Source organism: Microtus oregoni, unplaced genomic scaffold, assembly GCF_018167655.1.
Source record: "Microtus oregoni isolate MIOR12 unplaced genomic scaffold, Mior012 000002F_ref0000024, whole genome shotgun sequence".
NCBI classification, from domain to species: Eukaryota; Metazoa; Chordata; class Mammalia; order Rodentia; family Cricetidae; genus Microtus; species Microtus oregoni.
In genome coordinates, this window is record NW_024543061.1 from 27061407 (window position 1) to 27298333 (window position 236927).

General features: G+C 46.6%; 3 protein-coding genes across 5 annotated transcripts; 2 read left to right on the top strand and 1 right to left on the bottom strand.

Annotated features, from left to right (window-relative positions):
* Positions 1-27921: 27921 nt before the first annotated feature.
* Figla (folliculogenesis specific bHLH transcription factor) lies at positions 27922-32459 on the top strand. The gene is made up of 3 exons (XM_041635567.1): positions 27922-28134; positions 30121-30273; positions 32211-32459. Exons 1-3 carry the CDS (start codon positions 27922-27924, stop codon positions 32457-32459), a joined length of 615 nt encoding a protein of 204 aa, XP_041491501.1.
* Positions 32460-39780: 7321 nt separating this feature from the next.
* Positions 39781-41959, bottom strand: LOC121438641 (HIRA-interacting protein 3-like). Of its 3 annotated transcripts, XM_041638992.1 has the most exons (4): positions 41891-41945; positions 41692-41812; positions 41493-41601; positions 39781-41244 (listed from the first exon to the last, which is right to left on the bottom strand). In XM_041638992.1, exons 2-4 carry the CDS (start codon positions 41695-41697, stop codon positions 39959-39961), a joined length of 1401 nt encoding a protein of 466 aa, XP_041494926.1. In that variant the 5' UTR covers positions 41698-41812; positions 41891-41945; the 3' UTR covers positions 39781-39958. The 3 variants fall into 3 exon arrangements, with proteins under 3 accessions (XP_041494926.1, XP_041494918.1, XP_041494935.1); XM_041638984.1 differs by having other exon boundaries at positions 41692-41959; XM_041639001.1 differs by lacking the exon at positions 41493-41601.
* A 1122-nt stretch (positions 41960-43081) lies between these two features.
* Add2 (adducin 2) lies at positions 43082-164276 on the top strand. Its single transcript, XM_041630655.1, has 17 exons — positions 43082-43356; positions 98458-98556; positions 112453-112551; positions 123602-123818; positions 125471-125609; positions 131261-131412; positions 131803-131883; positions 135038-135187; positions 138443-138586; positions 141187-141285; positions 146124-146300; positions 148220-148477; positions 149451-149570; positions 150004-150093; positions 151801-151939; positions 153036-153161; positions 158557-164276. Exons 4-17 carry the CDS (start codon positions 123636-123638, stop codon positions 158859-158861), a joined length of 2163 nt encoding a protein of 720 aa, XP_041486589.1. The 5' UTR covers positions 43082-43356; positions 98458-98556; positions 112453-112551; positions 123602-123635; the 3' UTR covers positions 158862-164276.
* The last annotated feature ends 72651 nt before the right edge of the window (positions 164277-236927 follow it).

Consider the following 236927-nt stretch of genomic DNA (forward strand, 5'->3'; position numbering starts at 1 on the left):
GGGCTGCTCTCTAGGCTGGATCCACTTAAATCTGACCTTCGTGATGGCGGCTCCTTCTGTCTCCTAGAAAGTACACTGGCTAAGCTGTTCTCTGAGCAGTCAATCCATTCCAGATCTTCTATCCCTGAGCACAGGCAGTCACTAGTGTTCCAGTGTTGAGGCAAAGAAGTATTTTTTTAATTTCATCTGTCACTACAAGTCATTCTTCAAAGTTCCAATTCCTTGTGAATCTGGGTGGAGCCAAGCAGCTTGCCTAGGATGTATGTGTACATGTTCTGTCCAGTGAAACTATTTTAAAGAACTCTGGGGAGTTCTTTCTCTGATCGTTGCATTTCATTTTTATGAAGCAGCACCTGCCTTTGTGCACCCCCAAAGTGTTCCGACATGCACATTTACAAGTGTTCGCATGTGCCGTGTATTGTGGGTGTCCCTGCAAGCATTATGGCCAACAGGGAAACAATCCGGGCAAGGTAAAATGAAATTTGGGTTCATCTTGGCTTTAGTTAGCCAGCAATGGGCCAAAACTTCTGGAGTCTGACATCAAGCAATTTGTTTCTTACACATTTAAACACAGTGAAACTTTGGGCAAAGGTTTCCACGTGATGGTTACCAGAGCTTTAGGGCAGCCCCTCATAGAGGTCAGACCAGTTTTCAGTCAAGCTCTCAGTTTTGTCTCCCAAGGAGAAAAGCATTCTTCAGGGCAAGCTGCACTTCAGATTTCTGTCAAAGCATGAGGTAGGAGAGCAACAACATGTACGTAAAGCCCTTGACCACGTTTTGTAGTTCTTCCAACCCCAATGACAAGTGGAAAAGGGCAGATTTCCCTCTTGCGGAAGATCTATTACAATCTCTCTTCTGGTGCTGGGAATAAAGAAAATTCACTGTCAGATGCCTGTGAACGTCTTGTGTAGCATCGGGGAGTTTGTGTGTATTACCTGCACGTGTACGGGTGCACACCACTGTCCATGTGTGCAGAGGGCGGGGCAGGAGGTCAGAGGTCTCCCTCCACAGCTCTCCGTCTATGGCCTTGAGAAAGGAAAGCTCATTTTAGCTAGGCTGGCTGGCCAGAAAGCTCTCAGAATCGGCCTGTCCTCCTCCTCAACCTCTGAACTGGGGTTACAGGGATGTGCAGTTATGCCTGGATATATACACAGGTGCCAGATTTTCACCTCTAACTGAGGTTACAGGGACATGCAGCCATGCCTGGATATATACACAGGTGCCAGATTTTCAAACTGAGCTCCCACACTTGCATAGGAAGGATTCTTACCTCCGTGGCTGCTGTCTGGGGGACCAGCCTCCAACAGCACAGGGCTTTGAAAGGAATCCACAGAGTCAGCGAGGCTAAACTCTTCTGAGGGAGGTTAAAAAAAAAGGCAAGCACAAACTCCCTTGATATTTTCCTTTTTTTTTTTATTCTCTCATGTTGTTTTACAGCTTTTACACCCCGACAGAACATTCCAGGCAGTGAAAGAGTCAAAACAGTTGCATTCCATTTCTCAAGTGAATGATTATAGGTGAAAACATGCTTTCCATATCATCCCTCACATGATTAAACATTTCATGTATTACAGCTGAAAAATTATCCCAAGGACCCACATGTATTCATACCCTAGCAGCTTGTTCTATATTAACCATGTGGGCAAGCAAGGTGTTCTTGTCAGGTATTTTACTGGCAGGCTGAATTTTGCAGTTACAAAGAAAGGGCCAATTTATTACTTATCTTGAAAGGTAATCTTTAAAAAGTCATAAACCTAAGCTTTTATATATGATAAAGAATCAGTCAGCTCTACTTTAAATCTTTAGGGTACATATTCATCAATAGTTTTTTTATATCAGAAGATTGAGAGCAGAAACGGGTATAAGGAATTAATCATCACCTTTGGTCATCAACCAAACCTAACAAGGACTGTACATCAGCCAGTAATAACTAGGCTGCTTTGTTCTTGTTTCCTGACCACATTCAACTGTGTGCCTTTCTAAAACGTTAGATTGTCTTCTTGGGTTTTTCACCTCAAAGTTATTTAATAAAAACATCTTAGCCTAACTTTGTTATTTCCAAAGCTTTATTTCAGCTGTAATGCACTCTGAGACTTAAAAGAATTTAAACTAGCTTGGCTATTGGGACTCAATTGTTAGTTATTAACTTGAGCTACAATCCATGCAGCTCTGTAGGTGAGAGTCACATACCCTGGCTTTGAAATATATCCTTGTATTTATTTTTATCAAAACTATAAGTTATTATCAAATTGGACAGTCAGCTTGGGAGGGGTCATCTTCTTGACATCCACGGGGTAGAAATGTCCAGCAGAATGGAATAGTTCCAAGATATAAACACACTATGACAGCAGTGGAGATCTCCCCATGTCCACTCACACCATGCTAGATACTAGAGAAAGGGAGCTGCAGCAAACATGTAAAGGCATAGCAAAAGCAGAAGACATTCCATGTCTGTGGTCCCATGGTCTTGCCTCAACGAGATTGACCCATGAGAGGATTCCCTTCTGCTGGGCTGACACCTGAACTTCAACTGCAACTCGCTGCTCCCCTGGCATGACCCACGGTACTGTGTGCTATCTCCCAAACCCTAATTTTGGATTCTTTGAACCATTTTTCTGTAGTCCACATTTACCAGACCTCGCTTCGAAGACCAGGCTGACTTAGTCTTCTGACCTGCCTTCGAAGTGCTGGGATTACATACATGCAGCACAATACCTGCCGTGGTGCGCACGCATACATGGAGACATAGAGCCTGCAGTGTCTTGAGCCAAAATCTTACAATCCAGTTCTGGCATACAACCAGCAGCGGAAACAAATGTTATGATTTGTGTAGCCTCAAGGACTTCCCTGGGCAGCAGCTCACAGGGAGGTACTCCAACCTTTGGCATTGGGAGCTTCATTCAATGACTTTGTAACCCATTGGCAGTATCCTTTCCACCCATGTAGGGGACATTTTTTTTTTAAATGTAAACTCTTGTTTTTTACAAACCCCTTTTCAATTCAGTCTTTTATGGGATAAGCTTTATTTATTTATTTATTACAATCATTGAGGTGGAATCAGTTAAGGACTCCACCTGCCTCAATGCTTTAATATCCCTCACAGTTGCTGGTCTAGTGCTGTGTAAGGAGCTCCTTCCCATGACTGGGACTAAAACCTTATAGAACCGATTGCTCAAGTTGCTTTTGCTATAGCAGGCAGCTGTAGCCTTCTGAATTTTTGTTGACTTCTAACAGAAAGAACACTGGGTAGTGGGACACACAGCAGTTTAACATGGCCTAAAAAGATCTTGGCCTGATCAAAAGAATCTTGTGTATTTCTATGCCAATACCACATAGCAGCCTTCTTAGAGTTATACAGAGAATATGCAGCTTTGGAAAGGTGGGCTGCCACTATCCCAAGAGCCACCAAATAATTCTAACTCCTTTATGTTTATAGATATGAGCTGTTTAGGATTTTCTCAACAACATTGTCATATACGTATCTTCATCATTCATGTATGCCCGGCAATACTTAAGCACGCATGGGCAGCCCATGCATGGTGGTTCTCCAGTTGTTCCTGCACAGTCCTAGACGCTTGTGTTATCATCATACCCAAGGTTCCACAGTCTTCCTTTATGCGGTTTATCTAGTGTTTTGTGGGCCTTCCTCTTTGCCTTATCCCATGAACTCCTCCAAGCAGTGCTATCTTTGGGTATCTGCCATTATTCATTCTCATAACATGACTGAAGTATCTCAAGCGCCATTGCCGTATCCTGTAGTTTACTTCCTTTTGTGGGTGGAGATATTTCTTAATGTCATTGCACAGCCTGTCTCTTCGTGTGATTCCTAGAATCCTCCTGAGACATGCCACCTCAAACACATTCAGCCCCTGTTCTGAGGAGCGTTTCAAAGTCCAGGTTTATCAGACCATAATACCCCATGAATTTTAGAGCTGTTATCTGGACCCTGCACCTTGTGTGGATTGATCTCACTCTCTTCTTCCTTTAGATGTGTCTATATGTCTCTTCGGTGACTTCCAAATCTGCACTACGCTCAGGTGAGCATCTTGCCACTTACATAAGCAAACTTTTTCCAGAAGATGGGCATGTCAAGGCAACATCCTGAGCCACCGTCCCCAACCAATAGCAGAGTTACAAAGATAACCTTGGTGAAGCACTGAAAGCCCATCAGCATGGATTCTGAGCAAGTGTTAGGTGATCTCAAAAATTTACAACTCAGCAGATACTAAAGTCCAACATAAGCAAGGTCTAAGTCAGTGTGAAGTTTCCATCCACTTCTATCGATTGCTTCTTCTGCAGATCAAGGTTGGGTTCAAAAGCACGGGAAGGAGGTGCTAACGTAATTAGCTCTCTGTACTCCTCAGTCATTCTGACCATTGCATTTCATATCCTAGAGATCGTCTATGGCACCCCCTTCATTCCTCCACCCTTGATTAACTCAGTGTCCCACTGAATTTGCTTAGACTCTCCAGGGACAGGAGGGAACACGGCCCTGCTCTCCCTGCTGCACCAGCTAGATCCCTGGGTCCAAGAGGCCCTAGTATGGCACTGTAGCCACTGCCACGCCATTCACCAGGGCATGGCTGGATGAAACATCTCCAAACCTAGCATTAGCTATCACCGGAAAGGAATATCCTCTCTCCAGTCTGGGAAGGAGGATTATCCATTCCTGGACAGGCTTGGCTGTCCTCACCTGCACTGCTCCTTCATGGACATCTGCGACACCCTCCTCGGGCTTTCAAGGCTCCCAGTAGCTCCTTAGCCAGGAGTTAGCTCTCAGTTTTCTTCATAGGAACTCTGGATCCAAACAAAAATAGGCACATTTGTCTTCAAGTAAGGAACCCAGATTCTTTCTCTGGTTTACCTTTTTCTTTTCTCCTCTTGGTTTCTCTCTTTACAGACACTTTAGATGCTGGTTTAAGTGACCAAGATCTGAGAAAGCCTCTACCATTTTATAAAGATCTTGTCCCTTCAAAGGACTCAGAAAAGTTACAAAAGCTCTGTATCAACGTTGAGGTCCCTGCTGGATGAAAGTTTTCTTTAACTTTGTGAACACAGTTCTATCTGCCTTGTGAAGTGGGGCTCAAACAACAGCTTCTGTGCCCAGTTTGCTCCATAGCACCTGCTCCTCCTCTCTGGTCCTCCAACCCCTGGCATTTATGCAGACCTCAGCTGGAGACCACAAGTGTTCCTAAGGGTTCTAATAAGCCAGTCCATCAGGGAAGGGTTTCCCTCATATTGTCCCACTTTGTGCATCCTTTGCCTTCAGGGGAGATGGGGAGTTACGTCACTCAGTTCTTCTGCCTCCACAGCAGTCAGACTGATCCCCTGCAGTCCTGTGTCCCAGAGCCCCACAAGCCAAGCTGTGACAAGTCTTTCATGGCGTGTTTGAAAGTCTGTTCTAATCCCAGCAGTACAAGTGCTGGGTATTTCCTGATGGCCCTAGTTTCTGGTTCATGGTTATTGTTAAGGTCCCGATCTGTATTGAATCACACATTATCCTCTTTGTCTATTAGAGGCCTGAAGGGCATCTTCCATCGCTCTTACCACTGCTCTCTCACCCTCTTGCCTATCTAACTTCCTTGTCCTATTGAAGGCTAACAGGGAGGATGCTAGCTGCATCTCCCTCTCATTGTAATTCCCCCTTTACACAGGTTCCTGTGTGGCCACCCTGAGTTTTCTGTCCTGCCCAGTTCCCGTAGTTGTTAAGTCCCAAAGAAATCACACAGAGGTTTACATTAGTTGTAAACTGATTTTTGTCCCATTAGCTCAGACTTCTTATTAACTCTTATAACATATATTAGCCCATTATTCTTGTCTATATTAGTCGCATGGCTCCGTACATTTTTCAGCAAGGCAGTCACATCTTGCTTCTTCTGGGGCAGGGTCACAACTGCTGAGGAATGGGCTTCCTTCTTCCCAGAATTCTCCTGTTTTCCTTGACCCACCTCTACTTCCTGTCTGGTTGTCCTGCCTATATTTCCTGCTGGCTACTGGCCAATCAGCATTTATTTAAAATATAATTGACAGAATACAGGCCATTCTCCCACACCACCACCCTCTTAGCCTCAGAGTGGACAGGCAACCTCTGCCACTACTTGCCTCAGACTCTACCGTAGTGTGCAAATCTCAAAGACTCCAAAATTTCTAAGTCTGTAGCTTTTTCTGGGCATCTCCGTATACACATTGTAGACTCTACTTATCAAGTGGTCATGCCACCTCATACTACATAGATGAGGACTGACATGCTGTGAGTCCTCCTACAGACATTCCTAATCATGACAGCTCAGCCTCAGTTGCATGTCTCACTACACATACCCAGAAACAAACAATTGCTACCATAGCAAAAAGAAAGACTTAGATATATCATACAGGAAAGGTCCTATTGGAATTTCCTCCACTGATGCTCCCCTGACAGGCTGATCAGCATCATTTGTGTGCCTTGCTACCCACAACCAGTGCAGGGTGACAGGCCAGTGGAAAATCATCCTGCCCCTAGCCTGTCACCACCCTCATGACTCAGGTTAATGGCCAAGCAAGAGCTGTAGCCATGCTGTGCTTTCCACTCACTGCCCATGCTCCAAAGACCCTGTAAAAGTCTGCCCCTCTGCCAGGCCCGCTATTGTCTCTGTTCCCTCTCCTAGGCATCTGCCATTCTATATTTCTCCCCAATCATCTCCTGTGTGAGGGTTTTTATGTGGTGTAATTTTGTGGTATTCCTTGGCTCCTGGTTGCTAAGATATGCTTAGGCTGAAACCCTTTCATTGGTGCTGTGACTGGGACAGGCTCACTGGTGCCCATGCTTCCTCTTGGGGGTCAGAGCTACACTTGGACCTATCCTTCTCCAATCCGCCTGCAATAGGCTCACCACTTGGGACTTATAAAAACTCCTTTTGGCAGAGTTTGTTTTGCTATCCTTTCTCTATTCCTCCATGAACTCATGGTGAGGGAAAATTGTCTGTATTCTGTCAATCATGTTTTAAATAAACACTGATTGGTCAGGCAGGAAGTATAGGTGGGACAACTAGACAGGAAGTACAGGTGGAGCAATGAGAACAGGAGAATGCTGGGAAGGAGGAAGCCCATTCCTCCCCAGTCCTGCCCAGACCACCGAAGAAGCAGGATGTGCTTCTCATACCAGAATAATCCAAAGAAGAAAAACACACACAAATACACACACACATACACACACTACCACCACCACCAACTACAACAAAATAACATGAATTAACAATCACTGGTCACTAATATCTCTCAATACCAATGAACTCCAGTCCCCTCAAAAAAGACCCAGGCTAACAGAAGAGATGTGAAAACAGGATCCATCCTTCTGCTGCATACAAGAAACACATCTCAACATCAAAGATAGACATTAATTACCTCAGAGTAAAGGGTTGGAAAAAGATTATCCAAGCAAATGCTCCAAAAAATCAAGCTATTCTAACATTTAGCAAAATAGACCCTAAACCAAAATTAACCAGAAAAGATAGGAAGAGCACTTCATACTCATTAAAGGAAAAATCCACCAAGATAACATCTCTTTTCTCAACATTTAAGTCACAAACTCAAGGGCACCCACATTTTTAAAGGAAACACTACTAAAACTTAAATCACACATTGGCCCTCACACATTGATGGTGGCAGACTATTCAACTCCCCAATATTTCTCTCTTTAGTTTTTGTCTGGATGATCTGTCACTTTGGTGAGAGTGGTATATTAAAGTCTGCCACTAGCAGACATTATAAACCAAATGGACCTAACAGGTATCTACAGAACAGTCACTCAAACACAAACGAATATACTTTCTTCTCAGCACGTCACAGAACCTTCTCCAAAATTGATCATATATTTGGTTACAAAGAAAGTCTCAACAGATATAAGAAAACTGAAATAAGCCCCTGCATCCTATCAGATCACCATGGGTTACAACAGAAACAACAAAAAGCCTACAAACTCATGGAAACCAAACATCTCTCTATTGAATTGTAGTAATAAGGGCGGCAGGGCTGCGTTCCCAGCACCCCGGCCACCTGCTCGGCTAGCTTATGCCTGAAATAACAACACACAAACTGTATTCATTTAATCACTGCTTGGCCCATTTCTATCTAGCCTCTTCTAGGCTAAATCTCACATATTAATTTAGCCCATTTCTAATCATCTGTGTGGCGCCCCTAGGTGCACTTACCGGGAAGATTCTAGCCTATGTCCATCCTGGGTCGGAGCTTCATTGCGTGCATCTGCCTGGGAGCTGGGAGCATGGTGTCTCTCTGAGGCATCTGCTCCCGAGAGGAGGGCTGTGGAGTCTGAGCTCACTTCCTCTTCCTCCCAGCGTTCTGTTCTGTTTACTCCTCCCACCTATCTTCTAACCAATGAGGGCCAAGCAGTTTCTTTTTATTTAACCAATGACCTTCCTCCATCATTGAATGACTATGTGTCAAGGAAGAAATAAGAAAGAAATAAAAGCCTTCCTAGAATTCAATGAAAATAAATGCACAACAGACCCAAGCTTACAGGATACAATGAAAGTGGTGCTAAGAGGAAAATTCATAATGATTTGGAGAGATCTCACACTAGTAAGTTAATAGCACACCTGAAAGCTCTAGAACAAAAAGAAGAAAGTACACCCAAGCGGAGTAGACAGCAGTAAATAATCAAACCAATGGCTGAAATCAATAAAAATAGAATCAAAGAGAATAATACAAGTAATCAATGAAGCAAAAAGTTGCTTTTTTTTTTTTAGAAAATCAACAAGATAAACTCTTATCTGAATTAGCTAAAAGGTAGAGAGAGAATATCTAAATTAACAAAATCAGAAATGAAAAGGGAAATATAGCAATAGACATCGAGGAAATCCAGAGAATCATTAGGTCATACGTACAAAATCTGGTGTGGTAGTTTGAAAGAAAATGGCCCCCAAAGAGAATGGCACTATTGGAAGGCGTGGCTTTGTTGGAGTAGATAAGATCTTGTTGGAGGAAGTGTGCCACTGTAGAGGCATGCTTTGAGGTCTCACACATGCTCAAGCCACACCCAGTATCTCAGACCACCTCCTATTGCCTGAACAAGATGTAAAACTCCCTGCCACCTCTCCAGCACCACATCTGCCTGCACAATACCATGTTCCACCATTATGATAATGGACTGAACCTCTGAAGTGTGAGCCACCTAATTAAATGCGTTCCTTTACATAGTCATGTAAAGACACATGGTCATGGTGTCTCTTCACAGCATTAGAAACTAACTAACACACCTGTACCCCACAAAATTGGAAAATCTAAAAGAAATGGACAAATTTCTGGAAAGATATTAGTTACCAAAGTTAAATCAAGACCAGATAAATAACTTAAATATACATATAACCCTTAAGAAAATAGAAGCTATCATTAAAAGTCTCCTACCCTTCAAAATCCCAGGACTAGATAGTTTTAGTGCAGAATTTTATGAGATTTTCAAAGGAAAGCTAATACCAATAGTCCTCAAATTTTTCCACAAAAATAGAAACAAAAGGAACACTACCAAATTCATTTTGTGAGATCTCAGTAACCCTAATACCTAAACCAAACAAAGACTCAAAAAGGAAAGAGAATTACAGACCAATATTCCTTCTGAAAATTGATGCAAAAATACTCAATAAAATACCTACAAACTGAATCCAAGAACATCAAAAATATCAGTCACCATGAACAAAAGGGCTTCATAATAGAGATGCAGGGATTGTTCAACAAACAAAAACCTCTCAATGTAATCCACCATATAAATAAACTGAAAGAAAAAAAAACCCACATAATCATCTCATTTGATGCTGAAAAGGCCTTTGATAAAATTCAACATTCCTTCATGATAAAAGTCCTAGAAAAATTAGGGATATAAGGGACATTACATAAACATAATAAAGACAATATACAGCAAGCTGACAACCCACATCAAATTAAATAGAGAGGCTCAAAGCAATTCCACTAAAATAAGGAACGACAAGGTTGTCCACTCTCTCCATATCTATTTAATATAGTTCTTGAAGTTCTAGCTAGAGCAATGAGACAACCAAAGGAGACCAAGGCAATACTAATTGGAAAAGAAGTCAAAGTAGCATTATTTGCAGATGATATGACAGTATACATAAGTGACTCCAGGGAACTCCTACAGCTGATAAACACCTTCAATGAAGTAGCTGGATACAAGATTAACTAAAAAAGTCGTAGCTCTCCTATATACGAACGATAAAGGGGCAGAGAAGGAAATCAGGGAAGCATCACACTTCACAATAGCCACAAATAGCATAACTTATCTTGGTGAAATTCCAACCAAGCAAGTGAATGTATGACAAGGCCTTCAAGTCTTTGAAGACATAAATTGGAGAATATATCAGAAGATGGAAAGATCTCGCAAGCTCACGGGTGAAACTCCAGCTCCCAAGTGGCTGGAGCAGGAGGATTGGTGCTGGTTCATGGCAGTTCTAGGATGGATTATGAATTACAAGCCAGCTCCAGCCTCAAAGTCTCAATTATTCCTGAAAAACAATTCTTCCTGCACACATGCTACTGACCAGGTCACAAAGAGACAGTGAGGGGTCCTTTATTTTGTCCCAACCATCAGAGAACACTGGAGTGCAGAAATCATGGTAGACTCTGTCCCTTCAGGAGTGTCTTTAAGCTAAAGTTGTTTTCTCATCTTCACAGGCATTTTACTCACAAGACCTTGTACAGACCTGGTGACAGCAAGGAGCTGTGGAGCTAGGAGAGAAAGGCATGAACCTGACAAAACTACAAATCCCACATCTATAAGGTATTAATTTTCCAGGAAGTCTTGGAATAGGGCTACCAGTGAGGCTTTATGATGTCATTCTCTGCCATCAGTGCTTGAGGGGTCTAGGGGTCCTTCCGGTGCTGATAAGCCTAGTTTGCCTCATTGTACAGCATCTCTAATCCGGGACATATGGGATTTTGCTTCTGAAATCTGACAGTTTTATGTTCTCATCCCTTTATCTAATCACTGTTACTGTGTTCATATTACCCTTCCGATAATGTCTAGTAAAGAATCTTTAACATGTTTCATTCAACTTCCCTCTACATTTTGAAAAATTCAATCAGTGTGAAATCACAGGGAAAATACTGAACCACAATCTGGTACCCTTACTTCATTGTTGGCTCTGATATATCTGGGGTTGTGACTTTTGATAGAGCATTTTCTCTTTCCCAAATCAGATCTTCATCTTTCATCATGGAATAACCAGCAGGCTGTGTTCTGCACTCACTGGGGTAGCAAGCATTTAGGAGCACAGAATAGAAGGAAAACAGGGGCTCCCAGAGCACCTCAGCAGAAGCAGAGAAAGCGCTCTGTATAGAGATGCCCTCAGAGCATCTTGGGATGCTTCACTGCAGTGGCAGCCCCCACTCAGTTCTCCTCAGCAGCATTTCTAGGTTAGTGCTGTTCCACAGTGGCGCTGGGTGTGAGGGGAATTGGCTGTCACATCTGTCACCCCCGCCCCATGAGCAGGGTTGTCTTGGCTGGCATGGATGGAGAAGCAGCTGTGTCCTACTCAGGGTTCAGTGAGTGTCCCTCCTGGACCTGGGGTTTTACGGTTAGAACTGGACCTTCAGGAGAGAGAAATGGGGCTGTGTTTGATGTCTAGGGAACAGGAGCGACTGTGTTCCCTGCTGTGAGCCTCCAGACAGACTCTAAAGTGGTGTCAGTGCCAGGACTGTGTTCAGGGATGCCACCTCAGCACATGCAGTCTGAGGCAAGAGGATGACCACTACTTCAAGGCTGACTTCTGCTGTGTAATGAGTTCCTAGCAAGTCTGGCATATAAACTGAAACCCTGTTATGTTTAAAGGAATTTTTCTTACATAGAAATTTAAGTATCAGTTTAATTCCATTTTAATTGAAGTAAGTGTGTGACTCTGCCATGCATGTTTTGACTCCCCTCCTGTTTCAGCCTCCCAATTACAGGATTACCAGTCTGTACCACAATGCTCACTGCGGTCATTACTTCAGCAATGCACACATTAACCGTCTTCCAAACACACAAAGGATCTTGCTTTCATAACTTCTTGCTTATCTGGTGACAGGTGATAATAACCTTCTTAAATCCTGGAGCTCAGACCCCCAGCACCATCCAGGTACTACAGAATGTTTGACCTCTGGAGATCAATGAGGAAAGCCTCACTACTCTTGAAAAGAAAAGAACTTTGCATGCAATCATATGTGGCAAAATTAAAAGTCCCGGTGCCCTTTTCTGTGTTTATAACAGTTAATGTTGTGTCTTTTGCCCAAGTGGTAACCTCTCACTTTTGCCCACATGCGAGTGGGGTCAGAGCACACAGGTCAACCCTGTGGCCAGTTTGCCTTTAACCTCCCACGTTCTCCCACATGGAGTGGGGTCAGAGCAGACAGGTCAACCCTGTGGCCAGTTTGCCTTTAACCTCCCACGTTCTTCCACATGGAGTGGGGTCAGAGCAGACAGGTCAACCCTGTGGCCAGTTTGCCTTCACAGTGCATCACACGTTTGCAATTCAACACCTGACTCCTGAGCAATGTCCAAGACAGGCGTGTGCAGAGCTGGGGACATGGGCTCGTTCGTGGCTCTCAGAGGAGCGCTTCCTTCTCCTGCCTCTCGGCCCTAGCCCTAGACATCCTTAGACAACAGGGACTGAGTTTGCCTTCCTCGCTGTCCCTCAGGTGTGCCTGCACACATTAGCACGATAGATACTGAGTTAATGAGCACTGCCCGCCATCACAATGCCTCTAGCATTGCTCGGCTTCTAGCAGGGGCTGCACTGTGGAAGGCATGAGCTGTGCTCCCTCCAAGCTTAGGTGCTCCCTCATTACCTCAGTGACATCGGGAGAAGCCTGTGTGGTGACTGCTGGGTTTATGGTTAAGCAAAGCCCTCTGATGTGTGCACAGCCACTAATAGCTGCTTCCAGTCTTCAGGGGCTAATCTCAATAAATAGGCTGTTTGTAAGGTCTGCTCCTTAAATTAAATGCTCCCCACGAGCTCCTTCACGTTACGTTTTCCAGGGGCACAGACACCCCGAGTCCCTACTTTACTACCATATGGGTATGCCAGGCTTGGGATTTTTCCATTCTTGGGCAGCAATATGTCAGTCTCCTGCCACAAGAGAGAGTGTAAATTTTAAGTGCTCCTAGCCAGAATGTGGAAACAAACAGTAAACTTTCCTGTTCTATATCAAACTAGGGGAAACACTCTAGAAATGGAAGCAACCATTTAGGAACAAGGACATGAGTAAGAAGCCTTCGTGCTATATTACAAGATTTTAACGTGAGAACCTGAGTTTCCATCTCCTGTCCCGTGACTGGTCCCTTACTCGACCTGCCCTCCTGTTCATGCTTCTCACCTTTGCGGACAGTACGGAACTTGACAATGCCATCTTATTAATCAGGTTTCTGGCAACTCACACTAGTGCTTGTCCTTGTGTGACAGGCAATTGGCCTGTGCCCTGGCACTGCTGTGTTACACCAACGAAGTCAGTGGCATTAATGGTCACTCATTTGGGGGAAGAAAACCAGGATGATATGGCAGATTGTCACATTCTGCTTCTGGGCCCAAGAGGGTGACTTAAGGACAGACATCTGTGAACTTTCTGCCATATTCACATCAAGAGACCTGACCACAGTGAACTTTCTCAGTAGAACACAAGGTATTTCAGATGTGGTGTGGGAAGTTTGGATTGGGTGCTTAGCTCTAAAGCAGTAGTTCTCAACCTGTGGGTCACAACCCCTTTGGCAACCCTCTGTCTCTAAAAATATTTACATTATGATTCATAACAGTTAGCAAAATTACACTTATGAAGCAGCAATGAAAATAATGTTATGATTGGGGGTCTTGAGGAACTGTATTAAAGGGGTGCAGCATTAGAAAAGTTGAGAACCATTGCCCTAAAGCTTTTTGTACTCATCTTGCCAGTGGTATGCAGCGGGTCTTGTTGGGCATCATTAGTTTTGTGTCATGGAGATGAGCCCAGGGCTCTGCGGTGCTCCAGGATTGGGCAGGAATGTCCACTGGAGTCACACACATCGCTGTGTGTCTGCTGGGCTGTTCTGTGTGCTGGTGCTGATAGTCAGCAGAGGGCTGAGCCGCTCTGATCCAAACAGTTCTCCAGCACTGAATGGTGTTTATTGGTGGTATTTTGTGTTTTTTACCTGTCACTGAATTCAAGTGATCTTCAGGAGAAAAACTGGAGGCTTTATTTGATGGAGGAGGGTTATCTGTCTATGTGTTACTTTCATTGGTTAATAAAGAAACTGCCTTGGCCCTGATAGGACAGAAAATTAGGTAGGCGGAGTAAACAGAACAGAATCCTGGGAGAAAGAAGTGGAGTCAGGCAGTCGCCATGATTCTCCCACTCCAGACAGATGCAAGTTAAGATCTTTCCTGGTAAGCCACCTCGTGGTGCTACACAGAATATTAGAAATGGGTTAGATCAATATGTAAGAGCTAGCCAGTAAGAGGCTAGAACTAATGGGCCAGGCAGTGTTTAAAAGAATACAGTTTCCATGTAATTATTTCGGGGCATAAGCTAACCATGCGGGAGCTGGGGTGGCTGGAACGCAGCCCCGCTGTTCCTTCAACATTTACTTCTGATTGGAATTCACCTGAGACCTCAAGACAGCCGGTGTAACTGTGCAGCCTTGCTCGGCACACAGAATACACAGATACATAATGATGTATAATATATAATGGGTGATAGGGGACAGACAATGAAGGTGCTCTGAGATTACAGAACAGAACGGTAGATGACAGGTTACGGGGGACAGACATTGAAGGGGCACCGAGATTACAGAACAGACAATGCACCAAGATTACAGCAAAGACTTAAACGAAGGCTGGAGAGTCTCAGTCCATAGTGCTTGCCAGGCAATCATGAGGACCTGAGCCTAGTCCAATAACCCAGAATTCATAATGATAATAATAAAAAGTAATGCAGGGCTATGAGAGCTTGCAACCCAGCACTAAGAAGGCAGCTACAGGTTGACCCCAGGGCTCACTGGCCAGCCATCCAGGCCAACTGTGTGAGTTTACAGACCAGTTATAGATCCTTTCTCTGAAAAATAAGGCAGCCCCGATCTGAAGAGGACACCAAAAATCTATAGCAAAGCTCCACACTCCTGCATATGCATGTTTACAATTCAACATGTACACAGACACATATACAGATACACACACACATGAAGTCGGGGCCTGAGAAGATTGAGACTTAGCAGTTACTGAAGACATCCATATAGCAACCGAGTAAGGGGTAGTGGCTGTGATCTACAGCACCAGGGTTATGGAGGGGCACATGGACTCTGTGCTGAGACAGATGTCAGGCCTAAGCAGAACTACACTTTAGTCGTCTCTGTGCTGAAAAGGCTTTTCCTTCCAAGATTTGAAATATTAGCCTAAATCTTTTTCCCTTTCTGTATAAAAAAAAAAGAGGAAATGGCACAGAATTCTGCCTTCCAGGAAGACATCAAAAACATTTTACAAAAATCCTCAGGATTTGCTAAGGGGGTCTCTGGTCCAGCTGTGCCAGTGGATGGTGGTGAAGAAAGTAAGAGTGGGGAGGTGGACCCCAGTGCAGCATGGTCATTCATAGGAATAAGCCTCTATGTGGTTTATTTGGGAGCTGGGTGGCAGACCCCCAAAGATAAGAGCCAAAAGAATAAGAAAACAAAAATAAGACAAAAAAAAAATACCAACAATTACAGGGATGGAAGATACAGGCTGATCCTATAGAGCACTAACAAAAGGTTGACTTTCAGTACCAATGAAAGGTTCTCTCCGCAGAAAATAAGCTAAACCTCCTCCCAGAAACATATACCTAAAGCCAACTATAGAGCCCCACATCCACATATATATACACGCAACTACACCCATAAACATATGAGCACACACAAGTACACAAAAGTGCTGTGGGCTCTGGGAATAGTGAGACTTCAGTGTAATTCAGTAAGGGTGTGGCAACTGTGCTCCGTGGCTCTCAAGATATGCAGGGAAGTGTGGATTCTTTGCCAACAAATCACTCCCAACAAAAGGAAACTTTGAACATCTCCCCAAAAAAGGAAATTTCTAACATCTCCCTGCTGAAAAGAGTGTTTTTCCTGAGATGTGAACTATGATCCTAATTATTTCTCTCTCTCTGAAGAAGAAAAAGCCAGCAAAGAATGTTGCTTTCTGATATAAATTGACAAAAAAAAATGTAAAAAAAAAGTTGTCTAGAGCCAGATGGTGGTGGCGTACACCTTTAATCCCAGAAATCTTCCCAGATTTCTCCTCCCATTTATTCTTTCCGGGAGGCAGAGGCAGGCTGATCTCTGTGAAGTTGAGGTCAGCCTGGACTACAGAGTGAGTTCCAGGACAGGCTCCTAAGCTACAAAGAGAAACCCTGTCTTGAAAAAAAACAAAACAAAACCCAAACCCCCAAAACCAAACCAACCAACCAACCAACCAAACAAACAAACAAACAGTTGTCTAGAATTTCACAAGGTAAACTCTGGTCCACTTTGGCCACTAGTTGCTGATGCAGAAAATCCCTGTGAGCAGGTGTGTTTACCACATCATAGTCACTCACTAATCTGAAACTCCCTATATAGGAAACACCCCCCAGCAAACCACGGGTGTAGAAGATGCCTGTGAAGATGTAGCTCATGCTAGGGAAAAGTACTATTCAAAAGATGTCTGTAGCAGTATTCTAAATGTGTCACCAGTCACTCGGGCTAGAGAGCACAGTTATAACCAGCCCATGTAAGTCGCCACTGGTGCCTGGCTTGAAAAGCTTTGTGTAAGGTGATCCTCCTTGCATCTGTAAGCCTGTGCAGTCAGCAATCCCCACACTTCCAGATACAGATGAGTCAATCTTCCCCAGATGTGAGGCTATGCACTGGACAATTTGCATGCTTGCAAAATACAGTGGAGGTTCAGGGAAAGATGCTCAGGTCCATAAGAATAAGCAAGAAAGAAGTGGGTCCCAATTAAGTCTGGAGCTCCATCTACGATGACTTCTGGGTTGAGTCCAGCAGATGCTCTTACAGTTGGAGTCTCAGGACTGCAGCTTTTCTGGGCTAGAGGTGCACACTGATCACTCTGCTGTTACAGGTTCTCAAGAGGCTGACACACTCCTATGCTTTGTCTTCGAGGAGGCCTGCTGTGGAAGCCTGCTCTTGAGAAAAGTCTCTGTGTTAGCCCCTAGGATGATCTCAGTATCCTTGGAAGTCTAAGTGGCGTTTCCCATGGTGACACGGCTCTTAGGGGAATTGGCCTACATGGCTGAGTAGCTCCACAACAGATTTCTGCAGGTGGAAGCTCTGGAATACTGGACTCAGTCTATGTCTGAAGGGCACAGACCAGGGAAGCCCCCTGTGTGAGCCTCAGTCTGAGACTTGAGAACCCAATACACGTTCACAACCCAGAGTCCAGATCCTCGTAGACCTGGAGTCTAAGGACAGAGGAAGAGCATGCATGTCCTGCCAGTGGCCATGTCAAAGGATCAGCAGGTGGCAATTGAAGTTTAAAGTGTCAGCCCACCAGAAAGAATCTCCTAGATTGGTCAATCTCGGTTAGGCAAGGCCACGAGACCACAGACCCTGGAATGCCTTTTGCTTCTGCTGTGCCTTTACATGTTTGCTGCTGTGATCTTTGTTATTTAGCACGATCTCCACTGCCTGTAATGCTTATCTCATGGAAACAGCCATTCTACTGGGCATTTTAACCTGTGGATTGTCATAAAGACAACCCCCCAAGCTGTACTGTCTAATTTATAATAATAATGCTAACTTATACAGAGTTTTGATGTATGAAGATAAATACAAGGAAATGATACACAGCCGGATCCTATGAGCTCCACCTAAGGAGCTGCACAGGCTATAGCTGAAGTTAATGGTTAGGAAAAATAACTGAGTCCCCAGGAGTCAGGCTGGATCTAATTCTCTTAACGCTGAAAGATGCAGCCACAGATTTTTGGTGTGCATCATTATCTGAAACAAAGCTTTAAAATAACTTCAGGTTAGATCAGATGTTTTGATAATGGCTTTGAGATGAAAAACCCTAGAAAACTATCTAAAGTTCACAAGGACACATAGCTGAGGTTAAAAATACAAAGCAGTCCTATTGCTACTGGCTGACATACTTTCCTTGCTAGGGTTGGTGATGATCAAAGGTGACCATTAATTCCTTATAGGCATTTTTGCCCTCAATCTCCTGATATAAACAACTATTAATGAATATGTACCCCAAAGATTTAAAGTAGAGCTGACTGATTCTTTTTCATATATAAAAGTTTAGGTTTATGACTTTTTAAAGATTCCTTATAAGATTACCTTTCAAGATAAGTAATAAAGTAATTGATCCGTTTCTTTGTAACTGCAAAATGCAGCCTGCCAGTAAAAGACCTGACAAGAATACCTTGCTTGCCACATGGTTAATCTATAACAAGCTGCTTGGGTATGAATGTATGTGGGCTCTTGGGGTAATTTGTTTTTCACCTGTAATACATAAAATATTTAATCATGTGAGGGATATGGAAAATATGCTATTTTTTACTATTTTTTGTATTCATTGTAATCAGACAGAATGTAACCACATTGTAATTTTTATATTGCTTTAAAGATTTTGATGGGGTATATAAGCTGTAAGGGAAAGAATATAGATAGAGTTAAAATGGGCTAGAAGGAAAACATCAAGAATGAAAGAAGGAAAACATCAATGAGAACAGGAAATTGAAGTATTTCCTATTAATAAAAATTCAGGGACAGAAATTGGGGTTCAATCTGAAGAGCCAAAAAGCAAAGCAGCGAGCTACTGGCTCTTACCTTGACTTCAGTTCGAAATGGAAGTCCTGCTTCAAGGAATCTCAGAAAGAGACTGAGACTGAGTGCTGTCTCCTCCTGTTTTATAACCTTCTCTAGGGCTGGGATTAAAGGCGTGCGCTGCCCAGTTTCTATGGCAACTAGTGTGGCTACTGGGATTAAATGTGTGTGTTACCACTGCCTGGTCTCTAAGGTTGACCAGCGTGGCTGTTTTACTCTCTGATCTTCAGACAAGCTTTATTTATTAAAATATAAGTGAATTGTCACTACAGAAAATCACTAGGAAAACAGAGAACGCAAAAGAAGAATAAAGAAAACGTCTGAAAGAAACCATCAAGAAAGTGTGTGTCTTTTTCCCTAACCCCCTCAGACAGAAGAGTCTAATATATGCTAATTCTGTGGATTCCTTTTGAGCCCTGTGCTGTCTGGAGGCTGGACCCCCAGACAACAATAATGTCCCAGGAGAGACACAGAGGAAATCCTTTCTCTGTTCCCTGCAGCTCCTGTGTGGCTGCACGCTGTCCACCTGAGTTGAGAGTGGACCTTGCCCACAGAGCCCAGGCACCCACATACAGTTTCCTTAGACATTCGTCATGGTCACATCCACAAACAATGTTCCTCCAGTTAGGTGAACACTAAATTCTATGACCATCCTCTCTAGTCAGTGTGGTCAGGGGAGAAGTCAGTGTAGTTCCCTTTGTGGTCATTAGGAAGAGGGCATCATGGGAGGAATCCCAATGACTTTGTATTTTTATCATGTTTTCATTTCATCATTAGACTTCTTAAACTAACAACATATGACTTTAGGAAATATTTTTCTGCCCATGAAGATTATTCCATCCACATAAACACAGCATAATTCTCTTATCCATACATACCAATATAAAAGAAACAAAGACCGTGGTTGCAACCAAGACATAGGGATGATGATTGAATTGCCTATCCTCAATGGGGGCAAGAAAGATTATGTCTAGGGTGCTGAATATCCCTTAGGGAACATCTTGGTGCTGCCATATTGTGGTGGTTTGAAAGAAAATGGTCCCCAAAGGGAGTGTCACTATTGGGAGGTGTGTCCTTATTGGAGTAGGTATGACTTTGTTAGAGGAAGTGTGTCTCTGTGGGGTGGGCTTTGAGGTTTCCTATGCTCAGAATACCGCCCAGTGTCTCAGTCACTTCCTGTTGCCTGCAAGATGTAGGATTCTCAACTACTCCAGCACCACGTCTGCCTTCATGCCTGTCATGATGATAATGGACTGAACCTCTGAAACTATAGGAGAGCCATCCCAATTAAACATTTTCTTTGTAAGAGTTGCCACAGTTATGGTGTCTCTTCATAGCAATAAAAACCCTGAGAGACATATCCTAAGAGTAAAGTCAGTGGAAGACTACAACCAACTAATCCAGGCAGGATGGCAAAGGGCACAGAGGCTTCAGGAATGAAGTTATTGGTCACTCCTCCAGGAAAAGAGCCAAGACCTGCTGAGGGCTTGCTGAGGGCAGAAGGAATATGGAAGAGGTAGCAGAGGAAGGTAGTTATAAATACCACCTGGGGCCACGTGACCAGTTTGCAGAGACGAGGACTATAATTGACATATGTGTTTCTGCCTTATTTGGTTAAAATGTGCTTGTACAGATATTTGTGTTTTCTTTCCTCAATTTTTATGATATCATTTAAAATCAATTAAAAGTATATCAGTGGTTTTCTTATTCAACTTGAGATACTAAAAGAATGTCCCTCAATGGACATGGACCCCTATTATAAATTTATAATACTTTGCAGTTGTATAAAGTATATTTTATCATATTAGGCATAATTATGACCTGGTTATTGTTTTCATTTGGAAATTAACTAAGACAGAAGGAGTTATGACTGTCAAGTTGACACAGGGTGGACATGTGATGGCTATTCTTTGTTGTCAACTTGACTACAGATTAATTAACTAAAACCCAAATGGCTAGGCACACCTATGAGGGATGTATCCTCAATTAAATCCTTTGACATTGGAAGACCCAATTCTAATCCAGATCTTTGAGGTAGGAATATACACCACAATCCTGATCTTTTGAGCTTGGAAGCTGCACCTTTCAACTGGACCACACCTTCTGCTGGCAGTCTGTACAAAGGACATGGAAGACAGAAGCTCTCTATTTGCCTACTCAATCTTGTACTTGCTAGAAAATCCATTCCTTTACAAGTATTAGAGCCTACTTCTTCAAGATTCTGAGGTATACTCAAGACCACCTGAGACATCCCGTCTAGTAGACTGAAAAACAACTGGGTTCTTAGAGGTTCTTTTGGTAGACAGTCATTGTTGGACTAGCTGGACCACAGCCAGAAAGCCATTCTAACAAATCCATTTAGATAGATAGATAGATAGATAGATAGATAGATAGATAGATAGATGATAGATAGACAGACAGATGATAGATAGATAGATAGATAGATAGATAGATAGATAGATAGATAGATAGATGATGGATAGAGATTCTTTCTATATGATCTGTTCTTCTAGAGAGCTTAGACTAATAGTGTGTGTGCATGCGCACACATGCACACACACATGCACTTGGGTGCTCATTTGTGTCCCACACCTGAGTAAGTTCAGAATGTCAACATTAGAATAAGAATAAAAAATTGCTCCACTTATGTTGGCCTTAGAACCTAAACCAATTTCATAAATGTTCTTAAAGTTTCTTCCTCACACTTCTAATTTTCACTGACTTTCCAGTAGTGAACGCCCTCTTGACTCAGGAAGTACTGTCCTGTTTATGTCTCTAGTGTAGTCAAGCCTATGCATTCACAGCCTGAAAGACATTAGCATATATTTAGTTTGTTTCTTATGTTAAAGTTCGGTCATCACAATGATGTCTTTTCCTAAAATTACATGAAAGGTCATACTGATCTTTGAGTTTCATTTCTGGTTAGTAAAGTAATATTCCACAGTCATTTTAGTATAAGAAGGGCAAATGGGGAGTGTCCCGGCTGAGAACAGGCATTCTACAAGGGAATTGAGATTTCTGAAAGAATCCTGAATTAACTTTCGCTTACCTTTCCCAAAGGAACTTTGAAAACAAACAAATAAACAAAAAATAGGTTCCAGGCATCCACTGTGTACTGGACACAGTCTTCCCACCTGTGACAAAGGACTGTGGTTAGTGGATTGCATATTACCTGTGTCCCCTCGGGGATTGAAGGTGTCTTTACGATGGACAGCCAAGCACTCCTGGTGTGCCCTTTTCTCTCTGCTCTGCCTTTTGCTGCTCAATCTGTCCATTTACTTCTAATAGCCATCTCTGCATTCCTTCTTCCTGGCTCCATATCTTGAAATAGATATAAGGCAGCGGCCTTCACCAATAAGCTGAACTAGGGATGGACAGAACCTCTGTATCTCTGATAAAACTAAGCCTGACATCAAACACTAACTAAGGTGACATAAAGAACAAGAGTTCAGAGGGGAGATTATATCAGAGGAAGAAAGGGTCTATGCCACCGAGCACCCCAGCCAGGTATGGGGGTCTTGTGGGATGTGGTTTTTCGAAGACCAGGTGGGTAAGGATTTGACGGTGACAAACAGAAACAAGCACAGAGGCAGTTTGAATCTGAGTGTATTTTTCGGCTCTCAAACAGGGATTTTATACAAGAAGAACAGGTATTACAATTTTTAAAAGATGTGTTTAGTAAAGCAGTTACAAAGAAGAAATTATAATCACCTGGCACAAGAAGGCACAAAACCAATTAGGTATTACATTTTCTGGATAGTGGGTTTAAAGAATTAATTATGAATGGAACAGATAACATCTTTAGTTACTAAGCAAAACAATCTAATAAATCACTTATAGTTAACGGATGACTCCTAGGTCCAGATCAAGTTAATAAATGTTTGTGTGTAATCTTTAACTAACATCTAACTTTTATCTTTTTAAAAATCCTCAAAATTTAATTTAAAACTATACTTAAACAATGTTTTTTATACCACAATGTCAAAGTCAACTTCATCTACACATGCATAGCCATACAAATTTATATGTTGTCAGGAGGATATTTTATCAAAGTATTCTTTTATAATTATGTAAATGACTATGAAGCAAAGCGCTGAATCTCTTAGAGAAGACGTTATGGCCAGTGACCCCAGTTCAAGTGGGCGGCTTCTTCTTGGCCCAGGCTATCAGGAACATCTTGTAACTATAGAAAGGCAATAGACGCAGACAGTCTGCCATGAGAACTATGGCTCAATAATTTCTCTCCAGCTAGAGAGTTCCACAACCGGTTCCAGGAGACCTCCTGCCTTTAGAGTCAAACGCCTCAGTCTGTGGAACTTGTCACACAGATTCTATTGGGGTTGGTGTGGCAGGTCTAGAAGTGTGTGTGGAGGGGGGCAACAAGGGATGCTGTTGGACATGCAAGCAAGGCAAGTAATATTTTCCCACACATGGGATCTAAATTTAAATATATATAATATGCACACATAGATAAATACAAATACACACGTGTGACATGGATTTATACGGTGAATGAACTGGGGGAAGGAAGTCAGAGGGAGGTGCAAAGGAAGAGAGAAGTGGGAGTGTGAACATGAGCGAAGTGTAAGGATCACGCACATGAAAACACAAGCAACTCCTGCGTTTCCTACGCTAACTGAAATAGGAATGAACACCTTCTGTCACAATGAATGCAGGCTCCCTCTCTGAAAACACTCGGATTCAATGCTTTCGCCACACACTGGTTTCATCACACAAATGACGTCACAGCGTGGAGAGTGAGAGCTGAGCTGGTTTTTCACTGAGTGTGCCTGAAGCATAGAAGTGAGGACCGAGTGCCAAGGACCAGGCTGGACTCCCAGTAGAACCTAGTGTCACTGGCCATGACAAGGTGTTGGATTTTCATTTAAAACATTTTTAAAGTCTTTGGGCTGTCTCCCCGCTCTGTTTCAGCTTTTAAGAATTCACCATACTTAGGGTTTCCTGTGTAGAAAATGCTGTGGAGGGAACTGAGAGTAGATAATTGGACACATGTAGGCCTCTTCTGCACCAGGTCAGGCAAGATCTGCACTGGGATGCTGAAGGCTCGAGAGAAGCTGCCAGTCTCTGGGGATATCCAGGAGACACAGCGCCAGCCGGACTGGGGAGGGCGTAGGACAGTCGCGTTGTGTCTGCCCCTAGACACTGTTCATTGGTGAAGCTGAAAGGAAATGCTAAGTGAAGTCTGGAAAAGCTGCTTTTAGGTATTGCTTGTTTGTGGAAATAAAACTAAGTGAGGACTTGATGAATTCTGGGATGGGACGAGTCCAGTCTGTCCACGCCTGGCTTCAGCGACTCCTTCTATGTGGAGCTAGAACTACGGACTTTTGAAATTGGGGAAAGGGAGCAGACAGTCCCAAGAAGGGGGTCACCAACACCTGTGAGCAAAGTCGCAAAACCATCCAGAGGTAATGACAGTGGAAACTCCTTCTAGTAACTCTGACTCCAGCGTCCTAGAAGTGACAGAACATCGCCACCTGGTATCTAGGGCTAGGTGTTTTCAACTCAGTCCGGATCCCTCACACCTTCAGCGCCCAAATAAGAACCTGCAGATTGCTGGGCTTGAGCCTTCCAAGTGCGCATGCGCAGCGATTTGGCGCGAAGCTGAAAAGAGCTTCTCCTTCCCACAGACTTTTGTCTCTGCAGCGCCCTCTGCAGCTCGAGGCCGGTAGTGCAGATGTGCTCGGCAGCGTTCCCATCGGCAGAACTCAAATTCTGCAAACCAGGAAGAGTTCTGTGCTCCTCCTATACTGTCACACATGCCTCTGTGGTCTTTATGTACATTTTGTACATTGCTCATAGTATTTACTTTCACACACGTATATTCTATTTCTGAACAAAAGTAAACGCAATACATTGACAGCATGCCCCCAAATAATATGCATGTATATATTTATATCCATTCTTTCTATAAAAGCCTCAGAGAAGTTCACTGATTATAGTCAGTATAACTAAAAGTGATACCTCTTATTTAACTGACCAATAATGGCAGACATATTACTGTCTGGGACGTGTTTGTATTGGGTTTGGATGGGGTCTTCATCTTCCCTTACAGAAAATCTCTTGCCTCGAACATCATGAGAAGTGAAGATGTTGATGTTTTTAACAGTCCCATCGAATTACCAATAATGGTATCAATCCACTCTTCTGTTGAGAGCTGGTTTGACTGTTCACAGACCTGGCGTCTTGATAGCTGTGCACAGCAAGGCCTCACGTTCTAGTAAACACCAGAGAGAACAGAGAGGGGAACTCAAGGGCAAGATTTCCACAGCATTGAGCAGAGGGTCCTGTGTCTCCTAGGAAGCCTCTGAACTCACCTACTTGTGGACCCAAAGGACAGGACATCTGACGTCAGAGAAGTGGGCTAGGTCCAGAGCAGACTGGAGAAACTCAGGGTGGTTTCTAACTAATAAAAACTAATAAAAACGTTTACCTTAGTCTGTAATTTCTGAAAGTTCTTCACATCCACTCATGGTAAGATTGACTGCATAAGCTGAAGTAAGCTCAGAGTTATTTTTAAAAATGAGGGAATGGATGGGCAGATGGCTGTTAGGTAAGCTTTTGGGTAATAGTCATATTTTAGTCCATTTTAAATCCATGTGTGTTTATGATAATGAAGTTCCTCCCATAATGAAAAACAGCTCGATATCAGTATGTTGCTAACTGGAAAGGTAAAAGTCATGAGTGAACAGAAGAAAGTTTGTTTACAATTGAAAGATTGTAAGCACATTCCATAGAGACACTAGCTTATGAAATAGTCCTTTGGAAATTATAGAAGACAGCCCTGCCTGAGTGGCAGCTCCTCTGTGGCCAAAGCACACACTGGGCTCTGCACTGGCATTGCCTTGTGACTCGTGGCTCTGAAAGCCCACATGGAGAACAGGAAGGGTCTGTCCTGAGGGTTCTTGTGAGGAAATGATCTCTGGCTGTTCCCTAGGGAGGATTTGTGGCCAGCACCAGTGTGTCTGTTCCCCTTCTCTGTCTCTGCTGGAGATGCACTTTTGACCTCTGTGAAGCCTGCTGGTGGTGTGGCCAAGACAAGTCACCCCAGCTTGCACGTGGTGAAGGTGCAGGAAGGGAGCCAGGGAGGGCAGAAGGTCGACCCTTTACTGCTTTCTTTCTCACTCCGGAGTGAACAAGTAGCTTCCCCAATTTTATCTCATTTTTTAAAAATCTTCCCCCGCTGCCCAGATATGGATGCCTGTGACTCCAGTATTCTGGAAACTGAGGCAGGAGGATGACTTGTGCTCAGAAATTCAGGCCTACTCTCGGCAGTGCAGGATGAACTCTCAAATACGAAACAAAACAAACAAATAAAATAGTTAAAATAGCTTGATAAAATAATGCAAGTGGTAAGTCAGAAGGAGAAAGAAGTTGCAGCAAGTAGCAAGTGAATCCTGACAAAGGGAACTTCTTGTGGGCTTGGGGGCTCTTGCTGTTGTGCTGGGCACTTTGTCCGCAGCCTGGTAGTTTGGACTGGGGCTGGAACCCAGGACTTCACCAACGCTGGGCAAGCATTTTTCTGTGCTACCTTTTGGCAGCTTTGTTTTAAACACTGTTTTCACCGAACGTCAGCATGTGTTCGTACCGATGTGTGTACATTAGCACGCATCCAGGAACTCAGACCCATGAAATCAGAACTTTGGGCACAGGCACCTCAGTATGTATGTGTGAAAGAAAACCAAGCTCACTAGTGTTGTGACCCAGGGTTCACACTCGGCACCTGCCGGGTATCAGAGGGCGCCCTCTGACTGCGGAGTCAGGCTGCCCAGGGCCACAGACAGCACTTTGGGCAGTGCAGGCAGACAGGGAAGCATTTCTCCTACTCTGCACCCTTAGGACTATGGCCAAAGTCTCTTGACCATGGACTTCCACTCATCCCCACCGGAGCCTGGCTTGCAGGAGTCGTGAGGTGAGCCAGGTGGAAAGCTCATCAACTGCAGTCCACGGAGCGGCCTAGTCCCGTGCCTCCATCCTGCATGCGGAGGAGGTGGAGAGAATGTAGGATCTGTTGAGCAGAAAATTTTCAGGGCCCCACCCTCTGCCCTCCCTGCCCTGGAGTCCAGGGCTTCAGGCATTAAAGGTGTAGATCTCTTTTTTTAAATCAACTTTTTTATTTAATTAACTTTCTTTTCATTTATTTTACACACTGAGCGCAGTTTGGATGGCAGACTTCTGTGAGAGTTCTGCGCGTGCTCTGTGCCTCTCAGGTCCTTACCTGGTCCTCGGGCAACCCAGGTGAGGCGGGTTAAGGTCACCACAATCTGCTTGAGGCTGACACTCTTGCACCTGGTCCCAGATAACCCATCCTGCCGCCACACAGGTGTCAAGGTTTTGGATCAGAAATCTCTGTAGGACCCGCCCAGAGCTGACCCACCACAATGTCCTTCCTGGTGTCCCCCACAAATCCACTCCTCTCTGAGCCTCGTGTTCCCTAGTGAACCAGGCATAAGTACATAGACCATGGTTCTGTGACCCTTGCTCTTCCACATACGCACCCAGGGCTCAAGGTATGGCAGGTAAAGGCCTTTTCCCCCTTCATTATTTATTTTCCCTGTGCGTGTATACGTGTATGGGGGTGGGGGTGCATTGCCACAGCTCGTGAGTGGGAGCCAGCGGATTCTTGGGAGTCGAGTCTTGCCTTCCACCAAGTGGGTTTCAAGGAGGGAATTCAGAGCATCACGTTTCTATGAGCCAGCCCCGTCCTCTCCCTTTCACCATGGCCGCTCAAGGGGCTCTTCACGCTCCACCTAGTCCCCGCAGCCCCACCCTGGCCCCTCTTTGTGCAGCTCATGGGGGTGCGACAGGTGTAAAGCCTTTTGACCCTAACAGGAGCGTGCCTCCCCTCCCTCTTCCTCAAGCTCTCCCTGGGCTCAGACCCTCTACAAGCCCCGCCCACCAGAGGCTCCGCCCCCACAGCAACCCGCCCCACACACCCAGGTGTGAAGCATGCCAGGTTAGCCTTTGGCCCATGGGCCTTTGCGCGCCCGCCCCACCCTCACCTCGTGCCCTCCGCGTGCCCCGCCCTCCGAGGCTTGGCGCACCTGAGGCGCAGCTGCTGCAAGGCCCTCAGCAGCCCGTGGCCACGACGTGCCACCATGGACGCGGCGCCTGTGTCCCCAGAGCCCTTGCTGGTTGTCCCGCAGCCTGAGGTGCTGGAGGAGCTGCAGCAGGCACAGCTGGGGCCCCTGCCCCGACTCGCCGCCATTTGTAGGCTCAAGCGGCTGCCCTCGGGCGGCTACTCCACCACGGACGACCTGCATCTGGTGCTGGAGCGCAGGCGCGTGGCCAACGCCAAAGAGCGCGAGCGGGTGAGGGGCCGGGGCCACCTTACTCCCGCCATTGCCATTGTGCTAGCGGGTGTTCCACACCCAGCACCTGCGCAGTCCCTTGCAGCCCTCCTGGTTGACTTCGCCTCAGCGAGGCTTGACCCCGGTCCCCAGGGGCCTGCATGCAGCTGCACTGTTATGGGTCGCGGGAGTGGCTACCTCACCTGCTAACCCTCCTGGATGGCGAGGGAGCAGAGGGAGCCCCTTGCCAATTTCAGAGCCGGCACCAGGACAGCTGCTTTACAAACGGTGCACTGGAACCCCTGCCTCACAGCTGGAGGTGCAGCTTGGGTGCTAGTGGGGTCCTCTGAGTCCTTTAACCTGCCTCAAAGGGTGGGTGGGGGCCTCTCGAGGAAGTTACTATTACTTATTCCTTTTTTTAAAAAAAATGTAAAATTCATCTGTTTATATCTTGTGTGAACGTTTCGCCTGCATACATGTATGTGCATCATGTGTGTACCTGGTGCCCAAGGACGTCAGAAAGGAGGGGGATGGGTTTCCTGGAACTAGAGCTACAGACAGTTGTGAGTTGTCAAGTGGCTGTGGGGAACTGAACCCGGGTCGTCTGCAAGAGCAAGTGCTCTTAACTGCTAAGCCATCTCTCCAGGCCAAGTTACTGTTTGTTTTTTATTTTTATTCAGTTATGTGTACGTGCACCTGAGTATAGGGACTGGGAGAGAGGGTCCTGGAGCGGGAGTAATAAACAGTTGTGAGCCGACTGATGTTGGCACTGGAAACTGAACTCTCAGGTCTTCTGCGAGAGCAACACACGCTCTTAATCTCTGAACTGTCTTTCTGGCCCTCGTGCAGGCTACTTAAAGGTGTTTTTGTGTTTGTTGTTGTTATGGGATAGTGCATATGTTATGGGGAAGTATGGAGGTCAGAGTACAGTTTCATGGAGTGGGTTCTCTCCTTCGATCTTCATATGGGATTTGGGGATCAAATTTAGGCTGCCAGGTTTTGTGGCAAGAGCTTTTACCCAATGAGGAGCGGAAGGAGGGAGAAGATGAGCAAGGAAGTCAGGACCACGAGGGGTGCACCCACCCACTGAGACAATGGGGCTGATCTATTGGGAGCTCACCAAGGCCAGCTGGACTATGACTGAAAAAGCATGGGATAAAACCGACTCTCTTAACATGGCGAACAATGAGGGCTGGTGAGAAGCCAAGGACAATGGCACGGGGTTTTGATCCTACTTCATGTTCTGGCTTTGTGGGAGCCTAGCCAGTTTGGATGTTCACCTTCCTAGACATGGACGGAGGGGGGAGGACCTTGGACTTTCCACAGGGCAGGGAACCCTGACTGCTCTTTGGACTGGAGAGGGAGGGGGAGAGGAGTAGGGGAGGGGAGAAGGGTGGGAGGAGGGGGGAGGGAAATGGGAGGCTGGGAGGAGGGGAAAACTTTTTTTTCCTTTTCTCAATAAAAAAAAATAAAATATAAAAAAAAGAAAAAAAAAGAGCTTTTACCCACCGAACCATCTCCCTGGCACCACCCCCAATAAGTAAAGAAAAATGTAGTTTCTTAATCTCCTTGAAACTGTGTTGAGGTGGGCTGTGTTTAGAGCGGCATCTGCTGGTAGATTCTAGTATCTCAGGCAAAGCTTGGCCCCACAGAAGTCAAGGCTTGGGCTTGACAGTGTCAAAGGTGACCCTGGAGCAGGAACCAAAGAGAAAGAGTGAAGCTCTCCTTTAGGCCTATTACTTATTCCTAAACTTCTGAGCCAAGCGCTTCAGAAACGAACATCTGGAAACACAGTAGGGAAAGGACCATGGGAGGCAGAAGACATCACAGAAGTTGGGGAAGGATGCTTCTGCCAGGAGTCCCTGTTGTGATTTCAAGATCACCATACTTCTTAACTTTCATTTAGAGCATAGTGGGAGGTCACACTCACAGCCCTCTTCTGTGACTTGAGGATATGTCTGTGCGAGGTAATGTATCAGTGTATCACTGTGGCTTTTTGCTTTCTAGATAAAAAATCTCAACCGTGGCTTTGCCAAGCTGAAGGCGATGGTGCCGTTTCTGCCACAGAGCCGGAAGCCCAGCAAAGTTGACATCCTGAAAGGTGCAACGGAATACATACGGGTGCTTGGCTGTGTTCTGGGAGAAGCAAAGGCCTCAGAGGTATGAATGTTTAAAAATTTGAACTAAACCTGGGTATGGAGGGTCATATGTCTGGGAGACTGAGGCAGGAGGACTGCTGTGAGTTCAAAGCCTTTCTATACTATAGAAGGAGACCTTGTTCCCCCAAAAGTTAGTAATTTAGAACAGCAGTGGCCACCATTTTTTGAGTCATTTCTACAGTCAGGTGCCATACTAGGAAACTTGCAAAAAACAGTTGACATTTGTTTTATTGAAATCCACTTGGAGGAAATCAAAACATAGATCATGGCCATTTAGATAAGTGTCAGGGCTGGCTTTGAACCCTGGCATGGTCATCTACCTATAGCCTGCCTGGCACTGTCCAGGACACCTGCCTGCTGACTGCTCCAGGATAGGCTCCATCAAAGCTCTTTGTGGTAGCTGTTTCCTGCCAGATTAGCCACTAGACAGGACAGAAAGGGCTATGTGACTATCTGCTGACCATGCTTTATAAACCACAAGGCACTGGAGTGTCACTAATATCAGAATGTTCAGTCAGCTCAGAAGGTCCCTGTAGGCAGGAGGTGGTTCTGCCTCGCTTGTGGTTTGTGTCCTGAAAAGTGGACCTGTCACTAGGAGAGGCGAGATAATTCTGAGACAAAGGGCTTTACACTGAGGCCTAAAGTGATGCTATTATCACGAGGAAAAGGACCCAGGAGCACAAAACAGGGGTCACAAAGCTGAGGAGAGAATCTTAGAAAATAAGGGTGGAGGGTGTTGAAGATACTACAGAGATTGGGGGGGAGGCTAAGGTGGGGAGAAGCCAGGAAGGGGGAAAGGAAGTGAGTTGGAAGTCAGCTTGTGGTGGGGCCGGGATGAAGCATAAGTAAATATTTGGGTTCAAGCAGACTTCAAGTCCATCTATCCTGTAGTTTGAGGATAGAAAGAAGGGGTCATCGGAATAAATAGAGCGAACAGATCAAGTGGAAGCCTTTTCTCAGTGCAGAGGAGGAGAGGCACGTAGATGAGAGAAACGTTCTAGAAACTTAGAGTAGAATTAGAAGGTTTGGTGGGGTTTTGTTTGGGGTCCACATGTCCTACTCACGTGTCTGCTGGGAAGGAAGACCCTTTGATACCACAGCAATGGGTTGTTGTGTTGGCCAGAATAACAGACTGAAGCACACTGACAGTGTTTGTGCAGTGTGCTGTTGGCTTTTTTCCCCAGTGACACAAGCTGGAGTCCTCTGAGAAGAGGGACTCTCACTTAAGAAAATCCTTCCATAAGATCAGACAGTAGGCAAGTCTGTGAGGGCATTTTCTTGATTGATCATTGATGTGGTATGGTTGATTGATCAGCCCACTATGGGCAATGCCCCTCCCCTGGCAAGGGTTTCCAGAGTATGTAAGAAAGCAGGCTGAGCGAGTTAAGCAATGATCCTCCATGGCTCCTGCTTCAGTTCCTGCCCTGACGTCCCTCACTGATGGAGTGTGACCTGAGATTTAGAGACTGTCTTCCTCCCCAAGTTGCCTTTGATTACCATGTTTTATCTCATAGCAACAGAAACCCTAAGACAGGAACACACAGGTGGCTATCTGAATTTTTACAGGTGTGGGGTTTTTGTTTTGTTTCGTTTCATTTTGTTTTTGAGACAGGCTAGCCTCAGCCTCTGGCATGCTGGGATATCAGGTATAGGCCACCGTGACTATTTCTCCTTTGTGTGTTAACTGCATAACTGAAGTGCTGCATTCCTTACACACTATGGACTCTGTAATGCCCTTTACCATTCATACATGGTGCTAAGTGCACTTTACCATTGCACAGCACAGGAGGTTAGAGAGCAGTGCAGCCCTTTGGGCCTCTTCCCTGCGCATCCATGAAATGAAACCTTCCGATTTAGGAGTTTGGGATGTGTTGGTTTAAATCTTCAAGTGAATATGACTGGCATGATATACTGTTTGACAATCACTATGGTCTCTAGAAACAAGGCCCCGAGGAGCAGACCCACAGTAGCAGACCCTCTGACCCTCATGTGTCCTCGGCTAGAGAGCTCTTGGGAAAAGCTACCCAGCCTACCAGCTGTGCAAGTAACTTGAAGAAAGAAGAAGAGGGGCCTTGGGCATATGGTGGCCATAGTGGGCCATTGTACACCTATCATCAGAGCATGGCCCCCGAGACAAGTAGATACTTCATACATCAAGAGTCTGATGAAAAATTCCTGCTAAAATAGTCATGTATAAGTTGAAAAGCTCCAAAAGATTTACTGAGATGGTGATTTTCCATGTAAAACATGATTAAAATGAGATGATCTGGGAAGGAATTTGCTTGTCTGGAGATGATTGTGTTCCCATTTAATCAGTAGACACATGGGGAGAGGGTCTTACTCCAGAGTCACACAGCCCACAAAAGAAGGTTTGTTCCTTCTTTTGTTAAAGGGGTGTGTGTTTGTGTATGTATGTGTGTATATGTGTATGTACAGTACCCACAGAGACCAGAAGAGGGTGCCAGATATCCTCAAGCTAGAATTACAGTGGTAGTGGTGCTGCTGGTGGTGCTGGTGCTGCTGGTGGTGCTGGTGCTGCTGGTGGTGCTGGTGCTGCTGGTGGTGCTGGTGCTGCTGGTGGTGCTGGTGCTGCTGGTGGTGCTGGTGCTGCTGGTGGTGCTGGTGCTGCTGCTGGTGCTGCTGCTGCTGGTGGTGCTGCTGCTGCTGGTGGTGCTGCTGGTGGTGCTGCTGCTGGTGCTGCTGCTGGTGCTGCTGGTGGTGCTGGTGGTGCTGCTGGTGCTGCTGGTGGTGCTGGTGGTGCTGCTGGTGCTGGTGCTGGTGGTGCTGCTGGTGGTGGTGCTGGTGCTGCTGGTGCTGCTGCTGCTGCTGGTGCTGCTGCTGGTGCTGGTGCTGCTGGTGCTGGTGCTGCTGCTGGTGCTGGTGCTGCTGGTGCTGGTGCTGCTGGTGCTGGTGCTGCTGCTGGTGGTGCTGGTGCTGCTGGTGCTGCTGGTGCTGGTGGTGCTGCTGGTGCTGGTGCTGCTGGTGCTGGTGGTGCTGCTGGTGCTGGTGGTGCTGCTGGTGCTGCTGCTGGTGCTGCTGCTGGTGCTGCTGCTGGTGCTGCTGCTGCTGGTGCTGGTGCTGCTGCTGGTGCTGGTGCTGCTGGTGCTGGTGCTGCTGGTGCTGATGCTGCTGGTGCTGGTGCTGCTGCTGGTGCTGGTGCTGCTGGTGCTGGTGCTGCTGGTGCTGGTGCTGCTGGTGCTGGTGCTGCTGCTGGTGGTGCTGGTGCTGCTGGTGCTGCTGGTGCTGGTGGTGCTGCTGGTGGTGCTGGTGGTGCTGCTGGTGCTGGTGCTGCTGGTGCTGCTGGTGCTGGTGGTGCTGCTGGTGCTGCTGGTGGTGCTGGTGCTGCTGGTGCTGGTGCTGCTGGTGCTGGTGGTGCTGCTGGTGCTGGTGCTGCTGGTGCTGCTGGTGCTGCTGGTGCTGGTGGTGCTCCTGGTGCTCCTGGTGCTCCTGGTGCTGGTGGTGCTGGTGGTGCTGGTGGTGCTGGTGGTGCTGCTGGTGCTGGTGGTGCTGGTGGTGCTGGTGGTGCTGGTGGTGCTGGTGGTGCTGCTGGTGCTGCTGGTGCTGCTGGTGCTGCTGCTGGTGCTGCTGCTGGTGCTGCTGCTGGTGCTGCTGCTGGTGCTGCTGCTGGTGCTGCTGCTGGTGCTGCTGCTGGTGCTGCTGCTGGTGCTGCTGCTGGTGCTGGTGGTGATGGTGATGATTAGCTACCTAGCTGCCCAAAGTGAGTGCTGAAATCTGAACTTGGGACCTCTGGAAGAACAGCAAATTGTTCTAACTGCTGAGATGCTTCTCTGGGCCCTGTAGCTTATTTCTTTCATGCCCTTGTTTAACACAACAAAAAGCTTTCTGGATTCTTCTGGTCTCCAGAAAAAAAAACATATAGTTTGCCATGCCCCTTAGGTGATATTGGTTGGTTGTTTTGGTTTTGTTTTGTTTGGGGTGGGGCTATAAGGTCACATTTTCTAAGTAATAAATATGACTTCTCTAAGTTCAAGGGACCAGTTTTTGTCTGTGTTATAGTCCATCTAACCCATGTCATGTAGCATATATTACTGAAATAAGAAAGGCTTGACATTGAGCCAAGCCTACTGTCACCAACATACTTCTTGCTCACTGACATGCAGGGGTGCAGAGGTGGCGGGCTATCGTGGGAAGCAGTTAAATGGCCGTTGAAAGTAAGCCTAGAGGCAGACTGCTAAGACTCAAACACTTGTTTTGCCATTTGCTAGCTCATGACCTTGCACAAGCTGCTGAACCTTGGATCCCCAGTTACTCTACATGTAGAATGGGAACAATTGTACCTATGTTGTATATAGACTGACGGAGATTCGGGTGATGTAGTATGTCTGGTGCAGTACTTGCCAGGTTAGTGTTCACTTAGATGGTCTTTGTTTGCTCCATCAAGCCATAGGAAGTTCAGCTCTGTAGGAAGAGCCAGCGCTCTGTTCCAAATGTGTCCAAGGCCTTCCATCTACCCACCTGATTGGCTTTTTAAAGACTTCCTGACTCCATGCTTAGCCTAGATGGTCCCAGTATGGCCACTTGAAATAACAACTTTCTCATGGAGCTAGAGAAGTTGTTCAGTGGTTATAGCACTGGCTGCTCTTCCAGAGGACCTGGGTTCAATTCCCACCACCCATGTGGTGATTCACAACTGCATGTAACTCCATTCCAGGGGATCTGATGCCTTCTTATCGTCTCCACAGGCGCTGTATGCACACAATACACATACATATCATGCAGGAAGCACTCATACACAGAAAATAAAAAATACAACCTTTTTGCAAGTCCATGAGAGGTGACAATTCCTGTTTTCCTGTATGAGTGGATGGGCAAGACTGAGCCTGACAGGGACTCCTTCCCCTTGTTAGATTTTCCCTCCCTCCCTAAGCTAACAAGCACAATGCTCCCCAGGTGCAATGAACTCATGTTCAGTCCTCATTGGCCCTTGTTAGTGGGGGTCATTCTGACATTTTCATGCCATTCTTCCAGTCTGTTGAGCCTGGGTCAGAGAGGAGTCTGGGTAGTGGCGGAGCAGGTTGAGTTGGCAGCACCTCAGCAAATGTATATGGATGAGGTCCTTATTTTCCAAGGACAGCAGGTACTAAATTTGTTTCAGAAAAAAAGGAAAAAATATTTAAGTTTTTTCTGGGTTTTTCATTTGTTTTGTTGGTTGGTTGTTGTTTTGTTTGAGGAAAGGTCTTGTAGTGTAGCCCAGGCTGGCCTCAGACTCGTGATTCTCCTGTTGCAGCCTCTTGAGTTCTGTGATTTCAGATGCATGCCATCATGCCTAGCACTGTTTGGTCTTTTTAGCTAGCCAAGAGCATGGCACTTCTGTGAATAAAGAGCATAGTGCATATTTGAGATTTTGACTCACTGAGTATGTGGCTGCTGTCAGGAATGACTTCTGAGTTGGGTTGTAAGTAGCACTATTTCTGTGCAGGTGCATTCTAGGAGTCAATTAATTTAATTAAGGATTTCTTATGCACTGAAATGTAAAAAGAGTTGTTTGTTTGCTTGCTTGTTTTTAGACAGGATCTCAGGTAGCTCAGGTTGGCCTTGAACTTCTGATCACCTTCCTTCATTATCTCAGTACTAGCATTACAGAATATGCTACCACATTCAGTTTATGTGACACCAGAGCTCAAACTCAGAACTTTTGCAAGGTAAGTAGGCACTGTTCTGTGAGGTCTCATCAGTCTGCCTGTCTCCAACCCACTAATGCTGGGTATGGGGGACTCTACATCAAGTTCTCCTGTTTACAAAGCAAACACTCTTACTCACTGGGTCACCTCCACAGTCCCTTTGAGCTAGCTATTATTTGACCACAGGATTCTTAGGTTTCAGCCCAGGTTACCTAGAGGGGTGACTGTATAGGGTTCCATAATACTCCTGGGTCCCTGACTGAACACACTTGCTGGCAGTTATCAAGGCCCTCTAGACTGAAGTATCCTTTCAGAGGTTCAGGAGGTAGGTTGTGGCCTTGTCAGCTTTGCTTTGCACAGGTGGAATTCCTCCTTTTGCCTTCAGAGAGGAACTGGTGAATGGAATTCCTGGAGCTGGCAGAGATGGCATTTGGGAGGATTTAGAGGGGGTCAGAATGGGCTGTGCAAACCTAGCAACATTCCTGGGAGGCAGGATCAGCATGAAACCCATGACCATCTGCTGAGGCAGGCATGGGGGTCACATTGTTAGCTTCTGGGGCTGGAGTAGGTTCCCTGGTGACTGAAGCTACCTGTTTATTGATGGAAATTGGGCATGAGGCTTGAGAAGCCATGTACCTAGTCTGAGCAGGAATTAGATCATTTCATGGTTTGGGAGAGATTTATTTAAACAGTTTCTGGTGTAGTTCTTTTTGCTGTGTTAAGGTTGGCATTCCATTGATGGTGGTGTGGTAGCTGTCCTGCCATTGTTTGTTATTAGTGACTAGTTGAGAATCTTACAGCATACAGGGCTCCAAGTCACATTCAGACTTGGCCTACAAAACTATGGAGATTATATCTCAGGGAAATGCCTGCCTTCAATTTTGGTAGCAACAAATTGCTTTAGCAGTATGTGGTTGTATCTGAGGGTAAACTGAGACGAGCTCAGAAAGCCCCCACAGGGGAGGAAGAGGAGAAAGCCCTGAGAGATTGGTACCAAGCGGGTGACTGCTGTGGGGCAGATGGCTGACAGAGTGTAGAAGGTGCCTCTTGGTGTCTTTCCAATACCCAGGAGTGAGGGGCTGCTCTCAGGGAGCTGACCCCCCCCCCAGCATGTCCTGAAGAAGGCTTCTAGATAGCAAGTTGTGGGCAGTAGATGTGGACTCTGCAGTGGTTATCCGTTTCTCATGTGAGTGACAGAGTGTCACACTTAGAGCAACACATTAAACTCCTCACGGTTTCTGAGGGTTGGGAACTGAGTGTGAATGTGGTCTCACCTGGTCCTCTGCCTCTGGGTCTCATATGAAGGCTCCACTGTGGAAGGGTCTGCCTTTATACACACATGGTTGTTGGCAGAATTCATTTACTCTAGGGCTTTTGGACCAAGGGTCTGCCTCTAACAGCTGGTGTTACCCTCAGCTTTCTGCCATGCAGGCCTTCCCAATATGTTTACCTAACAAAAGCACATGCTAGGAAGGCAACCAAGAGAGTACCACAGGAGAAGACTCTTATGTCTGGAACCACAGATGGTGTCTGGGCTGGTTGGTATTTTGTCAACTTGACACAAGCTAGAGTCACTTGGGATGAAGGACACATGGGCCATTTTTCTGATTAATGAGTGATATGGGAGGGCTCGGCTCACTGGTGGTGGTGCCACCTCTGGGCAGATGGTCCTGAGTGGTATAAGAAAGGTTGAGTAAGCCGTGAAGAGCAAGCTGGTAAGCAGTACTCATCCATGACTTTGCATTGGTTCCTGCCTTCAGGTTCCTACCTTGAGTTCCTGCCTTGACTTCCCTGGCTGATGGACTGTAAGCTTGGTCAAGGTGTTTGGTCCTGCCACAACTCAGGGATGAATCCCAGCAGGATAGGGATCCTTAAGGCCATCTTAGAAGCTACATATCGAAGTGCCATGTGCCTGCTGCACTGCCATCTCCTTTCCCTAAGGCTACTGTTGACAGACATTAAAAAGACTTGGAGCTGAGAAATTATCTTAATGAAAATACGTCTAAAATCAAACTTTAAAGTGCATTGGCTTCCAGGTCTGACCTAAGGTGTCCAGAGCTCTTTCATCCCTGGTCAAAGAGGGCCAGGCATGTTGGGGTCTCAGGGTGCTTCTGTGACAGCTGGCACCAACAACATCTCTATGTGATTGAGTTTTAACATGACTTCAGAATTGAGTGAAAATGCCTGCAACATCAGTGGAGATTTCAGGCTGCCGATGCAAAATTGAAGCAATTCCTGCTTTCTGTCATACATTTGAACAAGTCCTGAAGTCTTCGGAGAGGAGCGACTCATTTTATTTCCTGTCGTGAAAATGCTGTGGTGGCTAGGGAAGGAGGGTCTCTCTCTGTGAGTCAGGGAGAGCAGTCACCACGTTGTTCCAGTTCTGCCTTTGGGAGAGGGTGCAGGGTCTCACTGTGTGGCCTTGAACTTCATATGGTGCTCAGGCTGGTTTCAAATATGTGGCTTCAAACTTTCAGTAATCCTCCTGCCTCTGCCTCTTAACTGCTTGGGTTAAAGACATAATCTATGACGGCCAGCTTCTAGTTCAGTTTCAGAAAACCTGTTCTTGTTTCTGTTGGGAAGTAGAGGCCATCACAAGCTCTGGGGCAGTGTACTTGGTTTAAAATTCTGGCTCTGCCTTGTACTAGCTGTGTGGTCTTGGCTAAGTTACCTGACTACTCTGCCTCAGTTTCTTCAGTGAAGAGGCGATCCTTCAGACAGTGCTGGGAGCCAGGAGGGCCTGCTGTTAATTTGAGAAAACAAGTGTCCTAAAAATAGAGATTTTGGTGTAACAGAGATGGCTGGGAGGGTTTAGGAAATGGTCCCTATTCCCTGTTGAGAGTCTGTTCAGGAAGGGAGCCTGCTTTATCTTTCATTTCATGGGATTCTAAAAAGATGCCCCCGGATTCCCTGGAGTTCTCATGGGGCATGTTACTTCATACTTTCCTGGTGGTAGAGCTTTGGACACAGGTACCAGAGAGGGGAGAACTCACCCTTGTGGCTTCTTCTGTTGTTGGGATTCAGTGCAGAGAAAAATCAACATGAAAATGTATGAGAAGCTGTGGAGGTGGAGGAGGTGTGGGGACCAGAGGCGTGGTGTGTGGGTTTAGGGAGAACTGTAGAGAAACAGTTATCCTGACATCTGAATCACATGCCTGCGGGCTGTCCTGGGTTGTTATGGGTCTTTCCACATTGCCTCAGTCCCCTCCAACCCTACCTCTGTATTGCCAAATACTGGAACTTCAGACCTCATATGTCCCAAGCAAGCACTCTGCCACTGGACACTAGCACTCTGTCCTAGCCCTAGAATGCCTGGTCTCCTATACCTGCATGCAAGGGAATCATTCGAGTACTTGTTTAAAGTTTTTGTGGGTGAGGGAGATAGCTTGGTAAATGTTCTAGTCTCATTGTATTGCTAGAACATGCACCACGACCAAAAGCAACTTGGGGGAAAAGGATTTATTTGGTCTTCACTTTCAGATCACAATCTATTGGGAGAAGCCAGGAGAGGAACTCAAGCAAGAGCCTGAAGGAGAAACCATGGAGAAATATTGCTGGCTGGTTCATTCAGTCAGCTAGCTTTCTTATATAGTCCAGGACCACCTGGCAAGGGAATTGTGTTGCCTACAGTGGTCCGAGCCTTCCTACACCAATTAACAACCAAGAAAATCAGCCCACAGACATGACCACAGGCCGCCTGATCTGGGCAGTCCGTCAGTGGGGTATTTTTTCTCAAATGACTCTGGAACAGTAGCTCTCAACATGGGGGTCGCATGCCAGATACCCTGCATACCAGATAATTGTTATTATACTATTCATAGCAGTAACAAAACTATAGTTATGAGGTAGCAACGAAATATTTTTTTAATTACAAACATTACTTTATTGACTCTAAAAACACAAACCCCCAAACCTTAGAGAACATAAAATTGAATACTGTGCCAACAACTTAGGTCCTTGGGGCTATAGTATCTTTTTAAGAGACTGCTTCGGTGCCACAGGCTCTTTGTATAGCAGGACAGGGTCCCTGCTGGAGCATGGAGTTCAGCTACTCTCACCATCGCTGCTAATGATGCCCCGCATATGGGACCAGTCTGGAGGTGCTTGGCGTGGTCGCTCCTCTTCTGAATCCAGGGTTAGGCAATAAAGCTCCCCTGGGGCGATTCCTTCCCCAGAAGGGTTCCAGGCGTTACTTCTTCGTGGTCGGCCCGAACTGCTGATGATATTGGCAACATCCAAGGAAGCCACCTCAGCTGCCTCTTCTCGCTGCTCCTTCAGGGCCCGACACTTCTCCAAGGAAGGATTGCCCTTCATGCCCAGCGCTTCCAGCTCAGTCCTGAGGACACTAAGGCGCTCCTTGTGGGAGCGACAGGACCCCAGGAGCTTCTTGTAGTTCCGATGGGCACCACAAGCCCGAATATAACGCTTTAGTCTCACCACAGCTGGATGGTCCTCTCCACAGCGTCGAGACCTAGCCTTCTGGCTCGTGTGTTCTGGACTTGAGTCTGATGAGGAAGAAGAATTTCGTGCTTTGCCTTTCTTGGAGCTCTTCTTGGAGGAGCGGTTCTTCCTCTCCTCTTTGGTGCTCTCTCCTGCCTGGGAGTCACTCCCTTCCCTCTTCACATCACTCTCCCCATTACTGCTGTCTCGCCTGCCTCGCGTGCCTGTCTCTGTAGTGTCCTGAGCAGCTGCTGGCTCCTGCGTGCTGCTCTCACCGTCCTCGCTGCTGGCACTCTGCTTTTTGCTCTCAGTCTGGGACCCGGCCTTGCTCCTGTTTTCCTCCCCTTCCTCCCCACTGCTGTCCCCACTACTTACTGCCCCCTTTCCCTTCTCTTCCTCACTGTCTCCCACGCCTCGAGTTTGCCTCCCAGCCCGGCTTTTCTGCTTAGAGCTCATTCTCTTCCCTTTGTTGCTCCTCTGTCTGGGTTCCCTGTGCTCTTTCTTCTTGGCTAGGGTCTCCTCGTCACTGTCGTCACTTTCCTTGTGGCGTTTAGCACCTGTTCTTTCCCCCATCTTTGCTCTACCCTGCATAGCTTCTTCTTCACTACTTCCACTTTCTTCCCTAACCTGCTGCTCAGTGGCTGAAGCCTTTCTTGGTGCTTGCTCATTCTTGGTCCCAGCTTTCGTTTTAGCCCCAGCCTTCTGCTCTTTTCCCCCATCCTCCTCAGTGCTCTCTGATCCCATCTTGGCCGCCAGGTCTGTTTGCTGTTCTTCATCTGTGCTCTCAACTGCTTTCTTTACAGCTCTCCTCGAACATGACTTCTCCTTGGTTGTGCTGTTCTTTGTTGGACGTCCTGAGCAGTCTGGACTGGATGGTGTAGAGCTGGAGTCTGGAATATGGGGACAGGGCTAGGATAGGTTCCTCCTGCTCCTTACATTTAGGATAGGGTACCTTTAGCTCTACTCTGGTTAGGAGTGAAGGACAGCAGGGAGCACCAAGGCGTGTATGGTTCCACCTGGTCCCTGCCTCCCTGACCCTCATTTACTGCCGTGCAATGTAATACATGCACCCTGCCTTATCAATAAACCAATGATGCTGTAGTCACACACAGATAAATGCAGGGGAGAAGGCACTAACCTGACTCTGAATTGAAGCGGAACCTTTTTGCCTCTGGGTCACTGCCGGGAGCAGGAGACCTCTTCACTTTGATCAAGTCTAGCTTTCCTTCCCTGGTACCAGCATCCGCCTGTGGGTGCAGCATGAAGGCAAACCGAACCAAGGTCCCAACCCCTCAGCAACAAACCCTGTCTCTCCTGGCCCAGGCTCACGCCCACACCTGCATCTTCAGCAGCTCCTCCTCCACCAGCCGCTTCAACGCCTGCTTCTCCTCAGGTTCAAGGTGATCCTGGCCCACGTGGGTCAGAAATTGCTGTCGCACGACGGCGTGCGTAACCGTGCTGCAAAGACACGTGTCAAGACAGAGTCCCAATCCGACTCCTGCCCTTTCCAATCCAGACTCTTAATACCCTATGCACCTGAGGTCAGGGGAACCTCAGAAGAAGCTGCGCGTGAATTCCAGCATCTCGTCTCTCGGCGCCATTTTGCGCCCGCAACGAAATAATTTTATGGTTGTGTGGGGGGGTCACCATAATGTGAGGAACTGTATTAAAAAGTCTCAACATTCGGAAGGTTGAGAAACACTGCCCTAGACTATGTCAAGCTAACATGTCAGTAGGGCAGTGAGAGTGGGTCGGTAAGATGTTTACTGAGCAAGCATGAGAACCCTGAGTCCTGATCCCCCACATCGAAGTAAAAGCTAAACATGACACCATGTGTTCCCATGTTTGTGCTACTGGTTGGCCAGTCAGCCTTGCCAAGACAGCAACTTCCAAATCCAATGAAAGATGCTGTAAAATAAGGTTGTCTGTGATAGAAACCACCTGAGGCCAACTTCCAGCCTTCATATATGCATGTTCCCATGTGCACCTGCACATCCCCAACCTCAACATGTACACAAATGCCCATTCCTGGGCACTGCCTAACTCTGCAGAGATCCTGAGGGCTGCTGTTGGGAACTTCAGAAGTGAGGGGCTGACCCAGCCTGGTTTGACATCAGCGGCCAGAGGCACGTTTCTAAAAGCTCTGGAAGTGAATAGCGTTTAGGGGGTTTGGGAGGAAGCAGGGTGGAGGTGCAAGACCCCGACTGCCTGTGACAGCCTACTTTCCAATCCCGCTACAAGCATTAGAAAAGGCCCAGGTGACAAATACCTTAGATTCGGGTCACTTTCTAGCACTGGACAGGCTCACAGAGTCGGGTGGGGTCCTCAAGGTCACAATGCTGGGAAGTGGCAGGTCTAAAGGTGGCTTCCCACTCAGCTCTGGGGTCTCTCCAGGGAGGAGATAGGGAGGCATGCAAGGGGCCAAAGGAGGTAGAGGAAGTGCATGTTGCAGGAGTGAGCCCCGAGCCTAGTTGAAGATGGGGTCAGAATTAGAATCCGGGATAATCTGGTTAGGAATTCAGTGATCCAGTTGTCACTAGCTAGTAACACTGAAAGTTACTTTCCAAAGGCAAGCTGTCCTTCTGAGACCCTAAATAAAAATAAAATATACCCCGAGTGTGAGACAAACGTGGCTTGTTTGGGGTTTCTCCAGAGTGGCAGGTTCTGCTTTGGGCCCAGGCTGCTGCAGGGCGCGGGCGGGCGGGGACGCTGCAGTGAGCCGGGCTCTGGAGGGGGCGCTGCGCACTCATCCGGCCCTTTGTCAACGCGCACTGCTGGGAGCTCGCACTTCTTCCAGCCTCCTGCGGGCTCTGGACTTGACTCTGACTGCAGCGCTGGCCACGGGGACGCGGATCTAGGGCCTTTGTCCAGAGCTGCAGGATGCGCGGGAAGCGCCAAGCAGCGGAGTAGCTGTGCGCGAGGGAAGCGGGTCTCAGAGCCGAGGAACGCCGCCCAGCAGTGCTGGGGCAGCTGGGGATGGATGCGAGGCTGCCGCGTGCGAGGTAGGGCACCAAAGAAGAAGCAGGGTGGGCACCAAGGCGGGCGGATCCCCAGGATGCTGGAGCCACAGAATGACGGCGAGCTCCGCTGCAGCCGGGGAGTGGCTGCGCCCGCGCAGGAGCAGGCGCCTGGGTACACCTGCCGCTCTGCGGATCTGTCACACTGAGCTCTGGAGATAGGCCTGCTTGCGGACATAGGGTATTCCTGGGTCCCTTATGCCTGTTGGTGTAGCCTTCTCTGAGGGCCTCCCGAGCCGCCGCCCTGCCGGATTCAGGGAGGATGCGCGCCTGCTCAGCTGAGCGCACAGGGGTCCAGATTCACAAGATATGCCTGCCTGCCTGCCTGCCTGCCTGCCTGCCAGCATGCATGCATGCAATGGGACTGGTAGAGCAAATGCAGAGGATGGGAGACTGACACCTGGACGCTTAGGGTTTGGGTTTTTATGTTGTCCCAAAGCTTTGGGGGTGGAGTAGGGAAGGCCACTGTCCCTGCGGAGGAGCTACGAGCTAGTTCATCTTTAGCGCCCACCTTTCCTTCCTCTCGTGTTTCCTCCTTTCCTCCTCTTCTGCACCTCAGGGAGAAACAGAGAAGGCCACACTGGGTCCAGGGGCCAGTAGTTACTTGTTTTGAAATCACAACCACAGCCTGCCAGGTGTTGGGGGAAGGGAGGGCGGGGTAGGGCAGAGCAACTGCTTTAGGATGCCAGTCAGGCCTGCAACTGGTCTATTGTCTGGCTTTTCAGGCTTCTTCCCTTTTCTACCCTTACTCGCCATCCCCTGTCAGAAGTGGATAGACAAACATAGAAAAAGCAAGTCACAGCCCACACTCTGTCAAATCCTTTAAAAGATCGTCTTTATGACACACAAATCATTACCACCCCTCTCTTCATGCCCACTCCTCCTCTGGCAGTTTGTCATCAAGAGCTAAGTGTCTCAAATGAACTTATGGATAATAGAAATCAAATCTTAGGTTCCTGTGTGGAGGTTTTTGACTACAGGCAAGGAAGGACTGGTTCTCCATCCTTGCTAGAGAAAAGGGACAGAGAGACGGTGGCTCAGCTCCTTTCACTGCATTGGAGCCGGTTGGGGCTCTCATGTGCCTGACTTGTGCTTTGAGCAGTACTTGCACAAATGGTATTTAAAAGTTACTTTTCCCTTATGGAAAGAATACCTGGCCAACACTCAGCAAAGGTGCTTTAAAGTCATTTAAATGACTTAGGCCGTAGAAAGCAGCCAACATGTCAGACTTGCAACACCCCTCCCTACTAGCACAGGGATTACATGTCAGAAATTATAGCGGGGCTAGGGGGTGGACTATTGAATAGTTTTTGTTCTTTTCAAAACATTACTTTGTGGTGCTGGGGATAGAACCCCTGGGCACAGTAAGCAATGCTCTGCCACTGAGCTAGACCCCCAGCCCAGTGTGTCTGCCTTCTGTCCTTCATTATGTAAAGTGGACAGATGTCTCTCTCTGCCTAGCACCCTCTCTCTTCCCTACCTAGGGCACAAATAGTGCAAAAGCTCTTCACTGTGAAGATGGCACCATACATTTTGAAAGCCCACAGATCAATCATTCTTTGATCCAAAATCTATGACAGTTTCATTGCAAACCCCATGTTCTTGTCCATCAAATCACCCAGTATGATTAGAAGTGGGTTTGTCCCATATGTATTGCTGAACCATGTATTATGCTCATGAGTCCTGGGTCTGGGGTAGAGCTCACTTTAAACATTACTATATTGTTGGAGATAGCGAAGTTCAGATCCTTAAATATTTTTTAGATAAGTTCTCAATATGTATCCAGGCTGGCCTCAAATTCACCATCCTTTTGCCTCAGTTTTCCGAGTGATGGCATGACAGGCTTGCACAATGAGGCTCAGATAAACCACAGCTATTTTTAAAGTGTACAGATGGTGTGTGTGTGTGTGTGTGTGTGTGTTGGCAGAGGATTTATGTTAAGGTTTAAATATATATATATATGATATTGAAAAATACATTTATTTAACTCCTACCTTGTTTCACAAGGGATTTGAGAGAGTTTACAAGGATTTATAAAACATAACAAGGTAGCCTAGCATAGGAAAAAGGAAGCAAGATAGAATTAAAGGCAGCTGCGGAAACTTCCAGAAACTCAGGGGGAAGGTAGTTGACCACCCACATGTCTGTGTTTTATTTGTAAACATATTCACTCATTATTTATTCAGTGAACATTCATAAGAACCTACTAGATCCCTGATTTGATGAGAAATTCTGGAAACAAAGAGGTGACATAGATGGCCATGGATCCACCCTGATAGCATTTCAGGACACATGCAAGAAAGCATAATCATAAAGAATATCTCAAGCGCATTGTTACAAATTGTGATAAGCATTGTTCTGGATAAACACAAAACATCACTCCTCCTGAGTATGAAGCAGAACTTCTTAAGAGGAGCAGGGGAGCAGGGTCATTCTGTTTTCTAGGACCAGGAAGGCCCCATTCCCAGACACAGCATGTGGGATGAGGTGCTCCATTCTCTCCTTGGCAGGCACACGGAGAACTTGGTCTGACCTCTGGTTTCTGAGGCTATATACATTTCCAGGGCCTATGTATTCTCTAAAATGAATTGCTTTATCCTAGTGATAATCTTAGCTAATTTGTAACGAGAAATGTGTTTCAGATTGTCTTGGGGCCAGGCTTTGGTTGTGCGTTGCCCTGTTAGAGTAGGGCACAGGCCTGATGAATCAATCAGTCACAGCATAGGTGAAGGGAGGGGCATTTGAATAGAATGTAAGGGAGAAAGAGGCTGGTCTGCACAGGCTTTACATAGGTCGGCCAGGCTCGAGGAACAGCTCCTGATGATGAATGCCATTGGTAAGGAATGAGAGGGTCATGCCAAATGCACCTTTCCATGAGCCAACGTGGAACCATTTATTAGTAGCAACTTACAAGGTGAAACTGTGATGTAGAAGTTGCACCTGTTGATTTTCAAATAACTGGAGTGATTTCCGTTACTGCAGATGGATGGATTGACCATCCTTGAGTACCTCACACGCAGGCAAGTGGGTCGGATGGTGACGTGGGGCTCAGCTACCTGGAGGTTGTATTTACTAGCTGTGAGAATTTGAACAAGTTAATTTGCCTCTCTGATGACAACAAGAGACTAAGTGTATGATGCTGCTTTCCTGAGAACTGCTGAGTTTTACACATGGGAATCTCGGGACACAGAGTGCCACTCCTTAGACATTAGCAGTGACTATTTTTATTATTGTAAAATGAAACGGCAGCCAGTTTATGTAGGCACTCCAGGGTGACTTGGTGGCAGAATTTTAAATTATATCTGATTATCTTCAAGTGGCTGTGTGTTCAGGGGCTATTAGCATTGTTTTGTAGGCATGCTGAGAGCCGTGTCTGTATTGCTACTGTCAAAGTCAAGTGCAGAAAATGACAATGAGGACAGAAGTGACCCGAGGCATCATTTCCCCATTGTTTTGCTTTTGAGACAGCAACCTTGTAGTACTAGACCACACCTGCTGGTGGCCTAGAACTACTATGTGGCCCAGGTTGGCCTCAAACAATCCTTCTGCAGTATGGGATTACAGGCTTGAACCACCACGCCCACCATTGTTAAAATCGGAATGGTGTTTAGTTTTCATCAAGACTCTATTACTCATTTCAGTAAATCAGAATTGTGTGAGACAGTTTAAAATTTAACTGTCGTATTATTTTGTTCATTTATTTGCTCTTGTTTTTGAGACACAGTTCCCCCACATTATAGGCTAGGCTGGTCTGACTCACTGACTTGGGCAGCAGCAGGATGATCTCAAATTTGTAGCAATCCTCCAGGTTCAGCTTCCCAAATATAGGGATTACAGACATAAACCTTCATACCTTGTTTGTTTTGGCTTTAAATGTGTATTACATATGCTTTTAGTGCATGTGTTAGTGTATGTATCTGTATACATATATGCCACTGTCCACATGTATAGGTCAGAGAACAGCTAGTGGGGGTCGGTTCTCTTTTTTCAACATGTGGGCCCAAGGATGGAATTCAGGTCATCATACTTGTTGCATGGCAAGTGCCCTTACCAACTGAGACATCTCACAGACCCTACTGGCATTTTAGTTACTTAAGAATTATGAGAATAAGCATATTCAAGTCATGTTTTACTGAGAGTGCCAACTAGGCTGCCCTTGAGTCCCTGAGAAGCATTGTTTCCCTTCAAGAGGGATTTATGTCCCATTGAAGCCTTCTGAACTATGTTCCAGGACACAGATAGGATTGTTGAGGTACAAAGAAGCATGACTGTTGTCTTCAACCACCACACCCAAGTTCCTCACACTCAGATGGTACCCATGGAACGGCAAGGGAGGCCAGAGTTACGCTGGCCTTGATTCTCAGATGAACCACATGGAAAAAGCTTGCAGAAAGTGAAAACAACACACAAAGTTCAGTGGTATCGATTAAAACTAATTTATCAACAATCTTATCCGTCTATCTAGTTTTCAAAATTATTAATTATATTAAGTTATGGAGTATGGTGCAGTGAATTGCTCTATATATGGAGTAAATAATTATTGAATCAACATAGTTGATGTTCAGCTCTTGAGAGGCCTTTCAGTTTTGGTCATCATGCACTACCATGCTTCTTTGTGGGCTCACTGCAGGGTTCCCAAACATGTCTACAATGTGTCATGAAAAACAAAGGCAATCACTGCTTCCACCCTCTCATGACTTTACGTTTGCAGCCTTCTAGCCCCGTCTTTCAGCTACTCGTGAAACTTGGAATAAGTTGCTGCAAGCTGTCATCCCTCATGGTGCCATGGAAACCAGAGCTTAATCCTCATATCAGTCGTGTCTGAGTATCTGTTTCTTTAATGTCCTCTCCAAGTCACACATTCCAGCCTCTGAAAGTCACTAGTGTGCATTCTAACGTCTTTTCTTAAAGACACCAAGGGTTGGGGAAGTGGCTCAGTTGGCAGAATCCTTGCCTAACAAGCATGAAAGTGGACTTGATCATCAGCATTGCATAGACCAGGTATGGGCTGATACATGCCTGTAATCCTAGCACTGGGCAGACAGAGGCAGAAGGATCAGTAGTTCAAGGTCATCTCAACTACATAGTCTGAGACTGAGACTAATCTGGGCTACAAGAGGCACTGCCTCAAAAAAATAAAAAGAAGGAAAAGATGACAATATCCTAATGAGGCACCTAAGAGAACATATGGGACTTTCTGAGTCTTGCTTACTTCACTTTACATGATGCCCTTAGTTCTGTCTGTTTAGCAGCAGACGATAGGACACCATTCCTTTTTGTGGTTGAATAATGCCCCGTAGTGTGTGCATGTAGCATTTTCTTTAACCATTTGTCTGTGCTTGGGCAACTAGGTTGGCTCTTATGTTGGCCACTGTGAAGAGCGCTGTGATGGGTGTGGGTGGAAGGAGTCTTTGTTATGATGGATATGATGGTGCTATTTTCTTTGGATCTGTACCCACAGTGAGACAGCTGGCTTGTGTGGTAGAGGCTGTATCACGATTAGTAAAAACCCAGAGACAGATATTGGGGTTCAACCTGAAGGTCAGAGAAACAAAGCAACCACTGGCTCTTACCTCTACCCTAGTCAGAAATAGTGATCCTGCCTCCAGGAATCCTCAGAATGAGACTGTCTGAGAGCTGTCTCCTCACATTTTATTTCTCTCCAGGACTGGGATTAAAGGTGTGTGCTACTTCTGTTCAGTTTCTGTGGCAAATAGTGTGGCTACTGGGATTAAAGGTTTGTGTCACCACTGCCTGGTCTGTAAGGCTGACCATGGTGGCTCTTTTACTTTCTGATCTTCAGGCAAGCTTTACTTATTAAAATACAAATGAAATGTCACTACAAGAGGCACATTTTTATGTAATTCTTTTTTATGTCTGTGTGCCTACATGAGTTAATGTGCACCACATGTATGCAAGTGCCCCAAGAGACCAAAAAAAGGTATTGGATCTCCTGAGGCTGGAGTTAAGGCAGGTATGAGCTGCCTGATGGTTCTGGGAACCAAACTTGGGTCTTCCATAAGATCAATAAGCACTCTTCTGTGCCATCTCCCCAGCCCCAATTCTTTCATTTCATTGTGAGGTTGGTTGAATCTGTATGCAGAACTTAGAGATAGGGTGGGCTAGTAGATCATCTTGGACAACAAACATAGTGGTAACCAACTGCTTAGTGGTACCAAACACTCTACTACTGTGTTTTGTGGGACACTGGCCACCCAGCCTGGGGTGCTGTGTGGGACACTGGCTGCCCAGCCTGGGGAGCTATATGGGGCACTGCCCATCCTGGGATGCTGTGTAGGGTCCTGGCCACCCAGCCTGGGACTTCTTGAAAGGAGGCTTTCTGGGCTAAATCCACATAACTCCAGGAACCTAACTTTCTTGACACACAAAACTTGTGATTCTCCTGTTTCGTTGTAGACTGAATCTTTATCCCAAAGGTCTTTTTTTTCATTGTATGCTTCATTTTGTCTTAAATTTTACTGTGTGATAATGAAACCAGGACCACGCCTTAAAAATTATTTTCCCAATATGGTACTTGCTATTTTAATCTTCAAAATTTCTCTCCCATGTTATTTTTGGGGTTGTTTTTAGTTTTGTTAGCTCAGGCTGACTTTGAGCTAGCACACCCCCACCTCAGCCTTCTGTATGCTGGGATGACAGGTGTGAGCTGCCATACCTGGCTTTTCCATGTCATTTTGATTTTTGCCTTTTGTGTTTTCTTTAATGCTTAGCAATGAGTCCTGGACCTCATCTGTGTTCAGTACATTCACTTGCACAGAACTGCACCTTAGCACTTACCTATTTTAAAACAACATAATTGGATTTTTTTCTGACCAATATTAGTAAACATTAATATTTATTGTATGTGACAGATTTGTTGTTCTTAAATTTCATGTTATACTAAAAAATTGCAGACTCATTCCTTCACTCTCGTCCCTAAATGCAGCCTTAGGCCTCCTTGTTCCTGGAATCAAAGAAGTTGCGTCTCGGCAGTTATTTTGCTGCTAGTCTTACTTGAAATTTTACGTGTATGTGTGTTCTGAATCAAGTGATGAGAGATTTACTACTTTAATTTCCTTCCTACTTCTGTCGCTCACGCTTAACTTCTCACCTTAGGAAGCTCTTGGCTTTATGGCTAGTTGACAGCTGCTTGATTTTTAATCCCAAGTGCATCTGTCCATACTGACCTCCTGACTGTGCTCACAATATCTGGACTGAGTTATAACTTCTGTGCTCACTCTCTTTCCTGTACGCAATCTTTACTTCTACTTCTTTTTTGGATTTTTTTCAGACAATGTAATGTATTGTTTCTTGCTTGTGTAAGAATTTATGTTCCCTTCATACAGTAATACTTCTGTAATTCCTCCTCAAACTCTTTTCACCTCAATACTCTACATATTGTTTTTCATCATCTAGGGTTCTAGAAATTTCTGAATTATGGAAGATATGATTACTATCTTCATAAAACAGAACAAACTTGGTGTTGGGGAGATGGATCATGGCAGCTGTAGAGATGGCTTGGTAGTTAAGAGTGTATACTGCTCTTGTAGACAACCTAGTTCCTAGCACCTACATAGGGTGGCTCACATCCACCTATAACTCCAGCTCCAGGGGATCTGATGCCCTCTTCTGGCCTCCATGGTCATGATTCTTACACGCACACTTGTGTGTGCGCGCACACACACACACACACACACACACACACACACACACACTTATACACATAACTATAAAATAAAAATAAACCTTAAAACATTGAAAAGTACGTGGACTAAGGTACAACTTAACAGTCCTAAAATGAATGCAGAGTGACCACTATGCAGATTAACAAAGGACATTGCTAGCCATGAGCCCTGTGCTCCTACTGATCCTATTTCCTCCTCCTGCCTACAGGTAACCACTCACCTGTCTTTTATAGGAACTACTTACTTGTTTTCTTCTGTAACTGGGATCCCCAAGCAAAGCTTGTCAAACTTACTGCTCTTATGCTTTCATAGTTGCCCCATTTTTAGCTTTGTAAACTGCGGTATCTGTACCACTGGGATGGCTCCTTTTAATATCATGTCATGAGGTATTAGTTTCTGGTTGGGTATGCTAGGCAAGTTCTCTCATAATGAGATATTTCTCCAGTTTCATGATTTTTGTTTGTGGATGTGTGTTCCACGGTATGGAGGTCAGATGTCAACTAGAGATGTTGTTATTCATGAGCTTCTCATCTTGTCTTTTGAGACAAGAAGTGTTATTGGCTTGGAACTCCTCAAGTAGGCTAGGCTGGCTGGTCAGTGAACCCCAAGTATCATTCTCCTTCCGAGTACAGGGATTGCAAGCATGTTCCAGCACATCTGGCATTCATATGGGTTCTGGGTATTTAACACAGGTCCTCCTGTTGCATGTGATGGGGGAGAAGTGTAATTGACTTCTAGAGCAATCCACAGGTTCAGTGCTCAGTGTGGCACAGTCGGTGGGTCAAGGGTGAGGGTAGAAGTTACAAAACTTTACTAGCTCTTTAGAGTGGATTGGTGGACCCATGTTTTGATGATCAGAGAGAGTTACAGCATGCTGAGTTGTAACCTAGCAGCTGTGAACAAGGTCAATTGTTATCAGCTGAGGCAGCTAAAAATAGCTTCACTAACAAATGATGCTTGGTGCAGGGGTAAGCACGGCTGTCTTAGGGGTTCTATTGCTGTGAAGAGAAACCATGACCACAACAACTCTTATAATGAAAATATTTAATATAATGAAAATATTTAATTGAGAGGGCTCATTCACAGGTTCAGAGGTTAGGTCCATTATCATCATGGCAGGGAGTATTGTGTGCAGGCAGATGTGGTGCTGGAGGAGTGGCTGAGAGTCCTACATCTTGAAGGCAACAGGAAGTCGACTGAGACACTGGGCGGTATCCTGAGCATGGGAAACCTCAAAACCTGCCACCATAGTGGCTCACTTCCTCCAACAAGGCCATACCCACTCCAACAAAGCCACACTTTGTAATAGTGCCACTCCCTATGAGACCCCATAAAGGGCCCAATTCCATTCAAACTATCACAATGACTGACACACTGGGGCTGACATAGACCTTCATCCCACAAGCTCCACACTTAGAATGTAGCTGCCTCAAAGAAAAGTTCACTTAATACCTCCACTGTCTTCCCTAGGCCCAGCCTGGAAGTAAGAAAATCTTACTAGGCCAGATAGCAAATCCCTCTGGCTTTTCTCAGTGACAATTTCTGAGGACTGCTCGACACCCTGCACCATATCCATTATGCTCACAGAAGGCCAGTCAGGGCTTGTGGTCATCTTGGGCTTTTCACAAAGAGGGAGCAATTCAGATGATAGAGAGGACACACTGCAGCCTGGACAGAGAGATCATAGGGTTCCTCCCTCCCCCATAATGCTGGTCCACAGGGAAAATTCTTGGCTCCCAGAAGTGACTCCAGGTCTAGCTCCAATATACCCAGCTAGACTCTAGTTTCTATGCCAACAAGGTTGCGTCCATCTCTCTTGGCATGCTGGCTGGGGTCTCTTGGGTCTCATTGGCTCCTGATGCTCTTAGTTGGAGCATGGAAAGCTCAGGATGTCCTCCCTGCCTGCCTCACCCACCACCAACTCAGCCTCCCTAGGCCCACAATTGATCTTTGAAACAGAAAGGGACTCCTCTTCATTCCCATGTTCAGGGAATGTGCCTGACTGCCTTCTTCCCCCTCTGCACCGTTCCTGAGGTCTCCCTCTTCCTCCTCACAGTCCCTCCCCCATCAGAGAATGTACCTGTCTTCTTCCCCCTCTGCACCTTTCCTGAGGTCTCCCTCTTCCTCCACACAGTCCCTCCCCAATCAGAGAATGTACCTGTCTTCTTCCCCCTCTGCACCACATCTGCACCTTTCCTGAGGTCTCCCTCTTCCTCCTCACAGTCCCTCCCAGACTTTGTGTCTAGCAAGTTCTCTTTCAGAAAGTCAGTAAAATACACAAACTTTTGGCAAGGCTAATTAGGACAAAAAGGCGCAAATTCGAAATGCTGGAGGCAGCATATGGAACAATAGGGAGAGGGTTAAAAATAGTAGGCGTGTTGAGTTGTCTGATTCCGTGTGCAAGCTCTTGACAAAATGGGCAGTTTTCACAGAAAATGTGAACTACCAATATTGACTTAAGAAACAGAATGTGGTGTTCCTGGGTGGGAGGAACCATGTTGCAAAGATGTCAGTCCCCCACAGTTCCTGCCTCGCTTCCTGGTAACCCGAAGGGATGTGAGTTTGTTCCTATTTTTACATTCCTTTAGCAGTTTATGTGGTGCTCAGAAAGGGGAGTTAAATATCTATGATCCACTGTGAATCTTTTCATTGAAGGGAAAAAAAAATCCATTCAATGCATTTGAATGTCACCAATAAATTGTTTTTCTCAAAGAATAGAGTTCTTAAACATTAAAGTGTATGGAGACTTCATGAAGACAATTTTATTTAGCTATGGGCTATTTTCCCCTAATTATTTTATGAGTTTAATTTTCAGCAATCTTGTACTCTTTATTCAACATGGGGCCCCAAAAATATCTGTTTTTTTTTTTATTTAAAAGCTCTACAGTGATCCTGGGTGTTTACCCAGAGGACTCCATCTCCTACCATAGAGACACTTGCACATCCATGTTGCTTCAGTCACAATAGCCAGAAATGGAACCAGCCCAGATGTCCATCAGCATGCGGTTGGGTTATGAAAATGTGGTGCATACACACAATGGAATGTTATTTGGCAGTGAAGAAAAATGAAATATGCAGGAAAATGGATGGATCTGAAAAGTATTAAGCAAGGTGGCCCAAACTCAGAAAAGACAAAAACTGTTTTCCTTCATCTGTGGATCTGGCCCTTTACAGTGTACATGTATATATGCAAACAAGTATAAATGTAAGTAAAGTCTAGAAACCTAGGAAGGAGACCAAGAGTGATGAGGAAGGATGGGGTGGGGTCTACGTTCCCATGGGACACGAAAGAGGAAAACAAGGTGTGGGCAGTGCTACAAGCAAGGTGCAGTAGCAGGGAGTGGAGGAGGGAGGGAAGGAAGAAGACCCACAAATGCACTGCTCAACAATACCACAATGGTATCTAGTACCTTGTATGATTATTTAAAAATAAAAACATTAAAAAAAATCTGAAACTGGGCATGGTGGTACATGCCTTTAATCCCAGCACTCAGAAGTTAGAGGCCAGTAGTTCTCTGTGAGTCAAGGCCAGCCTAGTCTACATAACAAGTTCCAGACTAGCCAGAGTTAGTCAATGAAACCCTGTCTCCAAAAACAAAGCAAAAGAACAACAAACAGAAAAAGAAAAGAAAAAATTGGGGGGAGAACAGTTGAAGAAAACAGTACAGTGGAAGATTCCAGGACCCTCAGGTGGCTGGGCTCTTTCCTTCGCATGGCTCTCCACAGCACCTGTGCTGGTAATCTCAACACCCCCTTATTTAGAATCTGTTCATCTTCTCTCCTGACACCACATTTTCCCAACACTCTCACATGTGTGCTAAATCAGCTACATCTGTTGTCATAGCAACACAGCAGCACCTTAACCCTCTGATGCCATGTTTCCTTTCTGTTGCTTTATAAATAGATGTTTTTTTCTTCCTTCTTCACCTGTCCTCTCAATGTTTTTGTTTGTTTGCTTGATTGTTTTGTTTTGTTTTTGAGATAGAGTCTCACTCTGTAAATCAGGCTGCCTCAAACTCCCAGTCTTCCTACCTCCTGAGGGCTGGGATTAAAGGCATAATTTACTATTCCTGGTACATACGTGCACAGGTCAGAGAGGAGTAATGGCCTTGTAATATATGGATATGTAATATATGTAATAGCTGTCCCTGCCCACCCCAGAGGAAACTTTGCTGTGGTTTTAATTCTGCTATTAGCATCTTTAAACACTACACATCTACTTTTGAGTTTCCCTACTCCCACAATTATAGAGTAGTTTTCCGTCATGAATGTCCAGGATGAAGTTTATCTATGCCTCTCCTTGGTTCCACAAGGCTGTAGACAAGTCTGTAGCACATCTCATAACTTAGCTAGTGGTGAGGGAGGACCCAGCCCGTTGGGCAGGCGCTTCTCTGTAAGAATGCAGAGGAACTAAGCCATGGGGAGTCAGCCTGTAAACAGCACTCCTCCGTGATCTCTGCATAAGCCTCTGCCTCCAGGTTCTTGCCTTGCTTGAGTTTCTGTCTGGACTTCCTTCAGTGATGGGCTGCAGTGCGAAGGTGTAAACCAAATATAACCTTTCCTCCCCATATTGATTTTGGTCATGGTGTTTCATCATAGCAATAGCAATAGTAACCCTAACTACGACAGTGCATTAAAACTGCTTTGTAATTTTGTGTTCCTCTAGTTAGGACCTGCTAACGTTTAAAAAACACGACCTGCCCGGTAAGGATGTGAGGAAGCAAGAACCCTTACAACTGGTGGGAGTGCAAGCTAGTGGAGCCACTAGGGAAGTCTAAAAAGATGGAAACTCGAACTACCGTAAGACCCAGGTACTCTGCCTGTGGTGTAAACTCCAAGGACTCTATGTCCTAGCACAGACACTTGCTCACCCGTGGTCAGTTCTGCTCTGTTTGAAGTGCTAGGAAATGGGAGCAGCCTATCAACTGAAATGGGCACTGAAAATGAGGTCCACAGATACAGCTGTCAGAAGAATGAAATCATGAAGCTTTCAAGAAATGAACTCTGTGAGTTCGAAACCAGCCTGGTCTACAGAGCTAGTTCCAGGACAGGCTCCAAAGCCACAGAGAAACCCTGTCTCGAAAAACCAAAAAAAAAAAAAAAAAAAAGAAATGAATGGATCTGAAAGTGTTATATTAACTGATGTGGCCCAGATGCAGACAAAAATCATGTTTGCTCTCATATACAGATCCTATCTTTTAATGTTTGTGTGTGCGTGAATAAGGGCATATGAGGGTTTCTGCATGTATTTCTCCATTACACCTGGAAAGTGGTAGAGGCTGCATTAGGATGGGCCACAAGAATGCAGCCTGCCTTTTCGAGATGTCAGCCATTTGTTTCTACTTATCAAACAGCCCAGGTGGCTGTGGATTTGGCATGTGGTCCTGTGAGTGCTGTTTAAGGTGAGGCTCTGGGTGGCAGGTTCTCAAGACTTCCCGATACAAGGCTGGGCTACCATCAGGGATCTGTGGCACTTGCTGGTTCTGGTGCCACTGCAGTGTGCCCGGATGCCTGTACTCCAAAAGCACTTTGTTCCTCTTCTCTCTTGCTAACTATAAAGACTATGGCTCCTGTATTAGACACCATCTTTGTAATTTACATGCCTGGGCTTAATATACCTATGTCAGATTTTATCTTCCTTGGATGTATAGTTCTGTGAATTTTACAAACACCCAGAGTAAAGTAACTGCCACTTCAATCAAGATTCTTCAGTCTCCTTCCATTTCATCATAGGAACACTGGAATTACATATATAACTACTACATCCAGCTTTATGTAGGTCCTAGGGATCTGAACTCAGGCATCATGCTTGTGTGGCAAGCTGTGTACCTACTGAGCCATCTTCACAGCCTGCTAAAAGTTATTGCTTATTCAGCAATATACCTTTAGATAGAATTGCCACAGTTTCTTAGCTATGCATCCATTAAAGGTTATTTGAATTCCAGAATTTGTGAGACTGAGGAAGGAGCTGGTTCATTTGAGACCAGCTTGGGCTACACAGTGAGAGACTGTCTCCAAAACAAAATAATAGAAGGAACTTGGGTAATCTTCGTTTTGGTGTGGGTGTGAGGCTACTGCCTATGTGGGTTTATATGTGAACCTGAGACCCCAGCTATCTGGGGAAACACATTGAGAGAAGTATGCATATTCAACTCTTTATTATTATTTTTTATATTTTTTATTTTTTTATTTCATCAATTTTTATTGAGCTCTACATTTTTCTCTGTTCCCTTCCCTGCCTCTCCCCTCCCCTTCAACCCTCCCCCAGTTTACTCAGGAGATCTTCTCTTTTTCTACTTCCTATGTAGATTAGATCTATGTATGTCTGTCTTAGTATCCTCATTGTTGTCTAAGTTCTCTGGAATTGTGATTTGTAGGCTGGTTTTCTTTGCTTTTTGTTTAAAAATCACTCATGAGTGAGTACATGTGATACTTGTCTTTCTGCGTCTGGGTTACCACACTCAAAATGATGTTTTCTAGCTCCATCTATTTTCCTACAATTTCAAGATTTTGGGTTTTTTCTGCTGTGTAGTACCCCATTGTGTAAATGTACCACATTTTCCTTATCCATTCTTCGGTTGAGGGACATTTAGGTTGTTTCCAGGTTCTCGCTATGACAAACAATGCTGCTATAAACATAGTTGAACACATGTCCTTGTGGTACGATTGAGCATCTTTTGGGAATATACCCAAAAGTGGTATTACTAGGTCTTGAGAAGGGTTGTTTCCTAATTTTCTGAGAAATCACCACGCTGACATCCAAAGAGGCTGTACCAGATTGCATTCCTGCCAGCAATGCAGAAGTGTTCCCTTTATCCCACAACCTCTCCAGCATAAGTTGTCATCAGTGTTCATCAGTGTTTTTGATCTTGGCCATCAACATGTATATGAATGAAAATAGACTCATATCTATTCACTAGGCACAAAACTCAAGTCCAGATGGATCAAAGACCTCAACATAAAGACAGCCACTGAACCTTATAGAAGAGAAAGTGGGCAGTACACTTGAATGCATTGGCACAGGAGACCACTTCCTAAATATAATCCCAGTAGCACAGACACTGAGAGAAACAATTAATAAATGGGACCTCCTGAAACTTAAAAGCTTCTGTAAAACTTTCTGTAAAGACAAAACGACAGCCTACAGAATGGGAAAAGATCTTCACTAACCCCAACATCAGAAGTCTGATCTCCAAAATATACAAAGAACTCAATAAATTGGTCATCAAAAGAACAAATAATCCAATAAAAAAATGGAGTACAGACCTAAACAGAGAACTCTCAACAGAGGAATCTAAAATGGCTGAAAGACACTTAAGGAAATGTTCAACATCCTTAGTCATCAGAGAAATGCAAATTAAAACAACTCTGAGATTCCATCTGACACCTGTAGGAATGGCATATTCAACTCTTACCACAAATAGTTTCCAAAGAGACAGTGCCATTTGATATTCCTACATGACTCTACATTTGGTATTGTTCGTTCTCTCTCTCTCTCTCTCTCTCTCTCTCTCTCTCTCTCTCTCTCTCTGTGTGTGTGTGTGTGTAAATTTTAGCTATAATTCACATCCTAATGATCAGCAATGCCAAGTGTCTTTCTGAATGTTTAAGCAGCACATGCAGGCTTTCATAGATCATCAGGCTCAGGAAAGCTGGTGCATTCCTTAGTTTCAAAGGGGCAGCAGGAGCTTGACAGGAGGCATCAAGGGAGGATGCAGAGAGTAGCCTTAGAGGAAAGTGGCACTCAGACCAAGAACCGATCCAAGGTTTCTGGTCCTTTCTCTGTGTAGGCTGCTGGGGCTGAGGTCCTCACTCTGTTGTAAATGGACTCTGCTTTAGTTTACCCCAAGTTCTGTTTTTTATAGTTTTAGCACGTAAATATCTTTAGAAATATGTATCATGGCTGGGTATGAGGGTACACATATCATCCTCTGGGTTCGGGGCCATCCTGGTCTACATAGCTTAGTAGTTAAAGAACACTGGCTACTGTGGCTGATGATCCAAGTTCTGCTCCCAGAACCCACTTGGTGACTCAAAAGTATCTGTAACTCCAGAGAAACCCTGTCTCAAAAAACAAACAAAAAAAGTAACTAACTTGGTCTGATGTAGGCTTTTGAAACCTCCAAGTTCACCCCCAGTGGCATGCCTACTCCATTAAGTCCACACCTCCTAATCCTTCCCAAACAGTTCTACCAACTGTGGACCAACTATGTAAATAGATGAGCCTATGGGGGCCATTTTCATTTTCATTCAAACCACCACGGACAATAACTAAGAAGGCATTCTGGGATTCATGCTTGTGCAAAAGTCAGAAAAAGGTGACTAATGAACCTGATCTGGTTTTGTTCACATAAGTCTAGGGGTCCTCTTGTGGTTCTTGTGAAATGCAGGAGAGGAGGAAAGATAGGTTCCCTCCCTCAAGGCACCTGTTTTTCCTGTAATTTGGGAGAGAAGCCTCCTGTTTCTCTTATTTCTATCTTGGTCTGTGGTGATTCCTCTGCTCAGCCATATCTTGCCCACTGGTGGCCATTAATGAAAAGCGTGGGAGAGTGATGGGAGCTGATGGCAAGGAGGCACACACTGCCACTCAAACCTTGGAGCATTTGTGCAGAGCATGTTGGAAATGGAAGTGCTCTGATGGAAATTGTGTGGGTTTAAAAATGACAGCCAAAAGTCTCCCCCGAATCTCCTTGTGCTGCCTGGCAGTCTGCGGCCTCCACTCTTCCGCTTTCCCAAGTGGCAGATGCATTCTTCTTTTCTCTAAACTTCCTCTCTCTCCCCACCCCCACCCACCTTCTGGGTGCTCCTGACTGCATTTGAACTAGAATCATGGTCTAGGAGCTCCCAGGTTCCCTGCCACCCTGTCTACCCCTGCGGTTGAGTAGTCCTGCCAGCAGGCCTGCCCTTCCTTTGGGGCCAGAAACACTGCCACTGCGGCTCTTCCTTCCACCTCTTCCGGCTATCGCCCATCATGGCAGCACCCCATTTTTCTCTATATTCTCCATGTCTCACCAACAGTACCTCTACTTGCACTGAGCTGTCTTCTTGCTGCCTTGGAGACTGCTCCTATCAAGGGTACAGATGGTGAAGACGATGCCCATACTAACCAACATAATGAAAATTCTCTGCTCTATCTTACTGGACCGGTTGGCAGCACTGGTACAGCTGCCCTCTTTCTAGAACGTTCACTTATGTGGCCACCGGTCTTGATAAGTTTCCCTTTGCCTCAGTGAACATCCTTCTTCCCAGCGCAGTTCCACCTTCCTGAGGAAGTTTAAATGTGAGTTAGCTCCAGGGCTGTGCCTAGTACCCGGTCTTCCCTGCCAAGAGCTCACCCAGGTCTTGGCTTTAGCCCTAACTATAAGGCCATGGAGTTCGCAGTCTCCATCTCCCCTGAAGGCTGGCCCACTGTTGCTTATGGATTCCTTGGGGAAATGGCTCCAATGTGGATTCTGGTTCCCTAAGTCTGAGTGTGGCCTGAAGCTCCATGTCTCTCTCCTAAGCTCTCAAATGACCTGGTGTTTTGGATCTTTGCATACAAAGCAGTAGCCCCACACACATACCTCCCCCTTCCTGGGCCTTTCTACACTGTTTCTTCCAGGCATCTCAGACCTAACCTAACAGTGTCTTAGCAGAGTGCATGGCTGCTGCTCGCTCAGTCAGTTTCTCTGTGTTTCCTCTTGTCATCCTACCAGCTACTAGAGCCAGAAAACTCGGGGCTGTCCTTGGTTTCTGTTTCTTTTCTTTTCATCCAACCTGCCAGTAATACTGTGACCTTAGTCCTCCCAAACATACCCTGAATCCTCCCACACGGCCCCATGATGGCAGCAAAACTGGAGCTTTCATGAGGGACCTCCCACACGCTGGGCTCTGTTCACGCCATGTGCTTGCATTTATGCACTGCAAATGTAATCTTCACACAGCAGCTCCTTACGGGGAATATATTGGCATCTTATTTTCTAGACAAGAAAAATGGGTCCATAGCTGAGTAAAGTAATAAACACTGTAGCTAAGGACTCCTTGTAGACCTTCACGTTTATTACTTTATAAACCAAATTCAGTCTGGCGAGAAACTTGGGATAATGGTGCTTTCTGCCAAGCCTGACCACCTGAGTTTAATTCCCCAGAACCTATGTGATGGAAGAAGAGAACTGACTCCCACAAGTTGCCATCCAATCTCCACATGTGTGCTGTGGTACATGTATGTACTCCACCCCCAAATCGTTAAAAAACAACCCAACTCATGTTTTATTTTTCTTGCATGTAGCAGTAAATAGCACTGTTGGTATACTTAGGGAATTAGGGAGACAGTGTGTTCTGGTAAAGATGCCGTGTCCTTGCTGGGCACAAATTACATTGCAAATGCCCACAGGCATCACAGAGCTGATGGTTTCTTTAGCTTCATCAAACCACTTTTGACAAGGTTCCATGCATTTAAGGCTCCACAGCTTCTGGTGTGACAACTGTAGTGAGTTACCCCACTGAGGCTCTCTCTGGCAGGAATGGGGAGCTGGGTGGGGTGGGGAATTACACCTGAGCACCGGAACAATTTCCTTCCCTCAAACAGATTAGTTTGAGAGTGGCCTGCTCTGTGATGCTCGTAGGATTACAGAGTTTCCGGGTTTGCTGTCTGTTGCTAGGATACCATAATCAGGAGCCTCTTGGGGAGGAAAGGACTTCATCTTACACTTCATAGACCAGAGAGGGAAGTCAAGGGAGCAATTGAAGCAGAAGCCATGGAGAAACATTGCTGACTGGCCTCCTCAGCCTGCTTTCTTGGACCACCTAGGACCCCTGTGGTGGTGGGTCAGCTCACAGTGGGCTGGGACCCCCCACATCAATTAGTAATTAAGAAAATGCCTCACAAGTCCACAGGCCAATCTGATAGAAGCAATTCCCCTTTCCTAGCTCTGTCTAAGCTTGTCATGTTGGCAGCTGATGTTAACTAGAACACAGAGTATGTTAGGAAATGGTTAGGTTCAAAACAAAGCAACCTACATGGTCACAGTGCAGGGCCCAACTCAGACAGCAAGAAACTTCTCAATGAACTTGGATTTCTCAGATTGGAGAACTTGCTTGAAAGGAAATCATTAGTGAACTTTTTCATCAAATAAAGATATCTTGCAAATATAGAAACAAAACAAAACCTGGCTTTATAGGTGAACATTTCCTTAAGATTGGGAAAGGAAGACACGCAACATTTTTGCCCTGCTAACGGCCTGTGGAGCACTCTGTAAAAAATCCAAGCCCCTCTCAGAACTTCCATTATGCCACAGCAAATACATCCGCAAGCACTCCCGCATCCCTTCCCCGGTGCAGGCCTAAGAGCCCTCTCAAGAAGGAAGACTCTATGACCTAACAATGAGTCATGAGATTTTTTTTTTAACTTTATGATGGTGCAGTTTGGTAGGATCTATACTTTGAATTTTGTTCTTTTCCAAAGCTAGAGATAATGCAACATTCTCCTAAGATGTTGGACAGTGGCAGTAAGCTGCAGTTCTTACTCAACTGTATGATCACAGTAGCCAACAGCCCTCCAGTGTGTGAGGTCAGTAGTATGAGCTGGCCAATATTCTCATAAAACAGACTTCATGTGCTGCGGTACTGCTCCAATAGTGCTCCAATAGTGGGCTAATGGAAGTGTTCTGAGCACATTGGAGGAGGGTGATTCCAAGCATTTTCATCTTAATGACTCATGATGAGTCTATCGGGGACACAAGCTTGTTGTAAGCTTTGGCAAGCCTGTGAACGCAGTAAAGCTCAAAGGAGCCTTAAGTATCCCCAAAGATTTCTACATCTGATGTTACATCACAGCCAGCCCTGCCCATCTTCATGGTCAATGCAACATGCTTCAGTTGTCATACATGTGACACATTTCCACCAGGACTCCAAGATGTCAGAGTGAGAGGGACCACAAAGAGGGGCTTTTAACCCTTATCAAGATGAGCTGACTGACAACAAGAGCGAGAAAGCCCTTGCTGGTCAAGCAGGGGGCAGTATTCATGGCACCTATTTAAATAGCTTCCTCTCCTCCATTCCCCCTCCCCATCAATTTCACCTCCCTCTCTGCCTCCACCTTCCTCCCTCCCCCTCCATGCCGCCTCCCTCTGCACCCCTCCCATTTCTTTCTGATATGTTCTCACTGTATTGCCCTGGCTGGCCTGGAACTCTATGTAGACCAGGCTGGCCTCAAACTCTCATAGTTCTGCCTCTGCTTCCCAGGTGCCGGGATTAAAGGTGTGTGCCACCACACCTGCCTAACTTCCTCTTCTTTGATGTGAATCCTTAAGATGCTATTTGATCTCAAGGAGGACTGACAGAAAGCAGACGCGCACACATTTCTTACAAGCAGCTAACTGTGATGGGGAGGTGGGGAGGTAGACTCTTTAGCCTACTGGGTTTTTGTTTTTTTCTTTTTGGTTTTTTGAGACAGGGTTTCTCTGTAGCTTTGAAGCCTGTACTGGCACTAGCTCTTATAGACCAGGCTGGCCTCAAACTCACAGCGATCCATCTGCCTCTGCCTCCCTACTGCTGGGATTAAAGGCATGCACCGCTACTGCCCGGCTTAACCCACTGAGTTTTAATGCTAATTCTCAGTGCTTCTCCCTGGAAACAGGAAAATATTGTAGGGATTTATCAGGGTAATTTGTTTCCCAGAGTCATTTCAACTGGGTACCACAGATGGATAGGCTTAAGATGAGAGTAGTTTGTTGGTTTCCAGGTCTGAGGTCAAGCTGTTGCAGAGCCAGGGCTCTCCCGAGGGCTCTGGGGGAAGATTCTTCTGTCTTTTTTGCCTGCTTTTCTGCCTGACCAGTGACCCTTGTCCTTTCTTGACCTTTGACCTTTGACCTTACCCTTGCATCATACCAGTCTCTACTGCCATTATCACACATTCTTCTTCCTATGTGTACATCTCCTCTGTGACTTTGGTCATTTAAGACTCACTCTTACCCACTATGACCTCATCTTACCTTGAGTGTGTATCCACCTTACTTCTAAGTAAAGACATATTTGACAGTTTGAGATGAACATAAATTCTTAATAGACATATTAATATGTATGTCAAGTTACAATGGTTTTTCATTTCAACTTTTGTTGAGGATTTATGTTTGTATATCCTAGGAGGATGTGCTGTTTCCCTAGTTCAGGATTGGGGGAGGAGGCTGACAGTCAACACACATTAGGGACACTTGGGACACATTGGCCAAGCACTGCTCCCCAGAGAGGACAGAAAAGGCTCTGTGGTCCTCAGAATTTGAGAAGCCACACCCCAGCCTTCTCTGCCATGCAGCTAGAGTAGATCCAGTTCAGGAAGACCCTGTGTTCACTCCGCAGATCCCAGAGCCTGGGGACTGTTCATCTGCATTATGCTCTATATTGGCATAGGCTTGTCTCCAGCCATATGAGACAGGAACTCAGCCACTGAGGCTTAGCCAAATAGGGGTTTCTTCTCTGACTAGCCAGAACTTAGAAAACAGACCTCCTCCTCACAATGGCACTGACATGCCAGGCCAGCCTGTGTGTCCTGCTTAGCGTGTGGTAGCCTTTCCTCTACACCACCAAACTAAGCCCTCTCCAGCCTTTTGGCTGCCTTTCAGTCAGGGAGGAGAAGCCATGTGAGAGAAAGCCAGTGGGATGTCATCAGGGAATTAGACGTTCAGATCTGTTTGTGCTTTATTGAACCAGTACCATTGTTAGTTGTTGCTTCTGACTTTAGGGTACACGGGCGTGTGCAGTTTCTAAGTGGGCACATTTTTCTCTGGTCTGGACAAGACAGATTCTACTGGAGAGGCAGAAGTCAAGGTGAATACCGTGAGGTAACGGCACACAGGCAGACATTTCCCTAACCAGCAGAAGTGGGTGGTACCAGCCACCTTTCTCCGGAGCAGGCCTCCTCGGTGACTTACAGATTCCTAGCATCATCTGCCAGGCTTGACTCTGCCAAACATTTTAACTGAGCACATCTCAGGCAGTCTGAGTGCTTCTCTGAGAGCTCTCTGAATTATTTAGTGGCTTGATGTGTGCTTATGCTCCAAAGCTCCTTTCTAATGTGGTTTAATGGAATTTGGAACTTACCTCTCTAGAAACTCCCATCCCCCGCCACAGCTCCTTAATTTGCTCCCACCGTGTTGAATGTGGTCTGCTCAGAATACATCTGAGCAGCCAGGACAGCATTTAAGGCAATGAAAGACATCGATGTCACTTGCTCAGACTACAGGTGCTGCAGAATGGCTTCCAGACCTAGCTTGTGAGAGGGTCTTCAGTGTCCAAACACCCCAGAGGAACCAAAGAGCAAATCATTGTTCTTAGGCAGGAAATACCTTGTTCTGTATCCAGGGTGGCCTGCCATGAGAGCCTGCTGTAGTAAGGGCAGCGGACATGAGGCTTCCTGATTTCTGGCTCCCTCTCCCTTGTTTAAAAACATATGACCAGGAGGGCGGACAGCAGTGTTTGCACTATACCTCGTTTTGTTCCGACAAGTCACAGTGTCAAGGATCATTTGGAGACATCACAGATTCCAAGAGAAGCCCCTTTACATCAGTGCTTGACCAAGTGACACTTTAAATTCTCTGGAGACTCAGGGTGAAGAGGAGGGCTGGACCTGCATTCATAAGATCACCGTGCTCTCAAACAAGTCAGAAATATTCTTTATAAGTGAGGCATGGTGCCATTTTCCATGGCTAGTCTTCCTGAGGTCCAGGGACAAGAAAACCACGATTTCTCTGTCAGGAATATCATGTTAAGATTTTTTTTTTTAAAAAAAAAAACTATCCCAATCTTGTGTTATTATACATTTTCAAGAAAACACAGGATACCCAGATACGCCTCTAAAGGAAGCTGTTGTAAGGAGCTGTGCTTGCCCATCTGGATAGTTAGTATAGAAAGAAAAATTGAACATCAGTTGTCAATACTACTGAACACAAAGGAAACATTATCACCAAGTAGCGCTTTAGTCTGAAATTATGAGCCATTCCCAGGCCACTGATCCAGAGAGAGACGCTGGAACACAAAATGTGTGCAGAAAATGGACGAGAGGGTAGTGACTTAGCGGAAGACAGACAGGAGGAGAGTAAGATGCCTAAGAAAGTTCATCTAAAGCTTTGCTCACGGCTGCTGAGCAGTGGCTGGGAGTCCAGGAGGGGACCGGGCTGCCAGTGAAGGTGGGTAAGAATAGACTCTGGTGAGGAATGAGGATGTTAAAGATCAGGGGATTTGACAAGTCCTAGGGGATCAGCTACCAAATAAAAACCTGACCTCTTGGCCACTGGTCCCCATCCTTCTCCTCTGGAAAGACAGAGCCAGGCCACCTGAGTCAGAATCCGTGTTGTTCCTAGTTACTGATGGTGTGATGGACAGTGTCCTTGACTCTCTTGAGCTCCCCACTCCTCTTGGTGTCCTGCTTCCTCAAGGGCATGGCGAGGATTAATGCTCCACATTTGGGATGTCTGCCCCATACACAGGCTTGGTGTGTCAGCAGCTGCCAGTGCAGCCCAGCCAATGCAATCCTCCTCAAGCTCCAGAGTGAAAAGGAAGCTAAGTTGAGCAGCTTGTAGATGCGGCAACCAAGACGCCCCCCCCCAATCCCCGCCCCCTCCAAAAGTCAGCTCTACAAATTGTTCCCGCCATCAAGGGCTTTGGAACACAGGGTAGAGGCTTGTTAATTCTGACCCTCAGAGAAAAGGCCTCAAAGGGGAGGTCACTGAAACAGAAGCAGACAAATCAAGATGACTGTTCCTTCCCTTCCATTCCTACTCCGAAGACTCCTTCCAAGTTGAAACACAGGCGACTTCATCCCTGCACACTCACTAGCTCGTTATAGTTTGAGTTCTGAAAAGAGAATGTCTCCTATTTACAGTTTCCCCCAACATTTACATTTTATATAACCTGTAGTGAGCATCTCAATAGATAGAGATTAAAATAGACTTTTCTTAGCAACAGCAGTCAACAAGAGAGACTTGTGTGATATATACAGCCTTGGTGTGGAAAGTGTCTGTGGTGCTTTCTCAGGGAAGGGGCAGCTACACAGCTGCTCTCCCTAGGGCACTGGGAGGCTGCCTGGCTCCTGACAGGGTCTTCCCCTCCCTCATCTGAGGATGAGGCTTTGTGCTAGGACTTAGAAATGAAGCCCCTCCTTCACAGAAGACACAAGGTCTCTAGGCCTGTTCTGTTCTTTGTAAAACAAAGAAAATAAGAACAAATCCCACAACCTTGAATACAACAGGGCGGGTGGGGGATGGGGCGTGGGCCTGGGGACAGGGTGAGATGTCTCAAGCAGTTCACTTTGAAATCCCTCCTTTCCCTCAGAGTTTGGTCCCCCTCCCTTTTCATTTTTATTTTATTTTATTTTTTTTTTGGGGGGGGGGCAAAGTTTCACTGTGTAGTCCTGACTGGCCTGAAACTCACAGAGATCCATCTGTCTCTGCCTCCTGAGTGCTGGCATTAAAGACATGTACCACCATACCTGGCTCCCTCTAAGCTTTTTAAGCAAGAGACATTTATCCTGATTTGGATGTGAGATGTGGGGAACAGGCTCTGAGACTTTTTTAGACTCAGACCCAGAATGCTTCGTGCTAGCACCTGAAGCTGTGCTGGACACACAGGATATCCGTAAATGTTTGACTGCCAGATGACTGCAAGAGACCAGCACAGTCGGCTCCCTGTGCCACCACTGCTGGCCTCTCCAGCTCCTTGCTCCACTGTTAATACTCTAGCTTTCTAGTATAGTTTAATTTCTATGGCTATGACAAAACACTCTGACCCAGAGCAACTTAGGGGAGGGAAGGATTTATTTGTCTATACTTCCAGGTCACACGCCATCACTGAGGGAAGTCAGAGCAGGAGCTTGGATGCCGCTTGCTGACTTACTCTTAGACACATGTGTAGCTAACTTTCTTATACAGCCCAGAACTGTCTGCCCAGGGAATAGTGCCATGCCACCCAGAGTGGGCTGGGTCCTCCTGCGTCAGTGAACAATCAAAACAGCTGGGCAATGGTGGTACATTTCTTTAATCCCAGCACTCGGGAGGCAGAGGCAGGCAGATCTCTGTGAGTTTGAGGCCAGCCTGGTCGACAAGAGCTAGTTCTAGAATAGGCTCCAAAGCTACAGAGAAACCCTGTGTCCAAAAACAAAAAAACAAAACAAACAAACAAACAAACAAACAACACCCCACAGACATTCCCACAGGCCAATCTGATCTGGGCAATTCCTCAGTAGAAGTCTTCCTCTCATGTGACTCTAGGCTGTGCCAAGTTGATAATTAATGGTGACTCATGTTCTCCTTGCTCCAACCCAGCACAGGGCCTTTGCACATGAAGATGCCTGGGCCAGAACTTTTCTCTGCTTCACTGTTGATACTTCCTCAAGGAGGCTGTCTGCCTGCTTTAATGAGGAGGCCGAATTCTCTGAGTGCACAGCAACACTTAGGTTAGTAGGTAGCCCACACACAGTGACACTGTGACAATGTCTGGGTAAGCAGCAAGCTGCATTATTGAGTTCATGTTTATATACTTGGTGGTGTCTGCACAATGATGTAATTGCCCAATGACATGCTTCTCAGAACATGTTCCCACTGCAGGATTCAGGCATGGTAACACATGCCTATTGATCCCAGCCCACTGGAGGACCATGAGTTTGAACCCCGAGACCAACATGGTAGAACAGGAGAACTGACTCCCACAAGCTGTCCTCTGACCTCTACACATGTACCATGCATGTTCACAGTGTGTGCATGTGTGCACACACATGGAGAGAAGGACAGGGAGAACAAGGCACACACCTGTCTTGTTGACAACCGTGCTTCTTTATTGGTGTTCTGAGCACTGTCGCCCAAACTAAATGAGCTTCTGCATATGCTGGGATGTTGCCCAGCTTGTTCCCTATGATAGCGTTGCCAGCTGATTCTTTTTCCCCTCAGTAAGTAGCTGACAACATCTGGTAACAGAGTTTATTTCCTTAATATAAGTGTTCTGTTGTAGACTGAACAAGTTTCTCTGCCAATGAAGTCATGTTTGGAAAAAATTCTTCACAATGTATTTTTCACACTGTGAAATGATCAGCAGCAGTGTTAAAATTTTCCTCAGCTTTCACCTCTGTCAGCCATCAGAGTTTTATAATTACCTAAAGTATTTTTGCTTGGACTATTAAGCGTGATTGTTTTCATTTTCACCTGCTCCATGAATTTATAAGCAGGAGTATTATGATCCTAAATTGCCAAGTTAAGGATTATTTGATGTAGTAAAGATACCCCAAAGATACACAAACTAAGTCACTCTTGTTATGTCTCATGGGTATTTAATTAAAGTTTCTCATCAGAGAAACAAGAGAGCCTTCTTGTCTCGTTGAAACAAACTGTCTTAACACTTTGCCTTGAAACAACCAATAATTTTGTACTAAAAAATAATCAAAGATGGGGGCTGACAAGGTGGCCCAGAGGATAAAGGTATCTGCTGCCAAGGCTAATGACCTGGGTTCAAAGGGAACCACATGGTGGAAGGAGACAACCAACACCTGCAAGTTGACCTCTGACCTCCACATGTGTAGGTCTTTGTACACCTGCACATGTAAACACTAGATGAATAAATATATATGCACACATGCACATAAAAGAATCCTGCTCTAAAACCAGCAACAGCAACAACAAAAATCCTAATTCTAGGATTCACTGCCCAAAGTATGATGTGTTATTTAAAGCTAATATCTCAATTTGCTTGGCAAATTAAACCTTGCTTTGAAGAGTCTTGCAAGCCTCCCAAGTGTCCACATTTACCTTTTAATGCCACGCAGATATAACTTCTGGGAGACCAGCACTCTGGGATTGCTTTTTTATTCAGAGATTTAACAGCTTTTTTGAAATGTCCCATACTTCCTGAGAAGGAACAAGCCGTTGTCTTCTCTTCATGTCAGCTTCAGTACTCTGAAGCCACTGCTCCCTTGTGAAGGCTGACCCACATGTGTGAGGTAGCAGCAACCTGCCTCTGCCTCATCTGAGGCTGTTCACCCAGCAAGATGGAATGAAAATGCGTCACAGTCTCTCTGGCACATGTCCTTCCATGTGTCGGACATTCTAGAGCCACTTGTGGTGAGTACGAAACCACACCCCACTGTGTGAACCTTCAATATGGTCTGGGTAGTTCTTACTCATTGGATGTAGGTCTCTATCTTGTCTTAAGATGTCACTTTGCTATGATGTTTTGATCAGCTTAGCTGAGCGAGAGTCACAGCCCTGACTCTCGGGTGGATTGCACTGCCCACAGCACTCATAGCATTTCAGCTGTTTGCTTCTTTACAAAACCATGAATGTTTCACCTGCATGCATGTATGTGACCATGTGTGCGCCTGTCAGACCCCCTGGAACTGAGTTAGTGATAGTCATGAGCCATCATATGGGGTCTTGGAATTGAACCTGGGTCCTCTTCAAGAGCAACAAGTGCTCTTAGTCTCTGTGCCGCCGCTCCAGCCCCGGTAGCATGCTTCTTTATCACACTGTAACTGTGCCTGTGGGACAAGAGAACAGGTGACTCCCGTGTGGGAAAAGTTCCAGGTATATTGGCAAACCTGAACAATAGTGCATGACCATGGTTTTTTTCTATTTTAGCCAAGAGCCTCATTTGGGTGGAGGCTTAAAGCAGTTTAGGTGATGTGTGGTGGTGGACACCCAAAATTTGCTAGCCAGGGCCAGCAGTGTGTTTACTGCCTGGCAGAAGGGGAAGCCCAGGAGACACACTGTGGCCACTGCGTTTTCTTCTTCTCTGTTTTAGCCTCTGTCGCAGGACAGATTCCCACTTTCCTGTTTTATGTCTGCTGTTTTGTTACTAAGTTGCTAAGATGTGTCTGTATTCCTTACTTTCCCTGTTGCCCTGAAATTACACCAAGACAAAGCAACTTAACCGAGAGGAGGAACGTGAGGCTGCTTCCGGTCAGGAAGCAGAGAAGAATGGAAGCTGTGGCCCAGCCCCTTTCTCTATTACAGTCAGATTCTTCAGCCAGGGAATGGTGTCCCCCACTGTGGATAGGTCTTCCCACCTCAGAGAAAGGAACCAGGATAATTCCCACCTCCCCTCTACGCATTCACCCATTCCAGAGGCCCACCTTCCAGGAGATTCTAGAGTCTATCAAGTCGGTGGTTAATACTAACCTCCAGAGTCCATCTCTGTATTCAAAACCAGCTCTTGGATTTCTTAGTTTCTCCTTTGTCTTTTCATTGATTCCTTTGTTGCTGGTTTTGTTTTGAGACCTGATCTCACTTTGGAACTCAGACTGGCCTGGAACTGACTCTGCTGCCCAGGCTGCCCTTGAAATTGCAGTCATTCCTCCTGCTTTGTTCTCTCGAGTACTGAGTTGTAAGGCCTGAGCCAACAAGCTCACCACTTTTCATTAGTTTATATGGTTCTAATTTATTCATTTCTTTCTCTTCGAGTTTGTTCTATTCTTTTTAATATACAAAGTATCTTAGTTTATTTTTTGCAATACTAGAGATTGAACTCAGGGTTTTGTGCATGCTAGGCAAGTGTTATACCATCAAACTACATCCCTAGCCCTTATTTTACTTTTTAATTTTCAGACAGGGTCTCATTATGTGCTGCCCAGCCTGGCCTTGAACTCGTGAGTGCAATTAATCCTCCCTATCTCAGCTCCCAGGTGGCTGAATAACTAGGACTACAGATGTGGCAAGAGGCCTGGCTTGTGTATCCAACAGTGTGTAATTGTTCCTGCTAACTGTGGCCCTGCTCAGGCAGTTCATGCCACCCTGGGATCTCCGTGGTTTAGCAAGTGAGGATGAGGGAGAAGGGGGAGGGCTGTCCTGTCCCAAGTCTTCTTTACCGAGTCCTAGCAGATGACTTTTCTCCATCCAGAAGTCACCAACAGCTGTAGCAGGAAGAAGGGCTCCTGCTTCTTCTTCCCAGCAGAACTCACATTTGTACACCTATGTGCATCATGGGATGGTTATGGGCTGCTGCATGGGTGCCGGTAACCAAACGTGGGTCCTCTGGAGCAGCAGACAGTGCTCTTAACTGCTGAGCCTATCTCTCCATTCCTTTGTGTTTGTATTTCATTGATGACAATTGGAAAGGATGGGGGACTTTGATCCTCTCCTGGAGAAGCTAGATACATGCTGGGCACACACGCGTGTGATGATACACTGGCTGTTCCAAACACTATCCTTTCCCCTCCTCAGCTAGGTTCTTCTGCATGTTAGTCTTTTAATCTCAGAAGGTAAGTTGATGGCATAGGACTATAATGCTTACAGTCAGTGTCAAATATCTTAAGTCTCAAAATTGGCCATTTATTCTCTGTGCCAGAAGAATGGGGCACTGGCTTCCTTTCTGTGACCAGGGAACTTTCTTGGTGGCTCTGTCTGCCCTTAGATCTCCTGTTGCAGTTAGGTTGCCATTTAACTTTGTTGTTGTTGTTGTTAACTTTCTGAAGGATGAAGTATCCCTTTGATGTTGCTGCTATTTGAGGCAGGGTCTCACTTAGCTGGGAGCTGGCCTCAAATTTGCTATGTAGTGCTGGGTAACCTTAAACTCTAATCTTTGGTCTATACCTCCCAAATGGTGTGGTGCCGGGCTTGCCCAGCACACCTGGTTTACATGGTGCTGCGGAGGGAACCCATTTCTTTGTTTAATACCTTCTAGGTCAAGGCTGGGGATGGCTTGTAAAGGTGGTGGGAACTCCCTGCATTCATATTTAGAGGCAAAAAACAAACCAATAAATAAAAACCCCTTAGACCAAAAAAAAAATTGTCAAAACGAAAACCTCACTCTCTCTTCCTATACAAGTACTTTTTCTAGAACAAAAGTGGCATTAATGAAGTGTTTGTTTTTGCATTTGGCTCAGCTGTGTGCTGAAATTCTTACTGTAATGTCAGAATTCACTCTGTGTCTTGCTAAGTAGTCTGTCAGTTGTCTGACTTTGTCCTGTGACAATGGAGATAATGGGAGTGCCTTTTAGGTCTATTAATCCTCACTGTCCCCTTCCCCCAAGCTGTGTAATCCTTGAAGGACTGACAAGCATATTAATGTGGTCAATTATCAGTGATTTTATCCCCCCCCCCGATTTTCCAGTGTGGGTTTATATACATATTCCAACACTAAGTTATTTGATATATAATTATTCAATATTTTTACTGGATTTATTTTCTTTGTGGGGCAGGGTTACACTTTGTCACACAACAGTCCTCTGCCTCAGCCTCCTTATTCCAGGGATTAGAGGTATGAACCATCTGGCTCCTTTTGTCTTTTTAGAGACAGAATTCTACTGTCTAACCAGACTGGCTTTGAACTAGAATTATTGCTATTCCTCCTGATTGCTGGGAAGACAGGCCTGTGCCACCATGCCCAACCAATGTTGTAGCTCAGACTTTAGCTTCGCATTCATCCAGCTGATCATTTGTAATCACGTGCTATGACTTCACTGTGCTCGCTGTGGGCTTTGCCTCTCACACCCTCCCTGTCATGAGCCCTTCTCATTAATACCTTCAAAGCTGCTGCTGCAGTACTGCCTTGGAGGCCCAGCTCCACTGCTGTCCTGGCGAGGAAGGGGTGTGAGAGGACACGGCAGAAAACGCTCCAGCCTTTTGATGAGTGGCTGCCTCATCATGGCGGGAAGGTGGCTGAGGGAAGAGGACGGCTCTCCCTTCTGGTCAGGAGCTGTGTCTTTGCTGAGTAAAGAAAGATGAATGCTCTCTCGGATGCTGTTCCTGCCCCTCTTTCTATCTCCTGTGTCTGTGGTAGGATCTTCTGTTTGTCATTTGGCTCTAAAGTAAAGACCAGCCCTTACTCTTGGAGTTTTGATGAGTTGTGCTCTCAGTGGGTTTTGACTGAAAAATTTATGTGAAGGGGGGTGGGTCATAGACTGTCATCCAGAACCCATTCTACCTGGAGTTTCTTGGACCATTTGAGAGATTCTATCTCTGTGTTCTCACATAGTGGAAAGGGTTTCTAAGCAATGCTTATTTTGTTTTTATTTTTTTATTTTATTTCTAGTTACATGTATGTCTATGTGTGGGTATGTGCACTTGTGTCTTGGAAGTCAGAGCTGTCATATTCCCCTAGAGCTGGAGTCACAAGTGATTTTTTCAGCCACCTGACATGGATGCTGGGAATTGAACTCAGATCCTCTGCAAGAATGTTCAAGCTCTTAACCACTGAGCCATCTCTCCACCCCCTGCAGCATTTACCCTTTTAAAAATTAAGCTACAGAAACAACTGGAATCAGAGACCAACCTTTGCACTTGGATGTGTCAGCCCCCGGGGCTCAGCTCCGCTCCTTCCTCGCTATGCACCTGATTGAGCTTTTGAAAGTCTGGGCATGGATGGGCCTTAGTTTCCACGAGTTCCATTCAAAGACCTCTATTCCAGCAAAGCTGGGATTCTTGACTTTGTCACAGAAGAAAATTTCAGGGTGAACCATTTTGAGTAGAGTTGGAGTTTCTTAAGAGACTCTCAACATGAACTTAATTACAAGTGTGGTGGGGAGAGAGGTCCTTAGGAAAAGGACAGTACACACCCGGCTGTGGGTGTGGGCTTCTCAAAAGACCGTCTTAGCCATAACTGCAGGATTTCAGAGGCTTTGGGAGTTACATTGTTCAAAGGGTTTCTAAGGTCCTCATCCTAATTTTATCTCCTTTTCTACCCTTTCAATTAAGTGAGGTTTTAGAGTGACCCTGGAGATCCCTTGGATAAGACTGCAATTTGATAAGACAAAACCATGTGTCACAGGTCTGGAGATGAGTCTCGGTGGTTAAAGCATGTGCTCTTGCAGAGGACCTGAATTCAGTTCCCAGGACTCACGTTAGGCAGCTCACAACTGCCTGTAACCCCAGTTTCAGGGAGATTAGAAGCCTCTGGCCTCCATGGGCATCTATTCACATACACATACCATCCCTTCCACATACACAAAGTTTAAAATAAAATTAATCTTTTAAAAAAAAAAGAATTCACGGGTCACATGGGATGCACAGAGGAGGGGGTAAGATATGTCATTGGTTGTAAACTGATTCCTGTGATCCTAACATGGAGGGGGATACTACTGGAAGATCATGTATACTTAGGCCTTAAGCATGGTCCATGGATGAACATTCTTTGAATGAAGCATCTGCATGAGAAGGCATTTTGTCTCCAGCGACCTTTGCAGCGTATGTTGATGGTGCTGGAGTTTTTGACTCTCTACTGGAGACTGAGGGGCTCTTTTCCCTTCTTCTGCTCCCCTTAATACTCTCCCCCTCTTTCTCTCTGAACATAACTGTCTAAACACAAAGGGAAACATGAAGGAACAATAAAGACTGGCGGTAAGGATAGAGACAACCTTGGACTGGCTAGCTGGGACCTGATATCTTTGGGCCTGGAGAAGTTAGGGGCTGTAGTTAGGATCCTCAGGGAGATAGAGTCAGAGCAGGGGACTTTGTGGAGTGTGACCATTTCAGGCCAGAACAAGATATGTATCATGGGCCTCTCTCTCTCTCTCTCTCTCTCTCTCTCTCTCTCTCTCTCTCTCTCCCCTGAATTATTTATATTATATTATATTATTATATTATATATGCTTATGTCTCTAAGCATCTGCCTTGGATAGTTTTATAGTTTTATATCAACTTAACACAAGTTAAAGTAATCCAAGAGCAAGTAACCTTGATTAAGAAAATGTCTCCCAGAGATCAGGTTGCACACAAGTCTGAAAGGTGTTTTCTTAATTTGTGATTGATGGGACAGAGCCCAGCCCTTTGGGTTCTGCCATTCCTGAACTGGTGATCCTGGATTCTACAAGGAAGCAGGCTAAGCAAGCCATGTAGAACAAGCACATAAGCAGAATTCTTCCATGGCCTCTGCATCAGCTCCTGCCTCCAGGTTCCTGCCCTCACTGCTTTTGATGATGAACAGTGATGTGGAACTGTGAATGAAATATAAAGTCTTTGCTCCCAAGTTGCTTTTGATCATGGTGTTTCATTACAGCAATGGGAGCTCTAACTAGGACAGCCATCCTAGGAGACTACTGACCCTGTGCACTGTCGAAGTCATGTTAAGTAGTCACGTGTGTGTGCGTGCGCATGCATGTGTGCGTGCGTGTATGTGTGTGTGTGTGTGTGTGGCAGGGTCTGTGACTGAATCTGGAGCTCACTAGTTGCAGCTAGCCTAGCTGGCTGGTTTGCCCAGGGATAGATGCCCATTCCTGTTTCCCAAGTTCTGGGATTAGAGTCTGCCACTGCTCTGGGATCTCAAGTTTGGGCCTCGTGCTTGCAGTGCTAATGCTCATCTACAGAGACATTCTGCAGCCCTCACATTTTTTAAAAAATAAAGAATATAGCAAAGTAGATTTTTGAAAATAAAGACTGCATTAATAAGATTTTCATAACTGGTCAACTCCTAGAAGGTATACAATAGGCACAGTGGTCTTTAGAAACGCCATGTGAACATGGCAGCAGACTTCAGAAAACTGCCGTGCTTGCATCATAAAGCCAGAAGGATGTTTTGCAAAGATGCTTAAAGATGCTGGGCTGGCCCAGGCAAGTGGCATTCTCTGTCTTCTTGGCGGGTGCTATACATAACATAATACGTGAATGAGCCCCAGGGAAATGGCTGTTGTCTTATTTGTTCAGTCACTCTGCCCTCCACCAGTCCAGCTGTACCTGAGCCTCTGCCCTCAGACTATCTGTTCATGATTTCCTACTGTCCACTTCCTTGCCACCAGAGGCCTTCAGCATCTGTTTGGATATTCTCCATCTTCACACACTACCCCTGGCTGTTTGGACACCTACTTGGCTTTATCCCCTGTGCCCTGTGCAGGCCCCATCTGCTGGGGGAGGAGGGCCATGTCTGTCTTGTGTGGTGGAAAGTGGAAGAGTGGAGAGAAGAAAGGGAGGGGAGGTGGCTAGGGAAAGGAGAAACTGGGTGAGTTCTCAGCATCTGCTTCCCTGTGTTGAGGTTGCCAAGATGACCAAGTGAGAAAGGGAGGAGAAGGGAGGTAAGGACAGGCCCCAGGCTGGACACAGGACTTGGAAGAGGGTTAAAGTTGGGGGAAGGCCTGTGGAATGACTCGAGTGAGAAGTGAAAAGAGGGTTTTCAAAGCCCTGCCTGCCTTCTGTTCCTTGGGGTATTGTAACTGTTTTAGCAAAGGATTCAAGTCTTTAAAATTTGGGATTACAGAAACTGTGTTCCCATGACAACGCCATGTTCTCAGGATTGATCCAGGTGCATATCTGTCTAATTAAAGTCTAGTCCTACTAGACAAAGAGTCATTTTCTTTTCCATTAATCATTATGTAAATTTCTTCCCAAACCCTGCTGCCAACAGGAAGACCCCTCCTTTCCCTGCTCAGGTGTCTCTCTGACTTCTTGGCGCTGACATAAAACGGTGATCTGTACTGTCCTTATTAGGAAGAGAAACAAAGTAGCTATGGTATGCGACAAATACACTTGAGATTCCAGAGATGAATCTTCTAACTCTCTCTCAGAATCACTTCAAAATTCTGAATCAATTCTCCTCCCTCCCTTTTCTTACTATCTCATGGAGCCCCAACAAGCCTGCCTGCCTGCCTTTCTTTCTTTCTGCCTTTCTTTCTTTCTTTTTTCTTTTTTTTTTTTTTTTTTTTTTTTTTTTTTTTTTTTTGGCTTTTGAGACTGGGTCTTTCTATATAGCTGTGACAGGACTAGAATTTGATATGTAAACCAAGCTAGCCTAGAACCCATAGAGATCCTGCCTCCTACCTCTGCCTGGAGAGTCTGGAGAGTTCTGGGATTAGAGGTAAGCCCCACCGTGCCAGGTTATACCTAAACTTTTTTGATGTAGCTGATAATGATCTTGAACTTCCGATCTCCTGCCTCCACTTCTCTAGTACTGGGATTATAGGCATCGGCCACCACATCAAATATGGCATTCTAGGGACTAATCCCAGCACTTCATGGATTTTAGGCAAACACTCCACCGATCTACTCCCCTAACTCCAAATTCTGAACACTTTTGCAGACAATTTTTCATTGTCTAAAATAATATTTGATCCACTCATGGATCCTAGACAAATCCAGTCAGCCCTTAGTTATTAAGCTGTAACAGGCTGTTCTTCCAATGCTGCATAGTGTGGAAAATGAGTCGGCATGGGATTCTTCAGAGCTGTTGGCCTGAAAAGGAAGATGCAATATGTTTCAAAATGGTCCTGATGCAGGACTGAGGGTCTGGAAGTGAGAGAGACATGCACTGACTCTGGATGTTGAGGGTCACATACAGATACATGGCACTGAATGATGGAGGATGTTCCAGTACTGAACACACAGAGCTGAGTAGCTGTATCTCTAGATCATGTCTGAGCATGGACCCTACAATCCTGACGCTGGTCACTGATGGCAATGAGCTTATATGGTACAGCACTGTGGATGCCCCGAGGGTTCATTGTATGAAGCCAAGACCTGATGAGGCACCTCTCACAGCCGTCTTTAATGTCTTCCCTGCGCCTGCAGTCATGAGCACATTCCCGCTCCTGGCTGCCAGCAGCTGGCTGACCCCTGCCTTTCCCTCCCCCCCTTTCCATTCTGCCTCTCCCTCACTTGTTATTAATGACATTGGGTTTTCTCTCCTTTCCTCTTATATCTTCCATTTCTCCCGAGTCTCTGAGAATAGGGGAGTGTTTTGATCCCAAAGATCTCTCCCAGCCACACCCTCCCTCCCACACAGCAGCCCACTGGTGGATGCTGTGGCTAAGGCTCCCAGTTGGGAAGTGTGTGGCAGGTGTCTGGAGCAAGAGAGCACTGGGCCAGCACTTCTGGTAACTCAGGTCAAGCTCTTGTCCTTGTTTCCAGACTCTTGCCTTTCTGTGTAAAGACATTCGTTTCCCCGTGGGCTTATCTGTGTGCAGCCTATGTACATGACTACTGGTTGGCTTGGGCTGTCACGAGAGCTCCTGTTCCAGCAATATGCCAGGGCTTTGCTAGAGAAAGGGTCTCAGAGTACAGGGTGTGTTGGGGAAGAGATGGCGGGCTCCCTCAGGAGGGGTGGGCGGCGGCTCTGTGGAGGCCAGGCCCAGGCTTTCTAATTCTAGAGCTAAGAGCAGACTGGTTTCCTTGACAACGGAGCTGAAGTCTGCTCATCTGCTGCTTGTGGTAGGCTTTTGTGTGTCTACTATGGAAAGCTCTGGGACTTGGGGACAAGAAAGGCAATCCTTTCTTATTCAGTCAGTCAGCCATTTCTGGAGATGTGCCAAGCCTTTTGTATTAACAATATTTAAACCCTTCCCAGGTGGCCCAGGGACATCAGTTATATAATCTGCTCATTGGGAGTCAAGGCATAGACTTTTGTTTCTTCCTAGCACATTGCCTCTGATCCTTACTGTTTTGTTTTTGTTTTTACCATGCCAGTCATACTTTTTGGTACCATGCTTTTCAATGCCACTCAAATGAACTAACCTCTCCCTGCCATGCTCAAAGCTAAACCAAAAGCACCTTTCTCTTCCCGGGCTGACAATAGTATGTGTGACCAGAATTTGGCAAGCTGGCATAGGCTCACACCTGCACTTGTCAGAGGGTAATCCTCAGACAAGGCTTAGGGGGCCAAACCTTCCTTTTGATACAAGCCAGAAGTGCAGGCACAATGCTAACCCATCAGCTTAGTGTGGAGGCAGGGCAGCATGGGGGCCGCACATCTCGGGTAGTGGCTTGGTGTTTAATTCATGGGTGCCCTCTTTTCCTATGCATTATTAAATCCTCTTTCAGAAACATCCAGGGATCACAGGAGGAGGCAGCCAGCAAAGATTTCATATTGCCTACAATAGCAGCGTCTGCTTCAGGGAAATATTCCACAGACTGAGAGCCTGTGGTAAGTCTCGAGGAGATGGCCCCAGGCCCCAGGCTCAGACCCCATTTGTCTATGCCTGTCATGTTTCTTTGCATCTTTGTCAGTGTACTGGATTTTTGAATCTAAATAACACAGATGGGAACTGTGAACGGGAGTGACTGTGACGAAATGGGAAGTCATTAGTGGGAGACAGTGGCTTCAGACAAATGTGTCGACCGCAGTGTGCATACCAGACCAGCACATCAGTCCACTCAGAGAGGCTTGCTTCTGTGACAGTCACAGCTCCTGGGCTCAAGTGTATTTCATACATTACTTGGGGGTTGGATGTTAGGCATCTAAAACCCCTCACACACAATTCCTTTGTCTTCCTCACATTCCAGAGAGCTGCTGACTTTCCCAGACAAACACTGGACGTATTAACCTAGAGAGGGCTTTAGTTGGCAGAACTCTCTGTCTGGAAGAGATCTCTCAACCCTGGGGCTCTGCTGCTCTGTCTAGACAGGATTCTGCTCCCTTTCCCTCCACCTCTCCAAGGGCCATCTGAGGATGACTCACTCTATCAGGTAGTCAGGGACCTGGTTCCCGGGTGCCTATATGTCCCATGCTTTTCCCCTTGACACAGCCCCCAGTTGCCTGCTTGGTGCCCTGGATCTGTGAGGCACATGTATGTATACCCAGGGACCAGAGAATGCTTTCAGGTTCAAGAGTGTGAGGCCTCCACTGGTTCAGCTCCTTGTCAAATCCAATGCCTCTCAGCTAGACTTATGGTGGTACTAGAAACTGTATAGATTTGTGTGCTAGTGGTCCCTGGATAAACCTGCAAGCAAATGTTTTTGCAAACTGTAAAGACCCAAAGGCTTCACTTTGCATGTGTGTGTATGTACTGGTTCAGAACATGGTTACACATAGCACCCTGTTCTCCTGTCCTACAGAACTGTGATTGCCTCTTTCTGCAGCCTGCATCTTGTCAAGCTCTGAGCCATGTAAGACAGAAAGAGGAACAAGACAGAAAATATCAATTCAGGGTATTGGTCTAATAGAATATTATCAGTTTCATTTGGCCTATGTTGATTCCAAAATGAGGAGTTGAGAACCTTCCAAGGAGGTTTGTGCTGTATCTTCCAGTGTGGAATCTCTAAAACTTAAGGCTGGTGATGCCTAGGGAAGGTGGTCACACTGCCCACCAGGACACATGTCGCACACTGCCTAATGAAGAGAGCCACTCAGGACAGCAGAGTAAGCTCAGCAGATACTATGGGGGGGGGGTCTTCCTGCAGAGGCCCATCCATAACTCCAGCAAGAGAGACTACAAATGTGTGAATGCATGGACGGGTGATCTGGGGTTCAGCAGTATGATTAGAGGGGCCTCAAGACACCCCTTCCTCATCTGTCCCATCAGGTCATTTCCCAGTGAGCACACTGGTACCAGCAGACCTGAAGACGCCATGGGAATCAATGTCAGCTGTGCTCTGCTCCCTGAGAACCTCTAGTCTGAACTCAGTGACAACCTGTCTCGTCCTCAGCTGCTTTAGGATTTTCAGTGCAGATGTTCCTGCCACATTGTCATGTTTGCATCTGTATCCTGCCTCCTGCCCAGGTCTCCTCCCGCAATGGGGAGCTCTGTTGAAATGAGAGTAGGTGTGGGTGGCTGCAGCCTGTCCCAGTAGGTGAAGGAAATGGAACCTTCATCCTTGGTGCTCATCAACTTCTAGTGAGCCCATTTTCTCCAGGGTCCCCTGTTTCATTACAGTAAGGAGGCCTTTATTCCCCTCCATGTGTTTCCCTAGCTATGACCTGCTCAATATGGGTCTCCTGTCACCCTGACATCATCAGAATCTTAGGAAGAACACTATCTAATTGGGTCACATTGATGTCAGACGGATGAGCAAATGTCTGGCCAAGTCTCCCTGGGGCACTGGCTGCTATAGCAAGGAGCAGTGTTAGCCAAATAAACCTCCTCATGCTCAAACCTCAGGCAGAGAGGAAGGAGTTGTAGGTGACTTCATGATGTGCACAGGAGTAGGGCCTGAAGTGACACAGATTCACACTTCGCTTGCTGCCCCCTGGGGAGTTTTGTTGAGGGACTTTCACTCTGGGCATGCTGGACCTTGCCCTGCTGCCAGAAAGAACTTCAAAGCAAACTTGTAGTTCATTAAGAAGAGATTTTAACAGAAATATAAGTGTGTGTGTGTGGGGGGGGTAAATAGAGAGGTGCTCAGGAAAGGATGAGACATACTCCAGTGTTCGGGGGCTTCTCGAGAGTCTTCTACAGTAGCTGAACAATATCACTGGAGATAATTCTGGTGGCTTCCAAAGTTACACTGTTCAATGTATGTCTCAGAAGCTTTTCTCCACCACCTCCACCTCCTCCTCCACCTCCTCCTTCACCACCTCCTCCACTCCCTCCTTCACCTCCTTCTGCACTACCTCCTCTACTTCCTCCTCCACTACCTCCTCTACCTCCTCCTTTACCTCCTCTCCACCTCCTCCTTCACCTCCTCCCTCACTACCTCTTCCACCTCCTCACTACCTCTTCCACCTCCTCCCTCACTACCTCCTTCACCTCCTCTCTCACTACCTCCTCCCTCACTACCTCTTCCACCTCCTCTCTCACCACTTCCTCCCTCACTGCTTCCTTCACCTCCTCCTTCACCTCCTCTCTCACTACCTCCTCCCTCACTACCTCTTCCACCTCCTCCCTCACTACCTCCTTCACCTCCTCTCTCACTACCTCCTCCCTCACTACCTCTTCCACTTCCTCCCTCACTACCTCCTTCACCTCCTCTCTCACTACCTCCTCCCTCACTACCTCTTCCACCTCCTCCCTCACTACCTCCTTCACCTCCTCTCTCACTACCTCCTCCATCACTACCTCTTCCACCTCCTCCCTCACTACCTCCTTCACCTCCTCTCTCACTACCTCCTCCTTCACTACCTCTTCCACCTCCTCCCTCACTACCTCCTTCACCTCCTCCCTCACTAACTCCTCCCTCACTACTTCCTTCATCTCCTCCTCCACCTCCTCCTCCACTACCTCCTCCCTCACTACCTCTTCCACCACCTCCTCCACCTCTTCCTTTACCACCTCCTCTACTTTCTCCAACTCCACCACCTCCTTCACCTCCTCCTCCACCCCTTCTCCATCTCCTCCACCTCCTCCTTTTAATAAATGATATTACAGGATGATTCCTGAAATACATTTGATAGGATTATAATCTGAGAGGGTAAAAACATGGGTCACAGGGGCTGCACAGGACATCTTTTCTTTTCTTTTTTTACCATAAATAAGGATTCTCATCTTGCTTGTCAGACTCATAGAAAATTATAGGTTTATGTCTGAGAGAGGAGTAGGCTATACTGAAGGTCACAGATGCTTAGGCCTAAAGCATCTAAAGCTGTTTTACTGTTCTTATTTAAAATACCTCTCTGTAAAAGGAATACTTTCTCTGTGTAGGAGCCCTGCACAGCAAAGTATGTTAATTGGGTATTGGGATCATTGACTCTGTGGAGAGATTGTTTTATCCAGATTTTAGCGTCAAGAGCTCCTTTCCCTTCCTATATCCATTCCTTTTCCCCAGCCTTTAATCCTGCCTCTATGTGGTGGTTTGGATGAGAAAGGTCCAGTCCCCACCACTACCACCCCTTAGACAAAGTTATCTGAACACTTGATCCCCTGTTGGTGGTGCTGTTTGTGTCTGTTCAGGAGATGTCACCTTTCTAGAGGAAGTACTTCCTTGGGGCTGAGGAGGACTTTGAGAGTCTCATGCTGTTTCCCATTCATTCTCTGCTTCCTGCTTGCATTTGAAGATGCGACTTCTCAGGTTCTTGCTCTAGCCATCACACCTGCCATGCTCCCCTGCCATGACAGACTCTGGAATTGTACGCCCAAGTAAACCTTTCCTTCTTTATTTGGCCTTTGGTCATGGTGTTTATCATTCTAACAGAAAGTTATCAAGACACTCAATGAGATTTGGAAATGGTGCTCACTACTGCCTTCTGGACCTGTGGTCAGCTTGCCTGACTGAGCCATGATGCCTTCTGCCCTCAGTGTATGTGTGTGCTCCTGTGTGCATGCATGTGCGTGTTTGTGTGTGTGTACTTATTCTCATTAGTGGCTGTTTAACTTACATGTATTCTTGTGGTTGTCTTGACTATGGTACCACAGTGGGGGCCTGCCTTGAAGAGCAGCCGTGTCCAAGGACCTGATGTGATGTACTTACATGTCACCCACAACTTCAGGGAGTCACACTTGACTTTGCACATCACTTTGTTCACATAATAGGGAGCACCGAATTATTTCACATTTTCCATCCCAGGGCTACTATTCAGAAAAGAAATAAGATTTTTTTGACACTATCTTCCACTGGTTACAAATGGTAGCAATTGCCTGTGGGGACTCTTGAGAAATTATGAAGTGTTAATTAGCAGAAGCACTGAGTATTTAAAATGCACAGGATTTTTAAATAACTATGGAATCAAACCTACTTTGCAACATTCTAAAACCATCTGGTCTGAAAATCTGAGGACTTAAATTCTGCTGCATATATTAAGAAATATATCTGGGGCCTTCTGGAAATGGTTGTTTTAGGGCATTTTTTTTTTTTTTACTTCTCTGGATGTGGAAACAGGCCTGGCAGTTGGCCATGGACTGGTGATGGTTATGTCCTGGCAAGCTTGGCTTGTTGCTCGTGTCTGGAAGCCTATTTAGAGGACTAAATGACAGGGATCCTGGCTGAAACAGTGCAGGATGGATTGCAAGATGTTGTCATGAGAGGCTCTTTCCCAGGAGGTCACACTGACACCACTGCTGTGGATTTTTAAAGATGGGCATGAGTGACTAGAGAAACTCATGGCAGCGAGTTAAGGTCTTGTCTTTCTTGAATATGAAATGGGAGATGTAGGATTTCTTATACATCTATTTTTTTCTGATTTTCAAAATGCATTACATGGATAAAATGTATCTTGGTCATATTCACCCCTGTTCCCTCCCTCCAACTCCCCTCTGCCTCCCAACACATCTCCCTCACAAATTCGTGTCCTTTTTTTTTTAAAATAACCCACTGAGTCCTATTTGTTGATGCTCATATGCACATAGGTATAGACTCATCCGCTGGGGCGTGGCCGACCTATCAGTGGACACCCCACTATGAAAGAGATTCTCCATCTCCTAGCAACCATCAACTGCCGATAGCTCCTCAGCTAGTGGTGGGGCCTTGGGAGCCCTTCCATGATCAGTGTTGGATTTTTAACTAGGTTGGTCTTGGCCAGGTGGCCACAGCTGCTGTGAACTGATGCATGTAACATCCATGTCATATCTGAAGACATCCCACAGCTCACCTCCTGTGCCCCGGATCTGACATCCTTTCTGTTCCCTCTGCCATAAATGAGCCATGATGTAGGAGTCAATACAGATGTTCCAGCTATGGCTGAACGCTCGTCCTCAGCAAGTCTGAGGTTTGTGAGTCTGCGAGTCTGCATTAACCACTGCATACTGCAGGAAGAAGCTTCTCTGACCCAGGTAGAGAGACACATAAATTATAAATGTTTAGAAGATAGTTTGACAATGTGAGTATTTAGCAAAAGACATCAATACGTTCTGTCCTAGAGCCCATTACTTCCCTAGCCATGATTTTGTGACCGTATTTGCAATATCAGGCATAGATTCCCTCCTTAGGGTGATGGGTGATGTCTCCCAGTGGATGAGAGCTGGCCGCTGATCTATCTGCTTTGTGGTCATCGTGGTTATGGATGGTGAAACTTTCTAGATGACTTTTGTGAAGCGTTTTAGAGATATCACCATGTGTGTGGAATGTCCTGAGAGGATTGGAAGAAACAGTCCAGGGGAAAGTGAGCCATGCAGGTCTGCGCCATCTGCCCATTCCTGTTCCCACTTTCAAAGGGTAAAGCACAAGCTACGACAAGGCTGAGGCCGCTCACTCCACCTCAACCTGCAGCCCATATATCAATGGCTGTCCTCCCCATCCATCGCGCATGCCCAGATGTCTGAGAGGCCAAGGTACAGTTCTAGTCTTCTTAGATCAAGGACTTTGCTTATTTTTTCTCTTTTTAAAAGTTTTATTTATTTATTTATTTATTTGTGTGTGTGTGTGTTCTTGAGGGTGTGTGGGGGCATGTGGGATCAGAGGATAACTTGCTAGAGTCAATTTTCTCCTGCCGCCATATGGGTCGTGGGGATTGAATTCAGGTCATCAGGCTCTAGATGGCAGCTGCCTTGACCTCTGAGACATCTCAGTGGACCAAGTGCTTTCACTTTATAAAACATTATGATAATTGATTTAATAATGGTTTATGGGTCAGAACAAGTTCATCAGAATTAGTAATGTAGGCTCCTAATTGTCCCAGGAATTCCTCAGGCCTCCAAGAACCAGGGATATGAAGTTCTTTTAAATTTTTTCCTATAAAAACCAAAAACAAGGCCGGGCGGTGGTGGCGCACGCCTTTAATCCCAGCACTCGGGAGGCAGAGGCAGGCGGATCTTTGTGAGTTCGAGACCAGCCTGGTCTACAAGAGCTAGTTCCAGGACAGGCTCCAAAACCACAGAGAAACCCTGTCTCGAAAAACCAAAAAAAAAAAAAAAACAAAACCAAAAACAAGCCTAGTGAGACTATAAAATCCTAAACAGAGTGCCACACTTCAGGATGACTGTTCTCACTGTACAGAGTGCCACACTTCAGGATGACTGTTCTCACTGTACAGAGTGACATGCTTCAGGATGACTGTTCTCACTGTACAGAGTGCCACACTTCAGGATGACTGTTCTCACTGTACAGAGTGACACGCTTCAGGATGACTGTTCTCACTGTACAGAGTGCCACACTTCAGGATGACTGTTCTCACTGTACAGAGTGCCACACTTCAGGATGACTGTTCTCACTGTACAGAGTGACATGCTTCAGGATGACTGTTCTCACTGTACAGAGTGCCACACTTCAGGATGACTGTTCTCACTGTACAGAGTGCCACACTTCAGGATGACTGTTCTCACTGTACAGAGTGACACGCTTCAGGATGACTGTTCTCACTGTACAGAGTGCCACACTTCAGGATGACTGTTCTCACTGAACAGAGTGCCACACTTCAGGATGACTGTTCTCACTGTACAGAGTGCCACACTTCAGGATGACTGTTCTCACTGTACAGAGTGCCACACTTCAGGATGACTGTTCTCACTGTACAGAGTGACATGCTTCAGGATGACTGTTCTAACTGTACAGAGTGCCACACTTCGGGATGACTGTTCTCACTGTACAGAGTGCCACACTTCAGGATGACTGTTCTCACTGTACAGAGTGCCACACTTCAGGATGACTGTTCTCACTGTACAGAGTGCCACAGTTAGGATGACTGTTCTCACTGTACAGAGTGACATGCTTCAGGATGACTGTTCTCACTGTACAGAGTGACATGCTTCAGGATGACTGTTCTCACTGTACAGAGTGCCACAGTTAGGATGACTGTTCTCACTGTACAGAGTGCCACAGTTAGGATGACTGTTCTCACTGTACAGAGTGACATGCTTCAGGATGACTGTTCTCACTGTACAGAGTGACATGCTTCAGGATGACTGTTCTCACTGTACAGAGTGACATGCTTCAGGATGACTGTTCTCACTGTACATAGTGCCACACTTCAGGATGACTGTTCTCACTGTACAGAGTGACATGCTTCAGGATGACTGTTCTCACTGTACAGAGTGACATGCTTCAGGATGACTGTTCTCACTGTACAGAGTGACATGCTTCAGGATGACTGTTCTCACTGTACAGAGTGACATGCTTCAGGATGACTGTTCTCACTGTACAGAGTGACATGCTTCAGGATGACTGTTCTCACTGTACAGAGTGCCACACTTCAGGATGACTGTTCTCACTGTACAGAGTGACATGCTTCAGGATGACTGTTCTCACTGTACAGAGTGCCACACTTCAGGATGACTGCTCTAACTTTATAGACATTTGCTGAGATGTATAGAGTTTGGAACGGGCACGTGTTTGAGTGGCTTCCTTCCTCTTCCTGTGTGATGTTTTCATCTGTGAGTTTATTAAGGCCAAGTGATTCTATATAAAAGAAAGGAAAAGAACAAGCTGGCTCTTGATTGACCTGCCCAAGGGTGATGAACTGGAGCTGTCAGAACCCATTAGCACTGCCTGGGTGAGCTGCTATTCAGTTCAGAAACACTGACTGAGCCCAGGGACAAGTGCCACCAAAGGTCAGCAACTTTTATCCACTGCTAAAGCCAGAGCTTCCGTGCGCTGAAACCGTGGCCCAGAATCATGGTTGTTTCGATCTGTAGTGATGCTTAGTCTTGATGTTCTCTGCTGTAGCGGCACTCTGGGTCTTATTCACTGGCACCAGGAAGTACACCAGCTTTGTGAATGTGCATACCACAGCAGCACTCTGCCACGGTGTCTGTTACTTTCCTCTTTGCCATGACAAAAGCCATAAAGGAAAGGTAAGGTTTACTTTGACTCACAGTCTGCCAGGGGCAGGGAAGTCATGTGGCAAGGACCTGAAGCTGCTGGCCATGTTGTGTCACAGTCAGGGAGAAGAAGAGTGCTGGTGCTTACCCCTCTCTCCTTTTTATACAACCTGGGACCCCAGGCCATAGAATGGTGCTGCTCAGTTAGAGTGGGTCTTCCCAGCTCATTAACATAAGCTAAGACCCACACAGAGGTCTTTCTCCTTAGCAATTCTAAATCCAGGCAAGTTAGTAATCAATACTGATGATTACAGCCTCCATGGTCTCATGACCTTTTCCTCTCGGTGTAAAATAGCTCCCCACTAAGGACTCCAGTGATGGTATTTTTAGGGTCCAGCTCAGTAATTAAGGGTAATCTCCTCACAAGACCTTTAACTTAATTGCTAAGACTTTACCGTATGAGGCAATGCTCACAGCACTGGATGAGCCCACAAATGTGTACGAATGGAAGAGTCAGGGAGGCAGCAGACGCAGGTGCCTTGACTGTGCACAGCTTTAATGGAAAGCTGACAGCTAATTCTCTTTTCCTTATGAAGAAGTCATCCAGAAGAACAGGTAAATGTTCCCCCTTCAAGAGCTGCCATGTGGAAATGAGACCCACAGTGACAGAGAGACTTGTCCGAGGTCCACAACTGCTGGGTCCCTCACATCCACAGCTCTGGAGAGCTGGAGCAAGACTGAGCTCTTGGTGGAGAATAAACATGTTTATTCCATTCCGATAACTTCCACTTCTCACCACAACACACGTTCCCATGAATAGCAATTGATGGCATGAAACCATGCAGCTCACACCTGCTATGTGGGCAGTGTCTTACTTTCCTATTGCTGTGAAGAGACACCATGAGCACAGCAGCTCTTATAAAGGAGAATTTATAATTGAAACTGGCTTATAGTTTCAGAGGTTTAGTCCATTGTCATCATGGCAGGAAACATGGCAGCATGCAGGCAGACATGGTGCAGGAGGAGATAGTTGAGAGTTCTACATCTTGATCCATGGGCAGCAGAAGGAGACTGTGTACCACCCTGGGCATAACTTGAACATATGAGGCCTCAAAGCCCACCCCCACAGTGACACACTTTCTCCAGCAAGGCCATGCCTGCTCTAGCAAGGCCACACCTCCTAATACTGCCATTTCCTATGGGCTTATGGAGACCATTTTTTTTTTTAAACCACCACAGACAGCTAATATGTGTCTTTCTCTTGGCTAACCCTTTCCGTCTATGCTGTACTTCATGCTAGCACACTTCATTTGTGTCTACTCCTGTATGTAACCCCTCCCTGAATTTATCTCACAAACTCTGCCCTCCTTTTGTATGGTGAGAGATGGGGTCTACTGCCCTAGTTCTCTCTTTTTTAACCCAACAAAGCCTCAGGTTTGTTTGCCATTTACACCTTTGTTTTTCTCATGCTTAAAAATCTCACCCCTCACTTGTGTATTCCACACTTGACTCCAAAAGGCCAGGAGTCCCAGAGCACAACTGTGTCAGGAGCTGGGTGAACATAGCCTTTTATACCTACGATGTGTCCAGGCCATAGGGACAGGGGTGAGCTAGAAGCCCCATAGCCCATTCTAGAGTTCACCAGCAAACAGCATTGCTGCTGGCCCCATCTTCAGCTGCTCTAACAGAATTTTAGAGACTGGATCATTTATGAAGAATAGAGGTTGTAATACTTGATACTGATTGTCAACTTGACAGGATGTAGACAGGCCATGAGCATGCCTGTGGAGGCTTATCTGACTGGGTTAACTGACGTAGGAAGACTCACCTAAAGCCAGCAGCAAGTATTCCCTGGGCTGGGTTTCCTGTACTGCATAAAAAGGAGATAGCAAGCTGGAGCCCAGCACTCATCTCTCTCTGCTTCCTGAGTTTGGATGCCTTGTGACCAGCTGCCTCAAGCTCCTGCCATCATGCCTTCCCCGCCATTGTGGACTGTTCCCTCACATTGTGAGCCAAAGTAAACCCACCCTTTCTTCAGGAGCTTCGGTCAGGGCATTTATCACGGTGACAGGAAATAGGTACAACAGAGGATTCTACAGCTGATGGTTCTAGAGACAGAGTCTATGGACATCCTACACCAAGGAAGCACACACAGGCAGACAGATGAGCCTCACACACCCTTTGGATCAGAACCAGCTTGGAGACCATGACCTAAACTAAGCCAGTCATGAGCATCTTGCCTTCCTGACCCAATAATCTCCTGGAGGCCAAGCCTCTTAACACTATTGCCATGACAATTAAGTCTTAACACGGAAAAAGGACATTCTGACAATAGCACATCTCAGAAGGGAAGGTGGAAGACCATTAAGATGCACTGCAGCCCCAAATCTGTGTCCTTAGTACAGAAGTTTGGGCGGTGATTTATTTTATATTTTAAATAGTTAAATTGTCAGTAATCTTCACTAGAGATGATTTAACTGTAGCCTCTAGACTTAAGCTTGGTTGAGTCCATAGTTGTCAGGCGCTGTGCAAAGCCAGAGCTTTCTGTATAGTCATATGAGGACTGTCCCTGCCCACAGTGTACAAATGAAGAAACTGAGGTTAGGAAAAGTAAGCTTTTGGACCAGTGAGTTGTCTCAGTGGACAAAAGCATTTGCCACCAATTCTAATGACCTGACTTTGTCCCACAGAATCCATATGGTAGAAGGAGAGAACTGACTCTCCGACTGACCTCCACACATGATGCACGTGTGCGCGCACACTCACACATACACACATGCGCGCACACCTGCACGCACACACACGCACAGGGAAGAGAGGTAGGGAAAGAGAGGGAGAGAAGAACTGAGATTCGATACTGAACTTAGCTATTATTTCCAGGGTTATTAGGGTCAGAGACGAGGCCCCAGGAGCCCTAACAAGTCAGACTCGGCCACTTGGCCTCAGTAAGTCATCAACCTTAGACAAGTTGTAGTCCGTTGCATAAATGACCCATCATAGTCTTTGCCTCAGTTTCTCCTACAAGGGGTTCTGACAAGTTGTAGGCATGGTGCAAACTCCCTTTCCAGAGGATAAACTCCTCTGGCTGACTTCATCCAGACTTTTCCTTCTCACAACATGATATTCTTGGGGAAATGCCAACAGTCTTCTAGCCAAAGAGAAGGTCTGCAGAGTATCCTCAGGATGGTCACACTGTCACACTGATGCCAACAGGCAGACCCAGTGTCAGGTCTTCCTGAAGAAAGACAGCTTGGAATGCTTTAGAATTGTTTACTGCCCTCTAGGGCTCCTCATTTTCTTTGTTCTTTCCCCAAAGTTGGGAATATGAATCCCAGAGAAATTTGGAATATTAACCGCCCCTATTGAACATCTGCTACATGCTGGTCTCCCCTCTACCCATCCCCATTTCTCTGTCTATTTCTCTCTCCTTCCCTCCCCCCTCTCGTGTGTGTGTGTGTGTGTGTGTGTGTATGAGAAAGGAGAGAGAGAGAGAGAGAGAAAGAGAGAGAGAGAGAGAGAGAGAAGAGAACCCAGGGCCCTATGCATTCCAGGGAGCAGTATCTCTACTCCTTTAGTGTTTTCATCAGCTCATCAAATCAGAGATCAGGGTGATGGTGAAGTCTCCTCTTTCATCTCGCACTAGGCTCTCCTCACCTGTGACATTGTGGTGCTGTTTTATAGAAGAGGAAGTAGCTTTCTCATCAGAAAACAGATAAGCAAAACCTGTGTGGGAGCTGGGACATTAAGCCAGCCCATGTCCTTGATTTCAGGATGCAGTATTAGGCAGAAGCAGGCATTGACAGAGAGGCACCCATGCATGCTTATAAGGCTGCTCAGGCCTCGTGGGCTGTTTTCTCTTTGGCATCTCTTAATTTTTTCACCTGGCAAGGGCATGCTCCCTACCATGAGGATATGATGACATTTTCTTTTTAGTGTATGTGTTTGCACATGTGTAGGTATGTGTGGGCATGCTCAAGAGACCCAATATTGATGTTGAAAACTATCCTTAATCGCTCTTCCACCTCATTTATTGAACAGGATCACTTAGTCAAATGTAGAGCTCACTGATACGGCTTCTCACATAGCCAGCTTGCTTTGGGAAATTTGTCTCTGTCTTTCAAGGCTTGAATTACATATGGCTCGCCACCCACAAACACTAACATTTACTGGAATCTGGGAGTCCGATCTTTGGTTTTCATGCTTGGGAGACAAGTGGCTTTTAACTCCCGAGCCATCTCCACAGCTCCAGCAACACTGACTTATAACTTGGGTTCCCAAACTTTATCTATTCTAAGACATGCTTCCCTTCATTTAAATAATCTGAGAACTGGGATGTGTCTTCTAACCAAAGGTAATTTATAACCCAGGGTGCTTCCTCTTTTAGGCTGTGGTTTAGATGAACATGGTGGTGCTGATGGTTATTTTTAGAGCTTATCCTAATACCAGATTTGATACCTCCCCTACATCCCACCCCTACCTCCAACCCCCGCTTTGGAGACTAGCTTCTGTGCCCGCCTGTGTGACTCACTCCTGTGTCATTCTCTCGAACAGGAGGTGTCCTGAGAGCAAGGCTGACTGGATCGCAGCATCTGCCACTTGGTCCTCCTATCATGACCTCTCACTTCTTCCTTTTGTCAGTGGTTTTATGGCCTTTGGGGAAGTTAAGATGGAAGATGAGAGATCATATTTTAAGATTTGTGGCCTCAACTGGTTGTTTATTCCCTTGAATCTGCTGCTAGGAGCTCAATCCCCCCATCACTATAAATGAGCTTAGTTGAATTGAAATTTTTAAGCTAGGAGGGGGTGGGCTATCTCACTCACACTTATGCTTTAAAGTCTCTAACCCAAGGTGGCCTTGTTAGAGTAGAAACTGCCTGGGAGGTAGAAGGTTGAGATAATTGTGAACATCACATTCATTCCCAGAAGGGAAAGGTTGAGATAATTATGTGAACATTACACTCATACCCAGAAGTCATGTGGTTTCCTGATAACATTTTCTAGAAGCTATTTTCCCCCAAGGTTGCCTTAGGGGACTTGATTTTACCTTATCTGAAATTATAGTAAAAGGAAAGCAAAAGTGTCTTGAGGAGCATTGAGATGATTAGGAAAATAGCAGTGCCACAACCAGGAAGAGGACAAACAAGGACAGGAGATCCCACACTTTAGTGTCCTAAAGGGACCCTACAGTCAGACGGTGGTGGCTCATGCCTTTAATCCCAGCACTCGGGAGGCAGAGGCAGATAGATCTTTGAGAGTTTGAGGTCAGCCTGGTCTACAAGAGCTAGTTTCAGGACAGGCACCAAAGCAACACGGAGAAACCCTGTCTCAGACCCCACAGTCAGTGCAGTGGGATGGAAGTAGAAGCCTAGATTTTACAGGCAATAGTCTCAGAGAAATAAAGGGAATTATGTAAGAGAAGGATGCCTACTGAAACAGGCTCAGAAACTCTAATCAGTTGCTCTGAGGTCTGCCTTCCATTTAGTGGGCTACATCCATTGCCCAGACTGTTTCCTCTGGTCCTCTGCATCCTGCAAGGATGACTCCTTTAGAGAAAGGACAAGGATAACACACCTGGATGCTTCGTAAGTGTTAGGCAGGTTGAAAATGAGAACAAATAATTTAGGTCACAGTTGTCAAGGATTTATTCCATGGCTGAATGGTCCCATTACTTTGGGGCTGTGACAGCAGGGTACACCATGGTATGAGCCCATGATGGAGGAGACTACCCACCACATGGCTGGGAGTAAAAAAGAGGAGAATCCTCTTTAAGAGCACACTCCCATGATCTTAAAACCTTTCACCTCGTAAAGGTGTTTATATAATTTTCCCTTGTGTCCAATTGGTGAAAACAAAACACCACCCATTGACACACCCTAATTAAAAAAATAATTTGCCTCATGTATTAAAAGAGTGTTTATTTCTACCTCTAGTGGCCAAGGATTTATTGCTGTGTTCATGGTAGAAGACATCAGGGCAGTTGCTCCTGGGAACTCTTGGCTGGGAGCAGGAGGACAGGAGACAGGACCTCAGGCAGCACGGTCACCTTAGACCAAACATAAGAATGCTGGGATGTTTGCGCTTAGTCGGGTTGAATGTTTTGAAGGCGAACTTCACTGGGCTTTAGCACTCATGCCTGAATGTGAAGGATAGACAGGGTGACTACCTCCTAGGGCCTGGTGGATGGCCAGACAGCAGAGGTGAGAAAAGATGACTCAGAGGACACTCTGCCTCTGTGGCTATCTGCATAGTTCCCAAGGTAGCAGAGCTTTTCCCTGGAGGGATCCTGGGTAGAAAGTCAGACCCAGCCAGTCTGCTCATTCCTTTCAGTCTCTGCAAACCCAGAGCTTTCTACATGTCCCTCTTTCCCCTCATAAACACACGAAAGCCTCTTGGTTTGGGGCTCAGTGGCAGAGCTACCTATCATGTGTGTTAAGGCCCAGTGTTGAAGCCTCAGTGTTGGAAACTGCATAGCTTCCATGCTGAGAACTGTTCTCTTCTACACCACCAAGGATGCAATGGCCCTCACCCTGAGAAGGTCTGAGAGCAGGGACTGGGGATTCTGCCTCTCACATCTCCAGCAGTGGGGCAGGGTCCGGCACATGGTGGGTATTTTGTGAGAGGAACTGCCTTTGAGGACAGGACCAGCAGAGCCCAGAGCTACTTTAGTGACCCAGCAGGCACAATAGTATGTGTGGATGATCTATGGCCACCTGCCACCCTGCAGCCCAGCTTGCCAAAGTGAGTACTAGAGCTGCCTCCCTGACCCCTGCCTCCTAATGGCCACTTCTTCCTAAGCTGGGGCCAGCTCAGTTCTGAGTCTGTTTGCTGGGAGCAGGAATCAGACCCTGCTCCCCCGGCTGGATGCTTCTGTTATGGATACAAGGCCTGGACTCTGGCCATTGGCTGATTTCCATGTTCCTGTCATGCCACCACCACCACCGCCACAGCCACCACCATTCTAGCTGGCCTGTGGCATCTGCTCACCTTCATTTGAGGCGGGGAATGGGGGAGTAAAAAGACAAGTTGTCAATCAGATGTTTGAGAAACCCACGCTCTATTCTTGACCAGCTCAGAGTCCCAAAACTAGTCCCCAAGGCCTCAGTTCCCTGCCTAGAAAACCAAGATGCTGGCTCTTCATTGTAGGGCTGGGGAGAATGCCTGACTCAACCCCAGCAGCTGCTGAATTTCACAGCTCTGTGCACTGAATGATATGTCATTAAAACCTAAGTCAAGACCTCAGCTCTCATAAATGTGAACCCAAAGGTTCCAGCACTCTGTCTCGAGAAGCACTGACCAAGATCTGTTTCAGGTCAGGCCTGGCCTTCATTTCCAGGCCCCGAATCAAGATGGCCAGTTGATTATGTGTCTGCATACACGTCTGCTTTACTGTGTTATATGCCCCCTCATCTTCAATGAACAGAGCCTGACTATGGCTCCCTGGATGGCTGGGAGATATCTTGTTCTGGTATCAGTTCCAGTTCCTGCTCACCCCGGCCCCTGAAGCTCACAAACAGTCCAAACGCAGTGAGAGGACACAAAGTGAGTCTGCCCCGTGGCTGTCATTCACAGCAATGGGTTGATGGGAGCTGTCATGTAGAGCAATGGGTGGATGGGAAACTTACCTATTAGCCTCTTAGTGGGGAGGTCCTTAGCCATAAGCCTTTAACATCTCCTGGGCCTCTCTAGAAAGAGCATGCATCAGGAGTGCCCAGGAATCAGTACTTGGGTACACCCACGGCAGGCAGCAGCGAAGAGCTTCTTCTTCCAGCCAGCAGGGATTCAGGAGACCGACATCATTTTACCACCTTCTCCCTTACTCCTCTTTTTCTTCTTTTAAAAGACCTTTGGTCCTAAGTGACCACAGTGGTTATTATATGAGGCAGAACATGGAAGAATGTGGAATTATGTGGTGTGAGGCATAGTGATAAGTGTCCCCACGATCCTGCCTTTATCTGAACATGGCAGGCAGGGTGTGGCTGAGTCTCTTATTTAACTGCCCACATCTATTCTGTGGCCACAGCCGCTGCCTCTTCTACTTGTGGGAGTCAAGGATGGAGGATAGGTGAGTGTGGGTTCTGATGCCATGTGTGACCTGGAAGGGGGGCAGGGCTGAGCTCTCAGGCATCTGAGCCTGTGGTAGAGGTGACCATCAGGTGAGGGCAGCTCATGGCTGTTTAGGTTCTGTGTGCCAAGCATATGACTAACTGTTCCGACCTGGAGACACCCCACTGAAGTGTCAGGAGACAGTCACCCACCTCTCAAGGCACACAAGGCTTAATCTTTAGATTTTAGTAATATCTTGCTATGTGGGTTCTCCCTGTGTCTGTTTTGTTCTTTCCAGCCACAGAGAGCCAATGCACCCTCCAGGGACCTCTGGGATTTGTTCTTAGTGAGACAGGGAGGAAAATGCCCTTGGCAGTGACTTGCAACACAGTTGTGACTCCAGCCTCCTAGGGCCTGGAGCAGTGGAGGGCAAAGATCTGGCCACAGCGGGAGGAGCATCCAGGGCTCCAGGGCTTCCTGTGCAGACAGCAAGGGTCCTATGGGAGACAAAACTGGGGTAAGGGGCTGTTGGAAAGTGAGAGGACTGTGGGTTGTGACGTAGTGTGGTGTGACATTACCTGCTTCTTGGACCTCTGGGGTCAGTGTTACCTGTGAACTTGGGCTTGTTTGGCAGAATTAAGGATATGCTATTGTTAGTTCTGACGTCACACCTGAGACGTCACACCTGAGATCAAGTGCCTGCGGCTGGCCTTGCTCAGAGCTGACCTGGGATTCCGGGCAACTGGGCCTGTGGCAGGGGTGACCAGCAGGGGAAGGACAGCTCATGACTATTTAGGCCATGTGTACAGAGCCTACGACTGACTGACTGTCCCGGTCCAGAGACACCCACTAAAGTGGCAGGAAATTGCTGAAGTCTGTTTCAGACTGGCCTGAGGGTCAGCCTCTGGGCTGTACTTCAAAAGAGCACAGTGTTTCTAAGGTTGTGACTTAGTTCTCAGGGTACCTGTCACCTTTCTCTGTAAGGACCTGCCTGGCGTCTGTCTTTCCACTGTGTGCTCTGAGCTCCCCTCAGGTCTTCCTTGTCCTTGGGGCCTGGTAATGCTTTGTTGAACTGACCCTGCTTCCCAGTGTGCCATTAGTCAAATGTTTGCTTAGTCACTTAGCATTTATCCAGCACCTACATTACATCAGTCCTGTGCAACACCTAGAACAGAGAAACGTCAAAAACACAACACATTCCCGCGCTAGGAACTCTGGGCAGTGGCTGCCACTGTTGGGTTGTGAGATTAATGAAAGCAGAAAGTGACAGCTGGATTGGACAGATTCCCCAGAAGGAAGACAGAGGAGAAGATGTTCCCAGAAGACCCCACTGTCCCCAAAGATGATGAGCAGCTTCAGAGCACGATGGGAATAGAGGGGTTTTGCAGGCCTGACTTCTCTGTGTCTGCTGGATGCCAGCAGCTTTCCCCTTTAGATGGTCCACCTGCCCAGTCCTGACCGGCTCCATTCCTACTTTGCATTCTATGTGAACTTATTTCCGGTCCTAGGCTCCCCCACTTTCCTGGGGTGTGGTATCCTTCAGACTGTTTCTGTCTTTGGGGAGGGATCCTCAGATTCCTCCCCCTAGCACTTGTAAGTCCAGGGACTGTTAGTGGAGCATTTGAGGAGGTCTTGGGCAGGAGTCCTTTCTCCTGGCACCATACTCTGATTCCCCCATTCCCAGAGCAACTGCAGTTGCTACCTCCTCTTCCTTCTGCCTCTTCTCCCTCTGCCTCTTCTCCCTCTGCCTCTTCCTTCTCCTTTCTAACCTCTCCCCTTCCTTCTCTTCCAGTCTTCCTTGTTCCCTACTCCTTTTCTCCTTTCTCTTTCCACTCTTCCTCCTCTGCTTTCTTCCTCTATTTAGGCCTTCCTTTCTCCCTTCCTTCTTTCCTATGTGCTTTGACTCCTTCCTCTCCTCCCTTCTCCCTCAACCTGCACCCAGAAAATAGGGTCTTAAAGAAAGTTTTATCCAGTTATAAAGGCAACAGGAGCCTTCTGACCTATTGATAGTCATGCCTAGCTTTAAAACAATCAACTCCAGATCATTTTTAAGTGCATCCTAGCATCTGTGGCTAAGTCAGATGAAGAGCCTCAGTGGCGGTAAGTGTGGCATGGTATTGATGTCTGCCCTTTTGTTTGCAGTTCCCACTTGGCTGTGTGACATGTGGCTGTGCCAGCACTCCTAGTTGTGAAGACCCAGTACTGAAGACAGACATTGGACAGGCCTGGTTCAGCCCGCTGGTAAGTGGTCGGTGGCTTTTGGAGGCCATGGTGGAAGTGACTGAGGGCGACACTCTAGACACGCAAGTCTTTCCTCTGAACTCCCGTATCTGACTAGGAACTACATAGAATATTGTCAGCTCCACACCAGGTCCCATCCCTAGGAGTGCAGAAGCCCTCTGCAGTATCCAGAGACACTAGCTCTGAGGAAACAATGTCAGTCAGTGCCCCCTCCTCCCTTATCAGCTGCTCCTGATGGTGGGACATCCTTTCTCGTGCTCCCATGAAAATCTGACGTCTGCAGTCTCCCACTGCCCACAGGGGCTTAAGCCCCAGCATACAGAGGGAGCTTAGTGCAAAGGCGTGGATCATTTGTCTTTTAATGGGACCCAACCTGTAGGAGGAAAGGAGAACCAGGGGGAGAGAGAATGAGAACATGAATATGAGAATGTGTATGCGTGTTTATGGTGTGAAGCAGAAGCTCTTAACTTACAATTGTGCTCCATGTCTGTTCTTTCGGGGTAACCAGACTCTCCTGGAGCTCGCTGAGGGCTCAGAGCACTCGCCTTTTTTAAAGCACAAACTCTGGTTTCCTTGAAAGGAGCACATGATGAGTAACAAAAAAATCTTTGGGACATTTAACAAATTCCAGAGGAGTTTTGAATCTTGGGGCAGGAACTGGAGCAGCATCCCAGAATCTCGCCTCCATCACGGCTAGCCCAGTGATCTCTGGGCTGATGCATCGTTTTCCTTTCTATGTCCCTTGTGTTAATAGAGTTCAAGACTGAATTGGCTTCTTGGGATGAAACACATCATTATGGTTACTTAGTGTGCACCTGCTTACAAATTAATCCCTGCCTTTCCTCAGGAAGTTCCTAATGAGAGATTACACCCCCTCAGAGACACCCAGAGCGACAAAGACTTGATCACAATGGCTAGGTACCATGTCTTAAGTGTTCACATAACAAACTTTACTATCCCTTAACTGATGCTCAGTGGTTAGGTGAACTGGCCAAAGACCACACAGCTTCTAAATGACATTGCTGAGATTTGAACCCAGGTGGTTTTATTTCAGCATTGCTACCTTTACCCACTGAGCCATCTTCAGGTACCTGCTCACCACCAGCACTGTGGAAGGGGATTACAAAAAAGGTGCCCCACTTTCACAGAATCCCAGTTCCCTGGGGACAGAGTTAGAGCCATGCTCATGGGAGCACATCTGGAACCATGGACTGAGCCCTGAGCAGGGAAGATAGCCAGCGAGCCACCAGACGTGGCAGGGCAGCTGCTCTGCAGTGGAGATGAGAGGACCAGTATCTTTCTGCTAGACAGAATGGACCAAAGTCAGGAGAGCTCAGGACCAGCTGTGCTGGGCCACAGCACCCCCAAGCCCAGGGAAGCAGGAAGCTTGGTGCTTCTGGAACTGGTGGCCTAGAGTCCTAGGAGGGTGTGTGTTGGGTGTATATAGTTCACATGTCCATGATCATACCAGAGGTGCTTGCTTCCACTTTGGAAGCGCCCAAGGCTCAGGGCTTTGAAAGTGCTATGGAGATTGGTTTGCTACCGTGGTACCAGGTAGAGCAGTGGCAGCCGAGTAGGCAGAACTCATGGGAGAACTTCTGGACACAACCCAGAAAATCTGCTGCCCTATGCAAGCCTTCACAACTCGGATGGGATGTGTCCTCTGCACCTGTTTTCCAGTTCTTTCTTACTTGCAAGGCCCAGGGGTGAGCTGGGTGGGAGCAGAATGGAAGCACAGTGACCTCCAGGGCTGGGTAGGCAGGAAATTCCCTTGTCCCAGGACATCCAGATCCTCCTTCCGTCTCTTCCACGTGGTTCTGGCTCCACCTTCCACAACCATGTATGGTCTGCGCTGGAAGGGAGCCCAATGGCCATTCTGTTCTCCCCGCAATGAGAGACAGGTAAAGTGAGGCAAAGAGGAAAAGGGACCCCTGTGTCCACGCAGGTGTCAAGGGTCAGAGCTGTTCAAAGTACAGGTGTTTGGCTTTAGTCCAGACCTACTCACCAGAAATGGCCCAGCCTTAGGACCCTGTAGCGGCGTAAATGAATGCAGACAGAGTGTAAAAATATATAGAGAGCTTTAATGTAGAAATAGACTTACAGAACCACCGTTCCCGCGGAGACCAGGAAAGCAGAAGCGAGAAGCTCGGAGCTTGCTCGCCAAATTTATAGGCAGACATTAGCCCGAGGCGAACACGCCCCTTAAGGGGCGGGACTTATCCCTACATCTCCCCTTTTTGTCTAAATAAGACAGAACTAAACCAAATACAACTACATACAATAACAACAAATAATAAATACAACAAACAATATTGAGAACAAAAGCTTTGCTAAACATTCTATCTCAAGAAGTCCAAATAATGTAAAGAGTAACTACAATTATATAATCTTCAACTCAGTCAAAGATCTGAGAAGGGAATAAACACTACTCAACAAACGAGATATATCCAAAATGTGCAACAATTGACAGAGACAACTGACTACCTGGGCAATCACCCAAAGTCTCGTTTGCAACGTTGAGTCAACCAATTTTGGCTAAGGCCTAACATAACTGACATACCATTATTAAAGGCAAGGAACTTTTCAAAACTATCTTACCCTGTCTTGGCAAGATATGACAGTCCTGTTTTATCCATTGATGCACGCTCTGTATCTGTGTCAGTGGTTGAGGTATGGGCATTTCTTTGCCCAAAGGCCAGTTCTGCCAAATAGAAAGGCTCCAGGTGTAGTGTTTTTGGTGCTCAACATTCTCTCGGGAATAGAGCGGTGTTGCCAGGAGCAATTGTGTCTCACTATCACGAAACTCTGAGTTAGATTAAAGGCCATTTTCTACAGCTCTTTGAAGAGGTTGAAGATTATCTATCTATACTGAGTATAATCTCTATATATCTAAAGAACCTGATTAGTCTAATTATAAATGACAAACTTAGATGACAATTAGTCTATATAATTCTCAATATCTATCTAACTTAAAGAATAAGACAATAAACGACTGTGAAAGAAATGAGGACAATGACCTCCAAATATAAACAATGTACAAATATACATTGCAGTAGGTAAATATATATCAATACACAAATATTATATAAGTATCTTAATCAGAGGTAGAAATGTACACTGCAATATGGTAAATATATACAATATATATATCAATACAATATATGTCAATACATAAAAATGTTTTAAACAGAGGTAGAAACATGCATGCGTACAATAGTCAATATAATTTAACTTTGTATCAATATACAAGAATCTATACCAATATATTTGTCTATTATCCCATCATCCCTCTTTTTTTTTTCAAAATGATCCCTGAGCTTATAAAATTCCTCCCCCAACCCTCAATCATATACTAATTATAATCAACCCCTAAATGATGTCCCTAAACCCAAGGACAAACTTTACTGGGAGAGGGGACGTCGTTCTCTAGAATTACTTCCAGCTGTCATAGGGGCGACGTTCTTTCTGGGGGATCCTGTGAAAGTAAAATGATGGTTGAATTTCAAGATAATGTCTTTTAAAATTGCAAATAGTCTCTGAGTATTTTCGTGCAGGTCTGGCCAAAATGTTGTATAAGATGTGCACCATTTCAGCTAACCAAGTTGGAACTGTCTTGTGCAGCTGGTACCCAAAGCAGGTCTTGTAGTAGCGCTATCAGTATCATGACGTCATATCAACCAGGTGGAGTTGTTGTTATGGGGCCCCATCTTCTTCCTGGAAACTTCAAATGTCACTTCAGGAAAAACTCATTGTTCATTATGAAAAACTTAAACATTAATCATATAGACATATATATATATATATATATATTCAATGAAAGACATGATAGATATATTCAATGAAAAGTATGATAGATATGAAGAAAAGCAAAGATGTTTTCTAAACTCATATTTCTTTCTGTCCCATATCATGGCTCTTGACATGAGACAGAAACTCCAGAAATTCTGGGTTTTTCTCTTACTAACAGGCTTGGAATTGGAGAGGGACTGAGCCAGAGTCCAACTTCAAAACCAGCTTTATAAATTTAGAAATATGGTTTAATATTACTTACACAACCCATTCAGTTGTCTTGATATTTCCTATTGGGCAGGTATTTTTCCATCTGTCAGTATCCAAACATCCAGGGTCCCTTGAATTTCTCAAAGATGAGTGTTTTCCTGTGGAGATAAGAACAGAACCCTGCCCCCATTCTATATGTTTTTCTTACCACCTGTATGAATATCATCGTTGTGGATGAGTTGTCATTTCTCCTTTCCAAGAGGTTTCTCCTCTTCAAATCGAAACTTTATTAATTTTGATGGTATCCACAATTTTTCTTCTCCTGTGGAAACAAGAGCAAAACCCCTTCCCCAACGTAGCACATCTCCTGGCTTCCACTGAGAGGTCAGCACATCTTTGAAATAAATCGGTTGATTTAGTTCAGCAGACTTTTCCATTATCCAATGTCTTTCTGCTGCTGTCGTTCCTTTCTCATTAGCGTTAAGAAAATTCAAGGTTAATAAAGCATTATGTTCCCATGAATAGCAATTGATGGCATGAAACCATGCAGCTCACACCTGCTATGTGGGCAGTGTCTTACTTTCCTATTGCTGTGAAGAGACACCATGAGCACAGCAGCTCTTATAAAGGAGAATTTATAATTGAAACTGGCTTATAGTTTCAGAGGTTTAGTCCATTGTCATCATGGCAGGAAACATGGCAGCATGCAGGCAGACATGGTGCAGGAGGAGATAGTTGAGAGTTCTACATCTTGATCCATGGGCAGCAGAAGGAGACTGTGTACCACCCTGGGCATAACTTGAACATATGAGGCCTCAAAGCCCACCCCCACAGTGACACACTTTCTCCAGCAAGGCCATGCCTGCTCTAGCAAGGCCACACCTCCTAATACTGCCATTTCCTATGGGCTTATGGAGACCATTTTTTTTTTAAACCACCACAGACAGCTAATATGTGTCTTTCTCTTGGCTAACCCTTTCCGTCTATGCTGTACTTCATGCTAGCACACTTCATTTGTGTCTACTCCTGTATGTAACCCCTCCCTGAATTTATCTCACAAACTCTGCCCTCCTTTTGTATGGTGAGAGATGGGGTCTACTGCCCTAGTTCTCTCTTTTTTAACCCAACAAAGCCTCAGGTTTGTTTGCCATTTACACCTTTGTTTTTCTCATGCTTAAAAATCTCACCCCTCACTTGTGTATTCCACACTTGACTCCAAAAGGCCAGGAGTCCCAGAGCACAACTGTGTCAGGAGCTGGGTGAACATAGCCTTTTATACCTACGATGTGTCCAGGCCATAGGGACAGGGGTGAGCTAGAAGCCCCATAGCCCATTCTAGAGTTCACCAGCAAACAGCATTGCTGCTGGCCCCATCTTCAGCTGCTCTAACAGAATTTTAGAGACTGGATCATTTATGAAGAATAGAGGTTGTAATACTTGATACTGATTGTCAACTTGACAGGATGTAGACAGGCCATGAGCATGCCTGTGGAGGCTTATCTGACTGGGTTAACTGACGTAGGAAGACTCACCTAAAGCCAGCAGCAAGTATTCCCTGGGCTGGGTTTCCTGTACTGCATAAAAAGGAGATAGCAAGCTGGAGCCCAGCACTCATCTCTCTCTGCTTCCTGAGTTTGGATGCCTTGTGACCAGCTGCCTCAAGCTCCTGCCATCATGCCTTCCCCGCCATTGTGGACTGTTCCCTCACATTGTGAGCCAAAGTAAACCCACCCTTTCTTCAGGAGCTTCGGTCAGGGCATTTATCACGGTGACAGGAAATAGGTACAACAGAGGATTCTACAGCTGATGGTTCTAGAGACAGAGTCTATGGACATCCTACACCAAGGAAGCACACACAGGCAGACAGATGAGCCTCACACACCCTTTGGATCAGAACCAGCTTGGAGACCATGACCTAAACTAAGCCAGTCATGAGCATCTTGCCTTCCTGACCCAATAATCTCCTGGAGGCCAAGCCTCTTAACACTATTGCCATGACAATTAAGTCTTAACACGGAAAAAGGACATTCTGACAATAGCACATCTCAGAAGGGAAGGTGGAAGACCATTAAGATGCACTGCAGCCCCAAATCTGTGTCCTTAGTACAGAAGTTTGGGCGGTGATTTATTTTATATTTTAAATAGTTAAATTGTCAGTAATCTTCACTAGAGATGATTTAACTGTAGCCTCTAGACTTAAGCTTGGTTGAGTCCATAGTTGTCAGGCGCTGTGCAAAGCCAGAGCTTTCTGTATAGTCATATGAGGACTGTCCCTGCCCACAGTGTACAAATGAAGAAACTGAGGTTAGGAAAAGTAAGCTTTTGGACCAGTGAGTTGTCTCAGTGGACAAAAGCATTTGCCACCAATTCTAATGACCTGACTTTGTCCCACAGAATCCATATGGTAGAAGGAGAGAACTGACTCTCCGACTGACCTCCACACATGATGCACGTGTGCGCGCACACTCACACATACACACATGCGCGCACACCTGCACGCACACACACGCACAGGGAAGAGAGGTAGGGAAAGAGAGGGAGAGAAGAACTGAGATTCGATACTGAACTTAGCTATTATTTCCAGGGTTATTAGGGTCAGAGACGAGGCCCCAGGAGCCCTAACAAGTCAGACTCGGCCACTTGGCCTCAGTAAGTCATCAACCTTAGACAAGTTGTAGTCCGTTGCATAAATGACCCATCATAGTCTTTGCCTCAGTTTCTCCTACAAGGGGTTCTGACAAGTTGTAGGCATGGTGCAAACTCCCTTTCCAGAGGATAAACTCCTCTGGCTGACTTCATCCAGACTTTTCCTTCTCACAACATGATATTCTTGGGGAAATGCCAACAGTCTTCTAGCCAAAGAGAAGGTCTGCAGAGTATCCTCAGGATGGTCACACTGTCACACTGATGCCAACAGGCAGACCCAGTGTCAGGTCTTCCTGAAGAAAGACAGCTTGGAATGCTTTAGAATTGTTTACTGCCCTCTAGGGCTCCTCATTTTCTTTGTTCTTTCCCCAAAGTTGGGAATATGAATCCCAGAGAAATTTGGAATATTAACCGCCCCTATTGAACATCTGCTACATGCTGGTCTCCCCTCTACCCATCCCCATTTCTCTGTCTATTTCTCTCTCCTTCCCTCCCCCCTCTCGTGTGTGTGTGTGTGTGTGTGTGTGTATGAGAAAGGAGAGAGAGAGAGAGAGAGAAAGAGAGAGAGAGAGAGAGAGAGAGAGAGAGAAGAGAACCCAGGGCCCTATGCATTCCAGGGAGCAGTATCTCTACTCCTTTAGTGTTTTCATCAGCTCATCAAATCAGAGATCAGGGTGATGGTGAAGTCTCCTCTTTCATCTCGCACTAGGCTCTCCTCACCTGTGACATTGTGGTGCTGTTTTATAGAAGAGGAAGTAGCTTTCTCATCAGAAAACAGATAAGCAAAACCTGTGTGGGAGCTGGGACATTAAGCCAGCCCATGTCCTTGATTTCAGGATGCAGTATTAGGCAGAAGCAGGCATTGACAGAGAGGCACCCATGCATGCTTATAAGGCTGCTCAGGCCTCGTGGGCTGTTTTCTCTTTGGCATCTCTTAATTTTTTCACCTGGCAAGGGCATGCTCCCTACCATGAGGATATGATGACATTTTCTTTTTAGTGTATGTGTTTGCACATGTGTAGGTATGTGTGGGCATGCTCAAGAGACCCAATATTGATGTTGAAAACTATCCTTAATCGCTCTTCCACCTCATTTATTGAACAGGATCACTTAGTCAAATGTAGAGCTCACTGATACGGCTTCTCACATAGCCAGCTTGCTTTGGGAAATTTGTCTCTGTCTTTCAAGGCTTGAATTACATATGGCTCGCCACCCACAAACACTAACATTTACTGGAATCTGGGAGTCCGATCTTTGGTTTTCATGCTTGGGAGACAAGTGGCTTTTAACTCCCGAGCCATCTCCACAGCTCCAGCAACACTGACTTATAACTTGGGTTCCCAAACTTTATCTATTCTAAGACATGCTTCCCTTCATTTAAATAATCTGAGAACTGGGATGTGTCTTCTAACCAAAGGTAATTTATAACCCAGGGTGCTTCCTCTTTTAGGCTGTGGTTTAGATGAACATGGTGGTGCTGATGGTTATTTTTAGAGCTTATCCTAATACCAGATTTGATACCTCCCCTACATCCCACCCCTACCTCCAACCCCCGCTTTGGAGACTAGCTTCTGTGCCCGCCTGTGTGACTCACTCCTGTGTCATTCTCTCGAACAGGAGGTGTCCTGAGAGCAAGGCTGACTGGATCGCAGCATCTGCCACTTGGTCCTCCTATCATGACCTCTCACTTCTTCCTTTTGTCAGTGGTTTTATGGCCTTTGGGGAAGTTAAGATGGAAGATGAGAGATCATATTTTAAGATTTGTGGCCTCAACTGGTTGTTTATTCCCTTGAATCTGCTGCTAGGAGCTCAATCCCCCCATCACTATAAATGAGCTTAGTTGAATTGAAATTTTTAAGCTAGGAGGGGGTGGGCTATCTCACTCACACTTATGCTTTAAAGTCTCTAACCCAAGGTGGCCTTGTTAGAGTAGAAACTGCCTGGGAGGTAGAAGGTTGAGATAATTGTGAACATCACATTCATTCCCAGAAGGGAAAGGTTGAGATAATTATGTGAACATTACACTCATACCCAGAAGTCATGTGGTTTCCTGATAACATTTTCTAGAAGCTATTTTCCCCCAAGGTTGCCTTAGGGGACTTGATTTTACCTTATCTGAAATTATAGTAAAAGGAAAGCAAAAGTGTCTTGAGGAGCATTGAGATGATTAGGAAAATAGCAGTGCCACAACCAGGAAGAGGACAAACAAGGACAGGAGATCCCACACTTTAGTGTCCTAAAGGGACCCTACAGTCAGACGGTGGTGGCTCATGCCTTTAATCCCAGCACTCGGGAGGCAGAGGCAGATAGATCTTTGAGAGTTTGAGGTCAGCCTGGTCTACAAGAGCTAGTTTCAGGACAGGCACCAAAGCAACACGGAGAAACCCTGTCTCAGACCCCACAGTCAGTGCAGTGGGATGGAAGTAGAAGCCTAGATTTTACAGGCAATAGTCTCAGAGAAATAAAGGGAATTATGTAAGAGAAGGATGCCTACTGAAACAGGCTCAGAAACTCTAATCAGTTGCTCTGAGGTCTGCCTTCCATTTAGTGGGCTACATCCATTGCCCAGACTGTTTCCTCTGGTCCTCTGCATCCTGCAAGGATGACTCCTTTAGAGAAAGGACAAGGATAACACACCTGGATGCTTCGTAAGTGTTAGGCAGGTTGAAAATGAGAACAAATAATTTAGGTCACAGTTGTCAAGGATTTATTCCATGGCTGAATGGTCCCATTACTTTGGGGCTGTGACAGCAGGGTACACCATGGTATGAGCCCATGATGGAGGAGACTACCCACCACATGGCTGGGAGTAAAAAAGAGGAGAATCCTCTTTAAGAGCACACTCCCATGATCTTAAAACCTTTCACCTCGTAAAGGTGTTTATATAATTTTCCCTTGTGTCCAATTGGTGAAAACAAAACACCACCCATTGACACACCCTAATTAAAAAAATAATTTGCCTCATGTATTAAAAGAGTGTTTATTTCTACCTCTAGTGGCCAAGGATTTATTGCTGTGTTCATGGTAGAAGACATCAGGGCAGTTGCTCCTGGGAACTCTTGGCTGGGAGCAGGAGGACAGGAGACAGGACCTCAGGCAGCACGGTCACCTTAGACCAAACATAAGAATGCTGGGATGTTTGCGCTTAGTCGGGTTGAATGTTTTGAAGGCGAACTTCACTGGGCTTTAGCACTCATGCCTGAATGTGAAGGATAGACAGGGTGACTACCTCCTAGGGCCTGGTGGATGGCCAGACAGCAGAGGTGAGAAAAGATGACTCAGAGGACACTCTGCCTCTGTGGCTATCTGCATAGTTCCCAAGGTAGCAGAGCTTTTCCCTGGAGGGATCCTGGGTAGAAAGTCAGACCCAGCCAGTCTGCTCATTCCTTTCAGTCTCTGCAAACCCAGAGCTTTCTACATGTCCCTCTTTCCCCTCATAAACACACGAAAGCCTCTTGGTTTGGGGCTCAGTGGCAGAGCTACCTATCATGTGTGTTAAGGCCCAGTGTTGAAGCCTCAGTGTTGGAAACTGCATAGCTTCCATGCTGAGAACTGTTCTCTTCTACACCACCAAGGATGCAATGGCCCTCACCCTGAGAAGGTCTGAGAGCAGGGACTGGGGATTCTGCCTCTCACATCTCCAGCAGTGGGGCAGGGTCCGGCACATGGTGGGTATTTTGTGAGAGGAACTGCCTTTGAGGACAGGACCAGCAGAGCCCAGAGCTACTTTAGTGACCCAGCAGGCACAATAGTATGTGTGGATGATCTATGGCCACCTGCCACCCTGCAGCCCAGCTTGCCAAAGTGAGTACTAGAGCTGCCTCCCTGACCCCTGCCTCCTAATGGCCACTTCTTCCTAAGCTGGGGCCAGCTCAGTTCTGAGTCTGTTTGCTGGGAGCAGGAATCAGACCCTGCTCCCCCGGCTGGATGCTTCTGTTATGGATACAAGGCCTGGACTCTGGCCATTGGCTGATTTCCATGTTCCTGTCATGCCACCACCACCACCGCCACAGCCACCACCATTCTAGCTGGCCTGTGGCATCTGCTCACCTTCATTTGAGGCGGGGAATGGGGGAGTAAAAAGACAAGTTGTCAATCAGATGTTTGAGAAACCCACGCTCTATTCTTGACCAGCTCAGAGTCCCAAAACTAGTCCCCAAGGCCTCAGTTCCCTGCCTAGAAAACCAAGATGCTGGCTCTTCATTGTAGGGCTGGGGAGAATGCCTGACTCAACCCCAGCAGCTGCTGAATTTCACAGCTCTGTGCACTGAATGATATGTCATTAAAACCTAAGTCAAGACCTCAGCTCTCATAAATGTGAACCCAAAGGTTCCAGCACTCTGTCTCGAGAAGCACTGACCAAGATCTGTTTCAGGTCAGGCCTGGCCTTCATTTCCAGGCCCCGAATCAAGATGGCCAGTTGATTATGTGTCTGCATACACGTCTGCTTTACTGTGTTATATGCCCCCTCATCTTCAATGAACAGAGCCTGACTATGGCTCCCTGGATGGCTGGGAGATATCTTGTTCTGGTATCAGTTCCAGTTCCTGCTCACCCCGGCCCCTGAAGCTCACAAACAGTCCAAACGCAGTGAGAGGACACAAAGTGAGTCTGCCCCGTGGCTGTCATTCACAGCAATGGGTTGATGGGAGCTGTCATGTAGAGCAATGGGTGGATGGGAAACTTACCTATTAGCCTCTTAGTGGGGAGGTCCTTAGCCATAAGCCTTTAACATCTCCTGGGCCTCTCTAGAAAGAGCATGCATCAGGAGTGCCCAGGAATCAGTACTTGGGTACACCCACGGCAGGCAGCAGCGAAGAGCTTCTTCTTCCAGCCAGCAGGGATTCAGGAGACCGACATCATTTTACCACCTTCTCCCTTACTCCTCTTTTTCTTCTTTTAAAAGACCTTTGGTCCTAAGTGACCACAGTGGTTATTATATGAGGCAGAACATGGAAGAATGTGGAATTATGTGGTGTGAGGCATAGTGATAAGTGTCCCCACGATCCTGCCTTTATCTGAACATGGCAGGCAGGGTGTGGCTGAGTCTCTTATTTAACTGCCCACATCTATTCTGTGGCCACAGCCGCTGCCTCTTCTACTTGTGGGAGTCAAGGATGGAGGATAGGTGAGTGTGGGTTCTGATGCCATGTGTGACCTGGAAGGGGGGCAGGGCTGAGCTCTCAGACATCTGAGCCTGTGGTAGAGGTGACCATCAGGTGAGGGCAGCTCATGGCTGTTTAGGTTCTGTGTGCCAAGCATATGACTAACTGTTCCGACCTGGAGACACCCCACTGAAGTGTCAGGAGACAGTCACCCACCTCTCAAGGCACACAAGGCTTAATCTTTAGATTTTAGTAATATCTTGCTATGTGGGTTCTCCCTGTGTCTGTTTTGTTCTTTCCAGCCACAGAGAGCCAATGCACCCTCCAGGGACCTCTGGGATTTGTTCTTAGTGAGACAGGGAGGAAAATGCCCTTGGCAGTGACTTGCAACACAGTTGTGACTCCAGCCTCCTAGGGCCTGGAGCAGTGGAGGGCAAAGATCTGGCCACAGCGGGAGGAGCATCCAGGGCTCCAGGGCTTCCTGTGCAGACAGCAAGGGTCCTATGGGAGACAAAACTGGGGTAAGGGGCTGTTGGAAAGTGAGAGGACTGTGGGTTGTGACGTAGTGTGGTGTGACATTACCTGCTTCTTGGACCTCTGGGGTCAGTGTTACCTGTGAACTTGGGCTTGTTTGGCAGAATTAAGGATATGCTATTGTTAGTTCTGACGTCACACCTGAGACGTCACACCTGAGATCAAGTGCCTGCGGCTGGCCTTGCTCAGAGCTGACCTGGGATTCCGGGCAACTGGGCCTGTGGCAGGGGTGACCAGCAGGGGAAGGACAGCTCATGACTATTTAGGCCATGTGTACAGAGCCTACGACTGACTGACTGTCCCGGTCCAGAGACACCCACTAAAGTGGCAGGAAATTGCTGAAGTCTGTTTCAGACTGGCCTGAGGGTCAGCCTCTGGGCTGTACTTCAAAAGAGCACAGTGTTTCTAAGGTTGTGACTTAGTTCTCAGGGTACCTGTCACCTTTCTCTGTAAGGACCTGCCTGGCGTCTGTCTTTCCACTGTGTGCTCTGAGCTCCCCTCAGGTCTTCCTTGTCCTTGGGGCCTGGTAATGCTTTGTTGAACTGACCCTGCTTCCCAGTGTGCCATTAGTCAAATGTTTGCTTAGTCACTTAGCATTTATCCAGCACCTACATTACATCAGTCCTGTGCAACACCTAGAACAGAGAAACGTCAAAAACACAACACATTCCCGCGCTAGGAACTCTGGGCAGTGGCTGCCACTGTTGGGTTGTGAGATTAATGAAAGCAGAAAGTGACAGCTGGATTGGACAGATTCCCCAGAAGGAAGACAGAGGAGAAGATGTTCCCAGAAGACCCCACTGTCCCCAAAGATGATGAGCAGCTTCAGAGCACGATGGGAATAGAGGGGTTTTGCAGGCCTGACTTCTCTGTGTCTGCTGGATGCCAGCAGCTTTCCCCTTTAGATGGTCCACCTGCCCAGTCCTGACCGGCTCCATTCCTACTTTGCATTCTATGTGAACTTATTTCCGGTCCTAGGCTCCCCCACTTTCCTGGGGTGTGGTATCCTTCAGACTGTTTCTGTCTTTGGGGAGGGATCCTCAGATTCCTCCCCCTAGCACTTGTAAGTCCAGGGACTGTTAGTGGAGCATTTGAGGAGGTCTTGGGCAGGAGTCCTTTCTCCTGGCACCATACTCTGATTCCCCCATTCCCAGAGCAACTGCAGTTGCTACCTCCTCTTCCTTCTGCCTCTTCTCCCTCTGCCTCTTCTCCCTCTGCCTCTTCCTTCTCCTTTCTAACCTCTCCCCTTCCTTCTCTTCCAGTCTTCCTTGTTCCCTACTCCTTTTCTCCTTTCTCTTTCCACTCTTCCTCCTCTGCTTTCTTCCTCTATTTAGGCCTTCCTTTCTCCCTTCCTTCTTTCCTATGTGCTTTGACTCCTTCCTCTCCTCCCTTCTCCCTCAACCTGCACCCAGAAAATAGGGTCTTAAAGAAAGTTTTATCCAGTTATAAAGGCAACAGGAGCCTTCTGACCTATTGATAGTCATGCCTAGCTTTAAAACAATCAACTCCAGATCATTTTTAAGTGCATCCTAGCATCTGTGGCTAAGTCAGATGAAGAGCCTCAGTGGCGGTAAGTGTGGCATGGTATTGATGTCTGCCCTTTTGTTTGCAGTTCCCACTTGGCTGTGTGACATGTGGCTGTGCCAGCACTCCTAGTTGTGAAGACCCAGTACTGAAGACAGACATTGGACAGGCCTGGTTCAGCCCGCTGGTAAGTGGTCGGTGGCTTTTGGAGGCCATGGTGGAAGTGACTGAGGGCGACACTCTAGACACGCAAGTCTTTCCTCTGAACTCCCGTATCTGACTAGGAACTACATAGAATATTGTCAGCTCCACACCAGGTCCCATCCCTAGGAGTGCAGAAGCCCTCTGCAGTATCCAGAGACACTAGCTCTGAGGAAACAATGTCAGTCAGTGCCCCCTCCTCCCTTATCAGCTGCTCCTGATGGTGGGACATCCTTTCTCGTGCTCCCATGAAAATCTGACGTCTGCAGTCTCCCACTGCCCACAGGGGCTTAAGCCCCAGCATACAGAGGGAGCTTAGTGCAAAGGCGTGGATCATTTGTCTTTTAATGGGACCCAACCTGTAGGAGGAAAGGAGAACCAGGGGGAGAGAGAATGAGAACATGAATATGAGAATGTGTATGCGTGTTTATGGTGTGAAGCAGAAGCTCTTAACTTACAATTGTGCTCCATGTCTGTTCTTTCGGGGTAACCAGACTCTCCTGGAGCTCGCTGAGGGCTCAGAGCACTCGCCTTTTTTAAAGCACAAACTCTGGTTTCCTTGAAAGGGAAAGGAGCACATGATGAGTAACAAAAAAATCTTTGGGACATTTAACAAATTCCAGAGGAGTTTTGAATCTTGGGGCAGGAACTGGAGCAGCATCCCAGAATCTCGCCTCCATCACGGCTAGCCCAGTGATCTCTGGGCTGATGCATCGTTTTCCTTTCTATGTCCCTTGTGTTAATAGAGTTCAAGACTGAATTGGCTTCTTGGGATGAAACACATCATTATGGTTACTTAGTGTGCACCTGCTTACAAATTAATCCCTGCCTTTCCTCAGGAAGTTCCTAATGAGAGATTACACCCCCTCAGAGACACCCAGAGCGACAAAGACTTGATCACAATGGCTAGGTACCATGTCTTAAGTGTTCACATAACAAACTTTACTATCCCTTAACTGATGCTCAGTGGTTAGGTGAACTGGCCAAAGACCACACAGCTTCTAAATGACATTGCTGAGATTTGAACCCAGGTGGTTTTATTTCAGCATTGCTACCTTTACCCACTGAGCCATCTTCAGGTACCTGCTCACCACCAGCACTGTGGAAGGGGATTACAAAAAAGGTGCCCCACTTTCACAGAATCCCAGTTCCCTGGGGACAGAGTTAGAGCCATGCTCATGGGAGCACATCTGGAACCATGGACTGAGCCCTGAGCAGGGAAGATAGCCAGCGAGCCACCAGACGTGGCAGGGCAGCTGCTCTGCAGTGGAGATGAGAGGACCAGTATCTTTCTGCTAGACAGAATGGACCAAAGTCAGGAGAGCTCAGGACCAGCTGTGCTGGGCCACAGCACCCCCAAGCCCAGGGAAGCAGGAAGCTTGGTGCTTCTGGAACTGGTGGCCTAGAGTCCTAGGAGGGTGTGTGTTGGGTGTATATAGTTCACATGTCCATGATCATACCAGAGGTGCTTGCTTCCACTTTGGAAGCGCCCAAGGCTCAGGGCTTTGAAAGTGCTATGGAGATTGGTTTGCTACCGTGGTACCAGGTAGAGCAGTGGCAGCCGAGTAGGCAGAACTCATGGGAGAACTTCTGGACACAACCCAGAAAATCTGCTGCCCTATGCAAGCCTTCACAACTCGGATGGGATGTGTCCTCTGCACCTGTTTTCCAGTTCTTTCTTACTTGCAAGGCCCAGGGGTGAGCTGGGTGGGAGCAGAATGGAAGCACAGTGACCTCCAGGGCTGGGTAGGCAGGAAATTCCCTTGTCCCAGGACATCCAGATCCTCCTTCCGTCTCTTCCACGTGGTTCTGGCTCCACCTTCCACAACCATGTATGGTCTGCGCTGGAAGGGAGCCCAATGGCCATTCTGTTCTCCCCGCAATGAGAGACAGGTAAAGTGAGGCAAAGAGGAAAAGGGACCCCTGTGTCCACGCAGGTGTCAAGGGTCAGAGCTGTTCAAAGTACAGGTGTTTGGCTTTAGTCCAGACCTACTCACCAGAAATGGCCCAGCCTTAGGACCCTGTAGCGGCGTAAATGAATGCAGACAGAGTGTAAAAATATATAGAGAGCTTTAATGTAGAAATAGACTTACAGAACCACCGTTCCCGCGGAGACCAGGAAAGCAGAAGCGAGAAGCTCGGAGCTTGCTCGCCAAATTTATAGGCAGACATTAGCCCGAGGCGAACACGCCCCTTAAGGGGCGGGACTTATCCCTACATCTCCCCTTTTTGTCTAAATAAGACAGAACTAAACCAAATACAACTACATACAATAACAACAAATAATAAATACAACAAACAATATTGAGAACAAAAGCTTTGCTAAACATTCTATCTCAAGAAGTCCAAATAATGTAAAGAGTAACTACAATTATATAATCTTCAACTCAGTCAAAGATCTGAGAAGGGAATAAACACTACTCAACAAACGAGATATATCCAAAATGTGCAACAATTGACAGAGACAACTGACTACCTGGGCAATCACCCAAAGTCTCGTTTGCAACGTTGAGTCAACCAATTTTGGCTAAGGCCTAACATAACTGACATACCATTATTAAAGGCAAGGAACTTTTCAAAACTATCTTACCCTGTCTTGGCAAGATATGACAGTCCTGTTTTATCCATTGATGCACGCTCTGTATCTGTGTCAGTGGTTGAGGTATGGGCATTTCTTTGCCCAAAGGCCAGTTCTGCCAAATAGAAAGGCTCCAGGTGTAGTGTTTTTGGTGCTCAACATTCTCTCGGGAATAGAGCGGTGTTGCCAGGAGCAATTGTGTCTCACTATCACGAAACTCTGAGTTAGATTAAAGGCCATTTTCTACAGCTCTTTGAAGAGGTTGAAGATTATCTATCTATACTGAGTATAATCTCTATATATCTAAAGAACCTGATTAGTCTAATTATAAATGACAAACTTAGATGACAATTAGTCTATATAATTCTCAATATCTATCTAACTTAAAGAATAAGACAATAAACGACTGTGAAAGAAATGAGGACAATGACCTCCAAATATAAACAATGTACAAATATACATTGCAGTAGGTAAATATATATCAATACACAAATATTATATAAGTATCTTAATCAGAGGTAGAAATGTACACTGCAATATGGTAAATATATACAATATATATATCAATACAATATATGTCAATACATAAAAATGTTTTAAACAGAGGTAGAAACATGCATGCGTACAATAGTCAATATAATTTAACTTTGTATCAATATACAAGAATCTATACCAATATATTTGTCTATTATCCCATCATCCCTCTTTTTTTTTTCAAAATGATCCCTGAGCTTATAAAATTCCTCCCCCAACCCTCAATCATATACTAATTATAATCAACCCCTAAATGATGTCCCTAAACCCAAGGACAAACTTTACTGGGAGAGGGGACGTCGTTCTCTAGAATTACTTCCAGCTGTCATAGGGGCGACGTTCTTTCTGGGGGATCCTGTGAAAGTAAAATGATGGTTGAATTTCAAGATAATGTCTTTTAAAATTGCAAATAGTCTCTGAGTATTTTCGTGCAGGTCTGGCCAAAATGTTGTATAAGATGTGCACCATTTCAGCTAACCAAGTTGGAACTGTCTTGTGCAGCTGGTACCCAAAGCAGGTCTTGTAGTAGCGCTATCAGTATCATGACGTCATATCAACCAGGTGGAGTTGTTGTTATGGGGCCCCATCTTCTTCCTGGAAACTTCAAATGTCACTTCAGGAAAAACTCATTGTTCATTATGAAAAACTTAAACATTAATCATATAGACATATATATATATATATATTCAATGAAAGACATGATAGATATATTCAATGAAAAGTATGATAGATATGAAGAAAAGCAAAGATGTTTTCTAAACTCATATTTCTTTCTGTCCCATATCATGGCTCTTGACATGAGACAGAAACTCCAGAAATTCTGGGTTTTTCTCTTACTAACAGGCTTGGAATTGGAGAGGGACTGAGCCAGAGTCCAACTTCAAAACCAGCTTTATAAATTTAGAAATATGGTTTAATATTACTTACACAACCCATTCAGTTGTCTTGATATTTCCTATTGGGCAGGTATTTTTCCATCTGTCAGTATCCAAACATCCAGGGTCCCTTGAATTTCTCAAAGATGAGTGTTTTCCTGTGGAGATAAGAACAGAACCCTGCCCCCATTCTATATGTTTTTCTTACCACCTGTATGAATATCATCGTTGTGGATGAGTTGTCATTTCTCCTTTCCAAGAGGTTTCTCCTCTTCAAATCGAAACTTTATTAATTTTGATGGTATCCACAATTTTTCTTCTCCTGTGGAAACAAGAGCAAAACCCCTTCCCCAACGTAGCACATCTCCTGGCTTCCACTGAGAGGTCAGCACATCTTTGAAATAAATCGGTTGATTTAGTTCAGCAGACTTTTCCATTATCCAATGTCTTTCTGCTGCTGTCGTTCCTTTCTCATTAGCGTTAAGAAAATTCAAGGTTAATAAAGCATTATGTAATCTATTTCTGGGGGTATTTTCAGTCCCTTTCTGTTTGTTCAGCATATCCTTTATAGTACGATTTGATCTTTCTATAACTGCCTGACCTGTAGGATTATTTGGTATACCTGTAATGTGTTTTATATTATAATAATCAAAAAACCGTTTCATTTTCTTAGATACATATGCTGGACCATTATCTGTCTTTATTTGCGCAGGTATACCCATGATGGCCATAACTTCCAATAAATGTGTGATTACTGAATCAGCCTTTTCTGAGCTCAGGGCAGTAGCCCATTGAAAACCTGAATATGTGTCTATGGTGTGGTGTACATATTTTAATTTGCCAAATTCTGCAAAGTGGAACACATCCATCTGCCAGATTTCATTCCTTTGGGTGCCCTTTGGATTAGCCCCTGCAGGCAGTGGCGTTTGGTTATAGAAAGAGCAAGTAGGGCATTTCTTTACAATCTCCTTAGCTTGTTGCCATGTAATTGAAAACTCTTTCTTCAAACCTTTGCTATTAACATGATGTTTTTTATGAAATTCAGAGGCTTGTAGCACACTACCAATCAATAATTGATCAATTTCTGCATTACCTTGTGCTAGAGGACCTGGCAGACCCGTATGGGATCGGATGTGTGTTATGTACATAGGGCAAAGCCTGTTCCTGATCAAATCTTGAACCTGGAGGAACAATGAGGTTAGTTCAGTATCATCAGGTATAAATTCAGCAGTTTCAATATGTAAAATAACTCTTTCTGCGTATTGTGAATCTGTAACTATATTAATAGGTTCTTTAAAATCCCTTAGCATCATAAGAATGGCATATAATTCCGCCTTCTGGACAGAAGTATACGGACTTTGTTCCACCTTATCCAAGTCTTCTGATTTGTAACCTGCCTTCCCTGATTTATTGGCATCAGTATAGAATTACGGGCTCCAGTTATTGGAGCATCACGGACGATTCGAGGAACAATCCAAGAAGTTCTCTTTATGAAGTTAAGCCTCTTGCTTTTTGGATAGTTGTTATTAATGTCTCCCAAAAAATTAGCACAAGCTCTTTGCCATGGTTCATTATCTTCCCATAATTTCTTTAGTTCATCAGCAGTGAAAGGCACTATAATTTCTGCTGGGTCTATGCCTGCTAGTTGACGAAGTCTCAGCTTGCCTTTTATAATTAACTCAGAGACTTTTTCCACATAAGTTTTCAGTTTCTTACTTGGTTTATGTGGTAAAAAGATCCATTCCAAAATAATATCATCTCTCTGCATTAAAATTCCAGTAGGAGAAATTTTTGATGGTAGTATGACGAGAATACAATCGAGCTCTGGATTCACCCTGTCCACATGTGCCTGTTGTAATTTTTCCTCAATCATTGTCAGTTCCTTTTCTGCTTCAGCTGTTAATTCTCTGGGACTGTTTAAATCCTTATCACCATCCAAGGTTTTGTTCAAATGAATTATTAGATCAGGTGTTATTCCAATAGCTGGTCGTAGACTGGAAATGTCTCCTAACAGTCTTTGAAAGTCATTAAGAGTCCGTAGGCGATCTCTCCTAATTTGTGCTTTTTGTGTCTTAATTTTTTGCAAACCTATTTTATAACCTAAATAATTAACAGAATCTCCCTTCTGAATCTTTTCAGGAGCTATTTGCAATCCCCATTTAGGTAAAAGTATCTTTATTTCTTCAAACAGTCTGTTCAAGGTATCCATGTTTGAATCGGATAACAAGATGTCGTCCATGTAATGGTATACTATAGATCTGGGAAATTTCTTGCGTATTATTTGCAATGGTTGGTTCACAAAATATTGGCACAGGGAGGGGCTATTTAACATACCCTGGGGGGAGAATGGTCCAGTGGTACCTCCTCGAAGGTTGAGAATTGTTATAAGTAGGCACTGTGAAGGCAAATTTTTCTCTATCTTCTTTTTGCAAAGGTATAGTGAAAAAACAATCCTTTAAATCAATAACTATGAGAGGCCATCCTTTTGGTAATAAAGAGGGCAAAGGAATTCCAGATTGCAGAGAGCCCATAGGTTGAATAACCTTGTTGATGGCCCTGAGATCTGTCACCATTCTCCATTTACCTGATTTTTTCTTAACCACAAATACAGGAGAATTCCAAGGGCTTGTAGATTCTTCTATATGTCCAGCATCTAATTGTTCTTGTACCAGCTGTTCTAAAGCCTGTAACTTTTCCTCAGCTAAAGGCCATTGCTTTGTCCATATTGGTTTCTCAGTCAACCATTTTAGAGGCAAGGCTGTTGGTATCTCTGAAGGGACATCAATTGCTTGTTCTTTTACAGCCCGAATGGCCGGTTTTCTCAGTTTGTAATATCTTTTAATATTATTCTCAGAAATATAGGCTCTAGATTTAGCAGGAATGTTAATTTCAGTATTCCATTGTTGTAATAGGTCACGACCCCATAAATTCATTGCGATATTGGCTACATATGGCTTTAATTTTCCTATTTGTCCCTCTGGCCCTATACATTCAACCCATCTCGTGCTCTGCCTTACTCGAGATAGGGTTCCAATTCCCAGGAGCTGAACATTTACATTTTGAAGAGGCCAATACGGATGCCAAGATTCTGGGGTAATGATACTTACATCAGCACCTGTGTCCAGCAGGCCAGTAATAAAAATGCCATTTACACACACTCTCAGTTTAGGTCTTTGATCATTTATAGAAGTTTGCCAAAACACACGTAACTTATCTTTCTGATCATTATTGCTTGTAACAGTAGGCATGGGGCTTCCTAATTGTCCTGATGAGGCACGTTCTCTGCAGAAACTGGATATGACTGAACCATGTTTGCCATGGGGGCCTGTGAGGCCCCCCCTCTCACGTTTCCCGGCTGTATCAGGTTGCCTTGTCTATCTCTTGTAGACCTGCATTCATTCATCCAATGTCTGCCCTTTCCACATCTTCTACATAAACCTGAAGGCTGAGTCCTCCTATTTCTGTTATTTCTAGAAGATGCATTATTATTATTATTTCTGAAAGATGCATTATTATTATTATTATTATTTCTGAAAATCCGTTGTCTACAATTCCTTTTAATATGACCCATTTTTCCACAATTAAAACATTTGGTATTCTGGTGTCTCCTTTTACCATTGGAAATTGCTTCTTCTACCCATGCTTCAGTGCCATAATCAAATGTATCAACATTGAGTGTATGCAAGACCCATTCTTCCAACGGCGCTGATCTGAGCTTTAAAGGACCCAAAATCCTTTTGCATTCCACATTTGCATTTTCATAAGCCAAAGACTCAATCATTATACGTCTTGCTTCTGGGTCAGATATTCCTATTTGTACAGCCTTAGTTAATCTTTGTAAAAAGTCACTAAAGGGTTCTCTCTGACCCTGTTTAACTCTGACAAATGATTCCATTCTCTGTCCTGGGTCTTGTACCCTGTCCCAAGCCCTTAAGGCTGCTGTAGTACACATGGAGAGTGTGTTTTCATCCAAATTAGCTTGTTCCTGAGGATCGGAAAAGAGCCCTTCACCTAGAATTTGATCTAGGGAAATGTCAATTCCCTTTGCTTTTTCCTGCTGTTCTAAGAGTCTAGCCTCTTGCCTGAATAAGCATTTCCATTTCAATTGCGGTCCACTCTCGAGTACCGCAGAGCTCAGCTGGAGCCAGTCTGAGGGGGTTGCTCTGCTTGTCGTGGCCCAAGATCTTAGCATCTCTTTAACAAAAGAGGCTTGCATCCCAAAAGTCATGACAGCCTGTTTTATTTCCTTGAGATCATTCATACGCACAGGCTCCCATGTATCCTCCTTGATGACCCTAGGGTTTTTGGAACCAATCACCTTCTCTGTTGTTATTACGGGAAAGGCAGGTAGAGCTGTAGGTAGAGCTTTGTGGAAATTGTCCCGGAGAGACTTACCCACAGATGTAGTTAAAATTTTCCTTTCTACCCTTTGCTCTTCTTCATCAGAATTTAGAAATTCCTCAATCTTTTCAATTCTATTCACCATTGCCTTCTGCAATGTCTGAATCTCCTGTCCAGAATTATGTTCCAAAGCCTTCATTGAGGATTCTAATGTATGAAGTTTGTCCGTTAGAGATAACATCTCATCTTTGGACATAATTTTTATGGCATAAACCGTGCCTTCTTGTATTGACAATCTTTCCGTCAATCTGTCATAAGCTTTAGACAAAATCCGATTGTCACATTCAGCAGTTTTGATTCTCTCAGTTAATGTTTCATTTCCTACAGAAAGGGACTGAATCTTATGGTCCAGATCAGCTGTTCCCTCTTCCATAGTAATGAATTTCTCCTTAACATCAGTCTGAAGAACTTCAACCTGATTCTTGAGAAGATTGTTATCAGCCTGGAGAACTTCAAACTGATTCTTGAGAAGATTGTTGTCATTCTCAATTGTTTTTAAGCGTTCAATCTCTACCTTAAGAATCCTGGATTCGTCTCGTAAAGACTTTATCATATTTCTATTATCAAACCATTTGATGCCAATGAAAACTACGAATCCCAGAAGGATCCATATATGTGGGGTGATAGACACCTCTTGTAAAATCTCCCACATGGTACAATTAAAAAAATCATTAAATTCTTGAACAGTAATGTGTTCAGACATTTTATTTATAAAAGAAAAAAATTTACCTGCAATGATCGGTTCCTGCCAGTGGTGGTCTCTGTGTTTTTGGAGCCTGTCCTAGAACTAGCTCTTGTAGACCAGGCTGGCCTTGAACTCACAGAGATCCTCCTGTCTCTGCCTCCCAAGTGCTGGGATTGAAGGCGTGCACTACCAAGGCCTGGCAGGCCTCAAACTCACAGAGATCTGCCTGCCTCTGCTTCCCAAGTGCTGGGATTAAAGGCGTGCTCTACCACTGCCTGGCCGGCCTCAAACTTGTGATCCTCCTGCCTCTGCCTCCTTCAGCAAATCCTACCGGCGTGCACCACCACAACCGGCCAAGTCACTTTGTAACAGACCAAATCTGACACTGTGGCAGCTTTTGTTGCAAAACCGCAAGTACTTGAGCTTCTGCTAATTCAGGCAGTGGGGTTCCGCTGCAAAACTTAGCCAAGGCAGGCAGAATGGGCCTGTGTTGCCGAGTGGGTCTCGGACTCGGCACTGGGGCCGGAGTCACGAACTGAAAAACAGCACCCGGGAGGGTGCTGTGTTAGGTAGCGGGCTACCCGCTTGAGTCGGGGGCAAAATAGCCCGACGTTGGACGCCAAAATGTAGCGGCGTAAATGAATGCAGACAGAGTGTAAAAATATATAGAGAGCTTTAATGTAGAAATAGACTTACAGAACCACCGTTCCCGCGGAGACCAGGAAAGCAGAAGCGAGAAGCTCGGAGCTTGCTCGCCAAATTTATAGGCAGACATTAGCCCGAGGCGAACACGCCCCTTAAGGGGCGGGACTTATCCCTACAGGACCCTCTCTCCATTTAAAGTATAAATGAGGCTCAGAACAGCTATGGGCAGGCCCAGTACAAAACCATAAACTTATTTAAAACACTGTGAGATTTTATTTTGCTTTTTTGGTGTAACTCAGTTGTGATATTCTCAAGTTTGAAGTTTGTAGATGACTGTGGCTTAGAAAAGCCCAAGGCCAGATAGTCCTGACTCAGGTGAGATGGACAAATCTGCTCAGACATCCCCAAGTACTCTGCGTTTGACTTGCACCCTGCCAACTCTTAGAATTTTAAGATTTTTCTCTCCTCTCTCCCTTTCTTCTCCTCTCCATTCTTTCCTAACCCCAGTCCTTCATCCCCCATCTCTTGTTACCAAACATTTGCCCAGTAGGATCAATCAGATGGTACCCATTGCAGGGCTTTTTAAAAAACAGGGTCTCATGTATCTCAGGCTGGACTTGAACTCTCTGTATATAACTAATGATTACTGTGATTCCCGAGTCTCCTGTTTCCACCTCCTGAATACTGGGATTGTGTAGGTATGTGTCCCCATACCCTGTTTGTTTGTGGGGAAGGGGAAGAATCCACCTCCTCGAGCATGCTAGGCAAGAAATCTCCCAACTGAGCTATATCCTGGTTCCTGGCAGTAGTGGTTTTTTTTGTTTTGTTTTGTTTTTTTGTTTTGTTTTGTTTTTTTTGTGTGTGTGTGAATTTCTCGACCATAGCTTTTGAAAAGACCTACAAAAAATTATTTATATAATTTGTCCACAATGTTGGGCGAAGAGCCCAGCCAGTGCCTAGATGTGCTAGGCAAGGGCTGTTCACTATGAACTACACTCCTGCCCACTACAGTGAGGTCAGCCTTTACTGAAGTGCCATGGGTACCACCGCAGCTGCTGCCCTACTCTGTAAGGGCTCAGCACAGAAGGACTCTGAAAGGTTTGCAGGCTATATTTCCACTCCACCCAGGAAGCCTCCTCTAACACTCTGGTGTGACCCCTGATGGTGCATTAGCAGCCCCTATGGGTCATCATCCCAGGAGGCAGCCTGCCTTCTCACCTGGAACTAGCCCTAGGGCATGGTGGGTCACACCCTTTGCCTCTGAAACCAGCTGGCCACTAGGAGTACAGTCCGTGCTCACCCTGTCCCTCTTCTACAGGGTTCCAGGAGTAAGTTGAAGCCCTCGCAGGAACATGAGTGAGGACACGGTCCCTGAGGCGACCTCGCCTCCACCCTCTCAAGGGCAGCACTACTTTGACCGGTTCTCTGAGGATGACCCCGAATACCTGCGCCTTCGCAACCGTGCGGCTGACTTGCGGCAGGACTTCAACCTGATGGAGCAGAAGAAGAGGGTCACCATGATCCTGCAGAGCCCTGTGAGTGGGCAGGGCCTGGAGGGATGGTTTCCCTGGTGGCTCCTCTACCCTCATTCAGGGTCTTGCCAGCTTAGGCCTGCTGAACAAGATGGGCCTGGCCATGTGGGTGTTAGATTGCCTCTCTAACCACTGGCCAAGGACAAACTTGGGGGCATGCATAAACTCTGCTTCAGGACATGGCAGAGATAAGACCCCTTCCCCAGTTTCCTCTGCCATATCTGAGCTTCTGTTTCCAGTCCTCCTTTGCTGCAACAGACAGCAGATAGGACTATGTAAACCAAAAGATGGGTTGCCATGGCCTGGCCCAGGGTACTCTTGGCTGAGTAGCATAGAGTATTCTGCTCACTGTAGGAAGAGTAGAGTCTGAATGTCCAGCCAGGGTTGAGGAAGGGAGTTAAGAGGAAAAATGGGATAGGAGCCAAGCTGACCTGGATGCCCCTGAGTCTACAGACCTGGGTGGATTGGTGCCAGGCTGCAGGGCCTCAGAGCTCATTCCCCAGACAGGCAGTACACTGAAAGATGCAGGGCTGAGGGGTTAAGAGTGCTTTTGGCCTTGGAATAGGAAAGAAGAGCAGGGGAGGGAGGAGGATAGGACACAGGCTGGGAAGTCCAAGGAGGAAGCTGACTTCTCCAGGGCCTTTTGGAACGGGGCATCCCATAGTCTGTGGGCAGTTTTCAGCAGGAGAGCACAGACTGTTCAGAGGAATGGGAAGGAATGAGCCTAGAGTGTTTGTGACACTGTGTCAGGATCCTGGAGGAAGATATCAGGTTCTTAAAGACCTTGGGGTGAGGCAACCCCCAGACATGCAGAGAGTCACCAGGAGGGATGGTGGAGTAGAGCATCACTAGCCCTGGCTGGTGGGTGAGGCAGGATATGGGGATGCAGGAGCCTTGCTTCCTGGCCCCTGTTAAGAGGATCCTCAGTATCATACAACTTCCTGTTCCTCCCATGTTTCCTCCTACCACCTGGCCAGCGGCTAAGTTCCCAGTGTAGGGAACTGAAAACCTGAGCTTAGCATAGTGCATCACAGTGGAGGCACTGCAGAAATCCTCCAGTCCTTCTCCATCTCCTCCTATCCAAGCACTAAGAATGCCAAGAAACTGAGAGATGTGTGAGGGGAGCCCTGGATGTGCTAATGGGGAAGGAGTATACTTTCTCATTCAGTTAATTCTAACTACAGTGAAGTCCTACCATGCCTGGTATGGCCTTGGCTATCACTCATATAGAAGGGAGCCAGAATCTGGACTACCCCCACAGAAAATGAGGGCTTAGACCCACCCCCAGAGCCTCCTTAATAACCTATACAGCAACCTGAGGGCCTACTGAACCTGCTTCTGGGGAACCTTCAGGGTTCTTAGCCCTTACTGAAGAGCTGGAAGACCAGTCCCCAGGAGACCTACAGGAGCTGTTCTCTTGTGAGGAGCTACAGGACGGGAGTGTGTTGAGATCATCCCCTGTGAAGTGTTCAGGGACCAGCCCCCCAGGGTTTTCTGTGCTCTCAGCTTCTAGGGATCTGCAGGGTTCTTGGTCCTTCTGTGAGGAGCTGGACACCAATCCCTAGGGACCTGCTGGGCCTGCAGCCTCTTGTGAGGACCTGCTGGGCCCTCAGCTCTCCACGAGGACTGGGCTCCAACCCCTCCACCTGCTGCAGTCTTTCAGGGAAGAGCTGGAAGGTCTCATCCAGGAACAGATGAAGAAAGGCAACAATTCCTCCAACATCTGGGCGCTACGACAGATTGCGGACTTCATGGCCAGCACCTCCCACGCAGTCTTCCCAGCTTCTTCCATGAGTATGTGGGTGTCTGGGTATCTGCCAGGAGTGGGGGAGGAGGAATGAGGTAGGGAAGGGAGGAGGAAGCACCAGAAGCTGCTTGGTTGCTAGGCAATGGCCAAGCTGCCATTGCATTAGCAGGTCTGGGCAGAGAGATGCTTGGCTCTACTTCTGACGTTCCTGTGAATTAAAGATCCACAGGAGAATCATCTGTGATGCCAGGAATGGGAAGGGTAGAGGCGACTTCAGGGGATGAGAAGAGATGCGCGGAGCCAGGAGACCAGCCAGAATGGTGGCTATTGGGCAGTAGAGGAGCTATGGCTATGTGTGGGCTCCCTTCCTGGAATGTGCAGCTCTGCCCACAGCCTCGAAGCTGCCCTTGCTCCATATGACTCAGATGTATAGGGTGATGGCTACAGCTAAGGAAAACATTAGAGAATGAGAAGCTAAAACCCACTCGGCTGTGTTCTGAGAACTCCAAAATCACTGTTAGCAATATTTTGATGTATCTTTCCAACTTTTTCTTTTAATATAGATATCTTATTGAAATAAAGAATGCAATCATATTACACATATAATTTTAATGGCATATCAACTCAATTTTGCATCATAAATATGGTTCTGCAATATTTTTTGTGGTTGCAAGCCATTGAGTTGATTGTTCCCTATTAGATTTTTATATTGTATTCAGCTTTTTGATATTATGAACTACAATGTGGTAAACATACTGGTAAATAAATTTGGTGCTATATGCACAACTATCTTTTAAAGATAAATTATAATGAGAAAGATAAATTATAATGAAATAGCTGAACTGTCTTCCAAAGACAAATTTTAAGAATTGCTAGAGGAATGCAAATATGTGTTTGAAGACATATGCATAATGCAGATTGTGTCCCTTTGCCATCCTGGAGAAGGAGGTTGTGCCAACCTTGCCCTCAACAGAATGTGGTGGGCATTGCCCTTCCTCAACCTCGTCTTAGACTGCTACCATTTCCTTTCCCCTGAGGCAGGCTATACCAAAAACTTCATCTGTAGTGTTTTTTATTATAATAAAATGTTTATCTCATACTTTCCAATTTTCCTATTACTGTATTTTGTATGAGTTTTCAAATCTTTATAAATTAATGCTGCTTCCCTATGACATGCCAAATATATTAGGTTTTTTTCTAGTTTCTCCTTTGCCTTTTAACTTCAGTCACAGCATTTTTCACATTGTGTAGAGTATTTTCTCACAGAGCAGAACCCTCTGCCTTCCTTTGTGTCTTCTGCTCCTGGCCCCGTGCCTAGACAATTACAGCCCTTTGTCTTAACGTCTTGTACAAATGTAGTCTATAAAGTAATTTTGGAGTTATTTTGTCAAGCTCTATTCTCCTATACCTTAAAATAATCCTTTGGTGATTTTGATTGGGATTGATTTGGTAGAGGGATTGAAATTTTTAATTTTTATTTTAGAATATAGCCTCCATGGGGGAGATGTGTGTGGTTGGTTCTTAGAACACTGTACCTAGCATGTGGGAAGTAATTTAACAATATTTTCAAGAATTGATTTAGGATCTTCAGAAACAAGATATGTTTTCTGCTGGTTCTATAATATCTACCAGGAAATCTTACTAGTTATTTCTATACAATCTGACTGTGTCTTAAGCCCATCCAGGAAATAATATATAACTTCATTGTCATAAATGACTCTTTATTCAATTTTTTTTCTTGAGTACACATACATATTCTTCTGCTTTTAAAAACATGTTTTTTATTCATTGTATGTGTGTGTGTGTGTGTGTATACACAAACATGTATGTGTGTGAGTATTTATATGCTATAGCATGAGTATGGAGGTCAGAAGGCCCCTACAGCAGTTGGTTCTCTCCTCCTACATTGTGAGGCCCTTGGTGGCAAGCACTTTTACCCATTGAACCATCTGACTGGCCTTGCATTTTGGATATAGACAATCAAATAATCTGCAAACATTGTCATTTTGCCTCCATCTACCAGCATTTTGCCCTTGGCCTTATTTTTTCTAGTTTTCTGGTTTTATCCCCTCAGGCTTTAGAACGGTGCTTAATAATTTAGAGAATGGGCATCCTTGTCTCGCATCTGACTTTACTGGAATTCTTTAACCACAAAGTTTGAGATCATTATTCTTTATCATATTGAGAAAATGTCTTTTACTTCTAGCCCATTGTAGACCTTTCTCAGAAATAGAATTTGAGTTTTATAAAATGCATTTGGGGCATTGATTCCTTTTTATTCCCCCTTGAACAACTGCCACAATGAGTTATAGTGATAGATCTCTAAATATTGGGCTCTTTTGAAATACATGAAATAAATCATCTCTGGGGTGTGTGTGTGTGTGTGTGTGTGTGTGTGTGTGTGTGTGTACAAGTTCCCATGTAAGCACACATGTCTGTGAAGATCAGAGTTTAACCTTAGGATTTGGTCTTCGGGAGTAGCTCACCACATCTTTGAGGCAGAGTCTCTCATAGCCTAAGTCAGCTAGGCTGGCTTCTCTTCTCTAGTGCTCTTCCTGTCTCCACTCCCCAGTGCTGAGATTACAAATGTGTCCCAACATACTTGCCTTTTTTTAAAAAAGTGGGTTCTAGTGACGAGCAGAGGTCCTCCTGTTTGGGTGGCAAGTGCTTACCAACTAAGCCGTCTCCTTGACCCTAATTTCTTCCTCTGATGCATTGTTTTAGAAATTCTCTCCTGAGTTTTATTGTTAGAATTCTGTTAAGGATTTGTGTACACATATTCTCATGTGAGGTTGAGCAGTCCACTTCCAGGGCATTTAGCCATGACTTTTTAACACAAACCAGGGAGATCCACCTTTGTCCTTCCCTGATGGAGTTTAAACAAGGCAGGAAAATCACCCTTGAAGGTTTGCAGCTCACTTGCAAAGTTGTCCAGATCTGGAAAATTTTCAGAGATTCTTGACGTTTACCTCCAGTTTAGGGAATTTTAAATTTTTATTTTGCTGCTGTGTCATTAAATTTTGATCATATATTTTATATGAAATTATCTATTTCAATGAATTCTCTTTAAAACCAAGTAACTTACAATATTCTTTTCATTGTTGGCTTTTTGAGATGGCACCTGCTTGGCTTCTGCGGCAGTGTGCTCTCAGTTTGTCTTACTGAGCAACTTACCTTTGCTTTCTCATAGGTCGTATACACTAGTTCTTGGGATTACTTATTGGTCCTAAAATTTTTCCTGATTACTAATTTCTTTTCCAACATTGGGGATCAAATGCTTTGTATGTTCTAGGTAATCACTGCACCATCAAGCTATGTCCCAGCCTTTTGTAGGAAGAGGGGGAGCAGCGTCTAGTCACGTAGTTTTGACTGGTCAAGAGCTCTCTCCTCTCACCTTCACCTCACAAGCACTGGGATTACAGGTGGACATTACCTCATCTGACATACTTTAGTTTTGTACTTAATATTTCCCAACATTTCTGTCCTGGTTTCTTCCTATTGCTGTGATAAACACTACAACCAAAAGCATTGGACAGGAAAGGCTTTATTTGGCTTACATGTCAGTTCTTCATTGATGGAAGTCAAAGTACGAACTCAAGCAGGGCAGGAACGTGGACATATGAGCTGAAGCAGAGGCCATGAAGGAGTGCTGCTTACTGACTTGCTCAGCCTGCTTTCTTGAACAACCCAAGTGCACCAGCCCAGGGGTGGTCCCACCCACAATGGGCTGGGCCCTCCCACATCAATTATTAAGCAAGAAAATGTGCCCACAGATTGCCTGTAGGTCAGTCTAATGGATACAATTCTCCAGATAAGGTTCCCTCTTTCTAGATGTGTCTAGATTTGTATCTGGTGGACAAGAGCTAACCAGACCTTTTTCTATGGCTAATTTTTGTGGGTTTTTTCTATGTAAAATTAATTTGGTATATTTTCATATTTTGCTCAGTGCTGAAGACACTTGAGGCTGTGAACTTCTGAGCATTGCTTGTCTTCATGCAATGGACAGTTTGCAGCTGCTGCTTTGGTCCTGTTCATATCTGACAGTGCTTGGCACTGAACCACAGATGTACACATATCAAGCACATACTGAGCAGCAGCCCCAAATGACCTGATTTTTATTCCGTGAGCTGTCTTTTCTCATTGCTAAGAAGTTGAATGCTTGATGGCCTATAGATCTGTTATTGACAGGCTTCATTGAATTAAAAAACATGTACTGCTTAAGTTCCATGCCAAGGATTTAGTGAGAGCTTTTTGCAACCTAATATAATTATTTTCAAATGATGTATGGGTAAGGGCAATCTCCAAGACACTCCATTTAATTTATATTTCCATTTTCATTAGATTTTGTCAAAAGTGAAGGTTGACTCGTCCATTTCATTGCTTTTGTTTCTCCTTGTACTCAGGATATATTTTACTTCATATTTTGTTTGTTCTGAGATGGGGGTCTCATTGGATAGCCTAGGCTGGCCTTGACTGTCCCACCTCAACATTCTGAGAGTTGGAATTACAGAAGTGTCTCACCATACCCAACCAGTCTTTGAAAAATAACACTCATAATATAATCAACCACTGTTGCTGTAACTTCACTGTATAACCTTACTTCATAAAAAATGACCTGAAATGGCTGTCTTTGCCCAAGAGAAGATTATTTTTTCCCAACTTCTAGTTGGATAATAACAATAAGACCTTTATAATTTTTATTTAACCAGTATATTTTTAAAAAGAAAATTTGATGTGTGTTCATGCATATGTGTACATGTACACACCTCACACAGCCATTCCCTCAGATTCCTAGAAAAGGCAGCGTATGACCATGTGGCTGCCTGCCCTAACAGAAACAGATGTGTGCTTGCGGACACTGCAGCTGTCTGCCAGCCTTGGCTGGGGCCTATGGCTTCCAAACAGGACTGGGGCAGGGGGAGTTGAGAACATTTCTTCCTCGTTGATGTGGCTTTCTGTGTGCCCTGTTTCCAAGTCACAGAGTAAGTTCTATCACAGGGTCCCTCAAAACAAGGTGGCAGCCTTCTGAGTTGCAGCTTCTCCCCTAAAGCTAGGGCTCCCACCTCTGCATATTCCCACTCAGAACTTTATCCTACGTTTACCCAGTGCCCCTGTTTAGGGTTTATGGCAGCTTTGAAATTCCAAGTACACTTTGTTCGTGGCTTTGGGTTTTTTGTTTGTTTTTTGTTTTGTTTTTGACATTATTTGCTTGTTTGTTTCCCTGAGACAAAGTTTCATCTAGCCCAGGCTGATCTTAAATTTAAACAAGATTTTCCTTGTAGCCCAGGATAATCTTGAGCTTCTGGTCCTCCTGCCTCCAGCTCCTCAGCGAATGCTAAGATTACAGATATGTACCATCATATTCTATGTAGTGCTAGTGATCAAACCTAGAGATGTGTGCATGTCGGCCAAGTGCTGTACCAGCCAAGGTATATCCCCAGTTCTTGGCATGGCTCTCTGCCCAAAGCAGCACCAGCTTCAGTCAGCTGAGCAGAAGGCTCTGTAAGCCACAAACAGCCAATCTACAACCTTTCTTCCTCTAGGTGGGAGTTGAGGGCTGTTTGGTGCTCTGGCAGGGAGTGTTTTGTGCACAGTGGCAGCATCAGTCAGTGAGATCTAAGGGGGCATGGGACAAGTACCAAGCTGGCTGGTAGCGACTCATCTTCAGGGAGATGTGCTGTCCTTCCCATCCCTGCAGACTTCTCCATGATGACACCCATCAATGACCTCCACACTGCTGACTCCCTGAACCTGGCCAAGGGGGAGAGGCTTATGCGGTGCAAGATTAGCAGTGTCTACCGCCTCCTGGACCTCTATGGCTGGGCGCAGCTCAGCGACACCTATGTCACGGTGAGGAGCAGGTACCCTGTGCCCAGCCCCCTACCCCCACAAAACCTGAAAGGAAGGCTTCTAACCCTCAGTGTGGCCAAGCACTGTTAGTGGCCCTTGGTTAAAATCCACTCACCTCTCCCAAGATCGCTCATCACTGTGATCAACAGAATAATCTTAGTGGGTACCCCTTTGGATGGGAGCCAGCTCCTATATCCAGGGCTGTCCCTAATTTTTGTATTTGCACAACTTTAGTAAAGAGCAGACCTCTTCACCTCTCAGTGGAGGAGGGTTCACTGGAGAAAGCCTTGATGCAGTGAGTTCAGGGAGATGGGGATTTAAGCATTGTCCTTAGAAGCATCTCTTCTTCCTCTCTGCTTGGCCCTGAGTTTCTTATCTCTCTTCCCCCAGATGAGAGTGAGCAAGGAGCAAGATCACTTCCTGATCAGCCCCAAGGGGGTTTCCTGCAGTGAGGTCACAGCGTCTAGCCTGGTAAGTATAGCTAGCATCTCAGTGCTGACTCTTACTAAGATGGCAGGACCCATGTGACCCTGGAAGGACAGGTTCATCTCCAAATCAGAGCCTACTGTCCTGTTCCTTGTGGAACTCACTCTCCCTGGGCAGAGAAGACACGTAGACACAGTGGGTGCCTCAGGCATGATGGGATGGGGTGCAGGCAACAAACCCAGTGGAGGGAGGAGGCAATGGGAGGTGACCCGAGTTCTGGGTAGAGGTTAGAGCATATGTCCTGAGGAAAGTGTCCTTGGATGGAAACACATTGGAACAAGAGACTTGCAGTCTGGCTCAGTATTTGGAATCTGAAGGTGAAGGAAAGATAGTGTTTCTTTTGTTCACGGATTGCCCTGACAGATGTGGAGGCCAGCAGACATCAGAATGAATGCTCAGTGTTTTTTTCTGTGATCTGTGAAAGATATTTTGGGTGTGCATACTTAGTGGGCCTGTGATCAGCTGGGCTGGCAACTGGTGTGGAGTATGAGTGTAGTCAGAGGCTGCTCGTTCGTTTCCCGGCCACCTAGACCCTAAATAATTACACAGAAACTATATTAATTACAATACTGCTTGGCCAATTAGCTCATACATATTTCTAGTTAACTCTTACATCTTGAATTAATCCATTTCTACTAACCTATGTATCACCATGAGGCTTGTGGTTTACCGGTAAGGTTCTTAGGTGTCTGTCCTTCAGCAGCTACATGGCATCTCTTTAACTCTCTGCCTTCTTTTCTCCTCTGCTTGGAATTCCTGCCTTTCTCTATTCTGCCCTGCCATAAGTCAAAGCGGCTTTATCATTAACCAAAAGCGACATATATACAGAAGAACTTCCCACACCATGTGAGGTGCTGGGAGAGTGGGCACTGTCTCTGAGGCAGAAGCAGTTGGCATTTGGATGTGGTAGGTTCAGAAGGGGTCTGACCCCAAGATGCAGGTTTGAGGGGGAATCATAGGCAGAAGGTGATCTAGGGTATGGACAGTCTTGTGGAGGTCACCAGCAGGCTGAGGTGATCTGGGGTATAGGTAGACCATGGGTGACTGTGTATGGATGTGCAACTTATCCCTCCAGAGGAGAATGTGGTTGCTGAGGCAGAAAGAAGAGGTGGAATCACCTGAGTGTCACTCCCCACAGCTGGCATCTTTTGTAAATTTGCACAGCAGCAGAATCCAAAGCCAAGCCTGTGTCTCTGAGGCAGTCCTCAGAGTCCCTGCTTTCTGATCTAGACGGAGGCACTGGATGGAATGCTCACTGGCCTAGTATGTTGTGGAGATTCCTGGGACACAAGCCACAGGTTCGGCAATGAGATAGCCAGAGAGGGAAGTCTGACTGGGACTCTTTGACGAACTGGGGAATCAGATTGAGCACAAGAATGATCTGGGGAAACTGCTGTCACACTTAGCCAGCATCAGGCCACTCCAAACCAGTTCCGTTCTGTAAAACTCCCTCCATAGAGGTTTGCAGCGGTGGTCTGTTGGATGCTGTCCCGTGCAGCTAATCACATGGTACCAATAATGTGCCCCTCCCCACACCAAAATGTCACTCTTCTTTGGTCCCTCTTCTGTCTGTGGACTTTTGGGAATGGGGTATGGGGTCGTTTGTGGACCTGATTTGTGTGTTAGACTTGGGATGTCACAGGTGTTTCTACTTAGAGGGTCAAAGTTACAGTGATTTCTCTTTTTGGTTTTTCAAGACAGGATTTCTCTGTATAGCACTGGTTGTTCTGGAGTTAGCTCTATAGACCAAGTTAGCTTCTGTCTCCTGAGTGCTGGGGTTAAATGTGTGCACTACCACTGCTGGTGATATTTATTTATTTATTTAAGATTTCTGTCTCTTCCCCGCCACCGCCTCCCATTTCCCTCCCCCTCCCCCAATCAAGTCCAACTCCCTCGTCAGCCCAAAGAGCAATCAGGGTTCCCTGCCCGAAACCAAAATCTAATTTGTTAGTGAACAAGGTATAATTGTAATCAACCTAGGGACACAGAGTGCCTGGGGACCAGACCACTAAGGTGTTAGGACTGAGGTTCTCAACCTGTGGGTCACAGCCCCTTTGCAGGGGTCACATATCAGATATCCTGCATATCAGGTATTTATATTACAACTCATAACAGTAGGAGAATAATTTTATGTTTGGGGATCACCACAACATGAGAAACTGTATTAAAGGGTCACACAGTGAGGAAGGTTGTGTTAGAGGACCTTGCCTCAGAATTTGGGTTGTACTAGGTGATTTGCATCTTTGAGGGGTGGGCCTTGCAATGTGCTGGGAGGGTTGGTGGGGACACTTTGAGGATGAAACATCTTCCCTTTTCTACTCAGGAGGCCCCTTGTCTTATCAGTCACAAAAAGCCTTCCCTGACGTTGATGCTTTGTGAATCATTGGTTAAGTAGGAACACCATAGCCAGCCACAAACATTATTCTTGATGTGTGCGTGTTTGTGTGCATGCACACAAACATGTATGTATGTGCTTTCTCCCACCAAGACTCACTATGTTTGTCTCTGTCTCTCTCCCTCATTCTCCCTTACCACCTCCTTTACACACATACTATATGTAATGGTTTTTAGCCAAACCACCTGCTAGTAGAGGGTAGAGAGCAGGCTAAGAAAGTGACTTCTTCCCATTGGTCCCTTAAATACTTCCCTTTTCCATGACTGGTAAAAGGTGTTCAGTATACCATTCTCTTTACCTTTGTGTACATTATGATGTTTCAAAAATGAGATGGCTCAGCTTAGACAGGACTTCCTCTGGGAAGGTTTCTGTTGGCATCCAAGAGTCCTCTTAGCTGCTTCTAGAGGATTCTGTCACTGATTCTCTTCTAGCTCATAACTGGAGTGGGGTTTGTGGGCCACAGCCTGGACACCATTTAGGAAAATGCTAAGCGTGCTGAGTCCTCTCTGTATTTAGATTCTATATTGGCAGCTCCTGAAGTAACGCATGATAAAGTCTGAGAAACTGCCCCACCACTTCCCCTACAGAATCACCAGCACCTATCACCCCTGAAGGATGCAAGCAGGCCTCCATGTTGTTGCCCCCAACACAAAGGCCAACTATTACTCCTGTCATCCTGGGTGGACATGGGCAGGAGACACACTGGTCTGCCACTCTGAGTCTGTTCTCTTCTTCACTGACCAGATCAAGGTGAACATTCTGGGAGAGGTGGTAGAGAAGGGCAGCAGTTGCTTCCCAGTGGACACCACGGGCTTCAGTCTGCATTCAGCCATCTATGCCGCCAGGCCCGATGTGCGGTGCGCCATCCACCTGCATACACCTGCCACAGCCGCGGTGAGTGAGGTCTCCCAGCCCCGGAGCTCCACCCAGAGCCAGGCTCCCTGTGTCAGGGAGACACAGGGAGACAGCCCAGAGCACCTGTTTCTCCCTGGGGAGATCATCACCTGGGATATAGCAATATCATCATTTAAAAAGTCTGCAAAGGGGCAGAGAGATGGCTCAGGGCTTACGAGCACTGGCCGCTCTTTCGGAGGACCTGGGTTTGATTCTCAGCACCCACACAGCCACTCACAATTATCTGTAACCCTAGTCCCAGGAATTCGACACCAACTGCTCTGACCTCTGTAGGTACTGTGAGCATGTGATGCTCAGACAGACATAAAGGAAAACACATCCATACATAGGAAATAAAAATAAATAATGATGAAAATATAGATTCTGGAATATCTGGAATTTAGATCGAGAGTGGAGTCTCCTGTGGGATCTTTATTCCCACCTTCTTTTCCCTCACCAGTGTCTTGGTGAGAGGTGAGGGCGAGGAAAGTGCTTTCACAGACTCCCCAACTCTGCCGTAGCCGCAGCTGGGAGCTTAGCCAGGCAGCTGCACCTCTCAAGTGTCTGCCCAAGTCAGTGTTGTTGGGCTTCATGCTGCCCTGGTCCCCACATGACCCAGACCTTCAGAGGAGAGAGACCTTGTCACAGAAGAGTGAGCTGATGGAAACTGGGTCTGCAGACTTTTCCATAGCTCAGGGCAGCTGAGATCTAGGGAAGGGTGCAATAAACCCGGGGAGAGTAGAGGGAACAATCACAGATCACAGGTAATATTGAGGCCATCTCTCCACATGTACAGAGGACACTACGGTGTCACAGAGAAATGGCAGACACTGGGCATTGCCTTGGCCATCATCCTTTCCTGCTGACACCAGAACACATACCTGTAGGACAGATCACACGACACCAGCCTGTTGAGACTTCTGAGAATCAGGACCAAGACCCGATGCTGTGTTTGTGCTGAAGGTCTCTGCAGTCTTGGGCTGATTTGGGGCAGTGGGACAAGATAGTAGGCCCTTCTGCACCTCACTATGCTTTGTTTTCAAGGAGAAATGGAGTAGGAGGCTGCATTAGTTTACTTTTCTGGTGCTGTGATAGCATACCATAGCCAGATACACACCATAGCCAGATAACACACCATAGCCAGATACACACCATAGCCAGATAACACACCATAGCCAGATAATACACCATAGCCAGATAGCACACCATAGCCAGATAACACACCATAGCCAGATAACAACACACCATAGCCAGATGATAACACATCATAGCCAGATAACACACCATAGCCAGATAACACACCATAGCCAGATAATACACCATAGCCAGATAGCACACCATAGCCAGATAACACACCATAGCCAGATAACACACCATAGCCAGATAACACACCATAGCCAGATAACAAGACACCATAGCCAGATAACACACCATAGCCAGATAACACACCATAGCCAGATGATAACACATCATAGCCAGATAGCACACCATAGCCAGATAACACACCATAGCCAGATAATACACCATACCCAGATAACACACCATAGCCAGATGATAACACATCATAGCCAGATAATACACCATAGCCAGATAACACACCATAGCCAGATACACACCATAGCCAGATGATAACACACCATAGCCAGATGATAACACATCATAGCCAGATAACACACCATAGCCAGATAACACACCATAGCCAGATGATAACACATCATAGCCAGATAACACACCATAGCCAGATAATACACCATAGCCAGATAGCACACCATAGCCAGATAACAACACACCATAGCCAGATAGCACACCATAGCCAGATGATAACACATCATAGCCAGATAACACACCATAGCCAGATAATACACCATAGCCAGATAACACACCATAGCCAGATAACAACACACCATAGCCAGATAACACACCATAGCCAGATAACACACCATAGCCAGATAACACACCATAGCCAGATAACAACATACCATAGCCAGATGATAACACACCATAGCCAGATAGCACACCATAGCCAGATAACACACCATAGCCAGATAACACACCATAGCCAGATGATAACACACCATAGCCAGATAACATACCATAGCCAGATACACACCATAGCCAGATAACACACCATAGTCAGATAATACACCATAGCCAGATAGCACACCATAGCCAGATAACACACCATAGCCAGATAACAACACACCATAGCCAGATGATAACACATCATAGCCAGATAACACACCATAGCCAGATAATACACCATAGCCAGATAGCACACCATAGCCAGATAACACACCATAGCCAGATAACACACCATAGCCAGATAACACACCATAGCCAGATAACACACCATAGCCAGATAACACACCATAGCCAGATAACACACCATAGCCAGATAACACACCATAGCCAGATAACACACCATAGCCAGATAGCACACCATAGCCAGATAACACACCATAGCCAGATAACACACCATAGCCAGATAACACACCATAGCCAGATAACACACCATAGCCAGATAACACACCATAGCCAGAACCAACAGGGAGGAGGAACAGGTTTGTGTCATCTTTCAACTTGTAATTCATCATGCAGCGAAGTGAGGCAGGAACCCAAAGGAAGAACCTGAAAGTGGGAACTGGTGCAGAGGTTATGGAGGAGCTCTGCTTATTGACTTGCTCCACATGGCTTGCCCAGTCTACTTTCTTTATAGCAGTCAGGGCCACCAACCTAGGGGCAGCACCACCCACCACCCACAGTGAGCTGGGCCCTCCTGTACCAATCACCAATCAAGAAATAGCCCAGGCTTGCCCAAAAGCCAATCTCATAGGAGAATTTTCTCAATTAATGTCCCCTCTTCTAAAATGGCTCCAGCTTGTGTTAAGAGTTGATATAAAACTAGCCAGCACAGGAACCAACACAGGTTTTAGCCCTCAGTCCTTGTACTCATACTGCCCCAGGGCCATACTATGAGGGGAAACATGTCCACCACTCCTGCCTCCTCCCAGAGTCACAGAGCTGGGGCTGGGTGGCAGGGTCCCCCGTGGGCATGCTAGCCCAGCAGTCCTCAGAGCTGCTGGGGTGATGTGCAAGTGTGACGGAAAGGTCACGACCCTCACTGAGAGAGTGGGCCTGGGCGGTGCACAGTCTTCCTCCTGTGAGCAGGCCTGGCCTGCTGTGCTCCAAGGAGAGAGGGCCAGTGCACCCTGTGGCCTGGGCTACAGGTGCCAGGTAACCATTGTTTCCCTGTAGGTGTCAGCTATGAAGTGTGGCCTCCTGCCTGTCTCTCATAATGCCCTGCTGGTGGGGGACATGGCCTACTATGACTTCAATGGGGAAATGGAGCAGGAAGCAGATCGAATCAATTTGCAGAAGTGCCTTGGACCGACGTGCAAGGTTTGTTTCTGGGAGGGAGCTGTGGAGTGGTACTGTCAAAAGCTGACATCACAAGACCAGGGAGATGGTTCAGAATGGTAAAGAGCTGGCTGTACAAGAACCTGAGTTCCATCCGCAGTATCTACACAAAAAGCTGGGTATGGCTGTTATGTACCCATAACCCCAGTGCTGGCAGGTGGACCCCTGGGACTTGTGTGGCCAATCAGTTTAACTGAATCAGTGAGCTCCAATATTAATGCAACACCGTGTCTCAAAAAAAAAAAATCAGGTGGAGAATACTTGAGGAAGATGCCCAATGTTCACCTCTGATGTGCTCGATCTCTCTCTCTCCCTTTCCCTCTCCCTCCCTCCCTCCCTTCCTCCCTCCCTCCCTCCCTCCCTCTCTCCCTCTCTTCTTCCCTCCCTCCCTCTCTCCCTCTATCACACAGACAGATAGAATTAACATCACAAAAGCAACATGTACTCATTGGAGAACTTTGTTCTGTAGATAATTTTTAAGATTTTTATGTGTGTACATGTGGAGGCCAGAAGGGGTCATCAGATCTCCTGGAGCAGGAGTTAGTTGCAGGTGATTGTGAGCAGCCTGCTAGAAGTGCTCAGACCTGAGCTTGGGTCCTCTGCAAGAGCAGGAGTTCGCTTAGCCACTGGGCCATCTCTCCAGCCTCCAAGTTTTATAGAATTTTTTTTAGAAAGAAAAGAATTGAAAACAAAAAAAAAAAAACAAACCACTTCTCCCACATAGCTCTGGAGATGCTGTTGCATTCTGTAAGGCTGTTCACGTATATCTACAAAACTGCAGCCAGGAAACCAATTCTCCTTCCCCTCAGCAATGCACACTAAGTGCCTTCTTATGTGACTGTTTCCTCCATCACTCAGATTATTAAATCATACCTCATTGTGTGAAAAGCTGTAATTTACCTGAGTAGACTTCTACGGTTGAACCTTACAGGGGGTACTTCCCTTCTTACCTCCCGGGTTCCTCTTAATAAAAACAACACCAAGAGGAAATCTTTCCAGCTAAGCCTCTGGGCTTAAGGAGACTTCCTTAGATATTTTAGGGGACACACTTGATAAGTCTGACTTCATATTGCCTGATTCCTTCCCACAAAGATTGTCCCTTCTGCTTCCTTCCTCACACCTAATATATAGGATATTTCTCTAAGTCTCCCCAAGTTGAGTGCTATATTAATTCATTAATATTAACTATGTTAATTCATTAGTTACTAACTGGATAGAAGAGAGAAGTGTATTGTTGCCTGACTTAAGTCTAAAACACTGTCTTCTGCTAGCAAAGAGTTGTGGTGCCATCTCGGACCAGAGTCTGAGCTGGCAGCTGTGTCACTTCTCCTGAGTCCCTGCCTCCCCATCTCCACCTTGGGGGAGGAGCCTGCTACTCTTCTCATCAACCCCAGGGTACCCTCAGCAGTGTGTGGGATATGGCAATCTAAGAGAAGGTCTTCCACGTGCTTTTTCTTTTTCTAAGTTGAGCCCTGTGCTCTTTCTAAGTCTTGGGCATGGAGAAGAAAAAACTCCAGCTGATCCTAGCAAGAGAGGGCAAGATGCTCTGATCCCCAAGGCCTCAGCCCTCTGCAGGGACCAAATGCATAGCTCTTTGCCTCAGCTCCCTCATGCTTCACCTGGCTTCAAAGCTTCTGAGGGTAAAACCAACCATGAGTATTTCTTTCAGGGAAGGAAGGAAAGTCTTAATTGAGATCTAAACCTGTGTCTGGTCTCTTCACTCCCTTCATTCACTGTCCCTGCCAAATCAGAAATAGTTTCACCAGTGAGAGCCCCAGGTTCTAGTCTAGAGTCTGCATCCAGGGAGCCAGAGACTTTCCATTCTCTGAACTTCTTGTTCCTCATTTGAAAAACTGACTAGAAGTGAACTGTAGCTGTCAGGGCCAAGTCTGTGGAGCAAAAGCCCGAGGTCCAGAGAGATAGCATATGGCTGCCTGTTCCTGCAGAGCCACCAAGAGTGTTATCCTCTTGGATTTGACCAAAGTTGACCAGGTCACAGGGCAGAAGGTCACTGTTGAGGTCCGAGCACTATACTGAGCATTAGATAGTTTTGCTGACTGCCTTTTCGGGCTTCTGAATTCTCTAAGGCCCAAACCATAGCAGTGCCCCCACAAAGTCACTGGAGCTGCACAGAATCAGTTTCAAATGCCCTTTTCTATTTCCTGCAGTTGGGTGCACTGGACTCAAACCACACTTAGATTAGCAGTGATGTTCCTGATTACAGAGAAAAGGTGGGGAGTTGCGGGAGGGGCTCCAGGCTGGGTATAGACTTGATCTTGGTAAGATGAAAGTCCCTTAGGAGGGAAGCTTTTTTAAGGTTGATTTTATTATACAATTTTATTTACTCACTTCAGTTGCGGGGGGGCAGTGGGGTAGGGGATTAGTTCAAGCCTCCAAGGCTCACACAGGATCCAGAGGAAGATCTGTGATAGTCTATTCTCTCCTTCTGCCATGTCGGTCCCAGGGACTGAGCAAAGGTTTTCAGACATGATGACTGGCACTTTTCCCCATGGAGCCATCTTGCTGGCCCAGAGGGGGAGTTCCAGAGGCTCAGACTTAATGGGCTCTTTCCTCCTCCACAGATCCTGGTGCTGAGAAACCATGGCATGGTCGCTCTGGGTGACACCGTGGAGGAGGCTTTCTATAAGGTCTTCCACCTGCAGGCTGCGTGTGAGGTACAGGTACGCAAGGCGCTCTGGGAAGTAGGCTCAGAATCTGGCTTTGATGGGGTCCCTGGGAACTAACTGTGGGCCCTGCTAGCTGTCATTTGGGGTCCTGTGAACCTGACTTCCTGAGACTCTGCTTTGTCACTCTGCCAGTCATCACTTCCCTTCCACCCCTGCAGTTTCCTGCTGACAATGGATCCACATCCTGGAAAAATCCATCACACCGTGTGACTGGTACTACTGATATCTAGGGGACCTGAGGCCAGGATGGGGAAACCATCACAGGCACACAAAAGCCCTACCACACCTGTGTCACCTAGGGTGACTGGTACACCAAGCTGTACTGGGGGACACAGGAAAAGGTTGCTCTTGTTTTGCCAGGGAGTAGCATGGAATGGGGTTGGCTGTACATGGGTCAGGAGTGTGGTCAGACATGGAAAGAGGAGTGGACAGAGAGACAGTCAGTGTTGTCATAGCGACCAGAACAGCAAGATACCCCCAAGGGTATGTAGGGAGAAGTTCTCCCAGTCCCCTCACTGGGAAGGGACAGCTAGGTGGAGGTGTCAATGATAATGGTGCCCCTGGAACAGCAGGGATGCTGGTACAGGCAGCTGTACAGTACAGGTCAGTCAAAGAGCATGCACTCTATGGTGGACACGTTGGTGGGGGTGGGGCTTACCCAGCCCTGGATATACTTGTGACCTGGCTCTCTCAGCTCCTTCATCTCCGGCCCTGGCTGGGTGTCCTTGGGGCAGAGATGTGCCCTCTGTAAGCCTGTTTTCTTCATGTCTGCATGGGTCAAAGTTGCTGGAAAGAGTGGCCTTTCCAGGCTAGAAGGGGTAGTGACACTGCTGTTAGGGCTTAGCTGACAGATGCCGAGGCTGCAGCCCAGAACAGTTAGCTCTCCGGAAGTCCCACATGATGCCGTGCTGCCTTATTTTGGTTGGCCTGGCAGAGCAGTACTGAAGGAAGGTCGCCACCTTTCTCAGTGTCACTCGGGAAAAGGTGAGATCAGCGCAGCAGTGTGGGGATGGAGGAGCCTATGATACCCTTACAGTGGGCTGTAGAGAAGCCTTGCTGAGCGAGGATCCCGAGAAACAGCAATGGTCAGAGATAGACACTGTGGGGCCCTGGCTCCAGGTCATGTCTCTGATGCACTCCCTCTCTTTCAACTACAAATGCTGTCCCATGCTCCGGCCACTGACTGGAGTCAGAACTGGCTGAACCTCTACTATCAAGGGGAGACTGTCTTTCCTCACACTGAACTGTAAAGGCCTCCCTACCACACCTTTGCAGATACTTCTGTGAGAGAGAACACTCAGGAAAAGCTCCTCTCTGCAAAGCTATTCCAGCCCTCTGCACAGATGGAGAACTCCTGCTGCCTCCCCTACAGGTCCACAGTGGAGGGACCTTCAGTTCAGACCCAGAAGTGACCCCTTTGCAGTTTAACCTTCTGACCTGCAGCCATAGGTCAGAGCTGTTAGTCCTGGTTTCTAACAGCCTCCTGGCTGGTGTCACTTTCTGCACAGGACTGGCTTGCTGTGACTTTGCCCACCCACATCCCTCTGGCAACCAACCCAGGAAAGTACCGGTGACTCTTTGTCAGTGTCAGGGATGGAGAGGCTTCTAGAGTGAGGGAGGAGGGATGGTCTAGACATGGAAGGGTAAAAGCAGAGGATAAGGCACAAATGAGTGCAGAAGCCATGGCCTGCAGCTACTGCAGGCTTACACTCGGGCAGCCAGCTCTGGAGCTGTGTCCACCATGGGCCCGGTGACCTTGGTGAATAGGTGAACGTGATTATGGACTATGAACGTGTCTGTGGTCCAAGCCCAAGCACCTTCTCAGCTCTCCTGGGCCCAGTGTTCTCTTTGCCTATCAGTTTGGAGTTCTAGAAAAGTGGGTCATTGCTCGCTGAGAGGCAGATGGGAAGCACAGGCAGTTCTTCTCCATCTGTTACCCATCGCCATGGAAACTGCTGGAGGAAGAGACAGAAGTAGGCAGCTTGGGCAAGGCTGTGGGTGCTCTCTCCCTCCTTCCTCCTCCATTAACAGTCCCAGGGGAGGCCGCCTCTCATCCTCTGTTAACTTAGCAACAGCATCCATGTGGTGCTCCTGAGGCTCCAGAACATTCCAAATACTTTACCGTATTACCTTAAAAGACTCCTCATGAGGTCGCTAGGGCACTGCCATTTTTACTTGACAGGGGTGGAAACTGAAGCACAAATACGGTAAACAGCTGCCCAAAGTCACATGGTGAGAAGGTGATATAACACACCAGGCAGCATGGTACCCACACAGGCCTCCTCTTCAACACACCCTAGCACTGCCTCTCCAGAGCAGCAGGGGACAGTAGGGACAGTTAAAGACACGCAGACATATATTTTGAGTAAAAAGGCACTGGAAAGTGTTGTGATGCCCTCTTCGCCCAGGGTGTCATGGCTCATCTGAGGGAGTCTGAGGAACTTACCTCCAAGAAGTAGTTGGGGTCATCCATTGGTGCAGGAGGATGTCAGGAACTCAAGGTGTTGCCCAATGCCTGCAGCTCATGCGTCTGCGTTTATTAGTAAACTAAATGGACCCTTTTATCTTTGGTCAAAAGAAACACCACTAAACCACAGCCCAGACTCCCAACCCATCCTGAAACATCAGGCACTGCAGGTTAGATCATCAGAGGGGCAGCTCTGGTAAGTGAGCTTGTGAGGGGGCAGTCTTCTCAGATGTGAGTGTGTTTACACACTCCTGTAGTGATGCATCTCAGATGTCCCTCTCCCTCCCCGAAAGTCAAGCCTGACTAAGAACCTCTGAATGGCACGGCTGCGGGGCTCAGCAGACTGTACCACTAGGTAAGTATGAGATGGGAAAGACAGAGGCTGATCAAGAGTACAGAGGCTTTGAAGATTAGTCTAAACTGCCTGTTCTATACGCGTACCTCTGTGCTAATAGTTAGGGATGCTGCCTGAGGCCACTTGATCTGCTCTTTCCCCATGGAGCTCTAACAGTGGGACAGGCTCTAGGACCCTGGAGGGAGCTGTCTGACACTGCGGCACACCTTTCCGTGCCATGTTGACACTGGACCTGGTGACTGATCACCCCAGCATGGGTATATGATCACCCCAGCATGGGTATATGATCACCCCAGCATGGGTATATGGACATATAGCTTGAATAACAAGACTGTAGAAAAATCTTCCAGCTTCTCCTCTGCCCAGGGCATTCTTCTGTAGATCTATGGCCCCTGCAGGTGGTTACACCTAAAGGCCATTGGTTTAAGTATTTCTACCAGATGTTAGTGAGAGAGGGATCCTATGTTTCACACTGTCTTAGTTTACTTTCCATCACTGTGATAAAGCACACCTTGGGGAGGAAAAGGTTTATATCATCTCACAGCTCTCAGGTCACAGTTTATCACCAAGAGACATCAGGGAAGGAACTCAAGTCAGGATCCTGGAGGCAGGAACTGAAGCAGAGGCCTTGGAGGATGCTGCTTACTGGCTTATCCTCTCTGGCTTGCTCAACCTGCTTTTTTATACACCTCACAACCACCTGCCCATGGTTACCACTGCCCCCGTGGCCTGGGCCCTCCCACATCAATCATTAATCAAGAAAATACTCCACAGACTTGCCTGCAGCCCAATCTAATTGAGCTGAGTCATTTTCCGAATTGAGGTTCCCTCTTCCCAGAAGAGTCTGACTTATATATCACATTGATTTAAAACTAACCGTCACACACATACACATGGGAAAATAAAGAGAATAAGATGCTGACACTGCCCCTCGGGTTCCACAAGTATTTATGGCCGTTTGATTCACATAGTTTCCTCTTGAAGAAATCACATATTACAGACAATAATTGAAGTTTCTTCAGGACACAGTGGCAGACATCTTTAATTCTCCTTGAATAAATAAAATATTAGAAATAATGATTGAAGATCCAGATTGACATGATAGCAAACATCTTTAATCTTGGTAGGTAGATGTGGTGCCTGAGCCACCTGGAACTACAGTCAGGCAAGGGTCTGGAGATCACAGAACACACAGAGACATGGACCACTCTTGAAACAAGAATGCCCATTGTATTGTGTTCCAGGGCAGCTCATATAGGGCTCTCCTTGACTAATGGCCACACCCTAGCTCTCAGGATTTTTGAGCTACAACCCACCAGAAACCACTCCCCTGCCATCAGAAACTCATGAGGGTCTCATGCTCAGAGCAGCTGCAAGCACAGGAAAACAAGCTGTTTACTCCAGCAGGCAAGGGGTCATAGAAAATTCAGGGTCTGCGGATCTGCAGTCCCCAACAGGTAGAGGCAGGAAAATCAGGTTTTCAGGGCCAACCTAGACTACGTAGCAAGTTCAAGGCCACATTGGATTACATGAGACCTTGTCTATAAAACAATGAATAGTCCCCTTTGGAGCCTTTTCTAGCATTGTCTTCTCCAGAAATAATTACAATTCTGCAGTGCATCCTGGGTACCATTCCTTCTTCCCTGAGACATTATGTCCTAGGTACTGTTTGGTTCTTTGGGATGCTATATCCTCTGTACCTGTTTTGGTGCCTAGGTGTGCTATACCCCAGATACCAGTTCTGTCCTCTATGTGGTTTCATTTCTGGAGTTTAACATTTGTTATTTCTTCCACTCTGGGGTTCTCTAAGAACTGAGCCTGAGGAGGAATTACTTACACTTCGATGACAGTGAGTGCACGCCCAACAAGTGTCCGGCTATTTCCCTCCAGTTTCCTGGACTTTTCTTGGTCCTGAATTCTCCTTTGTGGCCCCACTGCTTCCTTGTGCAAACCATAGCAGTTTGGGGGGGCTTCATTCCCCTGTGACAAAATGCTCTGATCTCTCTGTAGGTGTCAGCTCTGTCCAGCGCTGGAGGAACTGAGAACCTTATTCTCCTAGAGCAAGAGAAACACCGGCCACATGAGGTGGGCTCTGTGCAGTGGGCAGGCAGCACCTTTGGACCCATGCAGAAGAGCCGTCTGGGAGAACATGAATTTGAAGCCCTCATGAGGATGCTGGACAACTTAGTGAGTGTCTTGGTGCTGTCCTTCAGACCACTCCACGGAGGCTGAGCCCACAGAACCAGACAGCTCAAAACACTAGGACATACAAGAACTGCCTCTGTCATGGTTTGGTTGGTGAAAGCCTCTGAGTTTTTTCATTTGAACAATAGTTTTCTTCAGTACTCGCCTTCCTCCCTGTGCTAAGCGCTGAGACATCCTCGTGTCTGTCTGTGTTGTGCATGGGAAATAGCAAGTAGTTCGGCCAAGCCAGTGCCTCTCCTCACAGCCACAGGCCATCCCCATCACCATTTCCATTACCCACGCCTCTTCTGGAGTTGATCCTGCTCCATCCTTACTGTCACAGCTCTAGTAATGAAAGCCATCACACTGCCAGTTTCCTTATTCCGAGCAGTAGCTTTACAGTACTTTGTTGCAGTGAATGGATGAGCCAGTCTCATAAGGAATTAGATGGAATGATTCATTAAAGGGTTCAGGCGGACAGCATCCCCCTTGCAGGAGCTAATGACTGAGTTGATGATATGGAAAATCAAAGGAAACACTTCAGGCACAGAGGGAGGGGTCAGTGGGTCGCTGGGACTGTTGAGAGGGGTGAGAATGCCATCTGTCCATTAGAATGTTCCTGTTCTGCTCACCTTCCTCACCCTCAAGGCCACTTGACTTTATCATGTCAAGGTCATCGCAATAATGAATCCTTTCCCTCCCGTCATCCCTCTGCGTCCTTTTGCTATGCTGACCTGAGGGAGCCTTTGTAATGATGAAGCATGCCTTTGGTGATGGAATTCCCGGCAACATCTGTGTGCTGAATCATTGCCCCTAGAGGAAGCACCAGGACTTTGTGAGTGGCTTCCTACAGGAATCCTTTGGAAGCTTTGAGAAGCACAAGATTCCATTTAAAGTTTCAGAGAGGAGAGAAGGAGGGTACTAAGGCAGTCAGATTTCCCTGTGGATGTTAGTGAAAGGTGCTTTGAGTGAGCCAGGAACTTCAACCAGCTCTGTACAATGACCAAGCCGGGGCTTGTTCCTACGGTTCAAGGGAAATTTACTATCGTAATTACTTTGACATTATTTTAAAACTAATGTTTAAGATTAGCATACAAAGTAATGAGTTTCAGCGTGGCGTCTTCCTACATATGTATCATCCTACATTGCTCTGATTTCTCCCACCTTGCTCCCGTCCCCACCCATTACCCCTCTGTTGTTCCTCTTCCTTCCCTCAGCTCCCACTTCTGCTTTCCTGTGACATATATACACTGCTCTCTGTACCTCGCTCCCTTAGACCTCCTTCTCACTTATGATCCCCTTTGCAGTTCTATGACCTGCAAACACACACTACATACAAGAACAAATGCACATACATATAATATTAAATCTCAGTTATTTTTATCTTTATTTTAGCTACTTTGGAAACATTGGATACTGAGGGTATAACTCATAGAGTGAGTGTCTGGTTTGTCATGATATGTTAGACCCAGCACTGCAAAATTTTACAGTATTATTATTATTGTTGTACTAATAGAAAGCAATACTACTTTAAAATTCATCAAAATTATGAGGATTTAAGCAGGACTCATCATTTTGTTAATTTTTTGTATGCTAGAGATCAAACACTGGCTGTCACATGTGCCAAGCCAGCGCTCCTCTACCGCGGAGCTACACCCCAGCGCTCTACCATGGAGCTACACCCCAGCCCTTTTGTCCATGCTTTGTCTTGAAGCAGAGCATCACCACATTATCTAGCTGGCCTTGAGCTTGTCATGCTCCTGCCTCAGCTTCCTGAGCAACTGGAATGACAAGCCTAAATGACCAGGCCCATCTCAATTTAAAATCCCTGTGACCTTAGCCTGGCTTCTCGGGTGTCTGGTGGGCATTCAGGTGTGGACCTCTCACCTCTATAACACCTGGTTCTGGTTCTGTCCTCTCAGGGCTACAGGACAGGCTACACATATCGCCACCCCTTTGTCCAAGAGAAAACCAAACACAAAAGTGAAGTGGAGATCCCAGCCACAGTCACTGCCTTTGTGTTTGAAGAGGACGGTGCCCCAGTCCCTGCCCTGCGCCAGCATGCTCAGAAGCAGCAGAAGGAGAAGACCCGTTGGCTTAACACGCCCAACACCTACCTGCGGGTGAATGTGGCTGACGAGGTGCAGAGGAATATGGGCAGTCCCCGGCCCAAGACCACGGTGAGAGGGAGAGGTCAGGCCGGCCTGGATGGGATGAGTTGGATTTGAAGGGAAGCAAATTGTGTAATTTTCTTACTGGTTCGTGTAGGCTGTGCTCAGGCCCTAGAGACCCTTACACCTCTTTCTTGCACCCCTGTATTGAGACTTCAGGTGTGAGGGGCAGATTTCTCCAGAGGGCAACAGGACTGGGCTATTTCCATAAGCACAGATTCGAGAGAGACTAGGTTCTGTTTCACCTCACAACCATGGGGTTACGCTTTGGGAAACTCCCGGGAGAGGTAGCCAACAGTGGGCATGGGGTTTGACACAAACCCAGGAGGAAGAGAGGCTGAGCACATGTTGCCATTCCTCTCTCTTTTCTCTTCCTTCCACAGACCTCTACTTGATTTTTTTCCTTTCTGTTTTTTACGGGTAAATGTGCTTTTTTTGGCATGCACATGGGTGCACATGTATGTGGCTCAAGGTTGATTCTGGAATTAGTCTCTATAACTCTTCTATATTATTCATTGAGATAATCCTAGAGCTTGATGTTACAGTTAAACTTACTTGCTCTAGGAATCTCCTGTCTCTGGCTCTCACAGCTGGAGTTATGGGTGGACCACGACTCTCATCCCTGAGGATCCAAATGCAGGTCCTTATGCTTTAACCACTGGGCAATCCCTCCAGTTCCACTGTGTTTGATTTTTCATTAATGAAAAGTGGCCACAGCCAGTCAGAATAAATTTCCACCAGATATAAGTTCAGTTACCTGGAACTGAAGCCCACTGGTGGCCTGCTGAAGTTTCAGCTACTACTCTCTGAAGTCCGTTATGGCTCTCTGGCCTTCCTTGACATCTGGGTCATCTGTCGCTCATCTTGGCTCTGTCCCACAAAGAGAACAGCTCTGAGCGGCTTGCTGACCTTCCATGGTGGTGGGTGGGGCACCCGCTGGCCTGTGGCCCTGCCTCCTTCCTCACGTGCCTTGTCTTGTCAGTGGATGAAAGCTGATGAGGTGGAAAAGTCCAGCAGTGGCATGCCCATACGGATTGAAAACCCAAACCAATTTGTGCCTCTCTACACTGACCCCCAAGAAGTGCTGGACATGAGGAACAAGGTGAGTCTGCTCTTCTCTCTTGCTTTTCTGAAGGATTCTGGGGTCCCAGAAGCACGAGCCAAGTTTCCAGGTTGGGGGAACTCACCAGTACCCCTGATATGACACCGTATGAGCTACATCCTGGGCTCAGTGCTTCGTGCTGGACTTACAAGGTCCTGTGGTTCTCTGTAACCCATTTATGTAGCAGGGCACTTGCTTTACACAGTAGGTAGGTCTGAAAGACTTGTTCACAGAGTGGCCTTTTATGAGTTCAGTTTTTGAGTTCAGTGGCTTGGGACCAGGTATAGAGTCAGCTCTCAGGATGGGCAGATTGTGCTAGAGCAAAGAGGACAGGGTGCTGACCATAGAGTACCTTGTCAAACCTGTCCCTGCCTCACTAGACACAGGAGTGCCCGTCCATGCTCTGACCCCTTCCTCTCCCCTTTCCACACAGATTCGAGAACAAAACCGACAAGACATAAAGTCTGCAGGGCCCCAGTCCCAACTCTTGGCCAGCGTCATCGCCGAGAAGAGCCGGAGCCCGGTACAGCAGACGCCACCCCCAATTGAGGGGGAAGCATATCTGCCTCCTGGGGCTGGGCAGTGGGACCCCTGAGTCCTCAGGCCCGCTCACTCCATGATCTTAGGTGCCGGGCTCTTGCTGCATAGTGAAGGGCCACCACACAGATGGCTGTGAGATCAGGGAGAACAATGTTGACTCACTCCTGGGTGCAGGGGATAGGGAGCAGCCCATCTGCTCATGGGAAGGCCTGGCCGGCCCCATACCTCCCGCCAATGGACTTCATGAGGTCCTCTCTCAGTGTCCTGCTGAGTTCTGGTGGACTCGGTGTTTCTGACCTCTGGATTTGATGTCATCTGGCCAGAGCTCCAGAGCACAGTGAGAGAGGTGTGGGTGGGACTGTTGTGCCTGTGGGGTGGGAAGATAAGGAGTGTCCATACAAACCTAGTTAGAGTTAGAAAGCATGAAGTCGCTGTTTCTGTGTTTGAGATGGGATGGCATCTTGTCTAGGGCTTGGCAGCAGAGTGGCATTGCAATTCTGCCTTGTGCAGGTGGCATCATGGCTGTCTTTGGCTCTTGCAAAACAGTAGCAAGTGGGAAGTGACAGGGCCCATTTCTCTCTGTAGAGCATGTTAATGTGATGTGGTTGCAGATCAGGCAGCAGCAAGCTATGCATCCGCACCTGCTTCCCAACCCTCCCAGCTCAGCCAAATGCTGAACTGAGAACGCCGTAGGGTCAAGGTTAGAAATGGCCTGTGATCCCAGCACGGAGCAGGATTGTTCTAAAGCAGCTCTGCCCTTCTCAGCAAGAGCTCTCATTCGAGGCCCTCCCTCTCCTTGGCATCTGTCTTAGACTCACTGTTGAGTCTGAGACTCATTGTCTCCCTTGTGAGTGAAGCCCATAACTGTGACTGCTCTGGCTCACCTCTCCTGAGGCTTCACTCTATGCTCCTCCTCCACGGAGAGCAAGCAATGCCTAGGATGGGCTGCAGAGAGGACACTACAGGGAGAGGGCAGTGGGGGTCTGTGGTTCAGTCCTCCCCTTGAGCAAGAGGGACCAGACGATTCTTGGAGCTTAAAAGTGTCTGGCTAGTTAGATCTCAAGTCAGGGACTGCACCGAGATGCAAAACAGTGGTTCTACCAGTGCCCCTGCTAGAGCCTGCTGAGCAGGCAGCTGAAAATCCTCGAGGAAGGATCTGGTCTCTTGGTCACTCTAACTCCAGGACCCACTGCTTGGACTGAGAATGCTGCAGCCCCTGTGTCTTGTGTTTTCATGCTGTGTACTGTGGCTTGCATTGCTGTTGGGGGACAGGGAGGGGCAGCAGGGGCGGGGCTTGGCATGTTGCTTGCTCTAGCCAATGCTATGCTTGCAAGACTTTGTCTGACTGACTCTGGGCAATCAAATGTATGCACAGTCATGGCTTGGAAGTGTCCATAGATGGGATTGCAATAAAGGTGTGTCTTCTGCTTGGGAGCATCCTTTGATTTTATTTCAAGGGCAAAGGGTAAACCCTTACATTCACCAGGACAGTTACAAAGTCTAAGCTGGGGAAGATGTAGCAATGGGGAGAATGAATGAACCCTACCCCAAGGCCCCCAAACTTGGTCCCAAGGAACTACATGCCACTTCCCTAGCAAGACATCTGATCGCCACCCGAGTGTGAGAGAAGCTCCAGCTTGGGCCCCAGCACAGCGGACAGAGAGCAACACACACTCTGGTTAACTTTCAGTCTACAGAGAGCCAGCTGATGTCCAAGGGCGATGCAGATACCGAGACAGTGCCCAATCCCTTCAGCCAACTCACCGACCAGGAGCTGGAGGAGTACAAGAAGGAGGTGGAGAGGAAGAAGCTAGAACAGGAGCAGGAAGGTAAACCTGTGCAAGCCATAGCTGCAGGGCCTGCCAGCCTAGAGAGGAGAGCTCAGACTCCTCGCTGTGGTCTGAGGTCCTGGTGAGGACCTTCTTGCCCCATCACCAAATAGCACCATGAGCAGAATATAGCTAGATATGATCCACCATCTCACAGCTGCATGGACAGGCACCTGCATGACTCCACTGACCCTGCTCCACTGGATAGGAAGGAGTTAGTACTTGTAAAGTACTTAGAATTGTGCCTTTGATTAAGACAAAGGCCGGTAAACAACAGGTTGGTGTTAGCTGCAACGAGACAGGTGTGACAGTGGCCAGGACTCCATCAGCTGATGGCACTCTCCTTGCTTCAGAAGCTGGAGTCCAACCGGTCCCTCTGTGTTGAAACTCCTGATGTTTTGACTTGCTGGGTCATGCTTTTGTTCCCATCTGGGCTAGCCTGAACCAAATCATCTACCCCACAGGCTCTACCTCAGATCCTTCTCTGAGTGAAAGGCGTTCTCTCCCTCTTCGGCTCCGCACAATGGAGCTGTTTCACCTCCTTGCTTCAAGATCACCTGGGCCTGAAACCCACTTAAACTAAGGTGTAACTTCCCTGACTGGGGGCCTCCACCACCCCTTCTTCTCACCCAGGATTAGACATCTCTTCACGTACTACTTTCCTCTTGCTTGGGGTTCAAATGTGCCAGCTGGAAAAAGTAGAAAAAATGTGCTAGGGACTGTTTGGAAGGAAGGTGTGAGTTAGCTCTGGGTGTTCCTAAGCCAGTAGTTGTGGGGGCTCTGCTTCCATCTGTGGATGTGTTCTGTGGCTGGTCCTTTTCAGCCACACCTGCAGAGTCGGATGCTGGACTGGCCCACAGCATTCTCCTGCCACCTTACTTCCTCCCAGGAGTAAGATAGACAAGCTGAAGTATAACTCTGACTGCCCCCCTTTTAGCCTCCCTGGGAACGAGCAGGGGTAAATCTGAGCAAAGGAGGGCCCAAAACCTCTCCAGCCAGAAGTGACGAAGTAGAAAAGCACTGGGTTTCACACTCACGCCCCCCCCCATGTCTCTCTGTGACTTCTGTGCTAAAGTGGGTTTCTGTTATTTTTCAGGGGAAAAGGACACAGCCACGGAAGAACCTGGATCACCCGTAAAATCCACACCTGCGTCTCCAGCGCAGAGTCCGACGAAGGCAGGGACCAAGAGCCCAGCAGTTTCTCCTTCCAAGGCTTCAGAGGGTGAGTGGAGCTGGCAGCCTTCAAAAGGCACCTGTGAGGGGAGTGGGTGGTTGGTCACACACTGTAGAGAACTGTTGATAGCTGGTAAGGGTTTGTAGGGGAGGGTGGCCTTGCTCCCACAGGAAACGCTTCCTCTCGGGCAGCTCCAGACAATCTGGACAAAATTCAGTTTGTCTTACTAGTGAGCTATGCTGATGCGACCAAAGCCCTTCCAGGCAGAGATAAAGGACTGACCCACAGCCTGCCCCTCCCCAGAAGGCTAGTTGTCCTATCTGGTCCTCAGGTGATGATGTGGGGAAGGATCTCTTTAAAATGAAAGCTCTGCTCTGCCAGGTCCGAGACTGCATTTCTCGGGGCATGACTTGAAGGCGGCACTGTCAGTCTTAAATGAGCATTGGGATCCCCTGGTGAACTTAGGTGGTTCTGTGGCCCGGAGCCCACCCTCAGCATTTGTCCAGAGCACTCGGAAATATGAACCAGCTGAAAACAGTGTTATTAGAGAGACACGACTCTAGACAATAGCAATTCTAGGCCCAACCAAACTGCCAATTTTGGTAGTTCAGAGACCCAGTCTGTGTGTGTTTCCTTGTGTGCCAAATGCTTTTCCTTGCTACAGTTCTTTTCTGTCTAAAGGGAGTGTTGGTGGCAGCATACTTTGAAGCATACTTTGAAGCATAATTTGAACCTAAGAACTAACTGTGATTAAGGCATACTTGGTAACAATGCTGTCGTGGCCCCTCACCACCACCATGTTGCTCCACTGGGTGCCCTGAGAAACTCCACCAGAGAGGGCACCATGCTATCCAGAGAATAGCTGGGCTTCTGGGATCCCCTTCCTAAGTGACAGGTCACATATGTGATTCTGGTAGCACCTCCACCCTGAGCTTCCTCTCCAAGCCAACCCCTGCCTTGCTCACAGGTCCAGCCTTGTTGGAGAAAACTCATCTGCTTGAGGCCAGAGCCCCAAGTGGATGTCCCTCCCTCCTCTCTACTGGCTGTGTGTTCATTATGTCTCATCGTGGTGTGTTGTCAACTTGTCCACAATGTCTTCCTTTCTCTTCCCATTTGTGCCTTCATCAAAGGACTTTCCTCCGAGTCTGAATACTTATCTCTGTAGTAAGTATAGAGAGGCCACTTCCTACCTCACCTGGCACTCGCAATAGGGAGGGAGAAGCTTTCACAAGAAATCTGTTTCCCCCGAGGTTTTCTTCTTGGTTCTCACAGTCCCACCTTTGGAAAGTCTCTAGGATGTAAAATTCATGACCAATTCTACCTGTGCTGTGCATGGATTAGGCTTCCTGTAAGGGACTTGGACACACACACACAGAGGAGGGAGGGAGGAAGGGAGGGAGGGAGGGAGGGAGGGAGGGAGGGAGGGAGGAAACAAGTTCCATGAGAAGGGAGGGAGCTACAGGAGAGCATAATGGTCAACAGGAATTAATCCTTGGCCCCACTTTAGAGGCCCCACCTCTAAGGAGCCTCTTCTAGAATTTTGAGCAGAGCCTGGATTCTCTCGGCCTCAGAAGCCTTGTAGATTTGTGCAGAGGACCTGACCAGTGTCTGTCTATTAGCACATGTGTGCAGGCTGCAGGAAGGAAATGCAGGGAGAGCCTGAGAAGGGCTTAAGTTGTAGAATAACAGAAGCTATAGTTTTCTCTACAACTATAGCTATAGTTGTAGAGTAACAAAAGTTACAGTTTTACGTCCCACAGACGACTAGGTTCCTAGCTACTTTACACAACATGGTGGAGATGTGCGCTGCAGGGTGGTGGGGCTGGATGGCCTGGAGCAGCTCCTTGGAGCGGGCAGGACAGACTCTGGCACAGTAGCTGTGTTCCACATGTGTCCTGTCCATTAGATGAAGGGTAACTGTTTCCAGCCATCTGTCACTGTGCTCCAGGTCCTCTCCTGCTGTGTCTCCTAATGTCAGTCCTCATCTATCTTCCGGAATCTGAATCTGTACTGACTGCAGTCCCCATGGACTGAGCTGCAAAGAAATAGCTCCTGTTTCATGTCAGATGTTCACAGATTAATCCATTATTTCAAATAAGCCACTCAAAACACTTCAAAGGGCTGGGGAAACGGCACAATGGATAGAAGTGCTTGCTGCACAGACATGTGAAATCCAACCAGGCATGGCAGTCTCTGTAATCCCAGAACTCAAGAGGCAAAGGTAGAGGAGCCCCAGGACAAACTGACTAGCTGCTCTAGCCAATTGATGAGCTCTGGATTCAATTGAGAGACCTTAACTCAATAAATAAAATGGAGATCCATCAAAGAATATAGCTGACATCAGCTGTGGGCCTCCAAGAGGGAGTGAGTGTGTGTTAGGATAAAATGAGCAATTTTGCAGTGTGCTCACATAGGTCCATTTTTATTAATGATTGTGCTCTTTGATTTGTGAGAACTTACTAGTCCTTGATGTTGTCGGCCTCCAAGACTTGGGCAGGTTAGTTCTGTAGCATCAGATCACTATGCAATCATGGCCCACAGTGAGCTAGTTCTTCTGTGCATTGGCTAGAGTTGACTGGGCTTAGCTCAACAGCTCTTCAGTCCTGTGTGACATCAGCCAAGACCACACATAATCAGCTATGAGCACGGGTAGGCCAAGACTTCCAAGACAGTGTGCACACATGTCTGGTGCTTCAGTAGGTACTGGAAGAAGCAGGGCTCAGTGGGGACAATGGGGTGACTGAATTGGGTCTCTGTCTCTGCGTCTCACCCTCGCTCTTCCTACCCTCCACATTTTCCACTGGTGTCATTTGACTTTATCCACGGTGGCCTATGTCTCCCAAAGCTGTCAGGCAGAAGTTTCTAGACCCTCTTAGGTCTTTGGCCTGAGCCCACCTCTGCAACACTTCCCTGCATTCTGATTGCTACAAGAGCTGTGGAGCCAACAGGGGCTGCACGAGTCTGTCAATACCAAGAGGCTCTGCACACTAGGATTTGAGCTATCACACATGCCAACAGGATATCTAGTCCCTGGAGGAACTTTGACTCTTAGCCAAGGTGAGTTAGTGAAAGGAGCATATTCTGAACCCAAGTGTCCCATTGTGCAGTCAATGGTCCTTTTATGTCAAAATGGCCTGATGACTAGATAAAAACAGGAATTTAGAGAGGTGGGGGTGTGGCTCAGTGGCAGAGTACTTACCTGACATGTGTGAGGCATGCACACACACACACACACACACACACACACACACACTTTGTGCCTACCATCTGCTTCAGGGCCAAACATGGAGACAGACTGCATTTGCACATTCTTTCAGACACTGATGCTCTGGAATTTAAATGAGGACAGAAACTGGTGCTGAGCTCTGCTGGCCAGTCTCCTGCTCACAGAGCCTCACAAGGCTGTTTTGCTTGCTTGCCCTCTGCTTCCTGCTCTGCTCTTTGAGTGCCTCGTGGACCAGCATGATACTCTGGCTCTGTGTCAGCACTGATCAGGAATGATACTCTCCCCAACCTTTATTGAGCCTTTCTTTGGTTTCTGCATGCAATGGTGAAGAACATTCTTTTCATTATGGACATATAAACCATGCATGGCAGTCACCAGTCCTGCATGCTCTGGGATATTGGCCAGTCTAGTTGACATTAAGTTCAGAAGCACCTTCCCAAATTCACTTCAGGCCATCCCCTTATCTCCCTTGTTGTTGTTGCCTAAGTGACAGGCCAGGCCAAAAGTCATGTGTCTGACCCAGGCTGGAAAGATGAGCATGTTCCTGAAGAGACCAGGCATCCTCTATGGAATCTGCATCTGGCCTCACACAGAGAAATGCTCAGTCATGTTGCTGATGACCCAGAGATGGCTGCACGGAAGTAAGAGAGAGTTTTTTGTTCCGACGGCACATGGCAGTGTAAATGAGCACCCGACACTGGGGTTAGAGGAAGATCAAACACAGGGAGGAGAGAAGGGCCTTCCCCAGAGAGTAGAACCTGGGTGACAGGGATGGGTCAAGGGACTGACGGTGAAGAAAACCAAGTCAAAGGTAGAGAGGGAGGACCATGTCCCAACAGATGTATGGCACTGAGGTGTACTGCCGGGTCCAGCCCTGGGAACACACAAGGAGGTGAGGGGACCAGAGCTAGGGCTACAGGAGTCAGGGCTGTGGATGTTGACAGACTCCAGTCTGGAAAGTGGAACGAATGGACGGCAGCCGCCAGTCTCCAGTACTAAAAGAGAACCCACACTCAGGCGGGTCTGGAAAGAACTTTGGCATGATGGATTGAGAAGGAATGAAAGACCTCACTGTAAGAGCTTGCCAGGTTGCTGAGCCAGCCTGTTCTGACTGCCCCAAGCTCACCCCATCTACACAGACTGTAGTCATAAGTCACTCTGCAGCGTGGACTCTACTTCTGCAGCACAGTGTCCTCTTCCCCTATTTTTCCCATTCCCATATAGCAGAGCATGTGCCAGTCCTTCTGATGGTGATGCCCAGGATCCCACCACACACACACACACACACACACACACACACACACACACGCATATATACACAATCTACACCACACTCAAATGCTCACCTCTCACACACCTCCCAGTTACGCTCAGCAGACACAGCACACTTGTACACACACCAACAGGCCTCTCACCCATGGATGGGAAACATGTGGAGGCAGAAGCCAGGACCTGATCCCGCACTGTGTGCCTCTCCCATTCTGAGCTGTGAAATGGGGAGAAGGGGGCCAGACACTCTTTAAGTCACTTTCTCCATTTCAGTGTCTGCGGCATTATAGTTCCCCTCCTTCCTCTTTACACAGAGGTTTTAAAAACTACATGTTCGGGAGAAGAGACAGCAAGGGACCTTAGTACCTGGGACTAAGCATGCTGCCTTTGAGTTTGGAGCCTAGTGATCCTGAGCCTTGGCAGCCACTAGAATGAAAGGACCCCTTTGGACTGTTGAGTGTATTATGGAAATGCTGGATCCCTCCTGTTTCTCCTCTTCTCCCCCTGGGAAGACACTGGTTCCCTATGTTCCCTGCTGCTGTGATGGTATGAAGACCTGTGATCATCATGTTTTGATTGGTGCGGCTGGGCTGCTTATCACAACGCTTGCACCGAGATGACTAGGACATGCAGCCCACAGCTTCTCTCCTCCCTTGGGTGTGCCGCCTCATTCTCATTCAATGCCTGAATTAAGTGCTTGTTCAGAAACCAACATGTGTTTCCATATGTAGACAAGAACCCAGAGCACCGCCTGCCCAGGCTGTGTTCCCCAAGGCAGGTGGTGTGAGGTGAGAATGCCACCCCTCCTCTGTTCCAGGACCCTTGCTCCCACCCCATGCCAGCCTGCCCACCCTTGACTCCAGACCTCCCCTAGAAGTGGTTCTGTTCACCCCTTGAACACTCGCCTTCATGAAATCTTACAGGCTGGGTCTTCTGGTCTTTTCCTAGATGCCAAGAAGACAGAAGACAGCGAAGCCACCACGGAACCTGAGCCAACAAAACAGGAAGGGGTCGTGGTGAACGGGAAGGAGGAGGAGCCAAGTGCAGAAGAGGTCCTCAGCAAAGGACTGGGCCAGATGACCACCAATGCTGACACTGATGGTGACAGCTACAAGGACAAAACCGAGTCAGTTACGAGTGGCCCCTTGTCCCCAGAGGGCTCGCCCTCCAAATCACCCTCCAAAAAGAAAAAGAAATTCCGAACCCCCTCCTTCCTGAAGAAGAGCAAGAAGAAGGAGAAGGTGGAATCTTGATCTGCGGCTCCTGCTGCATCCCTGCCCTCCTTCCCTGCCCTTCTTCCAACTCTGCCCCTGGAGCACAGGGCCAACAAGGGACAGAGAAGGACCTGGGATCACACTCAGAGGGGAGCTTAGAGCCAGCCTTCCCAGAGCAGCCAGGTGTCTTGCCCACAATCACAGTTGGTTGGTGGTAGAGCCTGCCGTAAAGTTGAGCTTCCTGACTCCCATGGTCGTGCTCTGTCCTCCGTTTAACACTGCCTAGTCCTGGGCTGCCTTTGTCAGGACACCGCCTGCCAGCCTGAGCCCAGGGCAGGAAAGCCGAGCACCAGGAATGGTCACAAATGCTCGCAGGTCAAGGCTTCCTCTGAGTAAACTCCATCTCTTCCCAGGACACCTGCCTCTTGTTGATGGAGCTGTCTCCACAGCAAGAAGCCATGCTTCTTCTCTTCCATTTTGGGTCCCTTCCTCCTGCTCAAAGTAACCAGGCAGACTGACCTGCTCCCCCTCCTCCCAATAGAAATTAATCTTCTATCCCCAGGCTGATGGCTTAGCTTGTACTTTTCCAAACACTAATCCTGAGCTTTTGACATGGAACCCATTGAGTGATGGATGGAAGAACCCTAAGAACTGACAGATAGAAGGCAAGCCTAGTCAGCTTAATGACTGGACAGAGAGCTATCAATCTAAGAGCTAGGATCCTGACCTGTCTATATTGTGCATCTCATGGGCTACAAAATTAAACCCAACTGTAACATAAGAAAAAGTCTCATGCGTAGGGCAGGAATTCAAGGGCATCTAAATCTTGTGCTGGCATTGAATTATGCGAGGAAGGTCAAATGCCGCTTTGGCTTTGCATAATATGCAGGCCTGCACCTGGCAGTCAGGTGTCCTTTGGCCTTCCCAAATGCCCAAGAGCCCTTGCCCATAGACCAGAGCATCTTACTCTTGGCATCTTGACCTTGGTTCTTTGGGTCCCAACTCTGAGTCACAGAAGGTGCAGCAGAGGACAGTCAGATTCTCTCACTAACTCTCAGAGACATGCCTGGCATTCCCAACCCCTTCACTCTTGCAACCCAGACTTGGTAATAGGTACAGCTGTTATGTTAAAAGTCAACACTGGTTTTCCATATCCTCCCAAGGAGTCCTGTTGGCTGATGAGCACTTCTGGCTCTAAGACAGTCCATCTTCCTTAAAGCACAGCATCTTGAAGGAGCACTCCTCCTTTTTGTCCCGATTACTGTAAAGGTATTTTTGACATCCCTTGACTCATCATTTTTCACTTTGCACACCTGCTATCTACAGACACCATACAGGCTTTACCCTCTGTCATCCCGACTCCTCCCTTTTTCTGAAAGGAAACTGAACCCCTTCAGGGATAACTGACTTGCTGAGCAAGACCTGAAGGCTGGGTTTGAACCCAGGTCAGTCTGAACCGAGTGCTGGCTCTTCCAAGCCGCGGTGAGTGGACAGTGGCTTTGACCCATTAGCCATTTCTGCAACTGGTCTTGGCTGTGTGGCTTTAGCACTTGCGATGATGTTAGATCACCTGTTGTCCGCCTAAGTGATGCGGTCAGCTCCTGCTGACCAGCGGTAGTGGTAAGATCTATGCCTTTGACCACAGAGAGCTGAACCCTATGGCTGCAGCAGGAAATCCCACTACCCTTGGCTGTTGTCTCTTGAGCAGATCTGAGACCCTAATGCCGAACTGTGGTTGCTGCCCAGGTCCTGTGTTTGCTCTGCTTTCTGGCTGGGTCAAGTCTAATGATAGACAACACAGTGCCCCTGCCTGAATGCTCAGAAGCTTTTATCTTCCTATAGGAGCTGCCTCTTAGAAATAATTTTCACATTTATTCATTCATTTTCTCTGAATAGTCATTAACCATGTGAGACACTTAAAAAAATGATGAGACACATCGACCCTGCAGAGATGGCGCTTGTGTGAGCTGGTGCTCAGGATGAAGTCTGTTGTTTCTGCCCGACATGCTCCCTTTTTTATCTTTATGACAGTGAGGTTTGCTAAGGTTAAAATGTCGAGCTTTGCTGTAGTGTCATATTGGAGTCAAAGTCATGGTTTAGCTCATACTTGCCCATCTGTTTATTCCTTGTATGTTCAGAAAACAGGCATCTATGAGCATCTGAGACATGCAGACAAGTTACAGAGCAGGCAGGGTATGCAGAGACTGACCTGTGATGGGCACGGGGAAGCCTTCAGGAAAATTGATGGCTGCATTAGTTTTAAAATGAGAGGAACTTTTGGGGGGTAAGTCAGCAGAGGTGGACGGATGTGGGAGCATGGGATTCCACATCCTGTCTTTCTGGGCCTCTTGGTATTGTCATAGTGTTACGTGAAAGGTGACAGAAGTGGTGACATCCCAGGTGGGCAAGGCTGGGTCATAGGAAGACTTGTAGACAGTGGGGAGATCTGAATTTTACCATGTCCTGGGCATGAGGACTGCTAATTAGGGTAGAATCGTTACTAGAAGTGCACTGGAGAGTCCCTTTCGTGGCCGCGTGGAGAGTGTGAGAGACTGCTGGCTGGCCTCGTGCTGTGTTCTCCTCACTGTTGCAGTGGGTTTCTAGCTCAGAATCCCTTTCATGGAATAGCTAACGATGCTAGGTTCACAACCCCGGGCCCTATTTTGCTTTGGGATGAGATCATGGGAGTATAAAGACATTTCGTCAATTTCCTTCTTCCCTTGTACATAAAGGATGTGACATGCACAACTCTGAGACTGTAGAAACAGCTGTGCAGGCCAGACAGGGCATTTCTCTGGCTCTGTGTAAGAGTCGATTCAAGGTTCACTGGTGAGAGGGGGTGTTTGTAAGCTCAGAGCTTACCGGGCATCGGCTTGTTTCTCACTGAGCCACTAGAATTGCTCCTGAGAGGAGTGTTGGTGCTACCGTGTGACCAGCTGATGAGAAAAACAAAGCGGCTTCTTGACCTGTTTCCACGTACAGGTGCATAGGACTAGGACAGAGAGAGGCGACCCTAGCTCCTGTGATGTCACACACTGGGAACGGTTGTGATCTATGGGGGCTACCCATTTTGTGTGACCATCCCCCAAACTGGGGAGGGAGGGAGACCTGCCCAGAGATGCTCTGGCTCCAGCCTGCATCTGGGCTCTTATCAGCTGACCCAAGGTCTGGTCCCTCTTGAGCCATGGCAAGGGTCAGCTGCTACTTGGTAATAAGTGTGAAGTCCTTGCTCTGTGGACAGAGGATGTGAGGGACATGGTTGAGGACCACAAGTCTCTTACAAACCCATGGTAAGGCACTGTTCTGAGCCCTCCAATCATAGACACCATACCTAAACCTAGCCCCATGGGATGACAACATGGAAGATGGCGGGGCGTCTAGCCTTGTGACAACAGGGCTACAGCTCCTGTTGGTGTGAGCAGAAAATGCTGTAATGGTTCTGAAAGAACCGTTCACCCCTGAGTGTCCAAGTTAGACCTATGTTTGCTTAGGGACAGGACATGACCCTGTGGAGGCCACTGTGCCAGGCCTTTTCATAAGTGTTAGTTTTATGTCTTAGTTCTAGGCCAAAGGTAATGAGTTCCTGACAGCTGAATGGGACTATTGAAACACGCATTCATCCCTTGCTCATTTTATACATGTAGCCCCACAGATACCCCAGCTCTTGGCATAGTTACCATCCACTGTGGCCAGAGAGGGCCTAAGGCTTCTTACATTTCTTGCCACTAAGACCAATTAAACTCTCTGACCCGCCCCCCATATAATTCAGAAACTGAGACCTGAGTGAAATGCTAGATATATGCCCTCCACGCCCGTGGACAGGACAGGGCACCTCACAGCTTACAGGACATGTGATAGGACATCACGCCTGCATGATGGTCTGAAGCATGTGATTTCATAGAGAACAAAAGGCCAGAGGCAACTGAAGTTCTCGAACACGTCCATTTGTTTTCTGTGTGCACATCCTCTTCCTCCAATGTTGAAGAGGCAGCCACAGTGACTGTGTCTGCGTGGGACTGCATCCCAGAGCCCTGTCCAACCAGGATGCGGTGCTCTTCCTGTCAGAAATGAGGCCACATAGAGAGCTCTGTTCCCAAGGCTCTTGACTCCCTCTGTCCTCACTGGGGAAGCCACCTTGTCCGGAGGTCTGTGGGGATTTCACACAGTGGGACATCCTTCAGCGGACAAAGCACCTTTCCTTGTCTCTGCCCTGGCAGTGCCCTTGAGGGCTGCTTTCCATGGGGGACAGTTAGCAAGACTCAGTACTGGATGTCCCTAGAGAGTATGGAAGTCTTGTCCTACCTCCTTCACATATGGGTGACATTAGGATTTGCCAAATTGACACTTGTGGCAGTTGTCTTCAGGATTCTCCCACAAGTTGAGTCATCCCCTTGAAGACTTGGGGCCAGAGATAAAGGAGGTTCAAGATGCCGGGAGGGCCCAGGTGCCTGATAAGGCAGAATCTTCCATGGGCCCCCAGCTCCTTCCTCACCCTCTCTGCCCCAAGCACCTGGTGAGGCTGGACCCTGAGGATACTTCTCTTGTCTCTTGGGCAGAGATGACATCACCAGAACTCAAGAAATGTTGGGAAGGACCTAAACTCTTCTTTCCTGAAAACCAACCTGTGGCCCCTTTAACATGAATCAAAGTGGCAGCTGGACCTAAGCCAGAGGGTCTCACTTGGGAAATGTCACAGAACCTTATATGATGACAATACATTTGGGGAAGCTCCAGACCCCCATGTCAGTGCCATCTCGTGTCTGTGGGTCTTACTGTGGTTGGTGACTCATAGCACAAGACTGCCCTGTCTGTAAGTTCCTTGAACTGCTAAAGGTCCCGAGTCCAAGGGTTAAGCAAAGTGGGTGAAACAGGCACCTAGCAGGACCCACGGGGTGCAGGGTCCCAGGAACCCAGGATGGCCAGGGAGTGCGGTGTCTTGTGAGTGATGTGTGGGTGGTGGTGGTGAAATGTCTGTTAGACAATCGTCACATAAGAATATGACTTATTGTCTTCCCTTGTATATAGGCTGTCTGTGTTTGGCTTTTCCTAGTACTTTGAGGTTTTGAAGAGGGATTCCATGTAACACTGTGCTGTGACATGCCGCCCTCCCCCAAGATCATACATCATCCCCACAAACGGTTCTGCCTTTCTCTATGCTAACACATTGAGCCACTGATGTGCAGTTGGATGGTTAGGCTCTTGGGTTTTATTTTGCAATTTTATATATATAATATACATATATAATATATATATTTATGGGTTGGTTTTATATGGTTTTCTGTTTGAATCTATGAGCAACAAAGCTTCCCTTTGATTTTCATGAGAACTTTCCAAAGGCCTTTTTCTGCTTTGGTATCTGACTGTGTTTGGGGTGGACCCTGCCCATGGGTTTCTCTGTGTGTGCTGTTATTTCACCTGCAGACCTTACCCTAGTAAACCAGATGTGCTTGACTTCCCAATGTGTGTGACCCATCTGTGTCGGCTACTTGGGGTTCCTGGGGAGGTGGAAGTCAGAAAGGGGGCCCGCATGTAGAAATGTGGGTCACACAGGGAACTTTAGCCTTTTTCACATGCAGAAAGATAAACATGGTTTTGCTGAGTTCTGGTGAGGGAAGGTCAAGAAGCAGAGTCCTCTGCACACAGAGAGACTGGGTGGGGCCAGCACAGCTGTGGAGGCTGCATTGCAGCAGATAAGAGAGGCACAACAGAGGAGGCTGTCCCTGCATTTGCAGGTGTGGAGGCCAGAATGGAGGCAGCTGTGAGACTGGCAGCAGCTTGGGAGAGAGAAGTCACTCCAGAAGAGGAAAGGGTGTGAGCTTGGGGTGGAGAGCGGAAGAGGAAAAGCTCCTTCTGTCCTCTCCTACCTCTGTATTTTAAAAAATGTACAGAAGAGGAACTGGTGACGTGGGAGGTCCTTCTGTACATGTGTTGCTTTTATTAGTTAATGAATAATGAAGCATCTTTGGCCTGTGATAGGGCAGAGTAGAACTGGGCGAGAAAACTAAACTGAATGCTGGGAGAAAGTAGGCAGAGTCAGGGAGATGTCATGTAGCTGCAAGAGGCGAAAGATGTGAGCTGCCAGGTGGAACCTTGCCGGTAGGCCACAAGCCTCGTGGTAAAATTTAAAATAGTAGAAATGAGTTAAGATGTAAGAGCTAGCCAATAAGAAACTAGCAGCCAAGCAGTGATTTAATTAATACAGTTTCTGTGTAGTTATTTCAAATCTGGGTGACCAGGAATGAACAAGCATGCCTCTGCCAACAAACTGCAGAGATGGTTCAGTTGGTAAAGTGTTCACCATACAAGAACAAGGACCTGGGTTTGGCTGGCTGTGCCTGAAACCCAAGCATTGGGAAGGAAGAGATGGATTATTGGGGCTCACTGGCCGGTGAGCTCCAGGTTCAGTGAGAGGCACTGTCAAAAAAGAAGAAGAAGAAGAAGAAGAAGAAGAAGAAGAAGAAGAAGAAGAAGAAGAAGAAGAAGAAAAGTAGAAAGTGATTGAGAAATATGCCTGATGTCAACCTCTGTACTACACACACACACACACACACACACACACACACGCATGCATGAACGCCACCCCACACCAGAGGAGGGTGCGAATCACCTAGCCCTTACTAAGCATCCATACACATAGACCAGATACCTTGTGAGCATATTGTACAGACCATCTGGTTTTAGCTCCAGAAGCCAAAGGTCAATTCTACAGCTATTTACAGATGAGGCCACGGGCTCTGAACAAGGGGACTTGCGAGGCCTTAAGTTCACACCTGATGAAGCCCAAGTGCAAAAAACCTTGTTCCCACTACATCAATGGTCCCAGGACCCCAATTTATGCTCCACAAAAGATGCTTCTGCCCTCAGCCCAGGCCTCTACTCCAGGCAGGTCTATCCCACACCCAGCACCCACAGCCAGAGTCCCATCTTCCTCTGTTCCCATTTGGGTGTCTCCCCTCCACCAGCTCCTTATGGACCTGAGAGGAAGGACACCCAAGCCCCTCCTGATCCAAAGCTGTCCTGCACCTTTGCTGAAATCACCCTGAGCAGGCAAGACATGTGGGCATTTCTGTTCCCCTTTGCTGTGGCTTAAGGATGACAGCAGGGCTAGGGAGATGGCTGTGTGGTTGAGAGCACTTTCTCCTCTTTCAGAGGACTCAGATTTGGTTCCCAGCCCCACATCAGGTAGCTCCCAATTGCCTGTAACTCCAGCTCCGGGGATTTAATGCTCTCTTCTGCCTTCTGTGGGTACCTGCCTTCATGTGCAGATACACATGCACACAGGATTTAAAAATAATAAAATATTTAAAGACAGTGATTGGAGCCGTGTCCTCCTCATGTTTCCCCTGAAGTTACTAGACATGCAGAAGGGGGAGCAGAGTGCCCCCTACTTACTAGAAATATGAAAGGTGACGGGGCATCTCCAGTGCAAGCGGGGAGCTAAGGTCTACAGCATCTCACTAAGCCTTTGATTAAGATATCTACCATGTTTTAAAGCAGACTGAGAAAAACGTAAGATAGGTCTAGACATGAGTCCCAGAGCCACCTAAGAATACCTGCAGCTGGGACTAACATGATTGGAAAATCAGTATAAATACCCAGTAATTACAACAAGTTAGTGAGTAATTAAATATGCACCCTAAGGCTAATGTCTCACCTACAAACCAAATGCAAATGTTTTAAAAATAGTTATTGGAATAAATATAAATAATAACTGGGAGGAGAATAGAGGTAAAACATGCTAAGTTTCTCATTGAAAAGAGAGGTTTAATACATTATTTCAGTTTTTAAATCGTTAGAAGAACATTGCATTAATTCACCTCATCCTATAAGTTAAGGAAGCACAAACACGAGTCCATGGCAATGATTAGCTTAGAGGTAACATAAAAATTTAAAGATGATTTTTTTCTAAAAGACTATATAGCTTCCAAAATCATAAAAGATAAAAATAACTATGAAAAATGAATTGGTGTGCTAGGGAGAGGGCTCAGTGGTGAAGTGCCTGCCAGGCAAGCACTAAGATCTGAGTTCAAGCCCCGGCACATACACTAAAATCCAAGGGTGACAGTATACCTCTGTAGTCCCAGTGCTAGGAGGTGGAGACTCATAGCAGCCTCACTGAGTCCATGAGCTCCTGGTTCAGTGTCTCAAAAATAAAGATGGAGGTGATGGAGGAATACACCAGTACACACTGCTGGACTCCCTGAATGCACCTGTGTACATACTCCACACATGCATGCAAACAACACACACATATCACATACCTATGCACAATACACACATATATATGCACATGCATGCACACACAGGTGCATACACATGTATGAATGCACACAAGCATACCGCACGCGCACACACACACACCACCACCACCACCACTACCACCATCAACAACAGCAACAAAACCCCCAGTATGTGCTTGGGAACAAAGAAGATAAGAGACATTTCTTGTTGGAAACAAAGTCAGGAAGAAGAGTGGAGTGCTGCCTTTAATGGACGGGGACAAGCTCAGACCTAGAAGTTCATCCCAATGTAAGCGCTCTCAGAACTAAAGGAGGGCAGGGGCTCAGTGGGCAGAGGCTCCGGCCTCCAGGACGGAGGAACTGAGTTCCATCCCTGAGACCCAGGGATGGTGAGAGGAGAGTTGTCTGACCTCCACCTGTGCACTGTGGGACTCCCACCCATAAAACAAATGAATGCAAAAAGAAAGATGATGGCTTTTACTTTTTAATGAAGATAAAATAAATGGGAATGTGAAAAAATGGATAATTTACAACTTTAAATGGGAGGTTCTGTGCCTCCTCACCTCCACACCAACTAGATAAAATATACATAAATATGTGCCTACACATGCACACATGCATATGTGTGTCTGTATGTGCGTGTGTGAATATAGTAGGTTTGATTAATGTAACAATAAAAACTTACTGGTTTAGTGGACATGCAAATAGCCTATAAACAGAATATACATTCATTTCAAATGGCTGTGGAGTCATTATTTAAAAAAAAAAAAAAAAAGGAAAGAAAGAAAAAGAAAAAGGACCAGCCACCAGGTAACAACTACTTTGCCAGGCCACCAATCCGTTAAATTCATGACCACTACCCAAGATGACCACCGGATGGCAGCAGCTCCTCGCTTTCCCGGGGTTTTGTCCTTACTCCACCACTTCCCGCTGCACTATCACGCTGTCCTGTACAGCTTCTCTCTTTTCTCTTTAGCAAAAGGACTAACTGAAAACAATGAGCTTCCTCACTCACCTAAGATCTCAGAACGGACCTGAACACCACACACTACCTGGTACCCACGTGGGGGCAGTCACCCCAATGCCTCCAGCTCAACCTAGACATGGTACAGATCACTACACAGGAGCCAGGGCCATTCATGGTATGAGGTGAGCCCTTAGGTCACCTGGGTCCAGCTTTAGCTTCCTCATCTGTAAAATGGAGAAATAATACCTGAGGTAATCAGAACATGGGGACCCGGGACAGAGACCCCATTGTTGCCCAAAGAGAGGCCAGGTCACCCTCTGAGAGTTCCCGAAAAGGCAATCTTTCCAAAGCTTGGCCACATACTTGCAGGGGAAATGCTTTGTCAGAAGGAGGGAAGAAGACAGCGTCCTCTGCCCTACCTGGTGCAGGCCAGACAAACCAGCTAGAAAAGATCAAAACCTGGTGCTTAAATTGATCTACACACACCAGGAGTCACAGCAGTGGACCTGGATCCTGGTCACAAACTTCATGTTCAGCCATCTAGATCGACTCTGCTGCTGGCTGGGGGCGGGTGACCAGCACAGGTGGGGACAAGGCTGGCCCTTGACTGTGTTGTCACTGCCCTTCCGGTGCTCCTCCTTGGAGTGCCACGAAAATACCCATCACATCACCCGGGTGACCCAGCTCTCGGTCCACTTTCTTTCTCACAGATTGCATTTGGGGATGCTACTTCTGGTGGCACATAGGAAGGTCCCTGCATCCTGCTGGTTGGCCATGTGCCAACACTGTGATTGTTTCTGGGAGACTGTTGGGAGTAGGGTGGCAGTTTTCCTCTCTCCCACTGTGGGCAGTAGTGTTTGCTGGCATGGCCTCTTGTTCTGGGCCTGTGGACTTGCTGTCCTGCCTGTGAATAGCATCCAGACCTACCTGCTCATCTTGGAATACAGGTAGGATCTGGCCTCTGCTTTCTCTTCCTTCCTTCCTTCCTTCCTTCCTTCTTTCCTTCCTTCCTTCCTTCCTTCCTTCCTTCTTTCCCTTATTTCTTTCTTTTTCTTCTTCCTTTCCTTTTACTTTTTCATTTGATTGTTTTGTTTTTTGTTTTCCAAGACGGGGTTTCTTTGTATAGCCCTGGCTGTCCTGGAGCTCACTCTGTAGATCAGGCTGACCTCAAAATCAGAAATCCACCTGCCTCTGCCTCTGTGTACTGGGATTAAAGGTGTGCACCACCACTACCTGGCTTTTTTAAATTTCATTATCTATTCTTGAGTCAGACTCTCTCTGTGCAGCTCTAGCTGTCCTTGTTCCCCCTGCGCTCTGCTTCCCAAGAGCCAATGTTACAGGCCTGTGCCTCCACACCCATTCTTGGCACCAGCATGAACAGCTGCAGAGCAGCGGAGCAGAAGAGCTGCGGGACAGCATAGCATCGCTCACCCACTGCCCCTCCTCCAGTCTGCAGATGAGGTGCAGAGGTGTATGCTCCTCGCTCTCATCCCTGATCCGAACTTCTGTAGGTTCTCAACCTTTTGGGATAAAGAAGGGGCAACAAGCCTATGTTCACAAATCCTGGCATGCCTGCCCTCATAGGAGAGCCCTCCTGCGTTTGGGTACACAGTGCTGCTGTGAGGTGCCCCATGTCTCATTTGGGAATGGGGGTGCTGTCAGGGAAAGGCCGAGGGAGCTCTGGAGCCAAGCTGGATTCAAATCGCAGAACTGTCATTTACTGGCTACCTGGCCTCTCTGTGTCCTCCTGTATAGCAAAGCTAACAGTAGCTGGAAGTTTTTCTCTGTCGCACTGGGTCCTGCTGCGTCTAGTTTCTTTCCTGCCCACTGGTCCCACAATTGCCTATAAAACAATCATTCAGAAGCTTAATGTTAATTATAATTGCTTGGCCAATGGCTCAGGCTTCTTACTGGCTAGTTTTTACATATAAATGACCCCATTTCTAATAATTTGTGTTTCACCATGTGGCTTTGTGGTGTTGCCTGTTCTCTGGTACATTGTGGCTCCTGTGGTTCACTGGAATCTCTCTCAACCTTGCCTTTCTTCACCTGCAGCTCTATATGGATTTCCCATCTAGCTAGATTCTGTCCTGCCATAGGCCAAAGCAGCTTTTATTCATCAACCAATAAAAGCAACACATATTCACAGGGTAGAGAAGAACATCCCACATCAGTGGTTCCCTCTTACCGGGATTCTACTCTACTGAACATACTGAGCTATTCTGAGATAAGAAATATATTAGCTATTGTTATTATCACCACCAGCACCCCTGGGTGTACATCAACAAGGGCTTAAAAGAAAAATAAAGGAGTGTGGGAGCCCTGTTGATCATTAGGTTTCCCCTGTTTGAGTTTGGCCCCAACCCTGCACATTAACCACAAAACAACTTTTGAAAACCCGTGCTTCCCGCCTTCAATTCTCACTAGATATGGGGTATTCAACGGGCAGCCATTTGTCTTGCAGAAAATTGGCAGATGCTCCCATGCCCAGTGAATGGGCAAACTTTGATACCATGTTCAGGACTTACTGCACTGCCTCCAGGGGGCGCACTCACCCACTAATCCAGAAATGCCCCTAAGGACTGCTTGTTTTCACACACCTCTCCCTGTGGCGTGCCTTCCAAGGATATTTTTGAACCTGGCCTTAACTGCCTAGCAAGCCCCACCTGCTGGGCTCAGAACACCAAGCTGGGTCCCAAACACCCTGTATTCCTATGCCCATGCACCTACCCTTCGCCTGACCCTTCAGTGCAACCAAGTCTCCATTGGAGCTGCCTCTTCCAAGTGACCGTGGAGGAGCGAGGAAGTCCCAGCTTCCTCTCAGATTACTGTCCCTCTTTTCAACAGCAAAGGAAGGAACGACTTCCATCCCATCCCACCTCCACCCCCTGAATAACATTCTTCCATCCCTGGGGAGGGCAGCAAGCACACAGCAGAACAGTATTTTGAAAATGACTGTCATTGTCCCTGACCAGATTGAGGTTAGAATGAGTTGGCTTTCCTAGATGGAAGGTTTCGGAAGCCACTGTGGGGGTTTCCAAAGGAATACAATAACATTTTAATCTAGGACAATCTCTGCTGTTCCGCACACGCTATCAGGTCCCCAGAAATCTTGACTAAGCCTTGTGTAAGCACTAGTGACCAGGAAATGGGGCTGTGGTATCACAGCCTGAGGGCTGGCAGGGAAGGTAGGGTGGCCTCCAGGGACAGGAATTCTGCCTCCTCCCACCTAGTTCTGTGTGAGTGAACTCTCCAAGGGACTCCGGCAATCGGTGCCATTAGAGTTCCTTACCCATCTAGGAGCCCTGGCTGGCAGCCTGCAGGCCAGCCAGCCTCCCTCCCAGCTCACAGTGCCAGTCATGAGGACTGCAAAACGGGTGCACGGTCCTCCTGAAGCAGGGCGGTCCTCACACACCTTCACCTGCCGGTACCTCACAAGGCTCTAGTTTTCACGAGTTACCTTTTAAAAAAAGAGTTTTTTTTTATTTTTGCGAGTGTTCGTGGTACATATGTGTCTGTGTACATGTAGATGTGTGTACCTGTGCATTCATTCATGGAGGCCAGAAGAAGACATCAGTGAGCTCCTGGGACATTGTCTGTCTTTACCTATAAGACAGGGTCTCTCTGAGCCTCAGCTGGGCTGAAATCCCAACCATTCTCCTGCCCCACTTGGAGCTGGAATTCAGGCTTTTAGGAGGATGCCCAGCTTGTTATATAGGTGCTGGGATCCAAGCCCCAATCCCTATGATTACATTAGCAAGAGTTCTTACCTGTTGAGCCCTTTCTCCAGCCCCCATTTCTCCCATTTAAAAAATGGGATGACACCTTCTCTATTTGGAGGCAGAAAGTGCCCATGCCTTGGTGCACCTGTGGAGGTCAGAGGCCAACCTGCCGGAGCTGGTCCCTTTCACCACGTGGGTCCTGAGGATAGATCTAAGGCCACCAGGTTTGAAGGCAAAGTGCCTTTACCCACTGGGCCATCTTGCCAGACCAAGTTTTATCATTTTTAGCAGTGAATCCAGGTACAGAACCTGACATAAGAACGCACTGACAGGGTTGCGGCTGGACCCCACGGAACGCCTAGTTCAGAGTCAGTGTTGGCTCCTAGGGAGCTGAGGTGCCCGGCCATGGTGACGAGCATGGCTTCCTCCTTCTTGGGGTGTGTGTGTAATTACTGTATCCTGGAGATTCCAGATGTTTAGATGAAAGGAGGCTCAGTCTGTCATTACATATCTTCTTCTTATCGTGGCTTTGAAGTCTGTTTTCGTAGGACTTGATGGTTGGTCCTGAGGTCTGACCGCTGTGGCCACCCTCACCCTGGGGCGCCCTTAGGCTTCCCAGGTAAATTTTCCTTCAGGTAGCAGAGGGGACTCTGGGAGGAAACCGGCTGTCCGCATCCACCCTGAGCAGTTAGAGTGCACTGTCTAGAGTCCTCTATGCTCTCTTCGGGGAAGACAGTCTTGGGTGCCTCCCATTGCATTGCTCCTTGGGAATGAAGACCCCCAGGCAAGATGACACCAGTCAGTACACAGGCGTGGACCATTGTTTTTGGAAGAACTGGTGTGTCTTGTCACAACTGAGGAAACAACGGTAGTTGGGGGAGGGGGTCTCAAGACAAACTTCTCCCTCACAATTACAGGGCAGAGTGAGTCGTTAGAGATGATTCACAATGACTCCTGTGCCTTACAGATAAATACACGGGCCTGTGTGACCTCCTGCTCTTATCCCCAAAGCCTCTGGGCATAAATAAAACAACAACAACAACCCAGCACTTGCCACCCAGAAGACTGCGTCATCCCAACAATGAGACCACTGTCTCTTCCACGACAGGAAAGACATCCATGACTCTGGGCTCCAACCTCTGAGTCACTATGGGCTCAGGTCGGTCACTGGAGCAAAGGAAGAGGAACTAGTCATCAGATTTCAGGAAAAGCCAGGCCCAACTTGCTACAGCAGGTGAGCATCTCAGGTCTACAGTTGTCCCCAGCTTTCCAGCTGTGACGGGAAGCTCTGAGGTACAAAGGAGCTCTGAGAAGAGCTTTGCAAACACGGGGTCTTCTCAGGGTGACGAATGTTGCTACCCAGAATTCTCTAACTCTCTCAGAGGCAGGATGGATGCTGTTACCCAGAATTCTCTCTAACTCTCTCAGAGGCAAGATGGTTGCTGTTACCCAGAATCCTCTCTAACTCTCTCAGAGGCAGGATGGATGCTGCTACCCAGAATCCTCTCTAACTCTCTCAGAGGCAGGATGGATGTTGTTACCCAGAATGCTTTTCCAGTTCTCTAGAGATGAGGTAGTTGTTATTACTCAAAATGCACTCTATGTTCTCAAAGTCAGGATGGATATTGCCACCCAAAATGCCCGTCTGTGTCTTCCCAAAAGCGGAATGGAGACTGATACCCAGAATTCTCTGTGTTCTATCTGTGCTTATGAGAAGATGAATGAGATACCCAGATTCCAGGGAGGACTTTCTTGAATATTTCACCTGCTGACTTTCGCCAAATTTAAAATTCTATCTTTTCATTCACCGTGTATCATTCAGTCCCTTTGCTTACCTCTCTGTTTCTTAAGACCTTTACTAAGACCTCTATGTGCGAGTGTATGTGTATGTGAGCGTAGGTGTGGATAGAGGCGTGGCCAGAGGGTGTTGGAACTCCAGAGCTGTAGCTACAGATCATTGTGAGCCACCAGACCTGGGTCTTCTGCAAAAGCAGCAAATGCTCTTAACCACTGAGCCATCTCTCTAGCCCTGGTGTCTGGTTTTTAAGAACCTCCTCTGAAGTGCAGATTGACCTCCCGGCAGTCATGCCGAGTCCTCTTCCTAGGCGCTGGTTGGGAGACCCACCTGCAAGAAACTGGGTGAGGTCTGTACAAAGAACTACGTAAGCCCTCCTGCCTGGAGAGGGGGCTCGTGGTGCCAGGGAGAGGTAAGCCTGCCAGGCAAAGGTCAGGACATCTGTTTGCCACACTTAAAAGCCAAATTGTTTCCCCTTCAAAAGGTACATTTGAGTCTGAACTACTTCAGCCGATGGCCTGGTTTTCAGAGTCCTAGCAGATGCAGCTGAGCAGAGCAACGGCTGTGGGATACATGTGACCCTAATGTAGTAAGCAGTGGTGTCTGTAATACCTTGTGCAGCACACGGGGAACACAGACCCCACCAGACCCAGAAGAGAAGGCATGTGCAGGTGGGGGCAGAGCCAGGGTAGTGTTGGGAACTCCTGAGGCTGCTGGACAGGGATAGAAGGGTCCTCTCTAGAGCATTTGTGGAGAGCACAACCATGCTAACCCTTGATTTTGGAGCACTGTTCTCCAGAACTTTCATCACGGCTCATTGTTTAAAGCCACCCACGTTGTGGCTGTGACAGCAAGCTGAGGAAGTCTGCGCACGCGCACACACACACACACACACACACACACACCTCCACACTTCCACACCCTGCACAACTACTAGCTTCCATCTTGGAGTCCACAGATGAAATAGGGCAGGGGTCCTCTCGGTTCTGTGGATGAATGGTTCTGAGGGCAGGGAAGCAGCATTCCTCCAGCTAGTACCTGTTGGGTCCATTCTGTGCTGGGGTTGGGAGATGAGCAGGACCCAGCTCTCAGGGAGGGCTGTCCATACCTCAAAGGCAAGATGGGCACAGGCTGAAGCCTGGAGTAGCAGATTCTACGGCCACCTTTGGGCTGAGGTCTAGACTTCGAAGTCTAAAGGTGTCTCACAAAGTCATAAAGGCAATCAGCTACATGACAAATGACAGTGGTTGGTGTCTTGAGTGTTCCCCAGGGGCCGTGTCCTAACGACTTGGCCATGGTGCTGGTGCAAAGTGGTGGAGTCTCTAAGTAGAGGGATCATTAGAGAAAGTTACATTATTGGGGTGTGTCATTGCTGGGGATAGTGGTACCCAGACCATCTTCCTTCTCTCTCTTTTGGCTCCTGGACCATAACGAAGCAAACATCCTTGTCTTTTGGCTACCTGCACTCTCGCCAGAATCTTCTGTGACTCCAACAATGCCAGAGCACCAGGGCCAAGCATGCACGACTAGACCTCGAAGGCTGAGCCGTGGGAAATGTCTTCCCTTATCAAGTTCGTTGATGTCAACGTGGTGGAAGGCTGATGCTCACAACTGACATTTAGGCTGTTGTTTACCCTGCATATAAGTGCTTTCTACTTGCTTGTGATCCCCTAACCTATGGATCACTCTCTTTGTTTGCTGTAAGGTTTAGTGCAGGGCACCTACTATACTAAGATAGAATGTGATGGCGTATTTTAATGCTTCTATAGAAAATTAGAGGCTAGCTTGGGAAGAATTGCCATTATTTTCTGTGCCTTACATTAAGCCAAGGCCAAAAGAGAGCAGGGCCTCAGAGGCAGACACTAAATGCCTTCTCCTTCGAGGAAATTATTCTTTTAGTCTTTTCAGTTAATTTTTGTTTTATTAGGGAACATTGTTTCAAGCATCAAATCGGTCTGATAGAATAAAATACCATTTCCTGCCCCACCTCTTGCCTACTCCGCGCGGTCCTGACCCTAGAGGCTGCCACTTTTGAACTGTCGTTTTCACGAGACCACACATCTCTGTGTTTCTAACTGGTGTGTGAGGGCTGCCGTCTTCTCCTTGAGCCACAGACTTCCTGTGGGGGTTGATGGGAATCTGTCTCTCTTCTTCCATCTCTGTATCTTCACTTCCTGTCCGCTCCCTCCGTGTAATTATTACAGTCCTGGGCAGATCAGTGCTCTGTTTACGTCGTCATGCCTGGACAAACAGTAGTCACGGCCTAGCCTTGCTCAACGGGGAGGTTTCCTACTCTACCTTTTGTTTTTATCTATAGCTAATGATTGTCTTCCTTATTGACTTATTTGTTTGTACGTATTTTAACCTTCCAGAAGTTACTCAGAATAATTTTCCATAAAAACTATGAGAAGCATGAACCTTTTCTCTTTAGAGTTGTCATCTATTTTGCCATAGTAATAGAAAGTTGATTGACACAACCTTTATGTCTCTAGCGTTGCTACTAAAAGATGATTCCGATTCCTCTTTGTTTTTATCCAATATTCTCCCCTTCTGCAAGCTTGTAGGATCTTTATGTTCCCCTTACAGTTCCCCTGAAATTGCATAATGGTGAGTCTTCATCTGGCTTTACTTTGAATCAACCTGCTGAGTCCCAGAAGGCCCTGTGAGTGTGGAGAGCCATGTCCTTTGCTTCTGGGAAATTTCCCGAATCTGTTGTTGATTTCCTGTTCTTGTCAGTCTTCGCTGTTCTCTTTTAAATTGCTTCTGGTTGTATTTTGGGTCTCTTAATTTCTTCTATTTGCCCTCTGGTTTTGGTTTGTTGTCTTTCCTGCTTTCTGTTTCTTTTGTTGTGTTTTCCAGAAAATTTCTCCCAAGGTGACTTCAAGTGTTCCTTCTGAGTTCTCGTTTCTACCATCATATTTTAAACTCATCCGTTGTTCGTGGTTGTCATGGTGATGTCCCTCACAACCACCTATAAACCCAGGGAATCTGATGTCCTCTTCTGGTCTCCATGGGTACACACACACACACACACACACACACACACACACACGCACTGAAAATATTTTTCTATACAAAAGATTCAGCCTTACCCAATCTTCTAATTTTATTGTCCACTCCCCATTCCACTTTTTAGTTTCAAAATTTTATAGTTTTTGAAGCTTCTTATTCAACCTACCCTTGTGAGTATTTTATTTCTTTTTAAAATCACATACATGTTAAGTAACATTAGATATATTATATTCAGTCAGGCATCTTAAACCTGGAGGTTCTTGTAGCTAATTTCTAACTCCAATTATAGCCAACATTTATCAATTAATTTTTAATGATTTGTTTTTATTTTAGTGTGCTACACACGTACGAGACCAGAAGAGGTCACCAAATCCCTAGAACTGGAGTCACATGTGGTTGTGAGCCACCGTGTAGGTGCTAGGATCTGAATCCTGGTCCTCTGCACTCTGATCTAAGCTGTCTCTTCAGTCCTTCATGTTGATTGTCGATCAGCATCCCATGGTCATCCACCCCCTATCCTAACCACGTCAATCCTCTTGCCAATCTCAGGAGGAAAGTATCATTGTGACTCTATAGGGAAGCTAAGGCAAGCAGAAGATGTATACTTGTACGAAGTCTTCCATCTAGGAAAGAAAGAAGAAGCCTTGGGATCTGAGCCTGGGAATTTAACCCCACACCTGCACCATCTCATCTAAGAAGTGTTATAATTCCTCTCTTTTCTTCTATAATTTGATTACCAAAAGGCAAAGAACATGACAGGATTCCCTTCCGCACCTCTCATTCAGTCAAATACCATTGTTTAGCAGAGTCGCTGTGTCCGGGTCTACAGTTCCCATTCAACCCTCGGCATCTTTAGGTGGTGGCTACTAATCAATCACCACATTGGGCTGGCAAGATGGCTCAGTGGAGAAAGGTGCTTTCTACTAAGCCCAACAACCTGAGTTCGATCCCTAAAACCTACTTGGTGGGTGGAGAGGCCAGACTCTCAAACACTGTCTTGTTACATCCACATTTGTGCTGTGGTGTGCGTCCACTCACCTCACTGCTCAAACAGTAAACAACTGTGGTTTTAATGTATATATTACCACCGAGGCTCAGGAGCCTTGAGGAGTTTGCCAAGGCTCTTGAAGGAACTGGAAGAGACAAAATTCAAGCTCAAGACCATGTGACTTCAAAGCCAAGGAGATCCTGCACTATGCTCAGACTCTTGGGAAATGTTGCCGAAAAGGGGTAGAGCAAAGTGTGTCTCCGCTCCACGTCTAAGCACTTATCAAAGGAAACACCTCGTGGCTCTTCGCTCTGGCTTCCATCTTCAGGGATCCAATTACACATGGTAGAGGACCCTCCTTTGTCCGTGTCCACATCAGTGATCTTCTCTTTAACCCTTTTAAATACTTTAATTTAGGGCTGATATTCTCTCATTTTAATCTAATGACACTCTCATTTATTTTCCAGAGTGTCTATTTATCTTCATTTCTGTTATACCATTTTAAAAGTTTTTAAATTTGTGTGTGTGTGTCTGTTGTGTATGTGTGTGTGTGTCTGTATGTATGTTCATGTGAATTTATGTCATGTGTATGCAGGTGTCCTTGGAGGCCAGAAGAGGGTATTGGATCCCCTGGACATTGGGTTACAAACACTAGTGAGAAACCCAACATAGGTGCCGGGGACCAAACTCAGGTCCTCTGCAAGAGCACCAAGTGCATCCCAGGAGCACATCTAGCTATCCCTGCTGCATTCAGTCACTGGTTGGGAGTTGATGGATTTAGGGAACAGAGTGGGGCCCATGTTCCATCTCACCGCCTGTGAGCAGAGATCCAAAGGATGCTTCTTGTGGAAGCCACACTTCCTCTGCTCTACACTTCTAAAAATACTCTATTTTAGCATGACATTTTTTGTGGATGATGATAGTTTAGCAGGATATAGAATTCTAGATTCAAATTAGTGTTCCCTTAGAACCTTAAAGGGTTAAATCCATTGTCTTGGTTTGGAGAGATTGCTCAGTAGTTAAGAGTGTATATTGCTCTTGCAGAGGACCCAACTTCAGTTTCCAGCATCCACACTGGGTGGCCCACAATTGCCTATAATTCTGGTTCCAGGGGATCTGACACACTCCTTTGACCTCCCACACATGTGTACATATACACACAGGGACTCATACATACGCATAATAAGTAAAAACAAATGTTTAAGTCCACTATCTTCTAGAATCCAGTTTCTGATAAGAGGTCTGGTATCAACCTGACTTCTGATTTCAAGGAATATCTCTGTGTGTGTCTGTTTTTCTGTCTCTCTGCTTCCAGATACACTCTACCTTTCAACTGTAGAAGTATGTAAAGATGTTTATGATTGACAGAACTATTTGAACTTGGTGTGCATGGCATGCGGAAGCCAGAGGACAACGCTGAGCATCTGCTTTGCCACTCTCCATGTCACCCACTTGAGACGAGGTCTCTCGCCCAACCTGAAGCTTTCTTCTTTCTGGCTGGGTGGGCAGCCAGAAAGCCTCTGAGATCTTCCTGCCTCTGCTTCCCCCAACACTGCAGCTACAGGTGTGTGTTCCCACACCCAGCTTTAACATGGTTGCTGGGATGCAAACGTGGGTCCTCATGCTTCTGTTGCACACTCACCTTCTTATCTCCCTGAGCTGTCTCTCCAGCCAGGGCTTTCTGAAGGAAAACTGATTTTCCATCCCCTGGAAAGTGCTTCCCATCCTGCAGCTGATGCACTTCCTGTTTCCTTGCTGGGGAACTTAGCTGGATAACTGGACCAATTCTTTAAGCTGTTCTTCTGTTCCCGTGGGTCTCCCCGTGCCTTATGTTCTGGGATATCCTTCTGGCTTAATCTTTGAACTGTTCTTCTAATATTTCTTAGGAATGTCCCTGCTGTCCCATCTATGGGCACTGTGCTCTTGTTTTTGTCTGCATCCTCACATCTCAACAGGATCCCAACCAAAGGCTTGGATTTGCTTGTGTTGCGAGGCCTCTTTTCCATGCACCGTGTTTGTGCGCCTGTCATCTCGTCCACGGGGTGTTGGGCTTCTCCCTGTAGATTGTCCCATCATCTGTAATGACAGAGGACAGTTCTGGTCCTCCTCCAGAGCCACCACAGGGTCCCTCCCTGGGAGTGTCTGTTTCCCTCCCCCAGGTTCTCCAGTGAGCAGCATGCTGGCCAGAGACCTGCAGTGTTAGCAGGTAGGCAGCGAGCTGGCATATAGACTGCCAGCTTGAGGCCGGGGTTCCCCATGTGTACACAAACAGCTTCACTCTCAAGGGCTCCCACTCTGGGGATCCTCTGGGCCTCAGATGTAAGTTCAGTGTCTCCTAAGGAGAGGCCTGCTGTAGGGGGCCTGAGGGGGCAGCTGGGCTCCCTGTAGACAATTTCCTAGTGACTGCTGTAAGGCAAAGGTGGGACCGCTTCAGATGAACCCCTTCAGCTGGGCTCTCTCACACACCTCTCTCCTTTCTACCTGCCAACTGTGACCTGTCATGGGGAGCTCTGCTTTCTCCTTTGCTGCTGTTTCCTGTCCATCCAGGATTACTCCTCTAACGTGTGTGTCTGAACAGGAGTGCACATCTTCCGGGCACACATGGAGGCCACAGTTAACATTGGGTACCTATCTTCTCACTCTTCATCTTGGTCTCTCACCGACCCTGAGCTTCACTGATTGGCTAGTACGGCTGGCCAGCGAGCCTCTGAGATCCACCTGACTCTACCTCCATAGAACACGGGTTGTAAACACATGCTGCCACACCTGGCTTTCATCCAGCATAAAATAATCTCCCAGATATGAACCTGGGTCTTCACTTTACCCACTGAGCCACCTTCTCAGTCCCTACTCACATCCAACACACTTACTTTTCATTAAAAGAAATGTTTTGAAGCCAGGCATACTGGCACATGCCTGCCATTCCAGCACTTGGGAGACGGAGGCAAGGAGGATCAGAAGTTCAAGGTCATCTTTAGCTCACACCAAGTTCAAGACTTACTTGAATTACATGAGACACTGTCTCAAAAAAAAAAAAAAAACCCAAGGCAACATAAAAACAGCCAAAAAAGTAAGAGATCAAAGAAATATATTGGACCCTCTCCCCTACCAATGGTCTCTTCCCCAGTTCTTCTATAGTACAAGTTTATTTTTGCTGTGATTTTCCTGGACTCTCGGGTAGAAAGGATAAAAACAGCCTGACATGCTGAACCCTACAGCCTGGCTCATCCACAGCACTTAGAGCGAGGCTCCTGCTGCCTCACAAGTGGCAGAAGTTCACACCCCCTCAACCGTGTATCCTCTGTCCTCCCTGAAGTCCGCTTCCTCTCTCTGGCACCCTGGAGCACAGGTGTGAGGGGCATTGTGCTCCTGGACGCTGGTTTCAGACTGAACGTCCATCCCCATTCCTAGACTCTCACGACTCTACCCTTCACTCCTGCCGCAGCATCACCTCCCACCTGAACTGACTCCTCCATGACTGTAGGACCTTAGCAGCTGGCCCTCACTGTCCCCAGCAGCCTGTGACTCAAGTCTTCACCTTGTCTCTTCCTGTAATCAGGGCCCTCATGGTTACTCGTTCCTGGAGCCATACCCTTGATCTTGTCATTACCAACATTACCAATTTCAAGCACCCATTCAGACCATTCTGTGTAATCACTTCACTTCTGGGACCCAAACACCAGCAGTTCCGACCAGCTCTGCGGTAACCTAAAAAACAGCGCGAGAGAAGTCACACCATACAACAGGACTCACGTGGAGATTTATTGGAAAAGGAGAGAGGAGGGCAGAGAGAGGGTCCTGGGGACAAGAGTAACAGAAGAGAGACAAGGAGGGGGAAGGAAAAAGAGGGAGGGAGAGACCCACCTTTTAAAATGGAACGCAGTGAATGTGCACAGGAGCTGCTCTTAGTGACTGCAGCTGAGGACGGATATTGTCGGGACTCCAAAGGGCAGGCCGGTACAGATGCCTGAACACTAACAAGCGTGTCCTGGGTTCGAGGTACTCGAGACTCACACCGCATGTGTCCTCACTCTTGTCACCATGCTTGCCGTCATCAGCCAGTAGTCCGGGCCGCTGAGCCTGCAAGAGGTGGACAATAGTCTCCAGCACGAGCTGCAGGTTCGCTACGCCAGGGTGGAGGTGGATGAACTGGGCAAAGTGCTGATGCCCACCTAGGTTAAGAATAGGCCCAGCAGCATTTCATGGGATGGCCTTGATTCAGGGAAATTTTACACCCTGGTCCTCAATGTCCCAGTTGCTCCCAAGTTCAAGATGGCAGCCTTCCCGTATGCAAAAAGTGTCACCTGAGAATCCAGATGGCGGGCACCTGTTACCAGGCAGAGTGGGACGACTATGTTCCCAAGCTGTATGAGCAGCTGTCTAGGAAGTAGGGGAGCCGTGGAGGCCGGAGGTCCTGGGGATCCCCACAGCATTGCTGAGCGCAGTGTGTGCCAAGTGTGTTGTTTCTCCTCCTTCCTGCCTGCCTTTGTGCGGTGAATTCTGAACTGTGCTAGGACAGAGGTGTAGGGTGATTTCCCGCTGCCCATCCTTAGGATTCTAATAATCGCAGCCTGGTTTATGTTTGTTCAAATTTAGGCTCCATCTAGGGGGTGTTTGGTGTTACAATAGAGTTCTTGTATTGTTAACTTAAAATTTGCAACTCTGAGAAGTAAGACACTCTGCCAAGACCAGGTCCGCGTAAGGGTGAGGGCTTGTGTTGTCTGTATGTGGTTTGTCCTGTAACTAAAGGACAGGGCTACAGTGCTGAGGTGTGGCCATGGAGAAAGGCTAAGCCTTGCTTCTCAGTAGTGTGTGTTAGTGTTCAGGCATCTGTACGGGCCTGCCCTTGGGGTCCTGACAGGATCCGTCCTGAGCTGCAGCCACTAAGAGCAGCTCTGCACATTCGCTCTATCCCCCCCCCCCTTTTTGTTTTTGTTTTGTTTTTGTTGTTTGAGACCGGGTTTCTCTGTAGCTTTGGAGCCTGTCCTGGATCTAGCTTTTGTAGCCAGGACTGGCCTTGAACTCACAGAGATCCCCCTGCCTCTGCCTCCCTAGCGCTAGGAGTGCGCCACCTCGCCGGCTCTAGGCTCACGTTCCTTCCTCTCTTCCTGTTGTATGGTATGACTTTTCTTCACCAGACGCTTCCAACCCATTGGTTCTACAACATTCCTACGGCTTTTGTTCCTGCTGTGTGTCTTGCCTGGTGACTTTCCCCTGGGCTGTGACCAAACACCTGATACAGTGCCCAGTGGGAAGAGTTTGTCTGGGTTCATGATGTGGGGGGATACCATCCACCATGGAGGGCAAGGTGTAGAGGAGGGGATCCATGGCAGTGGGAAAGTGTAGCAGGGACTTTCTCCTTACCCCTCTGCAGGACAGGAAGCAGAGACTGGGCAGGAAGTGGGCTGTACCCTCAAGGCCCATCCATCTAGCACCACCTTCTAGCAAGGCCGGTATTATAGTTTCCTCAACTTTCCAAAGCAGCGCCGGATGCAGCCGAAGATCGAGCATGTGAGCCTGTGAGAGACGTTTCAAGTGGGAGATCCCATCTTACAACCTTCTTTACAGTTCCCTCATTCTTTCCCTCTTCACAGCCCTTCACCAGAAAACAAAACAACAGCCACGACAAACCCAGCTCAATCCAGTGCTTGCCTCCTCTGTCTGTGACCACACTAGGTGTGTGAGGTGGGTGACTCTCAGCAGAAAAACAGCAACTCAGTGGAAAGTCACAGCTCTGATTCTTTCACCATTGCTGAAGTTTGTTCTACAACCCAGAATACGACAGCTGTACCCCAGAAAGTGTTTCTTTATTCACATTAAAAAATCTTTTTTATTATTATTTTTATTGAGCTATATATTTTTCTCTGCTCCCTTCCCTCCATCCCACCTCCCCTTTATCCTCTTCCATAACCCCTACTATGCCCCCAATTTACCCAGGTGATCTTGTCTTTTTCTCCTTCCCATGTACATTAGATTCATGTATGTCTCTCTTAGGGTCTTCTTTGTTGCTATCTAGGTTCTCTGGCATTGTAAATTGTAGGCTGTTTTTGTTTGTTTGTTTGTTTTTTGGGTTTTTTGTTTTTGCTTTATGTCTAAAAGCCATTTATGAGTGAGTACATATGATATTTGTCTTTCCGGTTCTGGGTTACTTCACTCAATATGATATTTTCGAGATCCATCCATTAGTCTGCAAATTTCAAGATGTCATTATTTTTTCCACTATGTAGTACTCTATCCATTCTTCGGTCGAGGGGCATTTAGGTTGTTTCCAGGTTCTGGCTATGACAAACAAAGCTGCTGTGAACATAGCTGATCACATGTCCTTGTGGCACGGTTGAGCATCCTTTGGGTTTATACCCAAAAGTGGTATTGCTGGGTCTTGAAACAGCTCAAGAAATTGACCATCAAAAGAATAAATAATCCAATAAAAAAAATAGGGTACAAACCTAAACAGAACTCTCAACAGATGAATCTAAAAGCATGAAATACATTTTAGGAAATGTTCGATATCCTTAGCTATCAGAGAAATGCAAATTGAAACAACTCTGAGATTCCATCTTATACCTGTAAGAGTGACCAAGATCAAAACCACAGATGACAACTTATGCTGGATAGGATAGGGGGTAAAGGGAACACTTCTGCATTGCTGGTGGGAGTGCAAGCTGGTACAGCCCCTTTGGATATCAGTATGGTGATTTCTCAGAAAATTAGGGAACAACCTGCCTCAGAAAGTGTTTCTTGAACACTGGAGATGATCACGTGCATGTTCTCCATGTTCTGTGTCAGTGAGGTCAAGGTGAACACTCTTGCTAATCAGGTCTGTTTGTCAATAGTGAAAGTGAGCTACAAAGCCTTTTACTGGATTTGTCTTTCTCCTTCAGCGTTGGCAGCTTTCCGGAGCATGTTGTCAGGGACACACGTCTTCCGTGGTTATGTCTATGTGGAACTGAACACTGTGTGATACCAGCTCTTTCGAACAGCATCTGCTCTGTGCATCTCTTCTTGTCCTTTGTTCTGTTCCATTGGATACTCTCCTTTCAAAAGTGGATTTCTTTGCAGATGCGGAGATCCATAGCCAGGCTTTGGGCCGAGCTCCAGGAATCCTGTTGAAGAGAGGGAGGAAGGATTATACCAGCCGGTGGGGGCGGGGATGTCAGGGTCATCACAAGGGAACCCACAGAAACAACTAACCTGGGCGCATAGGAGCTCATGGACATGGACAGACAGCTAGAAGCCGCGGACTCACCCGGGCCTTTTACATATGAGTGACAGCTGTGAAGCTTGGTCTACCTGTGGTTCTAGCAGGGGAAGCAGGGCCTGCCCCTGACACTTTGGCTGGCTTTGGGGAACCTACTCCTCATACTGCATTGCCTTGCCCAGCCTTAATATCAAGGGGAGGAGCTTAGTCCTTCCTTAACTTGATATGCCATGCTTTGTTGACACCCATGGGAGGCCTGCCCCTTTCTGAACAGAAGCAGAGTGGATTGGGGATGGTGGGCAGAGGGGAGGGAGAGGGAGGGGATGGGAGGAGAGGAGGGAGAGGAAACTGCTGTCAGGATGTAAAATCAGCAAATACATCGAATTAATTTTAAAAATGACCAAAAAGCAAAGCAAACAAAACAAGTGAGTTTCTCTGGAGCTGGAAAGGTGGTTGCAGGCTTAAGGAAGCATGCTGCTCTTGCAGAACGAGTTTCCATTACAAATTATATTGATTATTTATAGTGTGTGGGAAGGTGTGTGGTGCTGCACGTGTGTGTGTGTGTGTGTGTGTGTGTGTGTGTGTGTGTGTGTGCACTCATCCCAGAGGCCAGAGGGGACATCAGGTGTCCTGCTCTCTCTGTCTTTTGCCTTATCCCTTCCCCATCCCCCATTTTGTAAGGTAGTTTTGTTGTTGTTGTTGTTTTGTTTTGTTTTGTTTTCTGATGCAGAATTACGGGTCAGTTGTTTTCGCCCAGCATTTGAATGATGTTGACCCACTGCCTACCTGACCACTTTGCCTGTGGTACACCCTGCACCCCCTCCTCCCTACAACTCCCTTTAAAGGTTTTCTCTTTAGTCTTGGTCTTATCAGTTAGGCCTGCTACGCATCTGGTGTGATTTTGCTTAAACCTGTTCATATTTTGATAGTGTGTTTATAAGACCAATTAGAACTCATGCAACCGTGGTGACATCTTGTTTGTGTTCTAGCAAATAAAGGTAGTGGATATCACTTCGGGGTTTCTGAACTTTCTGAACCTATGCTTTGATATGTTGTGCTGGTTTTATGGAATTCTTGACCCCCATCCCTTCAAATATTTCTAGTGTCCAGTTCTTCCAGTCCGTCCATGACCTTTTTCCATGCCTGAACCGCCAGGGGGCCTTTCTCCAGCTCTCCCTTCTGTCTTCCACCTTTCCCAAGAGCTGGGGGGAGTCTGTGAATGCTCATACCCTGGGTCAGACCCCGGCTTGCCTATCCAACCCACACGCGGCTGCTGGTGGTTGGTTCTGCACTTTACTAGTTTCTTCTTGCACCTGCTGTTTCGCTTTTTCCCCTGCTGTGCCACAGGTGACATGGTTAGTGAGACCCAGTTCTGCTCTCAAAGTTTTGGCAGCTCATTGCCTTGTGGCATCAACTCTCTACCTCAAGAGAAAAAAAAAACTGTGGCTGTATAGCAATTTAGGGTGTGATAATTTTCTTCCCTCTTTGTTTTGTTTTGTTATTTTTAGTTTTTGTTTTGAGACAGGGATTTGGTTACCTGGACTGACTTCCAACTCCCTAAATAACCTTACCTGACCTTGAACTTCTGATCCTCTTGCCTCCACCCCCCAAAGTGCTGGAATTATGGGCATATACCACCACACCAGGTTTTTAGGTGCTGGGGATAGAGCCCAGGGTACCACCTATTCTAATCAAGCTCTTGATCAACGTAGCAGCATCCCTGGCTCCCACTCCTCTACTTCTTAGATGGAAGTGGCATCTCCTCTGTGGACACCATCTTAAATTAACGATGCTAGGCAATCTTCTGTCTCCCTGAATGATGATTTTCAAACCTCCTGGACAGTGCTAACAATGCCCCTTCTCCTGCTGCCAGCTCACTGTCAGCTGACAGATCACCAGCCCTGCCATGACACCCACCCACCTGTGTGTGCCTGCCTCCTCCCTGACCTGGGATGCTGGCCACTATCTGAGGAGTGGCTCGTAGCCTTGTTTGTCCATCAGATCTCGGTCCCCTCTCCTTCCCCAGGACGTGCTGGACAACTCCAACCTCATTGTCAATTGTTCATGTTTTCTCGATCATTCACATTAGCTAATATTAATAAAACATCGCCAATCAAAAATTACTAAATGTTGCTTTCTTACCTTCCATAGCTGTTGTTTTCCTGACCCCTAGAGCAAAGCTCCTAAAAGAGTGGCCTGTCCACAGTCCTCCAATTGTTTCTCAAATTCAACCCAACCTGGCTAAATTCAGACCTCTGACTCAACAGAACTACCTTTGGCCAGACAAACAATGTCCCCTGAGTTGCTAAGTCTGAACTTAGCTCTCAGTCCTCATTTATGTAGGTCGGACATCTCCGTTTGCACAGTTTATATCTGTGTCCTCGCATAATTAAGAGTATCTTCTTTTAGTTTGCATACAAATGGATGGAAATAGAAAACACTATCCTGAGTGAGGTAAGCCAGACCCAAAAAGAGGAACATGGGATGTACTCACGCATATTTGGTTTCTAGCCATAAATAAAGGACATTGAGCCTATAATTCTTGATCCTAGAGAAGTTAAATAAGAAGGTGAACCCAAAGAAAAACATATAGGCATCCTCCCAAATATTAACCTTCATCAGGCGATGAAAGGAGACAGAGACAGAGACCCACATTGGAGCACCGGACTGAAATCTCAAGGTCCAAATGAGGAGCAGAAGGAGAGAGAGCACGAGCAAGGAACTCAGGACCGCGAGGGGTGCACCCACACACTGAGACAATGGGGATGTTCTATCGGGATCTCACCAAGGCCAGCTGGCCTGGGTCTGAAAAAGCATGGGATAAAACCGGACTTGCTGAACATAGTGGACAATGAGGACTACTGAGAACTCAAGAACAATGGCAATGGGTTTTTGATCCTACTGCACGTACTGGCTTTGGGGGAGCCTAGGCAGTTTGGATGCTCACCTTACTAGACCTAGATAGAGGTGGGTGGTCCTTGGACTTCCCACACATCAGGGAACCCTGATTGCTCTTTGGGCTAATGAGGGAGGGGGACTTGATCGGGGGAAGGGGAGGGAAATGGGAGGCAGTGGCAGGGAGGAGGCAGAAATCTTTAATAAATAAATAAATTTTAAAAAAAAGAGTGTCTTCTTTTGATCTCAGAAATGTCATATGTTGTAGGAAGTATATTGTCATTCACTGTCCCTAGCAAGTGATACATTTAATTGATTGACTGTTTTTGCATGTTGGGGTGCATATGTGCCACAGAATGTGGGTGAAGTCAGAAAACTTGGGGAAATTGGTTCATTCCTTCTAGCATGTGGGTCGAGGGGATTGAACCTGAGCTCAGCAGAAACGTCTTTACCTACTGAACAACCCTCTTACCCATGCAGCTCTCTCCTCATTACACATCGCCTTCCATGCAGCCTCTCAACACTGCCTCTTGCCCTCGCCCCATCACTGTGAAACCTTATAGACCAATGAGGTGCAGGGTGTGCCTCCTCCAGCCTCACCTTTTGGACGGCATTTGCTACTATGCTTAGTTCTGTGATTCCACAATTAATGAGTTTGCCAACTGTCACCTCAATAGCAATACACAGCCAAGAGTCTTAAAATTCCAGTGACTTTACAACCAGCCACTGACAGCCACAGTGATTCGTTTCTGCAGGCTGGGCAAGCTGGGCAGGTTGATGTGCAGGCACCAGCTTGGGCTCAGGGCTGCCCTGCTTGTCCCAGGCCGGATGGTCCTTGGCCATACTGCTCTGCACACTCTAGCTCCCCGGTCCTTCATCAGCATGTCACAGCATCCACGGTACCTGTGCTTTGCCACACCCTCTACCTCGCACTTTCCCCTCAGAAACCGGTGTGGCTCACCTCCATGCCTCCCTCGTTGACTAGGTGAGGATGCATTTTCTTGATTAAGTACCTTACAGAAGCAGCTATTTGGGGAGGAAATGTTGATTTTTGATTCACACTTCAGAGGACACAATCCTTCATGATGGAGAATGCATGGCAGCTGGTGTGCCCAGAGCTTAAGGCAGGCTTGGTTTGCTTGAATCTTGCAGATAAGGGAGCAGGGGCCAACAGAAGTGGGGCTGGCCTATAACCCTCAGGGCACACCTTCAGTGATCACCTCTGGCAGCCAGGCCTCCTGCCCCAAAGATTCCACAAAACAGCACAGGACTGCATGTTCACACATTACACAATGTTGGGGACATTTCACACCCAGCCGTGACAGTTTGATTCAGAGGCTAACTTCTTGGTGCACAGCTTGGCTAACGTTGACAACTGGCTATTATCTATTTATTGTCTAGACATGACCAGCTCCCTACTTTGTGGACTGAACCTACCTTTACAGTTACACCATTGACTTCTTAGTCTCTTAGGGGTGACAATGTACCCCCAAGATGTTTTCAAGCCACTAAACCAAATCTTGGTGAAAATAAAGGCAACATGAATTTTTTGTTTTTGTTTTTGTTTTTCAAGATAGGGTTTTTCTGTGTATCCCTGGCTGTCCTGGAACTTTACTCCATGAAGAAATATCCATCTGGTAGGTGGAGCAGGATGAAAATGGAGATGCCAACCAGGGGACATCATCACCTGCTGACAGGTTGTTAGCTGCAGAAGTGACTTCTGCGTTCTCTTTCCAAACTATTCCAGGTAGATGGTGTATCAGAGGTCTATACAAGCTGTATATTTGGTGCTGGCGAGCTTGCTCAGCAGGTAAAAGCACTTGCTGCCAAATCTGATGATATGTTTGGTCCCCAGAACCCATATAATAGAGTCAACTCCCACAAATCATCCTCTGACTTACATATACACCATAATGCACCACATACATGCACGTTCATGTGCACACACATAAAATAAATGTAAAATATTAATTTGTATAATTTATATTTTCATAATAATGACATTAAATCTATTACCATTCATAGAAATAGGGGTGAGGCCTGGAGAGATGGCTCAGTGATTAAGAGAATTTCTGCTTTTCCAGAGGACTCAGGTTCGATTCCCAGTACCCCTATGAAAGCTCACAATTGTCTGTAACTCCAGTTCTAGGGACTCTGATGCCACCTTCTGGCCTCTGTAAACAACAAACACACAAACAGTGCATTTGATTCCATGCAGGCAAAACATTCATACTCATAAAAAAGAAATAACTTGAAAACTTAAAACTATCAAAAGAGATGAGAGTGGCCCTCACACATTTCCTCCGAGCCTTTCTTCTTCACCTCCCTAGGTCTAGGACTTGAACCTAGGGCTTCACACCGAGCAAGCCCTTTACCCACTGAGCTACCATTTCCCCAACCCCTTGAGCTTGGCCTGTTCACTCTAATTCTGTTCTCGCTGCCTTCTGGCCAGCAGATGGTGCCCTCCTCCTGCCAGATTCCACGGGGAACTAAGCTCAGGATTCTGGGGCACTCTGATCTGGAAACTGGGGATCCTTTGTCCTAGGCTCTCCAAACAGTCACCTGATGGGCTGGCAATTTCCTGGCATGCCCTGGTGGTAGCAGATCTCGTTGTTGGCTGGGTTTGGATTAAAGGGAAGCTGCTTACTTCATAGTCAGGTATGCTGGACTTTAGAGGAGAGGAGGAGAAAAACAAGCTCTTGAGCAACTGTACTAATAGGGTGTTAATTAGGAGAGCGTACTTAACTTTTTCACTGCCAACCCAAACAGGCCAGCCTTGTTTTTGGCTCCGTGCCATATAACTGCATCTCAAAACACTCCACAAACACTCATTAACCCCCGGTGTGCATGCAAATACTGGGCACCGTCAAACCTTTTCCAAGATCTGAAAAACACATTTGCTTTAGATGTGCTGGTTCATGACTTAATGAAAGCAAGGACCAACCTTTCCCAAGTCTCTCAAGCAAGTCGCAGTCTGGCTCCCAGACATCATGGTCAGTCTGTCGGTCACCTGATCTCCCCCATGTCATCAACCACAACACCTGCACTTCCTGCCATGGTTCACCTCAGACCTCAGTCGACTCTTTTTGAGACAATCATTGTCCTGCATGCCTGTTTCTGTTTGAGAAGATATGATCTTCCAGGTCATACCATGCTTAGAATAACCCACTAGGTGAGCATCCCACAGTAGCTGTAAAGTTGTGTCTCCCCCAGGTTGTTCCCTGTGGTAAGGGGAAGTCTTATCTTTTTATCACCATGGCACCCAGGTTTTAGGTTACCGGGCTGGGTTATGTGTGGATATGGGAAGAAATGTGAGGAAAATGGGTTTCTTCCCTTCCTGTTTTCAGAGTGTTTCTCACTTCCTGGAAAAAAAAAAAAACCAGGAACAAAACACCCAGATGCCAAGAGGCTCCCCAAGTGTTTGCCTGAGCAACATGGAGCAGTGGCTCACAGCAGGCCAGGCCTCCTGTAGGGGAGGTATTGGAAACAGCTCCCTGCCAGCTGTCAAGGGAGACCCTCAGAGCGCATGTGCACCCCCACCTCTGTCCCACACACTTACTGCGGTGCAACCCAAAATCCTGAGATGCCTGTGGCTTTCTTTCTGGCTTCCACGGGTGACATCAGGCTGACCTGTCCAACTCTGGCAGGAACCCGGGATCAAGCTAACCACTCCGGTCTGCTGAGTTAGCAGAATATCCCCAGAAGTGGTTTTCATGGTGTGTGAATCACCTGAGCCCCGGATGTGGCTGTGTTGCCTTCACACCTGGCTTTTCCTCCAGGACTGCGCTCACTGGGAGCCCCTCAGCCTCTCCATAGCAGAATGGGGGACAATGTCTACACTCTCTAGGGATCATCCCCTGCTGCAGGGGTTGGGTAAAGGCTTCCAAGCTGGAGAAGAGCTGGAGACTGCCCGTTCCTGTCCCTTCCTCTAGCCTGCTTTCCTTACTCCAAAGCTGAGCAGAACCCCAGAAGTAATTAACCCCTGTCAAATTGAGTCACAAGACCTCAACTAAGGCAGACTTGGCCCACCGGAAAGCAGCTACACTGGGAAAGTCCATTTCCTGGGTCATTGGCACCCAAGCAGGTGGGTTGTGGGGGCTCTGCGGGGGCTTCTAGCCTGGCTAGAGGTGCAAGGTCGACCACACACTGTCCACATGGATGGACTGAGCTGGAATTTCCATGGAGATAATTGAGACTCATTCATAGGCGAGACACTGAATATTTATGCCCCTCCATTCATATGTGAAAATTGTTTCCTCCCCATGAGGCAGTGGGGCCTATATGATTGGCAGATCCTCAGAGTGGAGCTCTCACAAATGGAGTTAGTGGTGGTGGTGGTGTGTGTGTGCAGACAGCTGTCTTCTTCAATTTCTCTCCACCTTATTATTCGAAACCATGTCTCTCACTTAACCTGAAGCTCCCTGATTCATCCAGCGAGACCCAAAGATCCTCCCCCTCTGCCTCTCCAGCACTGGGATTACAAGCATGAGCCACACTCCTGGGTTTTTTCAGGCCCCCATGCTTGCACAAGTACTTTATTGACTGAGACATCCCTCCCCCCACACCGGATTAATGTTCTTACACAAAAGAGTGCACAAGGCTGTCTCACTGGCTCCACTAACCAGTTAAGACACGGCAGAGGACAGCTGCTGAGGAAGTGGGTTCTTCACAGAGCCAGCACCCACTGGCGTCAAAGTCAGTTCTCCAGCCTTCAGAGCCGTGAGCAGCAAATCCTTGTTATTCATGGGTTATCCAGCTGAAGGCGTTTTGTTATTACAGGCCAAACAGACTAAGGGAGTAGAGTCCTTTTTGCTTGACACCGCCTGTGGACACCTTAATAAAGGCAACGCCAGATCGCCCCTCAGAGCTGAGTCTCAGTCAGCTCTGACAGTATAGCTCTTTTCCCATCTGTGACACAACACCCTGAGAGAAGGAGACAAACGAAAGAAAGGGGGTTATCCAGCTTATGGTCCTAGGCTATCGTCCGTGACTGTGGAGCAGTCAAGGCAGGAGCTTGAAATGTCACATCCACAGTGAAGACCAGAAACAGAATAAACACATGAATCCTTGCTTGTTTGCTCTCTCAGCTTACTTCCTCCTCTCTTACACTGTACTGGGAATGGGCTGCCTAGGGCATGGTGCTGCCAGGGGATGGTGCTGCCCGGGGGTGGTGCAACCCAGGGGATGGTGTTGCCCAGGGAATGGTGTGGCCCAGGGAACAATGTTGCCCAGGGAATGGGCTGCCTAGGGCATGGTGCTGCCAGGGGATGATGCTGCCCAGGGAATGATGCTGCCAGCAATGGTTTCAGACTTCCTATATAAAGTAACAATCAAGACAACAATCCTCCACAGATGTGCCCATAGTCCGACCCAAGGCAGACCATTTCCTGAGACTTCTCAAGTGACTCTAGGTTGTGTTAAGATGAGCACACACCTAGGAAAATTAGACAATGCTGTTTGCTTCTGCAAGCTGTCTAATTTGTAGATTACTATTGTGGTGGACAGCTAATTGAAGCTAACAATGAAGGAAAATTCAAAACAATGGCCATCTTCTTTGTAGTAGACTAAGGTTTCTGGCTGAAAAGTCCGCAGTAATCACATACAGCATCAAGAGCCACCCAAACTGACCAGAAGTTCTGAAAGGAGAACGTCGATATTTGAATGTCTCCTGTCCCCTTGCCCGCCAATGAATACAAACTAGAAATAGTTCCAAATTCCTTACATCTGTTTGTTACTTTCCCATCATTGTGATCAGATGCCTGACAAAAAGCAGTTCAAGGGAGGTAGAAGTTATTTTGACTTACAGTTTATAGTTATTTTTATACAATTCCCATCATAGCAGGGAAGTCATGGTGGCAGGAGAGGCTCTCCCAGCTGTGGCAGCAGGTGTGTGGTGCTCTCCCAGCTGTGGCAAGAGATGTGTGGAGCTCTCCCAGATGTGGCAGCAGGTGTGTGAGACTCTCCCAGCTGTGGGAGCAGATATGTGAGGCTCTCCCAGCTGTGGCAGCAGGTGTGTGAGGCTCTCCCAGCTGTGGCAGCAGGTGTGCAAGACTCTCCCAGCTGTGGCAGCAGGTGTATGAGGCTGTCTGATCACCTCTCTGTGGAGCAGGATGTGGGTAGGAATCAGGATCCTCTACCCAGTGACCTGCTTTTTCTAGCTAGTCTCCACCTCCCAAAGGTTCCCTAACCTTCCAAAATAACAGTACTTTCTGGGAACCAAGTGTTCCAATGCATGTGGAACACTTTGTGGGGGTGGGGAGGCACATTACTTTCTAATCTTAACAGTTTCTAGGATGCATTGTGTGTACTCTCTCCCCTAGTATGATATTTGTGTTGTCATCCTGAAAAGAATATGAATGATTGCTTTCTCTGCCCTTCCTGGTGACACTTCCTTAGCAGTTAAACAGTGCCTCACTCCTCAGAGGATCTCCCATCCCTTACTAACTCCAAAGACACTGCTGTAAAAACGTGAGTCTTCAAATCAGAATTAGATATTTTAGGCATCATGTGTGAACAAAGGAGTTGGGTGCATACCATGCACCACAATACCAGGTCATCACTGTGATGGTGAATCGTGATGGCCAACTCACATAAGAGACACACCACTGGCTATGTAGGTGGCACTGGGGACTGGAGAGGCTGAATGCCCTATGTGGTATCCCTCATCTGGTCACCTGTTCGTCTACAGGTGACTCCCCTCTCCCCTGCCTGCTGGTGTGACTGAGTTAAAGATCTCACACGAAGCCTCACACAAGACTAGCTGCATCTCTGGTGGGCACTCACAGGACAAGTCAGGTCTCAGGAGCTATCCAGGTTTTCACCACTGTGCTTCTTTCTTCCGGTCTCATAACCAAGCCTTCTCATGTCAATCATCCGGCTGAGGATTTCTAACAGAGAGGTATTAAACAAACGTGTGTGCAATAAAAAATTACAGATCTCCCATTTGGAATAAGAACAAAATGGTGTAATTCAGACCAAGATCCTCCCAGGACACCTAGAAAATTTCAGTGAAGCTTAAAATCCATAATCATAATCATATTAAGATAAAGTAAAATGAAATAAAACTAAAAATTCCTAGGCTCCTGGGAAATCAGTTTATTACTAGGGAAGCTAATAAACAATAGAAGCAAACATTGGTCCTTTCTTTCTTCAACAAACTTAGATGAATAGTCACTAGGGAAAACTTTTTTCTTGAATATTCCAGTTTAGAAGAAGCTGAAAAAATGAAAAAAATAATTAGAATGCTGTAATTTTGGTAGGTGCTAGTGAATTGGTAGGTTATGTTAAAAGTCATGAATGACCACAGCATCTCAAAGGAGAAATAACCAAAGACCACCTGCTGCTGGATGAAAATGTGGACCAAAGCCGATGTGGAAGAGTTGAGACCACAGGAAAGTAAAGGGGGTTAGGCCCTGAGGGCAAAGACCCTACTAAAAAAGAACTTTTCTTCCAAACCCACCCAGTGCTAACAGTGTGTCTCTGGAATATGACGAGCACCAAATGTCTTAACACCATAAGCACCTGAGGCACTGCTGAATGGTTTGTGTTGACAGGTGACTGAATTTAAAGTGAATAACTGAAAAATAGCATGTCCCTGTGATCCTTTAAAATCTCTGTCATAGAGTCAGTATGCCTGTAGTCTAACACTTGAGAGGCTGCAGCAGAGAATCTTGAGTTCAAAGCTACCCTGGATAATCTGGGTTAGCAAGAGACCCTGTCTAAAAAAGGGGGTAGAAAAGGGAAGGGGGGAAGGAAGGGAAAAGAGCAAACTCTACAATATTCCTGAGAATCCAAAACATTACGCAAATGCACAAGAAAACTGGGGTAATGATATCTTATTTGTATTTTAATAAACAAAGTGCCTGGAGATCTGAAAGCAAGACTAAGCCACTAGAGGCCAGGAGTGTGGCAGCGCACACCTTCAATCCCAGAACTCGGAGGCAGAGGCAGACGGATCTCTGTGTTTCAAGGCTACTCTGGGCTACAGAAGATCAATCCAGAAACAGATCTAGATGGTGGTGGTTCATACCTTTAATTCCAGTGTTTGGGAGTCACACACCTTTAATTCCAGCACTAGGGAGGTGGAGACAGAGTTGTATGGTTGGGTAGAGAGAGGGATATAAAAGGAAAAATATAGGAACTCACTGGTGTGTGGAGTCTGAGGATTTGTGGAAGCAGGATCTCACCCATTCAGTCTCAAGATTTGGTAGAGGTAAAAGGTCTCTCCAGTGGTTGGCTGCTTTGCTTCCTGATCCTCAGCTTGAACCCCAATATCTATCTCTGAGTTTTTATTATTCATGCTACAGACTAGCGAACACTCGAAAGTCTCAACTCTGGTTGACTTCAGAGCTCTGCACAGGCAGGAATTGAATGCTCAGGCAGGGTTGGCAGCTCTTTGGTAAAATAATAAAATCATACCTCATCACTCAAGGGCTCCTTGTCAAGACTGGAGAAAATACTGGCTCTAGGTGGGGAAAGGCAATCAGTCCAAAGGAATCCTAGACATTGGGCTTGCTAGACAAAGGCTTACATCATCTATTTACACCAAAACCCTAAAGGAGACCACAAAAATGATGTCCTACTAAACAGAGAACATTAGTAAACACCACAGAGGAATAACAAAAGAAAAGAGATGAAATACACAATAATTGAAACGAAACAGTCTATAGAATTTCCCAGAAAGGAGAAACAGAGAACTTGGAATTAATTGGGTTAACTATGATTATATCGTTTGAAAATCACAAAGAATAAAGACTAGAGAAAAATGAGCAGAGAGTCATAGGCCTATGAGCAACCATCAACCATATCAACATATATACAACAGAAATTTCAAAAGAAGCTGTGTTACAGAAAAGAACCAACAAAACATTTGAAGAAGTGATGTGCCCCAATTCTTCAAACTTACAGAATTATTCAACACATCCAAGAAGCTCAATGGTTTACCAACAGAGTACACTCAAAGAGATCCATGCTCAGATATAATTTGAAGTGATAGATACTTAGATATAAGTAAAGGTACACACAAAAAAAGTAATCTAGAAAGCACCAAGAAAGAAATGATTTGCCAAGTACCCAGAAACCTCAATAACACTGACAGAAAACTTCCTTCTGAAGCTGTGGGCATCAGAAGACAGTGGAAGGTAATTTGCAAAATGCCAAGGGGAAGGGGTTGGAAAGATGACTCAGCATTAAGAACATTTGATGCTCTTGCAAAGGACTTGAGTTTGGTTCCCATCAGCCACATGGTGGCTCAAAACCACCTGACTTCTGGCCTCCACAGACACCTGCACTCACACGCATAAATCTACATAATATTATACACATTTTTTAAGTGCTGGAGGGAGGAGTTGTCAATCAAGAATTCTACATCTTCTGAAATTATCTTTCAAAACCAAAGGAGTTATTAAGATAGTCTGATAAAAATAATTTATCACATATATATTTTTCCTACCAGAAAAATTAAAGAAAATTCTTTAGAGTAAAAAAAAAAACGCAAACTAACATAAAGAAACAGAGAGGGATAGTAAAAATAATGTATAAGTTAAAAATAAAATGTGTTTTTGCTTGAAACTTTGTTTATTCCATCTGCTTTAACAGATAGCTACACCAGTAGCAATTATAAATCTATGGAACAAATGTATAAAATACAATTAGTGACAGTAACAACACATAGGAGGAAGGCACTGTTATATAAGAACAAATACATTAAGGTTAATTCAGCAATGTTGAAATTCATTTAAAATAAATCTTTACTAAATTGCTATGATTTACTATGTTAATTATAATCCTTGGGGTAGCAACTAAAAAAAACATGAAAAACATGTAAAAATACTTAAATGTGCAGTAAGACACTCCCAACAACAATATATAGTGGAATAAATTAACAAAACAATGTAAAATATTAGAAAAGAAATATGGAAGTGATTGCTAAAAGTTCTATTGGTATTGTACTAAGAATAAATGGATCAAATTCTCTTTTGGGGGATGATATTGATAAACTGGTTTTTTGGTTTTTGGGTTTTTTTGTTTGTTTGTTTGGTTGGTTGGTTGGTTTTTTGTTTGTTTGTTTGTTTGTTTTTCTGTAGCTTTGGAGCCTGTCCTGGAACTCACAGAGATCTACCTGCCTCTGCCTCCCAAGTGCTGGGATTAAAGGCATGTGCCACCACTGCCTAGCTAAATTGGATTTTTTTTTTAAAAAAAACAGTGTTTTATCTAACTGTTATTTAAAAGAGATTTGTTTTATGTTCAAAACCCAAAGAAACTGAAAGTAAAATGATGAGAAAAGTAATGTCACATTTACTAACTGTATCCAAAAGATCTCTAGGGTGACCAAATATCTCACACGAAGTAGTCTCTGGTACAAAATTTGTTACCCAAGACAAAGAAGGGCATTCCATAATAACAAATGTATCACTTAATCAAGAAGATAAACATTTATACATACATATCATCTTATAAACTTAGATTTCAAATACATAGAACAAAGTTAGACAGAATTGAAGGAAGAATGAATAATTTCGTCACAGTGTTTGGAGACTTCAATACCCACTTTCAGTAATAGACACAAGTGGAAAACAAATCAACCAGGAACTGGAAGGCCTGCATAGAACGCTGTTCACAAGTCTAACCGAAACCCATAGACCTTCACTCATGCTAGCAGAATCGCACATTCTTCCCACGTGTGCAGCAGGTTGAAATCCTGAGTCCTCTGATCGCAGAGGAATTAGAAGTAAATAGAAAGAGTAAACATAGAAACTCACAACTACATGCAAGCTAACAAATAGCCAATGGGAAAGAAACAGAAAAATAAACTGTGAACACCTCTAGTAACAGAGAAAACAAGACATGGAGCCAGGTTTGATAGCTCACACCTAGAATCCCTATCCCAGCACTCGAGAGGCAGAGAAGGGAGAACTGTGAGTTCGAAGCTACACAGAATACACAGAAAAGAGGTGAGGAGAGGGAGGACCTATTTCAGTCCCCAGAACCCATGTAAAAGGTGGCATCGTGGTGCATGCTTGTAACCCCAGAACTAGGAGGCAAATCCAGGAGACTAGTTGACCAGCCTACTCTAGCCTCTTAGCAAGTTCCAAGCCAACAAGAAAACAGGTGTGTTGCAAAGAAGGGCTGAATCCTGAATGAATGTGTATTTGATACGAGCACCACCATGTAAAGGACTCCAACACTTCAGAACCACAGGGAGGTAAAGCCTTCTGCAGGTCAGACCCAAAGTCCTTGCCTGGTCTGAGTACAGATACTGACAGTGTACAGAAAGCATCAATCACAGCTTCCTCCTCTGGGATGACTGCAGCCTGGGCCCTTTTCCCTAGAGAGATATCCTTCCCAAATTAGCTAACCCACCTCCTCAGTCAACTGTATATAATAAACCTGCTGTGTTTCCAGGTTGCTGGTGTGTTTTCATCAGAGTACCTGGCTCCCCTATCCCAGCTTTTCTGTTTGTGTGTCTGTGGGTTTGTTCATTGCCTGTCACCCCAGTCAAGTCAATCCCAGGCAATATAGGATCCCTGAAAAGATGATTTGTCTCTGCTGCATGTACTGGCTTTTGGGGATCCTATTCTATTTGGATGCATACCTTCCTAAGCCTGGATGTAGCAGGGAGGGCCTTGAACTTCCCACAGGGCAGGGTACCTTGCCCTCTCTCAGGACTGGAAGGGAATGGTGTGTGGGGGAGCAGGAGGGAAATGGGAGAAGGGGAGGAGTAGAAATTTTGATTGGTATTATTTATAAAGTAATAAAAAAGATGAAATTAAAAAAAGAAAAAGACAAGATCTCCTGAGTAAATTGGGAGCATGGGGACCATGGGAGAGAGTTGAAGGGGAGGGGAGAGGAAAGCAAGGGAGCAGAGAGAAATATATAGCTCAATAAAATCAATATAAAACAAAACAAAACAAAAAAGACTGACCCCAATTCCCTGTTGCATAAATGTTGCGGTAACTGGGCCCAGCCCCCGAGGATTCTCTGGAAAGGGCTGGAATCAGTGTAAAATGGTGCTGGAAAGGTGAAAATGACCCCTCCTCTTGCTTAGGCCATCAGGAAGATGTCCAGGTGCCCTTTGAGGTCATTCAGGCTGGCCACAAGGTATCTAAGTTCTCAGAATGTCTAGATAGGCTCTCAGAACAGAAAACAGCACCAAGCATTTGCCTTGTGGAGTCTTTGGAAATAGAGGAAAGGACACTTGTGGTTTCTACTGCTATTTTAATGTGAAATATGGCTGCACACACATAGGTGGGTGTGCTTGATAGTCAGTTAGTTTAGAAAATGGAGGACCTCTCAGGAAATGGAGCCTTCCCATAGGAAGTGAGTCCCCGGGGGTGGGCCTTGAGATTTGATCATCCGACCCCACTTTCGATCCCCTCTCTGTTTCCTAATGGTGGCCACATTGTGACCAGCTGCCCCATCTGTGCCTTCCCAAGCAAGACAGACTACGCTCCTTCCACTGTGGGTCAAAACAAGCCCCTTTCCCCCTGAGTTGCTTCATGTCAGATACTCTGTCATAACAAGGAAAACCCAATGCAGTCTCAAGATCATGAAATCCAGGTCCTTTTCTGTGATATGTGTGTGCTGACCATGCAGGTTGTGTGGATTAAAGAAGTCCCCCCTTTCACATACATACACGTATGTGATGTGCATATGTGTGCACATGGGTATTTATATGTGTGTGCTGACCGTTCAGGTTGTGTGGATTAAAGAAGTTCCCCTTTTCACATACATACACGTATGTGATGTTCATATGTGTGCACATGGGTATTTATATGTGTGGGGCCCTTGTGTGCAGGCAGGTGCATGTACACTTGTGCGCTTGTACATGTGGAGGCCAAAGGTTGATGTCAGGTGTCTTCCTGGAAAACCCTGCACCTTAGTATACACTGGGACAGGGTTTCCCTTGAACCCAGAGCTCTCTGATCCAGTTGGTCCAGCTTGCTCTGGGATCCCCTGTCTCTTCCTCCTGAGTACTGGGATTGTAAGTGGGCTGCCACACCCACCTACCACTTACACAGGTTCTAGGGACCCAAACCCTGGTCTTCATGGTTGCAAGGCAAGTGCGTGGCACACTAAACCATCTCCCAGCCTTTCTGATCCTCCTTTACCTCATGACGTTGCAGCAGGTTCTTGCACAGCCTGGACCTTCAGACTTTGCTGGGCTCCTGGGTTTCCCCTGATGGGCATTGCTTTAGTTAACTGTTCTCACGACTGTGACCAAAAACCTGACGAGAAGCTCACATTTAAAGGAGACAGAGCCCATTGTGGCAGGAGGAATGTGAGGCCGCTGATCACACTACATTCACAGTGAGAAAACAGGGAGATTCATGTTGGTGCCCCCCTTTCATTCAGTTCAGGACAGCAGTCCACAGGAAGATGTCATCCACACTCAGGGTGGGCTCTGTCAATCTAGGGACTTTTCTACAGACATGTCCAGAAGCTACCTCCACGATGGATCTAAGCCCACCGAGCTGACCACAAGCTGGGTCGGGCCTTCTCTGAAACAGAACTGGGCACTGCAGCCCCAGCTCTGAATACACAACCCATCCCATTTCCTCGTCTCTCTGTAGCTCAGGGTTGCTGGTAGAAAGGGGTTGTAGACCTCTGTTGCTCAACAGCTCTTGGGGCAAGCTGTCCACCTTGCCATGTGGGGCCATTATAAAACTCAACCTTTCTAGGCAAGCTCCTCATAAATGAATGAGTAAGATTTGGTTTTCTCTTGCTCCTCCAGCCCTGTGGAGGGTGGGTCGCCCATCTTGTCTCCACAGAAACTGTCATGGCCGGAACACAGTCTGCCTTCTCTGGACTCTCACCTCCTCCTGGGCTGACGTCAGCCTTGCCCTCCCTGGGGGTCCCTCATCCTGGAATCGTCAATGGCTGTGGTGTGGGGAGCAAGCAGCGGATGTGTCTGTAGCACTGCGCTTCTCTGATGATGTGGCCCCAGAACCCTTGGGTCACCAAGCCAAGTGCTGAGTTGGCTGGAGTTCGTGCAGTTGCAGAGGCCAGGCCTGGTACCACACAAAGGGGTGCATTGTCTGGGCAGCATGGGAGCTGTTTCGCTGGAGAAGGTTCCTAGGGGGGCTGCCTATTGTTACAGGGCCTCGGTTGATGCTGTGCCCAAACCGTGAACTACAGGCAATTCACGGAATTCCTTCCCTTCTTTCCACACAGTAATTACAGCTCTCAAGCCCTGCAAGCCTGCCGCTAGTGTTTGCAAACAAGTGACTCACAGAGTGAGTCCTGTATCAAAATCATTCCCTTTGCACCAAGATACCATCGCCAAGATAGTTTCTCCTTGATGTCTTTTGCCGATGTCACCCATGACAATGTGGCTGAGACTGACTCCTGGATTCGCCTGGAGAAAAGAGAAAGATCCATGCATCCAGACTCAGCTGGGCGCTCACACCTCACCCACAGCCCTTCAGCTTGTCCACCATCAGCCTTTCTTCAGAGCCCTCATCACTCTCACACACTCAAACCTGAACTGTGCCCAGCAGAGGCCAGAGGACCCTCCATCCACTGGAGCCAGCCAGCAGAGGTCTGAAAACTTTTCAATTGCAAAACATTGATCCTCACTTCATAATAAAAGCACTGGCGATGCAGTAGTGGAAAGCTAAACAGTTTATTTCACAACATTGCAAAGCTGGGTGTCAGCCTAAAGGGAAGGCAACACTGGTTGACAGTCTGATTTGGAGCCTTGTGGTGGTTGGTTTGTTTGTTTACAGTTTTTATGGTCCCCATCCCCTGAATTCCTCACTGTCTGGTTCTTTGGGGATTTACAATCTTCCCTCTTTCTAACCTAGTCCCCAACCCAAATTCCTCTTACTACTGGGACTTGGGAGCCCTTCTTTCTGATGTGAGTTTCCAGTCAGTTGGCAGACTGTCTGTAGCCTGTCAACCCTAAGAGCACCTAGACAAGACACCACTGATCCCCAGCCAGGGAGACAAGAGGACCAGGCCTCCAGCTTGGTTGTGATCTTCTGATGAGCTCTGAGCTCACCTCATAAGAAATGTGGTCCAGCATGATTATTTCTGAACTACTCGGTACCTAAAGATGCATCCCGCCCCTCATCTCACCATCGTTGAGAGCCTGGAGGACCAACTGTCTGCATGTGCATCAAAGTCAGCTCTCCCCCTTCCCCTATCATCCCAACCAGGCACTTGGCTCTGCAGCCAGCTCCTCTCATTCTCAGACTCCTCAGACTGCCTCTCCCTGTTGGCTCTTTCCCTTCACCATAGCACACCAAAGTCTCTCATATCCAAAATAAGTGCAAATAGGAGCGCTCTCTGTCTGTCTCTCTCTCTCTCTCTCTCTCTCTCTCTCTCTCTCTCTCTCTCTCTCACACACACACACACACACACACACACACACACACACACACACACCCCTCCTTGCCTAGCTTTCCTCTGGGCACTAAGTCCATGCCTTGTCTCTCTTCTTACACATACATACACCTGAGTCTTCCTCTGCATCCAGACCCTTCCTGGCACCATATGCCAGCAATTGTAGACAATTTCCTCCTAAGCTTCAGGAAGGCCAATGCTTGGGGAGCCATTGTCCTCAGCTCACTGAGGTGACCTCTTCAGGGTTTGATACATGAATGGCTTCAGTCTCCCCTTGCTGGCAAGTGGCCAGTGTCTCCTTATGGTTCCTTGCTTTGAACGGGGCTCTAGACTTCCTAGCTCTCTCCCTCACCCCCACTCCTGCCGGGGACCCTTGGAGTCAGCCCTGACCCTCCCCTGGCACCTTCACACAGCTGGCCAGGAGTCTTCCACTTGTCTCTCAAGCTCATGTGTGGTTCTTCCCACCGCACCCCTCGCCTATTCCTGCATCCCTAGCCTAACACGCTCACCATTTTCAATCTAAAGCCATAAATGATGTCAGAGGGTGGGGTGGGTCTCCTTTGCTGCATTCCCCATACATAACAACAAACCAAAGACCAGCTTCTGGTCCTGTCAGCTTTGTCCCTGGATATTTCTAGAATATAGCCTTTCCTAACACTCTGTCTTTTTGTCTCTGTCAATAATGCTTAACTGAATTGGATTTCATCTGGGCCAAAATGAACGGCCGTATTGCTCCTGGGATCATGTGACTCTTCTGTGTGGCAGATACCGCCAGCAGTTAAGTGTAAAGTTTTTAAGTACTCCCCTGCCTTCTGCTTCTGGGAAAACAGGTGACTATGCTTCTCATTCCTCCATGGACGGCATTTGAAAAATAAAAAGATTGTGACACAAGAGAGAAGACAACCGTGTGTTCGTGGACTTGAAAGACTAGAAACAAAACAGGAGAGAAATTGTCACACTGTGTGTGGGGGAATGGACTGTGTTTAGAATAGACGGAGACCTCTCAGTACTGGATAGCAAAGGAGCAAGCATTTCTAGTAGAAAGTCAGCAAAAGCCAGGCTGCGGAGATGGCTTAGTGGCTAATGTGCCTGATGGTCTGGGGTCACCAGCGCTCACATAAAAGCTGGGCACGGTGGCACACACTTGTACTGTACAGGCAGAGATGGGGAGATCCTGTGGGCTCCCTGGTCAGTTGTTCTACTGAAATGGTGAACCCTGGGTTCAGAGAGAAGCCATTTCTCCAAAGCTCAGGTAGACAGAGATCAAGGAAGACACCACGGGTCGACCTCTGACCTCTACTTATGCGCATATAAGTGAGGATACCCACACAGTGGTATGTACACATGTCTATCGCACACGTAAGACAGAAAGAAGTGGGGGGTGTGCAAAATCCACAGAGATAAGGTCACCAGGTCTAAATGAGCACATAGAAAATATTTAGCATTGTGTCTTTCAAAGAAACACACATTGGAACCACAGTGAGCACCATACACACCGGGCACGGTGGCTGAATAAGAAATCTGACACTGCTAAGTAGTTGCAAAGATGTCAAGAACTGGGATTGTTCAGGCATGGGTGACGGAAGGAAGAAGATTCATCCAACCCAGGAAAATGTTGGCTGTCTTCTTTCAGAATTAAGCATTGAAGTACCATGTTACCTGTCAGTTACACACCTGGGTGTTTGTCCCATGAATATTTCCATGAGGTCACATTGGGAAAAGAGATAAAGATCCAGTGACACCCTGGGTCCAGCACCTTCTGCTGTCTGTAACTTGGATGAACTCGAAGCCCACCTCATACTGAAAATGACAAAGCCACTTATTTCACACACACACACACACACACACACACACACACACACACATACATGTACAAACAAATATTCCCATAGGCTACATTGGGAATAAACCTCCTTTTTCTGCTTTCATTATTAATTTGTTGTTTTTTTTTTTTTTTAACAGACTTCCTCTGTGTAATCCTGGCTGTCCTGGAACTCACTCTGTAGACCAGGCTGGCCTCGAACTCACAAAGATCCACGTGCTTCTGCCTCCCAAGTGCTGGGATTAAAGGTGTGTGCCACGGCTTTTTAAAATTAACTTATTGAGATAGGTGGCCAAATTTGGTGTGTTGATAAGCAGGCTGTGACCCTAAGTCCTTTAATAGGTCCTTACATATGAGGTTTTTCGAAGCTAGACTAGGGGAGGCTAAGGAGGCACGGCATGCGTCTAGGCTGGGAGCTGGTATCCTGTCGAATCACCCTGTGTGGATGGACGCACAACCCCTACAGACAGTGGGAATCTCAGCGGTGAGTCGGTCAGAGTGGATGTGTCTTGGCACGTTCTGAATACCCTGCCTAACTGCAGACACCTGTGACTGTGCACGTCCAACCTGTGGTTAGACTCCGCTCCAACTTCAGGAGAAGATCCCAGAGGCTGGAAATCCAGGAAGGAGAGAGGATGTGCAAGGCCCAGCCCAGCAATTACAGTCGGCACAGAGCCAACAAGAGCGGCTCAGTGGCAGAATGCCCGCCAGGCCCGCAGCTGAGTGGATGCATGCTGAAATTCAGAGCTTTGCACGGCAGAGGGGAAGGCACGCGTCGTCAGAACTAGGGACCGCTGTACCAGAGCACAGCTGGCAGCAGTGTGGAGAAGCCTGGAAAATGGCTCTGAACTGAGCATCCAGGAATAGTCACGCTCAGGAGTCTGGAAGCCAAATTTGTTCCGGCTGGGGACTGTCAATCAGAAGGAAGTCGGGAAGATAGGGCCCTTGAGCTCCTCCCAGAAAACTGAGCGAAGAGAAGAGTGGGGTTGGGGCTGGAAGCAGGATGTAGACCTGGCTCACCGTGATGATGCAGGTGTGAGTCAGCCTGCTGAGGTCAGGGCCTGGCCAGACAGGTTCTGGAGGGAGGGGCTGACCTGATGGAGGCAGGGAGAGGTTGCCTTACAAGAGGAAATTCAGAAAGAAAGAAAACTCAAGGGATGATGGGAGGGGGTGGAGACTCGAGCATCTCCTGGGAGTGAAGTCCAGCCTTGTCCCATCTGGAGCTGGGCTCCCTCTGTGCGATTGCCCTGGATCAGCCACCAGGAAAGGTCAAATGCATGGAGAAGGCTCAGCTCAGGGCTGGAGAGATAGCTTAGGGTTAAGCACACTGGCTGCTCTTGCAGAGAACAGGAATTCACTTTCTGGCACCCACATGGGCAACTCGCAACTGTGCCTCCAGTCTCAGGGGGTCTAGCGCCATCTTCTGATCTCCTTGGACACTGCACATACACGGTACACATACATACACACAGGCAAAACGCCCATACATGTAAAATAAAAATAAACAGTTTAAAAAAGAAGAAGGCTCCACTCATAGGAGGCTAAAACAGAACATATTGTGTGTGTTCCTGTATGTGTATGTGCTCACAGAGGTCAGAGGTCAACCTAAGGTGTTCTCCCTCTTGTCTTCCTAAGAAAGAGTTTCTTGTTGGTTTGGAGCTCACTGAGTATGCTGAGCTGGCTGGCCACAAGTTCTAAGGTCTGTTTTTAGAACACAGGCCTCTGGGGCCTTGGAGGTCCCAGCTGTCTTCTCGATAGTGACCCCTGGGGTAGTGTAACTTGCTCTTATCTTTGCTGAGTCAAGAAGGCAACTACTTTTTGGGGAGGGGGAGTCCCTTCTTCAAGCCCTGCCATCTCCCCTGACACTACTCCAGATGCCAGCAGGCTGAGGAACTCTCTGGACTCCTGATTTCAGAGAGAAAATCATCAGGCCTGACTTGGTGGGTCTAGGATGTTTCATGCTCCCCTTGGCCACATCTCCTTGTCTTCTCTGCCTAAGGGTGGCCCCATCTACCTCTCCAGTCCCAGCCTTTTGGGTCCTGCCTGGCTCTTCATATTCTGGTTTCAGCACATACATGCGCCTCCTGTGCACTGGGGTTCTACAGAGCGAGGTAGTCATGTCTCTTTGCTACCTTCCTGGAACACACTTCCCTTTTGAGGTCCTTCCCACACACACTGGCTCAAAAGGCCCATGCTCTGCTCCAGTCAGGCCTCGCAAGCACTCAGCCACAGTGTGTGTCTCTCTATTAGACACAGCCCTGTGTGTGGCCAGTTCTCCACCAGCTCCATTCTTCACCCCCCCCCCCAGCTGTGCCTATGGCAGCTTATGACTTGCAGAGGGCATTGGGCACATGTCTGCTGATGAGACCAAGGGAGAAGAGGTTCATTCTCTCCCTCTTCACAATAAAGGACCAAGGAGACACACACTTCATTTGGAGGTTCCAGAGCTGACAGTGTTCTTAGTTACAGCAGTGAACCACTGTGGAGTCTTAGTGGGACCTGAGACTGGTCTTTCAGGAAAGAAGGTCGCCCATGTATATAAATGCTGGTCCCACAGCCCCCAAGCTCAAGGGGTCCAGGTAGAAGGAAGTCCCACACAGCCCCACAGCCAGGGGAGGAGAAGGGAGTCCTGTATCCTGGTGTTTCAGAAGGAGACTTAGGTGTCATCTGGATCAGCTTCCTGCCACCTGCCCACTTCACTAGCCTGGCCTTCCAGGGTGGCCAGCAGTTGTCTTATGCACCATCTTAAGCTTCCTTCTAAAAAGCTCTTTACACTCAAATTAACAGAGAACTTTAACTGGCCAACAAGAACCCTGTACAAGGTGTCTAGTGAATTAGTTGATAGACAGAAATTAGTGCTTATCCTTGAAAAAGATGTGCGCGTGTGTGTGTGTGTGTGTGTGTGTCCCCAGAAGGGTGTGTGTGTGGTTGGGGGTGCATGTGTATATAGTGTGTGTGTGATGTATGTAAGTGTGTGAGCGTATGGAGTATGTGTGTAAATTTGTAGATGTTCAAATTTTATTTAAAGACATAGTCTAAATATATCTAACTATTCCATTAAAGTTGATTAATAACAGTATAAGATTGGATGTGAAACTTACAAGCTATAAAAATGTACGTAAAAGTTGGCCTGCAACCAAAAGAGAGCAAAGATAGGAGGCTTGCCGATTAGCCGCACTGTCTGTGGCTGTGGTGGTCGTGACTACACCCCCAGTTTGAAAAAGATCCTCAGAATTCACAAGGTTGAACCCAATACTATGTGACAGTTTGGATAAAAATTAGGTTGGGTCGTTAAGGTCCCCTCAGGAGGCTTTAGCAGGTGGAGATGGGTGAGGCTGACCCTCACCCATGACGTTCTTCCTGCGACGGAAACAGAGTCGGATAGATGTGACCGTCTGCCTCTGTGTTAGAGTCTGGTCCCAGCTTAGAGGGGCAGGAGGCTGATGGGCAGTCAAAGCGGCTTCCTGACTGGTAGGTGGCAGATGCGTCCCCTCCAATGCAGAATAGGTGCCCATCTCCTCCGGCCTCCAGCCTCCCCAGTGATATGTCAGTACAATCCCATGTAAAACTCCTTCCCACTTGAGACAGACTCGGTAGTTTCTACAGAGGAAATATAAAATAAAGTGACCCAAAAAAAAGTTCTTTAGAAGCCGGGCGGTGGTGTCACACACCTTTAATCCCAGCACTCGGGAGGCAGAGGCAGGTGGATCTCTGTGAGTTCGAGGCCAGCCTGGTCTACAAGAGCTAGTTCCAGGACAGGAACCAAAAAAAGCTTTGGAGAAACCCTGTCTCGAAAAATCAAAAAAAAAAAAGTTCTTTAAAAGGAGACACGGGGCTAGGGGCTGGAAGGGAGAAATGTGAAATGTTTGCCTTGCTAGCAAAAGGATTCAGTCTCCCCCTAGAACTATATCTAAAAATGCAGTTTAGTGGTGTATGCTGGTAGCTCAGATGGGGAGGAGGGGCAGAAAGGTCCCTGGGGCTTGCCAGCCAGCTGCCTTCACCTATTTGAAGAGTTCTGGGACAGTGAGAGACCCCTGCTCAAAAAGGAAGCATGGATGGTACCTAAGGAATACCTCCCATGGTTGACACATATGTGCATGTGAAAATACAGGAACACACACACCACACACAGTAATAATAAATAAATAAATATTAAATATTTTTTAAAGAATCCAAGAAGAAATGGGTGCATCTACTGAAAACAAAGGTACCCAGCAACAGTTTCCTAATAAACACCAAATTCATACTCCTTTAAAATGACTTTGGATTGACAGGCATAGAGGAGCACACATTTGATCCCAGCACTCGAGAGGCAGAGGCAGGTGATCTCTGTAAGTTCAAGGTCAGCATGGTCTAGGTAGTAAGTTCCAAGACTGCCAGGGCTACATTGAGACCCTGTCTGAAGGGAGGGAGGGAGGAAGGGAGGGAGGGAGGGAGGGAAGGAGGGAGGGAGGGAAGGAGGGAGGGAGGGAGGGAGACTTTGGATCAGTTCTGAACAAAAATTTTAAAAATTAAGCCATAAACAAAATACCAGTGAATTCTTAATTGTAAATCACCTTTGGCCATCATCTAGCAACACAAAGAATCAGTGAGAAAAAGTATTAAATAGTAGAATTTCAATACCAGGAAGTTGGGCAACATCCTTCAGAGTAATTCTTGGGTAGGAGAGGAAGTGGGAACTGTCATTAGCTGCTGTTTGGAAAATAACAATAATAACAACATAGATTTCAAAACCTCTGCTGGGTGACAAGGCCACATTCAGAAGGAAAATTGCACTCTGAGGTTTTTTATTATTTTAAAGGGAAAATAAAAACAAGTTAATTACTCTTCTCAAGAAGAAATATTTTAAATGTAAAAGAAATGTAAGATAAAGTTGCTAAAAACATTAGTCTAATAAAACAGAAAGTGATTAACTCTTTAAAAATGAGAAAAACACCATTAATAACCCACGATGGTTTTTATGAAAACAAAATGAAATAGGATCACTCGCAGCCCCTTAGAATCTAGACTGTGCTAGGGCTGTACTCGGGTAGTTAGAAAGCTGCTCTGGTGGGCAGAAAACCCAGGGTTCCACCCCCAGCACCTTATAACTGAATTATAGGGGTGTACCACCATAATCCCAGAACGGCAGGTAGATCCAGGAGGATCAGAAGTTCAAGGTCATTCTTAGCTCCACAGGAAGTTTCAGACCAGCCTGGGCTACCTGAGACCCTGTCTCAAAAACAGAAAACAAAACAAACAGAGGAAAAACACAGAGCTGGAGAGGCACCGCATTGGAGGATTTGAGGCTTTTGATGAGATGGGTTGATTGTTAAAGGAACTGCTGTGTTATCAAACCAAACTCAGTGGGCCATGGAAAACCTAATCCCAGCCTTTAAGGTCACCATAAAAAGATGAAAGAAAATTTTGCTTCCGTGTGGGATGTGGGATACCACCTGGGCAGCAGGCTGGCCCTCCACTCCTCCTTCACTCACAGCCACGGCCGAGGGTTCCGCTCAGTCCTGGAGCAGCCTCAGTGGTACCCACTGGCACAAGTGGCTTTGTCCACACCCAGGGCTTCTGTGGCACTCTTTTTAAATACATACATATAAGCTAAACACAAGATAAAATAAAAATTGTCCCAGAGAACATAAAAATAGAAATCTTTTTTAATTTATAAAATAAAACTTGATTATAAAAATAAAGCTAGCAATGTCAATGAAGGCAAACACGACAAGAGAAATTGCAACCAGTTTATTTTATCAACAGTTGGGAGATTTCTAAATAAAACATTAGAAAGCTAGGCAAGGTGGAGCAGGGCTGTAGCCACCGCACTTTGGAGGTGGAGGCAGAAAGATCAGGGTTAAGGTCATCCTGGGTTACCTCATTCATAGCAGGCTACTTAAGACCAAGAAAGAAAGAAAGAAAGAAAGAAAGAAAGAAAGAAAGAAAGAAAGAAAGAAAGAAAGAGAAAGAAAGAGAAAGTGAGAGAGAAAGAGAAAATAGGAAGGAAGAAAAGGAGAAAGGAAGAAAAGGAGAAAGGAAGGCAAGAAGGAAGGAATTTAGTCAATTTTTGAACTGTGTGTATGTATATAATTATACATAAAATATTTTAAAACATATATAAATAAGCCACATAGTGCATATTTTAAGGTTTTATTCTAGAATGTGACTCTGGTTCAACAATAAATAGCTATTAAAATTTTTAAAATAACTACTTCAGAAACATGAAAAAAGGAATTGAGCAATCCAATTGTGCCAGTCAGCACATGCTCGACTATGTTCACAGCAGCACTGTTTGTCATAGCCAGAACCTGGAAACAACCTAAATGCCCCTCAACTGAAGAATGGATAAAGAAGATGTGCTACATTTACACAATGGAGTACTACACAGCAGAAAAAAATAATGTCATCTTGAAATTTGCAGGCAAATGGATGGATCTAGAAAACATCATATTGAGTGAGGTAACCCAAACCCAGAAAGACAAATGTCATATTACTCACTCATAAGTGGTTTTTAGAAATAAAGCAAAGAAAACCAGTCTACAGTTCACAATCCCAGAGAACCTAGACAACAGTGAGGACTCTAAGAGAGACATACATAGATCTAACCTACATGGGAAGTAGAAAAAGACAAGATCTTGTGAGTAAATTGGGACCATGGGAGAGGGCTGAAGGAGAAGGGGGAGGAAGGGAGGGGAGAAGAAAAAAATGTAGAGTTCAATATAATCAATTTTTAAAAAATGAAATTGAGCAATCTTTTAAGATCTAGTTTTACGTGTATGTATGGGGTAAGTGCACATGCTAGCAGGTGCCTGTGGAGGTCAGAAGAGGGTGCTGGAGCTCCTAGAACTGGAGAAACAAAGGGCTCGCCCCTAGGGACACTTCCCCTTGAGAGGACCTGGGTCCTAAGGTCACCAATCTCACAACTCACAATGGCCTGTAGTTGGAGTTTCAAGGGAGCAGACACCCTAATCTGGCCTCTTTGGACACCTAATGTGCGTGCAGGCACACATGAATACATGTAAATAAATAAATAAATTTGGTTACTGCTACAGAAATAGTCATGTGTTTATAAACTTCACTGAGTGGAGTCCAGTTGTTCTATCAGATATTAGTGCTCTAAATGATGGTTTGAATGACAAATGTCCCCACAGGCTCAGGCATATGAACACTTGGTCCCCAGCAGGTGGCACTGTTTAGGGGGTTCATACAGTGCATCCTTGCTGGAGGAAGTCCGTCACTGGAAGTGCCCTGGAGAGTATAGACCCTCGTCACATTTTCAGCGCCCTGTCTCTGCTTGGTGCTTGCGGATGAAGAGGTGAACTCTCACTTTCTGCTCTGGTGGTCACACCTGGCTGCTGCCACAGTTCCCCGCCATGAGGGACTCTGGAGCCATAACCAAACAAACTCTCTTACATAAGTTGCTCGGGGTCGTGGTATTTATCACGGCAACAGAGAGGCAAGCTGAGACGATTTCATACAATTGCTCATATGATGATGTATGGCATTAGTTGAAATAATTCAGGGGCAGCATAGACTAGGGCTCTCAGACAGAGGAAAAAGAAATGGAAGCCCAAGACAAATTAAAAATAACGTAAGATTTTACTACATATAAAGGTAGCCCTTCAAACTAGTTACAGGAAAAATTAAATTTCAGATGGGGGGTGTGGTTTGATTTATAGAGTGCTTGTGCAGTGTGCATTAAAGCCCCGAATTTACTCCCCAGCACTTCACAAGCCAGGTGTGGTGGTGCACGCCTCTAATTGGCTTGGGAGGTGAAGGCTGGAGGATCAGGAATTCAAGGTCAGCCTGGTTGGCATATTCAGTTCAAAACCAGTGTAGGCTACTTGAGAACCTGCCTCAGAACAAACAAACAACAATGAAAATAGATTAACTTTCAATATCTGGCCCAATGGATAACCACTTGAAAAAATGAAGATCCTACCTCATAATAAGCCAATGTCAAGACCAAAGGACCAAAAATGTGGAAACTGAGCTGAAAACCAGGCGAGATGGCGCTCCCCACCAAAGCTGTCAATGGGAATCTGATTCCTAGGACCCACATGGTGGAAGGAGAAAACCAAGTTGTCTCTGATCTCTATGTGCGTGCTGTGGAGAACACACATGCAGATGCACACACACACACATGAACACGCAACGCACACCCTACTTCTGAGGGCAGTTCTTAGAATCACACTGCACTATAAGGCTGAACCACGGAAGCATCCACAGAGTGAGATCCTGTCTCAAAAAGCCAAAAGAAAATAAAAAGCAAAACAAAACAATGTTTACGTATTTTGAAACAGAGATCCCATGTCTAGGATGGGACATTTCTACTTTAAGAATGTAGAAAATGCTGGTCTCAACAATTTCATTGTCAATAGGAGCTAGAAGCAACCTACAGACTGGGAGCGTTGTCTATGATAGTGTTCACTGAGCATGCATGTCTGGGCTCAAGTCCCAGAACTACCAAATAGATAAACAGAAACAACCTAAATCTACAATAGGAAGTGATTAACTATTACTATGAACTTGCATATTGATGTATAGTATATTAATCATGTATGCTAATGTATGATGTACTAGCTAACCCTCTAAATCAGTTGAGATAATATGTTAATTTTGTACACTGCAGTCCTACCTGACTGTGATAGACACGTTTTCAAAGTATGCTTAGTGACTTGGATTATCGCCAAATTACAAATTAGGGTCAATGCTTTTCTTTCCTTATAATTTCTTAGGAAAAGTTACAACTTTAGTATAATGAATTTGCAAAGAGAAGACAGCACACATCGAAATGAACCAGATTCAAAGTTTTATTTCCTTTCCTAAAACAATATATTTCAATGTGACTGCAAAAGAAGACCATAGAGATTTACAGCAATCAAGTACAATACACACTGTAGGAGCTTCATACTGACACTGACTGTCTCTGGTCTGTGTGGCACGTTTCATTTGTATTGTCTTTTGTTGCTTTATGCCTTTTTTATGTTCCAAACAGGCAACAAGACATATAATAAAAACAACATCATAGATGCTAAACAAATAAACCTTAAAACACTACAGTAACACTGCAGCCCAGAATGTCTCCAATCTTTTCCTGTTGGGTCTGTGAAGTGGCTGGAAACAGAAGTGGCAATAGGAAATACAGTGAGAGGCAATTATGCTCGTATTAATTACTGTTATCACGGAGGAGCAATTGTAGTCTGCCGCTGAGTTCCTGTTATTCTTCTGCCAGGGTCTTTGGCAGTCTGGGCTCCGGCCTTTTGATCAGCAGATCTCAGAGTCCTGCAAACATCCCCATCCTGGAATGTGGCAGGGCCACCGGGGGTTTCTGGATGGGGCCAGGAATTTGCCACATCCTGAAGGCAGAAACTGTGAAATGGGCACAGTCACCTCTGGAGGCCTGGCCCCCTGCTCAGTGTAGAGACCTGGGCACTGTTTCTGGTGGATCACACAGCTGGAACCCAGGCAGGGAGCACAGGGAGCCACCTACTCCCTGGGCCACTGTCACCAGAATGCAAAAGTCAGTTTGTGTGGGATTCCTGCCTGAAATCTGGTGAGAAAGAGCAAGACTTTCCTCCTTCCTAACATGCTCCAAACCCAGCCAGGCCGGCCAGAGGTGGACCCTGTATCTGTAACGGCAGCCAACTACTCCCACCACAACCACCAAATTAACAGATTTATTGTCATGTAATTTACCTGTCAGCATGATTATTAATTATTTCAATAGAGCTACAAACCATTAACGTAATTTAATTTAAAATGTTCTCGTCACCCCCAAAGTATCCTTCCACTACTGCAGTTGTCTGTCCCTTCCATCCCCAACTTTGATTCCTTTTTCCTGTAGGCCCACAGGCAAGACTCTCTCAGAAAGAGAGAAGAAGAGAGACAGAGAAATGTACGTGTGGAGGGAATGTACGTGTGTGTGTGTGTGTGTGTGTGTGTGTGTGTGTAGATGTACAAGCTCACATGTGACAATTCATGTGGAAGCCAGAGTCACTGGTGTCACAATCCACTTTGCTTGTTGAGTCAGAATCTCTCAGTAAACCTGAATCCTGGTGTCCCGGCTTCCCCAGAACTGAGGTGATACGTGCACACCCACTGTGCCCCAGTTCCTTTGTTTTGGTTTTAGTTTTTCCCACGTGGGTTCTGAGGAGTTGAACTGGGGTCCTCATGCTTGTACCCCATGCCCTTTACTAAGACTGAACTGTCTTGCTGGCCCTTGTGACTATTTTTACCATAGCTTTCGCTGTTATCTCCATTCCTCCCCCTTTTATCAGGTCAAATCCTGAAGCCCCTGGGTGTAGCGTCAGAAAGAGGTTGAAGGCCAGGCGACCGCCACACCATCCCACAGCTAAAAGCCACTGCTCTGGGCCTGGACCCTCGACACCCTTACAAGAGACTTTTGAGCACAATGTCCCACAAGTGATTTATTCAATCCCCAGGGGTCATCAAAGCCCGGGGGAGGTCAGGACCCAGAACCCATCTTTGAACGCTGCTGATAGTTTGGGGGTTTTGTTGTTTGTTGGTTAGTTGGTTGAATGGATGATTAGTTGGTTGGTTAGTTGGTTGGTTGGCTGGCTGGCTGGTTGGTTGACTGATTGGTTGGTTAGTTGGTTGGTTGGATGGTTGGTTTTAATGAACCCCTGCCTATGCTTCTACCACTGTAATCAGAGATGATGACTCAATAGCTCAGTAGGACTTTCAGTCCAGGTTACACGGAGCCAGGAGGCATCTGTGTGGCTGACAGAAGTCTGAAGTGCAGTATTCGGAGTCTAGGGAAATCTTCCCAAGTTCATGTCCACGATGTCTGGAGATTCACTGAGGCAGGAAGAGTCCGTCTACAGAGACACAGCCTCTGGACTGAGTTCTGGAAATGAGGAAATGTGCCCTGGTGTCCTGGCCAATACATGCAAGTTGCTCCCTTGGGGCAGACAGCTGAAAGAATAAAGGAAGCAGGAGCTATGCAGGGAGATGAGGAGAAACCTGAGGCCTGATTTCACAGTATGTCTCTAAGGACAGGACTTTAAACATTGAAAACACATATGTAGCATGCTCACTAGTCAGGTGGCTCTTATGAATCCAGCCGGCTCATCTTGTTTCCAGACTCCTACGTTTCCAGTTAATGTCACCCAGCACATCCATTGTCAGCCACTCTTACCTTCTCACATCTGCCCCTCACATGTCTTCTGCTTCCGGCTTGAAATTGTCATTCTACAAAATAATTGCGTCAAAACCGATGTTTCTGGCCTCATACAGTTTTTCTAGCTTGTTGCAAGATTTTATCCCCGAACTCCAGTACCCAGGCTGTCTCAAGAACAAAACAAAAGCAGAATGTTCCGTTCATTGTTTGATTACTCTATGGTGCCACCTTGCCTGGGGTGTCAGGTGCCCTTAGCTAGTATCGATGCTTTCACACATCAAAGGAGTTACAGTAACCCAAGATGGGCATAGCAAGACAGATGTAGCATGACCCTCCCTGTCCTGTGGCCTGTGGGGGTGTGGGGGTAGCCATGTTGCTTTCACAACCATCCCAGCTGAACACACAGCCACGGCTTAGAGGTTTGTGGTATCTTGCCACTTGCTATGCTAATACCAGCCTAGGCTAACTTGGAAGCATTTGTCTGTTTCTTTTGCTACCTTCTTCATTGGCACCAACGGGTCACTCAGGGTGTGCCAGAACATAACCACCAGGGACAAAATAAAAAGCTCAGAAGAGAAAAAGAAGGGGGTGTTCACAGGCAGTTTGGAGTCGGGCACAACAGCCAGGCAGTGGTTTGTTATCTCAGTACTTGGGAGACCGAGGCAGCCAGCTTGGGTTATAGAGTAAGACCCTTTCTCATCAAAAACAAAAGCAAGAAATGGGCCAGAACAAAATGAAGCCCTCACAGAGTAACAAACCCAAGGCACACGCCTACAGAGACAAAACCAGCTGCCTACGCCTCCTGAGAAGCCGGTATGGACCAGGACGAAAAGAAGAAACTAGACCGCCCAGTGGGTACTCTGAGGGGCTCGTCAGCCTCGCTGTTTCTTAATCATGTTATTTGGTTTTGGTTTTGCCCTCCCCACCCCCAGCAGTTAAAGCTGGCCGCAAAGAGCCCTGGTAGGAATGTGGGAAGTGGTTGCATTCCTGAGCCTCAGGTGGTCATTTCACTCCCTGGACTGCCAAGCTGCCATCTGGGTCGCTCTTAATTGCAAGCTACCGTTGTGTTCTGGAAACCCGAGTCTCCGCCTTCGCTCCCGCTGCAGGCTCTCCAAGCCAGAGAGCTCAAGGCTGAGGCTGAGTGCCCCACTCGCTCATCCATCACTGCCACCACAGGCTGAGGGAGGGTCCTGGCCCTGACCATGGCCCTTGTGATTGGTTTTCCTTAAAAAGGAAAGCAAAACAAAGTCCTAGAATAGGAGGATTCTATTAAAAACTTCACGCCTTGTTTCCCTGATGAGTCCACATCCTGTAGCAAGGACTAGAGCCTCTAAGTGGCCCCAGAACATGCTGACTTCGGGGTGCTTTTCAGCTTCAGTTATGTGAAGGTGAGCCGGGCAATGCATTAAGTCACAGCAAGATGTGTGTATGGGTGTGTTCTAATGTGTGTGTGTGTGTGTGTGTGTGTGTGTGTGTGTGTGTATGCACAGTTATGAGTGTGTATGTGTGCATACCTGTGCATGTATACCTGTATGCATATATGTGCACACGTGTATGTGTGTGCTTGCTTATTTTTGTCTGTGCATGTGACCACTCCCATCAAGCAGGCCACAATGACTTAACTACAGCTCTAGGAGACCTGATGCCCTCTTCTGACCTCTGTGGGCACTGACTTATGTGCACACACCCACCCCCCCCACACACACATGTTCACATAATTAAAACTTAATCTTTTTTAAAAAGTCATAGAGCTAGATGAAAACTAGCCTAGGTCTTGATGAAATGGCAGACATCCAGCCTGGTCCCTTCAGGTCCTCGCAAGGGTCAGTTTCAGTCCCTGTGACCTACTCATTGTGTCTACTTATCTGTTCATTATTTATCCACATGGTGCTGGTGAGGAACCCAGGACCTCTGGCATGCCACGCAAGCCCCCTGCCTCTGACACCCTGCCCCCACTTCTGTGTAGGATACAACACGTGTTGAACAAAAGTCAAGAGAAACAACGCCGATTTGATGTTTATACAGTCAAAAAGGCGATCTTAATGGTAGCAATGGCTTAGGAGTTAGACAAAATGTTTTTGTTTCTATTCTTGTTTTGTTTTCAGAGAAGAATATTTTATCGCTGATGTCATTTGGAACTGTTGATGAAAGTCATAATTAAAAATCAACGGAGCCCAGGTGGCGGCCATGCCTGTCATTCCAGTCAGGAGGAGAACCAGGAATTCTAGGCCAGCCTGGGTTACACAGGGAAACCCTGGTTTGGGTTGTACTTTGTTTTCATTTTGGTTGTTTGCTTGCTTGCTCATTCACTTGTGTAGAAGGTATCAGGCATAGCGGGGCAGTTTCACTCCAGTGGCCCGTGGTTAGGGAAGCAGAGGCAGGAGGGTTGTGAGTTAAAATCAAGCTGGGTTAGACTACATGAGACTGTCTCAAAAAGAATTTAAGATATTAAGGAAATACATTTTTAAAAAGATCAGTTTTTAAGATGACAATGGATTTTTATTCAGTGAAAAGTCTACATAGCAACCATTCACCTTAGTGTCTATATAAGGTCATCCCCAGCCCATGCACTGGCGCTTGTCTCGGAATAAAAGCTGACCCCCGTTTCTCCTTGTTGTTGCTTTGGTGTTTTGTTACGCTTTGTTTTCTGTGGTTTTATTTTGGAGCAGGCTATCACTATGTGACCCAGGCTGGCCTAAACTCACTATGTGGACTAGACTGTCCTCAAACTCACAGACGTCTACCTGCCTCTGCCTCCTTAGTGCCAGGATTAAAGGTGGGCGCCACCAGGACCGGCTGATCACATATTTTAAATTGATAATTTTTCCTCTGTCTTTTCAACCTATGCATCTAATTTTTTTAAATAGCACATTAGTTAAAACGCTCAGGGAAGTTTGAGGACTGAACACAAGGGCCTGGTTTGGATGGGACACCCACCATTGAGAATTACATCAACAGTTGGTTCATCATTCAAACAACATTAGCAGCTGGTTTTGTTGGAATATAGCCCATTATATAAATAAAGAAACCCTTACTCCCCATTTGTCAGATTAATTAATCAAAACTATATATCTGCTTTGGGTTTTTAATCATTTTTAAAAATTTATATATGTGTATGTGTGTTTGTATGTACACACGCATTCAGGTGCCCAAAGAAGCCAGAAGACTGCATTTGCTCCCCTAGAACCTCCTAGGATCAATATTCGGCTTTTGATATCCACACACATTGCTGTTTGTGGCTCTAATCGGTTTGTTTTTCGCTGTGGTTTGCTTAGCCTATGAATATGCTTTAACTCACCCCCTCCCTCCAGGGAAAGCTTGGTGCTTTAGCCCTGTGAAGGGTGCTGTAACAAACACTCACTGCACATAGGCTGTGTAGCAGAAGCTGGACTGATGGCTCATAAAACCTCGTGTTCAACTTTGTTGGGTAACCATGGCAGTTTTGCAGCATAGCTGAGCCTCCCTAGTCTTGTCTGTGAGCATTCCCTCTGCCCCATCTTCCCTAAAATGAACAAATCCCCAAACTCCAGGAGCTATGCACAAAGCCACGGGCTAAATGTGGTGATCCTGGTTTATAGTAGGACTCAGGGAAGGTTCCAGTGCACAGTCATTCAGACAACAAGGCAGATGGAACCTGTGTGGCTTCTAAGTTCACCTTGAACATCAATATCCAGACTGATGGATAGGGAGAAGGTACAATGACTTTTCAACTACAATAGCCGGGAAACTACAAGGGATCTCAATAGTGAGCTGGAGCAGAGAGATGGCTAGCAGGTAGTGGTGTTTTCTGCCAAGCCTGACCACCTGAGTTTGAACCTGGTGGAAGGAGAGAACGGGCTTCTGCACAGTTGCCCTCTGTCCTTCACACAATTGCTATGGCATATCACACACACACACACACACACACACACACACACACTCACAACAAGGAACATCAATAAGGAGAATTGGTGCCTGTCCAAGAAACAGGAGACACTGGCAGATGTGGTCCCCGGCAGGGAAGCTAGCTGCCACCCACAGCTCTGTCCCTCATGAGGCTGAACAGGAGCTGCTGTTGACACTGCCCTGAACTGGATTCTATTCATGAACTCAGAGCAAGAGGCAGATGATTCTCCTGTTACCCTGTGGCATTCGAATGCTTTCTTCTGTTGCATCTTTGGTTTGCTCCCTTAGTTACTCCTTTTCTGTACCAATCACCCCTCTTTCCATGGTAATAATTCGCCCCTTTCCTATGAACTGAGTCAAATTTCCTTTCTTTTTCATTGTTTACACAAGTTTCAACTTTATTCAGCACCAATTTTTTTAAGTGAATACCAGAGTAACATACTTACATTTTAATTTCCACTAAAAATATCCTGACACCCTTCTTGCTCCTTTTGCTTAAAATTGGGGAACTGGTTCTGCCCAGTTTTTCTCAGACAGCCTGGCCATGCTCATTGTCTTTGCAAGTTTTTCCTCTCCTGTCAAGTTTTTCTCTCCTGTCGTCTACTGGGGGTGTAAGACATGAGCAGTACCGTAAGCAGAAACACTAATCCTCAATGTGCAGCTTAGTGACTATATATTTTTTTTTCTAGGAACCAGTGTCCACACTGAGACAGAGAACTGCTGGCGTCCTTGGTTCACAGGTCCCTGCCCTGAGGTAACCGCTGCTGGGGCTGCTGTCCTCAGACATCAGTTGCTCTTGAACTTATGTGAATGGAAACATACGGTTTGCCTTCTCCTCTGTCCAGTTTCCTCTGCCCCATGCTGCTTGAGATCTCCGTCCATATTTCTGGGTGAGGTCAGTAGGCTGTGCTTCTTATTGCCAACCAGTGTCCCATTTATAAGCAGAGGGTGTCTGCCTGACAATGGTTTGACTTTACAGATGGACATGCACTTTATGTGGTCAGTAGAACTACGTCACTATCATTTACCTCTGTGTGTGCGCGCGCGCACAAGTAGGAGTTCAACTTTTGAGTTTCTTCCCCTGTCTTTCTCTATTCCACATTTTTGTTTGTTTTGCTTTGTTTTGTTTTTCAAGACAGAGTTTCTCTGTGTCACTCTGGAACTTGCTCTGTGGACCAGGCTAGCCTCTAGCCCAGAGATCCACCTGCCTCTGCCTCCCAAGTGCTGGGATTAGAAGCGTGCTCCACCACCGTCTGGCCCATTCCACTTTTTGAGTCTGGGTCTCTCACTAACCCTGAAACTTGCTGATTTGGCTAGGCTTCCTGGCTGAAGACCTTCAGGATCCTCTTGTGTTTACCTCCCCAATGGGGCGATTACAGGCACACACCACCATACCTGACTCTTGACGTGGTTTCTGGATATCCAAACTCAGGTCCTTGTGCCTGTGTGGCAGGCATTTCACTGCAACAGTCGCCATTTGTTGCATGTGCACATGCGCGTGCATGTGTGCACACGCGCACACAGACACACACACACACACTAGAATAAACCTTTTACAAAATAATTTAGCCTCACTAAAATCCCTTATTATTTCTAATTGTTTCTACAACTGGTTGAATTTTCTCCATCCCATTTTCCAACTGTCTGAGTTGTCACTGTCTAAGTAGGCACGCATGGATGCAAACCAATTTTGTAACCAACAGTAGGCATATAGCTAACACAGTAGAATGGGAACTCCACTGAGGTGACACATTCCCTGCCTGGTTCTCTGTTCCTCTGACCCATGGAGTCACCTGCAAACCTACAACTGCTCATTTGTGTTACCACTGGGATCTTCCCATCCCCACCCTGGCCTGTGGTGGTTAGCTTGTAAATATCATTCATTCTAGGATACAGCACAAAATTGCTGGTTCTCCTCTCTCCTTTCCTCCCCACTATACACACACTTTCTGGCCAGTTATTTCCTGGTGATTTTGCTACCAATCAGATGTAGTGTTCGTTCCTGTGAAAGGCAGGACTGACGAAGATGCTGTTCCCTCCTGGTATTCCGGCTTGTCTGCACCTTGTATCCCTGGATCTGTAGTGACATCAGGAGTACCTGGCTTTCCACTGACCTCTATTATAGGAGGCACGAACAGGACAGGTTTGTGCCAGTCTGATGCGTCCCATCTGTCCGTGTAAATATGCTTGTGAGGCTTCAGTTAGGCAACCCCCAAGGCCCAAGTTTCTAGCGTTTGCTGAGTTCTTTCTTGTTTGACACAATGTCCCCTGTGTCACACTGAACGTAAGTTTCCGCTCCCAGGCCTCCTGCCTCAACCTTGAGGGTGCTGGGGCTACAGGCATGAGGACCATGCTTGGCTTCTTCTCGTCTTTGTTTTCATAACTGTCATGAGGATCTATCATAATGTCTGAGAGACTCCTAGGTAAATGACCTTTGAGAACAGAAGTTGTTTGTGATGGCCTAAATTTTTATTTATTCAGTCATTTATTTATGTGAGTTGAATGTGGGGTGTGTGTGTGTGTGTGTGTGTGTATGTGTGTGTGTGTGTGTGTGTGTGTGTGTGTGTGCTTACTTGCCTGGGTGTGCTCAGAGACCAGAGGAGGGCTATGGACCCCTTAGAGCTAGAGTTATAGGAATTTCCAGGATGCCCAGCCTGGTACTTGGGTGCATGGATCCACACTCTGTTCATCATGATTGTGCAGCAAGCTCTCTGAACCCCTCCCACCTCGCTGACAAGCCATGTCTAGATAGGTGTTCAGATCTGGCATGAGGAGAGGTAACATGTTGGAAACCCGAGTCTGGCAAGATGACATAAAGAAGTCCAAACACCTGAGAAAGCTCTTACAGGCACAGCGGGTGTTGTAGCTGAGCTACTGCTTCTCTCTCTATACCAGATGGCCCCCACATTGACTTCAGTGCTCAGGAACAAGTGTGCGGGGTGACCTCCCCCATCTCTGGTCTCCGAGTCATGTTTGTTTAGATCTCAGAGCATAGCTCCTATTTGTTCCATCAGCAGAACTTAAGCTCGTTCCTGGGTATAGTATTGTAATGTCACTTGATCAGAAAGTCTCATAACTCTAGCAGGACACCAGGGATGGGGCTGAGCTTCCAAGACACAGAACCACAACAGTTGGAGATTGGGATAAAACAAAAGTGCCTTTCTCCCTGTTTTATGTTTTCAATGTTGTGTCTTCATGTATGTGATTAAGTTCTCTTGGGTGGTCGGTGTTATCCTTGGGTTAATGTGGTCCACACTGTGGAGCAGGACATTTTTCTTTGGCTGTGTGTCTTTCATTTTGGTCCTTACGCCTTTCTCCCTGCTGCCTGTGCTTCAGGAGGTCCTCTCCTTATTCCAGGCTTAGCCACAGAGACCCCCACTGATGGACCAGGCTTGCAGACTTCATGCTAAACTCCGCAGAGCATCTGCTGCTGTACACCTGGGTCATGTCACTACAAAGAGAACGGTGCTGTGCAGATGAGACCCCAGGATGAGCAACTTTCTCTGTGGTCCCAGCAACAGTTCTCTTCTGCTTATGAAGCCCACAACCTCCAAGGTCTTAAGGGATTCTTTTCCTAATAGCTCAGGATGCTTGGGAAGGCCAAAAGGACCTAACAAGAGATCCTGATGTCAGTGGACACCCCCACCAACATTGTGGTGTCAGATAAAACTCTTGTATTGTTCAGACTGAAAACAAGAGAAAATCATTATGTATGTTCCAGAATGTAATGTATTAAGTTTTTTTAAATCAGTCACCAACGCTGAACGTGCAAGAACATGCCCAGTGTTGCCATCCTTTGGTGAGCACACTCAGTACCTTCCAGGATTCTCCCCATTCCTCATCCCTTAGTCATGGGCGCTACCCAGCACAGCTCTTGCCTCTCTCCCTTGTCATGTTTACAGGAAAACCATCCTGACCACTCCCTTACCCCCTCCCACACTTCTCTCCCTCCTCCTCCAAGTGTTTAAAATAAGATTTGGGTGAAAACAGATTTCTTCTCACAATAAAAATACAAAACAAACGGAAAGCTTGGGGCAGAAAAGATGGTTAAACTGGCAAAATGTTCAGAGGGGGGCAGAGCCCACATTAACATCAGGTGCCATGCTGTGCCCTTGGCATCCCAGAACTCCTGGGGCTTGCCAGTCAGCCTAGCCCACTTGGTGAGCCCCAGGCTACAATAAAAGATCCTGACTGGAAACTCAAGGTGAGAGGCTCCTGAGGACCAACAACCAGGGTTACGCCTTGGTCTTCACAAGTGCAAACAGGTGTACAAGTATGCACACACACTTGCACACACGTACATGCACACACAGTCGTACAGGTAGAGATGATCTGTAGGAGGCAAGAAGGTAGTTCAGTTCAACAAGACTTAGCAGCGGGTGTTGCTTCAAACTTCAGGAATCTGACTCCAAGTAGTTTATTTTAGACACATTTAAGCACAGCAGAATTTGGCGAAAACTTTCCTGGTGATAATTAATTATTCTTGTGTGCACAATAAAGCATACATAAATTTCCTTGAAGAAAAAAGTAAATTAAATACAGGTCAGATGTGACTACATCGAAATTCTTTGTAAAGTCCGTAAAGATAGGTTCTGTAGACTGATGGAGCATACCAAGCTTATGGTAAGAGTCTGGGGAAGGGTTCAGTACAGGAAAAGTCTCTGGCCACAAAGATAATGCAAAAGTCACCATGCCAGAGGAAGGCCACTCCCAGCATTCTGAGTGGATAACAGGTATTGCATTCCTCCCCTTGGAGGAACAGCCCTGTGTGCTTGACATTCCAGGTTTCACTCGGGCTTACCTGTGAGCACAAAGACTTGCATGCCTCCTACACACGTGCACACACGCACACATAGACACAGGTGTATACAAGAGCATGCGTGTACAAGAGCATGCACACAGACGTACATGCACACTTTTTACAATGGGAAGCTTACGGTATACCACAAGTTGAGTCTCATAAACAGGACAACACACTTGACTTGATTTACAACCTTCATGTGTTATCTTTATAACTTGTCTCAAGCTCCATCCCCCTGTGCCATTTCCGCTCCTTTGCCCTGGCTCCTGAATGCCTGGATTATAAGTAGGAGCCTTGGTGTCTCGCTCACCTGTTTCCTAGCATTTCCATTAAGCTGTGGTCGTACCTCCTGCCCGCTAGCCTCTGTGAGAGGTGGGAGTTCTCTTCCTTTGCAGAGAGAATATAACACAGCAGGCTTTTCTGCTGCTGCACGAACTGGGGGCTGTGCCGAGCCCGGGAGGCTCTGAGATGAAACACCACAGGCTGTATCTGCTCCTTCTCATCCTGGTGGAGATCCCTCCCCTGAGCAGATGCCTTTTGGTGAGCTTGAGGCAGGTATGCCATGGGGATCAGATGTTTCCTGAACCCACGCTGCACCTGTAGTCCCGGGTTTACAATCCTCGCACTGACACTTTCCAGACAGCTCACCTATTTGCTCCAGGTCTCACATCTGTAAGCCGGGGATCACAGTGGCCTCCCCCCTGCACTGATATGAGATCTCATGGGCCAGTTTTGGAAGCTCTTTGTCAGCACGGGAGGGGAACTGGGGTTATCTCACTTAGTGTGATACAGCGGTCACCTAAGGGACTTGTTTCATCGGGGGGGGGGGGGGGGGGGAATTCCAGCATTCCATCCTGTCCAACTGGAGAAACAGGTTACTTAACTGATAGAGGTTGGCATGGGCACATGGCTGTGACCACCAATGCCAGGCAATGTTTAAATATTCTGGTGACATTTAAATGGAGGCTGGGCAGACACATTTTTCCCAGCTCTCAGGTGCAGTTCCAGGCCACTGGTAAATGTTGTGTTATGACAGGAACTGGATTCTGCTGAGTAGCTTCCTAATAGATTTTCCAACAGGCCCAACCATGTTTGTGCAAATGTCCACAAGGAAAAGATCCTAACAGCCCCAAATCCAGGCATCTGAAGACGAGACATGAAAGGCAGCTTAAGATATCTCCAGAACAATCAAGAGGTCGAAGGGCTGGCTGGGGAGTAAAGCGCTGCTGTGTGAGCATGGAGACCACGGTTCCATCGCCAGGACCCGCTCTGTAGAGCTTGGTGTAGTGGCATGAGTCTAATGCCAGCACTGGGGAGCAGGGGACACATGGATCTTAGAGCACCAAACCCCAGGAACAGGCCTGTCTCAAAACACATGGTGAACAGCTCCTGAGTAACAGCTGGTCTACACACACACCACACACACACACACACACACACAAACACACACACACACACCACACACACAAACACACACACCACACACCCACACACACACACACAAACACACACACAAACACACACACCACACACCACACACACACACTCACACAAACACACACACCACACACATCACACAAACACACACACCACACACACACAAACACACACACCACACACACCACACAAACACACACACACAAACACACACACCACACACACACAAACACACAAACCACACACACACAAACACACACACAAACACACACACCACACACACATACAAACACACACACACAAACACACACACACCACACACACACACAAACATACACACAAACACACACACCACACACACAAACACACACACCACACACACACACAAACACACACACACAAACACACACACACACAAACACACACACACAAACACACACACACCACACACAAACACACACACAAACACACACACCACACACACACACACCACACACACACACAAACACACAAACCACACACACAAACACACACACACCACACACACACACACAAACACACACCACACACACACACACACCACACACACACAAACACACACACCACACACACACAAACACACACACCACACACACACACAAACACACAAACACACACACACATACAAAAAAGAGCTCAAGTGACTGGAGAGATGAGTCAGTCACTGGTTAAGAAGATGTACTGTTCTTCCATAGGAACTGAGTTTGGTACCCAGCACCCGTGTTGGGCATCTCACAACCACCTGTAACTCCAGCTTCAGGGAATTTGATGCCTTCTTTCTGGCCTCCTTGGACAGGGCACTGACATGTACATGCATGCACACATACACACATTACATATATACAGTTAGAATAGTCTTTTCATAGAAGGAGAGGGGAAGGAAGAAGAAGAAGAGGAGGAGGAGGAGGAGGAAAAAGAAGAAGAATTCAAAGGGTCACTGTAGTTGTACCCAATTAATTGTACATATCACACCACGGAAGCAGAGAAATACCAGTCTTGGCATCTGCAGGTGGAGGCCAGCAGAGCCAGCCAGTGGTGTCATCTGAGTGAAACTGAGAGGCCTAAGAAACAGTGAAAAATGCCGAGTTCTGGTCTGGCCCAAAGACCTGGGACTGGGGTGGACTCCCTCCTCCAGCTGGAAGACCTGTGGACCAGGACCAGCAATGTCAAGGGTGAAAGATGAGGAGGGCTCTGGCTCACGGGGAAGCAATCCTTTTACCTTCTGTTCTTTATTTGCTTGTTTAAAAAGTTGTGTATGAGTGTTTTTCTTGCATATATGTCAGCACACCACATGACACCGTGTCCATGGAGACCAGAAAAGGGCACTTAGGTAGCCCAGAACTGGAGTTCCAGATGGTCACTAGCTGCCATGAGGGTGCAGGGACCCAAACCCAGGTCCTCTCCCAGAGCAGCAAGTTCTCTTAACCTCTGAACCATCTCTCCAGCTCCTGTTTTCGCTGTTTTAAGGATTATTTTTATTTATGTGTATATGTGTATGCATGTGCCCATGTCTGTGGGTGCCCTCAGAGGCTAGAAGAAGAGTTACAGGTGCATGCTCAACATGGGTGCTGGGAAACGAACTTGGGTCCTTTGCAAGAGCAGCAAGCACTCTTAACCTCTGAGACATCTCTTCAGATAGTTGTCTTTGTTTTTGAGACAAGATTTTATGCAGCCCATGCTGGCTTTAAACTCACTGAATAGTCAAGGGTAACCTGGAACTTCTGATCCTCCTGCCTCTACCTACCCAGTGCTAAAATCACAGGTGTGCAGCTCCACGCCTGGTTTATGTGGTGCTGGGAATTAAGCGTGGGCTTCCGGCATGTTAGGCAAGCACTGCCCCAAGCTATGCCCCAGCCTCTTCTACTAGTTTTACCCTAGCCAATTGATGAATTAGATTAACTTCACCCACACTGCTAAGGATGATCTTGACTCACGTTCCCCCATTCACAAGTTCTACTCTTCCAGACACACCCTCCCAGTACCCACACACAGTTGTTCCTCAACTGCTTTACCAGCTACCTTAGGTTCTTTCTATGTTGTTCTGATAAAATACTTTGACAAAGGCATCTTAAGGAAGGAGGGGTTTGAATCAGCTCCCAATGCAAGAGTACAATCCGTCGTGTGGGGAAGTCAACGCAGCAGGAACCGGAAGTGGCTGGTCATGTGGCATCCATACTCAGAAAGCAGAGAGTGATGAATGCCTGCTGCTGCCCACCTCCCTCTCTCTATCTGTATAGCCCAGGATCCCTCCAGGTCCCACCCACAGGTGGTAACACAAGTCAATTCAGCATCTCCCAAGTGATTACAGATTCGTCCAGCAGGTAAGACTGAGCATCCCAGGAGCTCTCTGGACATCCCTCCACTCAAGCCAAGTGCACACGTGGAGCTACCTTTCACCCTGAGAATCCTGCCCCTCAGCATATTGTCTGTGATGAGGTCAGCATCAGCTAGGGCTGTGGGAAAGAACACAATGGCTCTACATGACTGTCTCAGATCTCCCTCTTAATGCCCATTGATGAGCACATCGTGCCGCCGCCAAGGGCATCCGTCTCTCAACACAGGGAACCACACCTCACTAGACACTCTAGGAGTACCACATGCTGGACAGCATCAGGCATGGGTCCTAAGCCCCATCCCCAACACTTTCATTCTAACTCCCAAGGATACCTCTGATGTCACAAGAGAACTCAAGATCAAGCCCACACGAGACAGAGGACTCTGCCCAGTGAGCTCTCTGAGACCTAGGCCTATGTGTGCACTGAGCTAGTCCATCTTCCCAATAAGCTCTCCATAATGATGACAGATGGTGCTCACCAGCCACCATGCACCATTTGCTGTGACACTTAGAGCCTTTGGCGCCACCGTCTTGTATAATCTTCACAGCAGCCCCCATTTTACAGGTAAAGCGAACTGCCAGTCAGAAGGGTTCACACATTGCCCTGGCCATGGGCGCAGACCTATGGTCACCTTCCAGATTCCCATCCACACAAGATACTGAAGTCCGTGATACAGAAGTCTTCAAGGACTCACTCCCCTGAGTCTCAGGCAGTAGTTCAACCCAGGCCCACCTTGACCTTCCTGATTTAGGACTACTGTGTCTAGGGGAACCTATATCCCATGGTTGGGCCAGTTTTCTGAGGGGGTGGGGTTGACAACATCTGGGAGGCTGGACTGGAGACAGTGAGGGAACATGACAGGTGGGTGACCATGATAATGTGTTGCTTCAGCCTACAGGGAGCTTATTGCAAAAGGTCAAAGGTCACTTGGCCCAGCTGACCAATGGCCTGGGAATGCCCCACTTCCTGGGAAATGAATGAACAATTCAGGGGCCTCTTCAGTCCTTTTTACTTCTTAACCTTTAAGCCTTAAATCTAAAGCAAACTGTAAACAAAGGAGGCACCTTAAGGCTCCGTTGGCCATCGGGTTTGGTTGATTCTTATTTGCAGAAGACACCAAAAACATCCCCTACTCGCGACAATTTGTTTTGTAGGAAACCAAAAAGAGGGGAAACTCAAGTGTTTTTTCTGTCTTTCGTTTTACCATTTCTAATCCAAAGTAAACAAGAGACCTCTGTCCTTTGTGCCGGACACTGGCAGACACAGGGCTCTTGTTCCTGCTTTGAGCATGACCAGCCATCCCAGCCCTGGCTCACACTGAGGCGCCTGTGTGCGCGAGAGAGGTGGCCTCAGCGGCCTCGGATCCCTGCCCTGCTGGGGCTGCATTGCCAACAGCTGACACCCAAGCTTAACTTGTCCCTGAATTTAGGACCGTCTGTAAGTCCACAAAAGAAGAAACCCTCTCCCTGCCACTCCCTGAAACCCAAACCCACCCGACTCTCGCCACTCTTCCTTCTGAACCGAAAATCCTTGCAGAAGCAAGAAATGCTACTACAGAAAATTAAACAAGGAGAATCAAAATGAAGAATGCAGACATGCAATCTGTCGACATTTTGGCATATTTACAACCTTCTGTTTGTCCATGTACATACATTAACACACTCACGGGAAGGGAGAGAACGCGCTGCAAGGTACACTTGTCAGACATGTGTCATAAACAATCACATCAAATAATAAAATACCCCCACACCCAGGAGGTGATGTCAGAGGACTGAGGCCAGACTGGGCTACAGGATGAGTTCAAGGCCAGCCTGGGCCACAGAGTGAGACTTTTTCCTCCAGCTTCCAAAAGAAAAGAAAGGTTCTGGGGTAGACATGGATAGTCACTGATTTTAAGAATTGTCGCTATGGGCATCAAAGAGACTTCTAGCACGGGTGAAAGAATCTGTATTAGTGAAGAGATGGAGACTCGTGTATAAATGAAAATCTAGGGTCCCTACCCAAGAGAGACTGTCCCCAGTCTTTTCCGTATTCTCCAGGATGTGTGTCTCGGTTTCTCTTCTACTACTGTGATAAAACAATGTAACAAAAGCAACCTAAGGGCGAGAGGACAATGTCCACTGTGGCAACCAAGCCAAGCTCTAGGAGCAGCTGCTCGCACGACATTGGCAGTCGGAGAAAAGAGCAACACATGCATGCAAGCTGGTACTCAGCTCACTTTCTCTACGCTTACCCAGGATCCCCTACCTAGGGGATGGTGCCACCCACAGGGTTGGGTCTGTATCTCAATGTAATCAAGCCAGTCCCCTACAGACAAGCCCAGAGACCAACCTCATCTAGACATTCCCTCACTGAGACTCCCTTCTCAGCTGATTCCAGCTTCTGCTAATTGACAATTAAGACTATCACAATGTGCACAACCCAAAGAAGTAACAACTTATATGTATCTGGACCACTCTTGGAACGCTAATTAGGAAACGTCTTCCGTAAGAAAAAGATAACTGTAACCAAATTATTAAGCTAAAACCCTGGGAGCCTGGGGTGAATTTAAAAAAATAAAAAAGTAAGGTAAAATAAGGTGTCAAGGGAGGGGTGGTGGTGTGGGTAAAGGTGTTATTCCAAATTGGCGGGGAAAGGGAAGGAGAAAGATAGATTCAGAGAAAGGGCATCATCAGCAAATCAAATTATTTGGAAAATGTCGTGCAACAGTGGCTAAGGCAGCATCCTCCCTGACCTCTACAACAACTGCTCCCATGTTTAATATGAAGAACAAGTCCCCAGTGACGCATCTGACATCTCATTAACTAAGAACCTGTCAGTGCTTCTAGAGATAGCTTCATGTTTAGTCTTTGGTTGTATTTATTATTTATTTATTTATTTATTTATTTCTAAGTCTGTGTACGCAGTGTGCATGTGCTGCATGCTCAGATGCCTATGGACAAACGGGAGTCAGCAGAAAACCCTCCTTCCAGCTGTGGGCTCCAGGAATCGAACTCATGTCAGCAGATTGAGCAGTAAGCATCTTTACTCAATGGCCCATGATCACGTCTCTTGAGTTTTCTAAAGAGCCTTGAAAGAAATGTGCTTGTATTGATGGAAGAGAAAGGTTTGACTTGTGTTTACTAAGTCAATGGAATCAGATTATTCAACTTGGTATCTTTACCGTTTCCATCCTTCTGAGGGGCCGCTGGTAGTGAGGAACCTGGAACTTCAGCCTGTCCCTCGTTTATGGCTGTGTGTAAGCCACACTGAGAATCAGGACTTTGACATTTTACAGTTTCTCACTGCTCTGAGGTTGGCAGGTTTGATCCTACAGCACAATTCCATGGGTAGATTGGGGACTAAGTTCAACAGTGAGGGGACTTGTCTCTGATCCCCATGTCCCCCATGATGAGTTCATTAGCATCTGGTTTTGCCTGCTATGATTTTCCCTAGGTACATTTATTAAAATCCTCAGATGAGATTCTATGTCTTAAAAAGAGAGCTGGGGCTTGGGAGACGGCTCAGTGACTCAAAGTGCTTGCTGTAAAAGCCTGATGACCCAAGGATGACCCTAGCCCACATAAAGGTGGAAGGAGAGTCAACTCCACAAAGTTGCTCCCTGAACTCCACGGTCATCGATGCACACACGGACACGATACTATGAAACCAAATTTAAAAAACGAGGCCTGGGGATGTGGCTCAGTTGGTAGAGTCCTTACCTAGCATGCATGAGACCCTAGATTTAATCCCAACACCACAGACTGTGCTGACCTCAGACTCATGGGAGCTTACATGTCCTGGGAAGCCAGGTATATGCTGCCACACATGGCTTATTGTGTATTTTCTTTAGAGAGTTTTATTCACCACCTCAGACTCTAAGGGCATTTAATTATACAATTATACCACACAAAAACAGTGGCAAAACTGGGCTGGGGAGATGGCTTAGTGGGCTCATCTTGAAAGCATGGGGCCTGAGTTTGATCTCCAATGCCAGCATAGAAATTCAGGCATGGTGGCGTCGATCGGCCTGACATCCCAGCACTGGGAAGAGGAACGAAAGGCACTTGGCGCTCACTGGCCAGTCAGTTAGTCTAGCAGAATTGATAAGGTCCAGCTTTAATGGGAGACCTTGGCTTCAAAATTAAGGTGAAGAAACATTGAGGAAGACACCAAGGTGGCCTCCACATGTATGGACACACATGCATGCTGCCCTCTACACGAACACATCAACACACACACACACACACACACACACAACCAAGAGACGATAATGCAGGAATGGTTCAATAGCAATTCAATGCCCAGTGCTGACTGGAAGGCTCTTAGATGCTCCTGGACATAAAAACATAATGTTAGAATCTAGGGTCCTCTCCCTTCTCACTGGTACCTTACTGAGACACCGTGTGTGAGCCCTCAGCTAACAGAGGTCAGCATCTCTCACCTGGGGAGATGACTTTACCCCAAAGGGGAATCAGAGGCCACTCTTCCTGCTCACTGCTGTTTCCCTTCCTCCAGCCTAGGAATCAAAGGTCCTGTGTATAAAACTCCCATCCTACCCCCACCCCACCACAACTACCACCCCTCCCCACGCCCTCCCTGATCCTTGGAAAGCTGCAAGAACAGAATTCCACCACCACCTGGGCTCTGATCTCGTTCTTCGGAGTCCCTGCCACACTGTCTGTCTCTGTCTTGGTGATATGGCCTGAACTCTTCTCACAGCCCTGCTACACTGTTGCCTGTTTACAATGTCACTAATTCTTCTAATGAACTCCACACTTCCCCCGCAACCAAGCTCCGTATCCTCTTGAAACCATCTTCCACCCAAACTCCAGCACTCTCCTCCTCATGGCCACAAATGGATGCGGAAACTACCAAGATCTAATCCACAAGCAGAACAGTAGAAAATCCTGCCTCAGTATTTTCCTTCCCTTCCCCCAAGCTTCATGACACCCCCTGATGTGTCGCTGGTAGGCCTTATTCCTGTGCCCACCGCTAAGCCAACCAGCAGCAGCAGCCATCAAGGGATGTCTAAGACTTGCTGCCAGTCTTGTGGGAAAGGAACCGTCCATGCTACAGGCAACAACATCAGGCACTGCCGACATTAAAAACGTAAGTTCAGCATGACGTTCACGCCTGCCATCATTCATCAACTTTTTTGCTCGTTTCTTCCACGTTATTCAGTCTGTTTTGTTTACTTGGCTGGGGTATCTTCTACGGAATATTTTTCAATCAGGGTGATGCACAGGTGGTTGACAGTTTTATAGTGTCTTATCTGAACTATCTTGATAAGAAACTGAATTTTGCATAACAGCCATTTCCTCTCAAAATTCCATGGCAATGGCTTTGTGGTCTTTGGCATTTATCTGACAGACATCAGTATAATAAGTTTCATTTGGAAACGCCCTCATTCTTCTTCCCCATGGTCCCCCACATAGCAGAAGGGCTTGTCCAATGTCAGGTGCCTGGGACACAAGAGGCTCCCAGCTAAAGCTGTTGCTAAGAGGCAGGAGCACAGTGAAGGGGGCTGTCACCTGCACGTGGCTCCCAACACTCCTGGGTCCCCTGCAGCACACTTTCGCCGTGAATGCCTTATCTCCAGCTGCCTTGATTGTACTAGTGTCTGTGTGCTGTGGGATCGAACCTGCCACCCTCAGAGCAGTGAGAAACTGTAAAATGTCAAAGTCCTGATTCTCAGTGTGGCTTACACGCAGCTACAAACGAGGGACCAGCTGAAGTTCCAGGTTCCTCACTATCAGCGGCCCCTCAGAAGGATGGAAAAAGTAAAGATACCAAGCTGAATAATCTGATTCCATTGACTTAAGAAACAAGTCAAACCTTTCTCTTCCATCAATACAAGCACATTTCTTTCAAGGCTCTTTAGAAAACTCAAGAGACGTGATCATGGGCTAGTGTCTCTCTCAGCTTTGGTCCATGCCACAGCTCCACTCCATCATTGCTGCCCTCACATTCCTCATGGAGTTTGGAAGCTGACTGTGAGAGCACACTTGCCTGTCACAGGGTGTAGACGCGTTCTTGTGTTTGCAGAATCGCCTTGAACAAGATCCCCATCTCCCAGAGAGCTGTGGGGTACAACACTCCCCTCCTTCCTGCCCTCTTGGGATGGGACAGAGACCAGATTCTCCTCTGTCAACCTCTGCTGTCTTCCTGAGCATCCCATTAAAAATATTTTGACTACCCTTGTCTTTCTCTGACTTCTGTCTTATCTGTCCTGCTTTTCGCTTCCCCTTTCCTCTGACCTTGGGGAGAATTTACTGAGTTTATCGGGCAGCTGGAGCCATCACTGAAAAGTAAGTGAATATGTTCCATTTGCCTTGATTTCTTTTTCCTTATTCTTTAGGTGTGAGTGTGTGTGTGTGTGTGTGTGTGTGTGTGTGTGTGTAAAGCCAGGCGTGGTAACATGCACCTGTTACTCCAGCACTGGGGAAGGAGGGAGAACTGGGTCCCCAGGGCTCTCTGGACAGCCATTCTCTGACTAGCTGTCAAACTTCAGGCCAATGAGAGACCCTGCTGTCTAAATTAGCAGGTGCCCAGCACCTCCGAAATCAAGGTTGTCCTGTGTCACCTCACACAGTTAAGTGCATGGACATACCACGTGCATGTGTGTGTATGCGTGCAGGACACACACACCTAAAGAATAAAGGAAAAAGAAATCAAGGCAAATGGGACTTGTAAAATATGTGTGTGTACATATGTAAAGTGTGTGTTCTAGAAATGGATTTTGCTTGCATAGCAAGTGCTTTGCCAACTGAGCCTTCTCCCCCGTCCTTTTTATGTTTTCTCTGTCCTCCCTTCTTACTTCTGGGCATCACTGTTTCTGTCAGCATTCTTAGCTGAGCTGGCGTAAGGGTTTCTGAACACTGGATTAGAAACTGCTAAGGGTTCCAGAGGCCATCTTCTCAATCTCCAGGAAGATGTGATGGTGTATTGAAGACCACTAGGGGCAGCAGCAAAGAGAACGGACCCATGCCTGGATGTCCAGTGACTACTCTCTACCTCTGAGCATGCTTGGAGAGAGGCGGTGTCTTCCACATGAGTGCTGAGTCCAGAGTGGGTTTGTCTGCACTGCACCCAGGTCCCTGAAGTTCCCAAGCTGTGCTGCATGGCCGTGCCTCTGCTGTAGCAGCAGTTGATGTTTCAGAGCTCTAGGGCAGCTAAGCCAGTGCCTCGACCAGCAGGCACCACCTATGGGTTCATTAACACCCAAGCTTCCAACCCACGCTTTGGCGACATTGCGTTCTAGGATGGAAGGATTTGAGGTAATTCATATGTCCAGGGTCCACATCTGAGGTCAGCCTGAGCACCAGGAGTGAGGCAGGAAGCAGGAGCCACATCCATTCTGAACAGCACTGGGAATGAAAATCACCCAGGTGCCTAAGGGCGGAGGCCTCCTCACCCAGGCAAGGAAGATGCACAATGAACCCAGCAGGAGTCCCCCTGCTTTGTCCTCCCCTAGAGCTGGAGACACACTGATCGCTGAGGCCATGGGGCTGAAACTTAGACAATTCATCACTTTGCATCCTTTTCTCTCCCTAAATCCCTTGTATTAGAATATCCTCACTCCACCAAAACTCAGTTCTAAGAGTCCTCCAAAAAGGTTCCCCGTGACCAATGGCTTCTGAACTTTACCATCTGGTGGATGCCTCTGCCACCCCTACTCCCCTTGCCTTGTATTGCTTCCTGAGGGAAGGTCCTGTACATGCTGAAGGCAGCAGGTCACTGGCTCTGAGATTGGCACATGGGAGCTATCTTTCCTCTCACACCCATAGCTGTATTTCCTTCTTGAGACTGTCTAGAAGTATAGGGGGCTGTTTACTCGAGACCAGGCCAGCTGGCCGACTGCTAGGTGACAGCGCCAGGGCCTTTGACTGCCCCATAACCAGGAATGAGGGGAGGCTGAGGAAGAGGGGGGAAATACCCCTACACACACTCTCGGAATTTGGATGGAAGGCACCTGGGCTGTGACTTGGTGGCCTCTGCCCCAGCCCCACCAGAGTTCTCTTGTTTGCCCTGGACAGGCACGATTGGTTCTGCAGAGTGGATCACCCTTGCTCAATCCAGAGTATACTCCTATAAAGGGGGCTCTCCATGCACGCAGGAATGGAGCCTCAGGGATGCAGGGGACAGATGCAGGGTCTGCAGGGGAAGGGCACCCAGTCTTTCTCCAGTCTTAAGGACACACTGGGATTCACTCTGCTCAGAGAGCCATAAATTCTGTATAACTGAAACATGAGTATGTATATGTGCACACGTGCATGGGTTTGTGTGCGTGTATGTGAATTTGTAAACAAGGAAATTGGCATGGAATGATTGAGCAAGAAAAGAGTAGGGAACATGGAAGGGGAAGGCGAGTCCACAGAGGGAGACTTTGCTGATATGAAAGACTGTTAAGCAAACTCTGGCACCTAGTTCTCCTACCCAATACGTTAAGCATTATCTTTAATAAAAACGTGGGAAACCGAGGCAATGGAGCAGAGAAACCTTGGAACAAATTT

Coding starts and splice junctions, on each gene's coding strand:
- Add2 (XM_041630655.1), top strand. CDS start 123,636: ATGAGTGAGGACACGGTCCCTGAGGCGACCTCGCCTCCACCCTCTCAA. Junction 125,610..131,260: donor CTTCCCAGCTTCTTCCATGA/GTATGTGGGTGT, acceptor CCATCCCTGCAG/ACTTCTCCATGATGACACCC. Junction 148,478..149,450: donor GTCCCCGGCCCAAGACCACG/GTGAGAGGGAGA, acceptor TTGTCTTGTCAG/TGGATGAAAGCTGATGAGGT.
- Figla (XM_041635567.1), top strand. CDS start 27,922: ATGGACGCGGCGCCTGTGTCCCCAGAGCCCTTGCTGGTTGTCCCGCAG. Junction 28,135..30,120: donor ACGCCAAAGAGCGCGAGCGG/GTGAGGGGCCGG, acceptor TTTGCTTTCTAG/ATAAAAAATCTCAACCGTGG. Junction 30,274..32,210: donor GAGAAGCAAAGGCCTCAGAG/GTATGAATGTTT, acceptor TATGGTCTCTAG/AAACAAGGCCCCGAGGAGCA.
- LOC121438641 (XM_041638984.1), bottom strand. Junction 41,245..41,492: donor CCGCTTCAATTCAGAGTCAG/GTTAGTGCCTTC, acceptor CCCATATTCCAG/ACTCCAGCTCTACACCATCC.